At 44.8% G+C, this 265,709-nt stretch overlaps 10 protein-coding genes, 2 long non-coding RNA genes and 3 other non-coding genes across 18 annotated transcripts; 8 read left to right on the top strand and 7 right to left on the bottom strand.

Annotated features, from left to right (window-relative positions):
* The first annotated feature begins 319 nt into the window (after positions 1-319).
* Rhov (ras homolog family member V) lies at positions 320-2,632 on the top strand. The gene is made up of 3 exons (XM_059259529.1): positions 320-921; positions 1,084-1,142; positions 1,338-2,632. The coding sequence occupies exons 1-3, from the start codon at positions 348-350 to the stop codon at positions 1,779-1,781; spliced, it is 1,077 nt and encodes a 358-aa protein (XP_059115512.1). The 5' UTR covers positions 320-347; the 3' UTR covers positions 1,782-2,632.
* Positions 2,633-6,040: 3,408 nt separating this feature from the next.
* LOC131910133 (U6 spliceosomal RNA) lies at positions 6,041-6,151 on the bottom strand. Its single transcript, XR_009378998.1, has one exon. It is a non-coding gene; the product is annotated as a U6 spliceosomal RNA (small nuclear RNA).
* A 10,736-nt stretch (positions 6,152-16,887) lies between these two features.
* Positions 16,888-23,348, top strand: LOC131909502 (uncharacterized). 2 transcript variants are annotated; one of them, XR_009378867.1, is made up of 4 exons: positions 16,888-17,376; positions 18,918-19,229; positions 20,585-20,655; positions 23,150-23,348. It is a non-coding gene; the product is annotated as an uncharacterized LOC131909502 (long non-coding RNA). The 2 variants fall into 2 exon arrangements; XR_009378866.1 differs by lacking the exons at positions 20,585-20,655; positions 23,150-23,348 and adding an exon at positions 19,475-20,576 and having other exon boundaries at positions 16,891-17,376.
* Spint1 (serine peptidase inhibitor, Kunitz type 1) lies at positions 18,794-33,037 on the bottom strand. Its single transcript, XM_059261158.1, has 11 exons — positions 32,827-33,037; positions 32,124-32,667; positions 23,120-23,247; positions 22,684-22,822; positions 22,424-22,594; positions 22,269-22,295; positions 21,860-21,985; positions 21,693-21,743; positions 20,131-20,301; positions 19,911-19,958; positions 18,794-19,547 (listed from the first exon to the last, which is right to left on the bottom strand). Exons 2-11 carry the CDS (start codon positions 32,578-32,580, stop codon positions 19,339-19,341), a joined length of 1,527 nt encoding a protein of 508 aa, XP_059117141.1. The 5' UTR covers positions 32,581-32,667; positions 32,827-33,037; the 3' UTR covers positions 18,794-19,338.
* Positions 33,038-47,363: 14,326 nt separating this feature from the next.
* Positions 47,364-57,277, top strand: Ppp1r14d (protein phosphatase 1 regulatory inhibitor subunit 14D). Its single transcript, XM_059259528.1, has 4 exons — positions 47,364-47,621; positions 56,601-56,684; positions 56,881-56,913; positions 57,101-57,277. The coding sequence occupies exons 1-4, from the start codon at positions 47,364-47,366 to the stop codon at positions 57,164-57,166; spliced, it is 441 nt and encodes a 146-aa protein (XP_059115511.1). The 3' UTR covers positions 57,167-57,277.
* Positions 57,278-58,589: 1,312 nt separating this feature from the next.
* Positions 58,590-65,689, bottom strand: Zfyve19 (zinc finger FYVE-type containing 19). The gene is made up of 11 exons (XM_059261157.1): positions 65,146-65,689; positions 63,594-63,715; positions 63,377-63,427; positions 62,915-63,033; positions 62,672-62,817; positions 62,196-62,304; positions 60,190-60,399; positions 59,708-59,790; positions 59,344-59,442; positions 59,110-59,237; positions 58,590-59,022 (listed from the first exon to the last, which is right to left on the bottom strand). Exons 1-11 carry the CDS (start codon positions 65,197-65,199, stop codon positions 58,944-58,946), a joined length of 1,200 nt encoding a protein of 399 aa, XP_059117140.1. The 5' UTR covers positions 65,200-65,689; the 3' UTR covers positions 58,590-58,943.
* On the top strand, positions 65,423-99,333 carry Dnajc17 (DnaJ heat shock protein family (Hsp40) member C17). Its single transcript, XM_059261155.1, has 11 exons — positions 65,423-65,637; positions 87,080-87,149; positions 87,397-87,455; positions 87,714-87,801; positions 89,448-89,533; positions 89,774-89,870; positions 90,319-90,362; positions 90,901-90,978; positions 91,452-91,532; positions 92,255-92,365; positions 99,214-99,333. The coding sequence occupies exons 1-11, from the start codon at positions 65,560-65,562 to the stop codon at positions 99,331-99,333; spliced, it is 912 nt and encodes a 303-aa protein (XP_059117138.1). The 5' UTR covers positions 65,423-65,559.
* Positions 96,172-96,876, bottom strand: C4H15orf62 (chromosome 4 C15orf62 homolog). Its single transcript, XM_059261156.1, has one exon. The coding sequence runs from the start codon at positions 96,874-96,876 to the stop codon at positions 96,346-96,348; it is 531 nt and encodes a 176-aa protein (XP_059117139.1). The 3' UTR covers positions 96,172-96,345.
* Positions 99,334-99,551: 218 nt separating the features above from the next.
* Gchfr (GTP cyclohydrolase I feedback regulator) lies at positions 99,552-104,495 on the bottom strand. The gene is made up of 3 exons (XM_059259527.1): positions 104,412-104,495; positions 102,097-102,191; positions 99,552-99,982 (listed from the first exon to the last, which is right to left on the bottom strand). Exons 1-3 carry the CDS (start codon positions 104,445-104,447, stop codon positions 99,859-99,861), a joined length of 255 nt encoding a protein of 84 aa, XP_059115510.1. The 5' UTR covers positions 104,448-104,495; the 3' UTR covers positions 99,552-99,858.
* Positions 104,496-112,460: 7,965 nt separating this feature from the next.
* On the top strand, positions 112,461-112,624 carry LOC131910192 (U1 spliceosomal RNA). Its single transcript, XR_009379048.1, has one exon. It is a non-coding gene; the product is annotated as a U1 spliceosomal RNA (small nuclear RNA).
* A 5,998-nt stretch (positions 112,625-118,622) lies between these two features.
* Rmdn3 (regulator of microtubule dynamics 3) lies at positions 118,623-141,274 on the top strand. The gene is made up of 13 exons (XM_059261154.1): positions 118,623-118,725; positions 119,036-119,229; positions 121,365-121,557; positions 122,307-122,450; positions 131,051-131,336; positions 132,388-132,490; positions 135,096-135,156; positions 137,832-137,907; positions 138,048-138,125; positions 138,765-138,863; positions 139,121-139,174; positions 139,716-139,796; positions 140,532-141,274. Exons 2-13 carry the CDS (start codon positions 119,043-119,045, stop codon positions 140,583-140,585), a joined length of 1,416 nt encoding a protein of 471 aa, XP_059117137.1. The 5' UTR covers positions 118,623-118,725; positions 119,036-119,042; the 3' UTR covers positions 140,586-141,274.
* A 2,091-nt stretch (positions 141,275-143,365) lies between these two features.
* Positions 143,366-178,103, bottom strand: Rad51 (RAD51 recombinase). The gene is made up of 10 exons (XM_059259526.1): positions 177,806-178,103; positions 174,070-174,158; positions 168,251-168,388; positions 163,633-163,750; positions 160,410-160,501; positions 151,545-151,639; positions 146,481-146,594; positions 144,974-145,103; positions 144,671-144,792; positions 143,366-144,066 (listed from the first exon to the last, which is right to left on the bottom strand). The coding sequence occupies exons 2-10, from the start codon at positions 174,154-174,156 to the stop codon at positions 143,943-143,945; spliced, it is 1,020 nt and encodes a 339-aa protein (XP_059115509.1). The 5' UTR covers positions 174,157-174,158; positions 177,806-178,103; the 3' UTR covers positions 143,366-143,942.
* Positions 178,104-186,636: 8,533 nt separating this feature from the next.
* Knl1 (kinetochore scaffold 1) lies at positions 186,637-257,115 on the bottom strand. 3 transcript variants are annotated; one of them, XM_059261153.1, is made up of 26 exons: positions 257,042-257,115; positions 250,398-250,448; positions 247,739-247,778; positions 246,716-246,775; positions 243,199-243,260; positions 238,833-238,885; positions 237,470-237,503; positions 235,617-235,654; positions 234,434-234,486; positions 228,819-232,661; positions 223,044-223,182; positions 221,863-221,930; positions 219,898-219,996; positions 210,442-210,557; positions 208,619-208,709; positions 207,483-207,599; positions 206,026-206,113; positions 201,022-201,099; positions 200,558-200,597; positions 198,939-199,040; positions 194,853-194,953; positions 192,729-192,797; positions 191,776-191,885; positions 190,682-190,800; positions 188,869-188,991; positions 186,637-187,532 (listed from the first exon to the last, which is right to left on the bottom strand). In XM_059261153.1, the coding sequence occupies exons 2-26, from the start codon at positions 250,430-250,432 to the stop codon at positions 187,433-187,435; spliced, it is 5,778 nt and encodes a 1,925-aa protein (XP_059117136.1). In that variant the 5' UTR covers positions 250,433-250,448; positions 257,042-257,115; the 3' UTR covers positions 186,637-187,432. The 3 variants fall into 3 exon arrangements, 2 of the variants coding, with proteins under 2 accessions (XP_059117136.1, XP_059117134.1); XM_059261151.1 differs by lacking the exons at positions 247,739-247,778; positions 250,398-250,448; positions 257,042-257,115 and having other exon boundaries at positions 191,776-191,855; positions 246,716-246,769; XR_009378864.1 differs by lacking the exons at positions 186,637-187,532; positions 191,776-191,885; positions 247,739-247,778; positions 250,398-250,448; positions 257,042-257,115 and having other exon boundaries at positions 188,877-188,991; positions 246,716-246,769.
* On the top strand, positions 194,924-236,746 carry LOC131909496 (uncharacterized). Its single transcript, XR_009378865.1, has 4 exons — positions 194,924-194,977; positions 201,325-201,387; positions 216,058-216,130; positions 236,650-236,746. It is a non-coding gene; the product is annotated as an uncharacterized LOC131909496 (long non-coding RNA).
* A 338-nt stretch (positions 257,116-257,453) lies between the features above and the next one.
* On the top strand, positions 257,454-257,535 carry Trnas-gcu (transfer RNA serine (anticodon GCU)). Its single transcript has one exon. It is a non-coding gene; the product is annotated as a tRNA-Ser (tRNA).
* The last annotated feature ends 8,174 nt before the right edge of the window (positions 257,536-265,709 follow it).

The following is a 265,709-nucleotide window of genomic DNA, read 5'->3' as shown; positions in this document are numbered from 1 at the left end:
CTCACATCGTAGCCCAGGCTGGTCTGCAGCTGTCTCTGTGCAACAGAGGATGGTCTTGAACTTCTGATCCTTCTAACTCCACCCCTAGGGTGCTTGGGTTAGAGGAATTCACCACCAGGTCAGTGGTACTGGGGATCAGACCCAGGGCTTTATACACACTAAGCAGGCTCTCTGGGCAACAATCTCAGCCTCACTCCCAGTAGATTAAAATACTTTATTAATAAAATTACTGTACTGATGTTTAATACCTATACCAACATATATATATATATATATATATATATATATATATATATGCTCTTTTTTTTTTCTTAGAAAAGGTTTAATGTGATGTGTTTAGTTTGAACATGCTGTATTATGAATTCTGTAGTTTGTGTCTTCCTACTAACAATAAATCATGGATCTACCACATATCATATGTCGGGTCTTTGTCCTTGTACCTTCCTGGTGCCAGGTTTTCATATCCCTTTCTTCTCTGCATGCTTTGCTATCGCTCAGTGTTCTGCAGAGGGAGGTCCAGGTCGGTGGGCGGGGTCCGGGCCACTTGGGACATGCAGATGAGGTGGGCGGGGCCCAACATATATACCCTCTGCCAGCCTCTAGCGGGCGTGCCCAGCTTGGACAGACTGTCTGCGTCCGACTGCCGAACCTGCTTCCCTGAGCGCTGCGGAGCCTGGTCCGGGCTGGCCCCTCTGCTACCCCGGGAGCGGGCCATGCCGCCGCGGGAGCTGAGCGAGGCCGAGCCACCGCCTCCCCCAGCCTCAACCCCTCCTCCGCGGCGGCGCAGCGCGCCTCCGGAGCTGGGCATCAAATGCGTGCTAGTGGGCGATGGCGCGGTGGGCAAGAGCAGCCTCATCGTCAGCTACACCTGCAATGGGTACCCGGCGCGCTACCGGCCCACGGCACTGGACACCTTCTCCGGTATGTACTACCGGAGGGCCCCTGAGGCTAGGGTGGGGCTGGTGCTTTCGGGAGGGCACCGAAGACCCCCGGGAGCAGGTCCGGAGGCGGCGCTGGTGAGGCCTGCCTAGAGGGACAAGGATGCTGTGGCTAACTCATGCTTCTTCCTCCCCACCCCTGCAGTGCAAGTCCTGGTGGATGGAGCCCCTGTGCGAATCGAGCTCTGGGACACTGCAGGGCAGGTGAGAATCTGGATGTAGGCTTCGATGGGCTAGGGGTTGGAGAGGGTTGGAGGCCGAGAGGATTCCTTCATGGAGTAGGAATGGAGTAGGCCTTGGGCTTTAGGAGTCTTAGGTCTCCACCCCCAAGTGAGAAAGCAGACCCTGGTTCCAATGTGAAGGGAATGATCTTGCTAACAACTGGCATTGCTACCCCAGGAGGACTTTGACCGGCTTCGCTCCCTCTGCTACCCGGATACTGATGTCTTTCTGGCTTGCTTCAGCGTGGTGCAGCCCAGCTCCTTCCAAAACATCACAGAAAAATGGCTGCCGGAGATCCGCACTCACAACCCCCAAGCACCTGTGTTGCTGGTGGGCACTCAGGCTGACCTGAGGGACGATGTCAATGTACTAATTCAGCTGGACCAGGGAGGTCGGGAGGGTCCAGTACCCCAACCCCAAGCCCAGGGTCTGGCCGAGAAGATCCGGGCCTGCTGCTACCTTGAGTGCTCAGCCTTGACGCAGAAGAACTTGAAGGAGGTGTTTGACTCGGCCATTCTCAGTGCCATTGAGCACAAAGCTCGCCTAGAGAAGAAACTGAACGCAAAAGGTGTGCGCACGCTCTCCCGCTGCCGCTGGAAGAAGTTCTTCTGCTTTGTTTGAGCAGTTATAGCAGTGCAAGCGGTAGGCAGGCGGCCGGAGACTTCTGGACCCTGGGACATGGGGTACTAGCAGGGCCTGGCCAGCTCCTGGGACTCAGTTCTCTATTGAACGCAGGGGATATGGCCTCTAGCTGCACACGCTGGTAAGACAGGGGGAGCTCTGTCCTGTGCAAGGGGCTGGCTCTGATTTGGATTTCTTTGGTCAAGACTCACAGGAAAATCCCAGCACTTGGAATTTCATGGGATAATCGCATCAGTGTCAGTGTGTCTGAGCAGCTTGGGATGTAATTCCCAGTTTCTTACCGTGGGGCCACAGGTCAGCTCGGTTGAATGCAGCCCATTGTGGATGGCCTCACCCTCTCCTAGCGCGGGTGTGATAAAGCAGGGGAAACAGTGCGGCGTCTTGGAGGGTTGGAAGGTGGTCAGCCTTGATCTGGAGCGGTTTGAGATGGAGTATGAAGAAGAGGCCAGTGAGAGATTGATTGAGACGGGAAACAGGAAGTGAGACTTGATGTGGTGGACTGGAGGCAGATGAGAGGACTGGGCTGGAGGGGGGAGGAGAGCAGGGTGGACAGCTGTGGGGAGGGCTGACACCTGGGCTGCCCTCAAGCCCCAAGGCCAGGGAGGCTGGGGCTGCTCCCTGGGAAGAACTGGGTCTCAGGGCTCCCTAGGCACTGCCCAAACTGGCTGGGCCAGCGGAGGGGCAGGAAGTGAGAGTCCAGGCCCAGCAAAGGGAGGGGGAGGAGCTGCGAATGAGAGCCTGAGAGGAAGGGGTAGGGTCATCCCTTTCCCCAAGGTCATGGCTTGGAAGGTGAGCAATGCAGTCTGCAAATAAAACCTTGTGTTTCTGAAGCTGCTGTCTGGTTTCCTGGACCGCTCGGTCCAATGCCCCTTCGTGACCTTTCTACGGCCCAACAGCCTGGGTAGATGGATTGGGAGCTGAGGCTCCGGTGAAGAGTGGGGGCTGGGTCCGATGGGCCAGTGTGATGGGAACTGGACTAGGGGGAACAGGTGTGGGGCTCTCTGCTTGGGGCTTGGCTTAGTTGGTTCCCAGGAGAGCTAGCGTGGGAAGCAGCCTGGAAACGGGTTTCCCCAGGTGTCAGCGCCAGAGCTGCTTTCCCATGACCTCACCAGGTAGGTGGGGCCCTCCCTTCTCCCCCTCCTTTCTAGAGTACCATGCTCAGCACTGGGGCTCTAGGACATTCTCAAGCCCATCTTCCCAGCCTCTGAACAGTTTTCAGGACCCAGGGTCTGGCTGGGGAATGTCACCCCAGCTTTAAAAACCAAGGACAACCTATACAGCTTTAAACCTCAACCCTGGGCCAAAGCTTGTAGCCTTGACACATGAAGATTTATTGTGGGTCAGGATGCTGGCTGTGGACAATGTAAATGGAGGTTTGGTCCCAGAATCCTTTGTCCATGAGGGTTCACTGGCAGACGGCTTGGAGGGGAATAGGAATCCAAGGACTGGAACTAGGAGGAACTTTAAAGAGCATTTTGGGGGAAAACAAAACTTATTTTGCTTTAAGGAAACCACAGTCTGGAGACAAAAAGGTAGTATGCCAAGTGAGATATTGTTACCAAGTGGTTAGAGGAGCACTGTAGAGTTAGGTGTATGGGTGGCATTCTATAGAAGTATTTCTGAGGTACACCTATAACACCTACTAGGCACCTGCTGGGCCAGGTGAGCACCCATACCCATCCCAATCCACTGGGCCTCAAGTCCCTTTCCAGGAAGCTACAGGTGTGTGTGTGTGTGTGTGTGTGTGTGTGTGTGTGTGTGTATAAGCAACACTGAGGGACAGAAATACTAGCCCAGTGAAACCTTAGGTAATCCCAGGTTTCTTTTTTGCCAAGGCTGCTTCCTATCCCCCAGAGCACCATCCACTTTCTTTTGTTTCCTTATCTCCTTAGGTGGAGGCGATGAGCTGCCTTATGACAGATACACTCATAGCCAGCTGTTACCCTAACCTAACCTGGCATGCTCCTTCTAGGACAGAGAGAGACCCAGGTTCAAGTTCTAAAGTTCAAGTCCTGACACACATCACCACAGGCAAATAATTTATTTTTTCTTTCTTTCTTTCTTTCTTTCTTTCTTTCTTTCTTTCTTTCTTTCTTTCTTTCTTTCTTTCTTTCTTTCTTTCTTTCTTTCTTTTTGACCAGATCTCACTTCATAGCCCTGGCTAGCCTGGGACTCACAAAGACCCACCTGCCTCTGTTTCCCAAGTGCTGGGATTAAAAGCGTGCCCTCCCACCCAGCTCATTTCCCTCTTTGTTCCTCAGTTTCCGTATCTGTAAACTGAAGTGCCCAGAACTCTTGATTGATCTTCAGACAATTCCAAGGAGCCTTGGGACTGTGGGGCACAGAAGCCTGACGGAGGCTCCGCCATCCCACACACAATTTCTGGTTTCTCTCACGGTACCAGCAGCTCTGAGTCACTGGGGCTGCAGCCTCTGTCCTCACGCTTCCTCTCGGGACAGTCACTGAACCTGGTCAGGATCTCTGTTGACTCACTCCACATCCCTGCTGCTTCCCCCTGGCTCCTCCATGGCCCAACACTGAAATCAGCTCTTACTGTCTTCAGAACTCCCAGCTCTTCACTCGGGCCTTTTAGGCCCCCCCCAAATCTAACAGCAGTCTGAACCACAACAGTTTGTCTCAGTGATCCCCAACTATCTCCTGCTTTTGACTCAAAGGTTTGGCTTGCAATTTGCAAGATCTAGTCTAGAAACTGTCCCCTGCCCCCTCCCAGATATCCCGTTCCTCCTGTAGCCAGCTTCCAGCTCCTCCCTCCTCCAGAAGGTGCTGGGATGGCTGAGTGTCTTCACTGTGGCTCAGCACATGGCAGATACACAGAAGAGACTCCCAGATTCACCAAGGAGAACCCACTTAACCCTGTGGGCTTGGGCAGCGTGGACCATTGTCCCTTAACTGTTTAGACTCATCAGGATTATGTTCAGCTTCAGGTTTGTGTCACTGAGACCCAGAAGCTGAGGATCGGGCCAGGATTGTGCAGGAGATGGATTTCCAGTGCCAAATCCCTCTAGCTCTCTCTCAACCTGCCTCTTTAGGTAGTGTGGCCTTTCTCTACTTCCTGGGACAGTTTGGTTGTTGTTTTTTCAGTCTTGAGGATAAAAACCAGGGCTTTGCTTAACATAGGCAAACACTCACTCTACAGGAATCTACACATACAGAAATATTTATTATTACTTGGATAAAATTATGTGCTACATACAAATGTGTGTATATATATCCATTACATATACATATATGTATATGTAAACAGAATCTCCAAATCAATGTAGTTTTCAGATAGAGTCTCACAGATTCGTTTTTCTATTTTTCATTGTATTTGCTTATTTATTTTAATTTTTAATGTTCTTGTCAGCCTGTATTAACTATGCATAATAATTGGTTTCATTATGACTTTTTGTTTGTTTTGTGTTTTTTGTTTGTTTTACAAGACAGGGTCTCTCTTTCTCGCTCTGTAACCTTGACTGTCCTGGAACTCACTCTGTAGGCCAGGCAGGCCTCGAATTCAAATTCACCTGCTTTTGCCTCCCAAGAGCTGTGATTAAAGACATGTGCTACCACCGCCCAGCTCATTATGACATTTTCATACATGTACACAATGGGTTTTTACTGTATTTGACACACACACAAATACAGTTACCCTTTCTTGTCCCCTCCTGCTCCTACTGGGCTCCTCTTCTATTTTCCTTTGTGTGTGGGTGTATGTGTATGTGTATGTGTGAGTGTGTGTGTGTGTGTGAGTATGTGTATGTGTATGTGTGAGTGTGTGTGTGTGTGAGTATGTGTATGTGTATGTGTGAGTGTGTGCATGCGTGTGTGTGTGAGTGTGTGTATGTGTATGTGTGAGTGTGAGTGTGTGTGTATGTATGTGTGAGTGTGTGAGTATGTATGTGTGAGCGTGTGAGTGAGTGTGTGTGTGTGTGTGTGTGTGTGTGTGTGTGTGTGTTGGGTATGTGCACATTAGTACAGCCTTGGAAGCCAGAGGCGTCTGCTCCCTCTGGATGTGAACTTGCAGCAGCTGAGCCTGGCTGTGTTACAACACAGCCAGCCCTATTGTGTTTGTTTGTTTGTTTTTGTTTTTGTTTTTTGAGACAAGGTTTCTCTGTGTCCTAGAATTTATTTTGTAGCCCAGGCTGGCCTCCAACTCACAGAAATCTGCCTGCCTCTGCCTCCCGAGTGCTGGGATTAAAGGCGTGCGCCACCACTTCCAGACTTCCTTATTTTTTTTAAATAAGGAATGTTTCACAGATTTGCATGTCATCCTCGCACAAGGACCATGCTAATCTCTGTATTACATCGTTCCAGTGTTAAAGCATGTGTATTGCTGTAAGGAACACCATCTTTATTTTTTTTATTGAAAAAAAAAATTGAATATATTCTGATCACAGTTTCCCCTCCCCCAACGCCTCCCAGCTCTTCCCCACCCACTCGACTCCATGCCCTTTCTCCCTTTCTTTAGAAAACAAACAGGCAAACAACAACAAAAAAGAAAAACACAAGGTACACACATATATACACAAAAACAAAACCCATAAAACCACAAAATCAGTAATTGTAATATGTAAGCAAAAGACCAGTAAGACAAAAAATGCCCAAACAAGGCAATAGGAGACCAAAAGTCTACAAACATAGCATTGAGTTTGCTTTGTGTTAGCCATCCACTGCTGGGCAAGGGTCTTGCCCTAAAGTGTGGTTAATAGCGAGACTCCACAGGAGAAAACCAATTTTTCCTTTGTAAGCGGATGTCAGTTGGAGATAGCTTCTTGGTTAGGAATGTAAGACTCCCTTGGAGAAAACGAATTTTTCCTTTATAAGTGGGTGTCAGCTGGAGATAGCTTCTTGGCCAGTTCTCCCTCCTCAGCACTGGAGCCCCACCTGGCTTGGACCTGTGTGGCGCTGTGAGTTCTGCCACAGTCTCTGTGAGTTCGTGTGTGTGTGTGTGTGTGTGTGTGTGTGTGTGTGTGTGTGTGAGTCCCGTCGTGTCTGGAGGACACTGCTTCCTTGTGTTGTCCATCCCCACTGGCTCTTACAGTCTTTCTGCCTCCTCTTCCTCATAGCCGCCTGAGTCCTGAGGAGAAGGGTTTAATGAAGACATGGGTTTTAGGTCGCTCATTCATGCACATTGCCCTGTTATGGGTCACTGTGTTAGCTCCCATCTGCTGCAGGAGGAAGCTTCTCTGATGATGGCTGAGCAAGGATTGACCTGAGTCCCAGCCCGGAGGGGCCCCATCTTTATTTTTTTGAAACAGGGTATTGTGTAGCCCAGGCTGTCCTTGAACTTGCTATAGTAGATTAGGTTGACCTTGAACTTCTGATACTTCTACCCCCACCTCTCAAGTGCTAAGATTACAGGGATTCAATGCCACATCCAGTTTTCGTAGTACTGGGGTTCAAACCCACTGTCTGGTGTGTGCCAAGGAAGCACTCTCTCTGCCTACCGAGTTACATTCCAGGCATTTATTTGTTTACCTATTTACTTACTGTTTACTATTTATTCTCATTATACAGCCCAGGTTGGCCTGGAATATGAGAGCCTCTTCTGTCTCCAGAGTGTAAGTAAATTAGTTCTGCCATCTCTCCCTTCCTTCCTTGGCTGTACCTAGGACTGAACCTAGGATCTTGTGTGTGTGTGTGTGTGTGTGTGTGTGTGTGTGTGTGTGTGTGTGTGTGTGACATGTGATCTACCACTGAGCTATGGATTCCCACCTACCTTCCCACACACTGCCCCTTTTCTCCTCCTTTTTACTTTTAGGACAGGCTCTTGTTCAGTCTCCAGGACCCACACGGAAGAAGACAGCCAACTGTAGCCAGCAGGTGTCTTCTGAACTTCACGTGACCCTGAATTCGACATCCTCGGCTAGGTTCCTAGCTAGGTTGCCTTCCTCAACTAGTATAAGTGATAGTACAGCTCTGCTGGGCTTTCTGTTTGTTTGTTTTGTTTTGTTTTAGGGCGAGAGGCCATGCATCCTTGACAGAAGAAAACATGTCCTCCACCTTTGACTTGGTGATTGGGCCCCAGTGGATCAGAAGTGAATCCTGAGGAAGCTTGAGTTTATATGTGTGATTGGGGGAGGGAGGTTATCTCTGTTGGAGGTTGAGTAATGGATCAGGAGTACTCAATAAATACTAAGTGACAACAGCATGTATACAGTTTCACATATGTAACTTACTCTGTGTGGCTGAATTTTGTGCTGTGTATTTGACATTTTTTCAGTGCAAAAGTCTGAAAATATTGCTGGGCAGCGGTGGCGCACACCTTTAATCCCAGCACCCGGGAGGCAGAGCCAGGTGGATCTCTGTGAGTTCAAGGCCAGCCTTGATCTACAGAGCGAGATCCAGGACAGGCACTAAAACTACTCGGTGAAACTCTGTCTTGAAAAACAAACGAGAAAAAAACAAAACAACAACAACAAAATACATATATGAATATCTATGTAAGTGTGGATGGCCATCTTTTTAAATTTTTTAACTTATTTTATATGTATGGGTGTTTTGTCTCTGCATGCATACCTGATGTGCCTGGTGCCCTCCAAGGCCAGAAGAAGATGTCAGAACTGGAATTGATGGCTATGAGCTGCCGTGTGGTGCTAGGACCCTCTGAAAATCAGCCAATGATCTCATCAGGTGAGCCATCTCTCCAGCCCTAGGTGGCCATCTTTACCTAAAGTGTACGTCTGTCTGTGTTTGCATCAGATCTGTCCTCAAGAGTGTGTGCTGTGTAGAATTGCATCTGAGGCTGGGAGGGTCTTTGTGCTCCTGTCTAAGCATCTGTGTTGGCTGCTTTCCTGGGGCCTGTCGTCTCTGTGCCCGAGCTCAGTTCTACCTGTGTTGACTTCTGTGAGGTCTTTGTGCTGGATGTTCTTGCTCATCCTGGATTGGTGTGAATCTGAGTGCGTGGACATCCGAAGGAGCTGTGCCCTGGCTGCTGCCTAGGAGCAGAATGATGCCAGAGCAGAGGTGACGCACCCTCCCTGGTCTCTCCAGTCTCCTGGGAACCAGCTTACAAGTGAGACCGTGAGACCGAGAGCAGACTGTGTCAGGAGTACCGGCCCCTTTTGCAACCAGCCCTGGCCCCAGGCTGTAACCACAGATCATATTGCACAGGTCAGACCTGCCCACTGTGCTTGGCTGCCAGGAAACCCAGCTCTTAGCAGGGCTGCGCCAGAAGTCCTCTCCTTGGGCTTGGGCCAGATCCCTGGTGAGGTGAGCAGAGTGTAGTAGAGGGGCCTCATGAGTCAGTGTGAACAGTAGGGAGTGACTTCCTGGGTCTAAGCACTGTCGCTTTCTGTCCCTGTGTGCAATCTCATGTCTGTCAACTGCCTGTTCTGGGTCTCCTGATCTCGAATCTAAGCCTCTTCTCAGAATTCTGCATGGCGGGGGTGAGGGTGGGGGAGTGGGGGTGGGGAGTTTGAAGGTTCTGCCCTAAGAAATGGGCCTCAAGCTGAGCGTAGTGAAATGCAACTTTAATCCCAGCACTTGGGAGGAAGAGGCAGGAGAATACGAACGAGTTTGAGTCCAATTTGGTCTATATAACTGCTTCCAGGACAACCTACATAGAGAGACCCTGTCTCAAAAAGAAGAGGGGCAGGAGAGGAAGGAAGGAAGGAAGGAGAGAAGAGAGGGAAGGAGAGAGAGAGAGAGAGAGAGAGAGAGAGAGAGAGAGAGAGAGAGGAGAGGGAGAGGGAGAGGGAGAGGGAGAGGAAGAGAGGAGAGGAGAGGAGAGGAAAGGAAAGGAAAGGAAAGGAAAGGAAAGGAAAGGAAAGGAAAGGAAAGGAAAGGAAAGGAAAGGAAAGGAAAGGAAAAGAAAAAAAGAAACAGGTCTCTTGGAGGTCAAAGCTGAACAGGCCAGGGTTCTAAGAGTCTGGGTTGTCCTAGGCTGGGGAGTAAAGGGAGGGAGACAGCTGGGGAGAGGGTGAGAACACAGATGGAATCACTGAACTATCTACTCGGCTGCCAGAACGTTTTTAGGGCTCTTTTCAAACTGAAGCTGAAGGATGGGTCAACAGCTCGGGTGACGGTGGGACTCATTTTCCGACTATAGGGCCTTGGATAACAGCCTAGGTGTTCAGTAACCTACTTGTACCCTCTCCGGAAGATGGACTCCATCGTCATCGTTGTCGTCATTATCATCGCCAACTCCATGCCTCTTTGACCCCTACCTGCTACAGTACCCCTATACTGCTACAGTATCCCCAGGTGTCCAGATGCCTCTCCCCAATCCTGGACCCCAGCATCGAGGGGCATCAGGAAAGTGTTTGGGTCCTGTGTGAGCTTAAGAATTCCCAGAGGCCTGTTGGAACTGGAAAGCAGGGAGCTGGACCCCACACAAGGACACCTGTCGTTATTGCTTCCTCCTTCAGGCCTATGTTCCTTGTGATTAGACTCGACAGTTTCTGCCTGCCCTCCCCTCTAGCCGGATCAGCTAGCACAGCGTTCCCAGTAGCTGTCTGTCCCTCCAGCAGTGCTGTGTTGATCTCCTTGTACAACAGGAGGCCCTTTATTCTGGAGACCGTGTGCACAACCCACCACCCCCTTTGCCAGCCAATAGGCTACATTCTTTGCTGATCCTTACCCTCACCAATAACACACACACACACACACACACACACACACACACACACACACACGCACACGCACACGCACACGCACACACACACACACACACACACACGGACACAGGGACACACACACACACGGACACACACAGGCATACACACGCATGCATGCACGCATACATACACACACAGCCTAGAAGATTTGGTCCAGCCCCATCCTTACTTGTTGGGTGACTTGGGGCAGATTACTGCCTTCCCTGCTGCTGAGTTTCTAACAGTTCTGAAGTGAGGCTAATACTCTCTGCCACTCCCTGGCTCCCAGGGGACCAGTGGGGATAAGCAAGATAATAGTCGAGAACTGATTTGGAGGAAGCTGGTAAGTGCCAAGTAAGAGGTATCAGAGCTGCTCTGTGTTTACATGGGTGTGGACCTTTGGTTCCCAGCCTCCAGGGGCTTGGGACCAGCCCTGGCAGCTTCTTGGCTCTGGGTTTCTTTGTCCCACTTCCAGAGAAAAGACAGAAACCAAAGCTGAACCCAGCTGTGTGAAGGCGAGACTACCACCGTGCAGGCTTCGGGACTTCGGCTGGACCCTGGCTTCCCAGGCTGGCAAAAATCCCGAACACTGGCTGTGCGATCCTGGCCTGTCCCCACCCCTCTCTGGGCTTTCCTCAATGGTGACAGCCTCATGGTTTTGGACTGAGATAGGAGGAGACTCGAGAGCCTGTGATTGAATGCTAATGTCACTGATGTGGGACGGGAAAAAATTTGTCATCTAAACCCACCTTCTTTATTTCCTGTATTTCTTTCATTGTTGGGGCCACAGGCAAACCACATGGTTCCCATGGCCAACCCCCAAACCATAAATTACTTGCAAAGGGGGTCACGTGGAAGAAGGTATATGGGTCAGAGAGAGGTCTCAGGAAACACAACCCAGTGAGTCTGGACTAACCATGTCGGCTTCTCGGCCAGTGTTTGCTTCTGGCCGAAGCCTCTGGCTGCACCTCTAACCTGCTGCCCTCAGCCTGAAGCTCATTCCAACACCCATCCCAGGCCTCTCCTCAACAGTCTCCTTACAGTGCCTTCTACAGCCTCTGGAAGGTCTTCTCTCATCTTCTTGGCCACTAAAGGCAGCCTCTAGCCGCGACTCCAACCCCGGTCCCTCTTCCAACCATCTGTGAGGACAGCGACCTCCTTGTCCCCAGCCTGACAGGTGATTCCTTAGTCTTTGGCTATCACTCCCGCCAAGCATGCTTCCTGTTGCCTTCCGCTCTCCCTGTCTCCCTCCTCCATCCTTCCCCTCCTCCCAAGACACTGACTCCTCTTTTATTCTCTTTCTCACTCTTCCACTCAGCTGTCTGATTTTTCTCACAATCATCTCTCCTATTCCTGGGTTTCACCCTGACCACCCCCTAAACCCAAGGCCTCCCCTGCCTCTGCCAAGCCCGGACCCCTCCTCTCGAGAGTTGGCCTCAGTGGTACCATAGCAGAGCTACTCAGTTTCTCCATGTGGCCCCCCAGACACAACTCCTGACCCTGTCTTTTGTTCCTTCTTGGGTTTTTTGTTTGCTTTGTCTTGTTTCTACCCATACTCGTGCTATCTCATAATTTATGGACCCTGTTGAGCAACCTTGAATCATTCCCCCGTAAGTCAGGTGGAAGTAAATAAGGAACTGATGGTAAAAGTCAAAGAGACAGGTCTCCAGTTTCCGACTGTGCCTGAGCGTTCTGTCTGGTTCTCCTACCCCCCCCCCCCATTTCTGTCGGTGGCACTGCCACACACCCGAACCCCTAGGCCCGAGAGCTGAGGACTCTCAGGGCTTACGCTGTCCCTCTGCCCAGCCCGGAGTCATGTCTTGGAGGGGCTTCCTTCTCGAGGCCTCCAGCAGCCCAGCCTGTCTTCGTAGCTCAGCCTGGAATTTGCCATCCTACTGCCTCAGCCCTCAGCTTCCCGAGTAACTGGGATAACAGGCCCCTGTCATTAATTAGACCCAGTGTGAGGTAATTTGTGGACATTTGAGTAAATAGTTTTTCAGGTTTTCTGTTTGTTTTTTTAAAACTCCATGACAAGGAGCTGCTTTTTTCCCCTGGTCTTTCTCTTGGTTTTTTGGTTCTGGGGCCCACTGATACAAGCCCCCAGGGCTCTCAGAACCTGTAGAAGTTAGATACCCCACTGGACTCCAGTCGAGCCTTCTAGGTTCAAGGCTTTCAGGTGTGGCTACTGACAACCCTTCCTGGGGAAGGACACCTTCTGGAACCTCAGTCTCAGGGCTTGGCTGAGGACAGGAGTGGTCTTGTGCAACACCAGGCCTTGTTCAGGGCTGTTTGCTCAAGTGGTGGGGCTGGCTCGGGGGAAAAGCAGCAAGGTTTTCAATTTTAATTGATTTATTTAGTTTAGGTTTTTTTTTTTTTTTTAATAGGATCTCATGTAGTCTGGGTTGACCTCAAACTTGATATGTAGCTGAAGCTGACCTTGAACTCCCGCCTCTGCCTCAACCTCTCAGGTGCTGGCATTACAGAAACACACAGCTGCATCAGACAGCAATACTATCTGTCATTGTTTATTTGAACTTCTAGGATCAAAAACTTCTGGAGATCAGTCCTCAGAATGGAGGAGGCAGGGTGGCGTAGAAGAGAGAAGATGATGGAGGGTAAAACTGAATGCTTAGGCTCTGGATTACCAGTCCAAGAAGCTAGCAATGCATGTGTGTGTGTGTTTAATGAAATTGCCTGAGTCTGTAACATTGGCGGCTATTCAAAGAACTTAACTGTTTGGGGACAGAGGACTAGCAGGCTGCCAGTCCTCAGCTAGCCCTCAGAGCATAGACACCTTGCCCTTCACACGGGTGATCTCCACCAACTGACTTGGTTTCGCCTCTTCCCTCTCCCCGCCTCCTTGTGGTGTGTCCTCCTGTGATGTGGCCTCTATCCACTCCTTCAAGTCTGGCTCCCCCCTTTCCCTGCTCAACCCCCGCCCCGTGCTCAGCCGCGGAGCCCCTGTCTACCAGTCCCTGTGACTTTGCTATGCTTGGACGCCCCAGCCCAACACACGCACATTCAAATGCACCTGCTTACCTTCCTAATCATTTTTATTGTGGTAAAATTCAAAGGGCATAAGACTTTGTTTTTTTGAGACAGGGTCTTTGTGTGCAGTCCAGGCTGCCCTCAAATCCACAACCTTTTGGCTCTTACCTGAGTACTGTCACTTAGAAGTGCCCCTTCATGCCTGGCTTTAATTTTCCTTAGGGGTCTGGTTCGATAGTATTAAGTGCAATCATACTGTAATGCAATCACCATTTCCCATTCCTAGAATTCTTTTCACCTCACAAAACTGAAATAGTACACCCATTAAATCCCTCCCCACCTTCTCCTGCAATCACAATTGTACCCTGCGTCTCTAGGATTACTCTAAGACGCCTCATAAGACTGGAGTCACACAATATGCCTTTGAAAAAATACGAGTTTTTTCACTTATCCTAATCTCAAGGTTCATCTGTGCTGTAGCATATCACAATTGCCATCTGTCCTACTTTGCTTTCTGTGGCTGTGACCTAACACCATGACCAAAACCATCTGACACGCCCCAGTCCCAGTCCGTTACTGAGGGTGGGAACTCAAGCAGGAGCAGAGCAGGAACCATGGAGGAAGCCACATCCCGGCTTGCTCGGCCACTTTTCTTACATGCCCCGGTATCTGCCCAGGGATGGCACCGCCCACAGTGGGTGGAGCCCTCCCCCATCAATCATTAATCCAAAAAATGCCCCCCGAAGACATGTCTAGGGGCCATGCTGATGGAGACCATTCCTCAACCGAGGTTCCCTCTTTCTGGGTGACTCTGATTTGTGTCAAGTTGACAAAAACAAAACAGCACATCATTTCATATTCATCCATTCATTCATTCATTCATTCATTTATTGTGGAACTGGGAATTGACTCTGGGGTCTTGAACATGCTAAGCAAGTGTCTTTCCCACCAGGCTGTATCTGTTCTCAGTCCCTTTTTTACCTTTTACTTTGAGACAGGGTCTCACTTAGTTATTCAGGCGGGAGTTGAACTCCCTCTGTAGCCCAGACTGGTCTCTTCTTCCTTCCTTTTTTATTTGTTTATTTTTTAATTTATCCTGTGTGTCTTTTACATCATGTTTCTTTCTTTCTTTCTTTCTTTCTTTCTTTTTTTTAAAGTCAGGTTTTCTCTGTTATGTAGCCCTGGCTGTCCTGGAACTCGCTCTGTAGACCAGGCTGGTCTCAAACTCACAGAGATCCATCTGTCTCTGCCTCCCTAGTACTGGTATCAAAGGCGTGCGCCACCACATCCTGCCCCAGCTGGTGCTTCAGAATGAGACCCCTGCCTTAAGACAAACCAGAACAGGGCTGGAGAAACAGCTCAGTCTCTGAGGGGCTGGCCACCCAGGCTGAGGAACTGAACTTGACCCCCGGAACCCAGGTAAAAACACCAGGCACTGTGGTGCATATTTTTATTACTAGTGCTGGGGAGACAGGCACAGGTGGAATCCTGGGCTCACTAGCCTGCCAACATGGCCTCACTGGTGAGCACCAGGCCAGTGAGAGAGCTGGTTTTAGATGAGTGGACAGTACCTGAAGAATGAATCCCAAGGTTGTTCTCTGGACTCTAAAAGCACACATTTGTGCACATGCACAAAGAAAAAACCACACCAAACTAGGCCCAAACATCCCTTTAGAATCTTCGCCCTCTTACTTAATACCTATTCCATAAAACCCCTCGACTGAATTTCCTTTTTTGGAGACAGTCTTGTTATTTTGCCCAAGCTCTTATTTATTTATTTATTTTTATTTATTTATTTATTTGCTTATTTATTTATTTATTTATTTTAAATAATAAATAAATTTTAAAAAATGTTTTTGAGAGGGTTTCTCTGCATAGCCTTGGCTGTCCTAGAACTCACTCTGTAGACAAGGCTGGCCTTGAACCCAGAGATCCACCTGCCTCTGCCTCTTGATTAAAGTTGTGAGCTACCATGCCTGGCCTTCAGGCTAATCTTTAAAAAATATATATTAAATTCTGTGTGTATGTGTGTGTGTATATATGTGTATATGTGTGTGTGTGTGTATATATGTGTATATGTGTGTGTGTGTGTGTGTGTGTGTATGTGTGTGTGTGTGTATGTGTGTGTGTGTGTGCAAGCGCCATAATGCAGGTGGGGTCAGAGAACAACTTGCAGGAGTTGGTTCTCTTTCACTGCGTGGGTCCTGGGTATTGAACTCAGGTCGTCAGGCTTGGTGACAAGTGTGTTTACCCAGAGCCATACTGCAGTCTCTCTACTCCGCCTTTTAAAATGTTTCGAGACAAAGTGTCACTATGTGGCTCTGTCCAGCCTGGAACTCACTGTAGACCAGGCTGGCCTCAAACTCATGCAGATCTGCCTAACTCTGCCTCCTGAGTGCTAGGATTAAAAGCATGTACAACCATATCTGTGCCACCTTAAAAAAAAAAAAAAATGGGGCTAGAGAGTTGGCTCAGTGGCTAAGAAGAGGCACTTGCTGCTCTTGCAGAGGAACCGGGTTCGGTTCCTGGGACTGACGTCAGGCAGCTCCCACAGCCTGTCTTTTCCAGCACTAGGGGATCCGATGCCTCCAGCCTTCGGACATATACACCTACACATAATTAAAAATAAATCTCAACATTATCTTCGTATTAATTATTGTGTGTGTGATATGAGCATGGGCAGGAGCGTTGTCTTATTACTCTGTGTGTGGTACGAGCGTGGGCATGAGAGTGCCATGGAGTCCAGTGGAGATCAGAGGATTGCTTGCGGGAGAAAATTCTCTTCCTCCATGTTTTTTTCTTTTTAATTTAATTTTTTTGAGTCAGGGTCTCACTACGTAGCCCTGGTTAGCCTGGAACTCACGATGTAGATCCACTTGCCTCTGCTTCCCAAGTGCCAGGATTGAAGGTGTGCCACCATGCCTGGCTGTTCTCCCACTCTGGGGTCCCAGGATCAAATGCAGGTCATCAGACATGTGGGAATGTCACTTTTACCTGCCAAACCACCTCACTGTCCTTTTGTTTTCCCCCAATGTTGGGAATCAAATCCAGGGCTCTGCATGTGGGGCAAGCATGCCATACTCGTGCTGTCTCCATCAGTCGCAAGCCTTTGACTCTTCACAGCTGGGTACTTAGTATACAGAACTGGACTAGCATGGGGCGCTGGCGTGAGACCCAGTCCCTGCCCTGAGGATTTCCAAGCATCGGAGGGCAAACACAGGACAAGGACTGGCTCACCCGCATGCAACAGAGCACCTGTAACTTGAGTGAGGGCCACCGTGGAGCTCAGCTGGATAGTTTGTGCAAGTTTTTTGAAACAAATGCTGCATGGGGTAAAGGTGCTTTGTGGAGGCAAAACTGCACCTGAGGCCTGGACAACTGCTTCTGGGCAACTGCCTTTGCCAAGTGCGGAGTCGGGAAGACGTGACAAAGCATTATTTAGGGGAGGCTGAGAGAGCGGAGTTCCGGAGATAAGGAGCAGGTTTGAGGAGCAAGTGGTAAGCACGCCCCCTAGCGGCTTCTGTGAGATTCCATCTCCTCCAGCCACGGCAGCCTGGTTAATAAATAGGGAAGGTGTTTTGCCCGCCATCCACATTGATCTCTACCACTTCCTGACAGGCTGCTCATTTCAGGCCAACACTCGCTAGGCACTCGCTGTGCTGACTACTCTCCTAGGAATTGGGATAGCCTTTGAGTCGTCAATCATCCTAACCCTGTCGGTGCTTTATAAAGAATCAAGGGGAGAATGTCTATTTTGAGTCTCGAAGAGTAGGTAAATAGGTTGGCAGAATAGGGGGTGAGGTGAGAAAATCCTGTGCCTGTGAAATGAAACAAAAGGGATGAACCCCACCCCGCCGTGTACTCAACCTCCGCTGAGTAACTACCATTAACTGAGGTCACAGAAGGAACACGACATGCTGGAGACGGAGCTGACTCAGACGCCGCCACCTGTGACTCCAGGAGCTCACAGCCTAGCAAGGAGACAGGTACATAAACAAAAGAAGGGATGCCATGTGCTCAGGGTCCTGTTGGCAAACCCAGGGTGTGGAGCAGGGAGTGCCGGCCACCTGGGCCGGTGCTCGAAGGTTCTAAGTTTAGCTGAGTGATAAAAAGGGGGAGGTACGAAAATGCAGAGGCACTGGAGGGAGCGCTCTCCTGGTGGGCACGAGGGTGGAGATGTGCTCAGCTGGGGAGACTCACTTTCCTCCCCTCTTTGTCTGTGTTCCAGTCCCCCACATCTCCTGGAACATGGGACCTTTGAGCCTCTCTACCAGGGTTCAGAACCACTCCTAACACACCAGCCTTAGAACGGGTAACTCAAGCTTTGCGGTCAACCCCCTGGCTTGTGAATGCTATTTGTATGCACCACAGAGCTGTGTACTGGGCTGACGGGTGTCACGGAAGGCATCTCAGCAGGGCCTCCCCTGACAGTATCAAATGTGTAAGGACCGCCAGTGCTTGGCACACGGCTCACTGCGATCTGTTGAAAGTCTGATACTTTTGGTACCTCCAAGTGGTTTGAGCCCTGGAGGGGGGCGAGTTGGGGAGGTCTATCTCACCTAGTGTAGGTACTAGGCAGGAGCTTGGGGCCTGGGGGAGGGGCTGCATTCCTGTGAAGAAGCCAAGGGCTCTCAGGAGGGCAGGGAGGTAACCGCCGGCCTGGGTCTGGTAACATCAAATGACCGCCAGGGTTCAAGCCCCAGCCAACCAGTTAAGCCTCACGCACCCGAGTAGGGGAGCCTGAACGATGGGCACCAGAAGAAACAGGGAGCAGCAACCCGTTCCCCCATGGCCCTCCGCTATGGTGGTCAAAGGGGACAATTTTCTCCACCCAGAGGAACCAGGGCAGTTTCAGGAGGTGGGAAAACCTGCCGAACAGGGTGGCCAAAGGCCGAACCGGTTGGACAGGACAGTTTAATCCCCCCCCCCCCCCCCAGCAACTCCACAAAACAGCTGAAGAGAGAGCTCAGTGGTACAGAACCTGCCTAGTACACATGGGTTTTACGTCTCGGCCATGGAAAATACTAAGGGTTGGGGACGGGGGCAATGGGAGGGAGGAACCCAACTGCGGGGCAGTTACCCACCAACCCCACACTTCCCCAGAGTTTTCTTGAGTGCGAGCAGCAGGAAATATTAGGTAGAAAGGATTCAGAGTGTGGAGCTAAAGAGATAGAAAATCCAGGATAGCCTCAAGAGGGCCTGGAACCTATTCCAACGGCCCCAACTGTCTCTGCCCCAGGGTATTTATAGAAATGCCAAGGGGTGGAGCAAAAGACCTCCTCCCCCAGCACAGCCAAGTGCAGACCATCTCAGACACTTGCACTCAGGCCTGTGGTCCAATCATCCTCTCTATGCGGACCTGCTGGGTAAAGCCACGAGGAACCTGAAAATGGGCTCCCACACTCAACAAAAAACACACTTTATTTTTTAATTTAATGTCATTTTGTGGTGCTGTGGAGAGAACTCAGGGTTCGTGCGCTCTACCACTGAGCTATGACCCTGGTCCCCACAAAGCAATTATTTACAGCACAAACTACAAAGCGACATCCTCCAGTGGTGGACTGTGGAGAGTGGAAGGACAGCTGTGGAAGGCAGAGTTGCAGCCTCTAGCTTCTGACGCCACTCCAGGTCCTAGCATCATCGGATGGGGACGGGCAGCTTTGAATAGGACACAAAACACCAACTTCCTCCGGCTCCTGGGCAAGCAGGTCCTTCTATGTACAGTACTCCTGGCTCAAGGCTGCTCTGCTCCTCCCAGACTCTTGGGCCTTCTCCAGAACTGGCCTGAGTGCAGCTGAGACTCTTCCAAGAGGCTCAGAGATCTGGCTTCTGAGACAGAGTAAGTATGCCCAGGAAGCAGGCAGGAAGTGTCTGGTCCCCAAGTTTTCCCAGGTTCTAGCCTCTGTCTTGGCAAGCAGGACCTGGTGAGACGGGCTGGAGTCCCAGGCTCAGAGGGGCCGGGTTGTGTGGTTATAGACCAGGTGCTCGGTGTCCTCAGTGGTGGAGACAGTGGAGCTGGCTGGTGTGGGAGGTGGGTGGTGGCGGTGGTGACTGCGGAAGCCCTTTCTCTTACTCTTGAAGCAGAAATAGCCCAGGATGGCTATGACCACTATGATGCAGATGACCAGGAGTACAGCAATGGCCACCTCCACAGAGCCTGGGAGAAAACGGGCAGAATGAGGTGCTCCCAAGGCCTGTCTGGTTCTGACACCCACCACCCTCTTTATGGAACAGAAAAAGACCATGGATGTCACGTGTAGAAGCAGATGGACACCCAAAGCAGACCTCCAGAATAGCTGTTTCCAGAAGCCCAGAGGGGCTCTAATGGCAGACAACTGGCAGGCAATTCACTGTACCGCCCTCCGTTACCTATGTCAGAGCTCACTACTCAATGGTGCACTCGGGGTAACCTCAGGATCCTTCTCAACATGACTGAGGCATTCACAAGCAGTCACACGCTGTCAGTTCCTGAGCTGACACCTGTGTACCCATGCTGGTGACAAGACACACCAGGGCTTACCTCCACTGGGAATGGAGCTTTCCCTCCGCAGACCAAACACATCCTTCTCTGCAAAGTGACATGGAGAACCGGTCAGCACTAAGTCCTTAGACTCAGCTGTGTGAGTGCCACAGCCCCTCTGTCCCAACTCCCACTGCCATCGAAGTCACTTAGTAGAGAAGTGACTGACCCAGACCTAACTAAGCCTTCCCCTTCACCCTGCCGCTGCCACTCTGCTCACTGGAGATGCCACGACATGACTCGAGACACTGTTGTTCCTCCTCGAAGTTGTTCTTGTTGCCATAGCAACCGCCATAGGTGAAGCGGGCACAGTGTTCACTGAATGGGTTGTAATACCAGCGTGGGATGTTTTCTTTGCAGTGCCCAGTGTCTGGCAGTTCTGCACAGTACCCTGCAGTAAGGGGGCATGCAAAGTGACAAGTGAGGCCACGGAGCCACCCATGCTGCCGCCACCCTTCAGGGCCCTATGTGACGCTAACTCACCACCCCCTCCCCAGGCTGAGGGCAGTGTGGCTTCACCAAAGGCCCATCTGTAGTACTGTCAAAGGGAAGACAGACAACTCTGGACCGCAATCCCGGGCACCAAGGGAACTAGTTAGACTCACAATTGTAAAGACATACTCCATCACATTATTTATTTCTTTACTTTTGTGCATACGCCATGGCACACCCAGGGAGATCAGAGGATAACTACTGGAGTCCATTTTCTCCCTCCAGCATGTTGAGTCTCATGGATCAAACTCAGGTAATCAAGTCTAGTAGCAAGTGCCTTTATTCCCACTGAACCACCTTGCTGGCCCCATAGTTTTTTTGGTTTTGTTTTTTTTAATTACATTTTATTATTTTGTGTGGGGGTGTTTTGTGTGCATGTATGGCTGTGCACCACATTCATGCAGTGCCCTGGATGCCAGAGGACGCTGGATTCCCCTGGAACTGGAGTTAGGGATGGTTGTGGGCCACCATGTGGGTGCTGGGAACTGAACCTGGGTCTTCTGCATGAACAAGTGCTCTTAATCACTGCCCTATCTCTCCAGCCCGAGTTTTCTTCTTCAATGTAACTTTTCTGTGTCAGGGTCTCTGATTCCTACCACTGAGTGATTAAAATTCTTAACAAAAGGGGTGGGCTTTAGACAAGAAAGAGTGAGTATCCAGCTTTAACCGTGATTCTCAACCTGTGGGTCCTGACTCCTGTTGGGGGGTGGTTTGAACAACCCTTTTACAGGGGTTGCCTAAGAGCGTCAGAAAGCACAGATATTCACATTACAATTCAGCAATGTAACGAGTAGCGAGATTACAGTTATGAAGTAGCAATGAAATAGCTTCGAACACTCTATTTAGCAGAAGCTGACCTTGAACTTCTGATCCTCCTGGCAAAAGCCATCATTTCCAGACTATTAATATTTCTAGTACATGTTAATTTGCATAATGGGACTTTTTTGTTCTTCCCTCTCCCCCAGCGGTGGTGGGACACATAGTTCCTTGCAATGGTAGGTGGGTGCTCTACTACTGAGCCCCACCTCAGTCCCCAGGGCCCTTATTTTGAATATTGTTCTCAACTTGTCAAGTCATGGTGGCTTCCCATGTATGACAGACGGCATTGTGAAATGTCCTGAACACAGAGAGGCTACAGTAATGGAAATAATCAGGGAGTGCCTAGTGGTGTGTGGGAAATAAGCCACCAGAGAGCTTGACAGGCGAGCCGGGGAGGCCCTGGCTCTGACTGCAGCCTGCACACACACACACAGCAAACTCTGGGGACACAGAGGACAGAGAGGCTCTCACCTTTGTCCCTGGGGAAGTGGATACTCTGAAGCTCATCAAAACCACTGGCGTCTGCAGAGATGAGAGGTCAGAGGTTGGGGCCCAACATGGGTATCCCACAGGCATAAAGGAGCGCCGCTAGGCTCTCCCCTCCTGCTCCCCACCCCTCCTCCTGGTCCCCGGCTCACATTTTTCACAGGTGGCCTCATCGGAGCCATCAGGGCAGTCAGGGGTGTCATCACATTCCAGGAAGCCATCGATACAGCAGCCATTGCTGCAGCGGAACTGGCTGGGGTGGCAGCGGCCAGAGCACACTGGGTGGGGGTGAGGTGAAGTTGAGGCGCAGAGTGGGTGCCAAGGGGCCCTCATCTACCTGGCCCTTTCTATCGTGAGCCCGTTCCTCACCAAGCCCAGCTCCTCCTGTATGTAAACTGGGCAGATCCTGAGGGGGGGCTGCTGTGTTGGAAGGGGCAGGTGTTTGTATACTATGGGGGTGGTGGGAGCTGAGCAAAGGCGGGTTAGTCAGGGTATGGTCATCATATGGGCTGAAGGCAAGACACGGGGAGGAAATAGGGAAAGAGAGGAAGGAAAACCCACCTGGATGGTGCCTTTTAGGTGAGATTCCTGGGGGAAAAAAAACAAATAATAGGAGGCATGGCCAGACTCTAACAATGATGGGGACACCCCAGCCCACTTCCCCAACCAGTAAAGCAACGTCACCCGAGCCCCAAAGCTGCCTCTCAGAGACCCACCTTGCACATCCTTGCAGGCTAGCATGCACTCTTCTTCCCGAAGGTAATTGTTCTTATTGCCCAGGCAACCTCCGTACGTGAAACGCTTGCAGATCTGCTGCGAGGGGTCATAGTACCAGCGTGGGAAGGAACCCCGGCAGCGGCCCACCTTGTAGGATGCGAGGCAATAATCTAGATAGAGGAGAGCTTGTGAATTAGGGCTAAAGGGTCATTGGTGGGCTGAGGGGCGCTCCAGGCACCTCGTGCCCATTCCCAGTCACCTTCTGTCTGCTTGGCGGTTAACACAGTGATGGTAAGATTGGCTGTGTCCTCTGGCTGGTTGGAGTCAGTTCTGGTCAGTTGGAACAGGTAGGTCCCTTCCTTAAGTCCCCACAGCTCCACCTCATCCGGGTTGTTTCTCTACACACAAGACTGGGCATCAAGCTTGGAGACTTCCTGATGTTCTTGGACTACCCCAGGTCCTCCCAGCCAGCCAGCCAGCCAGCCAGCCAGCCAAACACACACACACACACACACACACACACACACACACACACACACACACACACACACCCTGGGAGAGCACAGGGACTTGGTATCAAATGAATCCTGATCTTTCCTCTAGCCAACACCAACCGAGCCAGTGGTTGGCCTAGAGCCCAGGAAGGCATCCCAGGAGGCTGTGAGGAAGGTCAGGGATTCAGCCCCGGGTCTCACCTCTACTCTGACATCATTGTCACCCTGCAGCAGGTGCCAAGCTGTGTCGTCTGCATCTCTCAGTACCAGGGGTGTCTGCAGCTGTACCTTCAAGTCTATGCCCACCCAGGTTCGAGGGATCCGGGACCCTGAGAGAAAAGGAAGTAAAATCAACTGTCAGTGGGTAGACTCTCTTGGTAAACAAGAGAGGTATTAGCCACCCAGGACTCAGCAGCCCGCACAGGGCATGGGGGAGGGGAGGGGCTTGCAATAAAGCCAGTACCTTGCTCTCTATATAGTCACATTATGAGTAGTATGTTGTCTGAAGCAAATAACTGAATACTATATACTATCTGATCTCATTTAGGAAAAAAAAACCCTGTGTGTGTGTGTGTGTGTGTGTGTGTGTATGTGTACATGGGGTGGTAAGTCTGCTCTTAGTTTCTACAGTAAGCAATTACTTCTGCTGACTACTTAAAAAAATTAAAGTAACAAATTTTTTTTTTTTGGTTTTTTGAGACAGGGTTTCTCTGTGTAGTTTTGGAGCCTGTCCTGGATCTCACTCTGTAGATCAGGCTGGCCTCGAACTCAGAGATCCACCTGGCTCTTCCTCCCGACTCAGAGATCCACCTGGCTCTTCCTCCCGAGCACTGGGATTAAAGGCTTGTGCCACCACCGCCCAGGCAGTAACAAGTTCTTTAAAAGTCAAATAAGAGAAAGTGGGATAAAAACGTCATCCTTCCTCTGGGGCTGCAGATGTAACTCCGTGGGAGGCTGCTTGCCTAGCAGTGACAAACACCTGGATTAGATTCCCTAGCGCTGGGCTCGAGAGATGGCTCAGAGGTTAAGAGCACTAGCTGCTCTTCCAGAGGTCCTGAGTTCAATTCCCAGCACCCACATGGGCTCACAACCACCTATAATGGAATCTGATGCTCTCTTCTGGCATGCAGACAGAATACTGTATACATAATAAATAAATCTTTAAAAAAAATTCTCTAGTGCTAACTAAAACCAGGAGGTGGAGGCAGGAAGATTAGGAGGCCAGCCTAGGAGCATAGGAAAAACAAACAAAAACAAATGGATACTTGGGAATCAGGTCCTGATGGCTCAGTGGTTAAAAGCACTGGCTCTCACCACCCATAACTTCAGTTGTAGGTTTTCTGATGCCCTCCATGGGTGTACTCAAGTAGTACACCAACATACACACTCAAGTTTAACACCCACATACACACTCAAGTAGTACTGACATACACTGGTGATAAATACACTCATACAAGCAAACAAGAAAAAAAAAGCTAACCCCCCACTAGACCACGCTGAGAAGCCAGCATGAAAACAGGGAAACAGATGGCCTTGGTGCTCCAGGGTGAGGGACCATGGGATAGGGTGCACCCTTCCTGGACCCGATGGCTTGAGCTGGAGGCTTCCTTCATCTGAGTGTTAGGGGTCGTATTAGAGAGATAAACACAGCGCTGGATTTCTGCCAAAAATGGGTTGAATGACGGCCCCCGTCTTTGTACCCACAGAAACCTCTAGAACCCATGAATATGACCTTACTTGGTGATGTTAAAGGGTTTCTGGGAGATATCCTGGATAACTGTCATTGTAAGAAACAGAAGTGGCAAAGTGCTGAGCTCTGGACTAGCCCTGGATTTCACCCACCAAGGTTAGAGTTAGGGCACCACAAACAACAAATGACAACCAGAACAAAATGTTGCCTTGCAAGCACAAAGACTTGAGTTCAATTCCCAGAGAGCCGATGAAATGGCACGCACTTATAACCCCAGTTATAAGAGGCAGAGACGGGCTCTCTGGGCTCACTGTCCGGCCAGCCCAGCCTACTTGGTGAGTTCCAGACCAGGACTGAAAACAAAGAATAAAGATGGACGGCACCTGAGGCATGACATTGGAGACTGTCCTCCGGCCTCCACGCGCACACTCATACACACATTTCATACACAAGTACGTGTACTCACACACACCAAAAACCAAGAAACAGAAAAGCTGGCCTTGGTGACATACATTTGCGGTCCCTAAACTTGGGAGGGAATTTAATGAATTTAAGACCAGTTCTGCTACATAGAGCTCCATGTTTATATTACATAATAAGATCCCATCTCAAAACCAGAACCAAAACACAAAAAACACCAAAAAGGAAAAATATGCCCTGTCCATGTGCACAAGCCCACATTCACACAGGGTCTCTTCATGTCTCCCTGGATAGTCTGGAACCCACTATGTAGACTGGCCCCGAATTCACAGAAATAGACTGCCTCTACTTCCTGTGTACTGGGATTAAGGGTGTGTGCCACCATAACTGTCTGGAAGTAATGTGAAGTAGGAGCAGGTAGCAGAGAGTGGGCTATTTGGGGACGGGAAACTTTCAACTGAAGGGAAGACAGGTTTTTTTTAATTGTTTTGGTTTTTACTCAAGTATGGGGAAGAACAGGGGATGTTTGAGAAATAATACACATGAGAAAGTTACAAATCACCAAACTTACTAAATCGGTTTAGAACACAGTGAGTCCTTTACCTGGGATGTTTGGAGTTATGGTAGAAAACACAAGAAACTGTGCTGAACAGGTGACTTGCTCAGTTAGTAAAGTGTTTGCCATGTAAGCAGGAGGTTCTGAGTTCAAATCCTTGGTGTCCATGTGAAAAGTGAGGCACAGTGGCTTCTTTCCACGTGTGCAATCCCAGCCCCAGAGGCAGAGACAACAGGATCACTGGAGTCGATGGCCACAGCAGAATCTGAGCTGCAGACCCTGAAAAGACCCTGTCCCAAAAGATGAGGTGGAGCTGGGCGTCGGGATTGCTCTTAATCCCAGCACTCCAGAGGCAGAGGCGGGTGGATCTCAGTGAGTTTGAGGCTAGCCTGGGCTACAGAGTGAGACCCTGTCTCAATAAAGCAAAGCAAACAACACAAGAAAGTAGAGAATCATTGAGGAAGGGACTTGATATCCACCTCTACCTCCACATGCATGTACGCATGCGCGCACACACACACACACACACACACACACACACACACACAGTGAAGAAACAAGGAATAAACTGAAAAGAAATTAGGAAATTGCGGGTTGGAGAGATGGCTCAGAGGTTAAGAGCACTGACTGCTCTTCCAGAGGTCCTGAGTTCAATTCCCAGCACCCACATGGTGGCTCACAGCCACCTATAGTGAGATCTCGTCCCCTCTTCTGGCCTGCAGGGATACATGCAAGCAGAACACTGTATACATAATAAATAAATAAATCTTAAGAAATTAGGAAATTGCAAGGCTACTTCCGTGGACAGTAAGGAGACAGCTAGCCTGAGACAAACCTCAGAGTTTCCTGGATGCTAGGTCAGGTGCTTGGCTACACCAGGAGAGAGATTCAAACATCAAATAGTGATACAGAAGAAAGAAGCCTGGCTACCCTAACCCTGACCTCTGTAACGCACAGTGAGGTCCGGGAGTCCTGTGGAAGGGGTCTAGGGTACTCTTGCTCTGGGCATGAGCTTTTATCCATTTGGAAGAGTCTCTGTGAAACAAGAAGGCTGGAGATGGACAATGGCAAGAGGTTCAGGAAAGATGTAACAGGAGGGGTCTGAGTCACAGGGCAGCCAAGGAAAGTAAAGAAGAGTTTCTAAACCTGTGGGCAGACACTTCCGCCTTCTCATGAAAGGCTCTGGAGATGGGGAAGGAAGACCCAGGTCTATGCAGAAGAGAAACCAGATTAAGAAAGAACTTGTGGTTCATTTACAGAAACCTTGAATTTGAGGTAAGTTACACACACACACACACACACACACACACACACACACACACACATGTGTATGTGTGCCCAGAATGAACAGGCAGTGGGAGATGACTGGGTGTTCCAGAGGCCAGGGCTAGAGAAAGACTTGGAGATATACAACCTAATAAAGCTGCTAATTTGGGGGATGCAGTGAGTGTGTGCTGGACACCACAGTAGGCTATATGGGGGGCAGATTCAGGCTAAACATTTGTCATATATATATATATATATATTTATTTTTTCATTTTTTTATTTTTATTTTTCTGAGACAGGGTTTCTCTGTTGTAGCTTTGGTGCCTATCCTGGATCTCGCTCTGTAGACCAGGCAGGCCTCGAACTCACAGAGATCCACCTAGCTCTACCTCCCAAGTGCTGAGATTAAAGGCATGCTCTACCACCACCCAGACCGTTTGTCCTATTTTTTTTTTTAAAGATTTATTTATTTATTATGTATACAGTGTTCTGTCTGCATGCATCCCTGCAGGTCAGAAGAAGGCACCAGATCTCATTACAGGTGGTTGTGAGCCACCATGTGGTTGCTGGGAATTGAACTCAGGACCTCTGGAAGAACAGTCAGTGCTCTTAACCTCTGAGCCATCTCTCCAGCCCCCCCCCCCCCCCCCGTTTGTCCTATTTTTAAATGAATAAAGGGAGGGGGGAATCATCTTTGTGAGACGTGAAAATTATATAGAATAAAATCTGTGCGTGAGGCAGGAGGTATAGTTCAGCGGCAGAGCGCTCATCTAGCATGCACAAGGCCCCGGGCTTGCTCCCCAGCAGAGTGGGGGTGGGATATGTTCTGTAAGTTGGGACAAATCTTTGCCCCCATGCTTATATGTTGCCTATGGCTGCTTTTCCACGGCCCTATTACTGGTCACCACACCCACTATGTGGCGTATGGCAGCGAAAGCCTGAAGTATGGAACACTCAGGCCACCTACCTTCATAACCACCCTGCTCTGCCTGCATTTTCACTCTTATTGATGAGGAAATTGCCACCTGAGGGACACGGCTCACTTTCTATCCATCATAGGTGTTGGGAGGTGAACTCTAGCCCCGTGACTCAGTTCTAAACGTTAGACGTGGGATCTGAACCCAGGTCTGTCTGCCTCCATTGCTCACACTCTATCTAAAACGCTACTTTTGAGTCATCAAGACAGCTGAAGCAGGGGAAGGTATGTGCCACCAAGCCTGACCTGAGTTTGATCCCCAGGACCCACACAGTGGAAAGAGAGAACAGATTCCTGTACATACCCTCTGACAACCCACCCCCTCCCCGTGAGTAGAAAACACCCCCTGACTAATAAACAGAAATAAAAATAAATAAAAAACAAACAAACAAAAAAAAAAAACACAAAACCCAGGGCTCCTTAGAGTAAAGGCATATGTTTTCATTAGAGTGAGGGAGAGAACCTAGCAAAAGTTAGTACTTTTCTCTCTCTTTGATTTAGACAGGGTCTCGATATGTCACCTGGCTGGCCTGAAACTTACGTATAGTCCAGCCACAGCCTCCCCAGTGCAGAGATTACAGGTCCGAGGTATCATGTCAGGCTGAGAGAAAGTATTTAAATTCATTTCCTTCCTCCTAAACCATACTGCCTTAGGGTTTATTATTATTATCTTACATTTATTTGTTTGTTTAGAATGTGTATGTGTGTGGGCACGGGCATGCCAAGGCACGTGTGTGAGGGTCAGAGGACAGCCTATGGGGGCCAATTCCCTCCCTCTACTGAGTGGGCCCTGGCAATCAAACTCAAGTTGCCAGGCTTGGGGCAGTACCTTCACTCACTGGGCCATCTTGCCAGCCTGGTTTTATTATTACAGTGGGCGGTGGTGGCGCACGCCTTTAATTCCAGTACTTGGGAGGCAGAGGCAGGTGGATCTCTGTGAGTCTGAGGCCGGCCTGGTTTTATTATTGTTAAAAAAAGCATCACAGTATTCAACGAAAAGATGTGCTGATGTACACCAAAGTTGTTTCCAATTTTTCGTTATTCTAAAAAATGTTAGCTGGTAAGCTTTTGCACACATGTACAAGTAGAACTGTGTCAAGGGTGGCACTCCAGAGGGTTATGCAGAGTACAAGAGTGTGCTCAAAGAGCAAAGCCATAAGACAGCTGTAGGGCTGAGTCACAGGGATGAGAGGACTTGAGGACAGGGTAATGAATGGGAGGGACAAGGCTTTACAGAGACACATGATAGACCGTACTGAGACCTACAATCTGAGAGAATGGGAACTGGGTTCCAGGGACTTAGGGAAAAGAAGGCAGGGTCGGCTGGGCCTACTGTCATAGGTCTGTGATTGCAACCACTGGAAAGACAGAGGCAGGAGGATGTAAGTTCAAGAACTGCCTGGGCTACAGAGCTAGTTCAGTGCTGGCCTGCTGTGAGCAATCTCAAGGTTTTACAAAAAGGAATGTAGCCTGGTGGTGGGAGCCTTGCTTAACACGTATGAAGCTCGAGGTTAGACTTAGGGTAAAAGAAAAAGTAAGGCAATTAGAAAGGGGGGACATGAGGGACACAAGAAGGTCGGGGAACAAGAAGGCAAAAGAGGAACCAAAAATGGTTCCCTGGAAACAACCCTAGCCAGGAGCTTGGCTGTTATCACCAGACCCTGAGTGATAAGCCCAGGCCAGGAAGGAGGAACCCTTTCTCACTGTGCAGAACTACCAACTCTAGGAAAGCGGGGAGCAGACAGATAAGCTACACCCATTCACACCCCCACCCAGACGGACAAGCTACACGTACCCACCACCCCCTGCAGACGGACAAGCTACACCTATCCACCGCCCCTACAGACGGACAAGCTACACCTTTCCACCCCACCTATCCACCGCCCCCTGCAGATGGACAAGCAACACCTATCCACCCCTCACCAGACGGACAAGCTATCCACCACCACCCCAGCCCCACTAAGTGGAAATGGCAGGCAGAATGATGCATCAGATTCTGGGCTGAATGAGGAGCTCTCCCCCCACCCCACCCCTCCCGTCACCCCTGCATATCTGCTCTCACTGAGCCCCAAGACCAAGGGGCAAATGCCCTACCCTACCTACCACTCCCTTCTTCTAACCCTTAAGAGAGCAAAGGGCTGGAAGGGCAATAAAACCAGGCCTCAGGACGCATTCAGGAAATGCAGGCTCCACCTCCTGAGCCACTGGGGGTGGGGAGGAGGGGGCGGAGGCAGGTACAAGGTGCAAGGGACAAGACAAGTTACTGGACTGGAATCTGGCCTGGCATGGCCACAGCCTGGGGAAAAGGATCAAAGCCACCCATCCTGGGAAGGATTCCTTCAACCAACACAGGAATCAAGGGTTCGGGTGTCCTGACACATCCTCTTTAGTCTACAGCTTCCTCTACTTTCCAAAGTACTGTAGCACCCAGATGGCCCGGAATGGCCTGAAGTACACACAGCCTGAGCCCTACCCAGCTCCTTCAATGTCCCAGGAAATCCCCATCCTATCCTATCCTATTTCGGGTGGGGTGGGGTGGGGTGGGGTGGGGTAGGGGTTTCTGAAAGAGGAAGGCTGGCCCTGGGACTAAGTGGCCCAGATCCAGAGACTCAGCTTCTGGTCCAGGAGCAGGACTCCCGTAAGCCTGTAGTAGAAAAGGCAGGACAACCAATAGGAGTCATCACCACCTACACTAATGCGCTTCCTTGTGGAACAGGCTCCAGCCCTGACCAACTGAGACTCCATGGACCAGCCTAGCCCACAGGTAGCATCCCCTTCTTTCCAGAATCCCCATCTCAGTTCTCCCCCGAGACCAAGGAGAGCGGCTGGATGGTTAGAGAGAAGAGCAGACCCTTAGTCGGCAATAGGTACCAGCTCAGAAGAAAGGTCCCCTGGAGAGGAAGGTCCTGCTGCACTGGCCCTGTGCGGCCCTGTCCCCCACCCCTAACCCCCACTCCTCATTTGAGTTCTTAGTTGCTGGGTGGTAAGTGCTAGGATTCCACTACAAAGGTGGTCCCATTCGAAGCACAGCAGGACTTTTGGAGTAGACTCCAGAGGTGAGGCCTAGGCTACCATTTAGGGATGTTATCTTGAGCAAATGTTTGGTGTTTTTTTTTTTCTTTTTCTTATTTGTTTGTTTTTTGAGACACGGAAAATACATATCTGTGTAGCTCTGGATGTCCTGGAACTCACTCTATAGACCAGGTTGGCCTCAGAGTCAGGGATCCACCTGCCTCTGTCTCCAGAGTGCTGGGATTAAAGGTGTGCACCACTATGCCAGCTATGGGCAAATAATGTACCACAGGAGGCTTAAGTTTCCTACTCTGAAAAGCGGATGCTAGCAGCACTTCTTCCAGAGACTGGAGACAGAGATGGGGACTTGCACAAGAGTGAATTTTGAAGAGGTAGCAGAAGTTCTAACTTGTGACCCACTTGGCAGAAAGAACAGGCAGAGACAATGACGAAGCAGGCTGCTACAGCCCTGCTCACAGCTGACTGCTCAGTCCTGAGACAAAAGAAGAGGATTCTTGTTCCCCACTTGGCCTTCATCCTTAGAAGTAAACATCGTGAGCAGCCTGCTAGGCTACCACATCCTAAGCGAGGGCAGCCCTGCTTGGCTCACGTGGACAGGCACACACACACCTGCTGCAGCAGCTGACATCCCTCACCTACCAGATACACATACCAGCAGGTTGACTCACCCAGCAGCCCTTCTCAGCCCTCATGGACAGCCTCTAGGAGACTGTACCCACAACACTGTTCCTCTCCCTCAGGACAACCTTGCCCGAGTTTGTTCTGTACTGTCTGGGGCCTGGCTGTGTCACTGGTCCACCTGCAAAAGGCCAATCTATTCCCAGGGCGGACGCCAGCTCATCCCTTATCCAGCCACTGGAGGAGACTATGGTCAGGCTCTTTTATCGAGGCCTCAAAGTGCTTAGGGCAATGCTTGCCCAGGGTGCCTTTCTAGTCACTGGGCCTCATCAACATTCCCTGACTCAGCCTATCACGGACAGAGGTAGGGAACCCCAGAGAGTCACCTCATTTCTCCCGTTGGTACAGCCCAGGCCAGGCCTTCAGCCCATCTATAATCAACTCTGAACATCCTGAGTTCAGGAGCCAGAACCTGGGCCCTGAGATGCGGCCCCTCTCCACTCACCCTCCCCTTTGTTTACTAAATACTGCCTACTTCAAAGGCAGTTGATGAAGGACTCTCCTCTTTCATTCCCTTTTGTTGCTCTCTTAGCCAAGACTCCATAACCTGCCCATCCATCCCTTCAGGCCGGCAACCCTTCCTCACCTCCAAAGCCTCGGGTCCGCAGCTCGCGGTAGGAGTGGTACAGCTCCTGGGTAAGATAGTTGATGAAGCCGTCTTTCGGAGCGAACTTGCACACGAAGTTCTGCTCGTACAGGCAGTTCATGAGGAAGCAGGCAGAGATGGCGTCCTCGCCGCCGTCTGGTTGCAGCTCCACCAGCGCCAGATTGCAGTTCTGGGTGGTGCAGCAGGCACGCACGCAGTCCCAGCTGCGGCGCACCGTCGGGGAGCCCAGGAAGGTGGCCCCGTTGCTGACCGAAGCTTCGGTGTCCAGCACGAAAGCCGGCACCCCGCTGGTAAAGCGGGTCAAGCAGGCGGCTCCCCCGGGGAGCTCTGGGGGTGCGGACGGCAGCGCGGTCTCAGTGCCCTGGAGACCAAGCGCGCAAAGGAGCCACACGCCGACCGTAGAGATGCTGGCCTGAGCCAGGCGGCGGCCCGCCATCGTGCTCCCAGGGGCCGTCGCCCTCCTCCCCAGGGCGGGGGGTCACCTTCACAGTGCGGACCTCCGGGTTCCGAGGGTGCTTGTGACCTGAGAGGGGAGGAGACAGAGGAGACACACCTGATCAGTTCGGGCAGGGGCGCGGAGCCCTGGGAGCGAAGGGGGGCGCACGCTGGCCGATCGGCCCACGCACACTCCGAGGACCGGACCGCCGACGTCCGGCAGAGCAGTGCTCCGGAGCTCGCGTACCCGGACACGGAACGGACGGCCACCAAACATGCTCCGGGCCCGCTGGGCCTCCGCCTACTGTCCGCCCCGGCTACCTGCGCAGGTGAATGGGGTGGGGCTGCCGAAGATCCCGCCCGGCTTCCGCCCCACTCAGGGTGCGAGGAAGATCTGCAGCCTCCTCCCCCTCTAGTTTCTGGTGAAACTGAGTCAGAGCGGCCGGGGCGGGACGGACATTAACCCCTTGCGCCGCCGGCCCCGCCCACGCCGGTTGCACCCCCTCCCGCCCTGCCCAGCAGAACTTCCGGCTGGACCCGCCCGGCGGCTCCACCACCCCAGACCCAACCGCAGCACCCTTGGTGTCCGGACGCCCGGTGGCGTGGGTGAGGCGCGCATGCCCTGGAGGCGGCTCTACACTGGCTCCACCAAGTCCAGCCGCCCCTAGGGTCCCAGAGCATCAGAAGAGCATCATCCCAAAAGCCCAAACTGGGCCGGGACGCCACTGCAAGGTGGCGAGGGTGTGGCCGCCTCCGGCCTTTCTTTCCGGTTAGAGTTCGCATTCCCTGCCCTTGGCTGGAGGCGTTTGGGAAGGGGTTGGAGGAGAAATGTTGGGAAAAACTTATGCAAACGATTTCTCTGCCTGTGGCCTGCCCTCAGGACATCATTTCCAGTTTCCCACTAGGAAGAGAACCCTGAAGCTGGGTAGGCCGCGTTTGTGAAAACCAGCCTCAGAGCCGCGTGCTGCTATGGTGCAGCTCTGGACAGCCCTCCTTTCTGTCTAGTTGACCGACAGGTGATTCCTGGCTTCCCTGTTCACCCACAGGAATTCATTCCCTTTTGTTTGGGCCTCTCCCTCGTTTTGTGTTAACATTTCCTTTTGAACTCTTCACCTTTTATTGGTAAGTGGCCCCCTTTCCTGAATCTCAGGGAACCCCCAATGAGTACTTGACCACTCTCTTCCCCATAAATTCCCTGCTTGGACACGAGGAGGCTCCAGCTCACTGAAGGGCTGAGTTAATGCCTCTCACACAGCAGTGGACACCTTGATGTCATAAGTGAAAAACACTCAGACCATTCTCTACATTGCAGAATTCATTAGTCTTCTTTCCTTTCAAATTAATATATTCCTGAAGCAGGGTCTTCATATGCATGCCTGGTTTCGGCCTTGAAGTCACGTTCTTCTGCCTCACTTCCTAGTGTTGGAATTACAAAGAGGAACCACTGCACCTAGCAGGATTTGTCCTGTTTATACTCCTCCCCTCTGCCCCACAAAAAAAAAAAAAAGAAAAGAAAAAAAAGAAAAGAAAAGAAAGAAAGAAAAGGAGGGCCAGAGAAGTAGCTCAGCAATTAAGAGCACTTGCTACTCTTGCAGAGGACTGGAGTTCAATTCCCCAGGCCCTGCAACTCCAGCTCCAGGGGGTCTAAAGCCCTCTTCTGGGTTCCTCAAGCACCTGTGCACTTGTGGTATTTACTCACACTGACACACACATACCCATAAAAAACATGTGTATGAACGCCTGTATGTGTGTGTACCAGGTGTGTGCCTGGTGCCTGTTGAGACCAGAAAAGGATATTGGATCCACCTGGGACTGGAGTAAAAAGACAGTTGTGAACTTCCATATGGGTGCTGGGAACCGAACCAAATCACTTCGTTGTTGTTTTGTTTTCTGAGCCAGGGCTTCTCTGTGTTGCCCTGACTGCCCTGGAACTCACTATGTAGACCAGGCTGGCCTCAAAATCTGCCTGCCTCTGCCTCCCAAGTGCTGGGATTAAAGGCGTGCACCACCATCGCCCGGCTCAAGATTCTCCTTTTCATGCTGGCATAACCCTCCACCCCCCACACCGTGGAAAAACTTTCCCCCATTGCTCACTCAAAGTAGTTTCACATGGACGATTGTGGAGCCGAGAATCATTTTTCCTTTATCAATTGCAAATCTTCCAGCTGCTCATGTTACAGGTACTGGAAGCAAAAGTAGTGGATGTCAACCCCTCTCTGGATAGTTTGGGGTTCCACAGCTCCTGGCATAGTGATGCCCGTAATGGTATGCTGGGGAAGAAACATGATTGTGCAGTTGCTGGGAAGGAAGGGTTTTGTCACAGTTTGATTCCTACCTTCCCTAATAGCTTATACATAAGAGAATATACTACCACCGGAGAACATCACCTTATGCTAATACTACATTGCCAGAAGTTTATGATTACATTCATTATGTACATGATATTAGAAATACCTATATTTAAAGCTGGGTGTGGTGGTACATGCTTATAATCCTAACATTGGGTAGGAGGAGGCAGGAAAGATCAGAAAGAAGTTCAAGGCCAGTCTTGATTAAAAATCAAGTTTGAGGCTAGCCTGGGCTATATGAGACCCTATTTCAGAGAAGATGAAACAAGTCAAAAGGAAACGAGACCCTTGTGTTTGGGCTGGAGATGTTAACTCTCAGTGGTAGAGGATGTGCTTTATGTGCACAAACTGGAGTTTGGTTCTTCGGCACTGCAGAGACAAAGCAATCGCATTTATCAGGCACTGAAAACGTCCAAACCTTGTTCCTGAGCCTGCCCACAAATTACCCGGTGTAATCCGACCGAACCAAGGAAGTAGGTTCTGTTTTATTTCCATTGTACTGTTGAACAAACAGACAGGTGAGCTAACATGTTGGGTCATACAGCAGCTAAGTGGCAGAGTGGGGCCTGGCTCGAGGCAGGCTAACTCCATTGCTTCCGTAGCTAAACCCTGGGCTTTATTGCGCTTGCAAACCTGACTTCATCTGCAAGTTCCACTCTTACTTCAGATTCACCTGGCCTGAAATAAAATCATTTTCCAGTGATGAGCAGCCGATTTTTTTGTGGCGCCTTCAGTACGGTTTGGTCCCCTGGGAAGGTCGTGTTGAAATCTGCTGTTGTGGTGGTGTCCAGAGGTGGAGCCTTGGAGTGGTAATTAGATCATTAAACAGGAGCTGGGTTCATTCTTGAAGGACTGGATGAGTTACCATGAGAACAGGTTATAGAGTGAGGCTGCTCCTTGCGCATTTCCTCTTCTGCACACACCCATCTGCTCGTCTACTTTTCCATCAATGTTAGGACCCTGTGACAGGCTCCTGCCAGGCGGAGGTGTCAGATGTTTGACTGAGTCTCTGGAAGCATGTGCTAAGTAAACTTCTTTGTTGTTTTGGTTGTGGGCTTGAATTGGATGTCAGGAATCATCGGCCACCACTCTTCCACCGTACTCTTTCACCTGGGGTTTCTTACCTTGCTGGCCAGCTTACTCTGGGGGTCCCCGCTGTCTCTTTATGAGTCGGGAATTCTAGGGTAGGTGCCATGCCCGCCAGGCACTTATGTGGATTTCTGGGGATCCAAACCCTGGTTCTCACACTTGCATAGCAGGTGTTTTAACTGCTGAGCGACCTCTTCATCTCTTGACCTTAGTTTTTGTTTTTGTTGTTTTTGTTTTTCGAGACAGGGTTTCTCTGTGTAGCTTTGCGCCTTTCCTGGAACTCGCTCTGTAGTCCAGGCCGGCATCGAACTCACAGAGATCCGCCTGTCTCTGCCTCCCAAGTGCTGGGATTAAAGGTGTGCGCCACCACCACCCAGGTATTTTTTTTGAGATAGTGTCTGTCACTGAACCTGGAGCTCACAGATTGGACTGGCTAACCAGCCCCAGGAATCCTCCTGTCTCCGGCTCCAAGTGCTGGAATTACAGGCCTGTGCCACCTGCATGACTCCTCTTTCTAGCTTTAAAAGTATTTCCTGGTTTCCCTTTAAAGAGCATGGAAGTTCCTACTAAAGACAGGAGCACAGAATGCCGTCCCTCCATTGAGCCCCAAGTCACTCCCCTGTGTACGTTCTCGCCTGGTCTCTCTGTTCTAGTCTCTTTGCTAGATCTCTGGCCCCTGTTGCCCTCAGCTGCATGGCTCCAGGGATTTATCCAGCTGGAAAACATCAATAATACCTGAAACAGAAGACTAGCATAATTACAAAGTAAAACTGACCTTTTGTTGTTTGAAACAGAGTCTGAGGATAGCCTTGACCTAACCCACCTGCTCACACTTCTCAAGGTCTGGGATTACAATCTTAAAACATTGTATCCAGCTCACTTGCAAAAAAATATTTCTTAATTGAGCTAGCCACGGTGGCAATTGGCTTTATTTAATTTCAGCACTGGGGAAGCAGAGGCAGGTGCCTCCCGAGTGCTGAGATTAAAGGCATGTACCACCACCGCTGCCCGGCGCTTAAGGTTTTCTTAATGAGCAAGGTGTAGTTATGCACATCAGTAATCCTAGCTCTCTGCTACATAGTGATTTTGAAACATGTCTTAATTTTTTTTTCTTTTAATGATCCAACTAAAAGTCTATTAATTCTCTTGGTTACTGTAGAAACAAGTTGTGTGTGTGTGTGTGTGTGTGTGTGTGTGTGTGTGTGTGTGTGTGTGAACATGTGGAGCAGGTACACTTTCACACGTGTAGAGACAAGAGGACAACCTCAGTTGTTTCCCAGACATTGCCCACTTTTATTTTGATCTCGCATGGCCTGGAATTCACTAAGTAGGCTAGACTAGCTTGTAGACGGATTTTTCTTTGGGCCACCAGCTCACAAATAACAACATGGAGACTTAAACAGCTCGGCCTTAGCTTAGGCTTGTCCTACTAGCTCTCATAACTTAAATTAACCCATTTATTTTCATCTATGTTTTGTCGAATGGATCATTTTCTCATCTCTCCGTACTGCCTGTGCTCCTTCCTCTGCCTCTGGCTGGCATCTTCTTCTTCTTCTTCCCAGAGTTCTCTCTCTTTCTCTGCCCAGAAGTCCCACCTAAACCTCCTACATTTTCACAGTGTGCAAATATCTCACAACAGGTGTCCGTCGTGATTTCCTGCCCTGGTACGAGTTCAGTCAAAATGGGCATCAGATGGAGCCCAGGAGAGCCAGCCTGCCCTGGAAGAAACCCCCTCCCCGCCCAGTACTGGGGACTGAACCCAGGGTGCTTCACACATTTTAGACAAACAGCACTGAGTTACATTCTCAGCCCCAGGCTGTTCTCACATGCCTCTCCTTCTCCATACAAAAACGTTATTATAAATAAATATGTTACCCGGGCGATGGTGGTGCACGCCTTTAATTCCAGCATTCAGGAGGCAGAGACAGGTGGATCTCTGAGTTCAAGGCCAGCATGATCTACAGAATGAGTGCCAGGGCTACATAGAGAAACCCTATCTTGAAAAACCAAAACATTAAAAATTTAAAAAAAATAAAAATGTTATTATAGTAACTTTTCTAAAATCATGTCTTAGTAACTTTTCTATTGCTGTGACAAAACATCATGACCAAAGCAACTTATTTTTTTATTAAGAAATTTTTTATTCATTTTATATACCAACCACAGATCCCCATCTGTTCCCTCCTTCCGCCCCCAACCAAAGAAACTTATAACAGGAAGCATTTAATTGGATTTATGTTTTCAGAGGGTTAGAGTCCATGATGGTGGAGCACATGCATGATGGCAAGAACATCTGAGAGCTCACATCTTGATCTGAAAGTAGGACATAGAGGGAGACACACTGGGAACAGCATGAATCTTCTGAAACCTCAACACCCACCCTGAGTGACACACCTCCCCAACAAGGCCAGACTCCCTAATTCTTTCCAAACAGTTCCACCAACTGGGGTCCAAGTATTCAAGTATATGAACCTATAGGGGCCATTCTCATTCAAACCACCACATGGACATTGTGGCACACATCTATAATCTTCAGCAGAGGCTGAGGCAGAAGGATCCATGTGAGTTCAGGACCAGCCTGGTCTATACACTGAGACCATTTTTCTTTTTCTTTTTTAAGATTTATTTATTTTATGTATATGGTGTTATATCTGCATGCCAGAAGAGGGCATCAGATCCCATTATAGATGGCTGAGAATTGAACTCAGGACCTCTGGAAGAGCTGCCAATGCTCTTAACTGCTGAGCCATCTCTCCAGCCCCCGAGACCATTTTTCAAAACAACAACACAACACACTTCCTTGTGCTGCAAATAACATTCCAGTTACTCCCCAGCCCATTGACCTCTTGCACTGTAATCAACCTGCTCTTTTTAAAAAAGTGACTGGGTGTGGGGTGAGCTAGAAAGATGGCTCAGAGGTTAAGGAAACTAGCCGCTCTTGTAGAGGACCAAGGTTCAATTCCCAGCACCCACATGGCAGCTCACAACTATGTAGCTGCAGTTCCAGGAGATCCGATGCCCTCTTTGGACTTTCGTGGGCCTCAGACACAAATGTGCATGTACATACTTGCAGACAAAACATACACATAAAATAAGTACTTCTTTGAAAGTACTGTATACAGTTTTTTGGAATATTTTTATTTGTTTTTTTTTGTTGGGGGGGAGGGGTTGAACAAGGTCTCATTATGTACCCTTGGCTGTCCTGGAGATCACTATATAGAATAGTCTGGCCCTGAATTCATAGAGATTTGCCTGCTGGGATTGAAGGTACACACCACCATACCTGGTGGAATATTTAAACATATTGTTAAAATAAGGGTCTTGTGTATCCCAGGGAACCTTCAAACTCTCTGTACAGTCCAGGATGACTAAATTTCTGATCTCCTGCCTCCATCTCCCAGATGCTGGGATTACAGGTGTCCATATCCACGCCTTGTTTATGTGGTACTGGGAATCAAACCCAGGGCTCTATGAATGCTAGGGAAGCATTTTCTTTTTTTGTTTTTCAAGACAAGGATCTCTCTGCACAGTCCTGGCTGTCCTGGAACTTGCTCTGTAGATCAGGCTGGCCTCAAACTCAGAGATCTCCCTGCCTCTGCCTCCCAAGCGCTAGGAGCTAGGATTAAAGGCATGTGCCGCTATACAGACAAAGTGTTTCTCTCTCTCTCTCTCTCTCTCTCTCTCTCTCTCTCTCTCTCTCTCTCTCTCTGTTTTTTGTTTTGTTTTTTGCTTTTTTTTTTGTTTTTTGTTTTTTGTTTTTGTTTTTGTTTTTTTGAGGCACGGTTTCTCTGTGTAGCCCTGGCTGCCCTGGAACTTGCTTTGTAGACCAGGCTGGCCTTGACTCATAGAGATCTACCTGCCTCTGCCTCCCGAGTGCTGGGATTAAAGGTGTGCGCCACCACTGCCCGGCATGTGTGTTATTTTTTAAGGTAGGGTCTTACCCTGTAGTTCAGGCTGACCCAAAACTCACTATGTAGCCCAGGCTAGCCTAGAATGTGTGGCAATCCTGTCTTAGCTTCTAAAATGTTGAGATTTCTGGCATGAACCTCCACACTCAGCTTTCTATCCCCTTTACATAAAAATTAATGATAGTGGCCTGTGGTGGTTTAAATGATAACTGTCCCTCATAGGCCTGGGCATTTGAACACTTGGTCATCAGTTGGAGGTGCTGTGGGGGGAGGTTTAGGAGGTGTGGCCTGCCAGAGGAAGGATGTCCCTGGTGGCTTTGAGAGAACCTAGCCTCACCCTACTTCCAGTTGGGCTCTCTCTGCTTCTTATTTGTGCTTGGAGATGTGAGCTCTCAGTTCCTGCCCCTGCCTCCATGCCTGTTGCTTGCTGCTGGACCTCCATGCTGTGAGGCACTCTTACTCCCCTGAATCCATATGTCAAGTAAACCCTTCCTTCTAGAAGTTGCTTCCGGTCATGGTGTTTCATCACAGTGACAGAAAAGTACTTAACAAATGGCCTACTCTTGAAAAATATTGCATTATTTCCCCCATCATTTATTCTAAAAATATAATTGGACCTGGTGGCACATGCCTATCATCCAGGCACTTGGGAGGAGCAAGGCTGGTCTTAGTTATTTAGCAAGTTCAAAACTTCAAGACTAGCTTGAGCTAAAAACAAACAACACACACACACACACACACACACACACACACACACACACACACAACCAAGGATAGAGACCAGCAGACTTCTGGGGCTCAATGGTTAGCTAGCGTAGTGGGATGTTTGTACACTGTAAATATGTATTGCTGTGATTGGTGTAATAAAAAACTGAACGGCTAATAGCTAGGCAGGAGGCATAGACTGGACTTCTAGAGACAGAGAGAACTCTGGGAAAGAGAAAGGCAGAGTTGCCAGCCAGACATGGAGGAAGTAACATGAACAGTATGGAGAGATGAACTAACAAGCCGCTTGGTGGAATATAGATTAATATGAATGGATTAATTTAAGTTATAAGAGCTAGTGGGACAAGCCCAAGCTAAGGCCGAGCTTTCATAATTAATAAGTCTCTGTGTCATTATTTGGGAGCTGGCGGTACAGAGAAAGACTCGCCACAGACATCTTTCTCTGCCAGTCTTTTATCCTCTTTGTCTTCCTTTGTCATTGGGCTTCACAAGTGCCCATGCTGCCTGTTCATACAGAATCACTCCATCCCCCATCTTTTGTTTTGTTTTGTTTTTGGAGACAGCGTTTCTCTGTGTAGCTTTGCGCCTTTCCTGGAACTTTCTCTGTAGACCAGGCTGGCCTCGAACTCACAGAGATCTGCCTGCCTCTGCCTCCTGAGTGCTGGGATTAAAGTTGTGTGCCACCACCGCCCGGCTTTCCATCCCCCACTTAAAAACAAAGAAATAGACTCAGAGAAGCCCATTGCATGATGCCATGTGCAGGCATCTATGATGCTGGCACATTGGTGGGTTCCAGTCCATTACCAAATTCTGTTAAATATTAGCCCTAACTAGTAAAAAGAGAAATCCATTGAGTCTATTCAATGAGCAAAGGAATTTATTTGGAGGTTAACTCACAACCATGGGAAATTTATAGTTGGGTCCGGGAAAGCTGAGCTATGTCCCACACTGATCTGCCTGGCCCAAGATCTCAGCATCCAAACCATGAGGGAGCCAAGAGAGAGCCACTTATGTGTATTCCAGGTCTTAAGGGTTCCCAGCAGCCACATCCCAGGGGCAGATACTTCAAGGTCATAGGCAGGTATAGCAGTCACCTGCTGCCTCACTAGGGGTGGTGCTTCAAGGTCAAAGCTGGAACAGCTACCTACCACGTCTCCCCCTTTTGTCTAAATAAGAAGGTTCTAACCTAATACAAAACTATATACAATAGGAATGATTATCAAATATTGTCCAGGGGAAATACAGGGTAACGACCTAAACAAGATGCAAGAACAACATCAAACAAGAGACGTATACTAAAATCCAGAGAGGTCCAGAATGTAAGTGAATGGCATGTTACAGAGATCACTCCAATAGCTGTCCTATCTTGAAGAGTCTAGTACTTAATACATTCTAGCTAAGATACGAGAAGATTGTAACTATTAGTCTTTAACCCCATCAAAGACATGGGAAAATGCATGCAAGCAATTTTCGAAAATCTTTCAAGAATAGACAGAGACATCTGGCTGCCTGGACAGTCACCTGAAGTTTCTCAGCATTGTTGGGGCACCCAGTTTGGCTACAGGCCTAGACTATCTAACAGACCATTTTCAGAAGCAGGAATTGCCAGGCAGTGGTGGCAAACGCCTTTAATCCCAGCACTCGGGAGGCAGAGCCAGGTGGATCTCTGTGAGTTCGAGGCCAGCCTGGGCTACCAAGTGAGTTCCAGGAAAGGTGCAAAGCTACACGGAGAAACCCTGTCTTGGAAAACAAAAAACAAAAAACAACACACACACACACACACACACACAAAAAAAAAAAAATAAGAAAAGAAATCTTTGGGAGAGGAGCGTTGTTTTTTTAGAATTGCTTCCTGCCATTTAGGGGGCAACAATATCTCTGTGGGGTCCTGTGAGAAAGCTCAGATAGTTAGGTCTCCATAGGGCTAGCTGTAGATTCTGTAGCCAGTCTCAGAGTAATGGGTAAGGTTGTCGGAGATTCTGGCTAGAACTGTAGCATGATGGACCATCTCATCTTGGAACTGTCCTGGAGAGTTTCAGTCCAAAGTTGATCACTGAGTAATGTTCATGGGTACCATGGCATCATTTGGGACTGGGCAGAGTCGTTGTTGTGGGGCCCCGTCTTCCTTTTGGAGCCTTCAGAGACTGTTATTGGAAAGACTTTTTTTTTACTGTGGAAAACTTGAATAGTTTTAATATCAAAATGAAAAGTTTGGATTTATTCTGGATAGAGAAAAGATTCTCTGAAAGCAAGGACAAGCATGGAAAAAAAACAGAATCTTGATGACAATGGTCCCTGGATTATTGGTTTTTCTTTTGTCCCATACCAGGTGGCTCTTCTGATATGAGACAGAATCTCTTAATTTTTTTTTTTTCTTTTAGCAACATGCTTGGGTTTAGAGAAGGAGAGAGCCATATTCCAACTCCAAAACCAGCTTGATTTATAATTGAATTGGGACTGTAACTTTTCTAGAATTAAAGAGATACAGACGTTAGGCAGTGAGATATCACCCTGTATAGATTGGTACCAATAGGTTCTTTCCTTCTGCTGTAGATGTCTGGGTATCCAAGGCCTTATGATTTCTGGAAGATGGGTATTTCTTTTTGTTGTTGTTGTTGCTGTTTTGTTTTGTTTTGTTTTTTGAGACAGGGTCACTGTGTAGCTCTGGCTGTCCTGGAACTCCCTCTGTATACCAGGCTGGCCTCAAACTCACAGAGATCTACCTGCCTCTGCCTCCCGAGTGCTGGGATTAAAGGCATGCACCACCATCACCCAGCATGGTATTTCTAAACTCTTTTTTTTTTTTTTTTTTTTTTTTTGAGACAGTTTCTCTGTGTAACAGCCCTAGTTATCCTGGAACTCACTTTGTAGACTAGGCTGACCTCAAACTCACAGAGATCTGCCTGGCTCTGGCTCCTAAGCTCTGAGATTAAAGGCATGCACCACCACCGCCCAGCTAAATATTTTATTTTGCTAAAAAAGCCGGGTGGGTGGTAGTGGCATATGCACTTGGGAGACAGAAGTAGGCGGATCCCTGTGAGTTCAAGGCCAGCCTGGTCTACAGAATGAGTTCCAGGACAGCCAGGGCTGTTTCGCAGATGAACCTTGTCTCAAAAAAAAAAAAAAAAAAAAAAAAAAAGAAAGCAGATTAAGACAGGCAGCTCACAACTGCCTATAACACCAACTCCAGGGAACCTGATCCTTTTCTAGATTCTGCATTCACATGCATATACCCACACATACACACACACACACACACACACACACACATAAAGTAAATATCTTTTTTTTTTTTTTTTTTTTTTTTTTGGTTTTTTGAGACAGGGTTTCTCTGTGTAGCTTTGCTCCTTTCCTGGAACTCACTTGGTAGCCCAGGCTGGCCTCGAACTCACAGAGATCCGCCTGGCTCTGCCTCCCGAGTGCTGGGATTAAAGGCATGCGCCACCACTGCCCGGCAAAGTAAATATCTTAAAAAGAAAAGTTCAAGGCCATTTTCAGCTATGTAGCAAGTTTGAAGCCAACCTAGGCTATGTTGGTATTAAATATGGCGCTTTTACCGTGTGAAGGTCACGAGGCACAAGGCACCATAAAACCCAGTATCAGAGCTTTATTAGGAAGAGGCAGTGGGACAGAAGAGAACATGGCCAGGCCTGTGGAAGGGACACGTGAGGAGGAGGGTGAGAAGGGGGAGGAGGAGAGAGCAGAAGAGAGAGGAGGAATCTGTGACCGGCTTTTTTAAGGATTTCCTTGCACATGCGCATGTGGGCTTATGGAGCTACACCATACATGCACTGATTGCATGACCGTGCTGCATGAATTTGCGCAATCACGCAGCACACTGATGATGTAAGACATAAGACTTCTTGCTTAACTACTGAACTGCAAATTTGTGGCCATGTAGCTGGAGTGGTGGCAGAATCCTAACATTCCAAATTCTTTGCTTATTATAAAAAAGCAGGTGAATAGGGGCGTCATTTCTCCCAAAAAACTGCTTCCAGCTGACTTGGGTGTTGGTTGACTCTTCTCAGGAGTAGGGAAGGGGCTTCTGACATAGTCTTGGGATGGCGGGCTGTTGTATGCTGCCTTGGAGTGGTTCACCTTTCTTGGCTTGGGACTGTGGCTGCTTGTGTCTGACAGGATGTGAATGAGACAGAGAAAAGCTTAGAAGAAAGGATTATTATTATTATTATTATTATTATTTTCTTTGGGGGGTTCCCAGGATGAGACGGGGAGTTCCAAGACCAGGAAAGTCTGGCTTGCACCTATCTGAAGCAGATCCAATCTGTCAAGATGGATTTAAGCTGTTTCTAGAGCTTGCTGACTTGTCCAGGTGGATTCTATGTAGCTTGGAAAAATTTTGAACATATTAAGAAGCAGCCAATGAGAAAATTAAAGTCTTGGGCTAGTGACCATGACATGACATTGTAGTGTTTAGTACTCTGCTTATATTGGTTAGTGTTAGTGAGAGAGAGAGAGGGAAAGAGAGATTGGAACATGTTTTTAATTTTTACCTGAGATAAGCTTTATCAGAGACAGATTATTTTAAGGCACCTGTTTCCTTTATTAGTTTAGCATCCAGGAGACACAGGTGATCAATTATTGAGAGCCTTTAACGGTAATAGATTGTTATATTAAAGTCTGTTTTTGCAGAGCCCAGACACTTTTGGGTCTGGGGGTGTAAATACCTTTGGACTGTTACTGCTCCTTTACCACCTGGGTATGTCTGATGGTCCTTGGACTCCAGCTCTATGGTAATCCTGTAACAATTAGCTGAGTAGTTAATTAGAAGAGAGAACCAGGAAGAGAAAAGCTTGTGGAGTGAAACCTCATTCTTCTGGAATTGGTGACAAGGCAGTGGATCCTGAGGTCCTCTGGAACTTGAGAGAGAGAGCAGGGCCCTGTCTGTGTCAGTGTGCATGAGGAGGAGACGCTTATTATTATAATTTAAAAACCAACATTGGTGCTGTGACAAAACAGGCTTTCCCAGTGCTCTGCGTCCAGAACCCTGTATGGAGGTTTCTTGGACCCATGACTGCCCGCTCTGCTTTTCCCATTTGCCCAGCCACTGGGACTGCGCCTCACAACACACCAGCTACATGAGACTTGGCTCAAAAATAAAAATAAGTAAAGGAAGGAAGGAAGGAAGAAATGAAGAAAGGAGGGAAGGAAGAAATGAAGAAAGGAAGGAAGGAAGGAAGGAAATAGGAAGGAAATAGGGCTGGTGAGATGGCTCAGTGCATCAAAGTGCTTACTGTGTGAGCTGGATGACTGAGCTCAGTCCTCGAGCCATGTAGAGCTGTCCCCATTGCTGCACAGCTGCAATCCCAGCACTCTTATCAGCGACATGGAAGCAGAGAGACAGGAGAATGGCCCAGGTCACAGGCCAGCTAGCTGGGAGTACACAGTGCCGTAGAAACAGCAGTGAGAGACAGTTTCAGTAACGAGGGAGGAGAGCTGTCCTCTGACCTCCACACATCTGCTGTGGCATGTGCTCGCCTGCACTGACACACAGGATCATACACAGAAATCAGCAGGTACAGCCAAGATTCAATCAGTTATTGATCAGTGGTAGAGTGTTTGCCCCGTAAATGTAAGGCCTTGGTCCCATCCCCAGCACACAGACAGACACACACACACACACACACACACACACACACACACACACACAATATCGCATAAAAGGACAATCATTATTTCGAGACAACTAAAGCCAAAAATAATGGTAGGAGTCGGTAGTTACATCTGGAGAATGGAGAAAAACTTTTTTCCATTTATTTGTCTTTCTGAGCTGTTTATTAAAAAGAAAAACAAAACAAACCACAAAAACCCAGTCTTCTATAACTTTGAGTTATTTTTAAAAATGTTTTATAAAGAACTGAATAAATGAAAGCGCTCTCTTTTTCGATGGCATGTTGTTTAGATGGCAATCTGAGGCTTGACTCCCGTGTGAAGTTAGGTCTGCAGGTTTCTTGTATCAGGAAGAAGCTGAATCAGGGGAGGGTCACATGACAATAAATATGCCTCAAGAATCGTAACGTGCAGTGTAGGCCAGGCTGCATAAATTTGCCTTAACAATCACAGTAGCAGAGCCGATACCAGAGCAAATTTAGACACACCCAGACACAGGGCACAGGGCCACGGGGTCAGAGGTAGCCATCTGCCAACTCTGTCCACTGGCTGAGATTACCCTTGGTGGTGCCTCACTCTGGGCAGGAATCCTACTCCTGAAGGAACCAGAATTGTCCGGCCACAGCTGCTCAGGCCTGCAGTGGACCATTTAGTTCCAAGAAGATGGGCTGCTGAGGGGATTGAGGTGAGTGACTTTAGTCACATTCTAGAGCTATCCATGAAGACAGGTGGGAGCCCCATACCCCCTCAGGACTCACAGGCTCCTTCCTCCTCTTCTCAAGGCCTGGCAGCCTCTTGACCTTTGCTTGTCTGAGGTTTACGTTTCTGTGGGCCTCAGCAGCTGCAGAAAGGAGGCTGGGATATGGTTGCCACTGGCTGGCAGAGAGAAGCCAGGAGACTCATTCCCGGCACTAAACAAAGCCCAATTGATCTTTGACCCCTGCCCCTCCCAAGAGCTTTGGCCCTCTTCCCATCTCTTTTCTTCCTTGTGGGCCTCTCCCTGCATTCTCTGTCCCCTCATTTTCCTCTGAGCCCTGGCCTGCCCTGGCAGTTTCCCCCAGCTCCTGGCCCAGTCCAGTCTGTCCATGCTGTCCTCAAGTCCTGCTTCCTGTACATCTCCCAACCCTGACAGAGACAACCCAGACAAGAAGGTCCACTGGGCTTCTGAGAAGAGAAGGAGAACATCATCCACAGACTCAGAATCAAAGACTCACTTGGACATTTCTAAGTTACCCAGGTCCCGGAGACCCAGCCGGCTGACGGTGAAGTATGACCGAAGTCATCTGCAGCGTTGGCTGGAGATGGAGCAGTGGGTAGATGCTCAGGTCCAGGAGCTGTTCCAGGTGGGTAGCTTGAGGGAGGCTGCTGGAGACTGTGGCCCTGGGGTCAGGTCCTGAGATCCAGCGAGCTTTCTTAGAGACTTCCAGGGGAGCTGGGGGGCTGATGTGAGATGCTGTCATGGAGCATGCTCCTTCTTCAGATGGAAGAAAAGTCTTTAACCCCTTTGTGCTACAGAAAAGGCCTTTGAACACTGCCTGGACTCAGTTTCTGAGCTATACAACGGGCTATCCATGTCTGATATATCTCTTTGCTAAGACTCTGAGATTCAAATAACAGTTGAAGAGTAAATGCTTGGCCAGACTACTATACATCTTCTATACATCTATGCATAGAGCTACATTGTCCGGTACTGTCCCTGTCAATACTGTGGCTACTAGCTTTAAATGAATTAAGATGAGATGAAATTTAAAATTTAGGTCCCAAGTCCCATAGATATGGTTGAGGTGCTGACTGTCTCATGTACCATATTGCCAGCACAGATGTGGACCCGCTCCACTATCTCAGAATGGGCAATGCAGAACTAGACAGAACAGGCAGGGAAATCACTGATGCCATAACCCCACTGGCTTTGACATATGCCTCTGACTGCCTTTCTTCAGCCTCAGCCTGGGAAAGGATGGGTCTTGTCCTTGGTCACAGAAGGGAGTACTTGGACTTAGACCCCCTCAACTCTGATCCCAGAGTGGTAGCAACTGATTCATCAAGAACAACATTTTGACCTCTTAATAGTTCTTAACCACAGTGCAAGCCCGGGCATGCATTATTTGATTTAACCCTCCCACAACTCCATCAGGTAGGTGCTGTCTTACAGCTGAGAGAAGAGACTTGGGGCTGGAGCGCTCAGCTGGTTGAGTGTGTGCATGAAGCCCTGGCTTTGACCCCCGGCATTGCGTTCATGGTTCATGGTGGCACATTCCTAGGGGAGGCGGAAGCCGGGGGGTCAAGAGTTCACAGGTATCCTCGGCTACCTAGTGAATTCAAGGCCACCTGGGATCCACAAGTGACCTGTTCAAAGTCATACAGCTAGGAAGCCATGGGACTAGAAGTACAGATTGACCCCCTGAGAGTTTGGGCATTGATTTGAACAGCCAGTGAGAATTTAAATCTATTAAAGCGGGTTCAAGCATTGGGCAGTTATAAGCCCCATGGTGGGTTCTAGGAGATTAATCCACAGGACCAGTGCTCTTTGTTCACAAGAGTGTTTGTTAGCCTGCCTGTCTCCCTCCTTCCCTTCACTCCCTCCCTCCCTCCCTCCCTCCCTTCCTCCCTTCCTCCTTACCCCGCTCCCTTCTTTCCTTCTTTGGGTCCTGTGTTAGGGCCTGTGACTCTTACAAGTGAGGAGGCTGTCCTGTTATGGGAATAGGAAAGGATGGGCAGATGGGGTCTGGTCAGTCTTAACTGTATCCTGTGACCATTTAGCACACATTCGCTCTGTCTGCTGAAGCATCCTAAGTCTCCTTGTAGAGGGTAGAGAGATGCCCCGAGCTGGGAGCTAGAGGGGAGGACTTTCTTGGTCCCCATGTGTTGTGGTTTTGCAGGGCTTTACGGCTTCCAGCCCCTCCCCACTGGCTACAGTTCCATTTCCAAGGGTTTCTTGTGCACGTGCATGAAAAGTCTCATATTTCAGACACCTCAGGGCAAGTCCTGCCAGGCAACAGAGAAAAGCAGCAGCTAGAGAACCTTGTTTTACAAGGTGAAGATGGAGGAGGGGAGGGTGCATAGTCATGTACCCATAATACTGGAAAACAAGGCCTGTGGGAGGACCGCTCCCAGGGAATGACTGGCATAAAACGCCTGGCCTGTAGTTTCCATGGCAATTGTCCAAAGGTGCCAGCAGGAAGCAGCCAAGTGCCTGGGAAGCTCCTGGTGGCTGGGCATCTTAGACAGAGGTCAAGCTAAGTCTGAACTTGCTCAGCTTCGGTTCTACCTTCGTAGTGCCCTCCACCTCCATGGCTCTGGCCTGCCCACCCTGTCCTGCTGCACCGTTGGGAATGGTTACAGGGATGTGCCACTTGTTTAGTTTGATGACACTCAGAGGACCAGTGTCCCCTTGGGTGTGTAGCTTGGCCTGGGTTCTGTGGGGAACTACATCTGGGATACACACAGTCTGGGGGCCCAGAAGCTTCTGTTCTCTAAGTAACCTGAGGATTTGGCTCCTAGGCAGGGACGTAATTGGCTGTACGTTTAAGGAGACTGTGTTTAACAACCAGCTCATACACTATTTCTACCCCTTAGGTCTTCACTTCACGTCAGGCTCCTTAAAGGATTTGTCCACACTCACTACTTTTACTGACTTTTCCCATTCTTACTGTGTAGCCTAAACTAGCCCCGAACTCTAGACTTCAGAGTAGCTGGAGTTACAGGCATGTGCCATCTTGCCCTGGCTCTTCCCCTGCCCTCCGAGGTTCTGATACACTCATTCAGGCTGACTGATGATCTGCAGACCAGGCTAGATTCTACATCCCATTCAGCATCCATCCCCTGGGTTGTCTTCTCTAACAGTTTTTTTTTTTTTCAGAATTAAATGTGGGGTTAATCCCATCCAATAAAGCTTTTACTTAAAATATTATCACTTCCAGATGCCCCACTTGACTCTTATTTTATTTTTAGTGTTTCGACACAGGGTCTTATATGCAGCCGTGTTTGGTCTAGAATTCACTATGTAGCCCAGGCTGGCCTCAAACTTTCAGCAATCCTCCTGGTTCTGCTTCCTGAGTGCTGGGATTATAGACATATGCCACCGCACCCAACCATTTTATATGTTTTATTAATTTATTAGCATTTAAATTAATTAATTTTAAATTCTTTTTGAGACAGGGTTTCTCTGTATAGCCCTGGCTGTCCTGAAACTCAAAGATCTGCCTGCTTCTGACTCCCAAGTGCTGGGATTAAAGGTGTGCGCCACCACCAACCAGCTAATTTATTATTATTACTACTGAGTGTAATAAAGAATTAAACCCAGGGCCTCATGCATACTAGGTAAAACAAGCACTTTACCACTAAGCTACATCCATTTAAACCTATCTATCTGTCTGTCCATCTGTCTGAGTTGTGTTGTTGTTTTGAGATAGCATCTAATGTAGCCAAGACTGGCTTCAAACTCTCTATGGAACTGAGAGTGAGTGACCTTGAACTCCTGATTTTACAAGCTCTAGCTCCTGAGTGCTGGATTACAGGTTTGTGTCCCCATGCCTGGTTTATGTGGTTCTTGGGGTTCAACCCAGAGCCTGTGCATACTGCACAACCACTCCACCACATGAGCTACATTCCAGCCACCCTATGGCCAGTTTCTTACTTTACAGGCTTGCTAAATTCTCCAGACTGGCCTTGAACTCCTGATCCTCCTGCCTCAGCTTTTCTGAGTGTGAACATTTTTATTCTCTCCCCCCCACCCCAGACAGTGTTTCTCTGTGTAGTTTTTTGGTGCCTGTCCTGGATCTCGCTCTGTAGACCAGGCTGGCCTCAAACTCACAGAGATCCGCCTGACTCTGCCTCCCGAGTGCTGGGATTAAAGGTGTGCGCCACTGCCGTCTGGAGTGCTAACATTTTAAACATGTACCACATGCCTATGCTTAATTTGGATTTTATCTTCTATTTTTCTCATTTATTTTCTCATTTCCCTACCTGGAAATTCCATCATATCTATCATTTCTGCAATTAGTGGTGTATGTATGTGAGTGAGTGAGTGAGTGAGTGTGTGTGTGTGTGTGTGTGTGTGTTAGTGGGAATCAAACCTAGGGCCTCTCACTTGCTATTCAAGTTCTCCACCACTGAAGTTACACCTAACTTTAGGTGTAGACATTGGGTTCTGGGCATTGTGAATTGAATGTCAAGTAGCTAGATATGTTTTAAGATTTATTTTTTTATTTTTAGTTGTGTACATGTCTCTGTGTACTCTGTGTAGGTATATGCATAAAAATATTTGGTGCCCTCAGAGGCCAGGAGCATCAAATCCTCTAGAGTTAGAGTTACAGGCAGTTTTGAGCTGCCCAATGTGGATGCTGGGGATTGAGTTTACCTCCTCTCTAAGAGCACTATGTGCTCTTAACCTCTGAGTCATCGCCCCAGCTCAAGTAGCTGAATTAAAAAAAAAAATCTTGCCGGGCTGTGGTGGCGCACGCCTTTAATCCCGCACTCAGGAGGCAGAGCCAGGCGGATCTCTGTGAGTTTGAGGCCAGCCTGGGCTACCAAGTGAGTTCCAGGAGAGGCGCAAAGCTACACAGAGAAACCCTGTCTTGAAAAACCAAAAAAAAAAAAAAAAAAGAAAGAAAAAAAAATCTTTGTCAAGTAGCGTTTGGTTTTATTCTATTTGATGGTAAAGTTACTAGTGGGTCAGTTTGATCTGACACTTGTTTCTTTCTTTTTTTTTTTTTTTTTTTTTTTTTGGTTTTTTGAGACAGGGTTTCTCTGTGTAGCTTTGTGCCTTTCCTGGAACTCACTTGACAGCCCAGGCTGGCCTCGAACTCACAGAGATCCGCCTGGCTCTGCCTCCCAAGTGCTGGGATTAAAGTCGTGCGCCACCACCGCCCGGCTCTGACACTTGTTTCTAAGCTTTGATGGGATTAGTGCAAAGTTGCCTTTAATCCAGGAAATCATTGGCCCTCCCAGAGTAGAGTGACCTTTCTGAGGTCTCTGTACGATCAACAATGACTGTTCAGCTCATTGCTGAGACTTGATTTGTGTCCAGTCCTGTGTTAGGCCTGAGAACTGCCCACCTCTGGGCCTTCAGCCGCTCTCAGTTGGTTCTGAGTGTGCATCTTAGTGCTCAGCAGAGACTCAAGAGAGTCCCTTCTGCCAATTGCCCTAGCTCGCTCTGCATAGCTGTCCTTACTCAGAAATTAGTGCAGTGACTTCTAGCTACCTCAGCCTTCTCCAGGTCTCATCTCTGTCACATGGCTTCAGGGACATCACTGTGCTTTGCTTGGATCCTCTGGGAAGAGATCTTGTTTCTTTTCTTTCTGGACTCACAGCCCTGAGTTCCTTATTATGCAAATATCTGAATATATTGTTCAGGTTTTTTTCTTGTATTACTTTATATGTATGAGTGTTTCTGTCTTGTGCCTGGAGAGGCCAGAAGAGATTGTTGGATCCCTTGGAACTGGAGTTACAAACAGTTGTGAGATGCTGAATGGGTGCTGGGAACTGAACCCAGGTCCTCTGGAAGAGCAGACAGTGCTCTTAACCCCTGAGCCATCTCTCCAGCACATGTTCTGTTTTCTTGAGACAGCATCTCCTTCTGTAGCCCAGACTGGCCTGGAACTCATGATGTAGCTCAGGCTGGCTTCCTGTTTTAGCCCAAGTGTTGAGGTAACAGGTATGTACCACCATGCCTGACATTTAATTTTTATTATTATTATTATTATTATTATTATTATTATTATTATTATTATTGTGGTTTGAAAGCAAATGGCCCCCAAAGGCACTAATAGGAGGTGTGGCTTCGTTGGAGTAGGTGTGGCCTTGTTGGAGGAAGTGTGTCACTGTGGGGGCGGGCTTTGAGTTCTCCTATGCTCAAGCTACTCCCAGTGTCACAGCCCACTTCCTGTTGCCTTCTGATCAAGATGTAGCCAGCACCATGTCTGCCTGCACACCGCCATGCTCCCCGCCATGATGATAATGGACTGAACCTCTGAACTATAAACCACCACCTCAATTAAATGTTTTTCTTTATAAGAGTTGCCATGGTCATGGTGTTTTTTCACAGGAATAGAAACCCTAACCAAGACAATTGTGTGTGTGTGTGTGTGTGTGTGTGTGTGTGTGATTTGTGTCTGACTGTAGCTCACACATGTCATCATGCACATGTAGAGATCAGAGAACAGCTTTCTGGGAGTTGATTTTCTCCTTCCACTGTGAAGTCATCAGCCTTGGGTGGCAAGTGCCTTTATCTGCTGAGCCATCTCGTTGCACCTCTCCCTCATCCCCGCAGATAGGGTCTCACTGTGTAGCATTGGCTAGCCTAGAATTCACTATGTAGACCAGACTGGTCTTGAACCTAGAAGGATAAGCCTGCCTCTGCCTTCTGAGTGCTGGGATCAAAGGTGTGTGCTACCGAGAATGACCAGGGCTTTTTGTTTTTTGTTTTTGTTTTAAGAAGAATTTTGCTGTGGAACCTTGCTGCCCTTTACTTGCTATGCAGCCCAGGCTAGCTTAAAGCTTCCACCAATTCTTCTGCCTCAGCTTCCCAAATGCTGAGATTGCAGGTGTGTGCTCTGACATTTATTTGACTTTTGTTTGTACATTTTGTGCAATTTCCTAGTTACCTATATTATGAGAATCATCTAGTCCTGTCATCCCCGCCTGCCTGCCCCCTAGCAGCATAAGCATAAGGATTTGGTAAAGTTTGTTTTTTTATTTATTTACTTTGGAGACAGGGTCTCATTTCAGGCTTAGTAGCCAAGGATGACCTCCTGTCTCTACCTCCCGGGTGCTGGGATTACAAGTGTTCTGGGTTTATGCTGGTCCTGGGGACTGAACTGGAGCTTTGTGCATGCTAGGCAAGCCCTCTCCCGGCTGGTTTTTACTCTCTAGATCGTAGAGGATGCTTCTTTCCTTCCAGGACTCTCCCTGACCCCTGTCTTGGTGACCGTTCCTTCCCATGTACTCCTATGATCTCTCATCCAGGCATCTGTCTGTCACCATCTATTGTAACTGCTCTTTCACTTGTCTACTGGCTTTTCAAGGGCAAGATCATGTTGTCTGTCTGTCTTGCTGTTATGGCCCTAAGACTCATCGTCATCTTTGATCCACAGCATGCCTTTAATAAGTGGACATAAAGTGTGTGAGTGCTGAATGAGTTCTAGATGGAAGACGTGAAGGGGGCAGGTCTAGAGCTTAGGGGAAAGGGGATAACTCGAGCAATACTGATTTGGAAAAAGTGCAGACGTCACCAAGTGTTAGCAGTGTCACCTGTTAGTGAGAGGAGGGAGGTAGATGAGGGTTCCTTTCCGTTTTACTACTTCATTTATCTGTTTTATTTATTTGTAATTTACAAAGACAACTTTATTGAGTATAAATTGACATAGAGTAAAATGTGCCCTTTTGCAGTGTGCATAAAAATACAGAGAGTTGGCCGGGCGGTGGTGGCGCACGCCTTTAATCCCAGCACTCGGGAGGCAGAGCCAGGCGGATCTCTGTGAGTTCGAGGCCAGCCTGGACTACCAAGTGAGTTCAGGAAAGGCGCAAAGCTACACAGAGAAACCCTGTCTCGAAAAACCAAAAAAAAAAAAAAAAAAAAAAAAATTTACAGAGAGTGCATTTTTCCCTTTATAAAATGTCCCACCACCAAGGTAAGAAATATTTCTATCACCCAAGAAGTTTCCCAAATAACATTTACCTTTAACCAAATTATGTAATTATGTAATTTAATTGCTATCATTTTTTACGTATTTTATTTAACATAACTTAAATAGTGTAATTGAATTGCTATTATGTCTGGCCTTGCTGCTTCTGTTGTTACCAGTTTCTCTTCTGTTTTGAGACATGGTCTTGCTATGTAGCCCTGGTGGGTCTGGTCCTCTCTATATAATCCAGACTGACCTCGTACTCACAGCAGCCCCGTCTCAGCTTTGTAAGTGCTGGGCTTACACTGGTGTGCCGTCATCTGGCCTCCTATCTGTTTATGCTATGACTCATTAACTGCCGATAATATGGAGGCTGTGTGAAGGCAAGATCTTTGTTCACTCAGGTCCCCAAGCTCACAGTGTCAAGTTGACAGCAGCGTTAGACTCATGCTTGTGGAAAGGCAGATTCCTAATGATTAAATAGTCAAATGGACAAATAGAAAATTTGAAACCACTAAAGAAAAGTACAGACGGGGCTGGTGAGGTGGGTCAGTGGTAAAGGTGCTCGCTGCACAAGACTGGCTACCTGAGCTGAATCCCTGGAAGCCATGGTGGAAGGAGAGAACCAAGTCCACAAGCTGTCCTCTGACCCACATCATGTGTTCCTGCACACACACACACACACACACACACACACACACACACACACACACACATTTTTTTAACGATGATTATAAAATACCCAGCTAGGTATGGTGGCACACACCTATAATCCCAGTACTCAGGAGGCTGAGACAGAAGGACAGCAAATTAGGGGCCATCTTGGGCTATCAAGGACTCCTCAAACTCACAGAGATCTGCCTGCCTCTGCCTCCTGAGTGCTGGGATTAAAGGCATGCACCACTACCTCCCGGCCCTTTTGTTGATTTTTTGAGACAGCTTCTCACTATACAGCTGTAGTTGGTCTGGAACTAGCTATGTAGACCACAGTGGCCTTGAACTCTCAGGGATCTGCTTGTCTCTGCCTTCTGAGTGCTGAGATTAATGGGCTGAGCCACCACACTGGGCATTTCCCCCTAAAAGACAGGGTCTTTCATTGGCCTGAAACTCACAGGTAAGCTAAGCTGGCCAGAGGCAAGCCTCATAGATCTACCTGTCTCTACCTTTCCAGTGCTGGGATTACAAGCACTCACTGCCATGCCCCATGCCTGTTTTAATTTGGACATAACATTTATTTATTTGCATGTATCCACACATCTGAGGTGCACATATAGAGCTCACAGGACAACAACTTGTGGGAGTTAGTTCTCTGCCTCCACTGTGCGAGCCCGAGAATCAAACCTGGGTCCTCTGGAAGAGCAGTGTCCTCATCTGCTGAACCATTTCCCCAGAGTCGTTCTCCCTCCTTTCTGAGACAAGGTCTCCCTCTGAAGTCTAGGTTGCTCTGGAACTCATGATCTGCTTTCCCCTGCCTACGTACTGACATTGCAGGCACAGGGGAAGTCACTCTTCCTGAGTAACTCTTACCCTCGTAGGTGCTGAGAAAAGCTTATTGGACAGAATAATCAATGGGCATTCTGAGTACGCTGAGGAGGGGATCACTGTGGAAGACCACAGACGAAGGTAGAGATGGGCAAGTCCTTAACAGTAACTGCTGTTCTAACACCAGGTGGTCAGATCTCTCTTACTCTGAACTAGGGTCAAGAAGCTCCTTCTGAGCCCGAGATTGATCTGGAAGCTCTCATGGAACTATCCACAGAGGAGCAGAGGACTCAGTTGGAGGTAGGATGGGAGCCTGGGGCCTGCTTCCCTGGGTGTCATGAACCGACTTCCAGCAGCACACTAACCAACCGAGCTAACTGCTGGGAGAACCAAGCTGCAGAGAACCAAGTTAGAGACAGGGGAGGGATCTTGGGAGGCTGATGGGCACTTGTGGGGTGGTCGTATGTCTCGGCTCACCTGGCTCTCTTTCACCCAGGCCATTCTCCAAGACTGCCCCTGTGACAGAGAGGTAAGGCATATTCTGCTTCGGCAATGGGAAGAGGCCTACTGGGGGCGGCTAGGATAAGAGGAGCATCTGAAAGGAAAGCTTGGCCCTTGACAACTCTTTCCTTTTCTTGCTCTGGGGGACATTCAAGGATGGATTAGGGAGGGCAGCTGGGAGTTCCTGCTTCATCTCACTGCTCTCTCTCCTTCAGCCTTTTATCTCTGAGCTGCTCAGTCAACTCAAGAAACTTCGGAGACTCAGCAGGCCTTCGAAATAATACTGGAGAGACCATCTGTAGCCTACAGAACTTCTGTAGCCTCAGCCCTGACCTGGATGCTGGCTGAAAGGTCTTCAATGCAGACAAGGGATGCAGAAGACAAGGAGAGACACTTGTACAGCTCAAGTGTGTGTGCAGCTACTGCTGGGCTCTCTCTGCTGGGCTCTCTGCAAGGCAGTTGTGGCTGTTGCCTAATGCTTTCCTTGGCAGCCAGGATAAAAACGTTAGGAGACCAGCTAAGTGTGTGGAGTGTGGTGTGTATCTATGTTGGGGGAAGGGAGAGGGGAAGTGATATCTTGGAAGACCAGCATCCTAAGTCCCTTGGCTGTGCCCGCATCATCTATCCATCCATCTACCACTCTCACCCCACCCCCAATGCCAACAGGTGTTGGGAATTCAAAGATGGAGATCACAGCCTGGCTTTGAAGAGATTGGGATAGAGAGGCCCAGAGGCCATGTGCATAAAGCACACAGCCCCTGGCATCACCAACAAGAGGGGCCCAACTGGTAAAGATTAAGTTTTGAATTTCACCGAGGAGGCAACAGGAAGCACCTCACTGGATCTGGAGCATTCAAAGAGGTTGAGCCCTCCTCCACTCACAGTGTAGCAGGGATCTCTAGCTGGTACTCCAATCTTGGTCACCCATATCAGTCTCTGCCCTTAGTGAATGTGAAAAAGAAAGACAAAAGCTGAGGATATGTAGAGAGAAAGGGAGTGCCAGAGGTTGGGCAAAGTTGTTGGAAGACAGATATTGGATCTCTAAGGAAGGCAAGATGGGACAGGAGCCAGGAGGTAGGTCCTTTGTGATCAAGGTAGGAAGCAGTGCATGTATATAGTGTTCCTACATTCACTATTTAAGTACTAGAGAGACAGATATCCAACATGGAAGGGTCTTATGGCTCAGCTGAGCTGTCCTGAGTAGAAGGCACAATTCACTAAGATGAAAATTCATACTTACTTGGTATGAGACTACCAGAATGGTGGGACTGTCCTTCCTGGGAACTTACACCTTTTCATGAATTCCACAGGAATCTGCTTCACTAAGATGAAAATTCATACTTACTTGGTATGAGACTACCAGAATGGTGGGACTGTCCTTCCTGGGAGCTTACACCTTTTCATGAATTCCACAGGAATCTGCTTCTAGCCTACTGTGTTATTAGCACCTCTCACAGGCCTCAGGCTCAGGGGCCACAGGATTCTGGATATAGATGGTGTTGGGTGCCTGGAGGTACAGGTCAGTGGAAGAGCATGTGTGTAGCATGTATGAGGTGTGGGTTCCATCCCCAGTACTGCCAGAAACAAACTCACAAATAAAAAGAGTCTGGAGCTAGGGCTGTAGCTCAGTGGTAGAGTCCTTGTCTAGCATGTGCAAGACCCTGGGTTCAATCAATCAGTACAGACAAACGAATCTGGGGCCAATGATTGAACAACTTATTTTTATTAGATCCACTATAGGCCAGGGCTGGGCCCCGGAACCAGGTTTCCGGGCTCATCCTTAGGTTCAGTCTGCTCTTCTCCATCTGCCTCTCGGTTTCAGGCCAGCCTCTAGGAAGAAGGCCCTTACTTCTCCCTTCCTCTGGCTCCTCTAAGAGTCATTATCTTCAATGGACTTTTTCTTCCTTACAAGGACTGTGAAGCTCAAAAGAGATGTGTTTACCATCAGGAGAGCCAGATCTGCTCTCCCACTGGATGCCGAGACTGGGCCCAGGTGGCCATGCCAGTCCACTGGCTGCCTGTGGCACTGCCACCTCAGGAGGTCATCAGGGTTTTTCCTCAGTGTTCTCGGCCAGCAGTTCGGGGGCGGTATGCAGAAGTCTGATGTTCTTTAAGATCAAAGTTATCGTGGCCCTCCCTGGGGAGCAAAGGGGTGAATGGCAGAGATCTTGGCATCCCTCAAGCCAAGATCAATCTACCCTTAGAACGTTCTACCCGTACCCACCGGAAGCAGCGGGCACAGTAGAGGTCTCCATCGCAGCCAGCACAGCGCAGGGTAGCATCCTCATTGCAGATACAGCACCAGGGGAGCTCTTCTTCCTCAGCCTGGGGCCCAGGAAGCTGAGACTGGGTCTTCAGGAAGAGAGAAGAGGAATGGGGGAAGTCAAGTACAAATGAGCAGTGAGCCAGGTGCAAGGCTGTGGGATGTGTGGAGATGCCTGTGTGGGGCTTTTCTCACCTCAGTCTCTGCCCTGCTGGGTTGGGCCCGGGGTCGGGGAGCTGCTTCCACGGGGATGTTAAAGCCACTTGCCTCATCCAGGGCAGCTTCTTCAGTGAGCTGTGAAGAGAGAGGAAGATAACTACTTCCTGCTCTAGGCCCAGGCTCCCCTCCCAGCATTTCTGGCCTCACTTCTCAGCTCTTCACCCTTTACCTCCTGCTGTACCTTCCTGGTTTCTTGAGACAGGAAATACAGAGCCCAACTAAAATTGGAGCTGTGGAATGTCCACTCACGTGGCCCTAGAGGCCAGTGAGTAAGAGCAGACAGCTGGCACAACAGTGAGGCAGAGGCAGAGCAGGGCAGCGGGGTGGGCAGCAAGGCTACCTGCTTCAGGACTCTCTGGATGGCTGTCTCTTCATCATCCTCCTCCTCCTCACTGTCTGGCAGGTGATAGTCCTGGAGGGTCACTTGAATGAGGGGGCAGGAGCAGAGGAAGGAGTGAGGGGACAGATTTCACCAGATGGCTGCCCCCCTGTCTTCTAGAACTGTTGCTTCCCTGGGGGCACCTATTTCAGAGCTGAGAATCAAGCTGCTTCCCTACCCCAGCCACCAGCCCTGAGCACGGAGGGCAGTAGAGAAGCATTAGCACCTCAAGAGACTGAAGGTCCCACTGCCTCTTATGGCTGCCTCCGAGCCCTCATTCCCTGCTCTGCCCCGTCATATCTCATGGCTCTGCACAGGACACGACAGATCCTTTGGCACAGGGACCCTTAGTACTGCGTTAGCACTGGCAGGGAGAGTGTAGTTTGGGGTGGCAGCAGGCCTCGGCCAGGGGCCGGAACAAGGAGGCTGGCTTGAGCCTTTACCTCTGTCGGGGTCCTGTCCCTGAAGTACAGCCAATCTTTTGGCAAGAGCCAGGAACCGTTCCTGCCTCGTGTTCTCCTCCCGTAGCTCAACTGCCGCCTCAGCCAGCAACCTGCTCTTCTCCTTCTCCAGGGATGGGCTGGCCTGGCCCTGGGAATCTGTGTGCTGGTTCCTTGGACCTCCCTTGTTGAGGTCATTCTGGGGGGAGGCCACTGGAAGGGGTAAGACAGTTAGGAAGGCAGGAGAATTCCAGAACCCACTTCTCAACGATTTTTTAACATTATCAATTTTTTGCTCAGTACTAGGCTTATATTATAAACAAAATTACTATTTCTTCCATTTTTCCAAATATAAAGTAATTTTTTTTTTTTTTTGTTATTTTGATCTTTTTTAATTATAGATAGGGGTTTGCTATAGAGTCCAGGCTGGACTGGAACTCTCGATCTTCTTGCCTCTGCTTCCCATTTCCTAGGATTACAAGTGTGTACCATCATGCCTGGCAAAACCAGTAATGTTAGTTGTGTCTTTTTCAAATGCATCAACCCCCCACCCACCTAGTTAATACAGGGTGGCTATCCTAGGGCTTGAGAATCAAGGCTCAGATATGGGAGGCTAAGGTTTAGCTAGTCTATGTCTTTCAGGGCTGGAATTAACATTTTCTGGGAGCAACAGCGAGAGGTCCTGAGGGAAGCAGCAGTCTTAGATAATGGGCAAGAAGAAATCTGACCACAGTGGACGTGGTTCTGACATGGTCACCTTTAGTTTAGGGTTTCAGAGCAGGAGCTTTAAAACCAAGTCGGCCATGACAGCGCACTCCTGTAAGGACTTCCTGTAATCAGGAAGATCAGGAGTTCATAGTCATCCAAGTTTGAGGCCAGCTACACGAGGGCTACATGAGGCCCTATCTCATAAAATAAAACAAACAAAAGCAAAAATAGCCGGGTGGTGGTGCACGCCTTTAATCCCAGCACTTGGGAGGCAGAGCCAGGTGGATCTCTGTGAGTTCGAGGCCAGCCTGGTCTACAGAGCGAGATCCAGGAAAGGCGCAAAGCTACACAGAGAAACCCTGTCTTAAAAAAACCAAAAAAAAAAAAAAAAAAAAAAAAAGGCAAAAACAGCTTTACGTAGAAGGCTCATCCCTGCCAGTTAGGGGCTGTGTGCCCGTGACTAAGCTTACCAAGTCTGTTTCTTCCGTTATACATAAGAACAGTCCTCCATCAGATCAGTGAGAGCACCCACTGAGACTGTGTCTACAATGCGGTGTATCAGTCTCAGATCTTGGGACACGTTTAAGGGGACAATTCCCTTTTAGGGGTGGGGAGCAGACAACTGCACATGCCCATCGGCATCCCTGCCTTCCACCTACCAGATGCCAGTAGCACCTGTGAACTGTGATAACAAAAATGTCTTCAAACATTTCCAAAAGTGCCCTAGAGGTAAAAATCATCCCGAGTTGGAATACTGCTCTGGAGCCTCCATATACCACTGTCCAAGAATCCCCTGTGATGTTGGGAACACTCCATAGCATGCCCCAGGTTCAGGCTGTCCGTGATGTCTGCCGCAAGCACACATGGGTAGCCAGTGGTTAAAATGTAGCTGGCAGTAGGAGGCAACTGGAACTTAACTCTTTTCATGTAAGCCTCTTACCCATTATCGGGATCTTCACTGCAGACAATACTGAGTACTTAGTAGGAGCCAGGCACTGACTGTGTTATTCCATTTATTCCCCATGACTTCTACCACCTTCTACCAGACAGGTTTTATCACATGGCTTGAGTTTACAGATTAGATTTAGACGGGTGAAGGAACTCATGTAAGGTGGTGGGATTGGGATTCCCCATCTAACTGTAGAGCCGGTGCAAGAGGCTTACACTGGCTGCCCTTGGAGCAAGCACTCGGTACACAGAAGCTCTTTAGTGCTGGCCATTCTCTGACTCATATTCACCTCCCAAGAGGGTGGGCAGGAGAGGCAGGGCATGACTTTGCAGAAGCCAAGTGGACAGGTTACCTGGGCCTCTTCGTTCCCAGCTTTCATCAATAGCCACCTCAGCTGCCAGCTGTGTGAGCAGATCCTGCGTCTGCTGAGCCTGGGTCCTGGTATCTGGTGCCTGGTGTGCCTGTGCAGAGGAGGGAACCTCAGTGGGGAATAGGAGTGTGGGGAGGGCCACACCAGAAGTCCAGAAGTCTGAGTCGGGGCTGGTTGCTGAAGAGTTTTCAAAGCCCATGGGAAGGGATGAATTCAAGGTCCACATAGGTGAGTAGGTCTGGCAGCTCCCAACAGGACTGAGTATCCACTCTCTGTTGACGCACTCAGTCCTGCTGCTGGGCACTTGTTCTTTGGCTTGAAAGCAGGCCTAAGGCTCAGGAGGTAGGGGTGGGAGGCCTTACTAACTCCTGCAAAGCACATCATCGATCATACATGTATCTGGGCTTCGGTAGGGTGCTTGCCCTAGGAAACCCTTCTCCCCACGCCACGACACTCACCGGTCTCACGGCGTGAGAAGGTAGCACTCTGCCCTGTAATGCTGCAAGCCGATTCTCCATCTCCTCTGTGGAAGGGATGGAGCCCTGGACTTCACCCTTCAGTGCGGCTAGTCTCGCCTCTATCTCCGCTTGTGAGGGCACCGACTCTACAATTGGCAAGCAGAGGGTTTGTAAGGGCCAGAGGCAGCGCAGTCCCAAGGCCTGCACTGTGCCTCTCAGGTCCCCCTGCCCACTTCAACTCACTGGGCCTGTTTTCCTGACGGAGCCGCGCTAGGCGGTCGGCGATGGCTTGGTCTTGTGGAGTTAGGCCCTGGCTCTGGAGAGTGCTGGGCTTCTTCTTGGCTTCCAAGGCTGCCACACGCCTGGCAGGACATGAGGTAGAGACTCTTAAGGCAAAGGGGAAGACTGAAGGCACCCATCCAAATCAACTGGGGCCTCTCGAGGCAATCGTCTGTGGCCTCTATTTATGTGGTACTGCAGCCCAGCCCAGCTGACCAGCTGTAGGTCTGCCTGAGAGGGAAGAGCTCCCAAATGCCTTTTCTGAGAACAGAATAATGAGCTGCTTTCAGAATCTAAGAGGGGAGCCAGGAGCCTGGAGGTGGGCATTCTCTTTACCCTGCACCCATGTGATCTGGAGACCGGAGGGTCCCACCGCTGAGGTCCTTGTCCTTTGCCGTCCCCACTTGTCCTCCTTTCAATACTTACTTCTTGTAGTTCTGAGGTGGCGACCACTTGGAGGTATTGTCAGAAGATCCTCTAGAGAGGAAATGTGGTGTGAGAAGTCCCATCATCCCACCCATCAGTGATTTCTCCCCCAAATACTTCCTAGGCAGACCTCTGGCCAGGGATCACAAGGCCACGAGGCCTGCTCAGATGCTTACTGTCATGTCTGTCTGAACCCTCGGTCATGCCCTTCTCTCACCTGGTCAGGACTGCGTGGCACTGCTTGCAGACTTTCTGTTGAGTGTTGCCAGCCCGAGGTACCAGAGCGCTGAAGCTAAGACAGCCATTACAGAAGGCCCGACCACAGTTCTTACAGCCGTACTACAAGAAACACAAAGCAGGAGGATCCATCTCTCACCCACCCCTATTGGCTCTTCTCTGGGACTCTCTGAGTAAGCACTCACAGAAAGAAGAAACTGAAGTTGTGACCAGATGCTGGAGGAAGGAAGAGGAGTGGAATCCCTAGGGTCCAGGGAGAGATAGGGGTAGAGGGCACAGCAATTCCTTGGCTTTCAGGGTCTTGTTCAAGTCAGATAAAATTTCAGGCAAAACTCACATGCTTTCTACCATTTTCAACGTCTTACCATGGGGGTGAACAATGAAGACAAACAGAGCCCTGGGAGTCAGGTCGCTGGCTAGTCAACAAAAGAGAATCAGACCCAGTGCAGATGCTATGCTTTCTCTGCTCTGGCAAGATGGTGGGGGGTTTGACTCAGGACAGGGTGGTAACAATAGCTTCAGTTATTAAGTACTTAGTGTGTGCCAGGCACACAGCTTGGACCTTAAAATCCATCATCTGACCTAACTGTCATAATTTACACACATTATCATATTTGATCCTGATGCCCACCATTAGTATCTCTATTTTTAACAGGGGCCAGAGAAATTACATGACTTGTTTAATTTAGGTCTTTCCGTGCATAAGACAGGGCAGCTGAAATTTGAACCGACTCTGAAATTTACGCTCCTGAAGTGCTCTAGTCCTGCATATCATGAATTCATCCCACTTATTTCCAACTGTCCCCCCAGAAGCTTACAAGGAGGACCTGGTAAATCTGTGTTGAGAACAAGAAGGCCTTTCCATTGCGCCCTGGGAGAAAGGGAATACTGTAATCTAACCTGGATAAAGGCAGGCAGCCTCTGAGGCAGGTTTCAGAACAGAGAGTAACGGGCACGGTGTGACACACAGCGGTCATAGGACATTAAAAGACCGAGATGGAGAGAAGCAGAGAATGGAGAAGCAGGAGGCAGATGCTCCACTTGGTGGTAAAAAAGAAAAAAAAAAAAAAAAGTGTAGCTTTTGGAACCTGATAGTAATACACTATCATTTATTTATAGGGTGCTTTCAGCTCCAGCACCTCACCAAACCCCCTTCAAAATTTTATTTTAATTACATCATTTCTTTGTGAGTGTGTGTGTGGACGTGTGCATGCCATGGCACGTGTGTGGAGATCATGGAATAACTTGCGGGAGTTCTCTCCTTCCTGGGGTTCGAACTGAGGTCATCCAGGCTTAGCGGCAAGCGCGTTTACCCGCAGAGCCATCTCACTGGAGCTCATCATACCATCATCTTAACCCAGAAAGCGAGTGGGCACTCGCCCCACTTTACAGAAATGTTAACGGAGTTGCTTCGTCAAAACCACACCACTAGAAAGAAGCCGGCAAACTGGGTCTTTGGCCTGCAAGTCCCGTGCTCTTCCCTTGGCCCCGCGTCCTCCCGTGACCCTCCAGCTCTCTAGGAGAACACTCGCCTCCTTCTTGAAGAGGGTGAACTTGACAGCACAGCCGTAGCACCTGCTCTCCATGGCGACTCGGCGCCACAGATCCGAAGGACAGCCTCTCACCAGCGCAGTGCGGGCCGCTCAGACCCTCAAGCCTAGGCAGCCCGGCTCTGCACGCCCACCTGCGCCGTCCAGCCGCCGCCCTGCGCGGGGGAATTCTGACTCTCTCCGCTCACCACCCCGCGGGCGGCCGCGGAGTGTGGGTTGCTGGGAGTCGTAGTTCATTTTCCGCGGCGCGCTCCTCCATAGTCAGTCAAACCTCAACCGGATCGCGCCGATTCCCAGGGGGCTTAGCGCCGTTGGGCCGGCTCCAAGCCAGTACCCCTCCCTGTGCGCGCTCAGACTCCTGGGAATTGTAGTACCCATTCGGTCGGGGCTCGAACCATGGCGGTGACTAAAGAGCTCTTACAAATGGATCTGTACGCGCTGCTTGGCATTGAGGAGAAGGCGGCAGACAAAGAGGTGAGAACCTGAGCGGCATGGCAGCTCTTCGGTCCTCGCGCCTGGGCCGCGCCTGGGCCGGGCTGTCTAGGCTCCGCCCTATACTGGACCGGCAGCGAGTACCAGCCTAATGTCTAAAAAAGGGGGTCCTCCGGGCATTTCCTGACAGGCTTAAGGACCTCGTTAGGGAGGGAGGCACCGAGGACTTAGAACTGTGTGACTGCGCCACAGAGTGTGGAGGCCGGTTCGAATCTGAGCCAGGCCTGCTTTTCTGCGCCTGCGCAGCAGCAGTTGCACGCTGTTTTACCTGTGTGTGGAGGTGTTTCAGTTCAGTTTCTAAACTAGCTGCTTTAACTTCAGGTTGACCCTGGGAGGGAAGAAAAGTCAGCTGTCTAGGCTTTTCACCCCCTCCTCCCCTGGATTTGGCGTTGAGACCTAGGACCCAGAGAGCACGGTTTTCTTTTCCGCTTTTTAAAAATATCAGATGCTCAGCGTTGTTCTCCGCGTGTGCTGCTACTTAGCGGGTTAAACAAGAGGATCGGCAGGCTAAAGCCGGCGGTGCCGGAGTTCACTTATTTTCAGTGCTGGTCAAGGTGCCCAGGGTGAGACAGATCAAGATGGACTTGAGGTTCCTGTTACTTACTCCTGGATTGTGCTGGTAATTCTAACAGGATAGGCAGAGGAGTTCATCGGATAAAAAGCAATGCCCACCGGGCTGGGCATGGTGGTGCGAACCTTGGGAACTGGAGAGAGGAGAATCAGGAGTTGAAGGCCAACTTCAGCTTGTAGAGTTCAAGCGTAGCTGGTTTTACCTGAGATCCTATCTTTAAAAAAAAAAAAAAAAAAAAAAAAAAGAGGGAAGAGAGAAGGAAGGAGGATCAGGAGTCCAAGGTCATCTTTGACTATAATGTTTAAGGAGTTTCAAGCCAACCTGGACTCCAGAGACCATGTTTAAAAAACAAAACAAGCCGGGCGGTGGTGGCGCACTCCTTTAATCCCAGCACTCGGGAGGCAGAGCCAGGCGGATCTCTGTGAGTTCGAGGCCAGCTTGGTCTACAGAGCGAGATCCAGGACAGGCACCAAAGCTACCCAGAGAAACTCTGTCTCAAAAAAAGAAGAAGAAGGAGGAGGAGGAGGAGGAGGAGGAAGAAGAAGAAGAAGAGGAGGAAGAAGAAGAAGAGGAAGAAGAAGAAGAAGAAGAAGAAGAAGAGGAAGAAGAAGAAGAAGAAGAAGAAGAAGAAGAAGAAGAAGAAGAAAGAAAAACAAGCAAACAAAAACCACAAAACAAAGAGCTGAGAGAGGTCCCTTAGTGACAGAATTGTGTGGAGGACCAAAAGCCAGGTCCCCTGATTCATAGCTCAGGTCCACGCCCCTTTCATCTCGTTGTCCTGTAGAGGTAATAATACTGAGGAACACCAGCACTCCATTTTACTTCATTTAGTTTTTTCTCTGAATTACAAAAATATGAATCCACTTGTCTGTTTGATCTATCTTCCAACATCCAAAATTGAACTTAACTTTTCTGCCCAAATCTGTTCCCTCCTTGGAATCCTCTATCTTTATAATGCCACCACGATCTGTCTACTCAAGTAGGATGTTTATTTTTTTATTCGTTTACATTGCTGAGGATTAAACCCAGGTTCTCTTACCCGTTAGGTGATGCTGTACCACTGAGCTATGCTCCGGCCCATCCATTCTGAGTTACTCTTGACACCTCCAGATTCTCTCCCCGCTGCCCTCTTGTCCATCACTGGGTCCTAATGATCTAGCCTTCCAATGATTCTCACACTTGTTCACCATCTCTGCCTCCTCCACCGTCTGTCTAGCCCACTTCTCTGTTGCCGGTCTGTTCTACTGTAATCTGTCATGCCTCTCCAATCCATTCTCCTCACAGAAAATTAAATGATCCTAGTACTTCCTTAAAACCCTATAGGGACAGGACTGTAATCCCAGGCTAAGGGGATTTGCAGTTCAAGGCCAGGCTGGGCTACATAGGGAGACTTTGTCTCAGTAACAATAAAAAAACAAAATTACATAACAGTTAATACTATTTATCACACACACACAGGACACAGGTCAGTGATGTTTTTTCTTCCCTTCTGTCCTTCTGTTAGTTCATTTTTGTTTTTTTGTTTGTTTGTTTTTTGGAGATAGGGTTTCTCTACACAGCCCTGGCTGTCCAAGAACTCACTATGTAGACCAGGCCAGCCTTGAACTCACAGAGATCCACCTGCCTCTGCCTCCTGAGTGCTGGATTAAAGGCATGTGCCACCACATCAGGTTTTTAATCCACCTTGCTTTTACTTATCCTTCAGAACTCAGTTTAGGGTTGGGAGAGAGTCTTTGCCTAGTGTGCATGAAGCCCTGGATTTAGTCCTCAGCACCACATAAACTAGATGTTGTGGTATATACCCGTAATCTCCACATTTGGGAGGTGGAGGCAGGAAGACCAGAAGTTCAGTGTCATCCTTGGCTATATAGCTAGTTTGAGACTAGTCTGGATCAGAAACTGCCTTAGTTTGCTTTCTATTATTTTGAAATCCATCATGGCTGGCCAAAAGCAATCTGGGGAGGAAGGGCTTATTTTATCTTAGTCTTCCAGGTAACATTGCATTGCTAAGGGAAGTGAGGGCAGGAACTGAAGAGATCATAGGAACGTCGATTATTGGCTTACTCCTGCTGGCTTGCTCAGTTGGCTTTATTATACAACCCAAGATCACCTGCCTAGGGATGGCACCTCCCACAGTGGGCTGGGCCCTTCCACATCAATCATCAATCAAGAAAATTACCATCAGGCTTGCCTACAGGGCAATATAATGGAGGCATTTTCTCAGTTGAGGTTCCCTCTTCTCAGCTCTCTCTAGCTTTTTTCAGGTTGACAAAAAAACCTAACCAATACAGAGACACTATCTAAAAACAAATAAAAACAACAGGAATGGAGAAATGTCTCAGTGGTTAAGAAGGCATTTGTAATTGGAGTTTTCCCGTCCTGATGCCCCACTCCCTGTCCTGGTAGCTGCTTCCAAATTATCACACAGAGATTTTATATTATTTGTAAATACTCGGCCAATAGCTCAGACTTATTACTAACTAGCTCTTACATTTTAAGTTAACTCATACTCCTTATTTATGCTCTGCCACATGGTGGTACCATTATTAGCATGGCACATTTATCTCCTGCTCCCTCTTCGTCTTCCTGTCGACTCCTGACTCTGCCCTTCTTCCTCCCAGCATTCTTCTAGTCTAGCTCTCCTGTATAACCTTAACCTGGCTGTTGGCCAGTCAACTTGTTTATTAAACCAATCACAGCAACAAATCTTCACGGTGTGCAAAGGGATTATCCCACAGCAGCATATACTGCTCTACCAGAGAGTATCAATGTTTGGAGTATCTATAGCCAATAGCCTCTGCAGACATCTGCATTCCTGTACATGCATACACCCATGTACACAGACACACACACACTATATATATATATATATATATATATATATATATATATATATATATATATATATATAAAAGAACCCAACTCAGTTTAATTGGCCCCCTCAGAGAGGTTTTGCCTATTACGCCTCAACCCCCATGCTGGATATGAACCCAGGACCTTGCTAGGCAAGTGTTCTACTGAGCTACACCCCAGGCTTTGCATCTCTTTCATAGCACCTGGCTCCCCTCCTTTCCAGGAGTTAGTATTCAGTTCTGTCATTATTGCCTCATGCCTTAATCCTTTCTATGTGTCTACCTCTGAGAAGCAGATCTGGTTGATCAGCTCACTTCAGTAGTAGTCCTGGCACATAGTAGGCTCTTAATAAATATTTGTTGAAGGAATGAAGAAAGCACTACAGAGACCACTGAACGGCCTGAGAATCAGGAGACCTAGAGCAGTCAGTGTCACTCTCTGGACCTGGTTTTCCCCAAATGCAAAATGAAGAATTAGGGCCAGTGACGTGGTCAGAGGAAAAAAATACTTGCTGCCAAACCTGATGACAGAGTTTAACCCCCAGAACACCCTGTTGGGAGGAGAGAAGTCACTCCTGAAAGCTGTCCTGTGGCAGAGCAGGTAAAAGAGTATATGTGGATATGTACTCAGAATGTTTCTTACATGTTGAAAGTATTGTAACAAGGAAGCAAACAAAACAACAAAACATCCCAAACAACTCAATTTAAAATTTAGGTCAAAGTGAGGCTGGAGAGGTGGTTCAGTGGTTAAGAGTGTAGAGGACCCGCATTTGGTTCCCGTGACCCATGTTGGGTGGCCAACAACTGCTTATAACTTCAGCTCCAGGGGCATCAGATGCCTTTGGCCTCCTTAGGTACCCACAGCTCTGTGTGCATATCCACACTGAGATACACACAGTATCTTACCAAACACACATGAGGACCTGAGTTCAAGCCCCAGCACATATATAAAAACCCAAGTGTGCCAGTGCATACCTGTAATCCTAGTACTGGGAGGGGCAGAGACAGGAGGATCCTGGGAGCTTGCTGGCTAGCCAGTCTAGCCAGATCAGTGAGCTCCAGGTTTAGTGAGACCTTGTCTCAAAAAGTAGCTGGGTTGGGTATGGTGGGGCAGGTCTTTAATCCTAGCACTTGGGAGGCTGAGACAGGTGGATCTCTGTAGGTGGACTTTTCTTTCCCGACCAGATAACCAACCTGGAGACTCAGTAGTAAATAGCTCAGGCTTATTACTAACTAGCTCTTACCCCTTAAATTAACCCATATTTCTTATCTAAGTTCTACCACGTGGCTCATGACTTGTTTCCTCTGTGTCTGGCTGGCAACTCCCGAGACTCTGCCCTTCTTCTTCCCAGTGTCCTCCTAGTCTGGCTCTCCTGTCCAATCTCTTCCTGCCCAGCTATAGGCCAATCAGCTCTTTCTTAACCAATGAGAGTAATACATATTTACAGTGTACCCTAGCTGGATGGTTTCTCCGGTTCTTCCCAGCCCTGCAGCCCGCAGCCGCTTATAAAATAATCATTCAGAGGCTTATATTAATTATCAATTGCATGGCCAATGGCAGGCTTCTTGCTAGCTAGCTCTTATAACTTAATCCATTTCTATTAATCTATAAGTTGCCATGTGGCCGTGGCATTACCGGTCTCCTGGCATCTTGCTGCTCCTCCCACGGCAGCAGCTGGCATCTCCCCTCTTCTCCTTTCTTCCCACGGCAGCAGCTGGTGTCTCCCCTCTTCTCCTTTCTTCCCACGGCAGCAGCTGGTGTCTCCCCTCTTCTCCTTTCTTCTCTCCATATGTCTGCTTAGATTTCCTGCCTGGCTCTAAGCTGTCTTGCCATAGGCCAATACAGCTTTATTTATCAGCCATCCAGAGGAACACATATCCACAGCATACAGAAAGACATCCCACAACAGTGTACAAAGATTGTTCCACAGCAGGTCACTGTGAGTTTTAGCCCAGTCTGGTTTACATGGTCTACATGTCTCAAAAAACAAACAAACAAACAAACAAACAAAAAACAAATGGCAAATTAGGATGAGATACTGCTTCCTGTTAGCCAGGATAGCTGTTATAGAGAAATGAAACTCCAAAGCCAAAGTAAATACACAGACTAATTCAGTGATGTAGAGAGATTGGAACGATTGTGCATTGCTTGTGGAATGGCTGTTGTTAAATGGTATGGGAATTTCTCAAGATGCTAAATATTAAATATAGGGTTGCCATATGGTAATTGTGGTGTCTTAAATGAGATGTCCCTTATAGTCTTGGGCATTTGAACACTTGGTCCCAAATTGATGGCACTGTTTGGAGGCTGAAGAGGTGTGGCCCTGTTGGAGGAAGTATGTCAGTGGAGGCAGGCTTTGAGAGTTTAAATACTTTGGTCATTATCAGTGGCTCATGCCTTGAATCCAAGCGCTTGGGAGGCAGAGGCAGGCAGACCTCTGAGTTCAAGGCCAGCCTGGTCTACTGGTTCACAGAGCAAGTTCTAGGATAGCCAGAACTACACAGAGAAATTTTGCCTCAAAACAAAATAAAAAATAAAAAAAAAAACCCACACAACTTTAGCCATTCCTAATGTATTCTCTGCCTCCTGCTTGTAGCTCTCAGCTTGTGTTCCATCTGCCATGCACACCTGCTCCCATGCACACCTGCTCCCATGCACACCTGCTGCCATGCTGCCACCCGTGATGGTGTCGGACTCTCATCCCTCTGGAACCAGAAATCCAATCAACCCTTGCTTCTCTAAGTTGCCTTAGTTAGGGTGCTTTATCAGGTTCTCATGGAGCCAAGGCTGTTCTTGTTTGTTTGATTGATTGATTGATTGATTTTGGTTTTCAAGACAGTCCTGGCTGTCCTGGAACTCAGTTTGTAGACCAGGCTGGCCTTGAACTCACGGATCCATTTGCCTCTGCCTCCCGAGTGCTGGGACTAAAGGTGTGCGCCACTACTACCCAGCTCCCACGGCTATTCTTGAACTCCTGATCTTCCTTCCACCTCCCAGGTGCTGGGATTCCAGGTGTATGCCTAGTTTCTGTTTATGTTTTAAGTTGTGGTAAACATGTATAACATAACATAGACTCGAGCATTTTTCCATTTTGAATAGAATTTTCAGTGGTATTAAGAACATTCACATTGCTGTACCACCGTCACTACCATTCCATCTGCAGAACTTCTCCATCATCCCAAGTCAAACCTGTACCAAATAAATATAACTCCCATTTTCTCCTCCCCTAACCCGTGAAATCCTAGCTGCTGTTCTCCTTTCCTCTGTGACTATGATTCTGTGCACCTCCAGTAACCTTTGTCATTTCATTTGTGGCTTATTTCATTTAGTATAGTGTCTCCAGGAGTAAACATGTAGCTTGTGTCAGAATCTCCTTCCTTTCTAAGGCTGAATTCCATTGCATGTATTTGTATTCGTTAACCTGTTGGTGGATATCTGGGTTGTTTTGCCTTTTCAGTACCATGTATAGGCTGTACAGATCTGTTTGTGCTCTGTAGTCTCTGGGGATGTAGCTCAGTAGTAGAGAGCGTGTTTGTGTTGCAGCCCCTGGAGTTTGACCTCCAGCACCACCACAAAACAGAAAAAAACGTCTTTTGGATACAAACCCAGTCCAGAGCCATAGGCTGCATGTTGATTCTGTGTGTAGTCTCTTGGGATCTGTGGTGTTACCATCCCCAGCAGCAGTGCCGTAACTTCCCTCCTCCTCATTGTCAACATGCTACTTTCTATTTTTCATGTTTGGGGTGACAATGAATTGGGCCACCTATGAGGAGTTGTTGGTTTTTTTTTTTTTTTTTCGGGGGCAGGGGCTGTTGAGACAAGTTTTCTCTGTGTAGCCTTAGCTGTCCTTGAACTCACTCTGTAGACCAGGCTGGCCTCAAACTCACAGTGATGGTCTGCCTCTGCCTCCTGAGTGCTAGGATTAAAGGTGTGCACCACCACCACCTGGCATGTGTGTGTGTGTGTGTGTGTGTGTGTGTGTGTGTGTGTGTATATATATATTCCATGTGTGTGGGTATTTTGCCTGTATGTATGTCTGTGCACCACATGCATGTAATGCTTGAGGAAGTTTTACTCATTAAACCTAGACTTTTAAATCTTAATTCAGTTGGATTTGGATTACTACATCGGCAGAGAGACTTAATTGTCGGGGTACAGGAACCTTTCAGGTGTCCAGTCACTTGGACAGATGGTTGTGATCACCTTCGGGTGCTGGGAATCAAAATTAGGTCCTCTGCAAGAGCAGCCTGTTTTTATTTATTTACTTATTTACTTGTTTCGTTTTTTGTTTTAAACTCACCTGTTTCAGAGACTTTTACACCTAATACTTTTGCTAGAACATTCTTTGCTCTTGGCAGCTGGCCATCTAATTGACCAGTGGGAGAGGCTTTCCCTGATGAGCTGTTTCAATTAATTGTCCCACACCTTCAATGAGCCTTGTCTTTCCAGGTGTGAGACCTCACAGGTGCATGTTATGTTAATGTCATTGGCTCATTTTTGGCCTCTCCCATCAGGGCGTAAAAAATCCTGGCAGAGACTTCCTGTTTTGTTTGCTGCAGTTTCTAGCTCCTAGAACAATGCCTAGCTCTTGACAGATGTTCAGTAAACACTTGGGGGATGATTGAAGGAGCATACACTGTTATTTTCAGGCAAAGTGAAGTTAGTAGACCAAAAGTTAATGTATTTACAAGATTTTGATTCAAATGCAAACTGCCTTGCAGAAAGGTACTGGTTTACATTCCCACCAGGTAGGTAGAAGGTCATCCATCTCTGCTTGACTCGCTGACATTTGACAGTAGTATAGCAGGTACCCAGTGCCTTGCCAGGGCAGGCACACCCTGAACCTTCACAAAGTCGAACTTTCTTTTCCTTCCTTCTTGTGTGTTTATAGAAACACACTTGTGTTTACATTTCCTGTAAACGTTACTTCCGGTGCTGGGAATCAAACCTAAGGCCTTGTACACACTAAGCATGCCCTCTTCCACTGAGCTGTCTTATAGCCTGGAAATTTTTTTTTTTTTTAAGATTTATTTATTTATTATATACAGTATTCTGCCTGCATGTATCCCTGCAGGCCAGAAGAGGGCACCAGATCTCATTACAGGTGGTTGTGAGCCACCATGTGGTTGCTGGGAATTGAACTCAGGACCTCTTGAAGAGCAGCCCCTGCTCTTAACCTCTGAGCCATCTCTCCAGCCCAACCTGGAAACATTTTTATTAAGTGCCTGCTGGGTGTCAAGCTGTGCCTGGTGCTGATACAAATGTGAACAGAAGTTGTCCCTGGTGAGTGGCCACTTCTGTTTTGTTTCTAGCTTCTGTTTCTTGCTTCTGGATCTCATCATTTTGAAATTCAGAAGCTAGTGGTAATTTTCCTAGAAACTCACATTTTCTTTTTCAAGTTTTTTTGTTTTGTTTTTATCATGTGTATGTGTCTATTTGTTGGGCATGCACACATGGATGCAGGTGCCCATGAAGGCCAGAGATCTCCTCCAGCAAGATTACAGGTGGTTGTGAGCCACCTGATGTAGGTGCTAGGAATTGAACTCAGGTCCTTTGCAAGATCAGTAAGTGCTCTTAACGGCTGAGCCATCTCTGGCCCCCCAAAGCTTACATTTGCTAATCAGGTGATTTCGTACAGACACATGCCATGCATAAAGTAAGAGTTTTTCTAACTTATCTTCAGTGAGGTCAAGAGTTACTGCCTTCATAGCTGCCGTGGTTTGAGGGTGGGTGGACACCAGTGTGGAACGCCCTGCCCTGCTGTGAACTGTAAATGTGTCCCTAGTCTTTGCACTCACTTGCAGTCGTGGCTAAGGAACGGACTTTGGAGTCAGGCTGCCTAAGTATGACTTACCGTAACTGTGAACAAATATTTAGTTCTCTGTGCTGTGGCTTCCCCACCTGCCCAGCGGAGTGATGGCAGCCCCTCCTGAAGACATTGCTGTGAATCTGGATCCATACAAAGGGTGCCATACAGCACCTGGCATACTACCAGGTAGTTCTTGTTGTTTGTGTTCTCTTGCAAGTTCTGTATTTTGTTTTTTGAAACGGTTCTTGTAATCCAGGCTTGTCTCGAATGCCTGATCCTCCTGCTTCTCCTTCCCAAATAATGGGATTGTGACTGAGCACCACCACGCCACATTGATTGCATGTTTTAAAGTTAAATACTTATCCGTGAGGTACACACCTGTAATCCCAGCACCTGGAAGGCACAGGCAGGAAAATTGCCCACAAGTTTGGGGCTATCCTGGTGTACATAGTTCCAGGCCAACCAGGGCTACATATCAAGATCATGCCTCCGAAAACCCAAATAAGAGCCTGCAAGATGGTTCAACAGGTAAAGGTGCTTGCTGCCAAGCCTGATGCTTGACAGGACCTGATTGACAGGATCAGGGAAGGCTTCCTTGAAAAGGTGTTTTTGTCCAAAACCTTAGGGAAAAAAAATTATCAACATATTTGGGGCCTGGAAAGATTGCTCAGTGGTTAAGACCATTTGTTATTCTTGTGTAGGACCTGGGTTTGGTTCCCTACACTCATGGTGGCTCACAACCATCTATAACTTCAGTCCCAGGGAATCTGGTGCCCTTCTCTTGCCTCCATGGGTACCAGGCACACACATGGTACCCATGGTACAGACATAAATGCAGGCAGAACCACCTAAAATGGGATAAACAATCCAACCCAAAACCAGAACACCAGAAAGGAGTCCTCATGATTATTTACTGTGTCATTGATCTACAGAGGCTCTGAGACATGTCCAGGACTATCCAGTGAATGGGTGTCAGCCTCAGATCAAGGCTCAGTTTCATAGTCTTCAGTCCCTGTGAGTTTTTCCTTTGGTTTTTAGCAGCCTGGCCCTTCATTTGAAACCTTTGAAGAATATGTAGCTTATTTGATCTTGGCAGGTATTACTAAATAAAGCAGAATTCTTAAAAAGACATTTTGATTTTTAGCTATTTTATTGCGACAGAATCTCATTAGCCTAGGCTGCCCTTATGTCTGAGACTGGATTTGAACGCCTGGCCCTCCTGTTTCATATTCTCAAGTGCTGGGATGACTGTTGTGTGCTATCATGTGCCACCAGCCAACTTCATTTGTTAGTAGGTTTTTTTGTTTTTAAGGTTTATTTTTATTTTTTAAACTAATTTATTTATTATGTATACAGTGTTCTGCCTGCATATATGGCTGCAGGCCAGAAGAGGGCACCAGATCTCATTACAGATGGTTGTGAGCCACCATGTAATTGCTGGGAATTGAACTCAGGACCTTTGGAAGAGCAGTCAGTGCTCTTAACCTCTGAGCCATCTCTCCAGCCCTAAGATTTATTTTTATGTGTATGAGTGCATGTTTACATGTCCATCACATGCATGTCTCTTGCCTGTAGAGACCAGAAGAGAGCACTGGATTCCCTGAAACTGGAGTCACAGAGATTTGTGAGCTTCCATGTGCGTGCTAGGACCTGAACTCTGGCCCCCTGCGAAAGCTGCTGGTGTTCTAAACTGCTGAGCAGTTTCTCTATATGCTTACTGAAAATTTATTTAAACCACTCATCTTTCTTATATTATAGACTGTGATGCATCAACATTATTTCTTTTTTGTTGTTGTTGTTTGTTTGTTTTTGAGATATATCTCACTGTGTAGCTCTGGCTATCCTGGAACTTGCTATGTAGACAAGCCTGGCCTGGAACTCGCAGAGATCTGCCTGCCTCTGCCTCACTAATGCTGAGGTTAAATCTGTGCTCCATCATATCCAGCTCAACATTGTTTTTTCTTTAAAAAAATTAAAAGTCATCAGGGGCTGAAGAGATGGCCCAGCCGTTAGGAGTACTGACTGTTCTCCCAGAGGTTCTGAGTTCAAGTCCCAGTACCCATGTGGCATCTTACACCTATCTATAATGGGATCCAATACCCTCTTCTGGTGTGTAGATGAAGTACCCAAATACATAAAATACATAAATAAATCAATTGTTTGTTTGTAGTCCTTGCTGGCCTGGAACTTACTCTGTAGACCAGCCTGACCTCAAACTCAGAGATCCGCCTGCCTCTGCCTCCCGAGTGCTGGGATTAAAGGCGTGCACCACCACTGACTGGGTAAATAAATAAATCTTTAAAAAAGTAAAACCATCAGTTTTGCAGCCAGATGCCAGGAGCGAGCTTGAAGGAGTAAGGTGAGGTGAAGTTGTGCAGAGGCAGCCGTGCTGTGCAGGACAAGGCACAGGGCTGTGCCTAGGGGTTGTTGAGGATTCGACAGGAGGTGAATCTGGAAAATGTGGTGGGCTTTGACCTAAACTGGATTCTTTGGGTATCTGGGGGTCATTTGTAGCTTTGGGGTGTGTCTGATAGATGGTGTCTCCAGAGAGAGCGCTTAGCTCTTCACTGGAAGACACTGGTTCTTTTCATCAAGGTCCAGGCATGGTGGGTGGTACCCAGCCTCCAGGTCCTGTGGGTCTCTATGTTTAACTCAATTCTGGCTGAAGTTCCAGAGTTTTGAAATTGCTCAGCTGCCTGCTAAAAAGCAATGATCCTTTGTGTTTGGGAGCTGCTCATTAGCATTCACAATGATGCCTCCCATTTATATGATACCAGAGAGCTTTCCCATGTCTACTTCATTTGATGTGATCTTCAAAACAAGGCTGGGAGGCAGGCAAGGACTATTAACTCTACTTTATAGATGAGAAAACCAAGTCTCAAAGGGGTTAATTGATTTGCCTGGCATAAGGCAGCTAATAAATGCAGAGCCCCTGCCCAGACCTGAATGTTCTTCTCTCTACACTCCAGGAGCAATTAGGGCAACCAGAGATGGTCTGTGGGCCCCAGAAATCCCCCCATCTCTGTATGAGTGACAGAGACTGACTCCATGTGAGTAAAGCCACCTGACGTTGGCAAGCCCAGCAGGTGTGAACTGAGCTGGTTGGCTTGAGGAAATGTTGGACACCACTGTTTCCATTTCAGCTAAGGCAGCTTTCAAAGTAATTCCCGCTTGTATGGTCCCTTCCTTTACTCTTGCTGTTCTTGAGCAGTAGAGTTTGTGTGTGTACATGTGTGTTTATGTGTTTATGAAGGAAACCTGTCATGTTTATGAAGGGAGGGTATGATGAATTCGCTGTGGGAAGGCCAAGCTCAGAGAGGGGAGTTCTACCCCCAGGAGAGGCAGAGACTAGGTAGGATGGCTCTTGATCTGGGGTTGAGGGGGACAGCAGGCAGTGGTTGAGTAGGAGCAGCCAGACCGGGGTGTCTTGTGGATCTGGGGGTTGGGAATCCACAGCCTGAGGCAAGAAGGTGAGAAAGGTTTGGGATGCAAGCTTGAGACTGAGGTGCTTAGAAAAGGTAGGAAGAAAGAGCTGAGGCCCTGGAGAGGGTGGCATGTCATGGAGAAGAAGAGAGCTCATCCAGGAAGGAGTATTGGGAGGGCCAAAGGAAGGGAGGGCTTAGAGAGTAAAGGGATGGAGAGGCCGGAGAAGATGGACTGAGGACGCCTGCTCCTGAGTGCCATAGAGGCCAGGCTTTGGGAAAGCCAGCCAGGCTGAACACATACTCCAGTTGTTCTGGTGCAGTAAGAGATTGGCTAGCATGCGAGAGACCTTGGTGTGGGGTCCAGGCCCCCAAGAATCATCTGAAGCCCACCAGTGGGTTCCCATTTGGGGACACTGAGCTGAGGAGGCTGTTGTGGATGGCTGCTTCTCTACTTGTGTCCCCTGGGAGTCGTCCACAGTCCCTGAGTGTCCACACAGTTGAGGGGTTCGGTATTGTTTCTGTGTGGACAAAAAGAATAATAGTGACCAATCTCAGGCAGAGGAGACTATTGCTCATTAGTTTTCTTTGTTGTTTGTTTTTTGAGACCAGGTCTTAAAGCCCATGGTGGCCACTGTATGTAGCCAAGGCCAGCCTTGAACCTTTGGTCCTTTTGCTTCAGCATTATAAATGCTGGTATCGCAAGGGTGTGCCTAAATGCCTAGTTGGTTTGTTTTATTTTTTTATTTTATTTTGTCAAGTATTATGGTGGCACATGCCTTTAATCCCAGCACTCCAGAGGCAGAGGTAAATGGATTTCTGTGAGTTCAAGAATAGCCTGTCTACACAGAAAGTTCCAGGCCAGCCAGAACTACACAAAACAACTTTATCTGTATATATGTATATTGATGTTTTACCTGCATGTATGTCTGTGCATCACATGCATGCATGGTGCCCACAGAGACCAGAAGAAGGAGTCAGATCCCCTGGAACTGGAGTTACAGACTTGTAAGCTGATATGTGGGTGCTGGGATTCGAACTTGGGTCCTCTGGAAGATCAGCCAGTGCTTTTAACTGCTGAACCAGTTCTCCAGTCCTTGTTTGTTTTATTTTTTGAGACAGGTCTCATGATGTTGCTCAGGTTGGCCTTGAACTCTTTCCGAGGGGAGTCTTAGATCTGTGTGCCCAGAGCCCTGTGTTGCCTTTCTGCCTGTGACATCAGGCAGTCACTAACCCCTGGTGTTCCTGCTAGCAAGGGAACGAGGAGATGTGTGCCTCTCCCGGCTTGGGGAGAAGAGTGCCTAGGCTGTGGTCACAGAGTGTTCCCATTGCTGAACTGGGGCTGGTAGTGGATGGTCTGTTCATTCTGTCCCTGTTGTCACGGCCTCCCTCCCTGTGTGTCCTTGTCTGAGTGCTGCCTGTTGGCCTGGCTCTTGAGAGCTGGCTCTAATTACTTGTACCTCTTACTTACCTGGCTCCAGGTTTTACTACAAGAAAGGACAGCCGCCTTTAAAAAAATAATGATCTGTTCTTTGTAGGGCACCTTTCTTTTAAGTTAATGATGGCTATTTCTATTTATGGGAGCCCTCAGCCCTTGCTTTTCTGGCTGAGTCAGGAGTTCCCCTGAAGAGGTGAAACTGGAGACAGGAAGATTGTCAGAGGCCCTGTGGGGTGCCTGGGGCAAAGCACCCTGAAGGCATCTGGAGCTCCAGCTTGTGGCCACCTCTGCTGCTCTGCTGTGATTGGTGGAACCAGTTAGGGGGCTTCGGGAGGGGCTGAGTGTTATTGATGCTTTATTCCTTCTACCCACCTGCCTGCTTCCTTCCTTCCTTCCTTCATTTGCTGCTGGGGATTGAACCTAGGACCCTTGCATGACAGGCAAATGTTCTACCACTGAGCTGTATCTGGTGTTTGAGTCCTTGGTGTTTGGTTGTTTGGTTTTTGTTTTTTTTTGTTTTTTTTTTTTCTTTTTCTTTTGAGGGGTTTCACAAAGTGACCCATCAGGCTTTGAATTTTTTGTTTTGTTTTGCTTTTTTTGACACAGGGTTTCACCATGTAGCTCTGAATCCTGGAACTCACAGAAATCTGTCTTCTAAGTGCTGAGATTAAAGGCATGAACCATGACACTCAACTATGCCTTGAATTTTTAATCCTCCTGCCTCAGCCTCTGAAGGCCACCAGGTTCAGCTTGAGTAAGCGACATTGAGAACTGAGACCACCACATGGCTTTCGGAGAGTTGTGTTTACCTGGTGACAAATTCTTCAGCTACCAGCCGTGTCAGGAGGGCTGGACAGAGCTGGGATCCAGTTTGTAAGAAAGCACCAAAGTCCAGGCCAACTGGTTCAAAGTCAAAACCAGCCTTCCAGCTTCAAACTGAAGACAGCGCTCTGCCCAGGGCAGGCTTAGCAGCTAAATACAGTAATAACTAGTTAATCCAGAAAGACATACTTGAGCAGTGGCAGTTGGTTCATGGCCACACTGGTAGATCTCAGGCTGTGTACCTCAGCTCTCTACTTTTTTGGTTAGAGTATTTCAGAGCTCCTAAGGGCCAGCCATAGACTTTAGGCCCATCTCCAGCAGACTGAAACCATTCCTGCCCACTCAGAGCATTCAGATTGAGATCACCTGTATGCTGGGTCCACTCCTGGAGTTCCTGCAGGTTGTCATGTTCCTAGTCAGCTGGAGTGGCTTACTTACTCTGTCAAGGAATGGGTGAAGAGGAGGTTTGGGGCCTTGTTTGTTTGTTTGTTTGCTTGCTTGTTTGGGTTTTCAACATTATCTCACTCTGTAGCCCTGGCTGGCTTCTGCCTGCTGAGTACTGGGATCAAAGGTGTGTGCTACCACACCAGCTTTTGGTTTGTTTAGGAGACAAGGTCTCATTTGGCTCAGGCTGCCCTTGAACTTGCTCTTTGGTGTAGGGTGACCCTGAACTCTTGATCCTTCCGCTTCAACTTCTCAGATGCCAGGATCTCAGGGATGTGCCCGCACACCATCTTTAGGTTTGGGAACTTGTGTGGAGTGTCATACTGTTTCCTTTAACTCCTCCAGTAGCCTAAGGTGTGGGCACTTTAGAGCCCGAGTTCAAGTGAGATTCCGTGATTTGTCTAAAGTCTTGCTGTTAGTGTAAGGAAGATTCTGAATTTGAAAATACATCTGCCACAATTCTTGAACCTTCTCTTGCTGAAACATGTTGCCTCTTAGAGTAGTGTGGCAAGAAGGCCTTATTTATTTAAGTTTTTTTTTTTTTAATTTATTTATTTTGTATACAGTATTCCGCCTGCATGTGTGCCTGCAAGCCAGAAGAGGGCACCAGATCTCATTACAGATGGCTGTGAGCCACCATGTGGTTGCTGGGAATTGAACTCAGGACCTCTGGAAGAGCAGCCAGTGCTCTTAACCTCTGAGCCATCTCTCCAGCCCCTTATTTAAGTTTTTTTCTTTTATTACTTAAACTCATTGTAGAAAGTAAATACCAACTATAACCTTTTTTCATGAATATTTTTATATTTTTATCTGGTAGGGGTAAAGGAATGAATGGGCTGGGAGTCATTAGTGTTTCACTGGAGTAGATTTTGTGTATGTGTGATCCTGGGGATTGAATTCAAGGCCTTGCCCATGCTAGGTAAGCATTCTGCCACTAAGTTAGCTCTCCAGCTAGAATAGGTTTTGTCAAGTAAAGTAATTGCATGGTTTTTGCTGATGAATCTTCAGTATATATAATTCTATATATACTGTATAAAATCCTCATTATACCCATTTCTTCATTTGTTACATGAGGGTAATAATATCTACAGTAGGGATTTGTTGTTGCTGTCCATGGTGATTTTTTGTTGTTGTTGTTTTTGTTTTTGTTTTTCAAGACAGGGTATCTCCATGTAGCTTTTGGAGCCTGTCCTAGAACTCACTCTGTAGACCAGGCTGGCCTTGAACTTACAGAGATTCACCTGCCTCTGCCTCCCGAGTGCTGGGATTAAAGACATGCGCCACTACCGCCGGCATCCATGGTGATTCTTAATTGTTGAAATTTTTCTTAATGTTTAAAATTTTTTAATTTTATTTTAGCCTGGTGGTGGTAGCACATGCCTTTAATTTCATCACTTGAGAGGCAGAAGCAGGTGGATCTCTGAGTTCAAGGCCAGCCTGGTCTACAAAGTGAGTTCTAGGACAGGCTCCAAAAGCTACACAGAGAAAACCTGTCTTGAAAAACAAAACAAAACAAAAAAAGATAATAAAATTATTTTAAGTGTATGGGTGTTTTGTTTTGCCTGCATATATGTCTGTGTGCCACATCTGTGCCTGATGATCTCTGAGGCCAGGAGAATGTCTGGAATGTGTGCTGGGTATCGAACCACAGCCCTCTGGAGGAAGAGCAAGTGCTCTTAGCTGCTGAGCCATCTCTCCAGCCCCAGTTGCTGATTTCTTGAGAGAATTCCTTGGCCTATATATTCATGTTTCATAGTCTAGGAACATAGATTAGTTATAAACATCTATGGTGCTGAATCCAAAAAAGTTCTTTTTTTTTTTTTTTCTTTTGGTTTTTTTGAGACAGGGTTTCTCTGTGTAACTTTGTGCCTTTCCTGGAACTCACTCTGTAGCCCAGGCCTCGAACTCACAAAGATCCACCTGGCTCTGCCTCCCGAGTGCTGGGATTAAAGGCGTGCGCCACCACCGCCCGGCTCCAAAAAAGTTCTTTACAGTCCAAAAATCACTCTGTACTCTGGAAGGTACTGGCATTCATCCCTCATCACCTCAAAACTTTTTCATGGACATAATTTCTGTAGAACTCTTGCTTCATTTCCTTTCTTGGTATACCCATACCAAACTCTACCTGGCATCCTTCCAGCTGGTGGAGAATTGGTGGCATTTCAGCAGCACACAGGTGCACACGTGTCCTTCAAGGGGTCCTTTGGGACTAAAGGGGTGGACTCATGTAAAGCACTGAAAAGGCCTGTCTGTAAGCACTAGCTGCTACTTTGTTTCGTTTTTGTTTGTTCCTGACAGGGTTTCTCTGAAACAGCCCTGGCTGTCCTGAAACTCACACTGTAGACCAGAACTCACAATGATCCACCTGCCTCTGCCTCCCGAGTGCTGGGATTAGAGGTGTGCACCACCACCACCCAGCTAGTTGTTGTTTTTATTCTTTGGGAATTTAAACGGTTTTTACTTTCTGTTATGAATAATGATATAAATTAACAGCAGCGTTTAGAGATACTGTATGACTTTCTAGATTCTAGAGTCTAAGGGGGCTGAAGAGATGTCTCAGCAGTTAAGAGCATGTACCAGTCTTCCAGGGTGCCGGGATTCAAGTCTCAGCACTCATGTTAGGTGGTTCACAGCTGCCTGTAACTCCTCCAACTGTGTCTGTAGGGGGAGAGGGGCGGTCCTGACGGACACACACACACACACAAATAATTTTAAAAATCTTAGACTCTTAGAAGAGGTCTTGTTTGCCAGATGTGGTGACACATACTTATAATCCTAATACTTGGATCCCAACTCCAGATACATGGTAAGCTTCACGGCATCCTGGGCTATATTGTGAGACCGTCTCAAGAAATAAACAAGGGGCTGGAGATGGCTCAGCGGTTAAGAATGAGTACCGCTTTTCAGAACACCTGTAATTCAGTTTCTAGCACCCACAGGCAATTCCAGCTGTAGATGGACACAGTGTCTCTGGCTTCTGCTGGTTTGAGCACTCTAGCACACACACATACACACACACACACACACACACACACACACACACACCCCTATCTACACACACTTTGAAAAATAAAAAGAAATGCCAGCTATGGTGGCACACACCTTTAATCCCAGCATTCAGGAGGCAGAGGCAGGCGGATCTCTGATTTTGAGGACAGCCAGGGCTATACAGAGAAATCGTGTCTCAAAAACAACAACAAAAAACAAACAAAAAAAGGTTTTTTTTAAGATTTTATTTTTATTTCTGTGTAAGTGTTTTGCCTATGTGTATGTCTGTGTACTGATGTGTGCCTAGTGCTGTGGAGTCCAACTATGGCTCTAGATTCTCAGACCTGGAGTTACAGATGTCTGTCAACTGCTCTGTGGGTACTGATGTGTGCCTAGTGCTGTGGAGTCCGACTATGGCTCTAGATTCTCGGACTTGGAGTTACAGATGTCTGTCAACTGCTCTGTGTAGGTGCTGAGTGCTCTTAAGCACTGTGCCAGCTCTTCTGTCCCTAAAAGTAAATCTTTTAAAAAAGTTTTTAAAAACTAAACCAAAAAAGCAAAGAAAGCAAGCTGGCTTTGGTGGTGCATACTTCTAATCAGCACTTGGGAAGTAGAAACAGGAGGATCAGGAGTTCAAGGCTAGCCTCTGCTATGAAGTAAGTTCTAGGGAAATGTGGTATATATGAAGTCCTGTCTCCAAAGAAAAGGAGGAGGAGGAGGAGGAGGACGAAGGCCCTGGCTTAGGTCTGAGGATCCAGTTTTATACTGTCCTTGTAAATTTCTTTTGAAAAGATTTGTGTATTTATTTTAAGTGACCATCTGAGTATATGTATGTGTACCAAAATGAGTGCAAAGGCCAAGAAAGGCTGTTGAGTCCCCTAAAACTGGAGTTAGCTACCATTGGCAGTTGTAAGCTACCCAGTGAGGGTGCTGGGAACTGAACCTGGGTTTTTTGCAAGAACAAGTGCTCTTAACCCCTGAACCATCTCACCCCCAATATCCCTTTTTACTTGAGAACTAATAGCTGAAAAATAGCTTTTAATTTTTGTGTGTGAGGCCATATTTTTTCTTGTTATTATTCATATCTTATGTTTGTTGTTGTTGTTTTTTGAGACAGGGTCTCACTTGTAGAGTGACTTCTGCCTCTCTAGTGCTAGAATTATAGGTGTGTGCCTCCACAGTCAGGTGCCAGCTCCCTTACACATTTTGTGGTGTTTCACTTACAGGAAAAACAAACAGATAAAGGGCCTTAAAATATATCACCAGGCGGTGGTGGCACACGTCTGTAATCCCAGCACTTGGGAGGCAGAGGCAGGTGGATCACTGTGAGTTCGAGGCCAGCCTGGTCTACAGAGCTAGTCCAGGACAGGCTCCAAAGCTACAGAGAAACCCTGTCTCGAAAAACATATGTACATCTGCACAGTGACATGACCTAGCAGGCTGTCTTTCTTTACCCTTGTATTGGGGTTTGGAGGGGAGAAGTGTTGAGACTCATTCTGTAGCCTCGTCTACGTCCAGAGCTTCCAGTTTTCTTGTCTGTCTGTCCTGGTGGCTGTGGTTACAGATGTGAAGCCTTCATGCCCAGTCGTTGTACTTTTTAAAGAGGAGAGCTAGGGTAGTGAGCGATGTGGTCTGGGGTATGCATAAGTAGGCAATTGGGAAGGTGGAAGGACAGGGAGGAACATCTGCTCCCTCACTGCCCGAGGCCTCCTGTCTCTTCAAGCTCCATCTGGTGTGAGCGTGGGCCTGGCTGAGGCCAGAAGGTGGCAGCACAACCCCAGAGATCCTGGGCTCCGTGACAGGAGGTAGTTTGAGTCAGGTACCTGCCTAGGCGACTCTCTCCTGCCTGCCTGCCTCTGAAGTCCTTATTTAGCTAACTTGAGTGTAGACGTGGTATTAGTTCCCTCTGAGAAGCCAGGAAGCTGGAGTGTTGAGCTGCTCCTCCAGGAGTCTAAGCTGCAGGTGACCTGTGCAGAGCACAGGTGAGAGGCAGAGACCTCCGAGGCCCGAGGCAGATTGTGTGACTGTACCACGTTACTGGAACCGTCTAAGCAGGCCCTGTGTGAAGGAACCTCTTGGTAGCTGTTGGTTTTTTCTTGTTTTTGTTTTATGTGTGTTTTACCTTCATGCGCGTCTGTGCACAAAGTGTATGCAGTGCCTGTGGAGGCCAGAAGAGGGCACCAGATCCCCTAAAATGAGAGAAATAGAAGGTTGTGAGCAACCGCTCGGGTGCTGGCAAGTGAACCCAGCGCAGCTCCTCCGCAAGAGCAGCAAATGCTCTTAACCACTGAGCCGTCTCTCCAGTGAAGTGCTTGCCTAATTATTCTTTATCAATAAAAACCCAGGAGCCTGATATCAGGGTAAGGACCTGAGTGGTCAGAGAAATGGCGAAAAAGTGGCCAGTGACTTTTTCTTCCCCCCCCTCTGTCTCTCTGTCTCTCTGTCTCTGTCTCTGTCTCTCTCTGTCTCCCTGTCTCTGTCTCTCTCTGTCTCTCTGCCTCTGTCTGTCTCTGTGTCTCTGTCTCTGTCTCTCTGTCTCTCTCTGTCTCTGTCTCTCTGTCTCTGTCTGTCTCTCTGTCTCTGTCTCTGTCTCTCTGTCTCTGTCTGTCTTTCTGTCTGTCTCTCTGTCTCTCTCTGTCTCTGCCATCCCTGGAATGATGAATGGAAGAAAAGAACCAACTCCACATTGCTGTCCTCTGACTTGCACACGAACTCTGTGGCATGCAAGCACACACAGGAGCACAAGATAAACTAAAAATAAATAAATATGTAATGATGAAGCTTAGCAGCTAAAGTTTCCTTCAGAAAGGTTGGTGGGCTTCCATGCCCACCAAGAGTGTGTCTGGTAGCTGTTTGCAAATGGCCCTCCTGAGACCAGGGTCAAACGATGAGCCTGAGCACTCTGCTGGAACCAGCTCCCTCCATGGCCTTCACCTTCTTTGTTACAGCGTCATGGTGCTGTGAAAGGGAGCCAGAGCCTCTTCCAGGAGGCAGGGGATTGATCACTACATCTCTTGGGAAGGCCTTCCTGTTGTCCCTCAGGGAGGGTGACTGATGATGTTGTCTGACTCTTCCAGGTGAAGAAGGCATACAGACAAAAAGCACTTTCCTGCCACCCGGACAAAAATCCAGACAACCCCAGAGCAGGTGAGCCCCTCGAGGACCTGGGGAGGAAGGGGCCTGCCCACCTGACCTAGCTCTGTGTGTCTGCTGTGGGCTTGGCTTCATATGGTAGGGGTATCCAGTCGGCTGTGGGTGTCCTTACCACTCCCTGCTGGCCTGCCGTGTGCTGATACTGGCTCCTTTGAAGTATTCCCCTGAGGAAGACATGATCACCACTGTCCAGCTCCGTTTATTCTCTCCTCTTGCTTTGTTTTTTTGTCCTCGTGTGTAGCTGAACTCTTCCACCAGCTTTCCCAGGCCTTGGAGGTACTGACAGATGCTGCGGCCAGGGTAAGTGGCGCCTCCTTTACTGAATTGTCCAGTGATTAGAGACTGCTGTGGTCTAGAATGCCCCCAGTCTCGTGCATCTCAGGAGCTGAGCAGGGGCTGGCTCTACTGGCTAGGGTGTGAGAGCCCTTGACCCTCTGCCCCGTGGTACAGTGCTTGCCGTCCAAGCCCCGGCGATCCTGATGACTCTGGGTTGAGGGCAGGAAGATGCCTTTTTCTCTGGCTGACTCTGCTCTGTCATCCCCCCACCCCATACCCCAGGCTGCGTATGACAAGGTGAGGAAAGCCAAGAAGCAGGCAGCAGAGAGGACCCAGAGGCTCGATGAGAAAAGGAAGAAGGTGAAGCTGGGTAGGTGACCTGCTCAGGCTGTCCAGCCTCTGGCTTCCCTTGGCCCTTGCCATTAGTCTCCCTCCCTTTCTTCTCGGGGCCTTTGCCCAGATCCTGGCAAAACTGTTCGGAGAGGCTGGGTCCGAAAGGCACTCTCGGGAATGATATCAGTTACGGGTTTACTGTTAAAGTTAAGAAATTAGGGCTGGGCCGGGCGGTGGTGATGCACGCCTTTAATCTCAGCACTTGGGAGGCAGAGGCAGGTGGATCTCTGTGAGTTCGAGGCCAGCCTGGGCTACCAAGTGAGTTCCAGGAGAGGCGCAAAGCTACACACACAGAGAAACCCTGTCTCGAAAAACAAAAACAAACAAACAAACAAAAAAAAAAAAAAGAAAGAAAGAAAGAAATTAGGGCTGGGGATGTAGCTCGGGGGTTAAACGCACTTGTTGCTCAGGTAGAGGACCTGGGTTCGATTCCTAGCAGCCACGTGACAGCTCACAGCTGCCTGGAACTCCAGTTGTAGGGGTCTAATACTCTCTTCTGACGCATGCAGTACCAGACATGCAGGCAGACGAAACACTCACACACGAAAAAGTAACAATAACTGTCTTTGAGGTCTAGAAGGCTGCCTGAGTGGGCATTCCCACTGAGTGCCGTGAGTTCTCACCTCCAGTCCAGGTTGCCTCCTTCCCACTCACTCCAGCCTCTTCCTGCTAAGCCTCCACTCTGGGAAGCTTCCCCAGAGCTCAAGGGAGGAAAATACAGCTCAGTTTTGTAAAGTATGTTTTACATTTCTTTATTCAGTGTGTGAGTCTGCACATGCATGCCAAGGAGCACTTGTGGGGCCAGAAGACACCTTGCAGGCGCCAGTTCTCTCCTTCCACCTCACTCTTGACACCTAGAGACTAGGCCTGCGGAGTCATCTCACCTCCCCAATTCAATCACTTTTAATGAATTTACCAAACCAACAAATGGGCCAGGGTCTTGCTTAGTGCTAGAACACTTGATTAGCATGGACAAGGCCAAACCTGGGTGAGAGGCAGGGGGGTGCCAATTCCAGGTAATAAAGCAGGCAGAGAGGAGAGCAGTGAGCCCTGGGCCTGAGAGAAGGTTTGTTACAGCAGCTGCCTGGCCCGGAGCTTGGGGTGTGGGGTATACCAGCACCCATCTGCCTATCAGAGGAGAGGCCGCTAGAACTGTGGCCACAGTGACGCTTGGCAGAGGAGAGTGAGGAAGGGAGACAGTGAGGACTTGAGATCAGTGATGGGAAAGGAATCCAAGCTGAGGCACAGCCCAGGTCAGGCTGTGGTGCCAAACCACAGTGACAGAGGCTGGCACTCCACCCACGGGCATCTTTGACACAGGGCCCTAGGTGCTGACACAGCACCCACTTGTACTCTGCTCACTTCGTGGAGAGAACCTGCTTGGTCAGTGTGAGCTGTTTTAACTCTTCTGGACCCATGCTGCTTGGCTGTGGCCCATATCTCTTCTGTGTGTGTCCCTTTGCAATGTAAAGTGACTGGGTATGTGTAGACCCAGCACGAGGACAGGTGGGGTTTGGTGCTCATCCTGTGTGAGGTGCTGGGGAAGCCAGCCAGAGCTGGGGTGGGCTCAGGCCGTAGTAGACATGCAGACTAGAAATCGGACCATTCCACCCTTGTGCCTAGACCTGGAGGCCCGGGAGCGGCAGGCCCAGGCCCAGGGGAGTGAGGAAGAGGAGGAGAACCGGAGCACCACAGCACTAGAGCAGGAGGTGAGCACGCAGACCCACTGGCCTGAGGGTCATCGCAGCTGGAGGGGGAGGGACCTGAGTAGCTGCTGTGTTGGGAGAGCTTGCTCTTTCTGTCTTCTGTGGGAGCTGGGTGATTTGTCCCACCTACAGGTTGCTGAGCTCTAGCTTGCAGGTGGAACCTCCCAGGGACCTTTACAAGGTGAGCCAACCTGGAATTGGATCTGCACAGAATTGTCACCCCTCCGCTCCCCTGCCCTGCAGATCGCACGCCTTCGAGAAGAGGGTTCCCGTCAGCTGGAGGAGCAGCAAAGGCTGATCCAGGAGCAGATCCGCCAGGACCAAGAGCAGAGGCTGCGAGGTGAGAGTACCCACTCTCCTGTGTCTCCTCCAGGGCAGTGCACCTCATGCTGTTGATGGCCGTGCTGGCCACTTCGTGGAGTGGCTGTAGAGGTTCCACCTGCCAGAACCCTGTGAATACCCCATGGTGCGCCACAGCGTCCTACTGTGACACACCAGTTTGTGGGAGCCTGTGTGCTTTTTACAAGTCTCAGTCCCAAGCAGAGGGAAAAGGCCATGGGGTACTTGGCCTCAGTGGAACTGAATGGTCTGTGTCTCTGCCCCTGGCTCCAACGATGTGTTCCCAGCTTTTCATCTGAGAGAGCTAACTGATGATCTTCAGGAAGCAGCTGAGCAGGCTACCCAGGGATGGGATGGGATTGTATCCAGCTTCCCCACCAAACCAGAGAGTCCAGGGAGACCTTGGACTCTCTGAAATTTTACTTTTCTTCTTTTCCCAATGTTTTTAGGAAGAACAGAAAATATTGAAGGCAGAGGAACCCCCAAACTAAAGGTGAGTCTGTGGGATCTGCAGTCCCAGCACAGTAGTTCTCGCAAGAACAGGTGCTTTCCTGTGGGAAACAGGCACCACTGTTGTGACCTTCCGGCATCCTCGGCAGGACCCTAGGACTGTCTCTCAGAGCCTGTCCCACTGGGGGGCTGTAACAGTGGCTGGTGTGGGCAAGACATCCTCAGAAGCCCTTTGAGATGGGTTCTTTTCTTTTCTTTTTTTCCGAGACAGGGTTTCGCTGTGTAGCCCTGGCTGTCCTGGAACTAGCTCTGTAGACCAGGCTGGCCTCGAACTCAGAGATCTGCCTGCCTCTGTCTCTGAGTGGTGGGATTAAAGGCGTGTGCCATCACATCCACTTGAGATGGGTTCTCATAGTGTACAAAGTGTCTCTAAGACTGATCATGCCGCCTCCCTCTCAGTTTCTACAGGAGGCAAAGTGGATAGTCTAAATTACCAGAGTTTGGAGAGCGGCAGGGGCTGCTCAGAGGGGCGGGCTCACGTGTAGGGTCTGGTGTGGTTGATGGTGATACTGTCTTTCTAGCTAAAGTGGAAGTGCAGTAAGGAGGATGAGTCCCAAGGTGGCTACTCCAGAGACGTCCTGCTGAGGCTTTTGCAAAAGGTATACTCTGCTAACCCCGCCACCTCCGTCATCTCAGATGCCCCTGGACTTCATTAATGTTGCTTTCTCGTCTGTCTCATCACCATGGGTCAGGCTAGAGCTCCCCTAGACCAGTTCTCACTTGAGTTAGCATGTGCCCCTCTGGCCGGCTTCCCTGCCTAAGCCTAGCCCTTTCCTTGAGGCTCAGCGTTTCGGGTGTGTGCTGGGGAGAGGAGGTGGCTGTCTGGAATAAAAGCCTCTCCTCTTTCCTGCTCCCAGAGTTGAGGCAGCTGTGCTGTGTACTAGCCTGGGTCTCAGTGTTCCTGCCCACCTCACCTTTGCTGTCCTGTATACCTCGGGAAAGGAGAACAACTAAATCTCTCCAACCTTGCTTCCCTGGGTCCCTCCTAATAACATATTCCGGGGTTGGATTGTAGCATAATGGGCCATGCGTGTGTCCAGTTATACTTCCTGTGGTTCTCTTATGCCCACAGTATGGAGAGGTTCTCAACCTGGTACTTTCCAGGAAGAAGGCAGGCAATGCCATAGTGGAGTTTGCAACTGTCAGGGCCGCGGTGAGTGCTGTGTGGGGTTTGGGGGCCACTGGCAAGTCCTATCCTTCTGGACAGGGGCTCGATATTACAGGCCCTCCTAATTAGGTGCCCCACACTGCCAATGGGTCTTTAGGCCAGTTCGAGAGTTGGATCTCCCCAAAGGTTTCCTGCCTTCAAGAATGCTCTGACTTATTTCACTCTGGCTGGCTCCATACCACACCCTGCCCCAGCATGGCCTCCCCCCTGCCCCAGCCTGGCCTCCCACCCTGCCCTGCATGGCCTCCCACCCTGCCCTGCATGGCCTCCCCCCTGCCCCAGCATGGCCTCCCCCCTGCCCTGCATGGCCTCCCCCCTGCCCCAGCATGGCCTCCCACCCTGCCCTGCATGGCCTCCCCCCTGCCCCAGCATGGCCTCCCCCCTGCCCCAGCATGGCCTCCCCCCCTGCCCCAGCATGGCCTCCCCCCTGCCCAGCATGGCCTCCACCCTGCCCCAGCATGGCCTCCCCCCTGCCCTGCATGGCCTCCCACCCTGAATGTTCTTTTTTGTTTCTCCAACTCAGAAGGTGTATCTCCTCCACTCTCCCACAAGAGCCAGAACTTGAACATAGCATTGTTTGCAGGTTGCTGAGGTTGCCTAGATCTGCTTGGAGGACTAGAATGTTGGTTTTAGTCTTTCTGTGGGGGTAGAAAGAGCCCTTTAGAGCTAGGTCAGATGGGACAGAGACTAGATACTCTGTTTGGCAGGAGCTGGCTGTCAGAAATGAAGTGGGCCTGGTGAACAACCCTCTGAAGATTTCCTGGTTGGAGGGACAGCCCCAGGGCACAGTGGACTTGAGTGACAGAGGATTATCAAAGGTAAAAAGCCAGGAGTCACCCAGCTGGGTCTGCTTGTGGTCTGGGACCCCTCTTCAGCTTCCACTTTCTCAGGCCCTTTCTTCCCAAGTCCAGATAAGAGTAAAATGGGGTGGGTGGGTTCACCAGCCCATGTAGGACGGCTGACTTCCTGCTCATCCCTCTTCTCTCTGAGATACCAGAGGACCCTATCCTAGGTTTTTTCTTTTTCTCCTTCCTTCCTTCCTTCCTGTTTTTTTTTTTTTTTTTTTTTTTGAGACAGGGTTTCTCTGTGTAGCCCTGGCTGTCTTGGAACTCCCTCTGTAGATCAGGCTGGCCTCAAACTCAGATGCCTGCCTTTACCTCCTGAGTGCTGAGATTACAGACATACACCACCACCTGGCAGTTTTTTCTTTTCCATTTTTATTTGTTTTCTTCGGGCACTGGATCAAACCCAGGGTCCTGTTCATAATTAACCCACATGCTACCACTGAAGTACACCTTCAGAGCTACACAGTAGTTTTCCCATGCCAGACATAGTGGCACACGCCTCTAGTCCCAACTCTCGGTGATTTCTGTGAGTTCAGGGCCAGCCTGGCCTACAGAGTAAGTTCCAGAACAGCCAGGGCTACACAGAGAAACTCTGTTGAAAAATCAAAAAGAAAAGAAAAAAGTTTGCCTTGTTTACCCTTCATGGGTGTCTCCTGTTGGAGCTCTCCTCCCTGCCCAGAGAGCTTCTGTCTGTTTGTTCTGGGTCATGGGGTACAGGATTTGGAGATTAGGCAACCCAGTGTGGGGTGAAGAGGCCAGAGGCAGGTGTCTCTGCTTCTCACTCCCACTGACTCTGACGAGCACATCTCCTCTAGAGAGAGCATCATGTCCCATGTTGAACCTGGAGTGCTCAATCTGGTGCTCCACTTGTGGCCACCTTCCAGCTCCCGTGGGCCCAGGGCTCCTTCTTCATCCTTACAGCTCCACATTGGCTTGTGTTCACTCTGTCCTTCATGGTCCAGTTTTTTAGCCTGACTGCAGAGGTTGGGGCATAGGCTCCATAGGTCACTCTGTTGGAGGGATGATTGCTTTGGAGGCAGGAGCTCCTGGCGCTTCCCTTCTCTGAAACAGCCTGGGTACCTGCTGGCATGTCCACAGCCTCTTAGAGATCTCAGGGTCTCTGCCTGGTTACCTGTCCCTATACCTGCCTGAGAGATTGGGAGCTTCTGGGGGGTATGCTGTCTTAGTTACTTTGCTATCGCCGTAAGGCAACTTATGAAGGAAGGCATTTAATTTGAGGACTCATGGCTCCAGAGCTTGTAGAGTCCATGATCATCAGGGTAGGGGGTATGGCATTAGGCAGGATGCTGGAGCAGTAGCTGAGAGCTTATCTGCTGAGATAACCACAGGCAGAGGGAGAGCTAACTGGGAATGGCATGGGCTTTTGAAACCTCAAAGCCCACCCCCAGTGACACACCTCCTTCAGCAAGGCCACACTTGCTGATCTTTCCCACACAGTGCTGCCTGCTAGGCACCGACATTCAAACATATATGAGTCTATGGGGTCCATTCTCCCTCAAACCACCACAGTGTCCCAGACCCTGAGAGAGGAGGGGCATGAGCTGGTCTAGGCCAGCTCAGGATCTTGACTTAAAAGAAGCCTCTACCACTGGGAGGTGGTGGCGCACGCCTTTAATCCCAGCACTTGGGAGGCAGAGGCAGGCGGATCTCTCTCTGTGAGTACTGAAGCCAGCCTGGGCTACAGAGCGAGTTCCAGGAAAGGCGCCAAAGCTGCACAGAAAAACCCGTCTCGAAAAACAAGAAACAAAACAAAAAGAAGCCTCTACCATTCAGTTTCAGCCCTCCACATTCCAGGTTGTATTAGAAAACACTCTGTAGGTTGTGTTAGAAAACCTTTATTCATTGCTTCCTGCGTGCAGAGGAGCCTCTCAGCTGGCACGTCTGCACAGGAGCAGGAAAGAGAGACCTCATAGATGTGTCTTTGCGGAGGCAGGTTGGGTGCAGCTTCCCTCTCTCCTTCTTTCACACTCGGAGTGGCTGGGGCCAGACCCACATGGCCCAGTGCTTCTGGGTCCTGGATTCAGATGTGGCCAAGCCACAGACCTGGCTAGTAACGCAGTTGGCAGCGTTGGTCCGTTTGGGACGAGGCAGAACTCTGCAGGCCTGTTGGAGGATGCTGGAGCCTTTGGTTCATGGTCCTTTCCTTGACCGAGTCATCCCCTCTGCTGGGAAGGAAGGCTGCTGTTTTCACAGCCCTTCCCAGAGGCCCCCATACAGAATACTTGTGGGAGTTTCCAGAATACTCCTCTGCAAGCTGCCGGTTCCTGGAGCTGCTTCCTCCCTCACAGGGATTGCTTGGGGGTTCTGCGGGCAGCTTGAGTCTCGTGCTCTCTGTTTCGCTAAATGAAGGTTGGGCATTTCCCGCTTTCTCCTCTGCCTGCCTCACCTACTCTGTCGGCCCCTCCTGCGTTTGTAGCCCGAGGCCGACATCTTCCTTTCCTTATCCATACTTCTGACATTTCCACACTAGTGTCTGGCCAGCACCAGCCAGTGGACTTTGGTCTAACAATGTCAGTGTTTATGCTGTGTCGTCCAGGATGGTAGCCATGAATCAGGTGTGGCTGTTGATTTAAAATATGGCTAGGTGGGCTGGAAAGATGGCTCGTCAATTAAGAACACATACTGCTCTTCCAGAGGACCTGAGTTCAATTCCTAGCAATTCATATCAGGTGGCTCCCAACTGCCTGTAACTCTAGCTCCGGGAGCATCTAACATCTTTGGCCTCTGCAGGCATCTGTGTATACTTGCGTGTGTGTGTGTGTGTGTGTGTGTGTGTGTGTGTGTGTGTGTGTACACAATTAAAAATATTTTTAAAAACATCTTTAAAATGTGGCTAGAGGGCTGGCATGTGGCTTATTTTGGTGGAGTACTTGCTTAGCATGCCTGAAGCCCTGGGTTTGATCACCAGCACCACCTAAGAAACTGGGTGTGGTGGCACATGCCTGTAATCCCAGCACGCAGGAGGTGGAGATAGGAGCGTCATAAGTTTAAGGCCACCTTCACTACATAAGAGACCTTATCTCAAAAACAAACAAAAATTGGCTAGGGTGAAAAGAAACTGAATTTATTATCTTTCTTTCGTGTGTGTGTGTGTGTGTGTGTGTGTGTGTGTGTGTGTGTGTGTGTATGTGTGTGTGTGTGTGTGTGTGTGTACACACAAGTGGAGGTCAGAGGTTGATGTTAGGTATCTTCCTTGATTGCTCTCCACCTTTTATTACTGACGCAGAGGCCATTGCTGGACCTGGAGTCTGCCAATGTGACTAGTCTAGCCAGCCAGCCGGCCCTGGGACCCGTGGTGTCTGCATCCTGAACGCTGGAATTGCAGGCGGGCTGGCACCCCTGCCCAGCTCTTCTCTTGGGCACTGGAGGTCTGAATTCGGGCCTTCCTACTTGTGTAGCAGACACTTTACCCACTGAGCCGTTTCTCTGGCCTCTGGAACTGAACTTTGAATTTGCTCATACTTCAGTTAAATCAACAATCCCACGAAGTAAGTGGTAACTGTCTGACCTCCCCACTCCCTCTTAGTCTCAGATTACTTCTTCCTAGATGTGTCCTGTGATTTCTCTGTTGGTGGTGGCTTTTAGAGCAGGTGCAGGGCACTGTCTGTCCTGCCCAGTCCGAGTCCTGCTCCCTGACTCGCCCCATGCCACCCTGTCTCTCCACTGACCTCTGACCGGTTCCTGTGCTTGCAGGTGTGGTTTCCTTTTCCAGACCTTTCCAGCTTCCTTCAGGGCGCCTGCCAGAAAGTGACCCCATAGATTCCCGGCTGGCGTCGGTCCCTTCACTCTGGGTGCCTTGGAGGACTGGTCAGCAGCCAGAGGGCAGGCTGAACTGTGGCTTATGTCTCCACCTGCTCCTTAATCCACACTGTGCCTTCCTTCCCTAGGTCCCCAGGCTCCAGTCACCCCAGTTCTCTCTGCCCTCACCCGAGTCAGAAGTGGGGCTCACCAGGGAACTGCTCCTTTAGCATCTCCAGAACTTCCTCCAGAAGTGAAATTCCCAGGTCCACTTTGAAGGAAAAGAAAGGGTCGTTGAGGTCCGGAGCAGGTGTCCTCGGGAAATGGGGAGTGTCCACAAGGTCCTCCTCTGAGCACTGGTGGAGGGGGCCTGTCAGGGAGATTGCTGAGGGCAGGGTGGCCGAGTGGGCAGCTGTGTAGGCTGCTGGGGGCTCCAGAATGTTGGGGCAGCTGGAGCTCTCTCGGTAGAGACGTGGGGGCTTGGGTGGGGCCAGCAGGGTGGCTCGGGGCTGCTCATCCCCCCACAAGGGCAGACGCCGGCCATCTGGCCTCCCTTGAAGTTCCCGGATGACTTCTCGGTTGCTGTACTCTTCATGGTCACCACCAGCAGTGCTGGCCTGGCTAAGTATGCTACCCTGCCGCCGGAGTCGCCGCCGCGGCCGCCCCAGGGTTATTCTCTTGAAGAAGGAGGCATTGCGGAAGGAACCTTTCCGCCAAGTCTCCATGGACCTCCCCAGTCAGCCTGCAGGTCAGGCATCTGAGAAACCCCACCGAGGGGCTCAGCAGCAGCTGGAGGCCAGGAACCAGGGAGTCACCCCTCTGTGGGTTTCTGCTCAGCGTGGTCCTTTGTCTTGTTGCGTCTTGGATCACGGTGAGACAGGACTAGCAGGAGGGAGGTTTTGTCTGGGAGATCCGAGTGCTGGGAGGGAGTTCCCACCTGGATAAGAGTGGCCTGGTTACTTGATCGGCATGTGGGAAAAAACCAAAGGAAGCAGCCCGGTACTTACAGAGCAGAGCAGGAGTACCACAGGGCTGAGGGCCTGGTGGGCAGGGCTGCACCTCCGGAGGGAGCATGCACTCCTACAGGCAGGCGGCAGCTGGCCCGGTCCCGTCTCAGGTGGTCCCTGGCATGTGCCGATCTCCTGGCTGGTGTAGGACTGTGCTCTCTGCCAGCATCTGGGGACTCTGATTAGTGGCTTGGCTGTTGTGCCAGCGTGTGGTAGAGATGTTTTCTTTTCAGCTGACTCAGTCAGGTGGGAAACTGGTTTCATGCTCTGAGGTAATTGCAGCATCCGCAGGCTGGGATTGGGGCAGCTGTGACCAACACCCCAGGGCAGTGGGACGCTTCAGATTCCTCTGGGGACTGGTCTGGGGACAGCCCTGCTGGTGCGTCACCAGGTTACTTCCTTTCTAGTCAAAGCACCTCTGCCACCGTGACCCCGCAGGCCTGTCTGGCTCCCTAGCCCCAGCTGTCTCTGGGAAGAGCCCAGGGAGGCAGTAGAAAAGTTGAAAGGCAACTTTTGGAACAATTGTTGGGGAAGGAAGAGAGGAGACCTGCCGCTGGTGTGGGTGACTCAGCCCCTGGGCTGGCTGACAGGCCCTCATTAGCCAGGCCACAGGAATGGTGGGGAAGGATGTGGAGGGTGTGTTAACAGGGAACAGCCCCATGCCTGTAAAGGGCTTGCTCCTCCCGGGGTTCTGGGGGCATGCCAGCGGTGACTTGAAGTCTTCGTGGTAGAGCAATATGAACTTGGGGGAGGGGCAGTGCCCTCCACACAGCCAGGACATCAATCTGGCCTCTCAGCTTTTCACTCTCCTCTTCACCCCACAAGGCCAGCACCCTACGGCTCCTGTGGTGCTCCGGTCCTTTCTCTCGGGCTTGTGCGCCTCGTCTGGGGACCCTCTTGTAGAGGGGTCCAGGACGTGTGAGGCTGCTGTGGATTGCCAGTGGTTGGGGGGAGGGTGGCTGATAAGGGCTATTCCTAGGGGTGGGGGAGGTGTAAGGTCAGGGGGACCAGACTGGGTATCACTTCCTGTTTATCTGCACCCCTGACTACAAACAAGTTAGCCAGGGCCGGGCACCCTAACTTCAGCCACTCCCATGTTATTTCCTGGGTCACCGACTTCCCAACCTTCTGCTGTGGGAGGGCACCAGTGTGGGCTGCCCCCAGCAGGGTTCCATGACTCTTGTTGCAGATGGGCCACCACACTTGCAAATGCCGCCGTCCTGGCTTGCCTCGTGCCAACTCCGCTGGGTTTCCCACCCCTCTGTCAGCTGTAGGGTCGTAAGTGGTATCGCAGCTCCAGCTGTGCTAAGGGAGGAAACGGTCTGATTCATACCGTTGGCCCTGACAGACTGTGGGCTTGGCAGTGCTGTAGGACTGCTTCACTTCACAGCCTTGGCCCATTGGTGGCTGCCTGTTGTCCTTGGGTTACTAAAGTGTACCCCTTCTCTGTCCCCGGCATGGCTAGCAAGATCATAAAGAAAGCCAAGGGCCCTGCCCTATACTAGCCTGGCTTTGTGTCTTTAGGAGGCAAGCTGGACTCAGGCTAGCTTTTCTCATCCAGAGTGGGGCCCTTTGAGGCTGTGTAGAGGGCAAGCTCCCTTGTGTACCCTCAGCAGGAGCCAGACCACAGCAGGTGGGGGTGCTCTGCTGTGTCCAGCAGAGCCTGGGGATCCCTGCACCTCAGACATCTTCCTCTGCTGGAAACCTGCCAGGCTGAAGCCATGGGTGGAGGGAGAGTATCAGATAAAGGGCTGAGGAAGTGAAGTGGGAGGACCAGGCCAGCGCACGGGAAAGTGATTCACGAGCAGGATGTAGATAGATGGGATGTCCTGGGTAAAGGGAGACTGGGGGGAGCTGATGGAGACGCAGCCTGGGGAGCACAGGCCTGCTTTCTCTGAAGGCTCCTGGAGGAGTTGGAATCCACGATGCCTGGGTCCTTCCTCTGCCCTTTTTCCTCTCGCACCTTTAGACTTGGCTCTGTCTGGGCCTTAGACTGAGTCTATAATCTGTGGGGCTGGGCCCCTCTAGCCTGATTTCTGTCCCTTCTGTCCCCAGGGCTCAGTGCTGTCAGAAAGGGACTATGAGAGTCTTGTCATGATGCGCATGCGCCAGGCAGCTGAGCGCCAGCAGCTGATCGCCCAGATGCAGCAGGAAGATGAGGGGCAGCCCACGTAGCCCCGGCCCCGGCTCCCCCACCCCACACCCTTTTCTGAATCGTCACCAATAAACTTTTTTTTTTTTTAAAAAAAAGTCTACTTTTCTTCGTCTTGAGCTGGGCTTTATCTGAGCGAGCTTCACTCAGGCCGAGGGCTTCATCCATGGATGGGGACAGCGGTAAAGAATGTCGCATTTCAAGAGTCATTACACAACGAAGCTGAGGAACATCTACTCATGAGAGCATTTTATTGGCTTGGACTAGCTGTGCAGGATCCAGGGAGTGTTCTCTGGGTAGCCTGCCTTCAGCACATGGCCTAGAGCAGAGCCAGTGTCAGGCCTCCAGCTGTGGGAGCTGAAAGCACCAGAAGGCCTGCTGTGCCCAGCCGACTGGAGCAAGGTTCCCTAGGCCGTTCACGGCCCGTCGGTGTTGGACAAGGAAGCGGACAGGAAAGTGGGCGGGGCAGACAGTGTTGCAAGGATGGGGGTCAGGGCACATGGCGGCCCCCAAGAACAGGAGCCCTGTCCACAGTCAGCTCACCCTGGTCATCCCTTGTGCAGGCACCACACCAGCGTCTGGCCCACCCCTGTCATGCTCAACACACGGAAGCCCTTGAGTTCCAGCTTGTCCAGGACTATGCGAGGAGGGTCGTTGACGTAGTATTCATAACTGTGAAGAAACCAGGAGAGCGGCATGAGGAGACACCGTGCAGGTACCTCTGCAAAGCTGGTGTCTCCTCAGAGCCAGGCCTGTCTGCTGGGCGCTTGCCTGCTGAGAGGCTAAGTGCTCCTTCTCTGTTCTGCCCCTTGCTACACTTGGTTTTATTCTCCCCAGTCTGATGAAGGGGACATACTGATCCTGTTGATACATGAGAAAACAGGCTGGTTAGCTCTGCCTGCCGTGAAGAGCAGACCCCAGGATAGCCTCAGAGCTGCTGTGTGTTAGTCTAAGCACTCCACTAGGCTGTCTGCCTTCCTCAGGGACTCAGGCCCCTCTCTAGCTGCCCTGCAATCCTGGAGCAGCAAATCAGGTCAGCACCTGGATCCATGGGCCCTTTGCTGGTGCAGAAAGTTTGATTTCCCTTGAGTTGTAAAGAACATGAAGCTGCCGGGCGGTGGTGGCGCACACCTTTAATCCCAGCACTCGGGAAGCAGAGGCAGGCCTGGTCTACAAAGTGGTTCCAGGAAAGGCACAAAGCTACACAGAGAAACCCTGTCTCAAAAAAACAAAAAAAAACAAAAAACAAAACCATGAAGCGGATAAGGGACCCAAACCCCAAGCTTGGCGTCTTGAAGCAGACGCCTCAGGAAAAGAGATGGAATTGGCTCCTCCGTGCTTTGATCAAGGGGCTGGGATCTGATTGTCTTCTCTTCCCTTCTTGCACTTGGGACTCTGGCAATTCTGAGGATCAATGAACCCACTTGGTGTTCCTCCCCCCCATAGTAGGGAAGGTGTGTTGGTTTGAATGAGAATGGTCCCCACAGGCTTGTATAATTGAATGTTTGGTCTCCGGCTGGTAGAACTGTTTTGGGAAGCATTAGAAACTGGCCTTGTTGGAGGAGGTGTGTAATTGGAGGTGGGCTTTTAGTTTTCAAAAGGCTACTCCAGGCCTAGGGTCTCTCTGCCTGGTGCTTGTGGACCAGATGTGAGCTCCCAGCTACTGCTCCAGTGCCACGCCTGCCTGTCTGCTGCCATGCGCCCTGCCATGACGGTCATGGGCCCACTCAATGCAGGTCCCCAGTTAAATGCTTTCCTTTATAAGTTGCTGTGGGGGCTTGAATGGAAAGAGCTCCCCCAAGGGCTCATATATTTGAATGCTTAGTTACCAGGGAGCGGAACTGTTTGAGAAGGATTGGGAGGTGTGGCCTTGGAGGAAGTGTGTCACTGGGTGTGGGCTTTGATGTTTCAAAAGCCAAAGCCAGGCCCGGTGTCTCTCTGACTGCTGCCTGCAAATCAGGATATAAAGCTCTCAGCTACTGCTCAGCACCTGCCTTCATGGTGCCATTCTCCCCACCATGATCCTCATGGACTTATCCTCTCAAACTGTAAGCTAGTCCTTAATTAAATGCTTTCTAAGAGTTGTCTTTGGTCATGGTGTCTCTTCACAGCAGTAGAACTCCTAAGACAGTTGCCTTGGTCATGGTGTCTATAGCAACAGTACACTAAGACATAGGGTGAGGAAGCAGAAAGGGAAGTGGTGGTGTTTAGACACAGATGATGTGAAGGATGCTGAGGGCAACGGCCAAATGCCAGGCAGCCAGGAGCTGGAAAGAGGCCCCGGGTGTCCTGCTCTATTTCCGGGGCTGGGCTCTGTTACTCAACCAGCCCTTAAAGCCAAAGCTTGTCTTTGCTGATGGGATCCACTTTAGAGCAGAGAGGACAAGGCAAGGAACAGCTCATTCCCAGAGCCCCAGACTCGGGACAGGCTGCCCTAGACTTCCACTAAAGATGAGCTGCTTTGTGAAGGAACGCTAGGTAGGGGCTTGTGGGAAACTCCCTCACTCAGCTTAGAGCCCTGTGGGGGACTACAGATGAAAGCAAGCCCTATAAGTGACTTGATGGTCGTGTAAAAGGCAAGGCTTGATGATGGTGTAAAGGACAAGACCTGATGGTCGTGTAAAAGGCAAGGCTTGATGGTCGTGTAAAGGTCAAGGCTTGATGGATGTGTAAAGGGAAAGGCTTGATGGATGTGTAAAGGGAAAGGCTTGATGGTCGTGTGAAGGTCAAGGCAGGAGGAGGCACTGCTAGGGAGAAGGAAGATGCTGGAGGGTACCACATCTTACAAGTTGTTTCCCAGGACACTTCTCTTTGAGGCTCCCAGGTGCTGCATCAGCTCCGGGTCCGAATGCTCATCACCCACCATGGTGGGGCCCACCTCCTGCAAGGTAAGCCACAGTAGCTGCTTAGCTGGCTGCTGGGCAGCAGCGGCAGCCCCCCTCCTCCTCCTCCTCCCCTCCCCACGGCCCCGAGGAAGCCATAGGTCAGTGGAGGAGGGGCGCAGCTAAGAGGGGAGCAGGGTGGGTCCTCCCGACTTCCTACACTGCTGCCTACTGGCACCTCCAAGCCAGATGCCACCAGCCATGTTTCCTGTGTCCTGGCATCACCTGGAGAATGGAAGAAACGAAAGTACCTGTCCACATAGAATTTATATACAGGCATGCAAACTTGCCAATTTATAACCACTACCAAAAGGAAAACCAAAACAACAAAAACCCATTGTATGTTCCTATATATGAACTATATAGACGTAGTTCCTATAACAGAACTACCCATAACATCCAAAAGGTGGGGACACCTTGCAATGCTTGTCAGTTGATGAGCACAGAAGTAAAATGTGACAAGTCTTAGCCAGGCGGTGGTGGCGCACGCCTTTAATCCCAGCACTCGGGAGGCAGAGCCAGGTGGATCTCTGTGAGTTTGAGGCCAGCCTGGTCTACAGAGTGAGTTCCAGGACAGGCTCCAAAGCTACACAGAGAAACCCTGTCTCTGAAAAAAAAAGAAGAAGAAGAAAAAAGTGGCAAGCCTGTAATTCCAATAGAAAAAAGGAGGTGAAGAGAGGAGGAAGCTAGCCTGGGGGGCAGCCTGGGCTACAAGGTGAGACTGTTGTTTAAAAAAAAAAAAAAAGTGGTGTAGCCTTATGATAGACTCCTATTCGGCAGCCAGGCCCAGGGGAACACACAGACAAATGTAAAGTTAGTAGCTAAAGCTCATGGACACATGTTAAATTGATTCTAGTGATGGTGCACAGCTCTGAATATACTAAAACCAGAAACCCTCACAGACATTAAATTGTGTGCTTTCAACCAATGAATGCATTGGTTGCATTGCATATCAATAAAACTATAATTTAAGAGAGCCAAGCCTGGTGGGACATGCCTGTAATCACAGCACTTGAGAAACAAGACCAGCCTCCAATCATAACAAATTCGAGGCCAGTCTAGGCTACATGAAGGGAAAAAAAAAAAAAAAAAAAAAAAAAAAAAGATAAGAATTAAAAGAATAATTACTATTTGAGGGGGACATTTCCAAGCTTGGATTCCCACATTCTCCGGAGTTTCTGAAGGTCTGGGGAAAGTGCCCAGCAATCCATATTTTAACAACGGTACAGGTTCTCAAACCTCGGGCGGGCGCTGCCAAGACCTCTCCTGCTCTATGATGAGGCCACGCTTCCTGCTTCATCCTGTGGGAGCTAGGCATGCACCCAGGCCTGGAACCCGGGAAGAGAGCGCGCCCTGCTGTTCAGCTGGGGGAGGGTGTTGTTGGAGGTTTTTTGCTCTTTTAGGGGGCCCGCCAACCCAGCTCCCAAATAAATCCACACATGGAGGCTTTTCTTAATTACGAATGCCTGGCCTTAGCTTGGCTTAGTTTCTAGCCAGCTTTTCTATGCTTTAGATTATCCCATCTACCTTTTGCCTCTGGGCTTTTCCTTTTCTATTCCTGTATACCTTTCTTTGTTTCTTACTCTGTGGCTTGCTGTGTAGCTGTGTAGCTGGGTGGCTAGTCCCTGGAGTCCTCCTCCTTCTCTGGCTCCTAGATCTCTCCTCGTCTTCCAGATTTCTCCTTTTATATATACTCTCTGCCTGCCAGCCCTGCCTGCCTTGCTATTGGCCAGTTCTTTATTAAAGACCATCAGGTGTTTTACACTGGCACGGTAACACACAGCAACATAAACAAAAGTAACACACCTTAAAATAATATTCTACTACAGGAGGTGGCATCATGTATCCTTTGAAAGTTACAAAGGGGCTTCTGAGGCGTCCAGTACCGTACCTTTCCCCCAACCCCCAGGTGAGGAAACTGCACCGAAGGATGACCTCTGACTCCCGCAGACTCCCGCCTGGTGCTCTCCCCAGGCCGCCTTTAGCCCTCTCCTCCCTCTCAAGCCCGGAGTTCTTTCTGTGCACCAGAGCTAGCCCTGCCTTTGCCTTCGTGCTGGCCCTGGCTGCAGCACTTGTGAAGCGGGTCGTTGGTGTCCCCGAGGAGCTCCCTGCCCACCCAGCCGCCTGACTCTACTCAGTGTCCGCGCCGCGGGGGCGTGGCGGGGGGAGGTTGCCGGGGCCACCAGGGACTGTCGCAGTCACCCACGCCGGATACTCACCATGCGGATCTGGGTGCTGATGAGCAGGTAGGGCATGGTGCGTGGCTGGGGCGGCCCGTGACCACAGTCCCGTTACTCCCTTCTCAGGCCGCGGGCGGCGCTTGGCGGCGGTGCGGCCACCGCGCTGGCCAATCAGGAGCGCGCGTCGCGGTCCCGCCGCCCGGGAGATCAGGAGGCGGGTGTGGCCGTGGCGGCCAGGGCTCCTGTCGCCCCTTTGCCCTCTTCCTGCAACACCTCCACGCGCAGGCTCCAAAGTCCTGCGGATGCCTGCTGGTTCCCGCCTGTCCCGACAGTGGTGCAGGGCGAAAACTGCGCGGTGGACCGGGCTGCAGCCAAAGGGACCCGGGGACTGCGTGCCTTTACCAGGACGCGTCCCGGGAGAACTTAAGTGCACGGGGCTAGGCTAGACGCGAGTGTCAGGTCCTTGCGCCGTCCCGCGTCCCGGGCTCTGTCATTTTCAGTGTGGCTGAGGGTCCTCGCACGCCTTTGGCCCTGCATATTAGGTCTGTGAAGCACCCGCGCGCTTGGCTGGGCTCCAGTCCGTCAGTCCTTTGGGCGCGGAACCCGGTCCTCCTGCGGGGAGCCGAGAGCACGCGCGGATCACAGGGTAGCACCTGGGGCAGAGACGAAGCGATCCCTGAACCTGATACCCAAGGGAGGGCGTCGAGTTCACAGCCAGCTGGTCCACGCCCTCATCTAGATGCACCAGAAGCTGACAGTTCAACATTCTTCAATCGACACGTTGTGATTGGTTCCCTAAAAAGCAAAGCAGAGCAAAACACCCTGGAACACCCCCGCCCCCGGCCTGGAAACCTGCACTTCTTACCTAACTGGTCTAATTTATTTATATCGTCCCTTCCTGCCCCGGACCAGCTCTCTCAATCTCAAGGATTTAACTTAGAGGAATAAAGCACATCCATGTTTAGAGCTCAACCCCCAGTATTGGCAGGGAAAAAAGAAAAGCCGCCTCATAGGACCTATAAAGAACTCCCACAGGGGCGGGCATGTAGCTAAGCTGGCTCAGGGGTTCAGTGAGTTTGATCCCCAGCAGCACACAAGGCAAGGTCAGGCTTGACGCCGCACCTTGGGGACTGTGAGCTAGAGTCTGTCTACCCTAAGAAGTTGTTGTCAGAGTATTTTATCACAGCAACAGGAAGGAGGGGGGGGGGGAGAGAGAGAGAGAGAGAGAGAGAGAGAGAGAGAGAAGCAGAGACAGACACGGAGGGAGGGAGGAATCTGTCTCAACCACAATCCAAGATCAAATAAGCGAAAACAAACAGCAAACAAACAAAGCCCACACATCAACAACAGAAAGAACCAAGAGGAACAACAGAAACCGACTTGACTAGGCACTTCATGAAAGAAGACATGGAAATGATCAATAAGCTTATAACCAGATCCTCAAAACCTTTAGGAGTCCTAGAAATGCAACGTATTTATCATGTATCTGTGTGTTCACATACCTTGTCATGACTCACTCAGGAAGGTCATAAGATGATTTTCAGGAGTTGGTTCTCTCCTCCCACAGTGTGGGTCCCAGGGATCAAATTCAAGCATCACCACGAGCCATCTCCATGGCACCTAAACTTCAATTTTTTGTTTGTTTGTTTGGTTTTTGTTGTTGTTATTTCGAGACAGGGTTTCTCAGTGTAGTTTTGGTGCCTGTCCTGGATCTCACTCTGTAGACCAGGCTGGCCTCGAACTCACAGAGATCCACCTGGCTCTGCCTCCCGAGTGCTGGGATTAAAGGCGTGCAGCACCACCATCCAGCCTAAACTTCAATTTTACTTATTTATTTATTTTTTTATTTTATTTTATTTTATTTTATTGGTTTTTCGAGACAGGGTTTCTCTGTGTAGCTTTGCGCCTTTCCTGGGACTCACTTGGTAGTCCAGGCTGGCCTCGAACTCACAGAGATCCGCCTGGCTCTGCCTCCCGAGTGCTGGGATTAAAGGCGTGTGCCACTACCGCCCGGCCTAAACTTCAATTTTAAACCACCAGATTCTGCCGTACAGATAAGAAAGAAAAGAAAAAATTTAAAATCTGTTAAGACTTCCAGGTGTGTAGTTCACAGTGGTGGTTCCAGCTACTTACTTCAGAGACTGAGAGAGGAGAAACACTTGAACTTGGAAATTAAACACCAACCAGGACAACATATGAGATTCCATGGGGTTGGGGGGAAGGTGGCTCACGTCTAAGCCTAGCACTCAGGAGACAAGATTGCTTCAAGGTCAAGACCAGCATGTGGCACAGTGTGAAATATTGTCTCAAAAAAGGCCCCCTGTCCCACAGGACTAGAGAGCGGGCTCAGAAGTCAGGAACACTTGCTGGTCTTCCAGGGGCCCCTAGTTCAGTTCCCAGCGCCCATATCAGGTGACTCACAACTGCCTGTAACTCCAGATCCAGGGGAGCCAGTGTTCTCTTCTGGCTTCCACAGGCACCTGTACACGCACCTGCTTAAGGCTGGGCCGTGTGACAGCTGAAAACACTTCCGTTGAGATCACAGATTGTGACTGATAGTCAAATTCAACCCTTGTGACAAAACCAAACCTCCCTAGATAAACTTTAAAGCCGGGGTGACGTACACCTGTAACCCCAGCACTCAGCAGGCTGAGTCTTGGGGATGGAGTTTGAGGACAGTCTAGGTCACCTCGCCCTGAACATGCGTGGTCTCATCTCAGAAGCTGATCAGTCAGGTCTGGTTAATGCTTGGATGGAAGCACTGGAGGACAGCCTGGGCTACATGGTGAAAACCTATCTAAAAACAAAACAAAATTTACATACAAATCAGAGGTATGTACAACTAAACAATATTTTGTTTTGTGATTTAAGACACAAAAGTGTCAATTTAAGCTTAGAAGGTACAAGCATTATTTGGGGATATTGGGAACTGCAGTTTGGGAGACACAGGTTTAGAAGGCTGAGTCAGTGTTCCAAAGCAAGCAGGGAAAGTGAAACAGCGTGAGAAAAAGGTCTTAACTCGTTATACGATAATTATGTTAGTCAGCTTCATCTTACTGTAATGAAATACCTGAGGTTCTTAAAGGGAAAAGGTCCCGAATTCAGGAGGTAGAAGGATGAAGGATGGGGAAGTGAGGCATGCCTGGGCTACATAGAATGTCTCCAAAAAACAAAACAAACCCCCAAACCATCCAAACAACAACAAAAACTGGCTTAGCAGTGAAGAGTGTGATTGGTTGCTGTATAGTCATGAGAACATTAGTTCGGATCCCAGAACCTATGTAACAAGCTAGATATCTCCACTAATGCCCGGAATGGAACCCAGCTTCGAGGAGGGCAGGGACAGGACCACCACTGGTCTTTGCTGGCTTCCAGCCTCGATGAGAAAATGTGAGCTCCAGGTTCAGGGAGAGACTAGCTCAAAGAGACAAGTGGCTTACAACAAAGCACACTCAGTGCCTTCCTCTGGCCAGCCCCCACGAGTGTACACACACACACACACACACACACACACACACACAACCTAACTAGAGAAAGATTGTTGACTAGCGTTGTGGAGTCCCACCTCAAGATCAGGTAGCTCCATCACTCTTCGCTTCAGGCAAGGTCAGTGCACCTTGGCAGGAACATATGGGTGGGGTGAAGTACCCCGAATCCAGGCAGCAGGAGACAGACTGAGGCTGGGGCCTTCTGGTCTCCACAAGGGCTTGCCCCTAGTGACTGAAGACCTTCCCTAGGCCCCACCTCCTTTTTTTTTTTTTTTTTTTATATTTATTTATTGTATATACTGTGTTCTGCCTGCATGTATGCCTGCAAGCCAGAAGAGGGCACCAGATCTCATTACAGATGGTTGTGAGCCACCTTGTGGTTGCTGGGAATTGAACTCAGGACCTCTGGAAGAGCAGTCAGTGCTCTTAACCTCTGAGCCATCCCTCCAGCCCCGGCCCCACCTCCTAAAGCATCACCATTTCCCAGTAATACCACCCTCTAGATCAAGTCATTGATACATAGACATTTGAGGGACACTCAACCAAATTGTAGCCATAACTGAAATTGTTAATCTCAGCACTTGGCAAGAGGATCACCTTGACTTCAAGGTCAGCCTAGGCTGCAAAGTGAGATCCTATTAAAAAAAAAAAAAAAAGAAAAGAACAGAAGATAGCTAGGTAAATTAACAATTACTTAGAGAGAAACCACTCCTGAAGCTGAGAAAGAATGCAGAAGCTATTTGTCGTGGACCTCGTGACCCACAGAGCTGAGACCTTCGTGAACCAATGGAACTCTCTGAAGCAGGAGTCCAGCTGCCTCCTGATAACCATCTTGAATCTCTGGGCATGCTGTAATTATCTGGTTGTCTCAGAGGCCTGCCGTTGAAGGGTGGGGTTCAAGTTCTTAAGCAGGAGCCTGAGACGTGCCTAAGCCGTGAGCCCTTAATGGCATCCTGACTTCATTTGGAAAGCCTCTCCTTCACTGAGCCCTCTCCCCTTCCCCCATCTCCCCCTCCTCCCATTCCTCCCTCCCTCTAGTCCTTTCCCTCCCCCTCTCTCTGTCTCCATGTAGGAGATCATCCTAGGTAGCCCAGGATATCCCAGAACTTGCAATCTTCCTACCTTAGCCTCTAGTGCTAAGATTATAGTTACGAGTCGAAAGAGTCTGGCTTGAAAGGGTCCTTCAGCGTTGCTTCCATAGTGGTGTTCCTTTTATTCTCCCAAAATATGTGGTCAGATTAAAAAAAGAACAGACAGGATAGGTAGGTATACTATCCAGGGAGCCATTACCTCTGAGAGAGAAGGGAAATTGGGGGGTGGGGGGCACTTATGAATTTATTTGTTAGGGGTTTTTGTTTGTTTTTTCTTTCTTTCCTTCTTTCTCTTTCCTTCCTTCCTTCCTTCCTTCCTTCCTTCCTTCCTTCTTTCTTCCTTCCTTTCTTTCTTTCTTTCTTTCTCTTCTTCTTCTTCTTCCTTTTTTTTTTTTTTTTTTTTTTTTTTAGGCAAGGTCTCACTTTGTAGCTCAGGAAGCCCTGAAGCTCATTATGCAGTCAGGCTAGCTTTGAAGTCTTAGCAATCCTTCTGCCTCAGGCTCCCAAATCCTGAGATAACAAGAGTGAGATGGTTTATGTAATGCTGGGATCAAACTCAGGGCTTCATGCATACTAAGCAGTCCCTCCACCTAAGGACTGAGTCCTAAAAATAAGAACATGGTGTGTGTGTGTGTGTGTGTGTGTGTGTGTGTGTATCTATGTATTTATGTGGACATTACACATGTGTTTAGAGGCTAGAGGTCAATGCTGGATGTCTGGGGTTATAGGTATGCTTGGGATGTTGACTTGTCAGGGGACATTCTGGCATCCAAACCCCCTCCTCATGATTGTACTGCAAGCATTATTTACCCATGGGCTACCTTTCCAGTTCGTCCACCTTATCCAATTGGCCAATGAGTCCAGGGATCTGCCTTCACACCCCATCCTTCCCATCAGCTCTAGGTCACCTTGCCCAGCTTTTACTTGGGTGCAGGGGATCCAAACTCAGGTCTGTTGCTTCCACAATAAACAACTAAATCGTCTCTCCAGCCTCAAGACCTTTTTTTTTTTTTTTTCGTGTATGTGTGTGTGTGTGTATGTGTGTGTGTGTATGTGTGTGTGTGTATGTGTGTGTATGTGTGTATGTGTGTGTGTATGTATGTGTGTGTGTGTATGTGTGTGTTTGTGTGTGTGTATGTGTGTGTATGTGTGTGTGTGTATGTGTGTGTGTGTGTGTGTGTATGTGTGTGTATGTGTGTGTGTGTGTGTGTGTGTGTGTGTGTGTGTGAGTGTTAGGATCCTTAGAAGTTAGATATCAGGTAAGGCTACCACCAAAAGGCACCAGACTGTCACTTTTTTGGGCAGAGCCCGCCAGATGAGGCAGATGTTCCGGGCTGGGCAGGAGTTTGGGGTCTGTTCTGTTTACCTCTCTCAGCTGGGCTGTGGAGGGGTGGGAAGGAGACCTGGAATGGTGCCAGGGCTTGCTTTATTGCATTCACAAAACTGGTTTGCAGATGCACCTTAAGATAAAGCTCTGTCTGGAACAGCCCATCACAGCTCCAGCTGCCCATGCGGTCTTTCTCCTGCCTGATAACATCTTTAATATCCAGGAGGAAATGAATTCCCTGCCTGGGCTGCCTGTCCCCCTTTTTTCTGTCAGCTTTTATGGATTGCTTCTGCAGCAGGGCACAAGAGTGCTGGAGCTGAATCTAGTGTATGAACCCACCCTCCTTCCCTCAGATCTCTCTGTTGCTTCTTTCCTCGTCTTTTTTGAGATAGGGTGTCACTATATTGGCCAAGCTGGCCTTGAATGTGGGTTGGAGTCTCCTGCTTTTGCCCAGGATTACAGGTTTGAGCCACCATGCCCAGTCCTAGCACACAAACAGAGCTTTGAGGACAAGTTTTGAGACAGCTTTCAGGAGTCAGTTCTCTCCACTGTGTGGTTTCCAAGAATCAAACTCAGGTGAACTCAGGTGCATCCTTCCCTGCTGCATCCTTCCCTACTTCATTTTTTTTTTTCCAAGACAGGGTTTCTCAGTAGCTTTGGAGCCTGTCCTGGACTAGTTCTGTAGACCAGGCTGGCCTGGAACTCACAGAGATCCACCTGCCTCTGCCTCCCAAGTGCTGGGATTACATGCGTGTGCCATCACCGCCTGGCTCCTACTGCATCCTTACCTGCTGCATCCTTACCTACTGCACCATCTCACTGGTCCTCCTTCTCTTTTGAAGTAGGGTCTTGTGTTACATTGCGTCCCATAAACGTGCACAATTACTATGTGCCAGCTTTGCTCATTTTTACTTATTTATTTTACTTGTTTGTTTATTGTTATTTTCCAGACAGGGTTTCTCTGTGTAGCCCTGACTGTCCTGGAACTTTCTCTATAGGCCAGGATGGCTTTGAACTCACATAGATCCTCCTGCCTCTGCTTCCTGAGTGCTGGGATTAAAGGCATGTACCCAGCCTTTATTATTTTTTTATGTGTGTCAATTTTCTTACAGATTCATCCCTTCACAGTATTTTATTCCAGTAAGAGTTTCCTCCCATTTCGAATGAAGGAATGATGGTGACCCACGTACATAAAAACCACTGGGATTTTCCATCAAGATTACTTGTGAAGTCTGTATTGTATTTCAGATCCCTCCCGTGTTATCACATGTGTGGAGATCTTGTCTTGAGTACACAGTTTATACTAAAACACTGCCAAACATAGCACTGAAGTGTAATTCTAATAAATCTTTTCAATAAAAAACAGGAGACAGATATCGGGGTAATAACTTGAAAGATCAAAGAACAGAGGAGTAGTTCCCAGTGACTTCTCCGGATCCCCTGACCAAAAAGGGTCAAGATCCTGTCTCCACCCCGCCTTATCACTTCCTGTCTCCACCTCTTGAGTACTGGGATTAAAGGTGTGAGTCACCAGCTTCTATGGTTAACTAGTGGTAGCTCCACCCTCTGATCTCCAGGCAAGCTTTATTTGTCAGAGTACAAACAAAATATCACACAACACTGCACATTCACAGCTTTTTGCCTTATTAGTGTGCCTTGGTTTCCGGATGCTATTCCACCTGATCATCAGTTTCCCAGATTTTGTCTGAAAGGCGCTGATGTAACTGGGTCTGCAACATCCACACTTCTACTTATTCTGGGCTGGGAAATGCTGTCAGGCTAGTGTGTTGATTGTGGGGGGCCCCAAACAGCTGACCACACAGCTGCCATGACAGGCTTAGAGGCCCAAACACAGCTTCTGTGACAGGCTTACTGGCAGGCAACACTCAGACCCAGGAGAAGCCATAAGCTGACCCCACCCAGGGAGGGCCTACATCTAAGGGAAGTACCTGACATCCCAAACATTCCAACCATTAGATGAGGTTAGACAAGATGGCCAGATGGCCCTGAATCTAGCACACACCTATTTCTGTTTTATAGATACCTTTAGACAAAGATCAGCCAATCAGTGTCCTAAACCCTGGAAATCCCCTCACCCCAGCCTCTGCTATGATAAAAACCTATCCTGCCTGGGCTCATCAGATAGAGAGACCAAGCTGGGAGCTTGAAAATAAAGGCTCTTATACTTACCTGGCAGGGGAGATACCATGATCACGAAGGTGGTTTTCCCAGGGCGAGGCTTATCCATTGCACTCCGGATGTGCTGACCCCTGCGATTTCCCCAAATGCGGGAAACTGGACTGCATAATTTGTGGTAGTAGGGGACTGCGTTCGTGCTCTCCCCTGAAAAAAAAAAAAGAAAAAGAAAAAGAAAATAAAGGCTCTTTGCTTTTACATATGGGATTTGGTCTTCGTGGTGGTCTTTTGGAGGTCCCCACCATCTGGGCATAACATTGATAAACCCAAGGGTCTTGGGAAAGCTGTACTTCTCCATTACCACTCTCCCATACAGCTATTCTGTGTGGGGATGTGGAGATGGGGGAGTGGGGGGATAATGTCCAACAGTCGCCACTCCTCCCAGAAGAAGTCCACACAATGATAGACAGAAGCCGTCCATGGTTCGTTCCAGCACCTTGTGAAAGATGGCAAGTGCTGCAGAGGGCCTCGGAAGAGGGAAGCTGTGGCCCACAGAAAATGGGGTTCATCTCCACCGCTCCAGGCTCCCTATCACCACTCCTGGCAATGGCAACATCCGAGGGCAGGTACTCACCATGGCTGCCACAGGAGATTAGGGCCAGATTACATAAATGGCTCCTCAGACCTAAAGGGAATCTGGGAGACCAGGATACCAGGGTGTCCGGAGGGCTCCCACCAGGTCATCTCTGTTAACCCAGGACTCCTCAGAGCTGTTCAAAGCTCAGGAAAGTAGCCTTTGGAGTGAGTGACCTGGAGACCAGACTGGTTCACCTCAGCCTTGAGTGACTACGTTACCAAACAAAATTGATATGGCTCAATTTTTAAGAATTGGAACATTCTGCCTGAGGCCAACCCAGCTGCCCATCTTGCAAAACCCAACAACTTGGAGGTGTTGGTGAGATTGCCCTACTGAACAATCTGCTCAGCTGAGATCCTGCTGGATGGTTGTGACTTAAAGCTTTAATCCCAGCACTCAGGAGGCAGAGACAGGTGGATCTCTGTGAGTTCGAGGCCAGCCTGGTCTACAGAGCAAGTTCCAGGACAGCCAGGGCTGTTACACAGAGAAACCCAGTCTTTAAAAAAAAAACCAGTTTATTAGAACTTTGAGCCAACTTTTCTATAGATTATTATTATTGCTGGGCAGTGGCGGTGTACGCCTTTAATCCCAGCACTCAGGAGGCAGAGGCAGGCGGATCTCTGTGAGTTCAAGGCCAGCCTGGGGTACAGAGTGAGTTCCAGGAAAGGCACATAGCTACACAGAGAAACCCTGTCTCGAAAAACCAAAAAAAGAAAAAAAAAAAAAAAAGAAAGAAAGAAAGAAAGAAAAACAAAAACAAAAAACAAAGCAAAACAAAACAAAACAAAACAAAACAAAAAAAACCCAGAGTCAGATATTGAGGGTGAAAGCTGAAAGATCAGAGAAACAGAGCAGCTAGCCACCAGAGACTTCTTACCTCTATGAAATCTCAAACCAAATGTGGGGGGAGATCCTGTCCCCATGAAACCTCAGACTGAATGGAGCTGAGATCATGTCTCCACTAGCTTCATATTCCTGTCTCCACCTCCCTAGTGCTAGGATTAAAGATTTGAGCCTCCCATGTGTTGGGATCAAAGGCATGATCCTCCCAAGTGCTGCGATTAAAGGTATGTGCCACCACTGCCTGGCCTCTATGGTTAACTAATGGCCAGCTCCAAACTCTGATCTCCAGGCAAGCTTTATTTGTCAAAACACAAACAAAATATCACACAACAGTCTCTCCTGTCTCCACAGCCCTTCTGCTGGTAGGAGAGCTGAGATTACAGACACATGCTATCATGTCCAGCTTTTACATACATGGTTATTGCATTGTGAGCACGTTACCAACTTTGCCAAGTCAAGGATCCATGCAGCCACAATGTTTTTTGTTTTGTTTTTGGAGGGGTTTGAGACAGAGTTTCTTTGTGTAGTTCTAGCTGTTCAGGAACTCACTCTGTAGACCAGGCTGGTCTGACTCACAGAGATCTGCCTGTCTCTGCCTCCTGAGTGCTGGGATTAAAGGCATGCACACTACTGCCCAGCTGCACAATGTTTAATGACAGTGGAAATATCTAGGCCAGTCCTCCAAAAATCCTTAACTCTAGTTATCTCTTGATCTTTAATCCCGTGTCCATCTTTAAGCTGTGAGATACTTTACATGTACATGAAGACATTTGGAGCCAGGCAAATCTGTAATCCCAGGATTTGAGAGGCCACAGCAGAAGGTCAGCCAGAGCTTGGCTTTAAGGCAAAGACCTGTAATCCCAGCTCCTGGCAGAGTGCAGATACAGACATGACAAGTTCAGTGTCTTCCTGTGCTACAGAGTGAGTTCAAAGCTAGCTTGGGCAACTTGAAATATGGTCTCAAAAAGCACCAGAAAAAAAAAAAGAGATTGGCGATGTGGTTCAGTGGTATAGCATTCCCTAGTATGTGTGAGACCTGAGGTTCTGTCTCTAAAACCAGATGTGGGAGGTTCTGGAGGTCAGTCTGGCTACATAGTGATACCCTGACTTAATAAAGCAACAATAAACAAAATAAAGATAGCAGAAATGGTATCAGAACCAGTTTAAACAATCAAAATCAAATGCAAGTTTAAATATACTGTCAGATAACCAGATGTGGTGGCACAGGACTTTAATCCCTGAACAGGCGAGGCAGAAGCAGGTGGAGCTCTGTGAATTTGAGGACATCCTGGCCTACATAGTGGGTTCCAGGTCAACCAAAGTTATGTAGTGAGACTGTGTACTGGCTGGTTTTATGTCAACCAGACACAAACTAGAATCATTAGAGATGAGGGAGCCTCTCTGATGAGAAAATGTCTCCATAAAATCCAACTGTAGCTGGGCCGTGGGGGTGCATGCCTTTAATCCCAGCACTCAGGAGGCAGAGTCAGGCGGATCTCTGTGAGTTGGATGCCAGCCTGGTCTACAGAGTGAGATCTAGGACAGGCACCAAAACTACATGGAGAAACCCTGTCTCGAAAAACAAAACAAAGCAAAACAAAACAAAAAATCCAACTGTAAGGAAATTTCTTTTCTTCTTTCTTTTTCTTTCTTTCTTTCTTTCTTTCTTTCTTTCTTTCTTTCTTTCTTTCTTTCTTTCTTTCTTTCTTTCTTCTCCTCCTCCTCCTCCTCCTCCTCCTTTTGTTTGTTTTTTGAGACAGGGTTTCTCTGTGTAATATGCCTGGCTGTCCTGGAACTTGCTCTGTAGACCAGGTTGGCCTTGAACTCACAGAAATCTGCTTCCCTCTGCCTCCCGAGTGCTGGAATTAAAGATGTGTGCACCATGCCTGGCTCTAAGACAATTTCTTAATTAGTGATTGATGGGGGAGGGCCCAGACCATTGTGGATGGGGACATCCGTGGGCTGTTGGTCCTGGGTTCTATAAGAAAGCAGGCTGTGTTTTTTCTTTATGGTTCTTAGTTGTTCTTTTGTAGAGCTGCCAGCTTAAGCCTTGCTGGGATCAAGAAAAATGGGCCTTGGCGGTTCCTGTTCCTGGAGCTGTATCCACGCTAGTGGATGTCCACACGCTCCCGAAGAGAATTTGACATTGCTGCTGCCGTTGTTGCTGTTATAGCAGTGGCGGCCACCGCTGCTACTGTTTCTGGGATTACCATTTCATAATTGCTTACTACAGCTAGCACAGTGGAGACCCTGGCAGCAAAAGTAGCTACCACAGTTAGTTAATCTTTCATTCTATTGGGCATGATAAATTTAATTCAATAGTTATATACATTTCGATTGGCTTTGAAAATTATAAATTTATAAACTCAAGTTCCATTTGCTTTTGGGATACCATCTTACAAGGACTCCAATTTGCAGTAAGGCTCGTTAAGGAAGGGAATGGCTCAGTTGCCTTTAGCCTACTGGCTATGGGTGGGATAGGACCTCTGTTGGTCTTTTAGGTGTCGAACACACAGGTTGCAAGCCCAGTGCCACTTTGAGATCTTTGGCAGCAGTTAACTCTGCAGCTCACACACGATTGAGCCTGTATGATAATGAGTATTCAGAGACAGGTAATGCCTGGGGGGGTGCTCACCAACCTAAGACAGAGCCCCTGTGTGGCCTGGGCAGGTGTCTCCATGATGGGTAAGGTGACCTGCTGACGTCCCATGCAACCTAAGTCAGAAGCTCATTTTTTTTTTAGTAAAAGGGGGACCTGTAGGTCCCTGGTCCCCGTTTTGGGTAACTGTTGCCTTGCTTGCTGACCTTGACCTTGATATCCTCCCTATGCTAATTCCCTGCTGGTTCCACCCTCCTGAATGCTTAAGGGAAGATTCATGTCTGTGTATCCTGCATAATGGGCATTAACAGCTTAGATGCAAGATTGTAAAACATCAGTAGCGAACTTCTGCCCTCTGGGGTTCTCCCATTGTGCTGTAAGCCTGTATTTAAGACCTCCTCCCTCCTTCAATAAACGGCATTCAACATTAAATAAATAAATAAATAAAAGAAAGAAAAAAAAAGAAAAAACCCAGGTTTAATGGGTAAAATGCTCCTGGATGACTATTCCCCACACACCCCTTCCCCCAGAGAGAAGACAGGGAAGAGAGACCGAAAAAACCAAGTGTCTTCTCTGGGGGGCAGTTTAAATACCCTGTGGGAGTGGTCTTGAGCAGGGTTTGAGGATAGAGAGATGGGGGAGGGGGATTGAGGTCGAGGTTCCATCAGAATAATCCAGACTCTTTGGGCATATGGACGGAGAGTGCCAGGTGCTGCTGAGGTGGAGTGCTTCCACCAGGACATACATGAAACCTGAAATTTACTATCTTAACCATTTTGTCTCTTTGTTGTTTTTATTTTGTTTTTTGTTTTTTTTTTTTTTTATTTTGAAACAAGGTCACACTATAACCCTGGCTGGCCCGAAACTCATTATCTATGCACACCAGGCTTGCCTAAAACTCACAAAGATTAAAGGCTGTTGTATACCACCATAAAAAAAAAAAAAAAAGAAAGAAAGCAGGCTGAGTAAGCCATGAGAAGCACACCTGTAAGCAGCACTCCTCCATGGCCTCTGCATCAGCTCCTGCCTCCAGGTTCCTGCCCTGCTTGAGTGAGTTCTTGCCCTCACTGCTTTTGATGATGAACTGTTGTATGGAAGTGTGAGTGAAATAAACTCTTTCCTTCCCAAGTTGCTTTGGTCATGGTGTTTCATCACAGCAATAGTAACCCTGACAAAGGCACCCTGTCTCAAAAAAGTAAAAACAACAAAACACAACAACAAAAACAAAAACAAAATTCAGATAAATGAATTTATTTTTTCTCTATTCTGAATAGAAAAATATTACAGCTCAACTGTATGCTTGCACTATAGGCAAATGTTCCATCATTGACTTACACCAGCAGCCCGATGATATGAAGGATTCAATTTTTTTTTTGTTTTTTTTCGAGACAGGGTTTCTCTGTGTAGCTTTGCGCCTTTCCTGGATCTCGCTCTGTAGACCAGGCTGGCCTCGAACTCACAAAGATCCGCCTGGCTCTGCTTCCCTAGTGCTGGGATTAAAGGCACAATTTTTTAAAATTTATTTTTATTTATGTATTTAGTTTTTCGAGACAGAGTTTTTCTGTATAGCCCTGGCTGTCTTGGAACTTGCTCTGGAGACCACGCTGGCCTCGAACTCAGAGATCTGCCTGCCTCTGCCTCCTGAGTTCTGCTTTAAAAGTTTTTTGAGCCAGGGATTCACTATGTAGTCCCGGCTAGCTCTGAACTTGCAGTTATCCTCAGGCAGCAGCCTCCTGGCCTGACGCTGGTTTTCGTCAGCTGGCAGAAGTCGGGTCCCAGGGACGTAGGGACGTCTTGCGGAGAACCAACAACTGATCTGCTCTAATTTCGTCTGGCAATGGCGCTGTTGTTTAGGTAAGTTTAGTGAATGGTTTGAACAGAAAATCCGTAAACGATTAAATCAGCCGGAAATAAAGACAGTGTTAGGAAGAAGTGGAGGGCGGCGTCTTCCAGGACTGCAGGAGCACATTCTGGGCGCAGCACCCAGGGACCCGCGTCAGGGCAAACGAGGTCCACGCAGGAGACTGGCACTCCCCAGCCTCCCGCACAGGCGCACTACGCGACCGCAGCTGTGGCCCCGCCCCTAGAGTCCGGGTGGGAGGCGGAGCCTCATGCGTCATCTCCACGCGCATTCTCACAGTGCTGCGAGCAGGTGGCGCGGGTTAAGGCCGTCACGATCATTGACAGCGTGAGGCCGGTGTGGCTGCTATTGCTATGGTGGCTGGTGGCCGGGTAAGGGTCTGAGTTGGTCTCCTGCGGGGCCAGAGCGGCTTCGGGGGCGCCGGGAGGCCGAGAGTGTGCAGCGGGCTGCGAGGCTGCCACGTGCAGTGCAGGGGCGCGCTGGACCAGAGCTGCTGCCCCCTGGCAGGGCGTCTGTCTGTGCCGGGGAGCTGCGGCATCCGAGGGGCCAGACTTGGGTGAGGCTGTGGGCAACCGGTCCTGCCTCCGGGGTGGAAGACCAGGCTAATAACTCTCTCCCTCTCGGTTCGCTCCCGGTTTTGATTTTTCTTTTCTTTTCTTTTCTTTTTTACTCCGGCTGCAGGTGCACTATGTCTAGATTGTCGGCCCTAGCCGGCTCCCGCGCCGGCTTGGGACTGTTACTTGGTACTGCCGCCGGCCTTGGATTCCTGTGCGTCCTTTATAGCCAGCGATGGAAACGGGCCCGGCGCCATGGCCGGAGCCACAGTCTACCAAATTCCCTGGACTATGCGCAGGCTTCAGAGAGCGGACGCCAGGGTATGAGCACAGGTCATTACTTACTGATGACCCCGGGGATCGGGCTGTCTTTGGCAAAGCAGGTGGACTGGCCCGTTGGAAGAGCTGAGTTTCACTCTTTTAGGAAAACTTATCGAAAAGGACAGCTGCCCTCTTTCCTCTGATTCCAGGAAAGCTTAGTGCAAGAAGACTGTGTAGCTTTCACTTTTAGTTCTGGTCACACTCATGAATGTGTACTAAGGGCATTTGCGTAGTGTTGGGTGAGGGATGTGATAGACAGAGGAAGAGTCTGAAAGAAAGAAAAAGGAATAATTTTGTAGGAATTAAACGCTCTGATAGCTTAACTAGCAAATTATGTATTCAAATGTGAAGGAAATTTGGAGAGTACTCAATCCAAGTTTTTAAAATCCTCTTCGTGAAGGAAAATTCAAAGGGATTGTGTAACTTTCCCAAGGTTGTTACAGAGTAAGTGGTAAAGCCGGACCTGGTCATCTGGTTCAGTGTACTTTCCACAACATGGGCTGAGAGCACACTCATGCAACTGGAGCCCAGTGGCTGAAAGCCAGCAGTAACAGGTGAAATGTGTTCCATTTCATAGAAAACCTTCAGGTTAACTCATTGAGCAGAACATTAGGGCTTGGGATCTCTCCCTCTTATTTGGATAATAGAAGCTTGCTTAGATCGTCTCCTTTCATGTTGACTGAAAATGTTTTCTCGGACGACCAGTGTAGTCAGATATCCTTTTACTCTGTGCTAACTGGAAATGTTAGTTCTGCAAGAGTGTTCGCAGACTTATCACCCTAGATTGCAGCTGTCAGCATTTGATAACATGGTGGCAACGTGGCATGGCCAGTGTCCCGTCTTTCTGCCCTTCCCTTGTCCTTTACTCGTTTGTTGTTTCTTAGTCCGGGTCTGTTCTCCCCTGAGGTTGGGAGAAAGCAGACACATTCTAGGTATAGTCCCGAGCACTGCTGGCCTAGGTTGCTCCTAGATTTCCTTTAACAAGGGGTGTATGTGTGTCTGATCCGTGGGCCCTCCTTAAATGGCTACCAAGTTCTGAAATTTCATTGAGCTCAGTTCAGGGTGAGCAGATTGAGCTTGGTAATAATGTTTTTCTCATGGAGTTTGGCGAGTTTTTCTCCATGGACCTTTTCTTTATGACTGCCCATTTTCTTTTTGCTTCTCTCTGATAATAATACTCATGGCCTCAAGAGAGGCAGTTTATTATTTGTTGTGAGATCAGAATTTGAACAAACCCAATTTTTGTTTTACTGTGTAATTAGTATTGACTGCGTGGTATTTGGCACTATAAAGCCAGCGACAATTTTTTTCTTTTTGTATTTTTGAGACAGGGCTTCACATAGCTCAGGCTAGCCTCAAACACTCTGTAGCTGAGGCTGGTCTTGAACTCCTAATCCTCTTGTCTCTACCTCTGAAGTGCAGCCAATCCTGCCAAAGGTCCTTCTTTGATAACAGAACAGCCTTCCTGCCTTCTAAGTACCACACCCTTGCCGGCATTTTACATTAGCTGCTGTGTTCTAAAGGTTCTTTGAGCAGATAGTCTTTCTTTAGAGATCATGGACTTAAAGGCCTTGTGTGTGTGTGTGTGTGTGTGTGTGTGTGTGTGTGTACACTGGTGTGTCAGTGGGGTGGGCACTCTTATGTGGAGGTCAGAGGATTACTTACGGGAGTGGTTCCCTTCCTCACCATGTGGGACCTGGGCATTGAACTTAGGTCATCAGCTGGAGCAGCAAGTGCGCTTATCTTATAGCAAGTCATCTTATTGATCCAGACATCTATGTTTTCTGTTTTTTTCTGGATAGTGACTTGGAACTTGTACTATGACTTAGCTGTGGAATGTGTGCTCTCAGAGGCTCAATTTCTTCTCTGTAAACTGAACTCCAGGAGAAGCAAGTGACCCAGGATAGTGTTGCATGCCTTTAAACTCAGAGCTCGGGAGGCAGAGGCAGGTAGATCTCTGCCTGGTCTACATAGCGAGTTCCAGGACAGCGGGGGCTACATAGACCCTGTCTAAAAACAGAACAAGAGAAGCAAATGCTCTAGAATTCTAGGCTTGAGGGTTTATTTATTTTTATTGTCTCCCCCTCCCCTAACTGTATCCCATGGGTGACTGTCTTCTGTTCCCCTTGCTTCAGGAATGCAGTTGCGGGCCATCCCAGGGGAAGCTGGCGATGCCGCAGTGCTGCGCAGCCTCCCGCAGGAAGGACAGGAGAAGGTGCTGGACCGCCTGGACTTTGTGCTGACCAGTCTGGTGGCATTGCGGCGGGAGGTAGAGGAGCTTCGGAGCAGCCTGCAAGGGCTGGCCGGGGAGATTGTTGGGGAGGTCCGGTGAGTGACCTGGTCTCTCTTGCTTTGCCCAATCCCTCAGCTTGTCCTGGCTCCCACAGCTTTTTCAGCTGGAGTGTGTTCTGCCTTTTCTGGTCTCTCTAAGGAACAATGTTGCACGAATCCTAAGTGGTCTTATAATAAAAACCTGGAGCCAGATATCAGGGTGAAAGCTGAAAGATCAGAGAAACAGAGTAAGCCACAGCCACCACCTCTTACCTCACCAACTCCTCAACCCGAAAGAGCCTCTCCAAGAGTTCCTGTCTCCTCCTGCCTTATATTCCTTTCTCTGCCCAGCCACATCGCTTCCTGTTTCAACCTTCCTAGTGCCGGGATTAAAGGTGTGTGTTCAGGTGCTGGAATTAAAGATGTGGACCACCACTGCCTGACCTCTATGGCTAACTCTGTGGCTGGCTCTGTCCTCTGATCTTCAGGCAAGCTTGAGTTCTTAGATTACAAATATATCACCACAGAACAAGCCCATTTTATAGTTGCTAACCCAGTGTGGGAGAAGCTGTGCATCTGGTTCCTTCCTTTTCCCAAGAGCCTTGCTGCCCTTGTGCCTTTGGGCTACAGCAGCAGCTCGTCCTCTCTGTTCTTCCCGATTTAGTCTGCCAGACGGCTGCCCCTGCTCTCCTGAGAGCACAGACCCAGAATGTTCTCTTTCCTCGGTCCTTGACTGAGGGAGGAGTGAGGGAAAGGCAGGCTGTGTGGGTCCTAATGTGCCCTCTGGGATATGCCCCGCTTTCCAGATCTCATCTAGAGGAGAACCAGAGAGTGGCCCGGCGCCGCCGGTTCCCTTTCGCCAGGGAGAGGAGCAACTCCACAGGCTCGAGCTCGGTCTACTTCACCGCCTCCTCGGGGGCTGCGCTCACAGATGCCGAGAGTGAAGGCGGGTGAGTCGTCTCCTGGAGGCTGTGGGCTGCACCTGCATCGCACTCGTCAAAATACCAGTTATCAAAATCCAAACCAAGGTGCCCCAAGTCAGTTTTAAATAAAAGTAGGGAGGGGTATGACTGAGTGGAAGCAACTTCCCAGTTTACGCCATCCAGACGAATAGCAATGTTAGCAGTTGTTATTTCTCTGAGTTGACTTTTTTTTATATTATTTTAAAAAATACAGTTTATTTTATGTATATATTTTTCCTCTATGCATATAAATGCATTGCTTGTACGCCTGAGGCTTGCAGAGGTCAGAAGAGGGCACTAGATTCTTCTAGAACCAGAGTTACAAATGGTTGTAAGCAGCCACGTATGTTCTGGGAACCGAACTTGGGTCCTCTGCAAGAGTAGCAAGTGCTCTTACTTGCTAAGCCATCTCCCCAGTCTAGGGCTTTTTTCTTTTTCCATCGTTTTTCTGGGCATTCTTGTGTGTTATCACAAGGGCTTGCTGAGCATTATTTTATAACTTCATTCTTTCCTTGAGTGGCTGAGCAGGGTGTGCCCAGTCTGGGAGTCTGTCATGTACGCCCCCTCCCCAGGCCCCACTCTCCTGACAGAGTCTGGGAGTCTGTCATGTACCCTCTCCCCAGGCCTCACTCTCCTCCTGACAGAGTCTGGGAGTCTATCATGTACCCTCTCCCCAGGCCTCACTCTCCTGACAGAGTCTGGGAGTCTGTCATGTATGCCCCCTCCCCAGGCCTCACTCTCCTCCTGACAGAGTCTGGGAGTCTGTCATGTACCCTCTCCCCAGGCCTCACTCTCCTGACAGAGTCTGGTCCATGCTCTCTTGCATCCGTACAGTGGGGAGGTGACTCTTGAGTGCTCAGCAGATCCAGTTATAGGATTTACCATGAGGCAAGACCGCAGCGGGCAGGACGGTCTCTTTCAAGCTTGGTCAAGGAAGGACTTTGTAATTTTAAGCCACAGCCCCGTTCTGAAACTTTGGTCCCGAGGACAGTCTGACGCTGCTGGTGGCGGCATTTACCCCATGTGCCGCGCTGGTGCCGGTCATCCAGCTGGCCTTCAGACTTAGAGGCTGATTTTTCTCCTGGGTGGCCTCTGTTGGCCTTTGTTCCTCCTCAGGGAATAGACTGGGTCAGAGAACAGCCAAACTTCTGTCAGGTCAGAGTGGCTGAGCTAACTAGAACAGGCCCATGGCAGCTGGAAGCTAGTCAGCCATTCAGGATACTCCGGAGCAGGTTCATCCTTTAGCAGGCACACCTTGTAACACCAGGTGCCGTTTATTTACTTCCTCTGATGTTGTCTAAGCACCTTAGTGGTGTTTTCTCTCTTAATCCTCAGATAATCCTGTGACCCAGGTTCGGTTTCTCAGATGGAGAACTTGAGCTTATTGAGGTTTGACACTCAGACGGGGTTATACAACTGCCAAGGGCAGACTTAGTGTGTCTCCTGCTGATCCCAATGTCCTGACAATGGTTTATCTGCAGCCGTGTTGGAGCCCATGACCTGAGAAATGGATTGGTCTTCAGGGCACATAGGGCTACCATTAGCACATATGTGGCATGTAGCCCTTGGGAGTTCTTCCCATTGACTGAGATGCCACAGCTCACTGCCCAGGAAGGGCCCAATGTGCAGCAGGGTTTCCTCTTTAGTCTTGTTTGTTTAGGAGGCTGTTGTTTTCTCCTGCTTCTTCCTAGTTTTCTTTTCATGCTGGATGGGAATCAACCCCAGGACCTCCCGTGTGCTAAGCACGTACTCTGCCATGGGGTTGCATGCCTAGTCCCTCATTTGGTTTTCCTACAAAAATTAAGAATAAAATTACTGTCCTTTTTTATGTTCCTGCCATTGGTCTTTAATGGCAGGTTTTGTTTTTGTTTTTTTAAGACAGAGTTTCCCTGTGTAGCCTGGCTGTCCTGGAACTTGCTCTGTAGACCAGGCTGGCCTTGAACTCACCTCTCTGCCTCCTGAGTGCTGGATTAAAGGTGAGCACCACTATGCCTATCTTAGAACTAGTTTTTTTTTTTGTTTTTGGTTTTGGTTTTTTTGTTGTTGTTTTGTTTTTTGAGACAGGGTTTCTCTGTGTAGTTTTGCGCCTTTCCTGGAACTCCCTCTATAGTCCAGGCTGGCCTCGTTTTGTGCCTGTCCTGGAACTCGCTTTGTAGACCAGGCTGGCCTCGAACTCACAGAGATCCACCTGCCTCTGCCTCCTGAGTGCTGGGAGTAAAGGTGTGCGCCACCACCGCCCGGCAGAACTAGTTTTTTCAGTGTACCCAACAGTGTTCTGTCAAGAGATGCTTCCTTAGACTATGTTAGAGGCAGGCACAGAGATGACCTACATTTAGGTTGCATCTAAAGAACTGACTGCAATTAAGGAGCATCTCTGTGAACCCTGACGAACTAGGTCACTTGAATGGGAGACTGATGGTTGAGTGTTTTCAGGTGTGTGATCTCTGTATATGTGTGTCTGGAGGCTAGAGAGGACTAAGGATGTTCTGTCATATGAATCTTCACTTATTTCCTCCAGACAGGTCTCTCACTGACCTGGGGCTAGGCTGGTGGCTAGTTAGCCCCAGTGAGCTTCCTGTCTCTGCCTCCCGTAGCACATGCACTGCGCTTACAAGTGCACAAACGCCATCTGGCTTCTGGGGATTTGAACTGAGGTCCTCATGACTGTGCAGCAAGCCCTCTTATCAGTTGAGCCTTCCTCAGCTCTATGGAGCCTTTTCTGAGGGATTGGTATTTGTTTATGTGTATGTATTTGTGGCTGTGTAAATGTATATGCTCCACATGTATGAAGAGCCTGTGTAGATCAGAAAGGGGGCACTGGATCCATTGGAACTGGAGTTAGCTGCTGTGTGGGTGCTGGGAATCGAACCAAGGTCAGCAAGAGCAGGTAAGAGTTCTTTTTTTTTTTTTTTTTTTTCCTTTTTTTTTTTTGGTTTTTCGAGACAGGGTTTCTCTGTGTAGCTTTGCGCCTTTCCTGGAACTCACTTGGTAGTCCAGGCTGGCCTCGAACTCACAGAGATCCGCCTGGCTCTGCCTCCCGAGTGCTGGGATTAAAGGCGTGCGCCACCACCGCCCGGCAGGTAAGAGTTCTTAACGGCTGAGCCGTCTCTCCAGCTGCATGAGCTTCATTTTTTAAAAAGATTTCATGTGTATGAATGTTTTGTTTGCGTGTATTTATGTATTTATGTATACCATTTGTGTGCCTGGTGCCTGAGGAGGGCATTAACCTCCTTGAACAGAGGTTAATGGATGGTTGTGAGCCATCTTGTTGGTGCTGGGAACCAAACCCAGGTTTTCTGCAAGAGTAAGTATTCTTAACCACTGAGCCTTCTTTCTAGTCCCTGGTTGACCTTTCTAAGAGTGAAGAACAGGTCGGGCAGTGGTGGTGCACACCTTTAATCTCAGCACTCAGGAGTCAGAGGCACGTGGAGCTCTGAGTTCAAGGCCAGCCTGGTCTTCAGAGTGAGTTCCAGGATAGCCAGAGCTACACCGTGAAACCCTGAAGAACAGGAGGAGAGATTTTCTCAAGCTGAAAGTGTAAAACTCAGACTGTTCATAATTATTTGTTTGCTTTTTATTTCTTTATTTTTATTTTTTGAGATAGTGTTTCTTTGTGTAGCCTTGGGCTGTCCTGGGACTCACAGAGATCCACCTGCCTCTGCCTCCTGAGTGCTGGGATTAAAAGCGTGCGCACCACCGCCTGGCTCGCTTTTATTGTTTTTTAAAGAAAAGTTTAGCATAGAGGAAAGACTGGGCGGTGACAGGAACACCAAAGCACTGTTCACCTGATGATTTAAAGAAATCATCCAGACTGTGGCTCAGCCAACTTACTCTGGGCAGCTCAGCACTCAGGAGGCTGACGGTGGAAGTTCAAAGCCAGCCTAGAGTTACAGGAGTAAGTTTGAGCCTAGCTTAGACTACTTCGTAAGACCCTGTGTCTTCAAAAGTGACATAAACAAGTTCATCTCCTGGTTTCAGTGGGCCAGAGTGGGTGCCTTACTGCATGGGTGCTCACTGGAGCATCCATGGCCACAGGAGCAGGGTAGGTCAGCAGAGGGTCGGATGCCTTTCTTAATTATAGCTGCACTAGGCTCAGCCCTTGTCTGATCCTGTGGCATGTGAAAGCTGCTGGTGGTGCAAGACTCTGGCTTAGCTGGCTGCTATCTGGGGCAGTGGCCATGGGGAATCATTTTTTCATCACAGTAGATGCCATATAGGTCAAGGGGAGATCCTGGGAGGAGGTTATAAACTCTGAAATGGCTTTAAGCGTGTGTACCTTAGGGAGGAAAGATCTTTGAGGGATGATTCGGTAGGCTATTCTATTGAGAGCTGATCCCCCCACACACCATCCCTGTCCCCACCAGCCCTTGGTCTATGATGACTTCACTAGAATCTCCCCATGCCTGCTTCAGACCAGCCTGTCACATGTGCTGGCTGCTCCCTGGCTAAGACAGGCCATCTTCTGCTTCTTGCTTCATGTCTTTGCTTATTCTGTTTGTTTGTTTGTTTGTTTTGCTTTTGCAAGACAGGGTTTCTCTGTTCTGGAGCTTTGTAGACCAGGCTGGCCTCAAACTCAGAGATCTGTCTGCCTCTGCCTCCCAAGTGCTGGGATTAAAGGCGTGCGCCGCCGCCTAGAAATTTATTTATGGGGCCAGAGATGGCTCAGCACTTAAGAACACCGGCTGCTCTTCCAGAGGACCCGGGTTCAATTCCCAGCACCCACATGGCAGCTAACAACTGTCTGTCACTCCAGGATTTGACACCCTCACACAGACAAACATACAGGCAAAAACAACAATGCACATAAAATAAAAATTTAAAAAAATTAATAAAAAAATAAAAATTTTTATTTATTATTTTTTTTTACAAATTTTATATTTATTTAATTTCTTGTGTGTGTGCATGCACAAGTGTGTGCCACAGTTGCATGGGTAATCAGAGGACAACTTTCAGTAGTTGGTTCTCTCCTTTTCATCATGTGGGTTCTGAGGCTCGAACTCAGGTCATCAGTCTTGGTAACATGTGCCTTTACTTGCCAAACTGTCTCACCTACCCCGTATTCCTTCTTCCAAATAAACGAATATGAACTTCAGCTGTCGACCTCAGTGGCAGAAGCAGAATCATTGTGCAGGTTTGTGAGTGTATTCCCGGGGCATTGTCCCAAACATGGCTTGATATTTTCCCTGAAGAAGCCAGCGTGCCTTTAAATACAGCCTCCCAGGCGCCCCGGTCAAGCATTTGCGTCTCTTTCCTCCTTGAGCACTGAACCTCCGTTACTTCAGGTCTTCTGTGGCTTATCTCTACTACGGACATCCTCCTAGGCTTAGGACACAAGCCTGGTCATGTCTCAGTGTCCCAGGCTCAGCTCTCTACTGGGAACTAGGAGGTCAGAGAAAATAGTCAGCAGCAGGAATAGACAGGTGGGAAACTGAATTGTTAATTTCTAATTCATCAGCTCAGCTCTCTGTTGGGAACAGAGCGGGGTAGCTTAGTCTCCTACACACTCTGGGAACTCTGTTTCTCTTGAGTACTGATCTCAAAAGCCTTGGGGCATGGCAACCAGATGAAATCCTCTGGTAGATTTCCACAAGGGTTGGAGGTAGAAGGTAAGGGAATGTTGTCAGTAGAGTAACCCTGGCACATAGCAAATCTCTTTTCAGGCCCTAAGAAGCCATGGATTGTTGCCATGATGTGAGGCTCAGTTTGGTGTGACAGAACTTGAGTTGGAGCTGAGGTACAAAGCTCTCCGCTGGCCTCCTGCTTCATGGGCCCTATTAGCTCTTACTGTGGTGGCATCAAGGCCCCATCTCACCTCTGCAGCTCCTTAGGATGTGAGTTCTGGCCTTCAAGGCCCAGAGAAAAGGCAGCAGAACCAGAGCAGTACCCCAGGAGTGCTGGAGGCACAGTCTCCCATTTGAACATTCCCTAGCATATGGTCTCCCTTCTCTAGCAAAGAGAACCACTAGGATTTCAAGTTCCATACCAGTTAAATTCCTTACCCGTTTTACTTTGGCCCTGGCTTAATCCTCTCCTCTGGGCAGGTTATTGCCCAGGCTCTTTAGGAGTGGTTCTAGCTTGCCCTTGTGTGGTCTCATTCATCAGTACTCAGATTGGTTATGAAGTCTGGCACTTTCCCTTGTTCTTTTCACCTAAGTTCTTACTGCAAACTGCTAGAAGGGAAGGATATGAGGGTGATGTTTAAATGTCATGCTGTCATGCAGTCCAACCCCATCTGACAGGTGTAGCCCTGGCTGCCCTGGAACTTGCTATGGAGACCAGACTTGGTCTCGAACTCAGAGATCCACCTGTCTCTGCCTCCCGAGTGCTGGGATTAAAGGAGTGTGCCACCATACCTCGCTCCTACGGGTTCCTTTTTTTTTTTTTCTTTTCTTCGAGACAGGGTTTCTCTGTCCTGTCCTGGAACTCACTCAGTAGACCAGGCTGGCATTGAACTCACAGAGATCCACCTGTCCCTGCCTCCCAAGTGCTGGGATTAAGGTGTGTACCACCACTGCCCAGATATTTTTTTTAAAGACAGGATCTCTTACTGGCCACAAGGGTAGACTAGCTAGCCAATGAGTCCTAGGATTAAAGGCATGAGCCACTGCCACCGGGCGTCCTGTGGGTTCTTTAGTTGATGCTCTTGTTTTCAAATAGAACAGAAGCTGCTCTGAACAGCAGCAATCAACTGTTTAGACTGGAGCACCAACTCTGCTCACTCACTTGGTGCCTTCTGGACCTCATCCGAGTGGCTTTATAGATGACAGCGCTTTTGTCTACAGTTCATCCAGACGTTAGGCTGTCTCCTATGGGCAGAGACTGACATTGTGTTGGACACAGGGGAGCCTGCCTCTATTCTTCCCTCCAGGGAGGAAGAAGGTTTGCTCCCAAATGAAATGTAGAATCTTCCCTGTGCTTCTGTAGGGCTCTCTGGTGTCTGTTTCTGGCCCCTGGAAATCCTACTATGTCCTAGGCCCATTTCTTGTCTGATTTAACTAGCAGTTAGGGAAGCGCCCTCATCAGCTGCTGGTGGACAGAAAACTAAGACACTTGACTCCCTCTGTAGTGTTGGCTCGTAGAAATCACCCGGCTTACAACAGCCCCAGAGACATTATCCTGTAGGGATTGTTAGCAGCTGAGAGTGACCTCTGACACCCTTCCACATTCCCAAGCGGCTGCTACTGTCAGTGAGGTTTGGTTGACTTGGTCACAGTACAAGTTTGAGAAAGAGATTGAGAAACGCGTGGCAGTTGCTCATGCCTCCGAGGCTCACACCCACTCAGGTAAGGTTCTGGCAGATGTCTTTGGCTGATGAAGATGATTACCAAATTTAGCTCATCAGTATGGCTCTGATCGGCTCCACCTGTGTTTGTAAGGTCATTTCCTCCCCACCTCCTCCAGTCTTTCTGTTGTTTCAGTCCCGGGGGTTGAACCCTGGGCCTTGTGTACATGACAGGCAAGTAATCCAGCAACGGTGCATAACGGGCTCCCCCACACCCCCACACCCCCCTCCCACCCGCCAGCCCTAGTTCTTTTTGGTTATATTGAAAAAGTTTCATTGTGCGTGTGTGTGAATGTAGGCATGCACATGGGTTGGTCCTCTCGGGTCATCAGATGTGTGCGCCAGCACTTTTACCTACCAGCTATGTCACCACCAGGCTGCCTTCACATGTGCTGTGTAGCCAGAGATTACCTTGAATTCCCCATCCTCTTGCTTTTGCTTCCTGAGTGCCGGGATTATAGATGTGTGTCACCACACTCGGACTGCATCCTAATTTTCTTTTTCTTTTTGGTTTTTCGAGACAGGGTTTCTCTGTGTAGCTTTGCGCCTTTCCTGGAACTCACTTGGTAGCCCAGGCTGGCCTCGAACTCACAGAGATCCGCCTGCCTCTGCCTCCCGAGTGCTGGGATTAAAATTTTCTTTTTAAGATTTATTCATGGCCGGGCGGTGGTGGCGCACGCCTTTAATCCCAGCACTTGGGAGGCAGAGGCAGGTGGATCTCTGTGAGTTCGAGGCCAGCCTGGGCTACCAAGTGAGTTCCAGGAAAGGAGCAAAGCTACACATAGAAACCCTGTCTTGAAAAACCAAAAAAAAAAAAAAAAAAAAAAAAAAAGATTTATTCATGTACTTTACGTATATGGGTGCTTTTTTGGCATGTATGTCTACGCACCAGAAGAGGGCACCAGATCTCATTACAGATGGTTGTGAGCTGCCATGTGGAGGCTGGGAACTGAACTCAGGACCTCTGGAAGAGCAGCCAGTGCTCTTAACCTCTGAGCCATCTCTCCAGCCCCATGCAGTCTAATTGTTAAACATCCCCCACCCCCCTTTGCTTTCTGCAGTTTGGTAACTAAACAGAGGGATCTTATGTTTGACTCTGACCAGCACACATCCCCCAGCTGACTGGATACCTCTTTCCTCCTTGATCATTCCCTAGCCAATAGTTCACACTTTCACTTGAAGACGAGTTTCTGCCCTTACATAAGAAACGATCTGGCTCAATGGACGACAATGCTGTGGTTGGAGAACAAACCCTGGTTTTGAGTAAATAATCCCTTCCTAATCCTGTCATTTGATTCTCCGCCAGGTATACCACAGCCAATGCCGAGTCCGACTATGAGCGGGACTCTGACAAGGAGAGCGGGGATGGCGAAGACGACGTGAGCTGTGAGACTGTGAAGATGGGGAGGAAGGATTCTCTGGACCTTGATACGGAGGGAGCGTCAAGCCCAGCGTCTGGAGCCTTGGAGGCTGATGGCTCCTCAGGCCTTGAGGATGTGCAGCTGCTCCTGCAGCAGGCAGACGAGCTGCACCAGGGCAGTGAGCAGAGCAAGCGGGAGGGCTTCCAGCTGCTGCTCAACCACAAGCTGGCGGTGGGTGAGACTCCGCCGCCTGTTCCCTCCTCCTTTGCCCCTCTCTTGATGTGACACTCCAGGGCATGAAAAAAACAGAGTGAAAAACAAAAAACCAAGCCGGGCCAAAACTGGTGGCGCACACCTTTAATCCCAGCACTCAGGAGGCAGAGGCAGGCGTAGGTGGATCTCTGTGAGTTCGAGGCCAGCCTGGTCTACAGAGTGAGATTCACAGAGAAACCCTGTCTCAAAAAAACCAACCAACCAACCAAACACTTCACGTGGTTTCTAACCTGACAAACTACTCGGGAAGGAGATGGGGTCCTGAAACAGCACTTCCTACCCCACAGCTTCCTGCCCCTGAGAAAGGGTGTGGTTTTTTTCCCCTGTAGAACTCCGAGGAGCCCCACCTCTCCGAAGGGGAAAATGCAAAGGACCCGACTACTTGTGCCCCTGACTTCCACCCCTGCCCCCCACCTGGTTTCTTCTGTTTTCCTTGAGGCAGAGTCTGAATGTGCCTGCCCTACTTGAAGTTTCTATTTGAAGTGACTGTGTAGGTCATTCACCGATTCCCTCAGGCTCACAAACCAAATTTACTCTGTAAATTCCTCCCTGAAGTTAGAAGCCATCCCCACCCCTTGAGGCAGGTCTCACTAAGTAGTCCTGGCTGGTCTCAAACTCCAGATCCACCTTCCTCAGCCTCCTGAGTGCTGGGATTAAAGATGCAAGCCACCATTTCCAGCAGAATTCTCCCTTCTTATGAGCAGTTTCATATGTCATCCAGAGACTTCTTTTGCTGTGTCTCATTATATCTTCTTGGAGTTGACCTTCCATCCTAGCAATAATAGAGGCCAAAATGTTCTTATCCAGTGATTGTGCAAGCTATCAGTGAGAGATAATGTCTCCAGTTAACTGCGCATGGCTAGTCGTGGAGTGGGAAGGCCGTGCACAGGGCTTGTCAGATGTCGGGGATTATACCACTGTCTTAGAAAAAACATACAGTGTAGGGAGATGACCAGGGCCCCCATTCTTCATGGATGAGGAGACTCATTTATTCCTTTTTGGTCTATAGTATGGAAGCCGACAAGACTTTCTGTGGCGTCTGGCCCGAGCCTACAGTGACATGTCTGAACTTACTGAGGAGGAGAGCGAGAAGAAGTCATATGCCCTAAATGGTAAATGCTGACAGGTACCTGATGGGAATGTAACCAACTGTGCAGGTACAGATGGCCCATTGCTTGAGACCCAGATGCTGTGAGGGCAGGAATAGTGGTTAGATACTCAGCGGGGACAGACTGGCTTCCAGGGCCTCTCGCTCCCTAGTGACTAGTAGAGACAGTAGCATAGGTGCTTATTTTTAATGTTTATGTCGTGGTCATATTGTTCTTTGCTTTGACTTCCCAACCAGAAAGAGGAGGAGGTTTTGCCTACTGCTTAGGACTCTGGAGTCAGCAGGACAGAGATTCGAGACTGGGTGTAGTATGTATGTATGCACCTAGGAGTAGTTTGGGAGATCATTGCTGGCTTGTTTGTTCCCTAAATCTTTACTTTGGAAGGTAGAATGCAACTGAGCCGTGCTGCTCTTAGGACTTGGCCTTGTCAGTCATGAAGGAAGAGAACCTGGGAACTTTAAAAATAGAATGAACTGGGTATGGCAGGTCACACCTGGAACCCCAGTACTTGGAGGCTGAGGCAGGAGGACTGCAGTGACTCTGAGGCCAGCCTCAGTTACACTGAGTTTTAGGTTCAATTATTAGTTAGTTTTCTCTTCAAAGGGTTCTGCTTTCACCTAGGTGTTGGTACCAGTACCCAGCATTTAGGAGGATTGAATTTGAGATCAGCCTGAGCTATCTAATGAGACCCTGTTTTAAAAAGAAATAGAATTGCTGGATGGCAGTGGTGCACATCTCTGATCCCAGCACTCAGGAGGCAAAGCCAGGTGGATCTCTGTAAGTTCAAGGCCAGCCTGGTCTACAGAGAGTTCCAGGACAGCCAGGGCCACAGAGAAACTGTCTTGAAAAACCAAATAAATAAATATAAAAAATAAAAAAGTTCTTGGAGACAGGGTTTTACTGCATAGCTTTAGCTGTTCTGGAACTGGACACAGACTGGGCTGCCTCCAGCTTGCAGCAAGCCTTTTACCTTCCCCCCTTAGGGCTACACCACAACACTCGGGGAAAGAAAAATTTGTGGGGTTGAAGAGATGGCCCAGCAGTTAAGACCACTGACTACTTTCCCAGAGGACCTGGGATCAGTTCCCAGCACCCATAGGGTGGCTCACAATAACTTCAGTTCTAGGGAATCTGACACCTTCTTCTGGCGTTTGTGGGCACCAGACATACCCATGGTGCACAGACATGTCTGTAGGCAAAACACCCCTAGACATTAAAAAGTTTGTTTTCTTTCTTGGTGATGGTTCTAATTAGTATTTGTGCTGTTTTGATCTCTTGGTACCAACAACCAAAAAGATTTCCTGTGACCATTTCTCACTTCTCTCATAGGACTTTTTTTGTTTGTTTTTTCAAGGCAGGGTTTTTCTACATAGGCTCTCCTAGAACACTCGGTAGACCAGGCTGGTTTTGAACTCATAGAGATCCACCTGCCTCTGCCTAGTGTTGGGATTATAGCCATGTGCCACCGGGCAATGGTGGGTCACACCTTTAATCCCTGCGCTGAGGAGGCAGAGGCAGATGGATCTCTGTGAGTTTGAGGACAGTCTGGTCTGCTGAGCGAGATCCAGGACAGGCACCAGAACAACACAGAAAAACCCTGTCTCAAAAAAAAAAAAAAAAAAAGGCAAATTCTTGGAAGTCAGTTGTGGCAGCAAAAGCATTGGACCATAGTCCGAACATTCAGAGGCTAAGATAGGAAGGTCAAGAGTTTGAGGTTACCCTAGGCTACATAGTGAGACTATCTTTAAAAACAAAGTCTGGAAGCTCTGCAGGGGCAGGGCTGATGGCTAAGGGGACAAAGTGCTTGCTGTGCAAGTGTGAGGACATAGTTTGTGTCCCCAGCATCCCTGTCCTGGGTGGACACAAGGATCTGCCTGTAATCCCGGCACTTGGGAGGCAGAGGTAGGATCTCTGGGGCAGGCAGATCTTTGTGAGTTTGAGGTCAGCCTGGTCTACAGAGCGAGTTTCAGGACAGCCAGGACTATGCAGAGAAACTCTGTCTCAAAAAAACAAACAAAAAACAATTTTTTAAAAATCAAATCATGGCCGGGCAGTGGTGGCACATGCCTTTAATCCCAGCACTCGGAGGCAGAGGCAGGAGGATCTCTGTGAGTTCGAGGCCAGCCTGGGCTACAGAGCGAGATCCAGGACAGGCTCCAAAGCTACACAGAGAAACCCTGTCTCAAACAACAACAACAACAACAAATCAAATCATGAACACTTAGTAATACATGAGCTTCCTTAAGCCTGTGTATAGACCCTTCAGAGTAAGGTCTGTTGGAGACAGTTTCTGTCGGTTCCTTTCTCATGTTGAAATGCTAAACTTTACTTCAAGAACATCAAGTAGGCAGAAGGAGATGGTGGGTTGCTGCCAGGCACAGCACTGCTTGTAATCCCAGTGCTTAGGAGGTGAAGGCAGAATCTCAAGTTCAGGGCCAGTCTGAGCTACATGGGGAGCCCATGTCTCAAAGACAAAACAGAGATAGCTCAGCTGATGGAGATGGAGCTGGGGAAGCTGGGTGCCAAGCAAGTGGTCGTTCTTCCTGCACTGCTTCTTGTGGAAGTGTGCACAGGAGCCGTGTTAACTCTGGGTCTCCCTGTCTTCCAGGAAAAGAAGAAGCAGAGGCCGCTCTGGAGAAGGAGGATCAGAGCGCTGAAAGTCACCAGTGGTAATAATACCCTGCAGGCCTTAGCAAGACCAGAGGAGAGAGACCCTTTTCTTTACCCTGGCCAGAGGCATTCGCTTGAAGAACTAGGGGGTTGGGGGCACTAGTCTGAATTCCCACACGCCTCACCATCCCCCAGTCAGGGCAGGGAAGTGTGCTTTGGGAGATGCTTTGGAGGCTAAGGCCAGAGAAAACACAGGCTTTGCTCTGCTGGGCTAAGAGGATTGAGTGTCTTTCCAGGAGTCCCTCTGGCCACACACTTGGTTTTGAGTTCTTCAGGGAAGCTGGGACAACCTGCACTTCCTATCCTGCAAAAGCTCTTTTCCCCAGCTGTGACCCCACTGGTTTCTTTGGTTGGTTTACATGAGAAGAAGATGTGAGCTTATACCCAAGAAATTCAGCGATCACTTTATTAGACCTTAATGGCTTCCTGGGCTGAGGGTATAGTACAGTGGTAGACTGCTTGCCTGGCACACATAAGTAAGGTCTTGGTGCGATACTCAGCACCACACAAAAATAAAACCTAAAAGACTCCCTCAGTGAGTCCTTTTGTGGGCTTTTGGGAGGCAAGTTTTGCCAACTGGCTTGTGCCAAGGCCAGTTCATGTCTTGGGCCTTGATTCCAGCATCTGTTTTAGTTAAAAAAGAAAAAAGAAAAGAAAGGTTTGTTCTTCCACTGTCCTTTGCTTTTCAAATCTCTACCCTCAGATTGTAAGCTGAGAGGCTGTGTTTTCCCATCTCTGGCTGAAACTTTCCGAGCAAAGGTTCTGCTCAGAAGCCAGGTAACTGTTTCTGGGTGTCATTGCTCTCTGGGCTCTCGAGGATGAACACAAGCAGTTGTGTGTTGTTTTTAGTTATTCCTAAGGAATAGCTATTTGATTGTCCATGGAAATGAGCCCAAGTGTCTGACACAAACATACCCCTCCACCCCACAAGGTATTTTAACAAATATATGAAAAAGAAACTTGGGCATGGGAAGACATCGTTGTCAACTGCTTCTAGTACCGGGTGTTTGGGGCAAGGACAGGTAGTTAAGGCTTTCTTCTGGTTTCTGTGTGTGTGGTGCTGGGAACTGAAGCCAGAGGCTGGTACTGTGCACTCTACCACTGAACTAAGTTGCCCACATTGCCCTTCAAAGTTTGGGTTGGAGGTGGGGTGAGGTGATGGGATGGCTCACGTAGATAACGGCACTTGCAGGGCAAGTCTGGGGACCTGAGCTCCATCCCCAGGATCCATGTAAAGATGGAAGGAGAGAACTGACTCAGTTGTCCTCTGACCTCCACACTGTGTGTGTCATGGAGTGTGTTTGTAAACACACATTAAGTTTAAAATTTTTATAGTTCAGTGCTTAGGAGCACACACTGCTCTTCCAGAAGACTCCCAAGTCAGGTGGCTACACCTGACTCTGACCCCAGCTCAAGCACTCTGATGCCCTCTTCTGGCCTCAATGGACACTGAGCTCACATGCCCAGTTATACACAAACACATTAAAAAAAATGTATCTTTAAAAAGGTTTGGATTCTCCTGGCTTCTCAAGTGGCACTTGTCACTAAACAAAGACCTTACATACGCTAGGCAAGTACTTTACCCTGGGCGACATTTCCCAGCACTGTAAGACAAAGACTAGTTTGTTCCCTGGCAGGGAGGACGTGAGAGAAAGTAAAACAGATGGATCTTCCTCTGTTCCATTGGTTCCCAAGTTAACAAAAATCCTCGAGCGTTTCATTTGACCATGCTGAAAACACACATCCTCCTGCCTAATGATACACTACCTGTGTGTTTCTTAATCTACAGAGACTTCTAATACAGTCAGGAGGTAATGAAAAGAACACACTTCGACGTCTCTTGTAGTTAGCTGCTGGTTTTTCAGAGTTTGCAGTACTGAAGTCAAACCCAGAGCCTCACATGATGGCAGACCCCTAGGCTGTAATCTAACTACTAAGTTTTCACGATACCTGTGACCATACTGTATGAAAAAAGGGACAGTTAAGGGCTGGAGAGATGGCTCAGAGGTTAAGAGCACTGACTGCTCTTCCAGAGGTCCTGAGTTCAATTCCCAGCAACCACATGGTGGCTCACAACCATCCGTAATGAGATCTGGCGCCCTCTTCTGGCCTGCAGGCATTCATGCAGACAGAACATTGTACACATAATAAATAAATAAATCTTTAAAAAAAAAAAAAAAAAAAAAAAAAAAAAAGGGACAGTTAAAAATCTGGGCTGAGACCTTGTTTGTTTTTGTTTACACAGGTTTTGCTACAGTAGCCCTTGTTAGTCTGGTACTTGCTCAGGCTGGCTTCAAGCTTGACACAAGCCTCCTGCCTCAGCTTTCTGAGTGATGCAATTACTGAAATGTGCCATCACACCTGGCTAAATGTTCTGAAGTATAAAGGAGAGAATGTCTTTGTGGGTGGGTGGGTGGGTGGGTGTCCAGCAGGGAGAGAAAGGACTTAAAAAACAAAAAATAGAACCTAGAATTACTTTGGAGAATTATTGTAAGCCTACTACTAAGTATTAACTGGGACCATGATGAGTCTAAGAGGAGAGTGTTAGTTACAGATGAAACATTCTCTGTCATACTTAGGAGAGGGAAGTGTAACTACACGCAGGTGACGCACTACACACATCCCCGCACTCACAGTCCGACCCTTGTCCCTGAGCTTGCTGCTTCCCCCTTAGGTATGCAGTACTCTGTGGTCAGCTGGCTGAGCATGAGAGCATCTCCAGGCGTATCCAGAGTGGCTTTAGCTTCAAGGTGAGGACAGGCTTCTTTCCCTTGCGCGGGCCCAGTCCAGGTTCCTTGCGCCCTTCAACTGGCTTTCCCGCGGTCTTGGTGCTTTGCTGCTCTTTTCTGAGCAACTCTGGGTTTGATGTTAGTTTGTATCTTCTCCTCAGGAACACGTGGACAAAGCCATTGCCCTTCAGCCCGAAGACCCCAGGAGTCACTTTCTTCTTGGCAGGTGGTGCTACCAGGTGAGTATTGTCTAAGGCCTGAGATGTACCTGTCACACCAATCTCCAGAAGGTCCTCAACGTTCATCCTAGTCTGGCTCTTATTTCCTCCGAATCGTTCATGCTTTGGTAGATGACCCTGTCGTATGTATCCCAGGCTGGCCTCGGACTAATCTTTGTCTCAGCCTCCTGCGTGCTGGGACTAGAGGTGTATGACACCTGTTTAGACACCGCTTTTGATGCAGAATGTATTTACCGTTCCCAAAGGAACTTTGTGACAGCTGGTGACTGCATTGGAGTCACACTTGATAGGCACTCCGCTACAAAAGCTATGTCCCAACCCAAGAAACCTAAAGAATTCTGTGCTTGTATAGTATATGTGGGTGCACACACTCCATGCGAGTGTGTGGAAGTCAGAGGACACCCTGAGGAACTGGTTCTCTTCTCCAATCCTGTGAGTACTGCAGAGTTGGCAGCCAGTGATTTTACATTGCTGAACCATCCTGGTGGCCTGAAATTTTGGCGATGGGATTTCATGTAGTCCCAGACTGCCTTTGAACTGACTCTCCTCCATCTAGTGTTGGGATCACAGGCACACGATACCATATTAGCCCAACAAATGTCTTCAAAACCTATTCACACCTTCATTTTTTGGTGGCAGGTCTCTCACTTGAGCTGGTTGGAAAAAAAAACGGCTACAGCCTTGTTCGAAAGCCCTCTTAGTGCCACCGTGCAGGACGCGCTCCAGAGCTTCCTAAAGGTAGCAAGAGGGGAATGGTGGGTGGAAGCCAGTGGCTTGTTCCTGGGACCCTAGCTGGTGAAGTTGTATTTCCTAGTTGGGGATAATTTTGTATTTACCTATTTTGAGGGAAAAATCAGTATTTGGAGTTTATAAAAATATTAATTCCCAGACACTAAATCAATCTTGTGATTATTTTGTAGAGCTTTTAGTACCTAAACTTCAGATGGAATTGAATTTATGAACCTCTTAATAAAGTGAGTTTCTTTTTTCTCCAGGCTGAAGAGTTACAGCCAGGATTTTCAAAAGCCGGACGGGTATATATTTCTAAGGTAAATTCACCTTCAACATAGGTGGAAATACTTATGTTGTATTTCTGGGATCTTTTGACGGTAGGGATTAAACAGTCTATGCTCTGCCATACTGTTTTTTGAGAGCTATATTGATCAGATGTACTCGTAAGAAGATTCTCAATAGCTCAAGCTGACCTTTAATTCATGGCAATCCTCCTGCCTCTGAATGTTGAGGTTATTAGTTGTGAGCCACTGTTTCTTCCCCCCATGGTTTTTCAAGACAGGGTTTCTCTATGCAATAGCCCAGGCTGTCCTAGAACTCACTCTGTAGACGAGGCTGGCCTTGAACTCAGAGATCCGTCTGCCTCTGCCTCCTTAGTGCTGGGATTAAAGTGCTGGATAAAGGCCACCACTGTCCTGCCTTTCCCCCCATTTTTTGAGACAAGGTCTTGAGATGTAGAACACCTGCCTATACTTGCCGAGTGCTGGGATTAAAGGTGTGCACTGTCACCCTCAGCTTCTGGGCTCACATATACATGGGTCTTTCTTTCTGATCTCTTCTTTTCAATTTTCTTCTCAGTGCTATAGAGAATTAGGAAAAAACTCTGAAGCTAGAAAGTGGATGAAGTTGGCTCAGGAGCTGCCAGATGTCACTAATGAGGTAAAATAGTATTTTTTTAAAAGACAGCATTTCAAAATGTAGTTTTTAGGCTGGCCTCCATCTGACCATCGTGTCTGAGTCTCCCAAGTACTGAGATCAGGTGTAGCAGCAGTATACCACAGCTTAGCTTGATAATACTTGGTGTGTGGATGGTGTGTGTATGTCTTGACTCATGGTCAGGACAACCCTCAGGTATCAGTCCTCACCTTCCACTTCGTTGAGACAGGGTCTCTGTAATCCATCACTGTGCATCTTCAGCTAGCTGTCCAGAGCTTCAGGGGACTGATTCTCCATCTTCTTTTCTCATCTCCCTTAAGAACCCTGGCTAGGTCAGCTGTGTCACTGCACTTGGCTTTGATATGTGTTCTGGGTCTGCATTCACATCCTAATACTAAAATGGCAAATGCTTTACATATTGCCCACCTCCCCACCACGCTCCAGTAAAATTTTTTAAAAGAGCCTTTAAATACTGATTTCTGCCACAGAGTCAGTCACCTTTCCCAGGAAAGAAAGTTTACCAATTTATGTGGAGTCTCCTACATGCTATGCGATCTGTCTCTTCCTTTACTTGAGGTGTGTAAGGAAGAGACAGATTGCATAGACTCCAAGCTATCATAGGGGAAGTTCGGAGGAAGACTGGTAACAGCTCAGTACAGAAGCAAAGGGCCCTTGTCAGGTCTAGTGATGGGGGAAAGCTTAATTCTGATTCTGTACTTGATTTGTTTTGTCTCCTAGGATTCAGCTTTCCAAAAAGACCTAGAAGAATTGGAAATAATTTTAGAAAAATAATCACATTCCAGTGACTTGGGGGCTACTACTTAAACAGAGAAAAGAAAATCAAGTTGCCTTTCCCCCCTTGACACCACTGAGTTCAGGAAACCAAGCAAGACTGGTTTAGGGGATGTCTTGATCCCTGAGGTCTGACTGCTACTACCATCATCCCTCAGCTTTCTATGTTATCAGTTAATTTATTATAATCTCTTAATCTAAAATTGGGGATGAACCTGCTGCTTAGGTTTCTGCTTTCTAACTCTTAAGTGAATTCCTGAGAAATCAAGACTGTATAGCCATAGAGTTAAGTGTGGAGACAGCCCAGAAGGCCCAGAGCTGAGGACGGAGTAGCAGAACTGTCTTTCAACCGCCAGTGAGATAGATGAACACCGAAGAGCCACAGCAACCAAGCATAGGACTTGTAACCTTCTTTGCTGATATTCATATTTATTGTCCTAAAGTCATCCCTGCCTATGAAGACAAGAGGAACGGCCAGCATAGCCCAGCCACTGTCCTCTAACCACCCATCATGTAGACTGTACCCGTATTCTTGGGCTGAGGGCTGGACCACGTGACTTCCAGGGTTCTGGCAGCTTCTGGGATGGCAGCACTGGCCAAGGGTTTATAAATATATTTTGGAAGTGACCTGAAGAGGTGCCTGGAATATTTTTTGGTACAAATTTGAAATAAACTAAATCTGATTAGGATATGTTGTCTGTTTCCATTATTTGACAACTTGAGAGTATTTTTCCTTCCACAGAGGAAACTGAAGACAAAAAGCATGTACATCAAACATTTGGGCTTCTTACCTTTTCAGCAAAAAAATTTTAGACTTATTTATGTGTGAGTGTATGTCCCGTGTGTTTGCCTGAGGGAGGCCAGAAGAGGGTATCGGGTCTGGAGGCTGAGTTACAAGCTTTCTGAGTCATGTGACGTGGGTGCTGGGAATCAGACTCAAGTTCTCTGGAAGAGCACCACGTGCTCTTAACCGCTGAACTATCTCTTCAGCAGCAAGAAATAGTCTTTTCTATCAAATTCTATTGAAACTTGGGTTTAGGACAAAAATTCTAATCTTTATTTCACCACTCTAAGTTTCTCATGCAAATGGTTTAATCCCCCCCCCTCCCCCGCCCAGGAAAACGTTTGTTTACACAGAGGTCCCCACTGCATTCCAGAAATGATGGCCTGGAGCAGAGACTCCTTTCCTCTTCTCTGTAGACTTGGCTGCCCTGGAACTCAGAGAGCCACCTGCCTCCTGAGATTAAAGGCATGTCGAACCATACCCAGCCCCCACCATAAACATTAGCAGCAGCAGCTGTAGAGATGGCTCAGTGGTTATAGACACTTGCTGCTTACAGAGGACCCAGGCCCAGTTCTCAGCACCCACATGGTGACTCAAAAACATCTGTAACTCCAGGTCCAGGACATTTGATGACTTATCTCCATGGGCACCAGGCAGGCATACATGTAGTACATATACACATACAGGAAAAACACACATTAAAAAAAATTGTGTGAAGGTGCTAGATTGCTCTGGAGCTGAAGTAAAAGCTCTTTGTGAGCTACCCGCTCTGGGTGCTGGGAACTCAGTCCTCTGACAGGCAGCAGTGCTTTCCCCTGCTGAGCCATGTCCCCGGAGCCCACAGTGCCTTAACTTCCTGGATAAACTAGGTCTAGCCTTGGTCACTGCTGTGATCCTCTGTCCTGAGATGAAGCCAGTGCCTTCGGAACTCAGGTCAGAGGCTTGGGCTGGTTTTCATATATCTAATTCCCACCCCCTTGAAAACCAGCCAGAACCTTAAGCCTGTTCCCCTGACTTCCTGGGCCTCCTTACTGTCTCTCCCATCTCCATGCCTAACTTAAAAAACACGACAACTTCTGTAGCTCTTTACCTCTTAGAAGCTGCTAGCATTTTCTGCTTACCTATTCTATTGCTTTTCTCTTAAACTTGAATAAAATTGCTTTTCAGCTTCCTTCCAAATCTGTTTTGAAATTCTTTATTAATTAGACTCAAGAACCCAAAAGGAGACCATAGTTTCTGAAAATATTCCGAAAGCAGAATCATTTGGCCAATGTCAGACCTCTGCAACACAAGACTTAGAGAATAAAAACAAAGACATAGTAAATCAGCCTGGCAATCTCACTCCTAGGCCAAAGGATACAAGTGCAGCAATTTGAAAATGTAGGCTTTCTTGAGTTTTCAAATCTTACAACTATAGCAATTGGTCATAACTGCTCAGTTCTGAAAGATATTATGGAGATTATTTTGCAGTACTCAGTTGGCATGAGAATGACTCCTAGAAATAGCACATGTACTGCACACAACTACCTTATTAACAGCTGCAGATGAATTTGCTTAAGTGAACTCTTAGTAATTAAAAGATGTTTTGGGATATTTAATTGCACCGTGACACTCTGAGGGTACTAATATAGTTAACCCTGAATCAGGAGGCGAAGTCAGCCACCAGCTGAACAAATTAGCCATGGAGATTTGAGGACCCAGGATTCTTCAGAGATGGACCGGAAGGAGTAGGGAGGGGCTTAGAAAGATTCATGGGCTTTTTTGATCTGGGAATTGTGGTCAACTGGTTGTTCCTCTGCCGATATTTTTTTGTTTGTTTGCTTTGAGACAGGGTCTCTCTGTGTAGCCCTCACTGTTCTGGAACTCACTCTGTAGCCCAGGCTGGCCTTGAACTCAGAGATCCACCTGCCTCTGTCTCCTGAATGCTGGGATTAAAGGTGTGCCACTATGCCTGGCGTCTGTCTCTTTCTTGATTTATCAGGTTTTTACCCCAATATCTGACTCCCGAGTTTTTATTAACAGAACAATTTAGATAAACGTCTCCAGAACAAGAAGCACTACAGGACTGATAGTCTAGCATGCCTCATGCAAGACTCCTTAACCACAATCATTTTTTAAATTATGTGAGAGTCCAGGCATGTACTTTTAAATTTTGCATCTTACGTATAGAGAAAAAGAATGTGGAAAGCACCCATTCCCTGTCACATCTCAGGCATTTTATTTTACCATCATTGAGAAGTGAGAGAAGACTCAGGTCTTTCCAGTTTTACTTCTCTTGAAACATAAGATTGTCTGATAGCTGTTATTTCATATCTCTCCTCCAAACATCAAAGAAATCAGACATTGATATACTCTATAAGAAATAAACTATAAGAAATGAACATTTCAGATCAGTTTGAATTCTGACCCGTCTCCTGTTTCTGCCACCAGATAGCAGATACAGTAATTGTTTTCCCGGAAGCCACGTCCTGGCGGTCACATCAGGAAGAGCCTGAAGAAGCCCGGGGAGCTGCCCTCTTCATTAGACTGTACAGCATTTAAAAGTGTATCACAGAAAAAAACGGCCTGATGACTCAGTCCTTGGCGTCTCCCACTCCATCTGCGTTAATGGCAAACATGGCTTCAGCTTCAGGAAGACAGGGAGAGTCGTAGATTTTGCAGATTCTGGTCTCCCCTCTTCCTTTCCTCAAGTACAGCCTGACCCAAAGACAGACAAACACACCAAGTTATAAACAATTCTATCCCTATGACAGAACTAACTGTTTCAGACATGCCTAACTTCCTAAAGGGATTTTTAGGAACTTTTTTAGTGTATTTGGCTACCTCCAACTTGGAGGAATCCATTTCTGCCACGACTCTCTTATTGAAAAGCTTGAAGAAAAACATTATTTTATAATTAGGGAGGCATATCAAATATTCATGTATTTTTTTCACACTTGGGAGATTTTAATTAGATCTAGGCATTTGTGTCTGTATGTGGCTATGTGCACATGAGGGCAGGGGCCTGTCGGAGGCCAGAGTTGCTGGATCGCTTGGAGCTGGAGCTACAGGAGGTTGTGAGCACCTCATGGAGGTGATGAGAACTCAGGTTCTCTACAAGATCAGAACATGATCATAATCACTGAGCCATCTCTACATCTGCAAAGCAAACACTTGTATCAACCAAAGCACAACAAATTTAGTGAGGCTTCCTAAGTGTCTATACTGCAGCAACTTTAATAGGGTTTAATAGGGTCTAAGTGGAAGTGCTTTCTTATGTCTCTATCATACCCATTCCAGAAAGCCTCTGCCATCACCTTACCTGGTTGTTGATGCATGGGCAATGATGTTTCCTCCAATGGGTTTTTTGGGATCTGCAGCAAACATGGCTGCTCCATCCACTTGGGCTACTACCTGGTTGGTGATTACCACGGCTACACCAAACTGATGAGGGAAAGAATGTCAGTTTTTACCACAGACATACCAAAACATTAATGCTCACAACAAAGCAATGGCTAACTAACGTTCATCTTTGATAATACAAGGTACTAATGTCCTCAGAAGGCTCCAGCAATTTGTAACCACTGAAAGCCACTGAATTCTTGGTTTCTTTACTACAGCTTACCTCATCAGCAAGTCGCAGCAGCATCCTCAGAAATCTGGCCAAATGCATTTGCCTGGCTGAAAGCTCTCCTCGACCTGAGTAGTCTGTTCTGTAGAGGGCAGTAGCGCTATCTACAATAAGCAGTGCGTACCTACAAGAAAAAAGAATTCTTTGTCAAAACCTTCTCCCTTCCCCACCACCCTATTATATGTATTCCATATTTTCCACTTTTCTTCTTTTTGAGACTGGGGTTTGTTACTTATGCAGCCCAGGCTGTTCTGAAATATATGATCCTCCTGTCTCAGTCTCCCAACTGCCAGGATAAAACAGATGAGCTACTGACACCAACTTCCTAGTTCAAACACAAACACACGTTTTATTAAAATGTTTATAAAATGTCCAACCCGAGACAGCCTTTGGTGGGTACCTTCTGTTGTTTTTGGCAGGTGTCTCGGGGTTTCTATTGCTGTGAAAAGACACATGACCACAGCAACTCTGCTATACCTCCAGCCATAGCTTCATCTTTCACTAGCGACTTGACTGAAACCATAAAGCAACTGTGCCAAAGTAAGACCTGAAGAGCAGAGATGATAGCAGGTAAAGCATTTGTCATGTAGGCTAAATTCCCAGAGCCCACGTAAGGCAGCCAAGGGAGCATGTGTTTGCAATCTAGAAGCCTGTGGACACCAGCCTGGCATACACAGCAGAAGACAATGAAGGGATGCTGTCTCAAACGAGGTGGAGAGTAAGAACTGACGTCCAAAAGTGTCCTCTAACCTGCACATGTGAGTCACTTCATATGCATGCCCACACTCATGTATGTGTGTGTACACATAAACACTTACACATGTCACACACCAAATACACACAGAAACGTTTTTTAAAAGAAAGGAATTGGGGGCTAGAGAGATGGCTCAGCTGTTAAGAGCACTGTCTGTTCTTTTAGAGGACCCAAGTTTGTTTCCAGCACCCATACTGGGTAGCTCGGCCTGGAACTCCAGCTCCAGGGGATTGGAGTCCTCTTCTGACTTTGTAAGTCCCCCCACATGAGGCATACATTCACAGAAACACACACGTAAGTAAATTTTAATAATCTTTTAATAAATCTTAAGAGCAAACAAAACTAAAAAAAAAAAAAGTATCACTATATTATATTAAAAACAAACAAACAAAAACCAAAGCTGGGCAGTACTGGTGTACGCCTTTAATCCCAGCACTGGGAGGCAGAGGCAGGAGGATCTCTGAGTTAAAGGTCGGCCTGGTCTACAGAGCAGGTTCCAGGACAGCCAGAGCTACAGAGAAACCCTGTCTTGAAAAAAAACCTAAAAACCCCTCCGCCCCCCAAAAACAACCAACCAACCAAACAAAACCCACCACACCAAACCAAACCAAACGAGAAAAAAACCCCTACACACAAAAACAACTCTTGAAATTTAAATCTCTATTTTTATCCTGTTTCTATTCATATTACGTAGATTCAGGTAAAGGGCTATGGGGAGAGATTTAACGTCTTTTACTGGATGCGTACCTGGATTCTACCATCATAGCCGATGCTTGATAAAGGAGCTGGGTTTGGTGGTCTGTGTTGAACCCTCGAGCATAAGCTACATTATCTAGGACATCACTGCCAGAAAGACCGTATCTAGAAAAGAGATTTTTAGGCTTCAGACAGAACTCAAATACATGAGAAATTAATACCTATATTCCTTTTTTTTTGTTGTTGTTGTTGTTGTTGTTTTTTCTCAAGACAGGGTTTCTCTGTGTAGCTTTGGTGCCTGTCCTGGACCAAGTTGGCCTCGAACTCACAGAGATCCGCCTGCCTCTGCCTCCCAAGTGCTGGGATTAAAGGTGTGCGCCACCACCGCCCAGCAATATCTAATATTTCTATTATCCAAATAGCTAAGAGGTGGTGTTCCCAGTGGTTTCAAGACTCACAAATATGAGTCCCTTTCTATCAGAGGTATAGGCAAACCATTTATAGAGACGACAGCACCAACTATTTTGGACTAGAAGCAAGACCTAAGGATACATCAAATTTATTCTTTTGCCCTCCTAAGTACAGAGAGAAATTTCAAGTATGAGGTAACAATATTCTCTTGGAAAAGCCACGAACTACAGAATTAGGATAAACAAAAATAACAAACCATTCAAAGATTAGTTATGTTAAATGAATGATACTTTAATATTTATGCCTCAAAGATTGTTTTCTTTTGCAGCTAAAAAGAGCACATTATATATCTATTTTCATAGAACGATCTGTATTTCCTTCCACTTTGTAACTGCCACCTAAGACATAAATGCTCAAGGTGGCTCACGTAAGACAATCTCTCTCTCCCTGGGGCCTCACCATGTTGTCACCCTGGCTGGCCTTGAACTCAGACATCTGCCTATGTCTGGAGTGACAGAATTAAAAAAAAGCATACCTCACTATGCCTGGCCCAACAATTTCAGTCTTAGTAAATATGTAACAACAGGAGAGATTCCCTCTTGATTATTCATCTATGAGGACTCAGCCAAATGCCTGCTATAAATTTTTCTGGGAACTTTTCTAGAGGGTGTATGACTGTTTCCTAGGCTAGCCTCAAACTCCTGGGCCCTAGGAATTCTCAGGGCTCAGTCTCCAGGGCAGCTGAAGAACAAGTGCCCACATGCTATACTCTGCCAGCTTCCATTCACCTCTACTAATCTACTAAAACAGATTTAATTCTCTTCCTTTTGTGTTTCTAAAACTTGGCTTGAGTCTTAACACTGGAGAAGAAAAAATGGAGAGAAAAACTTGTTTTGGTACCTGCCCCCACCCATTTTTGAAACAGGGTCTGTGTTTAAGGCCAGCCTGGAACTCAGATCCACCTACCTCTGTCTCGCAAATGCTGGGATTAAAGACTTGTACCAACATGTCCAGCCCTTGGTTGTTTTGATACAGGGTCTAACTATGTAGCTCAGGCTTGCTTAGAACTCTTATGTAGCCCAGGGTATACTGAAATTCAATAGTTTTTTCTCTGCCTCGGGTGTGGTCAGATTTTGAGTGCATTATCATACCTACATTGTTTGAGACATTCTCTCAGCCCAAATATGGCCTCGAATGCCACTATGTAGCTGAGGTTGGCCTAGAACTCTTGATCTTCCTGCCTCCAACTTCAAGTATTAGGCATTGTAGACTTGTACCACTATGCCAGGTCCATTGTTTTGGTTTTCTGTCTTTTTTGAGACAGGGTTTCTCTGTGTGGTTCTGGCTGTCTTGGAACTTGCTCTGTAAAGCAGGCTGGCTTTGCCTGCCTTTGCCTCCTGAGTACTAGATTATAGGTATACATTATCATACTCAGCAGAATTCGTATGTATTTTCTTCCTTTATTGCCATGATTTAATGAAGAAAATATATATCTCCTAATTACTATATTACTTGACCCCCAACCCCAAGATAATACTCTCCCTCTCTTTATCCTTATGATGGAATCATGAACACAAGCTCCTAAAAAATTAGAGCCCATTAATTTCATTTAAATACCTTTTAAATTGAAAAATTAAAAAAATCATGTGGTTGTACACACTGCATGGCACATGTGTGGAGGTCAGAGAACAACCTCCAGGAGTCTGTTTTCTCCTTCTACCATGTGGGTGCTGGGGATTGAGCTGAGGTAGTCAGGCTTAGCAACAATGCCTTTACCCAATCAATCATTTTGTTAGTTGTAACATTATCTTCTGAATTATTAAATAAGAGAAAAACTGTGGACAACAGAACATTACTTGGGTCAAAAGTGATTGTATACGGTTCTCATTGTTTGGGGTGTGGATAAAAGTAACAGTATTTATTCAGTATTTGATTAATATACAAAACTCGATGGAAAGACGTAGAAGCTCATTGTTTTCCCTAAAGGAATTTATAGTCTTACAAAAGAAGCACACAGGAGGTAGAGGACGGTGGATCTCTGTGATTTGGGGGCCAGCCAGAAGATACAGAAAAGAGGAGTGATGAATTTCTGGTCCATGTCTCTCTCCAAAGTCTGTTCTCAATATCAGTCCCTTTGCCTCTGTGCCTCAGGGTCCTCATTTCAAGTAGGAACTTGTAAAAAAAGTGTAGAACCCAGAAGTGTAGGGAACTTCTGGAGAGCCTTTGCTCTCAGTGAAGAAACCCCTTTGTGCCAGCAAGATGTGTAACTAACACATGCATAGTATTTTAGAGAACTGTCTGGGAGACTCTGGTTCTTATTCTTTCTTTCTTCTTTTTTTTTTTTAATTAAAACCATCCTAATAAGCTGGGTGTGACGGTGCACGCCTTTAATCCCAGCACATAGGAGGCATCAGCAAAAGGATCTCTGTGAGTTTGAGGCTAGCCTGGTCTACATATCAGTTCCAGGACAGCCAGGCCAACAGAGAGAAACCCTGTTTCAAAACAAAACCCTAAAAAACAAAACAAAACAAAACTCCCCCAAACCAAATAGATAATTAAAAAAAAAATCAAGTGGCTATAAATTAAAAGTTTTATTTTAAACTTTATATTTAGTTCCTTTTTTTTTTTTTTTTTTTTTTTTTTGGTTTTTTGAGACAGGGTTTCTCTGTGGAGCTTTGTGCCTTTCTTGGATCTCACTCTGTAGCCCAGGCTGGCCTCAAACTCACAGAGATCCGCCTGCCTCTGCCTCCCGAGTGCTGGGATTAAAGGCGTGCGCCACCACCGCCTGGCATTCATTGATCTTATTCATCTATTTTTTTATTTTTGAGACGGGGTCTTATTATGTACCCTTCAGACTAGGCTGGCCTTTAGCTTAGAGATCTGCCTGTCTGACTCTTGCCACTATACCTGCTGAGTAACTCTCCCTACACATACCTTTTTTTTTTCAGTACTGAAAATCAAACTGGGGTCTCATGTAAGCTAGATAAGTACTTTAGCACTGAGCTATATCCCTAGCTGCATATCTATTTTTAAGTTATAATCATCTGTAATGACTCCTGTAGTTTTATGAGCTTTAAGTTGAGAATTTGGGCTGGAGATGGCTCAGTGATTAAGAATGGTGGCTGCTCCTCCAGAGAGTCTTCCTAGGTTCAATTCCCAGCACTCTACAGTGACTCACAACCATAATACAGACCAAAATTCCAGTTTGGGATAGCCAATGCCCTCTTCTGGTTTCTGAAGGCAAAGAATGGTGTACAGACACACATGCAGACAAAATACCCACCCACCCTCAGACACAAATAAATATAAATAAATGAAACCCTACATTTTTCTACATAAATCATGAGTTTGTCAATTTGCAAAAAAGCTTGTTAGAATTTTGACATGATTTATAGATTCTAAAAAATTTCAATTTGGTGATGTAATCTTGGATATATATTTTTTTTAAATAGGAATTTTTTTTAAGATTTATTTATTTATTATGTATACAGCATGTATGACTGCAGGCCAGAAGAGGGCACCAAATCTCATTACAGATGGTTGTGAGCCACCATGTGGTTGCTGGGAATTGAACTTAGGACCTCTGGAAGAGCAGTCAGTGCTCTTAACCTCTGAGCCATCTCTCCAGCCCATAATCTTGGATATTAAAAGATATTGGGCCAGGTGGTGGTGGAGCACACCTTTAATTCTAGCACTCAGGAGGCAGAGGCAGGTAGACCTATGTAAGTTCAAGGCCAGCCTCATCTACAGAGCAAGTTCCAGGACAGCCCAGGCTACCCAGAGAAACTCTGTCTAGGAAAAAAAAAAAGATATTGATTACTGCCCTTGTAGAGGACCTGGGTCTAGCTTCCAGCACTCACATGGTGGCTCTCAACCATGTATTGTTTTATTTTTCAAATCCAAAGAGGTTCACCTGCCTCTGCCTCCAAATGTTAGGATTGAAGGCTTGGCCACCCCTCACCCCCGGCCCCAGCTCACAACCATTTATAATTCCAGTTCGAGTATCTGACACCCTCTTCTGGAGTCCATATGTAATCCTTACACACGATACACAGACACACATGCAGGTAACACTCACGAATACAAACTAAAAAATTATTCTTAATTATGTTTATAATTGTCATGCCTTCCTAATGAACTGATCTTTTTTTTTTTTTTTTTTTTTTTTTTTTTAAATGAACTGATCTTTTAATTATAAATATTCTTTCAGGGCAAATGAGATGGCTCAGAAGATTGGCACCAAACTTGAGCTCAGTTCCTGGACCCCACACGGTGGAAGGAGGAATTCACTCCCAGAAGTTGTCGTCTGGCTTCCACATGCACACCATGCATGGGCATGTCCATGCCTATACAAATGAACACATTAAAAAAAGGGTTTTCTCGACTTTAGTAGTTTTCTTTGAGGGGTGCTGCTGCAGTCTTTTAATTTCTCTTATGGTTCCTGATTGTGTTATCTTTTCAAGCTTTTCATTTTCAACCTGTCTTTAAAGTGTTATTTCTCTGTAAAACAATATATAGTTGAATCATGTTTTTTATTTAGCCTGTGAGATCTTACAGTGTTGAGTAAAGAATGTCTTACATTATTAATAGTTCTTTTAAACCAGACAATTGGGATGCAGAGTAATGAGACACTTTCTAGGCAAATTAACGTTTCAAAATACTCTAGTAACAAGCTAAACACATTCTTCTAATTTAGTGACCTACCTCTCAGCCACTGCTAGCAGCCGTTCTGGCCTAAATGTACCCTCGGTGTCAATGTACATGGCCTTTCCTTCACCTCCACCACGATCAATGGGAAGCTGGAGAGAAAAAAGGAACAGTGGAAACCACCACTCTTCTGATGCAGTCTGCCAAGTTCCCCATGGTAAACCTAATTTCCTCAACTCCAAATAAGGGTGAAAACATTTTAAGACACTGGGCATCGGTAGTGCACACCTTTAATCCCTGCACTCCGGAGGCAGAGGCAGGCGGATCTCTGCAGCCTGATCTACAGAGCAGTTCCAGGACAGCCAGTGCTAGAGAAACCCTGTCTCAAAAAACCAACCAAACAAACAAAAAACCTAACACTTTAGCCCTGAAAACACATACACACTATGTTATAATCTCAAAAAATAAAAAAATTATAATTATAAAAACCAAACAAACAAAAAACCAACTTTAAAATAATGAACTTGGTTGGAATGGTGGGTCACACTTTACCTGTATTCCCATCCAGGAGGCAGAGGCAAGAGAATCTCCATGAGTTTGAAGCCAGCTCAGACCACATATTAAGTTCCAAGACAGGTTGGGTTACAGTATGAGATCTTGCACCAGGAAATAAAACAGCATGGGGCCAGAGAGATGGCTCAGTGGTTAAGAGCACCAGCTGTTCTTCCAAAGGACCTAGGTTCAATTCCCAGTACCTACATGGTAGCTCACAACTGTCTGTAACTCCAATTCTTGGGAATTTGATGCCCTGCTACATTTATGCGAGCAAAACACCAATGCACATCAAACAAAAATAAATAAATAAATAAATAATTTAAAAACAAAACCAAAAAAAGAGCAGGGCCTGTATAAATAGCTCCATAGTTAAGAGCACTGCTTGTATTTCCAGAGGACCCAGGTTTCATTCCCAGAACCCACCTGGTGACTCACATCCCTGTACTCTAATTCTAGGGGATCCAAAATGCTATTCTGGCCTTCATGGGCACCAAACATACACAGACATACATGCACAGGCAAAACACCCATACACATTAAAATAAAACAAAATGACAATCAGAGGCAACAGGACTTAATACAAGTTAGTAACAACAGACATGAAACACATAAAACTAGTGTTTTGTCAGAGTTGTACTGCTTTGAAACAATCCAAAGTACATGATAAAACTACATATTGAGAATGATCAGTTCAAATGTCACACATGTGACAACAGGCAATGATAGCCCATCTCTGTCATCACATATGAAGAGGATCAGTTCAAGGTCAGCTATGTAGCGAATTGGAGGTCAGCCCTGGCAACACAAGACACTACCTCAAAACAAACAAACCCATCTGTGATGATATAGTTGTAATCTAAGAAATAAAATTTGCCTGAAGACCAAAGGACAGAGCTAGCCAGAGTTAGCCATAGAGGTCAGGCAGTGGTGGCACACACCTTTAATCCTAGCATTCAGGAGGCAGAGGCAGAGATCCATCTGGATTTCTGTGAGTTCAAGGACACACTGGTCTACACAGATCAATCCAGTCTAAAAGAGAAACAGAGCCAGACAGTGGTGGCACACACCCTTAATCTCAGCACTTGGGATCACACACCTTTAATTCCAGCAGTAGGAAGGTTGAAACAGGAAGTGATATGACTGGGCAGAGAAAGGAATATAAGGCGGGAGAAGACAGGAACTCTGGCTTCATTCAGTCTAAGGAGTTGGTGAGGTTAAGAGGTGGTAGCTATGGCTTGCTCTGCTTCTCTGAAATCCTAAGACTAATTAGGATTCGTGCCACACCCATCCTTCCTGAGTATGGTGGCTCAAAGGCACTTGTAATCCCAGTGCTGTGAGAAGTAGAGGCAGAACCTGAGCTTGTGTAGTCCAGGGTGGCTTTGAACTCACAAGAGATCCAGATGGATCTCTGCCTCTGCCTCCCGAATGCTAGGATTAAAGGTGTGTACCACCACTGCCTGACCTCTATGGCTAACTCTGGCTAGCTCTGTCCTCTGGTCTTCAGGTAAATTTTTTTAGATTACAAACATGTCACCACATTTCCTCTTTTTTGTCTAAAATAAAAAGGTTAAAGCTACTATAAGAAAAACTATATATAATAAGTACAATAACTATATACAATATATACAATCAAAAATCACACTAATAATATTCAGTCCATTAACAACTGACAAATTCAGAGAATATACTCCATTATTTATCATATTTTGGTGAACTCAATGTGTTGTACCTAATTCACTTTCTATTCTAACTAGTACTACAAACTGAAATCTTTTGATGTTTTTCAAACTTACATACTTTATACCTCTAGTTTCTTCTCTGAATTTGTTAACAAGGAAAACTGTAACTATCTAGTCTTCAATTCCCTCAGAGACACATGAAGAAATTAATATTACCTTAGTAAGCAGAAAGTACAAACAAGTGACTTCCAAAAAATGTGGGAAATGACAGAAACAGCTGGCTGCCTGGACAGTCACCCAAGGTTCTTCAGCAATGTTGGGGCTTTTATCTTGGGCCTACAAACCTAGCATATCTGACAGACATTTCTGTGAAGCAGGATATTCTGAAGGGCTGTCCTACCTTGTCTTAGCAAGGTTCAGCAGTCCTTTCTTTTGTGTCCTGCTTGTCCTTTTGGACAGCATACTATCAGCAGCTGAGGCTAGGGCACTTTCTTGCCCAGTGGCTACCTTTTGCCACAAAGAAACCTCATAAAGATGTTCTTCGATGCCTATCATCTTCTCTGAAGTAGATTGGTGCTGCCAGGAGCAGACATGTCTCATTGTCATTGAAAAAAAAAAAAAAACCAAAAAACCAAAAAACTATGTTATTAAAATATCTTAAATGTGCCAGGCGGTGGTGGCGCACACCTTTAATCCCAGCACTCGGGAGGCAGAGGCAGCCGGATCTCTGTGAGTTCGAGGCCAGCCTGGTCTCCAAAGCGAGTTCCAGGAAAGGTGCAAAGCTACACAGAGAAACCCTGTCTCGAAAAAACAAAAAAACAAAAACAAAAAAACAATAAAAAAAATATCTTAAATGCCATATTGTGTAGATCTCTAAGTGTTTGAAGACCACCTGTCTATCTAAAATATATCTGTTTGACCTTGAAAACATGTCTAACCTAACTACAAGTTCTATTGCAATATGTGACTAACTACTAACCAGCATTTTTTATTATCCTAAATAGTTTGTAATAATAACTTCCAAGGACTAGCAATTTATATTACATTGTTAAATGAGCTGTATAGGTACAATACCTTGAACAAGATTAGAAGTACATGTATAGTATGTTCTAATATAATTAATTTCAACTTTGTATCAATATACACAATTTGTATACAATATACAAAAACCCAAACCAATGTAAAAATTTTAAAAGTAGATTCAATAACCTACCTTTTATCTCATATCTATATTCTTTTTTCTTTTCAAACAAGAACCATGAATCTAGTCTCCTTTGTTTAGCTTTTTTCCTGACCATTACCAATGACAACTTGTAATCAACCATCAAAACAATGACAAATATCCGTAACTCATTGAATGACCCAAAACCACACACCCCACCTCTTGGGAATGTGGGCATTGTGTTCTTAAATTTACTTCCTGCTGTCTGGGGGCAAAGGCATCTTTAGGGGATCTTGAGAAGAAAATTCTGGGTTGTCAAGTCCTGGGAAAGGTAGCTGTATCCTTTGTTGTCCAGGCTCTGCAAAATGGGAAAGTGTAAGGCTTGTCTCAGGTCCTGGCTAGAGTAGTCTGTGAGGCTGGATCATCTCAGCTAACCATCTTGAAATTGTTCTGAGAAGTTTGTAGTCCAAATCTTTGGGTGGTATTTCTCAGCTTAATGGAGTTATCGTAGTCCATGTGGAATCATCATAGTGGGGCCCCACCATCCTTTTGGAGACTTCAAAGGTCACTGTTAGGCTTAGTTATGATTCACCACAGAAAACTGATAGACTCAAACCCAAAATCATGTACAGGAAGCTGGATGAAGCCTTTTTTTCTAGAATTAGTACTCTATGACCATTAATATCATGAACAAAGTTTAAAAAATATATAAAAATATATTAGTCTTACAAATTTTGATATAAAATTCATACTTTAAAAGTTTTAAAGAGTCAAAATAAAACCAAAGGATCATGAGATTAGTAGCAATATAGAATAGTCTCTTAATTTTCGCTTTTCTTCTGTCCCATATCAGGTTGCTCTTCTGATATGATAGAGATTTTGCATTTTCTTTTACCAAGCATGCTTGGGTTTAGAGAAGGAGAGAGACACTCCAACTCCAAAGCCAGCTTTAATTTTTAGTTGAACTGGGACTACATAAAGACCATTTGTGTTATATGTGTCTGTAGAAAGCAGCAGAAACAAACATTTAGGAAGATTTATGAAAAAAAAATAATTTTTTTTTTTTTTTGGTTTTTTGAGACAGGGTTTCTCGGTGTAGCTTTGCGCCTTTCCTGAAACTCACTTGGTAGTCCAGGCTGGCCTTGAACTCACAGAGATCCGCCTGGCTCTGCCTCCCGAGTGCTGGGATTAAAGGCGTGCGCCACCACCGCCTGGCCGATTTATGAAATTTTATCCTTTTAGATATGAGCTATACCAAGAGGCCAAATTACTCTTTTTTTTTTTGGAAATTTTTTTCTGGATGATTTATCGTTTTGCTTCAGAAGTCACATTTATCCAGTGGTCTTCAGATTCCTTAGCCTTCATTCTCCTGAAAGACAAAAACAAAACCCTTCCCCAACCCTAACTTTGGGGAGGTTCTCTTTTGGCAAGTTACATCTGATTAAATGAAAAGCATTTGTTAGTCGTTTAAGTCAGCTAAATTGAATGGTCACCCTGGTTGATGAACTATCACTTCTTCTAATTAAGAGGTCTCTCTTGTTCAAATTGAACCTTTATCAATTTTGATGGTATCCATAGCTTTTCTTCTCCTGTGGAAACAAAAGCAAAACCTTGTCCCAACGTAACACATATCCTGGTTTCCATTCTGAGGTCAGCACATCCTTAAAGTATACAGGCTGATTTAATTCTGTAGTTTTTTCTATTATCCAATGTCTCTCCGCAGCTGTTGTTCCTTTTTCATTAGCACTGAGAAAATTCAGTTAATAAAGCATTATGTAATCTATTTCTGGGGGGGGGGGGTTGTTACCCCTTTCTGTTTATTTAGCACACCCTTTAGAGTTCTGTTTGATCTTTCTATGACTGCTTGGCCTGTAGGACTGTATGGTATAAATGTAATATGCTTTATATTGTAATAAGGAAAAAAACTGTTTCATTTTCCCAAGCATATGCTGGAGCGTTGTCGGTCTTAATTTGTACAGGTATAACTATGATGGCCGTAACTTCTAGCCAATGTGGGAATCAGCCTTTTCATAACTCAGAGCAGATGTCCATTGAAATCCTGAATAGGTATCAATGGTGTGGTGTACATATTTTAATTTTTCAAATTCTACAAAATGAAGCACATCCATCTGCTAGATTTCATCCCTTTGGGTTACTTCTTGCAGGTAGTAGAGTTTGGTTGTATAAAGAACAAGTAGGCTACTTCCTTATAATTTCTTTGGCTTGTTGCCAGGTTATGGAAAAATCATTTTTCAAACCCTTACTATTGACATGATGTTTTTTATGAAATTCTGAGGCTTCCAGCACACTTCCTTTCAATAGTTGATCAGTTTCATCATTACCTTGTGCTAGAGGGCCTGGCAGACCTGTATGGGATTCGATGTGTGTTATATATAAGGGGTGAATCCTATTCCTGATTATGTCTTATAACTGAATAAAGAACGAAGTTAATTCTGAGTCACCAGGGATAAATTCAGCAGTTTCAATGTGTAAAACAACTCTTTCTGCATACTGAGTCAATAACTATGTTTAGAGGTTCCGTAAAATCCATTAATACCATCAGAATGGCATATAATCATGACTTTTGGACAGAATTATATAGACTTTGATCCACTTTACTTAAATTTTCTGATTTGTAACCTACCTCTCCTGATTTGTTTGCATCAGTATAAAATGTAGGGGCTCCAGATATTGGTGTTTCCCATTCAATGTGAGGCAGGATCCAGTTAGTTCTCTTTATAAATGGAATTCTGTTGCTTTTGAGATATTTGTTGTTAATCTCTCCCAAAAAATTACTACAAGCTCTTTGCCAAGGTTCATATTCTGCCAACTTGTCAATTTCATCATTGGTTAAAAGTAGCACAATTTCTGCTGGGTCTGAATATCTCCATAATCTGTTTTAACAAGTTTTTCTAAAACTTTTATCTTGGTAGTCACATTAACCAACGTTTTTAATGATAAAACAGAAATGATCAAACAAATAATATTTATAATTGACATTACATAAATCCCATCAACATTAATTATCCTCTCAATTGTTCCATTTTCAGACCATGTAGTGTATTATCAAACAGAGACCAAAATCCTTCCATTGTAATAGTGTTTCTCTTTTTTTTTTCCCCCGAGACAGGGTTTCTGTGTAGTTTTGGTGCCTGTCCTGGATCTTGCTCTGTATACCAGGCTGGCCTTGAACTCACAGAGATAGATCCGCCTGGCTCTGCCTGCTGAGTGCTGGGATTAAAGGCATGTGCATCACCACCACTCAGCTGTTTCCCATTTTTTAATGTAGAAAAAAACCCTCTAAACTAATTCCTCCCTTTAAGAAATCCCAATTGACTCACCCACTCTGCTGACTATGACGATTCAGATGACAGTGTGACAGCAGCCGGGGGGGGGGGGGGGGGGGGGGGGGGGGGGGGGACGACGACGACAACCCACCAGGAGAGGGCAGAAGTGAAAAGAGCATAGGGGAACGCGTGAAAAGCAGCTAATTCTGGTGTTTGGAGCCTGAGCCTGTGGAGTTGGCTGTCTGCACAGGGGAATGGGCAAAAACAGCCCACTCCTGCAGTTTGGGGAGCTGAAAAGCCTATGGAGTTTGCTGCAGAGAGGCTGCGAAAAAACCTTAGCTGGCAAGGTAGGGGATGTCTTTCTGTATGTTGTGTGTGTTGCTCTGATTTGGTTGATAAATAAAATGCTGATTGGCTAGTAGCCAGGCAGGAAGTATAGTATAGATGGGATAAGCAGAGAGGAGAATTCTGGGAACAGGAAGGATGAGTCAGGAGTTGCCAACCAGACACAGAGGAAGCAAGATGTGAAGACAGAACTGAGAAAAGGTATCAAGCCACATGGCTAAACATAAATAAGAATTATGGGTTAATTTAAGTGTAAGAGCTAGTCAATAGTTAGCCTGAACTAATGGCTGAGCTTTTTTTTTTTTTTTTTTTTTTTTTTGGTTTTTTGAGACAGGGTTTCTCTGTGTAGCTTTGCACCTTTCCTGGGACTCACTTGGTAGCCCAGGCTGGCCTCGAACTCACAGAGATCCGCCTGGCTCTGCCTCCCCAGTGCTGAGATTAAAGGCGTGCGCCACCACCGCCCGGCTATGGCTGAGAAGTTTTAATTAATATAAGCCTCTGTGTGTTTACTTGGGTCCAAGTGGTCACAGGGCTGCAGGAGCTGAGCAGGACCAGGAAAACTTTAGCTACAAGGCAGGGTGGAAACTCGGGCTGAATGCAGCTCCAGCCTGAGCCAGTGGTTACAAAGCCACAGGCAAGCGGCTTTTTTCGTGAATTTGTGCCCCACGTTGGGCGCCATATGTTGCACGAATCCTAATAGGTCTTATAATAAAAACCTGGAGCCAGATATCAGGGTGAAAGCTGAAAGATCAGAGAAGCAGAGCAAGTCACAGCCACCACCTCTTACCTCACCAACTCCTCAACCTGAAAGAGCCTCTCCAAGAGTTCCTGTCTCTTCCTGCCTTATATTCCTTTCTCTGCCCAGCAATATCACCTCCTGTTTCAACCATCCTAGTGCTGGGATTAAAGGTGTGTGCCACCAATACCTGGCTGTTTCTCTTTGTGGCCTTGAACTCACAGAAATTCAAATGGACCTGTCTTTGCCTTCTGAGTGCTAGGATTAAAGGTGTATACCACCACTGCCTGAGCTTTGTGGCTAACTCTGTGGCTTGTTTTGCCCTCTGATCTTCAGGCAAGCTTTATTTCTTAGATTATAAACAATATTTCACCACTAAAGAGAAAACATTTTTACTTAAAAAGACTAGATACTGCCGGGCCTTGGTGGGCATGCCTTTTATCCCAGCACTTGGGAGGCAGAGCCAGGTGGATCTCTGTCAGTTCGAGGCTAGCCTGGGCTACCAAGTGAGTTCCAGGAAAAGGCGCAAAGCTACACAGAGAATCCCTGTCTCGCAAAACCAAAAAAAAAAAAAAAAAAAAAAAAAAAGACTAGATACTGTGTTTAATGAACCATATCAGGTTATTATTGTTACACACATTTTTTTGAGACAAAGCTGTTACACATATTTTCTGAGACAAAAAGTGTAGACTTGCAGGGCTAGGGAGGTAGCTTATCAGTTAAGTGCAGTGGCTACTCTTCCAGAGGACCAGAGTTTGATTCCCAGCATCCACATGGCCGCTTACAACTACTGTCAAACTCCAGTTTGGGGTGGTGGTAGTGGTGGTGGTTTAGTACTTCTTTTGGTCTCTAAAGGCACTGGGCATGAACATGGTACACAGACATGCATACAAACAAAACACTCATACGTATACAAATAAATAAAATTTAGACCAATGAAGAAAGGCAAGTAAAACTAGAAGAAATGGTAGGAAAATATTTTGCATCAGTCATTTGAAACTTTCTATGATATGGATTGATTTTCAGTAGGAATTATCTTCTAACTACCTTTTCGATTCTAGAGAAAGTACGCTTTATGTCCATCCTAATAGATGCCTAAAGATATCATGAGTCAACCAATGCCTGCTGATCTGATTAGCCTGAACCCCAACAACTCACCTGGCATGTTACAGCCAATGTATGACAGATCTGTGTCTTCCCAGTTCGGAATTCTCCAAACATCTCTGTGATAGATCCAGTCTCAATTCCACCTATGAAAGTAAAAAGTAACTCATATAAAGTAACTATTTAGAAACTATAATCACGGAAATGTTCTTGGAGCACATGGATGTTCCCATAAAACTCCCATTTTCTTTTTTCTTTTGGTTTTGTGAGAGCTAGTTTCTCTGTAGGACAGCCCTAGATGTCCTGGAACTCACATTGTAGACCAGGCTGGCCTTAAACTCAGAGAGATTCATCAGCCTCTGTCTCCCAAATACTGGGAATAAAGGTGTGCACCACCACCACCACCTGGCTAAAACTCCCATTTTCAATAATCAGTAATTTTTAAATTTCTTTTCTTTTTGTTTTTTTCTTTTTTTGGGGGTGGGGGGGTGGAGACTAGGCTCACTAGTACACACCTGTACACCAGCTATGTGGGAAGATGAAGCAGGAGAATAAAAAAGTTCAAGGCCCCTCTGAGCAATATAGGAAATTCAAGACCAGCCTGCACAATATATTAAGACCCTGTCCCATCCAGGCAGTGGTGGTGCACGCCTTTAATTCCAGCACTCAGGAGGCAGAGGCAGGTGGATCTCTAGGAGTTCGAGGCCAGCCTGGTCTACAGAGTGAGATCCAGGACAGGCACCAAAATTACACAGAGAAACTCCCTCCCCCCCCAGAAAAAGACCCTGTCCCAAAGGTGTAGGACTGTAACTTAGTGGTAGAACGCTTGCTTAGGATAAAAGGCCCTAGATTCAATTCCCAATCATCACAAAAAATATAAAAATAATAAATAAAAATCACCACTTGCTTTAAAATAATTACAGATTATTTTATATATAGGGGTTCTGTGCATTTATCACCTAGTCTCCTCAGAGTTAACTTTCCAACAAAAGCTGACATTCATTCAATCCGCAGCATGTTCAAATCTCCAGTTATACATGTATTGTTTTGTGTTGCTATAGTTTTTAGGCAATTTTATTCCGTGTATAGTTTCATGTAATGTTACCATAATCAAGTAACAAAATTCAACAATGAAAAGACAACAAGCAGCTTCTGCAGTTTTAATACAACCTAATATTTACCATTCCTTGTGATTCTCCTTGTCCAATGCACGTAAATGTATCATTCATGTAATTCTAAAAGCCTTACCATTCTCATCTTGAAGAAAACAGGCTTAGGGACATTAAATAATTGTCACCAGAAATATTATTTTCACCATTAATCCAGTCAGTAAATACGGAATGAGAATCGTTTTTTGTAAGACAAGATTTTATGTAGTTTAGGCTAGCTTCAACTCACTCCATAGCTGAGGCTACTATATCCAGTGGGAAGGAGGTCATCATCATCATCATCATCATTTTTTTTTTTTTTTTTGAGACAGGGTCTTTCTTAGCCTTGGCTGCCCTGGAGGGAAGGGGATCTTAGAGGGGTTCAAACCAGACAGATAAGGTGGTGCATGCCTTTAATCCTAGTGCTCGTTAAACAGAGGCAGGGGGATTTCTGTGAGTTCCAGGCTAGCCTGGTCTATAGAGTCAGTTCCAGGCTAGTCAGTGATCTGCAATAAATGAACAGCAACATGTACTATACTTGGAGTAGTATTTTTTTTTTTAAAAAAGATTTATTTTATTATGTATACAGTCTGCCTGCAGGTCAGAAGAGGGTGCCAGATGTCATTACAGATGGCTGTGAGCCACCACGTGGTTGCTGGGAATTGAACTCAGGACCTCTGGAAGAACAACCAGTGTTCTTAACCACTGAGCCATACTCTCCTTGGAGTAGTATTTAAACAATGTTTTGTACCAAAAAGTATAGCTCAATGGTGGAGGACATGGATCTCTGGGCTCAATCCCTTCCCATGTGTTTTTTTTTTGTTTGTTTGTTTGTTTTTGTTTCTGTTTTTCGAGACAGGGCTTCTCTGTGTAGCTTTGCACCTTTCCTGGAACTCACTTGGTAGCCCAGGCTGGCCTCGAACTCACAGAGATCCACCTGGCTCTGCCTCCCAAGTGCTGGGATTAAAGGCGTGCACCACCACCACCTGGCCCATGTGTTTTTTTTGTTTGTTTGTTTTTACATTTTTCTTTTCTTTCTTTCTTTCTTTTCTTTTTTTTTTTTTTTTCCGGTTTTTTTGAGACAGGGTTTCTTTTTGTAACCCCGACGGCCCTGGAATTCGCTCTATAGACCAGAAAGTCCATGACCTCACAGAGATCTGCCTGCCTCTGCCTCCTGAGTGCTGGGATTAAAGGCATGTGCTACCAATCACCCATGTTTTTAAATTTTTGTTATCAGTACTGTGTGTATGATGTGTGTGAGTTTAGGCAGGCATATGCCACAGCTCACATGTGGATGATAGGATAACTCTGGGAAATAGGTTCTCTCCCTCTTCTGTGGATTAAAGGGATCTAACTCAGGTCATCAGAGTTATGAGGCAACCACTCCCTGAGCTATCTCTCTGCCTTCCTCCATTGTATTTAACCAGTCATTAAATTTCAATCTTGTGATAGAAAATACACACACACACACACACACACACACACACACACACACACACACTCATATTTATTTTCTTAAGTAGAGGGAACTTAGTCTCTAAATACAGTAACAAAGATTAAATTATTTCATTTATAGCCAGAGCTACAAAGTGAGAGACTGCTACAAAATCAAACCAAACCAAACCAAACCAAACCAAGCTGAACCAAACATCAATTTAAGGACATCCTTGGCTCCTGATTTAATTCCTAAAACCACCAAAAATAAGAAAAAATTAAAATTATCACTTATTTTTAAAATAATGTTTGATTTATAGAATGTTACAAAGAAATATACATAGAGGGAAGGTCTAGGTACTCTTCACCTAGCCTCCTCCAACATTACCATCTTTCCCAACTATAATATAGCATCTATTGAGAAAGCTGGCATTCCTATAATCTACAATATATTCAAATGAGCCTGGAATATACAAGATCTGTCAATACAAGTCAGCAAACAAAACCCTAAACTAAAAAATCTTACAAAAGCAAACCTACAGAATTAGCCAGTCAAGGCCTTGAAGAAATCTACAGTTCATACTTCTCTATGTCATTCTCACATCTAAGATGAATTCTACACTAACATTCTGGTTTGTTCTGGCCACAAGCTGTATTAATTAGGGTTTATAAAATATGATAAGAGATTACTATACCTTGAAGCAGTTTGTCAAGCTCTTTGGAGCCAGTAGTAATCTGTATGATTTCTGACCGTCTTTGGTGAAATTCAGTTGCAGTAGTGAAACCCATTGGAACTAATTTAGCTGCCTCAGTCTAGGAAAAAATAAGAAAAATTAAACCAATAACATGACACAGGCAAAGAAACCAATATCTGGAAAAGTTGAGACCCAAAATGCTTTAGACTGTGACTTTTATACATCTTGGAGTACTTGGATACTTTATTAGCTGAATATCCTTCACTGAAAATCCACTGAATATTCCAAAATCTGAAACTTCTTGAGTATAAGGTTTTTGATAAAAAATGTTAGACTTCTGCACATTTCACCTCTTAATTTACATTAGAGACAGTCAACCTCCACGTACACTAAGACAAGCCCAGGTCATGACAGGAAAACATTTGTGTGCTAGGATGACAGGAGGGTAGCACCACAGGAGATTAAAAACAAAACAACTGTACATATCTGACTTCTCTATTTTGTGACTATGTAGTATGTCTTTAAGATTTATTTTCGCTGGGTGGTGGTGGCACATGCCTCTAATCCCAGCACTCTGGAGGCAGAGGCAGAGGCAGGCGGATCTCTCTGAGTTCGAGGCCAGCCTGGGCTACAGAGTGAGTTCTAGGATAGGCTCCAAAGCTACACAGAGAAACCCTGTCTCGAAAAAACAAAAACAAACAAAAAAGATTTATTTTCATTTACTATGTATGTATACAGTGTTCTGCCTGCACGCCAGAAGAGGGTATCCGTTGTCATTATAGATGGTTGTGAGCCACCATGTGGGTCCTGGGAAATGAACGCAGGACCTCTGGAAGAGCAGCCAGTGCTCTTAACCTCTGAGCCATCTCTCCAGCCCCGATGTAATGTCTTTATACCTTACTTCCTGATTGTCATCCCTTAACATGCTGCCTTGCAAAACAAGGACGTACACCATTCCAGACTCTTCTTGCTTTATGTCTAATTCTTCATCCCCATCAGGTATACATTTTCTGTTTTGTTTTTGGTTTTTCCAGACAAGGTTTCTCTGTGTAGCCCTGGCTGTCCTGGAACTCATTCTGTTGACCAGGCTGGTCTCGAACTCAGAGATTCATCTGCCTCTCCCTCTGAGTGCTGGGATTAAAGGCATATTCCACTATACCCAGCTTTGATTTCCTTTTTTTCCTTTTCTCTTCCAATACCTCTGTAGACTTATCATCTATTCAGATACTTATAGGTTTTAAGTCTGAAAAGGAATCAATCAGTTTGCCTGCGAGTACAATAAAACAAAATTAACTCTAAAACACAAAGTTCCACTATTAAATTCTCATGTGAATAAAGAGTAGGAGTTTGGGGCTGCAGAGATGGCACAATGGCTAAAAGCACTGTCTGCTCTTTCAGAGGACCTGAGTTCAATTCCCAGCACCCATACAGCAGTTCACAACTATCTGTAACTCTAGTTCCAGAGATTTAATGCCTTGCCCTGGCCTCTGTGGGCATAGCACAAATGGGGCACATAAACATACACAAGGACAAAGCACCTACATACATAAAATAATAAAATAAGGGCTGGAGAGATGGCTCAGAGGTTAAGAGCACTGCTTGTTCTTCCAAAGGTCCTGAGTTCAATTCCCAGCAACCACATGGTGGCTCACAACCATCTGTAATGAGATCTGGTGCCCTCTTCTGGCCTGCAGGGATATGTGCAGACAGAACACTGTATACATAATAAATAAATAAATTAAAAAAAAAAAAAAAAGAAAAAAAAAAGAAAAATTAAAATTAAAACAAGGAGTAGGATTTATTTTGGTATCTTTGATCTTACACTTGGCAGAGAAGTGCTCTAAATGTATCAGTATTTTCTCACACATCTCCCGAGGCCAAAAAAGGTATATTCGTAGCCCTCATCAAAAAAACCACCAGGCATTGTTTGTCATTTCCGATCTCTGTTGGTGCTCATTTGAGAAAATAAAGTTTTCAAATATTAAAAAAAAAAAAAGAAAAAAAAACCACCAGAGAATTTGTCTGTACAAGTTTTCTGTCTCTTGTTCTAACAAAACTCTGTGCATACTTACAGGAAGTTGTAAGCTACCTAACATAGGTGCTGGGAACTAAGCTCAGATCCTCTGCAAGATGAGTATATACTCTTAACCACTGAGTCATTTCTCCAGCCCCTCAACATGGTTTTTTTATTTGTTTGGTTTGTTTTTTTGAGACAGGGTTTCCCTGTGTAGCTTTGCGCCTTTCCTGGAACTCACTTGGTAGCCCAGGCTGGCCTCGAACTCACAGAGATCCACCTGGCTCTGCCTCCCAAGTGCTGGGATAAAAGGTGTGTGCCACCACTGCCCGGCTCAGCTTTTTATTAAACCAATACCAGTGACACATCTTCACAGTGTATAAAAAGATTATTCCGCAACATATACAATTGCAGGAAAAACACTCATACACATAAAATAGATAAAATTTAAAAATGAAAGAAAATAAAGGCTGGAGCACAGATCAATAGCAGAGCGTGTACTTAAAGCATACAAGAAGTCCTGGGTTCAATTCCCAGCCCAGAGACAAAAATCAAACCAAAACAATGTCCAGCTCATATTCTTACTATGTGGGAATAACGACATTAATAATTTAGTGCATCTATCCCTAGTGCACATTCTATACATGCATACAAAATACACACACTTTAATGGGGCCCTACCCTTGCGCTGGGATTTATATACTGTTAATGATTAATGGGGGAAAGAAATGTTTTCTTTGGTGGTGTAGCTGTACTGTGAACAAATGCTCACTATGTTCCTGTAAGCAAATTCACTGAAATTCACTACATCACCTCAACTCCTAAGGCCATAAAAGTAGGTTGTTCAGTGGGGAAGAAGAGGATCAAGAGTAGGAAGGAGACAATTGAGGGTGATGGGGTATGATTAAAATATATACATGTTATGAAAATGTAATTATATATTAATATAGGCTAATAAAAGCATTAAAAGATATATGAATGTATACTGTTAACTTGACTTTTTTATTGTTGTGATTGAACTTTGGCTTTGAGCACACCAACTTACCACTCTACCACTGAGCTACATTCCCAACGTTCATCTGTCTTTTTTTTTTTTTTTTTTTTGGTTTTTTTCGAGACAGGGTTTCTCTGTGTAGCTTTGTGCCTTTCCTGGAACTCACTTGGTAGCCCAGGCTGGCCTCGAACTCACAGAGATCCGCCTGGCTCTGCCTCCCGAGTGCTGGGATTAAAGGCGTGCGCCACCACCGCCCGGCTTCATCTGCCTTTTTATATCAACATTTTACCAATATGCTCTCTCTCTCTTTTTTTCTGAAGTACTGATAACTAACCCAGGGACTAGCAGATGCTAGGCAAATATTCTCCACTGAGCCATATACTCAGCTTCTCTTTTTCCTTTTTCCTTTGAGGCATGGTCTCACTAAATTAAGTTGCCCAAATTGGCCTTGATGAATTCACTTTGTATCAGAGACTGGCCTCCAACTTCTTGTCACAGGTCCCACAGTAGTTTGAACTAAGGCTTGCACCCAATGATGTGGCATCAATATTATTCTAAATTGTTCTGTGGCTGCATACATAATAAACATATTTTGGGGGCTAAAAAAATGGCTCAGTGGTTAAGAGCACTTGTTGGTCTACCAGAAGACCAAGGCTTGATTCCCAGTACCAGCATGTTGTCTGACAAACATCTGTAACTCCAGTTCCAGAGAATCTAACACTCTCTTCTAGCCTCTGAAGGCAAGTATGTGGGGCACAGACACACATGGAAGCAAAACACCCACACACATAAAAGAAACTAATCTTCAAAAAGAAAAATCTCTTTGAGGAGAGATCATATTCAAAATAAGGTGCACACCAATCATGGCTGGTGGGAACAGTAATCAGTATTTTTGGCAGTATTTATATCAAATTCCATGATATTGCAATTCTCTACAGGAAATCTGAATTTAAGATTAAAAACTCCCAACAACTGGGCACTGGAGGTACACTCATTTAATCTCAGCACTCAGGAGTCAGAGGCAGGAGGATCTCTGTGAGTTTGAGGCCAGCCTGGTCTACAAGCATGCTGTGGGATGGTCTGTATGTTAAATTGCTCTGATTGGTCAATAAATAAAACACTGATTGGCCAGTGGCCAGGCAGGAAGTAGGCGGGACAAAGAGAGAGGAGAATTCTGGGAAGTGGAAGGCTGAGTTGGGGAGACACTGCCAGCTGCCACCATGACAAGCAGCATGTGAAGACGCTGGTAAGCCACGAGCCATGTGGCAAGGTATAGATTTATAGAAATGGATTAATTTAAGAGTAAGAACTAGATAGCTAGAAGCCTGAGCCATTAGGCCAAATAGTTTAAGCAATATAAGTCTCTGTGTTTACTTGGGTCTGAGCGGCTGTGGGACTGGCGGGTGACAGAGATTCATCCTGACTGTGGGCCAGGCAGGAAAACTCTAGCTACACAAGCGAGTTCCAGGACAGCCAGGGCTGTTACACAGAGAAACACAAACAAAAACTGCCAACAGTCACCTCTAGAAAGACGACAAGAGAACGAAGGAGACAGACAGCCTGTCACTATGTACCGTCTGCCCTCCCCGCCATCACATAGGTACACTTACCAGAATTTTCTCAGCTTTGGCTTCACTGATTCCCTTAATATTTATTAGTTCCTTCTTTGGTGCATAAGCAACAGCCTCCACCGTATGGAAACCAGCTTCTTCTAATTTCTTCACATCATTGGCATTTACGCCACATTGCTGTAAGAAAACAACAGATGAACATGGATATTACACTTTAGAGAAGTATTTGAAGATCACTAATATATGCAGAACCTCTAAAAAGCTTGTCTACATATGAGTTATTAAATAACAAACTATCAACTTTTTCATTATCAAAACTAATAGTTTTGGGCTAGGGAGATAGTGAGATGTAGCAGTGTTTGCTATTACCCTGAGGAGGTTGAGACAGGTTGATCCCTGAGACTCAATAGCCAGCCAGTCTAGCCTAACCAGCGAACTCCAAGCCAAAAAGCATGTCTAAAAAAAAAAAAAACAAAACAAAAAACAAACCATAGATGGCTCCTGAGGAACAATACTGAGGTTGACCTCTGGCTCCCACATGCATATGTACTAGGACACACACAAGTTTTAAACTAGAACTATGTTAATGTATGTTAAAATGGACTTAGAAATTGAGATTAAACTAGTAGCAGGGCATGGTGGTGAACACCTTTAATCCTAGCACATGGGAGGCAGAGGCAGGCAGATTTCTGAGTTCCAGGCCAGCCTGGTCTACATAGAGAGTTCCAGGACAGCTAGGGCTACATAGAGAAGCCCCGCCTCAAAAAAACCAAAACCAAATCAAAATAACTTTAAACCAGCATTTTCTAATGCTTCCCACATCAGACATACAGACATTGTTATTTCTCAATGCTAGGACAAACAGATAAGACTGCCCCCAGAGTAAGAGCTATCTTGGCATAGCAATATCCTTTTGGAAGAACAAGGACTAGAAAGCTCTGCTCTAACTACTGACATTATGGATGGAGAAAATGGGAGGCTGGAGAGATGGCTTAGCAGTTAAGAGCACTGGCTGGCTTGCAGAGGACCAAGGTAGGGTCTCAGTATCTACAAGGCAGCTTACAACCATCACTAATGCCAATTCCAGGAGATTGGACACCCTCTTCTGACCTGTGTACATACTGCATGTGATATACAAGAAAGCAAAACACTCATACATATAAAACAAAAAATAAATAAAACACAAGGTGAGGTGGCTCCGTGGGTGTGAGTGATTGCCCTTAAGTCTGATGATCCAACTAGATCCTACGGTGGTAGGAAAGTTGTCCTATGACCTTTACAGGTGTGCTGTAACACATGTGCACCCACAACAATAAACAGAATAATAAGCAAAAATTTTAAATGGGGAAAATGGTAAGGAAGGGTGTTACAGGAATCCTGTCATCTGTCAGCTAACCAATAGAAAGGAGCGTTTGGGTCAGAGAAGTGGAGAATGGAGCAGGTGACTCATTTGGATTTCCCACTCAGTCTTGTGATAACTGTGCACAGATCTTGTTTGTTAATAAATGGTAAAGTAATCTTTTGACTTCCTTCTTCAGAAGGGCTCATTAGGCCTCAATCTTTTGACTTCCTTCTTCAGAAGGGCTCATTAGGCCTCAATCCCTACCTCGCCAGAGCTATTTGTAGTTAACGGTTACTAGGGAAAGGGGGAGACATTTTCTTCAGCAACATAGCCACTGATAATTGCCTTTATTCTTGTAAATAACCCCTTGCCCAAGCTCATGTAAACAACCCTAATTAAACTTACTGGGTCAACAAAACAAGCTAAAATATATGAAAGAAGGGGGACTGGCTGTGAAGAGAAAGGGAATCAGTAGGAGGGTGACAAATGAGGATAATAGAGGTGACTATGGTCAAAATACATTATATAGATGTAGAAAACATCGTAACAAAACCCATCATTATGTATACTTAACATATGCTAATTAAAAAATTTGTTTAATTTAAGGGGGCTATGGGAGATAGGCATGGAAGCACATACCTCAGCTACACAATGACTTAGGGACCAGCCTGGGTTCTGAGCACCTACATGGTGGCTCACAACTGCCAGGAACTCCAGTTTAGGAGGATCTGAAGCCCACTTCTTCTTTTTGTTTGTTTTTTTTGAGACAAGGTGTCCCTGTGTAGTTTTGGAGCCTGTCCTGAAGCTCACTTCTGACATCTATGGGCATTAGACACATAAGTGGTACACACACTCATGAAAGCTAAACTCTTACATACATAAAATAATAAATCTAAAAAACAAAACACAAAAACAGGTATGCTGATATATGCCGATAATCCCAACACCTGGGAAGTAAAATTAGGAGGATCAGGAATCAAGGTTATCCTCGGCTACACAGTGAACTCAAGGCCATGCTAGTTTACATGAGACCCTGTCTCAAAATTAAAATAGCTAGTCTCAAGGATGAAGCTCATTGGTATAATACTTGCTGTCTTAGTTTGCTTTCTACTGCTGTGACAAACACCATGACCAAAACCAACTTGAGGATAAAGTGTTTATTTCACTTTACAACACACAATCTGTCCTGAAGGGAAGACAGGACATGAATCAAAGCACAGACCATGGAGGAATACTGCTTACTGGCTTGTACCTAATGGCTTCCTCAGAACCCAGGACCTTCTGCCCAGGGGTGATACCACCCACATGCTCTTCCACACCAATCATTAAGAAAATGCCCCACAGACTTGGCTACTGGCATTTTCTCATTTGAGGTTTCCTCTTCCCAGATGACTCTAGGTTGTGTCAAGTTGATTAAAAACTAACCAGCACATTTGCCTTGACTACCAGAGGGCCCCAGGTTCAAAGCCTAGGACCACTAAAAAGCAAAAACAAAAGCATTAAAAACATTACGGGGGATGGGGGTCTGCAGAGGTAGCTCAGTGGTTAAAAGCATTTGTTGCTCTTGCAGAGGACTCAAGTTCAGTATCCAGAACCCACCTGGCAGTTCACACTACCTGTTAACTTCAGTTCCAGGGGATCCCATGCCCAATTCTGGCTTCTACAGACACCAGGCATTCACATGGTGGATATACATACATGCAGGCAAAACACTCACACATAATGTCTTAGGGTTACTATTGCTATGATAAACATGATGGTCAAAGCCACTTGGGGAGGAAAGAGTTTATTTGGCTTACACTTCACATCATTGTTCATCACTGAAGAAAGGACAGGAACTCAAACAGGGGCAGGAACCTGGAGGAAGGAACTGATGCAGAGGCCATGGAGAAGTGCTACTTAATTGGCTTGCTCTCCATTGCTTGCTCAACCTGCGCTCTTAATGAACTCAGGACCACCAGCCCAGAGATAGGCCCATCCACAATGGACTGGGCCCTCTCACATCAATCTCTTAAGAAAATGCCCTACAAGCTTGACTGCAGCTTCATCTTATGGAGACATTTTCTCAATTAAAGTTCTCTCCTCTCAGATGTTTATTGCTGTGTCAAGTCAACATAAAACTAGCCAGCACAAACATTAAATAAAAATAAAGAAATCTAGGGTCAGGGGAGGATTCTAGCAGAAGAGGCAGAGGCAGGTAGATCTGTATGAGTTGAGACCAGCCTGCTCTACATAGTGAGTTCCAGGCCAGCTAAGGCCACATAGTAAGACCCTGTCTCAAAAAAACAAAATAAATCTCAGGAGGAAGAGAAAGGTGCATCTCTGTGAGCTCAAGACTAGCCTGGTCTATATAGTGGGCTCCAGGTAGAGACCCTATTTCAAAAGAAAAACACTAAAAAGAACAGGACAAAAAAAAAAAAAAACATACAAATAATCATGACACAATACAACTTTGTTAGAGATAACAATAATTTTGTGTTTATAATGAAGAGCTAGGAATTAAAATTGTTTAGCTAGTACCATTTCCTTCAATAAACCTTCATTTCAATATTAAACTTTGATGGTGCAGAACTAGCCCCAGTGTCTTTAAAAGCCCTATTTAAAAAATATTACTTGGTGGAAATTTATTTCATCTTCCTATTAAAAATGTAATAGATCGGCCAGGCGGTGGTGGCGCACGCCTTTAATCCCAGCACTCGGGAGGCAGAGCCAGGCGGATCTCTATGAGTTCGAGGCCAGCCTGGGCTACCAAGTGAGTTCCAGGAAAGGCGCAAAGCTACACAGAGAAACCCTGTCTCGAAAAAACAAAAAACCAAACCAAACCAAAACAAAACAAAATGTAATAGATCAATCTAAACAAAACATTATGGGGGCTGGAGAGATGGGTCAACGGTTGAGAGTGCTTGTTGCTCTTGTAGAGAACTGGAATTCAGTTCCGGCACCCATGTCTGGTGGCTCACAACCCTTCAAACTCCAGCTCCAATAGATTTGACACCCTCCTCTGTCCTCCTTGGGTACAAGCATCTATGTGTGCTTATATGAATACACACAAATAATCAAAGGTTATGACCATGACCTCTGAAGGTTGATCACAAACCCCATAAGTTTGAGAAACGGTCTCATGCAGCCCAAACCGGATACGGAGCAAAGGATAACCCTGAACTCCTGACTCTTTTTGCTCCACCACGGAAGTGAGTGCCACCAAGCTCAGATCATTTAAGTAGTTTCCAGAGTCTTGAAGTTTGGGAAGATTGGAAAATTATATAAACCAAGACAGAAGATTGAGGTGTTCCCTCCCACTGGGGCCTTTGTATAACCTGGGGAAATATTGTACAGATTTAGTACCTGATATTCTTTGTTTTGCTTTTTTGTGTGTGTGGTATATGTGCATGTGCTCATGTGTATAAGCCTGAGTGTACATGCACAGAGGCCAGAGGGTGATTTTGAGAGTCTGCCTCAGTCATTTTAACATTATTTTTTGGGACAGGGTCTCTTACTACACCTTATTCTCACAGATTGGCTAGACTGGCTGGCCAAAAAGCCCCAATGATCCTCCTGTCTCCACCTCCTCAGTGCTAAGATTACAGGCATATGCCACTCTGCCTGGCTTTTATGGGTGCTGGGGATCCAAACTCAGGTCTTCATTGTTTGCATGACATTGACTGTACCCGCAGAACATCTCTCCAAGCCTCTTGTTTTTTCTGCTGCTTTTTTGTGGCTTGGTTTTGAGACAGGTCTCACTATGTAGCTGTTGTTGTCTTGGAACTTGCTATATAGACCAGGTTGGCCTCCAACAGAGATTCTCCTGCCTCAGCTTTCCAACTCCTAGAATTATGGGTGTGAGCCACCACACCGAGCTAATACTTAGTATTCTTTTTTTTTTTTTTTTTTTTAAAGATTTATTTATTACAGATACAGCATATATGACTGAAGGCCAGAAGAGGGCACCAGATCTCATTACAGATGGTTGTGAGCCACCATGTGGTTGCTGGGAATTGAACTCAGGACCTCTGGAAGAGCAGTCAGTGCTCTTAACCTCTGAGCCATCTCTCCAGCCCATACTTAGTATTCTTAATGTTGAGTCCTAAAGTAGAGCTGGGTCTTACATCTTAACAACCCCACATCCTTCAACCTGCCTTATAATAGCCTGCTCAGTAGTATCTTCCACCTGGGCCAGTGGAGAGAAGTTGTTCCCCTTTCCTACATGCATTTCTATACTTAGTATAAGTAGCACTGGGATTCCACTATGAGATCCACCTTCATTTCTAAAGTTCAGCTCTTAGGGAGAAAACAGAGTAGGAAGAGAACTGTCAAAAGAGACTTGACCAGACAAGTCATAATACAAATCTTTATAACAATCCTGTTATTACAAGTCTTAATAACAACCCTGTGCTTTTCTGTAGAAACTGACAAGCTCCTGAACCCCAATCTAATTTCTGTAAAAGTTAATTTGTTCCATTACATAGAAGAATGTATTACAGCATTGTAAATAAATACTTAGCAACTAAGAACATACCTCTAACCGTGAAATAGGTTGTGGACCGAAGCTTTCTTCTTCCACTGAAGTATCTGCATTTGCATCAAGCTGCATTTGCATAGCCATTACTAAAAAATACAGATAGTATTTTTTCAATCAGTTCAGTCGGTATGAATCAACACTAGAGAAATACTCTTGGGTGATAAAGAATTGTAAGTTTAGTTTTCCAACAAACCTTTGAAGAATTATAGCCAGCCCTCCCTACCCACAGATGAAGAGCAATTGCTACTCTTGAAGAGGATCCAGGTTCAGGTCTCAGCACCCACAACCGTCTTTAACTCCAGTTCTAGGAGATTCAATAGCCTCTTGTGACCATGCAGGCATTGGACATGAATGTTATGCTTACAGACATAGAGGTAAAACACTCATACACATAAAAAGAAGCTTTAAAAAGTCAGGCATATCTAATCTACAGCTCTGAGCTGCATGTAGCCAATGATAGTTTATTCAAACAGATCTTAAAAAAAAGATATTTTTACAAGGCAGCAAGTTTCAAGCCTTCCCATACTACATAGTGAGTAGAATTTCAAAACACAGAATATTTTCTTTTTTTACTATTAATTTTATTTATTTTCATGTGCATTGGTGTTTTGCCTTCATGTACATCTGTGTGAGAGTGTCAGATCCCCAAGAATTGGGGTTACAGACAGTTAAGAGCTGGGAATTGAACCTGGGTCCTTTGGAAAAGCAGCCAGTGCTCTTAAAAACTGAGCCATCTCTCCCCAGCCAGAATATTTTTATCTTCTTAGAATGATACATAAAGCAACAACACGGGCAGTGGTGGCGCATGCCTTTAATCCCAGCACTCAGGAGGCAGAGCCAGGCAGAACTCTGTGAGTTCAAAGCCAGCCTGGGCTACCAAGTGAGTTCCAGGAAAGGTGCAAAGCTACACAGAGAGACCTTGTCTCGAAAAACCAAAAAAAAAAAAAAAAAAAAAAAAAAGCAACAACAATCTAATAGGAAAACACAGGCTAGAAATATGGCAAGTGGTACAGTCCTTGTCTAGCATAGGAGAAAAGAGGCACTAAGTTGAATCCTCAGCACTACAAAGCAAATAAAAAACTGACTATATTTATTTTATTTTCAGCACTGAAGATGGAATTCAGGTCCCTGAACAGGTTAAATAACTATTGAAATAAACCCTTATCTCTGACTACATTTAAGTTTATAACTTTAAACCTTGGGATGTAGATCAATTGGTAGAGTGTTTGCCTACGATGCATGAAGCCTTGGGTTTGATGTCATGTACTGCATAAAACCAGGCATGGTAGGCATGTCTGTAATCCCAGCATTTAGGAGGTAGGAAGGGAGGTTAGGAAGTCAAAGTGGCCGGGTGGTGGCGGTGGCGGTGGCGGTGGGGTGGTGGTGCACACCTTTAATCCCAGCACTCGGGAGGCAGAGCCAGGTGGATCTCTGTGAGTTCGAGGACAGCCTGGTCTACAGAGCGAGATCCAGAAAAGGCGCAAAGGTACACAGAGAAACCCTGTCTTGAAAAAAAAAAAAAAAAAAAAAAAAGAAAGAAAGTCAAGGTCATATATAGCAAGTTTGAGGTTAGCCTGGATTACCTAAAACCCCCGCCTCAATAAATAAATAAAAATAAAATTTCTACCCATCAAAGACATCAAGAACATGAAAATCAAATCATAACAGGAGAAAAATATCTGCCACATACATAATCACAGGTGGATAATCAGAATACAAACATAAAGAACTTGTTCAAATAATGAAAAAAGGACAACAGAAATCAGATAATTAAAGAGGAAGGTATCTCTACAACAAAAACATGAACACACATGCAAGCTCTTCAGTAACCAAGACAATTAGAACCACAAGAGGAGAAAAAAGCCGTATGGTGGCTGATGCCTGCCACAAGTTCAAGGACAGACTGGGCTGAATAAGACTACCTCCAAAAGAAGCCTCCACACACACTCCAAAGTTCGTAAGATAGTACTATACACCCATCAAAAATAGCAAGTGAGCGGGGTTGGGGATTTAGCTCAGTGGTAGAGCGCTTGCCGCAAGCGCAAGGCCCTGGGTTCGGTCCTCAGCTCCAGAAGAAAAAAAAAAGCAAGTGAGGGCAAGCATGTGGAACAATTAAACATTCACCACTACTGGCATATTTATGTGAAATTTAAAAACAGGCAAAGGTGCACTAGGAAAGCAGAATCAGCAAAGTGAGTTCAAGGTCAGCCTGGGTTAAGATCCTAAATCAGAAAAAGTAAAAGGGCTGGAGAGATGGCTCAGCTGTTAAGAGCATTGGCAGCTCTTCCAGAGGTCCTAAGTTCAGTTCTCTGCAACCACATGGTGGCTCACAACCATCTATAATGGGATCTGATGCTCTCTTCTGGCATAAAGGCGCACATGCAGATAGAGCACCATATACATAAGTAAATCTTAAAAATCCCAGCCCACACATGGCTAATAACTGTCTGTAACTCAAAGATCTGACCTGCAGGCAAAGCACCATAAAATAAAAGTTTTGTTTTTTTTTAAAAGAAGTATTTAGCCTTCATGGTGGCAGTCTCCTGTAGCCCAGCACCTAGCGGGCAGACAGTAGGATTCAGAGTTCCAGACCAGTTTCTGGGTTACAAAGTCAGACCCTGCCTAAATAATGTTTTCTAAAAATGAGGCAAGTTAGCGAGCAGTGTTAGGAATCACTGTTTAGCCATTAGGGTGAGGGGGAAATATCAGATAAGAAAGGATAACAGAGGTTTTTAGAGTGATGACATTTGATTTCTTTGACTTGGTGATTACACAGATAGATTCATTTTGTAATAATTCATGTATGCACCCATTTGTGGTTTTTGTATTTTATACTTCACTTTATTACTATTTTTTAAAAGTTCTTTTCAGATTTATTTTTTTGTGCATGAGTATTGGTCTGCATATATGTATGTGTACCACAAGCATGCCTGGTGCTTGTGGAGGTCAGAAGAAAGCAAGGGATCCACGGGAAATGGAGTTATGGGTGGTTCATGTGGGTGGGTGTTGGGAACTGAACTCAGGTCCCTGGAAAGAGCAACAAGCGCTCTTAAAGGCTGAGCCATCTCTCCAGTCCCCCTACATTACTTTTTCCTGAGACATGCTCGTCCATATATAGCTCAGTTTGGCCTTGAAATTGCATCCTGCCTCTCCTCTCAAGTGCTGGGATCATAGGATAGGTGTGAACCATCTGGTCTGGCCAGGATTCTCTTTCAGAAATTTGTGTTGCACTTTTCAGTCTTTACTCTGTTGTTTACGCAATCTTTGAACTCCTACCTCAGTCTCCAGAAATCACTGGCACCAACCACTATGCTCCACTTAAAAACAAAACAAAACCCAGTAACCAGGAATCTGTTAGGCTTGGCCCTAATATTTCACAGCTGTGAGCACATCTCTCAGGCTCTCGGCTTCCTGCGTCGGGGCCACAGAAATGAACGTGAAAGTCTTCAGCTCCAGCATTTGGGAACCAGGGCAGGAGTTCGGGTCCAGCCTGGACTAAGGCGTGAGCCAGGTCTCAAAACAAAAGCCTGAAGAAGGGTTCGTTTTCTCCACAACGAACCCAGGAGACCAGTTAGCGTCGGTCGGCCGGCCCCAGGCAGGTGCCCAGCTCCGCCATCCTCGCGTTTCTCAGCGCAGAGGGGCCCCCAAAGCTGGCGACAGGAGCAGGGGCCCGAGTCAGCTGGGGAACCCGGGCGGTTCCTCCAGGAGGGCTCCGCCCGCGCCTCACACTCACCGGTCCGCAGCCGTGCGCCGCGCGCTCCTTCCGGCGGCCCGCTCTGCACACACCACAAAACCCCCGTCACCGGCTCGAACCCACGGCGCAGTTCCTCTGTAGGGTCGTCTGTGACGAACAGGAGCAAATGTCAGCCCTCCCAGCCGCGCTTCCGGGGACACCACGGCTTTGCCTGGGAACCGGCCTGCGAGCACTTGCCCCAGCGACGCGCGACTTTCAGAAATCCCGCCAAACCCTCACGGCCCGTCACGCCCGCACCCCTGCGACGTCATCACGCCTTTCTCGGACCCGCCTATAGCCACTTCCGCTGAGAGATTGACGGACGTGCCCGGCGACTTTGAAGCTGAGTGATTCCGTAGGTCACTTTTGCCTTCCTCTATGACTGTTCTGACTTGACCTTTCCCGTTACCTGACTGAAGACTACAGGTCCCCAAAGGCTACGAGGTCGGCCCAGGACTACATCACCCAGCATGCACTGCTGCGGGCGCTGCTCTGTAAAATTCTTGCGCACGGGTTGTTGGCCTAAGGCGGAAAAGGTGTTTGTGGTGTACAGTTTTGTCAGAATGCCAACCTTGGGCAGGTGGGGTGTTTCTGGGAATCAATGCTTTACAGGTCCCTGTGGGCGAAGAGGTGAAGAAGCTGGAATAAAGGGGTAAAACCTGCAAACAGAGCCAGCGAGTTGTGGAAAAAAAAGTACTTTTAGTTGGGCGGTTGTTGGGACGGGTGAATCTAATCGAAATACATTATATACATTTATTAACCCACCAAAAATAAGATAAAATAACTCACTCTGTAGTGGGTTTTGGTGTTTATTGGAACTCCAGAAAAGAAGGCTCAGAATTGAAAAAATGTTTGTGTAGTTTGTCAGGAACTTTGACCTGTAACTTAGGCTTTTTGTTTTTTCTTGTTATATATCTATGTGCTTTGAGCCTGGCCTCGAACTCCTTGCAGCTGAGAATGACCTCAGTCCTTCCCCCACCTTGGTTTTCTGTGCTAGGATTGCAGGAGTGATCCACCACTATATTCTGTGCTAGGACTGAACCCAGGGCTGCATGCATGCTAAAAGGCACTTCAACAATTTAGCTGCATGCCCAGCTGGTAATTATTATTGAGACTGGTTCTCTGTAACCCAGGCTGAATTCAACTTCCCAAAGTCAAGGGTTACAGACATAATCTACCGTGCTTGACATTTTTTGTTGTTTTGTTTTTGTTTTTAGAGACAGGGTTTCTCTGTGTAACAACCCTGGCTGTCCTGGAACTCGATTTGTAGACCAGGCTGACCTCGAACTCAGAGATCCACCAGCCTCTGACTCCTGAGTGCTGGGATTAAAGGCATCAACGAAGCCTGAGGGCTCTGGGCGTTTCTCTGGATAAGTTTCCCAGGGTGATCTTGAACTTTGAATCTTCCTGCCTCAGACTTCCATATAGCTGGATTTATTAGGCCTTACAGGCTTGTGCCACCAGGGCTGGCTGTGGGGTGCTTTAAAGTTGACCAACGTTTTTATTTAATCCTTACACTATTGTTGAATCGAGACAAGGACAACAACAACAACAACAACAACAAAAAAAAAACCAGGGGTTTCTGTTTGTTTTTTTAAAAAACTTTTTTTATTTTATAATTTAATTTAATTTTACATATCAGCCATGGATTCCCCTATCCTCCCCACTCCCGCCCGTGCCCCCCCTTCCCCCAGCCCACCCCCCATTCCCATCTCCTCCAGGGCAAAGACTCCCCTGGGGATTCAGCTCAACCTGGTAGATTCAGTCCAGGCAGGTCCAGTCCCCTCCTCCCAGGCTGAGCAAAGTGTCCCTGCATAAGCCCCAGGTTCCAAACAGACAGCTCATGAACTAAGGACAGGTCCAGGTCCCACTGCCTGGGTGCCTCCCAAACAGTTCAAGCTAATCAACTGTCTCACTTATCCAGAGGGCCTGATCCAGTTGGGGGCTCCTCAGCTATTTGTTCATTTGTCTATGTGTATGTTTGAGGGTGGGCCCTTACTTGTGGAGGGCAGAAGACAACCTCAAAGCTTTTTGATTCTACCATGTGTTTGGCATTGAACTCTGTTAGGCTTGATGGCAGCCACCATCTCCTCCATGGAACTCTTACAATATTTCAGGTGAGAGACAGAGGTTTGAACTAAATAATGACAAGAAGAGTTCAGGGAGCATTTGGTTGTAGAAATAACCAAACTAATTATAGATAGCAGGTGAATAATAAATTGTTCCTGGAAATTTAGAATTGGAATCTAGGCAAACCTAAGCTTAGAAACAAGAGGCAAGACACCCGTGGCTGTGTAGATGTCAAGACAAGGTTTATTCTCAGAAAGGTAAGTAGAGATAGAAAGTGGGAGCAGAAATTTAAAAAAAAGTTTTGCGTTCTGATGACTTCAGCTCTTTCCAATTCTTCAGAGGCCCAGCAGCATGTATTGTTCTTGAGATAAATGAGGTATACATCCATTCCAAAAGAGCAGAATGAATCAGTGGACTAAATTCCATTCTTACAATGCTTAAATTAACCTGGGTGGTTTAGTTTTTTGTTTTTTTGTTTTCAAGACAGGTTTTCTCTGTGTAACAGCTCTGGCTGTCCTGGAACTGACTCTGTAGTCTAGGCTGGTCTTGAACTCACAGAGATCGCCTGTCTTTGCCTCCTGAGTGCTGACATTAGAGGCGTATGCCACCACTGCCTGGCCTAAACTATAAACTACATAATCTCAGTGATATCTGTTTTGTTTTGATTTGAAACAGGGTGTATGTAGCCCAGGCTGGCCTCAAATTTGCTATGTAGCTGAAGATTACTTTGAACTTTGGATGCGAGTGTTGAGATTACTGAGGTTCACCTCTCTGACTGGTTTATGTGGTGCTGAGGATCAAACTCTTGGTTTCATGAAGCCAGGCAAGCACTCAACCAAGTGATCTACATCTCCAGCCCAATAATGACCTGAAATCCCGGGGAATCAAGCTCTAATAAAACTAGAATTGGCCGGGCGGTGGTGGCGCACGCCTTTAGTCCCAGCACTCGGGAGGCAGAGCCAGGCAGATCTCTGTGAGTTTGAGGCCAGCCTGGGCTACAGAGCTACACAGAGAAACCCTGTCTCGAAAAACAAAACAAAACAAAAAACAAAAAAACAAAAAAACAAAAAAAAAACAAACCAGAATTGAATCAGCAGAAGTGTAACCTTTTCACTGAAGAAAAAATTGGCTTTTTGGTTTTGTTTTTTAAAAGCAGTCTTGGTATATACCCTAGGAAACAATCCTGTCTGCTCAGCCTCCTGAGTGCTGGGATAAACAGGTGTGTAATATAATGCCATGCCTGCCCAGCTAATGTAGATGACGTTGAAGATTCATTGTTCAGATTCTCACAAATTGAAACAGATACAAGTAATAACAATTTAGTATATGATAAGGCATTAGAAATCAATGGTGGTAAAGATCTTTTATCAAATGCGCTAAAATAGCGCATAGCTAGCCACTTTTTCGTGACTACTTCTCAATCCTCCACAGTAGTTGGCACAGTGGAAATTACATTTTCTCCCTGTTGCTCTTGCTTTTAGAAAACTGCCATTCTGGCTTTTAAGCTTCTGAAAGAGACTCCAAAAACAGTATTTGCCTGCTTTCCTTTTTTTTTTTTTTAAAGATTTATTTATTTAGTATACAGTGAGTGTTCTGTCTGCAGGCCAGAAGAGGGCACCAGATCTCATTGTAGACGGTTGTAAGCCACCATGTGGTTGCTGGGAATTGAACTCAGGACCTCTGGAAGAACCGCCAGTGCTCTTAACCTCTGAGCCATCTCTCCAGCCCTCTGCTTTCCTTCTTTAGACAGGGTCTTACTATGTAGCCCTGGTTGGCCTAGAAATTGGTATGTAAATCAGGCTGGCTCTCCTAAGTACTGGAATTTGTGTGTACCACCATGTCAAGCATAAACATTTTTAAAGGAAATTTTTATATTATACACTAGTTTTCTATTTTGTCATAATGGGGATAGAGGCTAGAGCCCTGTGCATGTTAGGCTTTACCACTGAGCTATATCGCTAGCCTGCAGTATTTGGTTCTCATTTTGTTGTTGTTGTTTTTTAGATAGGCTCCCACTATATAGCTCCAACTGTCCTGGAACTCACTGTATAGACCAGGTTGGCCTCAAATTCACAGAGATCTACCTGCCTCAGCCTCTAGAGCCAGTGGTTCTCAACATTCCCAATGCTTTGACCTTTTAATAGTTCCTCATGTTGTGGTAATCCCCAACCATAAATTATGTTGCTACTTTATAACTGTAATTTTGCTACTGTTATGAATTGTAAACATCTGATATGTAGGATGTCTGATAATTGACTCTGTAAAAGGGTCCTTCAATCCTGAAGGATTGAACTGAAGAATGAATTAAGAAAATGTGGTACATATACACAATGGAGTACTACGCAGCAGAGAAAACAATGACAGCATGAAATTTACAGACAAATAGATGGAACTAGAAAATATCATCCTGAGTGAGGTAACCCAGACTCAGAAGGACAAACATGGTATGTACTTACTCATAAGTGGATACTAGATATAAAGCAAAGGACAATCAGACTGCAACCCACAGATCTAGGGAAGTTACCTAACAGGGAGGACCCTAGGATGACTGTGACTTATAAGTTTTCATTTGCCCAATCACTCATTATGCTTTAGTGAAACATTTCACTATTAGGATAAGAATTTGTGCCATATCAAGCTTATGAAAGGATATGCTGGCTGTACTCTCAGGAGGGAAGGCTAAAAGCTTTTGAGATTATAGATATTAGCCTATAGAAAAATGTCTGCCATAAATCAAACAGTGAAGGGGAAGATGAATAGGAATCTCACTTATACAACTTAAGTAAAAAACATAGCTCTCTGAACAGATGAAGATACATTTCTTCTGTATCCCAGAATCTAATCAATATTTATATGTATAATTCAACTATTATTTGGTTTAAAAGGGCTTATTGGGAAATGTTATCATTTTTACTATTTTCTACAGAGAAAATACTTTCCAGTTTCAAATAAGACTTTCTAAAGGAGGGAATTCCGACAGGTAATATAATATGGATGAACCAGAGGGCACTACGTCAAGTGAAATAAGCTAGTCAAAGAAGATAAGCACTCAGGATCCCACTTAAATGAGATCCCTAGACTCATCAATAGAGAGAAACATGGTAGATGCCAGAGGCTGAGGAGGGAGGCAGTGTTTAATGGGAACAGAGTTTCAGTCTGGAAAGATGGGAAAAGTTCTGGAGATGGGTGCTGGCTGCAAAGTATTGGGAACTGTTTAGTGCTGCTGAACTGTGCACTAAAAGGTAAATTTTATACCTTTATATAATTTTATACCTTTATATATTTGGATAAAGGACCCACCCTAAGCCAGGCATAGTGGCTCACATCAGTAATTCCAGTACTTGTTAGGGTGAGGCAGGTGGGGTGCTGAATTATAGGCGTCTGCCACCATTCCCGATTTATGCAATGCTGGGGACTTCCAGCCTACATCTGCTGAGTTTTACAGCCCAGCACATGACACAGATGGAACCGGCCAGATTGAGTCTCTCCCACCAACATCTTTCAAGTAATGACTGAAGAAGTGATGGATTTGTTTTAAAATGTTTACATTTATTTATTATTAAGGGGTACACTTGTACCACAGCCACCGGGTGGTCAGAGGGCAACTCGTGAGAGTTGCTTCTCTCCTACACCATGTGGGCCCTGGGGATGACTCTGGTCACTTGGCAGTAAGCACCTTCACTCACTGAGCCATCTTGCCAGAGATGGGTATTTAAATCCAGCGTTCAGTCGAGGTCTAGGGAGAGGCCAAGAGTAAGGGCCTGAGTGCAGAGTAGGCAACAAATGGAATGGCTTGGAGGTAGGAATGATGCAGAAACTGCTTTGAAGCATGGCTAAAAGAGAAGCTGAAGGAGCTGGAGTGTTGAGTCCCCAGACTATGCGTGCACTGTGAAGGCCTCGGCCATTCTCTGGATGTCTTAGCATCGGCTTGAACATTAAAGTCCTGTCAGTTGTGAGTTAGCCATCTGAGCCTGGCTTGTCCCCTGGTAACCTCTGAGCCCTATGATACCATCACCATCATTCTGTGAAGGCAGAGATTTGGGTTTCCATGGCTGGGAGTAAGGAACTTGGACTTTTGAGTGCTTCTCTTCACCCCTGTGCTTTGCAAAGCTTCCCACATGCATGCCTCTTGCAAGCAAGAATCTCCCTCCCCACTGCTTCTACAGAGCCCAGAGCATGCCTGACATTAATGGGTTCTTAATCCTATATTAACCCTAGTACTGGTAACACTGAGGCATGAAGATTATGGATTCTAGGCCAGCCTGAGCTACATAGCAAGACTGTCTAAAACAAAACAAAGGACAACAAACTAAACTGTTGTAGAATACTATTTTAAGGTGTGTTACTTTTGTTATGTTGCATTTGTTTAACTCTGTAAAGCTGTGTTACTGTGCCTGTCTGAAACACCTGATGGTCTAATAAAGAACTGAAAGGCGGGGGGGAAGGATCTCATGCCTTTGATCCCCAGTACTTGGGAGGAGGAAACAGGTAGTGATAGGACTGGGCAGAGGAGAAAGTGTTAAAGTGGGGTAGCGACAGGAACTCAGCCCTTTCGGTCTGAGGATTCGGTAGAGGTAAGAAGTCTTTCTAGTGGCTGGCTGTTCTGCTTCTCTGATCTTTCAGCTTTCATCCCAATATCTGACTACGGCTTTTTATTAAGACTACAGGCAGTATCCATGTGTTGCTCATTATCAGTTTGTGATTAGGGTGCAGCTGGTGTCTATGGCCTGGAAGAACTTGACAAAGTGGACGGATGACAATTAAAACTATAACCACTGTGGTTACACATTTGAGGGTATTGCTTTTGTTCTCATATAGCCCAAACTTGATATCTAGCCAAGGATGACCTTGAACTTTTGATATTCTTGCTTCTACTTCCTGAGTGCTGGGATTACAGGAGTGTACCACCATAGTAAGTTTAGGCAATGTCTGGGATCAAACCCAGGGCTTTGTACATGCTAGATGAGCATTCTCCCAACTGAATTAAATCCCCAGCCTCTGTTTTTGAGATAGGACCTCATGAAGCCCAGGCTGGTCTCCATCTTGGTGTGTTGTTGGTATGTATGGGTTCAGTGCAGTTCATGGGAGGCTTGCCTGAAAATTAATTTTGAAGTCCAGATTAGCTTTAAACATGTGATACTCCTTCAGTATCTCAAGGAAACAAAATTACAGTTCTGTACCACCAGGCACCTTCTACAAAATCTTTTTCATTTATTTGTTTTTGTTTTTGGAGACAGTTTTTCTGTGTTCCCTGACTATCCTGAAACTTCACTCTGTAGACCAGGCTGGCCTCTCAAACTCAGAGATCCACCTACCTTGGCCTCCTAAGTGCTAAGAATTAAAGGAGTGTACCACTATAACCAGCAAAAATATTTTTTAAAAGACTTATTTTAACTTTATGTGTATGAGTGTTTTGCCTGATGTATGTATATGTGCCTTCTCCATGCCCAGTGCTCATGGAGGCCAGAAGAGGGCATTGGATGTCCTAGAACTGGAGTTACGAACAGTTGTGAGCCACCATGTGGGTGCTAGGAACTAACTCTGCAAAAGCTGCGAGCACTTTTCCTGCTGAGCCACCTCTCAAGCCCCACTACAAATACTCTTTTTTTTTCCCCTTTGGTTTTTCGAGACAGGGTTTCTCTGTGTAGCTTTGCGCCTTTCCTGGAACTCACTTTGGAGACCAGGCTGGCCTCGAACTCACAGAGATCCGCCTGGCTCTGCCTCCCGAGTGCTGGGATTAAAGGCGTGCGCCACCACCGCCCGGCGAAATACTCTTAATAGAGATACTAATTATAAAGGATTTCAAGTAATCGATGCACTTTAATAATGAAAAAAATCCTTTAAAATGAATAAAAGAGAAACTTAGAAAATACAAAAATTGCCAAAACTGTAAACAGAGGAAAACACAAATACCTATATAAATACAACTAAAATACATGCTCCAATGCTAGATGCCATCATTATAACCAAATCATTCGTGAAGCAGGTTTTCAGGTTTAGAAAATACATAAAAGAAAACCTCCTAGACATATAGGGAAAAAATAATTCTAGTCAGAAGGATAAATTAAATTTTATGGTAAACAGACAATACTGATAACTTTACAAGTATTTTATGGATCTCTAACACTTAAGTCAAAATAGTTTTGTGTTGATTTTTGAAACCTAAAAGACTCTGTGATCTTTTGATGTATAGCTCAGAAGTAAGATAACATTTGAGAAACTAAAAGGACTTTACCTGGACACAAAAAGTAAATATTTAAGACAAATTAACTTGAAAATGTAAACATGGTTTAGAATTAAATATAAAGAAACAAAAGTTAGCATGATTAGGCTTTGACTAGCACGTGGGGAAAAGTCCTTTCACATTTGTCTACCTCAGAGAATACTATTCATTTACTAAACAATTTATATATTGCTTTAAAAACGTGGTTTCAGGAAGCAATAGTTTTGCAATAGTTTTTTATGACTGTGAGAAACTAGTGTTGCAATGTGATACTGTTTGAAATGTCACTACTTACTTAAAAAAAGATTAAAATTCTAGCTGTAAAGCATTCTTTATAGAGAAGGAAATAGCCTACACTGAAGGCATATTATCTCTTTACTACGTATCATATATCACAAAAACAAAAACATTCAAATATTTACATAATATTTCAAAATGAATGATTTTTTCCTAGAAAGAGTGCACTTAAGACAATATTAATAGGCATTGTAGAAAAAAATACCAAGACTCTTAAGAAAAGATGGCAACCATTCCGATATTTGAGTGCTTCTGCTTTCTTTTAATAGCATTTCTGAAATGGAGAAAGAGGATGAGTAGTTTGTGGACAGAGACATTCTTTTGTTTTATTGAGATAAATCTCACTCTGTTGACCATACTGGTCTTGAAGTCATGAGATCAAATCATCCTCCTGTTACAGTCTTCTGTACCACAGGCTGACAGACATGTTTCTACTCTAGACATATCTGCTAGGAAAAGCCATAAAGACACAAGATGTAAATAGGAGAAAATGGTTTATCTTTGTGTCAATAGTCCTACCTCCTCTGAAAAGTTACTCAGAGCTTATAGTAAGGGAAAGAGTACCACTTTTAAAAAGAATTGATTTTGTGGTATTAACCTTAGGGCTTCATGCACACAAGGTAAGTGCTCCATTAATGAGTTACATTAGGACAAATTTCCCACATGTCCAATCACTTACCCTTGAGGATAAGGATAAGCAAGTTGATACATACTATTTGAGACCTCACCATTTTTGACTAGGTATTTTCAAACTAATTAAACAAATTAACTATGATGTCATCAGGAGGCATTTTGCTAGTTTTCTATGATGTTAAGGCAAAGGATAAACAGCAATGGTGACCCTGATGTATCATTTAAGTATTTTTTCTGTTTGTCTGTTTATGACCAGGTCTCATAGGCAGCCCAGGCTGGCCTTGACCTTGTGATCTTATCTCACCCGAGTCCTGTGTTTACAAGAGGGCACCTCTATGCTTGGGTAAACACATTTTTTTCCTTAGTTGTTATAGTTGTGATGTGTGGATCTTATGGTAAAAGTTTCAGTCCTTAAGTAGATCTTGGTAAATTTGCTTGACTATATTCTTCAGGCAGTTGTCCTCTAAAGGCACTTTGGATATAATTGCAGCAATTTCATCATGGCTAGAAAGGACAAAAAGGTATTAATTAGTTTTCCTGAAAAACTTACACCTGTCTCCAATTCAGGACTATTCATTTCCTTGGATACTACCTCTTAAGTTCCTAGGAAGCACAAACGGATATTTCTGGAAACAAGCAGAACTTTAATAGAAACTGTATTCTAAAATAAGGCTGAATAAACAATTCTGAATATTATCATCAAGTATCTTGACCTGGTTGCTTTTTTGTTGTTGTTTGCCTATGGTGCTAGGGATTAAACATAGGCCCCTGTACATGCTAGGCAAGCATTCTACCACTGGGTTTTAACTCCAAACTCCCTAATTGCTTTTAAAATAGGATAGATTACATTTTATTTTTCATTATGTGTATCTGTGTGTGTAGGAATGGCACATGTGAGGGCAGGTGCTAGAGTAGGCCAGAAGACAACACTGGGTCCCTTGGAGCTAGAGTTACAAGTGGTTGTAGGCTGCCCTGTGTGGATGCTCAGAACTAAACCCAGGACTTCTGGAAGAACAGCAAGCATTCTTAACTACTGAGCCATTTCTCCAGCTCCTGTTTCCCATACCCCCACCATGTTTTATGTTTGTGCATGTATGCACATGAGTGTTCCTGTGTATGTGTGTGGGTATAGACCAGAGGTAGACAAACTGTCTTCCTTAGTTGCTCTCCAACTTATTTTTTGAGACAGGTCTTTCACTGATTGGCTAGACTGGCTGGCTCGTGACTCTCAGGTTCCTGCTGCCTCTATCCTTCCAAGAACTGGGGTTCTGGATGTGTACCACTGTACCATGCTTTTACATGTGTTAGGGTTTGGAACACAGGTCCTTATGCTGGTGTGGCAGGCTCTTTACCAACTGAGCTATCTCTCTGGTCTCTAAGTTAATTCCTTTAGCTATGAAACTCCAAACTGTTGTTGTTTAGTGATGAATTTAAGGAAGACAGCTTCTAATATGCCACATTGTGGTAGAAAAAGTTATAAAGTAGATCATACTCTAATGGGAATGATCTTGAACTTCTGATCCTGCTACCATTTCCTCTAAGGTGTGTGGGATTACAGGTGTGCGTCTGTACATCTCCAGTTCCAAAATTTTAACTTGATTCTTGTCTTAGGGAGAAGCGTTAAGAAACTGAAGCCACCATAAAAGACTAGACTGGACTCCAGCATCCACTGGCGACAATAAGATCATTGACTTTAGAAGAACAAATACTGGAAAATGGAGTCAGAAAGAAGCGACACTTACTTCTCAATGTATTTGCTGACACTTTCAAGGACCTTTGGAATGAAATAAGAAGTGTACAAAAGTAGCTAGAACTTCTATCGAGCTGGATATTTACTTACTCAGTGTTCCCAAGGTGATTTTGAATGGTGAACAGTAGTGGGACCAAGGGATAATGTGCTGAGAGAGACAAAGTTATCTCAAATTTTGTAAATGCTGCAGAACTGGAGAATAAAAGCCTCAATCTATAAAAGATAAGATACACAATTAAAAATATAAGACCAAAATAGATTAAAACATGAACACATTTTTCTTTTATACTTGCATATAAAACTTAGGTAGCTGTTATTTCTTGTCCTTAACAAATAGAAAAGAAGGTAAAACATCTAGAGCAAGATATTATTTTAAAAAAGATATAATAATTACTTCCTAATTGATTGTAATGAAATACATTAAGTATGTGTGTGTGTGTGTGTGAGAGAGAGAGAAAGAGAGACAGAGAAAGAGAGAGACAGAGTCGGGGAGAGGGAGAGAGAGAGGAGAGAAAGAGTTTGTATAAGTATGCACATGCACAGTATGTATGAAGGTCAATATGTTGGGTACTGATCCTCAAGCATCTTCTAACTTTTGTGTGAGACGGGGTCTCTCAATGGTCTGGAATGACATCACAAAGGCTAGGCCAAACGATTCTAAGGATCCTTTTCTCTCTGCCTTTAATCTTGCCACTGCTAGGATTATAAGTGCAGGCTATAACACTAGGTCTCGTTCTCTCTCTCTCTCTCTCTCTCTCTCTCTCTCTCTCTCTCTCTCTCTCCCTCCCTCCCTCCCTTCCTCCCTTCCTTTCTTCCCTGGCAGTCCTGGAACTTGCTATGTAGACAAGGCTGGTCTTTAATTCAGAGATCCTCCTGACTCTGTCTCTGGGATTACAGACATGCACCACCATACCTGGCTCATACTGGACTTTTCAAAGCAAGAGTTCAGAGAATCTGAACTCAGTTCTTCACACTTGCAAGTCAAGTGCTTTACTGAGTGAACTCTGAGTTTGTTTTTTGATTCACAATCATAGGCTGTAGGTGGTAATCCTTGGCACACTCTGGAGGTTAAGGCAAGAGGATGACAATACTTTTGAGGCCAGTTTGGGTTATAAGGTGAGTTGTTCCAAGGAGAACAGAGTGATGGCTCAGTGATTAAGGTGCTTCTTGCCCTTCCAAAGGAATGGAGTTCAGTTCCCAGCATCAGCATCAGGTGGCTCACACCTACCTGTAACTAGCTCTAGGAGATACAATGCCTTCTTCTAACCTCTTCAGGCACTCACACATGTGACACACATTTACATATACACACAAACTTAAAACAGAAAAATGAAAAAGCCAAGTGGGATGGTGCATACCTATAATCCCAGCACTTAAAAGCCAAAGGGGAAGGATCACTGCAAGCTGGACAATGTGGACAACATCTCAAAAAATTAAGTTCTTGATGAGTTATCTTCTATTACTGCTTAAAACATATCCTTTTATATTCAAAGCTGAAATCCTAACTTTGATTATCTCAGATGTGACCTCACTTAGAAATCAGGTCATTGTAAATTTAATGAGTTAAGATGAGGTGTTACTGCAGCATAGTGGTCCTTTGTCTGGTATGACTGCATCCTTATTAAAAGGGAAATTTAGACATAGACATAATGAAAGAATACCATGTGAGGATGAAGATAGATATCAAAGTTAGGCTTTTAGGTTCCCTAAATTGCCAGTAAACCATCAGAAGTTAGGAGAAAGGCATGGAAGGGTCATTCACAGCTCTTAGACCACCATCCCTACTAACATTCACCCCAGACTTCTAGCCTCCAGAATATTAAATCAGTTAACTTTCTGCTTTTTAAGCCACTCAACTTATAATACTTTATTATAACAGCTCCAGGGAACTGAATATACTCACTCAGTATTATTCACATTTATATCCATTAGGCTATAATTTGGCCCCCATCTCTTTAAAAATTCAATCTCCTCTCCAAGAAGTCTGCAATGGTTCACTACCAGTGAGAGTTCCTGAAGCATCTAGAAAAAAAAAAAAAGAAAAAATGACTGTGTGTGTGTGTGTGTGTATGTGTGTGTGTGTGTGTGAGAGAGAGAGAGAGAGTGAGACAGAGAGAGAGAATATCATACTGAAACACATTACTTTGGGGTTCAGGGATGTAGCTCAGTTAGGCCTAGCAGATGGAAAGATGGCTCAGTAGTTAAGATTTTCAGAGGCTCTGGGTTCGAATCCTAGCACCTACAAATGGCCAACAATCAGTAACTCCAGTTTGAGGTAACTCTGATGCCTTCTTCTGGCCTCGTCATGCAGTGCACACATTCACTCAAAGATATACATGCAGGCAAAACATCTATACATGAAATACAAAATAAATCTAACCAGGCGGTGGTGGCACATGCCTTTAATCCCAGCACTGGGGAGACAGAGGCAGGCGAGTAAGTTTGAGGCCAGCCTGGTCTACAGAGTGAGTTCCAGGACAGCCAAGTCTACAAAGAAACCCTGTCTAAAAAAAAAAAAAAAAAAAAAAAAAAAAAAAAAAAGCAAAAAAGATAGAGTCTGGGCCTAGCATGCACAAAGCCCTAGGTTTGATCCCGAGAACTATATAAATGAGGCGTGGTAGGGCATGTCCCTAATCTCAGCACTTGGGCAGTGAAGATAGGCAGATAGATCAAAAGTTCATGGTCATCCTTGGCTTTGTAAGTCAGACTAAGCTACTGAGAGACTGTTTCAAAATAAAACCAAATAACACCACCACCATTACTTTGAATGTGAATTAAAACTCAAGTACAAAAAGAAAACTGCTACCTCAAAAAAGCAAAAAACAACCAAAAAAACCACAACCACAACAAAAAATTTCAATGTTTAATAATCCCCAAAATGTTGAACAACTAAATATATTTATAATTTCAGGATACTGTAATTTTTTTCCGAATTTCAATTCTGCTGTTTGGGACAAATAGTGTAAGGTTTCCTTTACATGCCTCGTCAGACTTTACCTGGGGTACCTGATGTTGTGTTGTACATTTCTTCTTCCAGGACTCTTGTTCCTCAATGTACTGAAAAATAAGCTTATGAACTAAAAGGGAGGAAGGAGGAGCTTTATCTTCTGAAGAAGGGAAAAAAATAAAAAATAAGGGTATTATATATTCATGTATTTTAATAAGGTATATTATATTACATAAACTAGAAATATTTTCAAACTACTAAATGCACATTTTTTTTTTCTTTTTCCTTCTTTCTTTCTTTTTTTCCTAGAGCTCAGGACCGAACCCAGGGCCTTGCACTTGCTAGGCAAGCACTCTACCACTGAGTCATCTCTTTCTTTCTTTTTAAAAATCAAGACAGGGTCTCTCTGTGTAGACCTGGCTGTCCTGAAACTTGCTCGGTAGACCAGGCTGGCCTCGAACTCACAGAGATCTGTCTGACTCTGCCTCCTGAGTGCTGGGATTAAAGGCGTGCACCATTACCGCCCAGCTAATTTTTATTTTCAAACAAGTCTATAACATATTCGATTATATAAGATATTTTATAAAGCTTTAAGCCTAAACATATAGAACAGTGCTTGGTTGAAAGCATGAATTTAAATGGAACATATTTCTGAGTTCAAATCTAGGCTTTCTTTACTATCTAAGGAACTGTAAGCACACTTAATTTTTCTGATCTGTAGTTTCCTAACTGGTAAACTAGAAAATAATATCTACTTATAGCACTGATACAAGTAATACATGTGCCTGGTATAGACTAAATACTCATAGCGCTAATTTCAAATACAGAAATAATTATTATTAATCATTGTTCAATATCTAGTACTAATAAAGTAATTTCTTTTAAAATCTACTCAATATTTAGAATACTATACAAGCAGTTTTATGTTTAAAACACATTTAAGGACAAATTATACCTATAAGTTACCAACAAAATTTGGAGGCTTAAAATATTTTGAACTTACCATCTAACAGAGACTGAAAATTGAGCTCATTAATCTTCCTGTAAGCCTTGTCCAAGAAAGGGAGACCAACTAAGGAGAATCAGAAAAAGAGATTTTTCTTTCTTTCTTATCTCATTTTATTGGAATCTTACATAGCCTATGTTGGCTTCAAAGTCCTATGTAGCTGAGGATCGCCCTGGATTTTTTATTCTCTTTTACTCTCTTGAATTATAGGTACTTATTATCATACCTGGTTTCTGCAGTGCTGGGAACTGAACCCAGGCACTGAGCTCTATGCCCAGTCACAAAGGTTTCTTTTTTCTACTTTCAAATTCTATTCTTCTGAGGTAGCAGGATTCTTATCATAGGCAGTTGAAGGTTTATCCTTGAGTCATATTATTTTCTGTATATGGTGAAGGACCCCCTGATATTATTCAATGACATCAATTTAGTAGGCCTTTGAAAGAAATTAAACTGCAGACCATAGCTATACTTATTTTTTTACTTTTAAAGGTTTATTTTTTCCCCCTTTTTAAAGAAATTTCAGTCTTGTTTGTTTGCTTCTTCAATTTTTTGAGACAAGTTCTCTCTATGTACTTCTGGCTTCCCTGGAACTTGAGATACACACACACACACACACACACACACACACACACACACACACACTATGTACTTCTGGCTTCCCTGGAACTTGAGATACACACACACACACACACACACACACACACACACACACACACACACACAACACCAGGCTGTCCTTGAACTCACAGAAATTGCCTGCTTCAGCCTCTTGAGTGCTAGGATTAAAGACATGTATTACCAAGCCTGCCTTCAGACTTGGGTATACCAAAACCAACTTACGGGCTGGGCATGGTGCCACATGTCTTTAATCCTAGCACTCAGGAGGCAGAGGCAGATGAATTTCTGAGTTTGGGGCAAGTATGGTCTACACAGTGAGTTCTAGCACAGCCAGGGCTTCATAGAGAGCCTGTCTCAATAACCAAAAAAAAAAAAAACCCCTCAGACCCCCTCCAAATAAAACCCAATTTATGGGGGGGAAATAAAGTCAACACCCACACAGGAAGGGAAAAAAAGACAACATTGTCAGGGTCATAGAAGAACCAAGAGAATATATTTTTGTAATTGAAAACTGTATTAAGAGATCTTACCTTGACTATAACTTCTATGCAAAGATAATATTTGCCCCAAGAACCAAATAAACAACAGCAATGATGGTGCATACCTTTAATCCCAGCATTCAGGAGGCAGAGGCAGCCAGCTTAGTCTACATTTCGAGTCATGGTCTCAAACAAACAAAACATCAAATAAAACCATACAAGCACCGGGTGGTGGTGGCGCACGCCTTTAATCCCAGCACTCGGAGGCAGAGGCAGGCGGATCTCTGTGAGTTTGAGGCCAGCCTGGGCTACAGTGTGAGTTCCAGGAAGTTACAAAGCTACACAGAGAAACCCTGTCTCAAAAAAACAAACAAACAAAAAAGAATAACAGCCATTTGAGTAAATTCAAACACACACACTCACATACACACACAAAGTAGGGAGGGGAAGAACATTATTTGGCTAGAGAGGATTTTATCCTCTGAAAGAACTCAGTGCAGCTCTACTTTTACTCTTACTGTTTTTGTATTCTGAGACAGGGTCTCACCATGCAGCAGATGATGCTGCCCCAGCCATGCCACCATGCTCAGCTCTTTCACCTGGGAGAGCAGTAAAGCATAAACTTGGCATGCAGGAGTTCCCGGGTCAGTCTTTAGCAAACTTCCCCAAACTATTATCACTAAAGTTACTGACCCTTCTAAGATTCTCAGCGGTATTACCTTTTTGTCAGTAGTTTTTTTATTTTTTATTTTTCTTTCTTTCTTTCTTTTTTTTTTTTCTTGGTTTTTCGAGACAGGGTTTCTCTGTGTAGCTTTGGAGCCTGTCCCGGAACTCACTCTGCAGCCCAGGATGGCCTCGAACTCAGAGATCCTCCTGCCTCTGCCTCCCAGTGCTGGGATTAAAGGCGTGCGCTACCACCGCCCAGCTGTCAGTAGTTATTATTGTAATTAAATACAAGTTTTTATCTTTAGTGTGTGTAGGCATTCATTACTCCAAAGAGGATTATTTTAGCTTTACTACTTACCTACTGGTTCTCCAAAGGTGATGGTAAGTTCTATTGTGTCATAAACAAAGGTAAATACAGCTTGATCATCACTCCACTCAATGACATCCCACTCAGACAAACTAGAGAAGGATAAAGAAAAACAAGTAAGTCTATCCCCTTTCTTCCTTTCTTTCCAGTGCTAGGGAATCAATCCAGAAAATTACTAGCCCGAATGCAGAATTTCCGATACCATTAAATAGTACCATTAGTAGCTACTCTCTTTGTTCCCCACTAGATTGGGAAATAGTATTTCAATTTAAATAATTTGAATGGCCAGGTGGCTTACACATTTACAGCCCTAGCCCTTGGGAGGCTGAGACAAGGCAGAACACCTTGAGTTTTACGTCAGTCTGTGATACAGTGAGATGTCTCAAAATACAAAACAAGTACTCCCTTTGGCAACATACATACTAAAATCAGAAGAATATAGAGAAGATTGGTCTCACCCTTGTGCAAAGATAATACAAAAATTTGTGTAACATTCCATATATACATATGGAGACTGATCACCAATGAAGATCTTTTGAGGAAAAACAACATAAAACAAAACCCTCAAGAAATAATATGATCGCACAATCTTGTACTTTGTTTGCTATTCTGTTTTTTTTTTTTTTTTGGAGCTGAGGATCGAACCCAGGGCCTTGTGCTTGCTAGGCAAGTACTCTACCACTGAGCTAAATCCCCAACCCCTCTGTTTTTGTTTTTTTTGAGTAAAGTTCTTGCTGTGTGTCCCTGGTTGGCCTAGTACTTGTTATGTAGATGAGGCTGATCAAGAATTACAGCAAAATGGATTGGATATTGTTACTATAATTCTTACTTAGTAACTGTTCTGTTTTTTACATTTTATAAAATTTATATAAAATTATATAATTATATATATATATATATATAAAATTTTACTATGTTAAAAAAATCTTCCTTTTTAATTAGATAGTAAGGGGGAAATGCTGTGGAATAATCTTTCAGTACAATGTGAATATGTATTGCTCTCATCGGTTAATAAAAAGCTGACAAGATGGTAGCCAGGCAGGAAGTGTAGGCAGGACACCCAGATACACTCTGGAAGGAGGAAGGACTGAGTCAGAGAAGTCATGAGGGAGATACATAGGGAGCAGGAGATGAACATGCCATGCTAATAAAGGTACTGCCACATGACAGAGCGTAAATAAGGAATATGGGGTTAACTGAAAATGTAAGAGCTAGTTAGTAATAAACCTGGGCTACTGTCCAACCATTTATAATTAAAAAAAAAAAAAAATCAACAAAACACCAGATATACAATGCCAAAACAAGAAACAGAAAAACCAAGGTCAAAGGACTTCTCCAAAATTACTAATCCTGGTAATGAAGGAACTGGATGAAACTTCAAAGAATCCAAAAAACCGATTAAAAATATGTTCAAAGAAATCAAAGTGAAAACAAATGAACTCCTGAATAAATTCAAAGAAAACACAAATAACAGCTGAATGAATGACATAAATAAAATCAATATAGGGGTTGGGGATTTAGCTCAGTGGTAGAGTACTTGCCTAGCAAGCGCAAGGCCCTGGGTTCAATCCTCAGCTCAATAAATAAATAATAAAATAAAATAAAATCAATATAGTATAGGAACATGAAACTCAATCAAAAGAAATACTGAAAAAAATCAAATTAAAAATGAAAAATTTACTTGGCGGGGTGACGCACACCTTTAATCCCAGCACTAGGGAAGCAGAGGCAGGCAGATCTCTGTGAGTTCGAGGCCAGCCTGGTCTACAAAGCAAGTTCCAGGACAGCCAGGGCTGTTACACAGAGAAACTCTGTCTCAAAAAAACAAAACAAAAAAAAAAAACCAAAAACCAAATAAACAAAAAAGAAAAATTCAGTAATTCAAACAAAAAGTTCTATAGAAAGTCTTAGCAATAGAGTGAATCAAGAGAATGATGGGAAATCAGGACTTGAAAATAAGATGAAGAGATTGAGACATAAATAAAGACCAATTAATTAGAAAGCATAATCCTAACAGGGAGGCAGAGACAGTATGATCTCTGTGAGTTCAAGGCTAATGTGGTCTACATTGTTAGTTTCAGGCTGGCCAGGGCTACATAGTGAGACCCTGTCACAAAAAAATAAAAAACCCCCAAAATCAACCAACAACCAAACCTAGGAGAATGAGATCCAGAGAGCTAACTCTTCCTTTACAGCCCTTTGTGTACACAAGAGAGGTCATTTTGGCATATGGAGCCACGAAAAGCAGCCTCAAAACAACCCACCGCCTGTACTTTGCTTTTAGACTTCCTAGCCTCTAGAGTTGCCTAACAATTATTATTTAAGTTGCCTGGTCTAGAATGTATTAGAAATCTAACATAAGACAATGTGGTATTTTCTCAAGGCCGAACTGAATAATGGAACAGAACGAGGGGCCAAATAAATAGACTTGACTTATAAGAACCACTGGCACTTGCAGATCAATGGGAAAAGAATTTTAGTCAAAGATTGTTGTTGGGACAGGTGCTTATATCTCTATATTTTAAATTGGCCTCTTATCACATACCACTTTCAAAGGTCAATCCAAGCAGAAAAAAAGACTTCAGAGTTAGTGTCAGGTCTAAAGGAAACTCAGAAAGAAATGAGCTATAGGAGGATTTCTTGCGGTTAGATGAAAGCCAGCATTCCTCAGGAACTTATGAAGCTGGTTTCCCTCTACCAAAAGGAGTCATTACCCTTACCTTTGGCAGAAGGGGCAAATGGCTACCTGTGGTGCCTATCAGCATATAAAAGTGCACGCTGGCCTCCAGGCTTCCTCAGCATCACAAGTACATGGTACACATTTCAAAGTCCACAACAGCATCCTAGCCCTTCTCACCTCCTTCCTACCCTAAACTCCCTCCAGCTCCAGGCCTTCCTTCCCAGCTACACACTGTCCTTATGACCCTGCTGTTCTCATGCTTTCTCTCTGCTCTGCTCCTGCTTCTCTCACTGTGTTTTCTCTGTTCTCTGTGCCCTGCTAGTCTCTCTCTCACAGATAGCCCTGGCCATGTACAGTCTGCTGTCCACGTTCAGTCTACTTCTTTTTCTTTCTGCTTTGGACTTTTCTAGACGCCTATGGCTGTTCTCTCTCTCATATCTACAATAAAAACTTTCACTTTAACCATTAAAAAAAAAAGGAATTACAGCAATACTCCTGCCTCTGACTCCCGAGTGCTGGGATTACAAGTATGTTCAACCATATTTGATTCAATCTGATGCATTTGGAAGAAATCAGAACTTGGGGGGAGGGGTGTATTTGATTAGAAGAATTAAAGATATATTTTTTAAATATTCATTTTATTTTATGTGTAAATGTATGTGTCTGAGTGTGTGTATGAGTATCACATACATGAATGAGCCTGATGAGGTCTGAGGACATCAGACACCCTGAGACTGAAGTTATAGGCAGTTGTGAGCTATCATGTGGGTACTGGGAAGTGAATTGGGTCTTTTGCAAAGGCAGTGCTCTTAACCACTGAACTAGCTCTGCAGACCCAAAATATTAAAAGATATTTTAAGATTAACCTATGGCCCTAAATGATATTTACATACTTGTGAAGTACACTGACATTTTTTTAAATGGCTGTGCCATACTATAGGTCAGTGGTTCTCAACCTACGGGTCTCAACCCCTTTGGGGTCAAATGACCCTTTCACAGGAGCTGCCTAAAATCATCGGAAAACAGATATTTACATTATGATTCATAACAGTAGCAAAATTACAGTTATGACATAGCAACAAAACAATTTTATGGCTGGGGGTCCCCACACCATGAAGAACTATATTAAAGGGTCACAGCACTATGAAGGTTGAGAACCACTGCTATAGGTTTGGAAAGCCCATAGCAATTGTTGGGTGTTGTGGTGTTGGAGTGTGGGTATTCTTGAGAAGCTGAGGCACAATGATTGCTTGGACCCAGAAATTGTACACCAGCCTGGGCAACACAGGGAAAGCCCAACTCAAAACACTAAAAACTCGAAAAACCCTCCAAAGATCTATACCAGCATATAAGGTACAGGACAGAACAGAAACTGGATGACACCTGCTTTCTCTTACCTCAGTTGATTCAGTAATTCTTCAGTTTTATTTGTTTGTTCTTTTATACACTGTATCTGAGCAAGGGTCTGCGTTTTCTGTTTCTCTACTTCTAAGAACTTTCTGCAAATAAAATCAGGAATTCACAGAAAAACAAAGTATTTGTTAGTGAGTTTAGAATAGTAACAAACGTTTTGGGGCTGGGGAGATGACTCAGTTAATAAGCTTCCTTGTGAAAGTGTAAGGACTCCAGTTTGGATCCCTGGCACCCAGTGAAGACCAAGCAAAGTTGTGTATGTCTGTAACCCTATTGTTGGGGCTCAGAGAATGACAGATCCTGGTGCTTGCTAGCCTGCCAGTATAACCAATTGCTGAGCTCTGGGTTCAGTAAGAGGCTTTGTCTTAAAAGCTAAGGTAGAGGCTGGCAACGTGGTACACCTTTGATCCCAGCATTCAGATGGCAGAGGCAGGCAGATCTTTATCAGTTCAGAGCCTATCTCATCTACATAGTAAGTTCCAAGTCTGCCAGGGCTACATAGTAAGACCCAGTCATAAAAAAAAAAAAAGGTGGACAGAGAAAAAGATACCTGATGTTATCCTCTGGCTTCCACATACATGCAGGTACACATGTACACATATACATTACACATACATAAACTATCCACTAAATGCCCTATGATGACGAGTTATAAGCTAGATAGTTGTCAATGAGATAATTTAAAAAAACATTAAAATAGATCTATTTAGAAAAGGTATGTATCATTGTCTCTCAGTTTCAAATCCAAGAAGATATCTTTGGGGTTCCATGTTCTTTTTTTAATAATTTATTTATTTTATTTTATATGCATTGGTGTTTTTGCCTTTATACAAGTCTGTGTGAGGGTGTTGGATCCCCTGGAACTGGAGTCACAGACAGTTGTGAACTGCCATGGGGGTGCTGGGAATTGAACTCAGGTCCTCTGGAAGAGCAGCCAGTGCTCTTAACAGCTGAGCCATCTCTCCAGTCTGAAAGTCTTTTTCTTCAACATTTTTAAAAGATTATTAAGTGTACATGTGTGCATCTGCATGAGTTTATATGCACCATCACATATGTGCATAAGCCCAAGGAGATCAGAAGAGGACATCAGAACCCCTGGAACTGGAGTTACAAGCAGTTGTCAGATGCCATATGGGGACTGAGAATTCAACCAGGGTCCTTTGGAAGAACAGACTAGTTTTCTTAACTGCTAAGCCATCTCTAGCCCCTTAGAATGGTTGGTTTTATGTTGTTGTTTTGGTTTTTCGAGACACAGTTTCTCTGTAAAACAGTCCTGGCTATCCTAGAACTCACTCTGTAGGCCAGGCTGTCCTCAAACTCACAGAGATCCAGCTGCCTCTGCTTCCCAAGTGCTGGGATTAAAAGCGTGTGCCACCACTGCTGGCCTAGAGTGTATTTTTATTTTACTTTTATTACGTGTGTGTGTGTGTGTGTGTGTGTGTGTGTGTGTGTGTGTTGAGATAGGATCACTATGTAGCCTTGGCTGGGGCTAGCCTGAAGCTCCCCATGTAGACCAGGCGGGCCTAAAATGCACAGAGATTAAATCATAAGTCACCACATCTGGGAACTTCATATTTCTTTTAACATCCAACTGTTAGCTGACCTTTGGAGGTCCTCCTCTTCAATTTTCAGCTGTTCCAGTTCTAGGAAAACAAAACAAAACAAGACAAGCATAAAAAGGACACCAGTAGAAAGTTGCCACAAAAATCACTTAGTTTACTGGAAATTCTGACCTAATATCATTTAACATGTAAACGAACACAAATTGCTTTCCTCGTTGGACTTAAAGTTGTTTTTTGTGATCGAGTCTTTTTTTTTTTTTTTTTTTTTTCCCGAGACAGGGTTTCTCTGTGTAGCTTTGTGCCTTTCCTGGATCTCGCTCTGTAGACCAGGCTGGCCTCGAACTCACAGAGATCTGCCTGCCTCTGCATCCGAGTGCTGGGATTAAAGGCGTGCGCCACCACCGCCCAGCTTAAAGTTGTTTTTAAGACACTCACCTGGAGTGCTAGGATAAAGGTATGTACCACCAAACTCCGCTGGACTTATCTCCTTATCAAAGTAAGTTACCTTTCTCTGCATCTTTCATTTCAGAATCCCATTCTTCCATAGGGTCATCTTTTTCTTCATTCTCCAAAATCCTAGTTTCTAAGGTAAACATCAAGCATTAGAGAAACTCCAGTCAAAAGTAATTCATTAAATATCAGAGATAAAAAGAACAGATGACTCAAATTGAAGTATTGGGAATATTTACAAATACTCATCATCTTCTGCCAATAAAACCCTGAACTATAATTTTGTAGACGTCTGGTAGCAGATAAGTGAACTGTGAGCTAATGACAGTGATTTGTACTTTATTATTATTATTCATAGGGGGGTAAGCACTTGGAGGTCAGAAGAGAACTTTTGGGAGTCAGTTCTTTGATGGGAACTCAGGTAAGCAAGCTTATGCAGCAAATATTGCTGGCCCTTCTCTAGTACTTTTGAGACAGTGTCTTGCACAGACATTGCTCAGGCCAACCAATCTTCCTGCTGAAGTCTCCCAAGTAGCTAGGATTATAGGTGTGTCACCATGCCCAGTTTGTCTCAAGTTAGCATTAAAAAAAAAGTTGTTTTTTTTTTTTTGAAACAGTCTCCTGTAGCCCACGCTGGCCTCACTGAGTAAGCTGATGATGACTCTTGATCCTCCTGTACCTTCTAAGTAGTGGGATTAAAGGCATGTGTTACTGTGCCTACTCCAAGCTTAAATTTTACCTCAATAATTAACCCTACCCCTTCTTTTTCTTGAGATAGGGTTTCACTATGTAGCTCAGGCTGGCTTGTAGACTCTAACTCAGACTTTATGGCGCTTGAAATTACAGATGTGTACCATGACAACCAGCTTGCATTTATTTTTCATCTGTTCAAACCCCTATACCACCATTAGTGCTTAATATACACACAGCTGGTTCATTGTTCATGAAACATATTTAGAACTCCTTATGTCTAGCCCTAATAACAAATCTAGTTTTGTTTTAGATCACATTCTCTGTCTGTCTTTTTTTTCTTTCGAGACAGGGTTTCTCTGTGTAGTTTTGGTGCCTGTCCTGGATCTCATTCTGTAGACCAGGTTGGCCTCGAACTCACAGAGATCTGCCTGGCTCTGCCTCCTGAGTGCTGGGATTAAAGGCATGCGCCACCATCACCTGGCTCTTCTCTATTCTAATCTGGCTCTATCTTCAAATCCATGTAGTTGATGTATTCTCTACATAAGAGATTTCTGCATATATTAATTCTGAATAGTCTGTTGTGTTTTGTGTATGTGTGTGTGTGCACACGCGTGTGCATCTATGATTTGTTGTTTGTTTTTTGGTCTTTTTGGTTTTTGAGGTAGGGTTACTCTGTGTAACCCTGGCTATCCTGAAACTCGCAATACAGACCAGACTGGCCTTAAACCCACAGCGATCTGTCTGCCTCCCTCCTTAGTGCTGGGATTAAAGGCAAGCACTACCACGCCTCCTTGCCTGAGTATGTGTTTTAAAGAAAAGGTTTCACTCTGTAGCTTAGACTGGCCTCACACAGCAATCCTTCTGCCTTTTCAAGTGATGGGATTAGAGGTGTGATCCATGGCTGGCTTCTCTTTTTTACTTTTTATACTCCTATTCATCTTTCAGATTTTAACTGAAAAGTCTCTTCTGTACAGGGCAGGCTGCTTTGATCTCTTCATCTTAGGTCAGATTTCTACTGAAGTATTACAGCACCTTTAACATCTACAAAATTTTTTTTTTTGGAGGGAGAATGTTTTGTTTTCTTTACCAAAGGTCTTATATAACATAGCCTACTAATCCTCCTGACTCCATTCCCTACAGGCTGAGAGATGCCAAGTGTGTAACACCATACCCAGTTTATTTGTTTAGTGTCTAAAGTTGTTTCTGGATTAAAAATTCCATAAGGAGCTGGGCATGGTAGTACATGGGGAGGTGAGAGAGGATCAGGAGTTTAAGGCCACTCTCAACTACTTATTTAGATTTCTATCCTGTCTGAGTTAAAAAAACAAAAGGCCCACAAGGGCACAAAATCTTGCTTGTTTTTGGTTTCTAGTGTGTTTCTGAGTGCCACACACTCAGCACATAAAAGGTACAACTAAGCAAATTTGCCAATGAGTAATGAAAGAAGAAAAGAGTAGATATTTAGTGTTACCTAATGACCACAGCTGTTGTCATTAGGTAACATATAGTAACTTCTATTTTGTTTGTTTTTGTGGTTTTTCGAGACAGGGTTTCTCTGTGTAGCTCTGGCTGGAATTCACTCTGTAGACCAGGCTGGCCTCAAACTCATAGAGATCCACCTGCCTCTGTCTCCCCAATGCTGGGATTAAAGTCTTCACCACCAGTGCTTTTAACTGTTGAGTCATCTCTCTAGCACCGCCCCCCCCCCCCTTTGAAGGATCTCATACTATTGGGGCTAGCCTGGAACTGAACAATGTAAACCATGACAGCCTTTAAATCAAGGTAGTCTTCTGGCCTTGGCCTCCTAAATGCTAGGATACAGGTGATGAGCCACCCATACCCAATCATTTTTTGGTTTTGTATTTTTTTTTTCTTTTTTTGAGACAGAGTCTCAAGTACCTCAGGGTGGCCTTGAACTTAGTATGTAGCTGAGGATAATCTTAAACTTCTGGGTTTTTTCTGCCTCAACCTTCAGAGTGCTGGGATAATATGCATGCAAGTACATTCATACCTGACTTCATGGGATGGTGTTAGGGATGGAACACAGGGTTCTGTGCAAGCAAAGCAAATACTTAAAACCAACTAAACTACATCCCTAGCCCTGCTTTAAGGATGACAGTTATGTAAACAGATTCAATGGAAATGAAGACTTTAAATATATGATAAAAGGAGAAATCAGTAATATAAGATTCCTGAGAAGACATAATAGAAAGTAAATGTATTTAAAAAAATTTTTAAGAGACAGAATCTTGCTATGTAGCGCTAGCCAGCCTAGTACTCACTACGTAGCTCAGGCTGGCCTCATTAGTAATTCTTCTGCCTCAGTCTCTCGTGCTGGCATTACAGGGTGTGTACTATCACACCTGGCAAAATCAGTTTAGATGGAAAGATTGGCCTTAGGGAAAAGAAAAGGAGGATGAAAGAATGAATAAACAGATTAAAGGTCTGGTTTCTTTGATGTTAGAAAGTTTGGACATTCTAATCTGATGGCCTCTATTTCTTTTATTGTGAAGTAGAAAGTAAAGTAATAAACAGAGAGAAGTTATTTTAAAACTATGCTATTCATATACTCATTTTCAATTAAATGCAGGACACACATATTAGACACTTTTACTGTGCAATCCATAATGCTAGGGACTTAAAGAACATGGAGAAAAACATGCTAATTTTGTCTGCATAGAACTTACAATTTTTTAGATTTATTTTTATTGTGTGTGTGTGTGTGTAGACACAGGAGTGGACGTGTGTGCATGAGCCTGTGTATATGTGTGTATCTGCAGATGCCAGGAAAGGGTGTTGGATCCCCTGAACTAGAGTTCTACACAGCCATGAACCACCTGACCTGGGTGCTGATGGGTTAGTTTAATTAAGAGAGGACAACACAGGAGCTAAAGGAAAAACCTGGGAATAAAGAACAGAACCAGAGTCAGGTGGTGTGATGTTACGGAAGTTAAGTAAGATAAATGCTTTAGGAGGAAAAAAACAATCAGTAATGTCAAACAAGGAAACAGACTAAAGACTAGGGGATGTTAAATTTGATGAATATGTGGAATTTTGTGATCTTAGAGGAGACAAAGGAAAGCAAAACGAATTCAGTTGGGATTCGAAAAGGCCAAAGAGGATGGTTACACAATTTCCAGATAGAGATAATCCATCTGTTAAAAATGTGAGCCAATGAGACTGTACAGCAGGTAACCAAGCCTGAGTGAGATCTCAGAAACCCAGAATGATCCAAGAAGAGAACTGACACAGAGCAGTCTTCTGACCTCCACAGGAAAGTGTAAACAGGGGCTGGAGAAATGTGACTGCTCTTCCAGATGATCAGGTGGGTGCTAGGACTTGTGATTCTTAGCACCCATACTGCAGCTCACAACCATCTGTAACTCCAGTTCCAGGGGATCTAACACCTTCAGTCCTCCATGGGCACTGTGTGTACATGGTGCACATGCAAGCAAAACAACCATACACGTAAAATAAAAATAAATAAATCTCAAAAAAAAAGAACCTCAGAATTACACACTAATCACAAACAGGTGTTATTAGAAAACAAAACAACAACAATAAAGCAGAATACTGGGCCCAGAGGCATCCACTTATAACACCAGCACTCAGGAGGCAAGGAAAGAGGATCACAAGCTACAAGAGTAGCTTAGGCAAATTCCAGGCCAGCCAGGGCTACAGAGAAAGACTCTGTCCCCAAAATAAGCAAAACCATACAAGATTATAGTATAGGTTATGAAGAGCTTTGAAAAACGACTTAAATTTCTTGGGCAACTATTCTTTATTGTGTTATGGATGATTATAGTACAGGAGCTTTTATTATTACTTTTTATTACCTTTATTTTGTGTGTAGGGGTATACACTACAGCATGCCTGTGGAGGTCAGAGGAAAACCTGTTGAGAATCAGTTCTCTTTTTCCACCACGTTGGTCCCAGGAAATCAAACTCAGGTCATCAGACTTGGTGGCAAGCACATTTATGCACTGAACTATCTCATTAGCCCAAAAAAGGGTTTTTTGAGACAGGGTTTCTCTGTGTAACAGGCTGTACTGGAACTCATTTTGTAGACCAGGCTGGCCTCGAACTCAGAGAGATCTACCTGTCTCTGCCTCCCAAGTGCTGGGACTAAAGCTGTGCACAACCACCACCCAGCCCAAAAAAGGGTTTTAATTTGCTCCAATTTAAGAACTGAAGCTGCTAAAATAGTATAGTAAGACCCAATTTTATACCTTATAGAGCATTTACAGAAACTTATCCCTTAACTTTATGTAGTTCCTGGGGTTGAGCCTAGGGCCTTTTGCATGACAGGCAAGCATTCTGTCACTGAGCTCTGTCGCCAGCCCTATGAAAGCGTTAAATACTTTACCTCTTTCTACTTCAGTGAGACAGTTATTGATCTTCTTAAGTATGTTGTCCATCTCATTTATTTTTATCTCAAGTTTCTTCTTCTCATTCTAAACACAAAATATTATAGATTATAAAGCTTAACCTCCAAACTTTATGATAGTTCAATTACTATCATGATCATAAATGGCAAATTTTCTTTTCCTTTATTTGGCAATACAGGGATTGAACATGCTGGTCACATGACCTACTGCTGTCCTTTATTCCTATCCATTTTTTTATCCTTTTATTTAAAGATAGGGTCTTGCTAAATTGTTGAGGTTGGCCTTGAACTTGTGATATTCCTGCCTTAGACTTTTAAGTAGCTGAGATTACCGGCCTGTGTCATTACACTGGCATGAACAGGCAAATCTTAAAATTAACATCAAGACTTTTAGTCTGGACGTATATATTTTTTAAATTTAATTTTAAAAGATAAATGAATTAATTCTATATTAATCTTCATTATAGCATTTCTTTTCTATCTGTGTTTCATGACAGTGTGGATATATTTATTGCTTAAAAAGAGCTTTTTTTCCCCCTGTGATCAGATAGATAGGGAAACACTGGTCAAACAGAAATACAGCCTTTTCAGTGTGGGTTTTTTGTTTGTTTGTTTTTGTTGCTATTGTTGTTGAGATAGGTTCTTGCTATGTGATACAGAAATTATGGCAATATTCCTGCCTCAACTTCCTGTAGGTATGTGCACCAGGCACAATTATTTTTTAATTTTTATTTCTGTAAAAGAAGATACTGTATACAGTGTTTTTATACATTTGCCAGTAAAGTGTTTTATTAAGCAGAGCTACCTACTTGCTTGCTCTTGTGTACATGCTTAAAGGGTCCAAGATCACTAGTATGAGTACCCTACTCCTGTCTCTCAAACGGGAAATTGAAAAATGCTAAGCAAATATTCTACCACTGAACTACATTCTCAGCCCTATGTAGAGCCTTTTTAAAAGGATAAACACATACACATACATACACATGCAACTGACTATGAATATATAGTATGTATGAATGGGGAGAGAGAATCACAAATAGTTTATTTCAAAAAATAGAATGAGCCGGCGGTGGTGGCGCACGCCTTTAATCCCAGCACTCGGGAGGCAGAGCCAGGTGGATCTCTGTGAGTTCAAGGCCAGCCTGGGCTACAGAGGGAGTTCTAGGAGAGGCGCAAAGCTACACAGACAAACCCTGTCTCGAAAACCCCCCCCAAAAAAAAAAAAATAGAATGGATGACAATGAGATGAGACACAGCCCATATTAGTAACTATATTTCATTTTACTTATAATGCCAAGGTTTGAAGCTTTTGATTAAAAGAATCTCATTTTTTATAAACAAGCTTTTATCTAAGCCTCATTTCTATGTCTCCTAAGAAGCATTATTCATATTTTACACCTACTATAAATTGCTATATATTAACTACCTCGAATTACCTCAGCTGAATGCACCAATTTGTTATACAGAGCCACTTTTCCTTGGTGAGTGAAGACTTTCGTCATCTTGGTGTAACGTGATTTTATTCTGTTCAGATAAATCCCATAGGTCTTCAGCTGTAGGAGAGAGTTAAAGAGCACATTATACTAAAAAAAGTCAGATAAGGTAAGTAAGGTCTGGGAAGGCAGATGAGATTGCCTACTCTAGATTCTGATTCCTAAAGAACTTTTCATTTGCGAATTTAACTCCCTGATGATCTAGAATTCATTATACAGACCAGGTTGGTCTTAAACATGTGCTCTTCTAGCCTCTGCCTCTAAAGTGCTGGGATTACAGGATGTGCCATCACACCTAATTTCAGCATATCTATTTAAGAATATAATCAAAGACTTCAATTTTGATTGTTGCCTTTAATTAATTCACTTATTCATTTACAAACTATTCATTACAAACTAGAGAATGACTGGCTCTAAGTTAACAAAACATTATTATATATTAGTGTACATGTAAAATGGACTAAAAAATAGCTAATCAAATAAAAAAATCTTCATTTAAATCTACAGGAGCCAGGTGGTGGTGGCACACACCTTTAATCCCAGCACTCGGGAGGCAGAGGCAGGCGGATCTCTGTGAGTTCGAGGCCAGCCTGGTCTACAGAGTGAGTTCCGGGACAGGCTCCAAAGCTACACAGAGAAACCCTGTCTCGAAAAACAAAACAAAACAAAACAAAAAAACTACAGGAAATGCCAATAAAAAGGAGGGAAAATCATATATATTTTATATGCTTAATTAGTCATTACACATTGGAAAGGTTATATCTAAGTTACTTGATAATAATCAGATAAGGCTACAGCAGCACACTACATCTAAAACTGTATTAAAGAACTCCATACCATCAAATAACAGTTTCTTCTTTTTCTTTTTTTCCATTGTTTGTTTTTTATTTTTTGAGACCAGGTTTCTCTGTACAGCCCTGGCTGCCCTGAAACTGGCTCTGTAGTCCAGGCTGGTCTTGATCTCAGAGAGCCACCTGCCTCTGCCTCCCAAGTACTGAGATTAAAGGTGTGTCAGGCTACCTAACAGTTTCTTATCTTGAAATGTGTCAGTCCTTATTCAGAAAAAGACATAAAAATACCTCTTCATCAGAGTAGTCTTTCATTTTCTCCCACAAGTTCCTATTTACATCAGTCAGTAGTTTATCTTGGTTCAATGCAGATACCTTTAATCTAAAATAAACAAAAGTTAATATAGGATTTAGAATTCTTGTTTTTTAAAGTTTTAATTTATTATGTATACAGCATATATGACCGCAGGCCAGAAGAGGGCACCAGATCTCATTACAGATGGTTGTGAGCCACCATGTGGTTGCTGGGAACTCTGGACCTCTGGAAAGGCAGCCAGTGCTCTTAACCTCTGAGCCATCTCTCCAGCCCAGGATTTAGAATTCTGCTTGAAAAAGCCAGCTTAAACATACAGCCAAATTTAATTATTTTCATTTTTTTCCTACATAAAAGGGGAAATTCACTCAGAAAACATGGCCAGCACGATGATACAACACTTAAAGAACACAGTTAAGAGTGTCTCAATGATGCTGGGGAGTGGAAAGGATCAGAGAATCAGAAAGGTGTGTGGAGGGGAGTTGCGGAACGGCAGAGAGACACATGATAGGGGATAGACCAACTGGGATAATGACCCTGGAGGTCCTGGTACCTTTAGGGGACTGAGGAGGTGGAGTTGGGGGAGGTACTAAATTCCTGAATGGGCAAAGACTTGATTTTTAATATTAAGCCAGGTCTAGGCAGTCTCCAGGACTGAGACCTGCAGCTTTCCTGCCCCTAGTAGATCAGGCCAGGGGTCCCAAACTCTAGACCTTCCACCCTGGGAAAAAATATGCTTCCAAACTTTTGTCAATGACTGACTTGAAATCCCAACAGGGTTTCCCTCTGTCTACTGTCTGTCTACTGTAAGATTCTGAATCTACCACTTCCTTTCATGACTACTAACAGCCTAGATTCTCAACTCAAAGTTCAGCATCTCAGAGAGGGCAGCAGCTTCCTATGGCGGTTCAGGCTCACTTCACCCCCCCAAAAACAATCTTCTTTCAGGCAGCAGCTAACGGAGATCCTCTAGTGACCTTGCCAGCTAACATCACCACTCACACCCCTGCCTAGAACCTCCTGTCCACTCTGAACATTCAAGCTTCCCACCCCTGCCCACTCCCTACCCCTACTGTGATTCCTACAGTGTTATTCTGTAAGCCTGCACCTTGAGTGGGGGGAGGGGTTGCCCTCCTCCTCAGGCTTTTTCCAGGAATTTCTGGCCCCTAGTTCTCCATAGCCTACCTACAATGAACACATCAAAGCTCAGCTCTAATGTACCTTCCTTACAAAAACCTGCCCTAACTACCTCCAGGATGGTACCTTCCTATCACCATCTGCCTCTATCTCCCCGCCCAAATGCTGGGGTTATAGTCATGTAACACAATACCCAGTTTACAAACCCAAAAGTAAATCGGGTGTTAGTTCATGCCTTTAATCCCAGCACTCAGCCAGCACTCAGAGGCGCAGAAGGGGATCTCAAAGTTTTTGGCTAGTCTGGTCTACATATCGAGCTTCAGCACAACCAGGGCTACACAGAGAAACCTTGTCTTAAAAAAAAAAAAATCTGTTTATCATTTTGTTCATAATGATATGAAACATTTTATATAAATAACTTCTATTGTTCATTGTATCTGCTGTGTATAGATAGTATTACTACTTTATGAAGTGGAAAAGAAGGGTAAATGACTTATGCAAGGCTCCACAACATTGTAGACAGCCTGGGTTTCCATTCATTCATGTCATACTATCAATTAATTCCATCCATTTCCCCCATGCTGCTGTTATTCTATTTAAAATAAACCATTTGTTTATTATAACCCTCCAAAAACAATCACAGGGGGGAAAAAAACTTTCTTACTCTTCAATCTTTTGGCGAAGATGCTCACAATCTTCTCTATAAATCTGTATCTTAGGTCCATAAACATACTGTCTCAACATCAGATCCTCTGGGGTAGGTGATGTGTTTATAGTAAACTAAAGAAAAAAGAAAGAAAGAAGGAAAAAAGTCAATCAATCAGAACTGGTCCACTTTCTTTTAAAATCTGAGATAGAGCCTTACTATGCAGCTTAGGCTGGCCTGGAATTTGTGCTCCTCTTGCCTTAGTCTCTTGACTGCTGGACTGCATGCTTATGACACCATGTCAGACAAAACCAGATGCTGTTTGTTCTTTTCCTTTTTTTTTTTTTTTTTTTTTTTAATGTGTAGCTTTTGAGCTTGTCCTGAAACTCACTCTGTAGTAGCCCAGGGCTGGTCTTGAACTTACAGAGGTCCACCTCCTCCGGCCTCTTGAATGCTGGGATTAAAGGTGTGAGCCACCACCACCCTGCCTTTTTTTTTTTTTAAGGTCTCATATAGCCTAGGCTAGACTCATCATGTAGCTGAGGATCACATTGAATTCCTGATCCTCCCAAGCCCTAGAATTACAGAAGTGAGTACCCCAATACCTGGCTAAAACTGGCATTTTGAGAACAAAACCACATACAAAAACAAATTTAAGTTTTAGAAAGAATGACTTTGGGGTTTTTGTTGTTGTTTTTAGACAGGGTTTCTCTGTGTGTGTAGCCCTGGCTGTCCTGGAACTTGCTCCATAGACCAGATCAGCTTCAGACTCACAGAGATCTGCCTACCTCTGCTTCCTGAGTGCTGGGATTAAAGGCATGCGTCACCACCTCCAAGCTACAGTGCCTATTTTTAAAAGTCATACAAAGAGGGCTGGATGTGTAGCTCAATATAGGGTATCTGAGGTTCTGGGCTCAATCCCCAGTACTGTGGGGGAAAAATTATACAAAGTGCTATATGAAGTTCACACAGCAAGTTACAAGTTCAAACCTGAATTCAAGTCTCTAACTTCAAAGTCTACTGTTCCCCAGGTGTTCAGATGAGCTAAGGGTATCACTTATAGGACTGAAAGTGGTTTAAAAACGATTACGGCTGGGCGGTGGTGGCGCACGCCTTTAATCCCAGCACTCGGGAGGCAGAGGCAGGCGGATCTCCGTGAGTTAGAGGTCAGTCTGGGCTACAGAGAGAGTTCCAGGAAAGGTGCAAAAGCTACACAGAGAAACCCTGGCTAGAAAAACAAAACAAAACAAAACAAAACAAAACAAAAAACTCAAAACAAAACAAAACAAAGATTATGAATTATTTTAAGAAAATTGAGGTGGCAAGGCGGCGCCAATAAATTGTCCTCTGACCTCTAAGCATTTACATGTATGTATGTATGTATGTATGTATATACACACATACATATACACACAATACATAAATGTAATTTAAAAAAAAAAAAAAAAAAAAAAAAAAAAGAAGGGTTGGAGAGATGGCTCAGAGGTTAAGAGCACCGATTGCTCTTCAAGAGGTCCTGAGTTCAATTCCCAGCACCCACATGGTGGCTCACAACCATCTGTAATGAGATCTAGAAAAACAAAACAACAAAAAACAAACAAACTAAAAAAAAAAGAAAAAAGAAAATCCATACCTAAAAATGAAGCTTACCACAATAGAGCCAATCCTGTTGGCAGATGTGTGGGTGAGCCAGCCCGGAAGTTGTGAGCATGGGAGAGCTGTCCCCATTACTCATCTGACATGTGGTGGTATGGGCACCTCCCCACCCTCCATACCCCTCTGCCCATCAACCTCTGAGGCAGGTGGGAGAGCTGTCCCTGCCCCTCATCAGCTGCAGCATTCAGGAGAGTGGCCCCTATGCCATGCTTGGGCAACACTGTAGAGCTGGCCCTGAAGATATAGGTGTGGGAGAACCAACTCTGAGAACGAGAAAGCTGAAGAACTGGATAGGCTCCTTGCTCATCACAGCAAGGGATAAACTAGCTGAGGCAAAGCAGGAGAGCTCACCATGGTGGTGAGGACAGAGAGAGCTGGCAGGCTGATCACCCCTGAAACTATCTAGGCCCAGAATCAGGGTTATGAGTAGGCCAACCCCCAACATCCACCCAACCTGTGATCTGCTGGAGCAAACCCAAAGCTGCAGAATCTATACAACACTAGGCAACAACAGGATAACCAAGGGCCCCCCATCCATAGTATAGCAGAAACCAGAGCCTCAAACCAGACCAATGACTCTTTGCAATGAACACTTGCAAGTAAAGATATATGGACTAATGGGTATACTGTATAACTCACTGTGTCAAACTACAGCTTCCATGATGAGACAGATTTTCTTTTTCTCTTAATTTTTATTTTATTTTATTTTATTTGGGGGGAGGATATTACAAGGACAGAGGGCAGATATAAAGGGGCAGGGAAATGGATGGGGTGGAGATGCATGATGGAAAGATACAAAGAATAAATAAAAGAGAAAGTTTAAAAAAATTAAGCTTACCAGGAACCACTTTATTTAAAATAGAAAGGAGAAAAAAAAATCAAGGCAGGGGTTCATGCCTGCAATCCCAGCACTTAAAAAACTGAGGCAAAAGAGTTTTGTCTTTGTGAGTTTAAAGTCATCTGCTACATAGTAAATTCTAGGCTAGCTCAAATTAGGGTAAGACCTTCTATCAACCAACCAACCTACCCACACACCCATCCAAGAAAAAACACAGTTATGTTTTAGAGCCCTAGTTTAAAGACAAATGAATATATTTAATCCTGTTTTGGAAAAATCTAAATCATATTTTTATGTCATTGCTTATGAAAACACCAAATAACACTCCATCCATTATTTATAAGCAGCACAGCACAGAATAAGTTAAACTTTGGACTTACTTATTGATTAATGGGTGGAAGAGAGTGCTTACTATGAAAACATGAGGACTCTCTGTTCAATCCCAAGAACCTGTATGTATATATTTTGTTTGTAAGTATGCATGTGCATCAATCATGCCTGGTGCCCTAGTTGGCAAAAATAGGGTGTCAAATCCCCTGGGAGTTACACAGTTGTGAACTGCCATGTGAGTACTGGGACTCAAACCTGGGTCCTCTGCAACAGCAGAAACTGCTTTTAACCACTGCTCCATCTCCTTGGGACCCACAGCTTTTTATTTTTGAGGCAAGGTCTCATGTAGAGCCCTTGGGCCTTGGAATATACATGTAGTCAAGGATAACCTTGAACTTCTGGTCATCCTGGTTGTACCTATCATGAGCTGGGATTACAGGTGTGCACCATTACATCTAGCATAATTCCAATGTTCTTTTAAATTTTAAATTACATTTATCTATTATGTGTGTAGCATGCATGCCACAGCATGAATGTGAAAGTCAGTTCTCTCCTTCCATGTCAGTCCTGCAGAATCAAAATTAGGCAGTCAGCCTAGTGTCAGGACCTTTACCCAATTTGCCATCTCACTGGCTCAATTATCAGGTTCTTGTTTGAGACACAGTTTCACTGTGAAGCCCTAGTTGAGCTTTAAATCACAGAGATTTGCCCTGCTTCTGCCTCTCAGTGCGGGGATTAAAGGTGCCTGGCTACAATTCTCCAGTTTTTGTTTTTGTTTTTGTTTTTCTTCGTTTTTTCAAGACAGGGTTTCTTTGTATACCCTGGCTGTCCTGGAACTAGCTCTGTAGACCAGGCTGGCCTCGAACTCAGAGATCTGCCTGCCTCTGCCTCCTGAGTGCTGGGATTAAAGGTATGTGCCACCACAGGCCTGCAATCCTTCAGTTGTTAAAGACTATTTTTAAATACATAAAAATCAAAACTATATGTAATGGTTCAAATAGAAATGGCAACAGTAAAATATAGACTGTATTTTCTAAACACTATTTCCTACTAAATGAAATCAAGGCTCTTTGTAAAAGAAAAGAAAGTTATGAAAATACTACATGGCATCTCTATCCAATACAAAGCTGATCTGTTTTTTGTTTTGTTTTGTTTTGTTTTGTTTGCTCATCAGTTAAGAACATGTGTTGTTCTTACAAAGGACCCAGATTAAATTCCCTGCTACCCACATAGTAGCTCACAACGCTCTGCAACTCTAGTCCCAGGGGATCTTGTTGTAGAATATTAGTTTAAGATGTGTTACATTCTTTTATGGTTGATTTGTTTAATTCTGTAAAGCTGTGTTACTTTGCCTGCCTAAAACACCTGATTGGGCCAGGTGATGGTGGCACATGTCTTCATGTCTTTAATTCCAGCACTTAGGAGGCAGAGCCAGGTAGATCTCTATGAGTTCGAGGCCAGCCGGTCTACAGCGTGAGATCCAGGATAGGCACCAAAACTACACTGAGAAACCCTGTCTCAAAATAACAACAAAAAACAAACAAACAAATAAACTACAACAACAACAAATCTGATTGGTCTAATGAAGAGCCAAACAGCCAATAGCTAGGCAGAAGAGAGAAACAGGTGGGACTGGCATGCAGAGAGAATAAATAGGAGGAGAAATCTAGGCTGAAGAGAAGAGGAAGACTGAGAAAAGGACAAGGATGCCAGGGGCCAGCCACCCAGCCACAGAGTAAGAAGGGAAGACAGACATATAAAGAAAGGTAAAAAGCCCAGTGGCAAAACATAGAAGAAGAGAAACAGGTTAATTTAAGTTAGAAAAACTGGCTAGAAATAAGCCAAGCTAAGGCCAGGCATTCCTAAGTAAGAACAAGTCTCTGTGTATTTATTTGGGAGCTGGATGGCTGGCCCCCAAAGAATTGAAAAAAAAAAAAAGTCAACTACATTTTGGCATACCAATTTAGGCTCAAATTACCATGTAGGGCCTGAAAAATATGAAAAAAAAAAAAAAGAAAGAAAGAAAGAAAAAGAGAAAGGACACAGCTCCTTTAAGAGGTGCTGCTGTTCAGCCAGTATCGCTAAATAAAAACAGCAAGCTAAGTAAAATCACTTGAGCACCTGCTTCCTACAGCTAGGAGGGTTGAATGCAGTTCTTGGTCCTACCTCCAATCCATGCCGAGCTTTAGGCTTGGTTCTCAAAGACCCTAGAACCGGCTGGAGCCTGCTGGCAAAGCCTGGGCAGAGATCCTAGCCACACCACTTAGCATTTTAAGGGCTGTGCAATCAAAAGAGGCTAAAAAATACTAAGTAAAGACAGATCCAGACAGAAAACCCCTCTAAATGTGTGTAGGTTTAAGAAGAAAAAGAGAAAAGGTATAGACAATCAGAAAAAAGTAAATAGTTTAAAAATAATAAAGTCTTTAAAGAGAAAAGTAATTAAAAAAAAAAGATAAGCCACATAATGATGGAAAATACACAGGGAGTCTAGATCCTGCATGTTGTGTTAATTTTGAATTTTTCAATGCTGATGAGCAAACGACAGCTGCTGACAGACATGGGATTGTGAACAGGACTGATAAACTGAACCAACCTAGATACTTTAGGGGAATCTTAACTAAAAAAATATGTTACACTGGGAAAGAGGTTGTGCTTTTGTTTTTACAGGAAACAAAAGGTTGTGAATTCATTCCAGGTTAATATGGATCAGGTTTGACTGGGGGAGACCTCCTGAATCTTGACAGGTGATATATATCAACAAGGTTACATTTGGTCTTCCCACGACTTGGACATTATCTCAATTTTCTCAGGTACCCCTAAAGATGCCTTCACCCGCAGACAAGAGGAAGCAGTCTAGAGAAGATGATGCCCACATTCCTAAAGGTGGAGCGGGTGGTTTTTGGTTATTTGATGGGTTATGGATGTTATCATTTAAAAGAATATAGGAATATAGGACAAAAAGACAACTATTAATCTCAGATATTTTACATTGGCATAAATTTTGGTACACTGATACAAATTTATTTATTTTTGTTACACTGTATTTCTGATTCTACTCTTGTTCAGGGTATTGTGCTTATGCAGCTCATTTAAAAATACAATATATAATTAAGAAATGAAGTTAGCCGGGCGGTAGTGGTGCACACCTTTAATCCCAGCACTCAGGAGGCAGAGTCAGGCAGATCTCTGTGAATTCGAGACCAGCCTGGTCTACAAAGCGAGTTCCAGGAAAGGTGCAAAGCTACACAGAGAAACCCTGTCTCGAAAAACCAAAAAAAAAAAAGAAAGAAATGAAGTTAAAGGGACTGGAGAGATGGCTCAGAGGTTAAGAGCACTGGCTGCTCTTCCAGAGGTCCTGAGTTCAATTCTCAGCACCTACATGATGGCTCACAACCATCTATAATGAGATCTGGTGCCCTCTTCTGGCATGTAGGCATACATGCTGGCAGGACACTGTATGCATAATAAATAAATAAATCTTAGAAAAAAAAAATAAAAATAAGGTTAGTAGTTAATCTATAATAAATAAACTTGTAGTCACATTAGGTATGTTTTCAAGGTTCAACAAGTATATATATATGTGTGTGTGTGTGTGTGTGTGTGTGTAAAATATATATATATATATATATATATATATATATTTTAGACAGATAGATTATTTTCAAACACTTTAAAAACCTATAGAATATGGGCATTTAAGATGTTTAATAACCGGCCGGGCGGTGGTGGTGCACGCCTTTAATCCCAGCACTCGGGAGGCAGAGCCAGGCGGATCTCTGTGAGTTCGAGGCCAGCCTGGGCTACCAAGTGAGTTCCAGGAAAGGCGCAAAGCTACACAGAGAAACCCTGTCTCGAAAAACCAAAAAAAAAAAAAAAAAAAAAAAAAAAAAAAAAGATGTTTAATAACCTAAGGTTTTTCATGACAATGAGACACATCTGCTCCTGGTAGCACCAATTAACTTCATAAAAGGATGATGGGCATTGAAGAAACTCCATACAGAGTTTGCTTTCAATATGGCAAGGCTAGCCATTTGGGCAAGAAACTGCTTTTGCCTTCAATGCTGATGATGTGCTGTACAAACTGGACAAGTGAGACATAGAAAAAAGACTATTGAACATTGCCAAAACAAGGCAAGACAGTCCTTTGAGATTCCTGCTTCACAGAAGAGTCAACCAGATATTCTTTTTTTTTTTTTTTTTTGGTTTTTCGAGACAGGGTTTCTCTGTGTAGCTTTGCGCCTTTCCTGGGATTCACTTGGTAGTCCAGGCTGGCCTCGAACTCACAGAGATCCGCCTGGCTCTGCCTCCCGAGTGCTGGGATTAAAGGCGTGCGCCACCACTGCCTGGCTTCAACCAGATATTCTGCAGGACACACAGGAAGGCAAGTGACAAACTGCCAATGGCAGGCCAGTCCTTCAAAGTTCCTGCTTCACTGAAAAGTCTGCCACATATTCTAGGACTGTAGGACAAAGATGGATGCCCCAACATTGCAGAGGAACTTTGGGTGACTGTTTAGGCAGCCAGATGTCTCTGTTGTTAGTTAATATTACATCCTTCTGGGGTCTTTGATAGAGTTAAAGACAAAATAGTTAGAGTTATAGATTTCCTTAGTTATGATAGAAAGTAAATTAGGTATAAACCTTTGGAATCACTAAGATAAGATAAATAATGGAGTATTTTCTCTGAATTTGATAAATACAAATGGACTGAATACTGTAAATGTAATTCTTACTTGGTAACTGTTTTTGTTGTATATAGTTTTACTATGTTAAAGTTAAAAACCTTTCATTTTTATTTAAACAAAAATGGGGAAATGTTGTGGAATATTATTTTAACTGTGTAATGTATTACATTTGTTTCTGCATTTGTTTGATTAAATAAAATTAACCTGGGGTCAGGAGGATGATTCAGTAACTAGCTGACAGGAAGTGGTAGGGAAGAACTAAGTGTATCAAGGGATCTTTAGTGGGGGCTGAGCAGGATGCACCCCCCCTCCCCCAGCAAGGATAGAAGGTTAACTACTTGTTATTTGGCCTCTCTGAGTTAGCAGATTTCACTTCAACCTTTGAATCCTGAGTCATATAGAAGGATAGAGATTTAGACAAAGCCAGTGCCTGAGGGAACAGAATTCCTGCCTGGCTGTGGCCGATCTACTGCTGGTAGCTGCAGAGTTGCAATTGCCTGTTGGTGCAATTGCCAGCAGTAAGGTTCACCCACTGTATGAATGCAAAACAAAGGAATCTGAGGTCCTCTTCTGGGCTCCTTGGGCATTGCACACACGTGATCTATAGACATACATGCAGACAAAACATCAATACATACAAAATAAAAATAAATTTTTGCCAGGTGGTGGTGGCGCACGCCTTTAATCTCAGCATTCGGGAGGCAGAGGCAGGCGGATCTTTGTGAGTTCGAGGCCAGCCTGGTCTACAGAGCGAGATCCAGGAAAGGCACAAAGCTACACAGAGAAACTCTGTCTCGAAAAACTAACTAATTAACTAACTAAATAAATAAATAAATAAATAAATTTTTAATAAGTAAAGTACACGATTATATATCTAGTAAAATATCAAAAGTGTCAATAGATAAAAGGATCGTGCACTGTGAAACATAGTGGATAGTTATTATTGTACTCAGTGGGTAGATTAATTTTTGCATCTTCAATCTGGGACTGTGTACAAGTCATTTTTTAATTTATTTTGGTTAAGTATCCAACTTATATATAATTAATACTTGGATACTTCAGGCCTAGGAGTTCTTCAACTTAATTATATTTTATGAGTTACAGTGCTTTAGCTTGACCCACTCCACAAACATGCATAGGTCAGGGAAGGCTATAAAAGCACTCTCTCTGCCAGTGCAGCCAGCTGAGAGCCTACAAGATATAAACATATAAAGGAGCTGCAAACATTATCTATGAAGGCTAGCAACACCTCTGCTCCCCCAAGAATATGGTTCCTACTTCTACTCTAAAGAGACTTGCAGTCATTCAAGTCCCGAGACAGACGCCCACAGCTACAATCCTCATCTCCCATGATCTACATATACTCCATTTCTTTTGATCTCTACTTTAAGATTTTTCAAGTATCTTTTCTTCTTGAGCATAGCTTAGCTCTGTAGATACCAAGACTCAAAGATGTTGTCAGTTATACCACTGAAGGAGAAAAAAACTCATGGATGTCAAACTTGGAGTGCTTCCAAGCTGGATACTAATTTGCGATCTCGCCTCCAAAGGTGTCACTGGAGTATTTTGGAGCAGTTACAGCTGGATTATTTTGTTTTATTTTGTTTTTTCTTTTTTTTTTTGTTTTTCGAGACAGGGTTTCTCTGTGTAGCTTTGCGCCTTTCCTGGAACTCACTTGGTAGCCCAGGCTGGCCTCAAACTCACGGAGATCCGCCTGGCTCTGCCTCCCGACAGCTGGGATTATAATAAGTACATCAATGTGAGGAAAGGGAGCAGCACCAGGGTATACGAACTCAGGTTGTTAGACTTGGCAGCCAGGACTTCAAGTAGGTAGGCAGGCCTCTACCAACTGAGCTACATCCCCAGCTCATGGTTTTGTCTTTTAACAAATACTCTGGTGAAACTTAATTTTTAAGCATCATATATTTTAACTGAGATGAATATTTTGCCAAGAAATTGCACTTACTTTGGCTGGAAGATTGCTCTGCCTGGGTTTCTGAATTAAGATGTGGACCTGAAGAAGTATGAAGAACTCCTTTATTGTGATTTGTCCATCCTTGAGTTTCTTAAAAAAAAAAAGGACTTTATATGAACACTCAAAGTAAACTCACTTTGACTCCAACTACACCATTCATTTCTAAACAGCTTAATCTACTGAGTTATGGAAATAGCCAAACATTAGTAAACTTTTCTTAAGTTGATTTTTATATAAGATTACTATTGCTATTATTATTAAACAAGGTATCCCTCTGCAGCTCAAATTTTTGCTATGCAGCCCGGGTATGGCCTGGAATTCATGATCTTAGTCTCTCTAGTAAAATGAAAAATGTGGTCCACCACACCCAGTCTAACATTTGTAAGGTTATTTAAAATAATTTTCAAAACTCAATTTGTCTCTTAATGTTCATATTTCTACTTACTGCAGTCTAGTTGCATGATCCCTCCAAAACTCACATTAATTCCCAAAGTCATATGTTAATAGTACATGGTGGTAGGTAATTGGATGGGGTCATAATGTTAGGGCCCCCAGGACTGCATAAATGGCTTTATAAGAGGAAAATGGACTCAACTTGGAAAGCTTGCTCTATTGCCATGCGTCACCTGGAGATCCTGCAGAATTCCTCCAGCCTGACAACATCACCACATACGTGCTTGTGGCAGTGTTATGCTTTACAAAGCCTAAGAACCACAAGCTGGTCTGTATAAACTACCCAATTTGTGGTATTCAGTTATAGCAAGAGAGAACAGACTGAGAGAATACTTCATATAAATACTATGTTGAATCCTTAACAAAGAAAACTAGCCTTCGGGCTGGAGAGATGGCTCAGTGGTTAAGAGCACTGCCTGCTCTTCCAGAGGACCAGGGTTCAATTCCCAGCACCCATATGGCAGCTCACAACTATCTGTAACTCCTCCTCCAGGGGATCTGACACCCTCACACAGAAATAAATGCAGGCAAACAACAAAGCACATAAAATACAAATAATTTTTTTTATAAAAGAAAGAAAACTAGCATTTTCTATATTTGAAATACTTAATTAAAAAAAATTCTAAGGCTGGGGATATAACACAGTAGAACATCTGCCTAGCATTCATGAAGTTCTGGGCTAGATTCCCAATATGACATAAAATTGATCATGTGGCCCACATCTGTAATCCTAACACTCTGGAGGTAGAGGCAAGAACATCAAAAATTTAAGGTCACTTTCAGATACATATCAAGTTTGAGCTAGCTGAGACACATGGGAGCTACCTCAAAAACAAAACAAAAAACTAAGCCAGGTGAGGCATTCATCTGTAATTCTAGCACTTGGTTGGTGGAAGCAGGAAGATCAGGAGTTCAAGGCCAGCACTGGTTACATAGAGAGTTTAAGGCTAGCCTTGAATGCCTGACCTCCTGTCTCAAAGAACAACAATAAACTCTTTTAAAAAAAAGTATATTAAAAGTGAGAAATAGCAGAGTGGTGGTGGCGCGTGTCTTTCAGGTGGATCTCTTTGAGTGAAGAGGCCAGCCTAGTCTACAGAGCTAATTCTAAAACAGCAAAGGGTAAGCAGAGAAACCCTATCTTGAAAAACAAAACAAAAAGAAAAAGAAAAAGTGAGAAATAAGCTAGGTGTAGTGGCGCACGCCTTTAATCCCAGCAATTTGGAGGCAGATGCCGACAGATCTCAGGGAGTTTGAGGCCAGCCTGGTCTACATAGTAAGTTCTGAAACAAAACAAAAACCACTGTGAGAAGCAGTGGCCTGTGGAATGACTTGGTAGGTAGGGGCACACAGCACCAAGCCTGACAACCTGATTTCATGATGGAGAGACAAATTTCTGCAAGTTGTCCTCAGACTCTCACATGTGCACTGTGGCACACACACACTCACACATACGCACTTTAAATAAATGTAAAAATAATTAAAGTGAGAAATGCTTTAACATACCTCCCTCAAACTCTCTTCAGAGATACTGTCACCGAGAAACTGTGATTCCATTTGGCTATTGCATTGTGCTAGAAGCAAAGCAAAATTTATATAATAAACAAGTTGAAGCTAAACTATAAGGCTTGGAATAGTGGAGTACACCTTCAGTCCCAACACAGGATACGCAGAAGCAGGTAGATCTCTGTGAGTTTAAGACCAGCCTGGTCTACATAGCCAACTGTAGGCAGTCAAAGCTACAAAGTGAGACCCTATACCAAAATAAAATCAAAACAAAAATATAAAGTTAATTTTAGTTATTGTGGTTGTTTGAATAGGTATGGCCCCCATAGATTCATGTGTTTGAATGCTTGGCTCATAGGAAGTGGCACTATTAGGAGGTGTGGCCTTGTTGGAGGAAGTGTGTCACTGTGGAGGCAGGCTTTTAGGTCTCATTTATGCTTAAGCCATTCCCAGTATGACAGTTCACTTCCTGTTGCCTACCAAGACGTAGGTAGGACTCTTAGCTCCTTCTCCAGTACCAAGTCTGCATGCATACCACCATGTCCTGCCATGATGCTAATGGACCAAACCTCTAAAACTGTACGCCACTCCTTTATGAGAGTTGCTGTAGTCATGGTGTCTCTTCACAGCAATAGAAATCCTAATTAAGACAGTTATCTTTCAGATTTATGTGCTGTCCATGATCCTGATGCTTCTATCTATTAGGATGTTTCTAGGAAGCTATTCATGTAGTAAGACAAAGTATCTGTAATATAGTTTTAATGCTCCATTCAATGTTTCCCTACTAATTAGAAGCTTTTGGAGGAAATGAACTATCCCTCTGTAGTATAACACTTGTCATTTCATTAAAAATTTTTTAAAAATCAAATGTAAGTGAAATATTATCTTAATTATCAACCCTATAACCCTGAAAGGGTTTATATAACATTCAAATATTTGCTAAACTGAAATACACTTATTAATCAAAGATTCAAATAACTGTTATTATTTAGCCTTCATAAAGATCTTACTGCTAGCCAGGTGGTGGTGGCAAACATCTTTAATCCCAGCACTCAGGAGGCAGAGGCAGGCCGATCTGAGTTCAAGGCCAGCCTGGTCTACATAGTGAGATCCAGGATAGCCAGAGCTTTACAGGTAAATCCTGTCTGGGGGCAGGGAGGGGGTAAGAGAGGGAGTCTTACTGCTGAGGTCTGGAGAGATTCCATCAGCCTTGATTGAATCCTGATCACTGCTGCAACTAGATGGGGTCCTGCTCAGGCTTTTTATCAATACACTGTTGACATTTTTATTGATATTCTCTTCAGTATGATGATCAAAAATCTGAAATTACCAAAGAAACATCAGCATAGGGGCAAGTGAAATGGTTTAGTCAGTAAAGTCACTTGCTATATAAGCCTAGTAACCTGTTTCACTCCCAGAACCCATGTACAGGCAAAAGACGATAACTGACATCATAAATTGTCCCATGATATCCACATGCATGCTGTGACATGTTCCTCCTTCCACATTAAGCATGCACACAAGTGTGTACATACATACTACATTTTACTTACATACTTAAAAACACCAGCATAACTTTATAAGCTTGGTATTTACAGAGACTAATGTTGAACACAAACAAAAATACTATTTCTAACAAAATTTATCTATATAATTCATATATAATAACTTACTAAAGTAGAATATGAGGTAATTTAGGCATTAAATGGTACTTAATGTGTTATACAGTATAAACAAACTGTTTCTCAGATATACCTCACTTTAGAAAGATACCATAAGCTACCAACTGTCAAATTTTCCAATTATTTAGCTGCTAGTCACCAATAGGGAAGCTACATCAGAAGAGGCAACCAGAGCCTGGATAAAGGTACCTGCTGTGCAAGCATGAGGACTGGAGTTCAGATCTCCAGTGCCCACATAAAAGCTGGGCATAGGGGCATGCACCTGTTACCCCAGGATGAGGGAGCAAAGAAGGGAGGTGGAGAGTAGCGGAACCCTGGGCTCACTGGTCAACATAGCTGAATTGTGGTGAGCTCCAGGTTCAGTGTGAGACTTGGTCTCAGAATAAGGTGAAGAATGATAGAAGAAGACACCTGACATCAACTTCTTGCCTATACATACATGCATACAAAAATGTATCCCCCAATACACAAAAGAAACGTAGAGTAGAATATTTACTGTACACGTTAGCCCTGAGAGTAGACAGAAGGAATGCATTTCTGGTCCCTACTTCATGAAGATTCATTTGGTTGAAATCAAATAAATCATGTAGCCCTGCTCTTATAATTTAACTTAAGCACGGTTATTTTAATCCCAGCACTCAGAAGGCAGACAGGTATGTCTCTGAGTTCAAAGTGAGTCTGTTCTATATAGCAAATTCCAGGCCAGCCAGTACTACATGAGACCCTGTCTTATAAACAAAAACACCCTAAAAATATTTGATTTAGCTTCAAATATCATTTTCATACACCCTCCCTTTTTTCTTTTTAAAGTAGGATCTTGCTATGTTGCCTAGACTATTCTCAAATTACAAGCCTAGTCTCTTCAATAGCTGAGATTACAGGCATGGAACAGTGTCTCCATTAATACAGGTTTTCTGAAGGCAAAAAAAAATACTTGCCTAAATGCTAGGATAAAAGTTTTACTATTAAAGATTTTTGCAGATGTAATCCTAGCACCTCCAATAGTGTCTAAGGCAGGGCTAGGAATGTAGTTCAGTTTTTAAGATTGCATTAAGGCCCAGCACTGCATGAACTTGGTATGGTGGTACACATATATAATCCCACCATCGCAGAGGTCGGATCAGAAGATCAAAAGTCCAAGGTATTCTTCAGTTAAGTTGAGTTCCAGGCCAGTCTGGGTTACATGAGATTTCTTCGAAGTGTTTAGAGGCTGGAGAGATGGCTCGGGTTAAGAGCACTCACTGCTCTTGGAGGACTGGGTTCAGTTCCCAGCACCTATATGAAGGCTCACAATCATCTGTAACTCCAGTTCCAGGAGGATCTGATGCCCTCTTCAGGCTTCTGCAGCCATCAGACACACAAGTGACATACATACATACATACATACACACACACACACACACACACACACACACACACACACACACACACATATATATGCATACAGGCAAAATACTCATACACATAAAATAAAATAAATAGATCTTTAAAAAAAGAAGCAACTGTTGGGCAGCACTGGAGGCAGAGGCAGGTGGATCTCTGTGAGTTCCAGGACAGCCTGGTCTACAGAGGGAGTTCCAGGACAGTAAAGGAAACACAGAGAAACTCTGTCTCGGGGGGGGAAAAAAAAAAAAAAAAAAAAAAAAAAAGAAACAAAAAACAACTAGTAGTGTATAGTGTTCAATATTTAAACAAAATATTAATTTTCATAAAATCTAGTCAGATTTAAGTGTTATATTACTATTATTAATTTCTCATACCTTTGGCTATTTCTCATCACCTCAACTCAGAGCCACTGAAATTATCTTCTATGTTTACTTATATTGGTTTTTTGTTTTGTTTAGACCATATATCTTCCAAGTTTTACTTGAACTCAGCCCATGCTGGCTTCAAACTCATGATCCTTCCACTTCAATCTCCTGAGCACTGGAATATTAGGAATGTGCTATCATACCTAGCTACTTATGTGGTTCTTTTCCTACAGATTTATGTTCATTTTAAACTATGCATATGTGTTTATGTCTGTGTGGGCATTTACACATACAAATGTAGGTACCTGAGGAGTCCAGAAGAGGGTGTTGGATCCCATGGTGTAACGAGCAGTTATGAGGTACCTGATGTGGGTGCTGAGAATTGAACTTGAGTACTTTACAAGAGTAAGTGCTCCTAACCATTGAGCCAACTCTCTACCCCTCTTACGTGGTTCTTCTTTTTTTTTTTAAGATGTATTTATTTTTATGTGCATTGGTGCTTTGCCTGCACATATGTCTGTGTGAGGGTGTCAGATCCCTTGGAATAGGAGTTAAAGACAGTTGTGAACTGCGATGTGGTGCTGGGAATTGAACTCCGATACTCTGGAAGAGCAGCCCGTCTTAACCCCTGAGCCATCTCTCCACCCCGCCCACCCCAACCTCCGCCTTATGTGGTTCTTAATAACAGCACCCCGCCCACCCCAACCTCCGCCTTATGTGGTTCTTAATAACAGTTTACAAATCTCAGGGTATTTCTAATATTTATTTTACCACCTATAAAACTGGATTTGAATGACAAGTTTTGTTCTTTCCAAGTTAGCCAAATGAGGGTTTTCTAAAAATGTTCTTTCAATAAATAAAAATACCTTAGTTTACTTTGAAGTATTAAGCTTGACCTAGGCATTCTTCCAGCCACTAAAGAAATACGCTCTTTGACGTGTCTTGATACACCAAGAAAACCTTGTCAAGCTTTTACTTTTGCAGTTTGTGCCTGTGGCCATGTCAGAGGAGCAGCAGATGGCAACTGAAGTCCAGGTGTCAGCCCACCAGGAAACAAATCCCTGGTGGGAGAATCTCAGATAAGCAAGGCCCCGAGACCACAGACTCCAGAGTGTCTTTTGCTCCTGCTGTGTCTTCACATGTTTGCCACTGCCATCTTTCTTGGGTATCTGGCATGGTGAGAATAGGTGTGGGGAGATCCCTGTTGCCTGTAATGTGGTATGTTTATCTCACGGAAATATCCCATTCTACTGGGCATTTTTACCTGTGGATTATTATGAAGATGATTTCTTCCTAAGCTGTACTGTCTAACTGGTAATAATAATGTTAATTTAAATAGAGTTTTGATGATAAAAAATAAAACAAGGAAATGTCACGCAGCTACAACACATGAGTTTCTATTGAGGAGCCCTATAGACTGTGGCTTAGGTTAGTGATTAAGAAAAATAATTGAGTCCCAGTAGCTCAGCTAATTTAAATTCTTTTAATCTTAATGTTGGAAGATATGTTCACAGGTTTTGGAGTGCATCATAGCTGAAACAAAGCTTTAAAAATAACCTAAAGTTAGACTAAGTTTTTTCAAATAGCTTTGAGGTAAAAAACCCAAGAAGACAATCGAAAGTTTTAGAAAGGCACATAGTTGGGTGAGAAACTCTTTAAGGTCAGGGAGCAAGAACAAAGCAGCCCAATTATCATTAGCTGGCATGCCTTTTTTGCTAGGATTGGCTGATGACCAAAGGTGATGATTAATTCCTTATACCCATTTCTGCCCTCAATCTCCTGATATAAAAAAAAATACTGATGAGTGGGTATGTAGCCTAAATATTTAAAGGAGAGCTAACTGATTCTTTTTCAAATAAAGAAGTTTAGATTGGTGATTCCTTTAAGATTTCTTATAAGATTACCTGTCAAGATAAGTAATAAAGTGATTAGTCCTTTCTTTGTAACCACAAAACGCAGTCTGCCAGTAAAAGAATATCTTGCTTGCCTACGCTGTTAATCTATAACAAGTTGCTTGGGTATGAATGTACGTGGGTTCTTGGGATAATTTGTTTATCACCTGTAATACGTAAAATAGCACATAAGGGATATGGAAAACATGCTGGTTTTTACTTGTATTCATTATAATCATTCACTTAAAAAACAGAATGTAACCACATTATAATTTTTATATTGCCTGGAAGATTTTTCTGTGGTATATAAGTTGTAAGGGAAAGAATAAAGATAGAGTTGAAATGAGTTAGAAGGAAAACATCAAGAATGAGAGAATAAAGATAGAGTTAGAAGGAAAACATCAAGAGAGACAGAAGGGACATTTCTGGATAGAGATAAGAAAAGAGAATACAGAATACAGAATCAGAATACAAAAGAAGATAAGGTCTGAAGGAAACCATCAAGAGAGTGTGTGAGTGTTTTTTCCCTTAACCCCCTCAGATGAAAAAGTCACAGCACACACTGATTCTGTGGATTCCCTTTGAGCCCTGCGCTGCTAGAGGCTGGCCCCGCCAGGCAGCGATAAGTTTGAATGGTAGAAAGGCTCTTGATTCCTCAGATATTTATAACACGGAAGATTCGTTTCAAGGTAGCAATGGTAGTTGCATATGCCTATAATCCCAGCACTTAGAGGATGAAACCAGCGTGGACTACATAGTTAGACATTATCTTAAAAAATAAGCCTGGCGTGGTGGCGCACGCTTTTAATCCCAGGACTCAGGAGGCAGAAGCAGATGGATCTCTGTGAAAGTAAGACGTGGTCTACAGAGTGAGTTAGTTCCAGGACAGCCAGTGCTGTTACAGAGAAACCCTGTCTCGACAAACCATAAGAGGAAAAAAAATGTGTTAGATAACTAAGTAAAGAACTTACCATGCAGGTCTGATGACTTGAATTTGATCCCTAGAACCTGCATCAAGGTAGGAGAGAACCAACTCCACAAAGCTGTCTTTGCACTTTTTTTTTTTTCTTTTTGAGACAGTATATATCTGTGTCCTGGCTGTAGACCAGGCTGGCCTTGAATTCACAGAGGTTTGCCTGCCTCTGCCTCCTGAATACTGAGATTAAAGGTGTGCACCACCACTGCCAGGTTTATTTATGCAATTTTTTATTCCATTTTTGTGGGTATTTGCCACTATAAATTATTATTTTTTTTTTTGAGATAGGGTCTTGTTTTATAGCCCAGACTGGCTTCTAAGTCACAGCAATCCTCTTGCCTCATTCTTCAGAGTGATGGGATTACAGAGATAGGCCACCATATCATTATCTTAAAGTCTCTTACCAATTGACCCCTGAAAATTCTATACAGGAATATTTCTCTAACCTATAGAGGGTAGAAGTAGTTTCTACTTGCTTAGAAACTTAAAATTCAAAAACATTTGTAAGTTTTAAAATACAAATACAGCTGAGTATGGTAGTATATACCTGTATTCCTAACACACAGAAAGTTACAGCAGCAGAATTCTAGAGCATCTATCTCGAAAGCAAAAATACAAAATTCAAGAACATTTTTTTGGGTTCTAGACAACTTACCTCCTGATCTTGTGTACTATCATGTGTTCTGATTTTTTTCTCATTTGTAACATTATCATCTTCTTGTACCCAGGTTCTTTTTTGGGCACTGCAGGTTTCTATTTTGTTTTCAGATGGTAAAATCTCTTTATAGCATGTGTCAGTCAGAGCCTTTTCTTCAATGTCTAGGCTAATAGAGTCTGAGGAAAGAATCTCACCGGGATATATAGGGAGGTTTTCCTCATTTATATACTGAGATGGACTCAAGTTCAGTCTGGCTGCAACAGATCCAATGCCTGAATCTTTACTAGAGACTGGCTGAGTTTCTAAGTGATTTAAGTCAGTTGCATCCGCTGGAATCTGCTCCAGGTCATCAACACCAGTGATACTACAATTTCTCTTGTTTGGTAATTTGGGCAAAAAGATGCCCAATGAACATCTTCTTGTTTTGTCTTTGACAACTGCCTTTAGTGGTACAGAGGTAGTTTCAGCTCCATTATGAAGATTTTTACTTTCATCATCTCCACCACCACTGGAACCTAGACTATACATTCCTGGAGCTTGCACTGTACTCATGTTATTATGTGCCTGAATTTCTACTTTAAGTAATTGTTCTGCAGGAGGTAATACATGAACAGTCTGAAAGCCTAAAACGTCCTCAGTTTTTCTATTCAAATTACTCAGACTTGGTTTGACACTACTAAAACATGAAACATTAGATGAAACTATAGAGTCTGATGCTTCTTGAATACAGGTATCACCTTCAGGACCATTCAAATTTTTTGTTCTTGCCATTCCCAATTTAGTATACTCATGAAGTACTTTCTCTTTGGCTTGACAATCAATGAAAACAGTATGGGACTTGGTGACATCCAGATCACCAAGATTATCTACAAACATTACAGTTTTATCCATAGGTATAGCAGTTATTTCATCTGCTGGGTCAGTTTTATGTTCTGAAGCAGTGATTTGACTTCTAGAGATCTCTATGTCCTCTGGCCTGTGTGTAGACAAAAATGGTTTAGAAGTTTCTGCCAATGGCACAAAACTCAAGTCCTGTCCCTCTTCCAGGCTAATTTCATTATTTATTTCCATCATAGAACTCTGAGTGGTATCTCTATTATTTTCATCATTCTCTGGAAACGTAATGGTCTTATTTGTGAGCCAAAGGCTTTTTCTTCTCTGAGTTTTGCCTGACAGAAGCTCATTTTGAAATCCAGGTTTTTGTACATCTTTGGCATTTTTCCAAGCGGCCAATTTAGATGTCTCAGGGTCATCATCAGTGTCTTCTCTAGGCCCACTATTAGACCCTTCCTCCAGTACTGTTAGCTGGCTACCTTTCGCTGCTGGATGGTTGTTTTCACTATTTTTTGAAATGGAAACAACCTCTTCAGCAAGAGTAGACATCCCTTTTGGCTTTTGTAGGCATTCTTTCTTGGATAATTCAAAGTCAATTCTGTCTGGAAGCACACCTTTCGCCTCTGCTTGATAGTCAATGAAAACAGTATGGGACTTTGTCATCTCTAGTTCCTCGTGACCTTCTAAAGACATCACAGTCTTATCCAGGTGGCTAGGAGTTACTTCAGCTGGTGAAATAATTTTACATTCTAAAGCAGTTGTGTGACTTCTAGTGATTTCCATTTCATCCTGTCCACATGCATACAAAATGGTTTTAGAAGTTCCTGCCATAGGTACTAAATGAGACTCATGTTTCTCTAATAAAGATCTATGGTTTATTTTGACCGTATAACTCCTGGTAATATCCATATCATTCTCATTACCCTCTGAAAATAAAATAGTTTTATCAATTTTTAGTCCACCAGCACTTTTTCTTCCACAAATTTCAACATTTTGCTTTTCTTTCAAAAATTCAGGTTTCTGTATACTTCTGTCCTTTAACATGTCCATAACATTAGTTGTTACTACTCTAGTTTTTTCTATAGGAATGCTCACATCTATTTGTCTGTTTACTGTAGTGAGCTGGCTGTTTCTGTGCTCTACATTAGTCTTCCTTTGTTCTTGTACTTCGGAAGGACCAAATCCAATTACAATAGTGTGGCTCTTGGTTAGATCCATAGTTTGTTCCTCCTCTGAAGAAATTATCATCTTATCATGAAAACAGTCAGGTGTGGGATCACCTAAGTTTTTCCTCTGTGGCTCAATAAGTTTAGAATTTTGGTCCTGTAATGCATGTTCTAGTGCTACTTGTATATCCTGAACTGGACCAGAGGAGGATATATTATGGTTTGTTGTTATATCCTGATTATAGTCAACTGACAGAGGAGACATTTTATTAAGACAAGATGAAATCTTCAAAATTGGATGTTTTTCTTTTCTTTGGATGTCAGTTAGGATATTTTTGGATATAATGCTTGTTTGTTGGAATGGCTGGGTAAGACTTTTGGTCATTTTTTTCCATTCATCTGAAGGGCTTTTGCTCTGAGAGTAAGATTTAGTCTCATTCTTTGAGACTAAGTCAAAAGTTGTAGGAATAACTTGACTTCTTAACTTATTCGTATGACTTTCAGTCAATTCCATATCTTCACCTGCTAAGAGTTCAACCCTGTCAGGCAATGACACAGATAAAGGATTTGCCAGGCTTTGTTGTAATCTTTCCTTAGATACTTGAGGAACTGTAGTATAATTTACATTCATTTTCTCTTCTTCTGACACAGTTGTATGATTTTGGAGCATCATTTCTTTTTTAAATACTGGTATAATTTCTTTTTTAATGTTTTCTTGATCTTGTTTGAATATCTCATTATCTATTACAACTGTGTGGCTCTTGGTAATGTCCATGTTATCCTCTTCTGAATAAATAGTTTTCTCTATGAGTGGGCCAGCATCTAGATTGCTACACACTTTAGAATAATTACCATCAGGCTTCAGCAAATTTTTTTCCTCTCTCATACTTGATAGACACTTAGTCAGTTCCATTGCATCATTGCTACTAGAATAAAAAATTGTCTTATAACCTTGAATAGCTGGACTAGAACAGATAGACTCTGAAGTTCTAGCCAATGGGCTGGCACCTTGATTAGAAGTCTGTATGGCTGTATGAGTTTCTGACTCCATACTCTGGCTTTTGGTAACATGAACTTTATTTTCAAGGTTTGGAAAGGAGTCTTGAAAAGCAGCATTTAGCTTATCCTTAAGGACTATTTTCTTCCCTGGAGCTTTAGTTTCATCAGCTGTTGTGACATTCATCATGACATTCTGAGTTTCAGTTTCTCTTTCAGATAAATTATTTTCTGATGGCAAAACCTGCATTGTATAGTTAGCTGTCAACTCCATACACTCATTGCTATAAATTTTAGTTTCATCCTTAGATCCTCCTAAGTTGTTCTCCCTGGATGGAGGAATCCAAGTCTGAATATAGGCTGTATGACACTGGGTCAAATTCATCCCATCATCTTGTTCTCTAAAGATTTGTGTCCTATTACTTCTATTTTCATCTACATTAAGAGGTACATGCATCTGATGTGTAGAAGAGGCACTGTTTGATTCTTTGGAGTGAATAGGTATCTCAGAATTTTCCTTATCAAGAGTACTGTATTTTCCTGTTTTCAATCTTTTTATGAAGTTGTCAGAATTTATCTTTTCTGAGAAAGTATTTTGACTTATGGAAATTGTGGGGCATTCTAATTCCTTTTTAATTCTTGAATTCTCAGCATGACGCTTTAAATTCTCCAGAAAGGATGCAGTATCTATCTTCGTGGAATTTTCACTTTTAGTACAATCTGAAGGGCCTTCGGTAATCATCACAGTGTGACTTGCTGTCAGGTCCATTTGGTTTTCATCTGAAAAAATGACTGTCTGGTCATTTGCATGTTTCCTTTCATGGTTGTAGTCTATAACTGAAAACTATAATGAAAAAGAAAAAGAAAAAATGAGACCAAATATAAGGCTTTTTTGTAATTTATTATTTTATTTTTATTATTTTATGTGTATGGGTGTTCTGCCTTCATGTTTGCCTATGTGCCACTTGCATGTCTGGTGCCCATGGAGGCCAGAAGACGGTGTCAGATTCCCTGGAACTGGAGTTACACATGGTTGTGAGTTGCCATATGGGTGCTGGGAATCAAACCCAGTTGTTTGGAAGAGCAGCCAGTGATCTTATCAACTGAGCTATTTCTCCAGCTCCAAAAATGTAAGTTTTGAAAAAGGTATTTTATAACATATACTATATAAACACAATTAGTAATAGTTTCAAGCTATATTGGTTTATTTAAATCAATGGTTATTATATTATATGTAATTTGTTACTACGTTTTTTTCCCTAGGGCTAGGGATGTAGTTCAGTTGGTGGAGTGCTTGCTTACCATGAATAAAGCCCTGTGATCAATCCCTAACACAGCATAGACCAGATATGTTAATCCACACCTATAATCCCAGTACTCAGGAGTTACAAGCAGGAGGATTGGAAGTTCAAGGCAGGTGGGCAGAGTGGTGCACACCTTTGATCTCTGCACTCTGGGAGGCTGAGGTAGGGAATCTATGAGTTCAACACCACTCCAGTCTACATAGTGATCTCCAGGACAGCAAAGCTACACAACACAGTGAGACTCTGTCTCAAACATCAATAACAAAAATGTGCAACGTTATTCCTGGTTTCATAGTTAAGTTTGAGGCCAGATTGGGTTGAAGACCCTGTTTCAAACAAATTTTTTGGGGAGAGGTGAGGGGGTGGGGGGTGTTAAAGTCTCTCAGTAAATTACTTTTTGGTAGTTTAGGGAAAATTAAAATTCGAAGTTAATCACATGCCTTCCACGCTGACTAAGAAAAGAAAAAGCACTGAATATATGAAATGCAACCATAATGAAAATTCTTTATTGAGTAGGTCACTCCAACTCTAAATAAAAAGGCTTAGAAAGGCATAGGTACATAATTCATATTATACTCTGTACTTTGGATGTTTTGTTTTTGAATATACAGTCTCCAATTCCTTGTTATTCAAAGTACAGTCTGGGCACCTGCTGCCAGTATCACTTAAGAGACAGAAATATAGATTCTTGGGGCTGGAAAAATGACTCAGCAATTAGGAGCGTTTTCTACTCTTTCAGAAGACCAAGGTTCAGTTTCCAGCATCTGCAATGGCAGCTATCAACTGTCTCGAACTCAAGTTCCAGGGAATCTGGTGGATTCTGGCTTCTCTGGGCACCAAGCATGCACATGGTGCATACGTACATGAAGCAAAACATTCACACACATTGTAACAAAATAAATATTTTAAAAAATGAGAAATATAATCTCTGAAGAGTTTACTCTTTTCAACCAGACACAAATTCATGTATCTACTTACACACAATGCATACACATATTTTCTGTGTGTATGATGCTGAATATTACAGACCCTTGCACATGCTAGACAAGCTACCACTGAGCTACATCTTCAATCCAAAAAAATCTATATTTTAATAAACTTCTGAGATATTTCATGTACTCATTAAAGTTTGAGAGATCTTGTTATTATTCAAAATGGATCTAACTGTCATCAACTAATTGGAAATATAGGAAGTTTTTATAGGCTATGATAATTCACTTTGGTAAATTATCTCAAAATTATACATTGCCATAAGATTTTGTTATTTAACTGTGAGAGATTAAATTATGAAGATACTTGCATGATCTCATACCTCTTTTTGTTGTATCTGGGTCTGAATAGGAGCACAAAGCAATGTGTTCATACCTATGGAGCAAACAGAAAAGAATTACAGTAAGAAAAACATAGTGCCAGGAGTCTGATTTTCTTTTTTAGGACCTTCCTCAGTTAGATGTATTTACTAGTGGCCTGGTTGCTTGTTTGTCAACTTGATACAAGCTAGAGTTACCTGGGAAGAGGAATCTCAGTTGAGAAAATCTAAGTCTATTAAGCAGTTCCTTAATGATTCCTGTGGTAAGGTCCATACACTGTGGGAGGTAGCATTCCTGACCAGGTGCTCCTGCTTTATATAAGAAAGCAGGCTGAGAAAGCCATGTTGAGCAAACCAGTAAGCAACATTCCTCCATGGTCTCTGCTTCAGTTCCTGCCTCCATGTTGTTCCTGTCTTGAGTTCCTGCCCTGACTTCCTATCATAATGGACTACAACTGTAAACAAAAATAAACCCTTTCCTTGACAAAATTGTTTTTGGTCATGGTGCTTAACACAGCAATAGAAACGTTACTAAGACAACCAATTACTAAGCTCTTCATAAAGACTTATGAATTAAACATTTTTAAGACTTTGAACTCATATTTTCCTCCCCCATCCTCCTTTTCCAATGCTGGCAATCAAACCGAGGACCTCACACATGGCAAGCAAGCTTTCCATTACTGAGTTATACTGTGGTTCCTAAAAACCTTTTTTTAATGACAGAGAACCATGATTATTATATTCATTTTGGAAATAAAATATTTTATATCTGTGTTAGTAATTTTATCTATCTTTTTGGTTTTTTGAGACAGTGTCTATGTAACCTTGGTTGGCCTAGAACTCACTCTGTAGATCAGACTGGCCTCAAACTCAGAGATCCACCTACCTCTAGCTCTCAAACACTAGAATTAAAGGTGTGTGCCACCACACCTGGCATTATTTTTATATTTTGTCTCATGTATCCCAAGCTGGACTTAAACTTGCTATATAACCAAGGATGATCTTGAAGTTCTGATCCTCCTGCCTCCACCTCCAGGGTGCTAGGATTACAAATGTATACTACATCTGTTTTTCATTAATTTTCTTAAGATTTATTTATTTATTGTGTATGAATGTTTTATCTATATCAAAGAATCTAGATAAAGCAAAAGATTATGATTAAGAGAAGCATTTTGGTCATACTCACTAGTAATTGCACAATAATTATCATCTGAATTCTTATTCCTAAAAAAAAATAAAAAATAAAATGTGATTATGAAGAATCACACAGCTGAAGGAGTAAGGAAAATAGCCAGGCATATGCCTTTAATCACACCACTTGAACTCTACATAGTGAGTTCCAGGACAGAGCTATACACAATGAGATCCTGTCTCAAAACAAAACAAAAAGACTAAGGAAGATAAAAGGTTTTCATAGGGTAACTAGTAGAAAATTAGATACCCTTACTTGAATGGTCTTAATAGTGTGTTAAACTAAGAACACCATAAAAACATGCTTTAATATATGGTGATTTTTTTTTTTTCTTTTTTTGAGACAGGGTCTAATAGCCATGGCAGTCCTGGAACTTACTATGTAGACCAGGCTGGCCTTAAACTCACAGAGATCTACCTGCTCTGCCTCTTGGGTGCTGGGGAATAAAGGTGTGCTTTCTTTTCTTTTTTCTTTCTTTCTTTCTTTCTTTCTTTCTTTCTTTCTTTCTTTCTTTCTCCTTTCTCTTTATTTATTTATATTTTAGGTATGAGTGTTCTGCATATATACCTGCATGTCAGAAGAGGGCATCAGATCCAATTATAGATGGTTGTGAGCACCCATGTGGTTGCTGGGAACTGAACTCAGGTCCTCTGGAAAAGCAGCCAGTGCTCTTAACTGCTGAGATCTCTCCAGCCCCTACAGGCATTTTTTTTTTTTTTTTAAGACCTGTAAATCAATTCATTTTCTAAAACCTGAACACTAAAAAAAGTAAAGAAAAAGCCGGGCAGTGGTGACGCACGCCTTTAATCCCAGCACTCGGGAGGCAGAGCCAGGCGGATCTCTGTGAGTTCGAGGTCAGCCTGGGCTACCAAGTGAGTTCCAGGAAAGACGCAAAGCTACACAGAGAAACCCTGTCTCGAAAAATCAAAAAAAAAAAAAAAAAAAAGTAAAGAAAAAAGAACCCAAGTATCTACAGTAAAAAGCTGACTATATACTATTAGATAATCTAATTTATGTTGTTTTTCAGAAAAGCTAAAGATCAGCACGTAAAGATCACTTCTGCAAGAACACTCAAAATAACTGACTGTGGGAAATGGACTCATCCAAAGAAGAAAATAATTGTTTACTTTTCATGTTTTATTCTTCACTACTTCAAAACCATGGCTATTATTAATTTGATGCACTTCAAACAACTTTAATTTTAGAATCTTAATAGGTGGGGTAGAGACACAGCTTAGTAGTCAACAGGACCTTCCAGAGGACCTGGGTTCGATTCCCAGTACCCACATGGCAGCTGTCTATAACTCCAGTCCCAGGGGATCTGATGCCCTCTCTGGCCTCTGTGGGCACTGCATACACATGGTGCATAAACATGTATTGAATATATGCACACACAAGCAAAAATATAAACACATATGTACATGTTGTTCTAGCTGAGCAATTACATGGAAAATTACAATTTATTTAATCAGCCTTTATGCCATCATAAAGGATCTTTATGCCATTTTCATGATCCTTCATATCTTCAAAGCTTTGGTGAATAATCTTACGTAGTCATCATTTAAAACATTTACAAGTAGATTGGTGAACTAAATTCCCACACATGAAAGTTATACTAGGTGATGAATTTAAGAATTTATATGTGAAAATGGAGTTTGTTATCACTACTAAAACTATATACTTATTTTTCAGATATAGTAATACATATACTAAATTCTACAGTTTGTATTTTGAATTAATGCTAAGTGCTTCCTAACGGAAAGGATGCTAAAATAAAAATATTTAAACTTTCATTTAATAGGAATAAATAACCATTTAAACATAATCAGTGCATGCCCCTTACTTACTGTAGAGTCAGCACATTTTTTCTGGATTCTGTCTCTAAAAATAAAATAAAAAATTAAAGTTGTTCAAAGATGCTTGATCAAGTATTAGAAAAGTTATATAAGGATGTTAACAGCAAAATTTTAAAAAGAACTTATTATTTAACCTTTCTGTCTCCCTGACTAGAGATATACTTCATTTCTTTTTTCCTTCATTTTTTTTTGGGGGCGGGGGAAGGGTCAACTTGCTTTATAGCTCAGGCTGGTGTTGAACTTATCTTTCTGCCCCAGCCCAAGAATGCTGGGATTACAAATGTGAGCCCCCACATTTGGCAAAGAATATACTTTGTGTGTGTGTTATACATAGATGTTCATGTGGGTGTGCACACATATACAATGCACATGTGTGGGCAGGAATGTGTAAGCCAAGGGTCAATGCTGTGTGACGTTCTCTATCACTTTCCACCTTATTTTTTGAAACAGTATCTTTCACTTAACCTGAAGCTCACTGATTTGGTTGGTGAGCGGTTTGCCAATGAGTTTCAGGGATCCTCCTGTCTTAGCCTCCTCAGTGCTAAAATTAAAGGCATATTAGAGTTTGAATGACTGATGTTCTCCATATTCTTGGGCATTTGAACACTTGGACCCTAGCTGGTGGCAATGTTTGATAGGTTTAGGAAGTGTGGCCTGCTAGAGGAAGTATGTCTCTAGCGGCAGGCTTTCCAAGAGTAAAAGAGGCTCATCTGCTGTCAGTTTCTTCTCTCTACTTCATTTCTGAAGTTCAAGATGTAAGCTCTCCAGCTACCATGCCTGTCACTTTCCTGCCATGACAGACTCATCCCTCTGGAACCATAACCCCAAATAAACTATTTCTTCTATAAACTGCCTTGGTCATGGTGCTTTATCACAGCAAGAGAAAAGTAACTAATACAAGGTATGTACTACCACACCTGGCTCCTGCACACTTCATCACAATAGCCTACACTTGGCTTTGAAGTGGGTACTAGAGATCATGCAGGTATGACAATCATCTTACCTATCCCTTAGGATACATTATTTGAATAGTAAGACAGGGCTGGCAAAATGACTCAGCAGGTGAAGGCATTTGCTGCCAAGCATGACCCAAATTCAACCCCAGGAGACCATGTGGTGGAAAGAAAACAGAATCTTGACTGTCTCTTGACATCTACACATCTTATGATGCATGCATGTTACACACACACACACACACACACACACACACACACACACACACTGTCTCTGTCTCTCTCTCTCTCTCTCTTTCTCTCTCAAGTGCGTGCACCCAGATAGATGTGAAGTTATAAGTACATAACCACAGAAAAATTGTAAACAAAACAGATTACAGGAACTGTAATTACATATTTACCTGCAATTTCTGAATTTCTCTCTGTTTTCATATGAGACTCCGTCTGGAATACTCTAGAAGTGAAAAAAAATAAAGAATACTGAAAAGCTTTTTTTAAAAAAATTTTACTAGTTTTATTATTCATTTGAGAAGTACTTTTTGTTAGTGTGCAAATTTGCTTTTCACTCTAAAAAAACGGTAAAATTTTCTAATTATATGTATACCAAAGAATTGCTTCATTTTATCTATCTATCTATCTATCTATCTATCTATCTATCTATCTAGCTATCTATCTATCTAGGGGTGGGCTTTTACTACGTAGCTCTAACTAGCCTAACCTGTAACTCCCTATATAGAACAGGCTGAGTCCGGGTGTAGTGGCATATAACTTTAATCCCAGCACTACAGAGACTGAGGCAGAGAATCTCTGAGTTCGAGAGCAGGCTAGTCTCCAAGCAGATTCAGGGGGTCCAGCACCCTCTTCTGGCCTCTGGAAGAGTAGCCACCTCAGGTCCCAGCAGCCATGACAAACCCTGTGTATTCCCTCAAACCATAAAAAAAACCAAACTCCAGAACGAAACTGTTCAAACTTTATTTAAATGATATTCCAATAGCACTTAGCCAGCAATATAGTACCTCCAATGAGCTGACACTAATTCCTGTCTTTGGTCTCTAAGAACAATGATGTTTGCATCTAAGTAGCTTTTTGTGAATTTCCCACTGCCCCTCCAAATCTACTCTTCAAAACTTGTGGGGGTTTAGTTTCTGTCTTTTTGAAATGAGATCTTGCTGATTTGTCTATATTAATCTTTTTTTTTTTTTGGTTTTTTGAGACAGGGTTTCTCTGTGTAGCTTTGCGCCTTTCCTGGAACTCGCTTTGGAGACCAGGCTGGCCTCGAACTCACAGAGATCCGCCTGGCTCTGCCTCCCGAGTGCTGGGATTAAAGGCGTGCGCCACCACCGCCCGGCTTGTCTATATTAATCTTAAACTCTTAATCTCAAGTAAGTTTTTCTATCTCTGTGTGCCAAGTAGCTGGTACTCAAGGTCTGCCAAAGATATAAAGTAAGTTCAAAATAAGCCAGGGCAAACCATCTTAAAAAAAACAAAAAAAAAAACCGAACAACAATAAAAAACCACCAATAACCACAAAAAAAGTTTGGAGAAATATAAATATAAATATGGAATGAGAAAGAATGTTGATCAAACCAAAGAACTTTGCCAAGATTTCTAAACATGAAACAATATGGCCTCTTCCTAAAATGTTTAATCTAGTTACTTCACAAAAGGTTAATATGAGGTAGTCTAAGGTAAACAGAAAATAAAATTTTAAGAATTTGGCATTTACAGAAAAGAGCTATTTTGAAATAACCTCTACTCCACAGGAATTTCTCGCAAATAGTTGAGTTGAGAACATTTCAATTCATTCAATGTTGAATAAAAAAACAGAATCTAGAGTTATGTATGGTATCTCACACTCGAAGTCAGTATTAGAGCTGGGCAGTGGTGGCGGATGCCTTTGACCCCAATATTCAGAGTCAGTGGCAGGCCTATCTCTGTGAGTTCAAGGCTAGCCTAGTCTACAGAGTGAGTTCCAGGAGAGCCAGGGCTACACAGAGAAACCCTGTCTTGAAAAATCAAAAACCAAAAAAAAAAAGAAAAAGAAAAGGTGGAGTACAGGAGTTCAAGGCCAGCCTAGTCTACACAAGATCCTACCTCAAAAAACAACAACAAAAAACAAACAGAAGCACAGTCTACAAAAGGAACCGTAAGATTAAAAGAAAAGCATAATTCATTAAAAAAAAAAAAAAAAAAAAAGATAAATATTCCCAATGGACAACCTTTAATCCTAGTACTCCTGAGGCAGAGGCAAGCAGATCATGTGAGTTCGAGGCCAGCCTGGTGTACAAAAGGGAATTCCAGGACAGTAAGAGCTGTTACACTGTTGGAGCCCATCTAGGCTTCCTAGTGGCTTTACCCAGCAGAACTGCATAAGAGGATGATTTGATCACGGGCCTGAGTACCAGGCGTTTGTAAAGGTCTACACTTGGCTGTAACTAGCAAGGGGGAGGTCCTTCGCCCCTCTCCTTGGCATTGTTATAAATAGCCCTTTGGAATAAAGTTCTGGGCCCATAGATAAGGATCCAGGCTCACCCGAGGCTATCCTGTGTTTTCTCTCTGTGTCTCTCCTCTCTCCCCTCTAAGTCTCTTATCCTTCATTTCTCAAGAAGGATATGAATAATGTGGGAGCTGGTCTCCCACATTACACAGAGAAACCCTGTCTTGAAAAAACAAAAAAGGAAAAGAAAAAGAAAAAATATTACCTAGAACTACACACCAAAGCAGTTGAAAACTGTATATATAGTTTGTTATGGATTTCAAAACATAAAGCAATTACTTCTATGAAAGAACACAAAGAAATACACTAGAAACAAAGAAAGAGTTAAGATAGCAAAAATGAAATTCATGAAACGGAAGAAAATAATAAAACCACACAATTAGGACACAACTGGGAAACAGTACAATTAGTCTACAAAGGTAATAAATTTATCCTATATTTCTAATTTTTAAACCTAGTTTTTTATGGTGTATGAATGTTTTGCCTGCAGGTATGTTCATACACCACATGTGTGCCTGGTACTCATGGAGGCAAAAAGAGGCCATCAGATCTCCTAGAACTGGAACTATACACAATTATGAGCAGCCATATGGGTGCTGGGCATGGGACCTGAGTCCTCTGGAAGGACAACCAACCAGTGCTCTTAACTGTGGAGCTATCACTCCAGCCTCGACATTTCTAATTTTTTAAAAAACATTTTTTTTTTCAGAGCTGAGGACCGCGAACCCAGGGCCCTGAGCTAAATCCCCAACTCCTTAAAAAACATTTTTAAAAATTTTTATTTTGTATGCATTGGTGTTTTACCTGCATGTATGTCTGAGTGAGGGTGCAGATCATATGGAACTGGCGTTGCAGACAGTTGTGAGCTGCCATGTGTGTGCTAGGAATTGAACCTGGGTCCTCTATAAGAACAATGAGTGCTCACAACTCCTGAGCCATCTCTCCAGACCCAGCATTCTAATTTTTAAATTTCTTCCTCTACTTTTGTTGGTGGGAACCTCTAATACAATGTTAAATAGCAGCAGTAATAGCAGTTACCACTGTTTTGTTATTGCTTTTAAAGAATTATTCTGCTTCTCGTATAAAGATAATGCTGGCTGGGCGGCGGTGGCGCACACTTTTAATCCCAGCACTCAGGAGGCTGAGCCAGGAGGATCTCTGTGAGTTCAAGGCCAGCCTGGTCTACAGAACGAGATCCAGGACAGGCACCAAAACTACACAGAGAAACCCTGTCTGGAAAAACAAAAACAAAAACAGAAAAAAAAAAAGATAGTGCTGAATAACAACCTTTAAAATAACAATTTTGGCTGGGTGGTCTACAGAGTGAGCCTGGTCTACAGAGTGACTTCCAGGACAGCCAGGGCTACACAGAAAAAAAAGAAATTGTATCCACAGATTCACTCACATCCTATGTACACAACACCCCCACTAATAACAAGAAAAACATTAAAAATTTTTACTTTATGTGTATGGGTGTTTGTGCACATGTATGCCATGCCCACAAAGGCAAGAGAGAGCTCAATCCCCTAGAGCTGAAGTTACAGATGGTTGTGAGCTGCCACGTGAGTGCTAGGAATCAAACCCAGGTCCTCTGGAAGAGCAGCCAGTGCTCGTAACTGTTTAGCCATCTCCCAGCCCCATAAATACATTTTTTTAAAGAATAAAAAAAAAATGTGCCAGCAAGATGTCTCAGTAGATAAAAGTACTTGATATCCAAGCTAACAACCTGAGTTCAATCCCCAGAACCCATAGTAGAAAGAGAAAACTGCCAAAAAGTTATCCCCTGACTTCTATACACATGCCAGGGCATCCATTAATTTGCACTCACAGATACATATGATATATGCAAACACTAATAAAAATTTTTAAGTAAAAGGCATTTTTTAAAATAAAATAATTCTCTGGTGCTGAGTCCATAACTCAGTAAAGGGCTTGCTATATGAACATGAGGACTTGAGTTTGGATTCCTAGTATAGACATAATAAATCTCCCACCACTGTCGAGGTAGAGAGAGGAGGATCTCTGGGACGCATCAGTCAGCAAGTCTAGCTAAGTCCCAGAGTTTTATGTTCAGAGAGAGACACTGTCTCAAAAAGTAAGGTGAAGAGGAAGACACCTGAAATGACACACACTCATGCACACAAAATAACTATTCTTAATGTTTATTTATGCAAAACAAGTTTACCCAAATAAATTACCACCAACATATTTGATTTGACACAAAGAAAGCATTACCTGTAACATTTTCCTTAACTTTCCTTTTAACTTACTTTATAGTATCTGCAAAGCTGACTCGGCGAGAGCTTTTTCTAGTTCTTGGAGCATTAGATTCCTAAGAGAAAAGAATATAGGATACAATTCTTAATAAAAATCACTGTGAATTAGGTCTCATACAATTAGAAGCAGGGATCCATTCCTATTTTGAATTAATGATATAAAATTCCTCCAAATAGCCCAATATAGAAGCACTTAGTGAACGTAAACAAGATTTTCCATATACTTTTTTGGGGGGAGGGCAGTTCTAAGGATGAACCCATGGCCTCATGTAAATATGATTTTCTTTTATTGTTGCTTTGTTTGTTTTGAGACAAGGTCTCAATATATAATCCATGTTGCTCTCAAATTCATGACCCTGTGCTGCAGCTTTCTGACTGCTAGGATTAAAGGTGTATACCACCACTCCTAGCTTGAGAATGATTTTCAGTAAGAGTTAAAACAAGCATATTATTATTGCTTTTGGGCCTTTTGGCTAAATCAAGTATAAAATAAGCATACCGACACAAGCAATATATAACAAGAAAGACTGGGCACAAAACAGGAGCTCTGTGGCCAACTATACCTTATTACAATGTTCTTCTAAAATTAAAAACAAACTTATTGTTTGTTTTTTTATACAAGGTCTTACTATGTAGCTATGATGAGCCTGGAACTCTCTATGTAGACCAGGCTGTCCTAGAACTCAGAAAGCAGCCTGCCTCTGCCGCCTGAGTTCTGGGATTAAAGGCATGAAGTACCATACCCATCTAAAAAACCGTTTTCACTGTAGTAAAATACATATACGTTACTATCTTTTGTAACTGTTATAGTTATTTTAGACATGGTCTCCTGTAGCTCAGGTTGCATTCAAATTTGCTATGTAACCCATCCAAGAGTGAACTTGAAACTTCATCTTCCCAGTGATAAATTACAGGCCTGTGCCATCATGCTGAGCTACAAATAATTTATCATCTTAACCATTCTGCCTTGACAACTTGACACTTTTTTGTTAGTGGTAAAAAAAACCAAATTAAATTTAACATCTTTACCTTTTTTTGTTTCGTTTTGTTTTATTGAGACAGGCTTTCTCTATGTAGTCTTATGTGTCCTGGAACTTACTCTGTAGACCAGGCTGACCTCAAACTTAGAGATCTACCTGTGTTTGCCTCCTGAGTGCTGGAATTAAAGGCATATGTCACCACCCAGCTCTTTATCATTTTTTAAAAATTGATGTGTATATTTGTGCCCATGTGAGTTTATGTGCATCACATACATATAGGTGCCATGGAAGTCAGAAGAGAGTGTCAGATCCTCTGGAACTAAAGTTACAGGTAGTATAAGCCACCAACTAGAACTGAGTCTGGGTCTTCTGTAAGAGCAGAAAGTGCTCTTAACCACCCTCATCTTAACACTTTTAAGTGTACAGTTCAATAGTGTTATTAAAAACATCTTGCTGTATAACCACTCTCTAGATCTTCATCTTACAGAATCAAACTGTACTTGTTGGGACTAGAAAGAAGGCTTAGTGGTTAAGAGCACATACAGCTCTTGCAGAGAATCAAAGTTCATTTTCCATGTTAGGAGGTTCCCAACCACCTGCAACTCCAGCTGGTTAAGTGGGGAATCTGATGCCTCTGTGACCTCTATGGGCACTTGCACTCATGGGTACCTTAGACACACAAAATTAAAACAAACAAAAAAATACACTTTGAGATCCTCCCTCCAAATCCTTGTCAACCATAATTCTATTTTGGTCTCTATCGATTTAACTATATATCTCATATAAGTGGTAACAAGTAGAGTTTGTCTTTTTGAATTTTTTTTTTCAGTTAGCTCTTCAAGATTCTTGCATGTTGTAGTATATGTCAGACTTCTAATACTGAATTTCACTATATAGAAATACCACATTTTGTTTATTTAAACAAAATGGATAGACATTTAGATTTCCTACCTCTTGACTACTGTGAATAGTGTTGCCGTGACAATGTATTATCTCTTTTTTTTTTTTTTTTTTGTTTTTTGTTTTGTTTTGTTTCTCTGTGCAGTCCTGGATGTTCTAGATGGAACTCGCTATGTAGACCAGATTGACCTCAAACTCAGATATCCATTCCGGAGTGCTGGGATTAAAGCCTGGGCAACCACTACCCAGCTTACTATGTATCTCTTTAAGGGGGCTGGAGAGATGGCTCAGTAGTTAAGAATATGTACAGCTCTTCAAAAGAATTCAGGTTTGTTTCCCAGCACCCAAATTGGGCAGTTCACAACTAGCTGTAATTCTAGGTCCAGGGGATCTGACTATCTCTTCTGGATTCTGTGGAATCCAGGAATACATACTGATATGCAGGCATTCATATATAAACATAAATTAAAAACAACCAAGAATAGTATGCCATCTATATTAAGCAATCTATATTGTCAAAGGTCTAATCAGATACAGTAGGCATGACAGACAGTAGATAAAGTGCTTGCCATATAAGTGAGAGGACTGGATTTCCAATCCCTAACTCCATGTAAAAAGCTAGACAGGTAGACTAGAGAGATGTCTCAACATGTAAAGGCTTATACTAGTTCCTGTGTTAAGGTAAGAAATCAATATCATTCCCTATTTTAATCCCAGCAGGGGTTAAGTTATTATCAACAAATAAGAGTTTTAAAAATATAAATGCCAGCTTATTCAAGAATTGGATTTTAATACTGCCACAGGGCCTCATGCACAGTACGTAAGCATCCCACCACTGAGTTACAGCTCAAGCCCAAAAGTGTTGTGGCATATTTTGATCGGATCGCACCCTGATACTTCCAAGACTGCCCAATAAAGTTATACCTTGAATTGGGGGCAGAGCCAATGACTAGTTAATGGTAATTGGCCATAGAGAAGCCAGCAATTTGGATAGAGAAGGTACACAGGAAGGAAAGAGCGGGGACTAGAGTTTGAGCTCTCTCAGTTCTGGGACAAGGAAAGAGACATGTCTCTTGTGGTATCTCTAGCCAAAAAGCAAAGTCAGCTAGTTGCTACACAGCCTCTCTGAGCTAATAGGTTTTCACCCCATCCTTTGACTTCTGAGTCTTACTGATAAACAGAACAATAGAGACTTAATTCAAAGCCAATGGGACCAGAAGCCCCACCAAGCTGCAGCCTGAGTGATCAGAGGGGTGCTGACTGAGTGGCTATGGAGAGGCAGATGATAATTAAAATATCAATAGATTTATGTGCAGCTGCTAAGCCAACAGAAAAACATTACAAAAGTATTTGAACAGTAACATGGAAGCAATGAGATACTTACTTGTACACATTTAAATGAGAATCATTTATGGTATTGTCTCTTCACATAGCTAATAAAATTCATGATGGTCACTGAAGCCAGACATGATGATAGATATCTATAATCCTAGCGCTTGGGAAGTGCAAGCAGAATTGCCACAAGGTCAGAGTCACTCTGGACTATGTAAATGAAACCTAATCTCAACAAAGCAAGTCCCTCCACAAAACAAAATCACTGAAATTCCAAAGCATCTGCACTAGAGACTTACCTGAACTGTCTCATTTCCACATTTGAGGTCCTGAAGAGGACTCCTTGGGGGTTTCAAAATCTAGAGGCAATAATTAGAATTAGTCATGAAAATCTAACATAGCTCCTAGTCAATTTAAGTTATATGAGTAGAAAACGGAAATTTCCAATAAAATCCCTGAAATTCCTCAAAGTCATATTGTTCAGTGTTATGTGGCTGATTTAATATGCATTCTCCTGGCCCACTCTCCCAAATTCTTTTGCACAAAATCATCTCAAGTGGTCTAGGTAAAGCTCCACACTAACTCAAGGTTACTGAGACCATCCAACAGTCTGAAATTTCTTTGTTCCTAATGTTCAGTTCAGGAATGAGGGCATGCCCTAATAGGATAATCACACTAACCCAATTCAGTTCTAAGTCTTGTTTTCCTATCTTGAGGAAATACATAAAACTCTTCACATAGAACTTAAACATGAAAATAAGGAGAGCTAGATATATCATAGCAATCAAGAGATAATCATATAAATTATGCCTGTTAGCAAAACCTACCCAAAAGCAGTCAAAATAGAAAAAAAGAAAGAAAATCTTAGCAGGATTATGCTAGAATTTCTTATAGGTAAATTTTGCATATAGGCACCCTATACTGTTTTATTTTTTGAGTTTCATAATATAGCATGAATTTAATATGTAAATCAACGTGGGTGAACTTGTGCCAGGTTAAATATATTAAGAGAAAAATATTATACATTTTAAGCATTTACAATAATGAAGTACAGTTTATATAGGATAAAATGTATTAAACACATTTGAAAATATCATAATGATGTAAAAATATGCTAATAAAAGTTTATTAAATTATTTAAAAGTGCAAAGACATGAATTTTAGCATATTTACTGAACTGTATAACAAGATTAACTATCTGAATCTTTATTCATAAAGCAATAAGAAGCTAGTTGGGATGCCAAGGTAAAGCCACAATCAATATTACTATACTTGTATTCAGTAAAAATAACAGCATTAATTTAAATAAAAATATTTCTTACTGAGGAATGCCGTCTTCTAACAGGCTTCTGAATATTGTCACTAAAAAGAAAAGAAAAGGAAAAATTATGTATATGTAGATTAACAAATGAATTTGTAAAAGCTATCATCACCTCATACCTCATCCCTTATGTGTTACAGTATAAGACTTCAATGTTTTATCTCTGTGAGTTCGAAGCCAGCCTAGTTTACAAAATGAGTTCCAGGGCAGCTAGGGCTGTTGCACAGAGAATTGGGTGGTGGGGGAACTTTCTTTAGCTGGACACACACCTTTAATCCCAGCACTCGGAAGGCAGAGGCAGAAGGATCTCTGTGAGTTTGAGGCTAGCCTGGTCCACAGAGCAAGTCCCAGGACAGCCAGGCCTACATAGAGAAACCTTGTCTAAAAAGATAAAAAAAGAAAAAAAAAAATAGATTTTAATGGGTTTTTTTTTTTTTAAGTTTTTTTTTGTGTTTTTTTTTTTTTTAATTTTATGTGTATCGGTGTTTGCCTGCATACCTGTGTGAGGGTGTCAGATCTTGGAGTTATAGACAGTTGTTAGCTGCTGTGTGGGTGCTGGGAATTGAACCTGGTCCTCTGGAAGAGTAGTCAGTGCTCTTAGCCACTGAGCCATCTCTCACGGCCCAAGCATTCAATGTTTTAAAGGCACACTGTGGTCAGCTGAAGAGAAGAATCACAAATTTGGGGCCTGCCCTGGATACAAGCAGGTTCAAGGCCAGTCTGGGCAATTTTATGAGACACTGTCTCAAAGCAAAATGTAAAAGTCTGGGGCTATAGCTTAGTGGTGGAACGCTTGACTAGCATGCATGAAATCCTAAATTCAACTTCCAGTACCAAAGGGGTAGGGGGTGAGAGGAAGAGGCTGGGAGTGTAGTTTAGTGGTAAAGCATATGTTTAGCATGCTGAAGCTTCTTTTTTTTTTTTTTTTTTTGGTTTTTCGAGACAGGGTTTCTCTGTGCAGCTTTGCGCCTTTTCCTGGAACTCACTTGGTAGCCCAGGCTGGCCTCGAACTCACAGAGATCCACCTGGCTCTGCCTCCCGAGTGCTGGGATTAAAGGCGTGCGCCACCACCGCCCGGCATGCTGAAGCTTCTTATGCCTAGATTAAATAACTATTCAAACAATGGCTGGGTGTGGTAGTACACACCATTAATCCCAGCACTTGGAAGCAGAGATAGGTGTATCTCTGTGAATCCAGACCAGCCTGGTCTTACAAAGCAAGTTCCAGGACAGCCAGGGCTGGTACAGAGGAACCCTGTCTCAAAAAACAAAACAAAACAAAACAAAAACAACAACAAAAAAAATCATGTTCTATAAGACTATCTCTTGGCTGGGTGGTGGCTTTTAATCCCAGCACTTCGGAGGCAGAGGCAGGTAGGGTCTCTTAGTTTGAGGCTAGCCTGGTCTACAGAGTAAGTTCCAGGACAGCCAAGAACTGTCTCGAAAAACAAAAAACAAACAAAATTCCCATAATCAGTACCACATAATTTATCATATCTACAGAGGTACAATTATTAAAATAAACAATCTCTAAGTCACCAGATACTAACTGGGTACTATGGTATGATTTTTTGACTGGGTTTTTAAACTCCCAAATGCCTCCTAGCCAAATGGATAATGGTGAGGTGTAAAAAAAAAAGACAGTTTAGAGACTCAAATGATCTAGAGAATTCTTAACTAGTCTAAAAATCACAGGCATTATGTTCTACCAGCTAGCTGTTCCAAGGAAGAATGTGAGTTTTTGGTGCCACATTTGGTTTTTAAAGAAAAACTGAAAATCTAATTATTGTATGAAATCTTGAGATTTTTGCAATTTGGGCAATTAACTGAAAAATTAAGCATGTATAAATTAAAACTAAGAGCTGGGTAGTTGTGGCGCATGCTTTTAATCCCAGCACTTGGGAGGCAGGGGCAGATGGATCTCTGAGTTCCAGGCCACCCTGGTCTATACAGAGCAAGTTCCAGGACAGTCAGAACTATAAAGAGAAACTCTGTCTTAAAAGAACAAACAAACAAATAAAAAAAAAAAAAAAATAGGGACATGTGTGGTGGCACATGCCTTTAATCCTAGTACTCTGAAAGTGGTACTAGGTATGAATTCTAAGTTAGCCTGGTCAAGTTTCAGGCCAACCAAGAACTTCATAGTGAAATTGTCTCAAAAAACATTTTTAAGTGGCAAACAGATCACTAGTTTATGATGCTAATTTTGGAGAAATCATTTCACCTCCTAAGGCCTTAATGAGATGAAAAGTGGTACCTATGAGAGTCCTTCAAGTCCTCAGTTTCGGGTTTTTTGCTTTTGTTTTTGTTTTTGTTTTTTTGTTTTGTTTTTTGAGACAGGGTTTCTCTGTGTAGCTTTGCGCCTTTCCTGGAACTCGCTTTGTAGACCAGGCTGGCCTCGAACTCACAGAGATCCGCCTGACTCTGCCTCCCGAGTGCTGGGATTAAAGGCGTGCGCCGCCACCACCGCCGGCCAAGTCCTCAGTTCTTACTCTAAGTGAACTTTCACAAAGATATGCAGAAGGGCTGTCACTTTATAACACTGACTTCTTTTACTTGAAACAAAATAGAAAACAATTTCAGACGTCACTAATAGTTCTTAACTAGTTTGAAAAGAATCTTTCTTATGGAAAACATTTGAGTAGCACTGAATGAACTTACTTCTCTTCATTAGCCTCTGAAGACATCCCATCCATTTTTGACAACTTTTTTCTGTAAAAAATACATAGTATTAACAAGTAAGAAAGATGATAAAAATGATAATCTATGGGAGATTAGGAGCATGGGTGAGACTTTATAGAGTTATTTTGTAAATACCAAAAATAAGAAGCAAAAACCACATTGTGAGCTCGAAAACATAAGGGATTTAGGACAGTTTAAGTACTGTTATACTCCCCCCGCCCCCCCCCCCTTTTTTTTTTTTGCTTTGTTCTGTGGCACAGGGGAAAAGGCAGGGACTTTGCCTCCACTTTACATTTGGTAACTCTGGCTTCCCAGCATGACTTTCTGGCAGGTTCTTTTTAGGTTCAAACTTTTGCTCAGGTTGGCCTAGAATTATAACACAGTGCTAGTACTCCAGGAGTAGTTGCCACACACACCTTTTTTGTTGTTGTTTATTCTTTTCATGTGTCTGTGGTTGCGTGTGTATGTATGTACTTGCATAATACAGAGGAGGATGACAGGTGTCATTTGGGCTAGGTTAGCTGGCCATAGGGCTCCAGGCTCTGTCTGTCTCCATCACCCAGTGCTAGGTTATTGGCACATACAGCCTTTATGTGGGTCCTGGGGATTTGAACCCAGGTCCTCATGCTTGCAAAGCACATGCTTTACCCACTGAGCCATCTCCCCAGCCCCTACCCCCAATGTTATGCTATATATATATCAAGTTCCAGGCCATCCTTGGCTATAAGCCATTCCTCCTCCCTCCCCGCTTCTCACAAAAATAAATAGATAAATAAATAAGTAGCCGGGCGGTGGTGGCGCACGCCTTTAATCTCAGCACTCGGGAGGCAGAGCCAGGCGGATCTCTGTGAGTTCGAGGCCAGCCTGGTCTACAGAGTGAGTACCAGGAAAGGCGCAAAGCTACACAGAGAAACCCTGTCTCGAAAAACCGAAAAAAAAAAACAACAAACAAACAAACAAAAAAACCCAAAAAAAACCCAAAAAACAAAAAAATAAAATAAAATAAATAAATAAAATAAATAAATAAGTAAATAAGATAAAACCTGTAGACTAACTCTGAGTGTGATGATATGCACTTTCCAATAAAAATCTGGCCTAGTTTGCATAATAAATAATATATAACACTTAACTGCATAATAATTCAATCCCTAAATGGAAGTCAACTAGATATCTTTTTTGGTTTGTTTGGTTTTTTTTTTTTTTTAATTTATTTTTTTCAGGACAGGGTTTCTCTGTGTAGTTTTTTATGGCTGTCCTGGATCTCACTCTGTAGACCAGGCTGGCCTCGAACTCATAGAGATCCTCCTGGCTCTGCCTCTGGAGTGCTGGGATTAAAGGTGTGTGCCACCACCGCTGGCTCAACTAGACATCTTTTTTTTTTTTTTGAGCTGAGGATCGAACCCAGGGCCTTGCACTTGCTAGGCAAGTGCTCTACCACTGAGCTAAATCCCCAACCCCTCAAGTAAGTATCTTAAATAGTGAATTTATCTTAAGAAAATTAAACTATGCTGGGTATCCTGTAATTCTAGCACTCAGGAGATAGAGGCAAGGGAGATTGCTACAGGTACTAGGATGAAAGGCATGTGCCAACCACACATAACCTTTATCATATACATGATACTTAATTTTTTAATTTTATTGCCTAAATTGCAAAAAATCTCAAGATTTCATACAATAATTAGATTTTCAATTTTTCTTGAAAAAAGGATGGCAACACAACTCACATTCTCTAAGTTGCCAGGTGGCCTTGAACTCACTCTGTACCAAGACTTGTCTTGAACTTTTGATCCTCCTGTCTCAGTCTACCAAGTCATCTCGATTACAGGAAAGCACTACTAGACCCAGCAGTATTGCTATTTTACATGCTACAGTTGACTATTCAATTCGAATTCTACTCAGAGAGTATTAACCCTGGAAAGGACATGAAATAAGAAGTTAAGGGCCATTGAGACAGCTCAGCATGTAAAGGCACTTGTCACTAAGATAGCTACCTGAGATCAATCTCTGTAACCCACATGACAGAAGGAAAGAACCAGAACCGACTCCCACTAAGTTAGCCTCTGACCTCCACATGTGTCATGGGTGTGATGGATACACATACACAAGATAAATAAATACATACACGTTGTTTTCACTGAATGCATTAACTAGAAACTTACTTTCAGGTGTCATGTCGGGTTTAAAAATAATAGCTACAAAATTTGATAACTAGTATTAGCATTTCTACCATAACATTAAATTAATACCATATACATGAACTACTAATAGTAAATGTTCTTACTTTTAGCAATAAAGACAAAAAGAAACCTAAAAGACAGTATCTTATTTCACACATTGTTTATATATAATAAAAGCTAAATTTAGGGAACAGTGATTCATTTTAAGCCTGAAATAAGTATGTGGGTTTGGGTTTTGTTGTTGTTTATTTGTTTTTTTGTTTTGTTTTGTTTTGTTTTTTTGAGACAGGGTTTCTCTGTGTAGCTTTAAACCTTTCCTGGATCTCGCTCTGTAGACCAGGCTGGCCTCGAACTCACAGAGATCCACCAGCCTCTGCCTCCCGAGTGCTGGGATTAAAGGCGTGCGCCACCACCGCCCAGCTTGTTTTTTGTTTTTAAGATAGTCTCACTATGTAGTCCTACCTGGCCTGGAACTCAATTAGGACCAAGGACCATGCTAACCTCAACCGCATGGGTTTCTTTCTGCCTCTGCCTCCTGAGCGCTGAGATTAAAGTCAAGGACAAATACAACTGCTTGGCTGGTTTTAAATATATAAATATGTAATTTTTAATTATATATATTTATTACATGTAATGTATATGAGTGTTTTGTTTGCATTTATTTTTATCAGTGCACCACCTTTGTGTCTAGTGTCTGTGGAGACTAGATCCAGAAAACTGAATCTAGGGGCTGGAGAGATGGTTCAGTGGTTGAGAGCACTGCTGCTCTTCCAGAGGCTTTGCTGGAATTCAATCCCCAGCACCCACAAGGCAGCACACAACTGTCTGTAACTCCAGTTTCAGTGGATCCAATACAATCACACAGACACACATGTAGGCAAAACACCAATGCACATAAAGTATAAATAAATGAAGGAAGGAAGGAAGGAAAGAAGGAAGGAAGGAAGGAAGGAAGGAAGGAAGGAAGGAAGGAAGGAAGAAAGAAAGAAAGAAAGAAAGAAAGAAAGAAAGAAAGAAAGAAAGAAAGAAAGAAAAGAAAATGGAATCCCCCAGAACTGGAGTTATGGGAGGTTTTGAGGTCCTTCCTTCCAAAGATCAGCCAATGCTCTTAACTACCGAACCATCTCTTCAGCTCATAAATGTATACATTTAAAAGTAATTTCCTACTTAAAATATTTCAATTGCTTGCTATTGTACTGACAATCTTCACTGGGACCTTACCCCAAGACTTCGTTATCCCTTATTACCCCCTGATTTTGGTAGCCATACTAGCTCTTCTATTCCTATGCAGAGATCTTTCTCAAATTAGTGTATTCATAAGTGCTATTCTCTCTTGGCAAGAAAGTTTTCTTGGTAGCACTATGCATATCTTCACTGAGCATTACGACTATAATTTAAAATTCCATTATATAAATTGACTGTTTCCATCATTTCCCCAAAGCTACCTTTCCACAGCAGAAAACTGTGAAATCAGGGTGGTGTGTCTTAAGTTTGCTGTCATAGTCTAGCAGTGCTTTTAAATGGACGGAGCTCAATAACTATTTGCTGAATGAGTACCCTTCACAAGTAAACATGTGACTACTAACTAGTGTATTTTGCTCTTCTGTAGCAGCAGTGGGTCGTGACCCCTTTGGGGGTTGAACAACCCTTTCACTGAGGTGGTATACCAGATATTTATTTTACAATTTAAATTACCATTTTTTTACATTATGATTCATAATAGTAGCAAAATTACAGTTATGAAGTAGCGATAAAAAAACTTCTTTTTTGGTTTTTGAGACAGGGTTTCCCTGTGTAATCCTGGCTGTCCTAGAACTAGCTCTGTAGTCCAGGATTGCCTCAAACCTGCCTCTGCCTCCTGAGTGCTGAAATTAAAGGTGTGTGCCACCTCGCTCAAATACAACGAAAATAATTTTATGGTTGGCGGGTCACCATAACATGAGGAAGTGTATTAAAGGATCGCAGCATTAGGAAGGTTGAGAACCACTGCTCTATAGGAATAGTTTCAAATTCCGTAGTTAAAACAGACTTAAAAAAAAATACTAGGAAATATTAACCTAAGGTAACTTAAACACTGCTGTTTAAGTCTTTGAGAATCATTCTTCTCCAGCTTGTGGACTACTTAGCATTTAACTAATGAGATTCAAAACTTACTAGAACTTGGAAAAACCAAAGGGGGGGTGTGTATAGAGTGCTTACTGGAAGTTTCTAATTCTATTAAGTGTGTATTTTATTACATAACCCACAACAGAAACCCTTTAACAGAAACAAGCCAAGCCCTTAGACATTACAATAACCTTATTTATAAAATGCTTTTTGATTACATTCATACTGAGTATTGATTGGTTCCAAAACTGCATTTGGCATTTAGGGATATACTTATACTTAGAGGTGTTTGGATATTATTTGTTTTTTAAACAGCCATTCTTGAAAACTATCAGGCACTGTGTGAACTACTAATTCAAAATAGTACCCAGCTATATCACTGTCAATTATAACAATATATCATTGTGAACAGTTTTAGCAACTGGTATGAATAAAAGCTAATGAGTTTTTGTTTGTTTTAATCAAAGTGGTGCAATGTTCAAGAGACAAACTATTTAATTAGTAATTTGACTAAGAAAAAAGCATATTACCTTTATCTTCAACTTATATTTATCAAATGGCCACTAAGTTGTTAAGACATAGTCATTAAGTTTATTGAACCTAGTTATATAATAAATGGAACTGTTAAGTATTTCGTTTGGACTGTTTGAACCAAAAAGTTTAAGAATCACTAGTCTAAATAATCCAGGAGTCTGCTAAGTATTCACACTGGGCCAAAACAGTCTTTGAGGATTTTTTTTTTAATTGAAGAAAATAAACAACAAAACATTATGTGGCAGAGAACAACACAGTGAACTACAGCCAGCAAAGCCTAAAATACTATCTGGCTCTTTGTCCACTCCTGAACTTCTACAACCAAAATCTATAGTAAATATTTTCCACAGTCTTCATTGATAGATTCTAGATCTATGCTGTCAAATACAATAGTTATCTACACTGAAATTAAAACAAGTTAAAATTCAGGTTTTTTTTTTTTTTGTAACCATAGCTGCATTTCTTTGTAACCATAACTACACTTTAAATGCTCAAAACATGGTTGCTAATGGATCCATGTGGACAGTGCATATATAAAATATTACCATTATCACAGAAAATTCTATTGGAAAGGCTCATCCCATCCAGTATCTAGTCAGTATCTTCTCTTGTTCTCTTAACATCAAACACATCATGTATATCACCATTCCAACATTTGTTATTCCATTTACATATATTATCATCTTGTAAAGCTTTCCAGCCATTCACACAGTCAGGAAGTACATTGCTTGAACCTAACCTTTAATGACCAAAATCTTACAATATAGTCTCCTTTCATATCTATAAATCATCCCTCAACAATTTAGCCAAACAATGAAATGCCATCTCCATGAAGTCTATTTTAGCACAATATAACGAACCTATAAGACATAGAAGAAACTCATCTGAACCATTTAACTGAAGTGAAAACTAACTTCAACCTTTAGTGTCTAGAATAAACTGCTGCTTCGGTTTTTAGCCACAGCCTTTATTTATCTCTGTTATTCTGTCTTAGTCACTGTTCTATTGCTGTGAAGAGACACCATGACCACAGCAACTCTTATAGAAGAAAGCATTAATTGAGGGCTGGCTTACAGTTTCAGAGACTTATCATCATGGTGGGAATAGGGCAGTAGGCACGGTGCTGGAGGAGTGGCTGAGAGCTTCCACAGGCAGCAGCAGAGAGCCGAGGCTTGGCATGAAAGCCCATCCCCACTGACACACCTCCTACAACAAGGCCACACCTCCTGATTCTTCTAATCCTTCCCAATAGTGTCACTTTCTGGTGACTAGACATTCAACATATAGGATCCTAGGGTGGCCATCCTTATTCAGAGCACAAGGTCTAATACATTTTTAAAATTGGGCAATATTTTTCTTCCCATCCAAGGGGGCGCTTACATCCAGAGCCCGATGATGGAAAGGGAGTTTTATAATCCAATCTGTGCCACACGGATACTGACTTAATTAATGTCGAACCTACAACTTAAGATTCCCTCCCCGCCTTCCAGTCACCGCAGCCGGGAACCTTCGGATGAAGAGAGGCGGTGACAAGATCCCGGGGCCCTGACGAAAGATGGCGGGTGGGGCGAGCCCGGAGGCCGGCAGGGCGCCGCGCCGAGCAGCGCCGGGAAGGGGGAAGCGAGACGCGCCGGCCCAGGCGGAGGGGGAGCCGGCCGTTGGGGCTCGCGCGCTCACCACTGGGGCCCGGACCTTCCGGGGCCGCGGGGCTGACCGAGCGACCCTCACCAGCCCGCGTCCGCCCGTCCGCGCTCAGACGAAAGCCAAGCCCTCTCGGGAGCCCGGAACGAAAAGGAGGACTCTTACCCGCCACAGTCCACCGGCGCCACTCGTTCGGGGTCCGCGCGCTCCTTCGGAAGGAGACGTCACTTCACATTCAAATCTAACCGCCCGAGGGGTGCGCATGCGCACTGCTGCACGCCACGACGCCCCCGCCCCTGAGGCTTCAGGCCGGCCCCGCCCCTAAGACGTCTTTAAACTTCTCTGTCGTCCTCTGCGCTAACTTAAGATTCCTCAACTTGTTCTCGTCTTCTACAGAATTTTCTTCACCTCTCTCAAATATGGAGCTCTTGTGCTGAGAACGGCCATCTTCTTCCGACTGTCTGCTCTGCCAACAATCGGACTGTTGGCTTCCGTACAAAATGGCGACCTCCATGATATTGCGTCACATCCCACTACTACTACTCCCTATAGCTGCCAGGAAGGACTAAGCTTCTGGGACGAGGTGGCCGAGTGGTTAAGGCGATGGACTGCTAATCCATTGTGCTCTGCACGCGTGGGTTCGAATCCCATCCTCGTCGGAGACTTTTTTTCTTAAGGTTTCCACCTAAGGTGAATTTATAATTTACAGGATGAGAATAATTGAATATCTCACCGAGTTTTGATCCCTACTAGATTTTATCTAGCACCGTTAGTCTCGGCATGGAGGAGTTTTTCTTTGCGGTATTAGGATTGGAAGAAAATATTTGAAAAGCAGCCTTTGAAGCGTTATGACCTCACAGATGAAGAAAAGGCAAAAAAAAGTTTTCTAGGAATCAGAGATTGTACTGGATTTAATTTCTTACAAAGTAAAAAACAGCACAGAGACTATAACTACAGCTCACGTGTTCAGTAGTGGTCTGGAACATGAAGTGACCTAGCTCTGAGGTAAGCATCAGTTATTTAAAGGGCTCTTATTCGGGGACTGTTGTGATTGTTTTTAAGTTTTTGAAACCAGAACGTTTATTTTATGACTGACTGAACCCCTCAAGATGCACTGCATGCGGCAGCAGCTGCCCTCTTATGTACAGACGCTCGCTCATTCACAGAATCCTTGTCGGAATCTGCGGTAGACAGTTTTCAGGTGCCTCCTCGCCCTGTCCCGGGAGTGTTTGTCTCTCAGCCTGGGCACGCCATTTATACTTTCTCTCGCACTTGGCAGGGTAGCCACACTTGCCACAGGTCAGCTTCTGAAGGTGGTAGACCTAGAGCCAAGCCGTGCCACACCGTGTGCCTCTTATTGGGGTGTTTTCCAAAGGATGTCGTTCCTTTCGACTGTCGTCTTGCTTCCAGGGGTGTTGTTTTGAGACAGTCACACCGTGTAGTCCAGGCTGGCCTCAAACACAAAATCATCCTGCCCAAATGCTAGGATGGCAAGGATATCCCACTACTCGGGCTATCTCAGGGTTTGTAATACCTTTCCAGACGGAGAAGTACCATATTGCATTACAAAGGCTACCTCTTCCAGTCCTCAAGCAGGTTAGGGGTTAGGTTTCCAATGCATACATTAAAAAGATGACTATGACATCTGAAACCTTGGTGAGATCTGGAAACCACTGAACAGGAACATGACTACCTTTCCAGAAGACAACAAGCTGAATCTTCTAGATTTAACCAGAGAAGAGGATTAAGAAGCAAGAAAAGAACAGATTTTCCTCTTGTGAAATCATCAGAATTCATTGAACTCATGTTTAACAACCTTCATTTTTTTTATACATAACTAAGAGCACCATGCATTTTGTGTGGGTTATGTTCTACAGAACCCTGTGATCATGTGATCATGTAGAACTACCATCCTGTGTGGTAGTGACAAGTTCTTAGTGAATGATGCTTTAACAGTCCCCAGTGAGGCATCTGCCCAGCACAGTGTTCAAGAACCCAGCACCTGGCAGGTGCTTCAGCGAGATTTGTGGCACCGAGAGTCTGAGAGTTGGAAGGCAGTGTCCTGCCTCCTCCATTTTCAGTCCAAATTCCCTGGGAATGTTGATCCTGCCACAGCCTGAGCATGCTTAGTCAGTTCTCTTCAGCCACATCTTCCTGTTCGTTTTCTGTCCTGGCAGGACATACATCCCTCCAGGGCCTTGCAGACAACTCAGTAGCATATTGGGAGGGAGAGGCAGATTTCATCTTCATTTGCATAATCTCTCATTGAAAACACTCTTTTCTTTTTTTTGGGGGTGGGGGCGGGTTCGAGATAGGGTTTCTCTGTGTAACAGTCCTGGCTGTCCTGGATCTTGCTCTGTAGGCCAGGCTGGCCTTGAACTCACAGAGATCCATCTGCTTCTGCCTCCCGAGTGCTGGGATTAAAGGTGTGTTCCCCCACCGCCCCGGTCTAAATTTATATTCTTTATAAATTATCCGGTTTAACAAATTTTGTTGTACAGAAAACAGCCTAAGACAGTATTCACTACTTCAAAATTATGGTCATTTTTAAACCTGCCATTAGATTTTTGTAACATTGTACATTAATAGAAAAGGATCTGGGTATGGTGGCACATGTCTGTAATCTCAGCACTTGGAAGATTAGGAGTTCAAAGTCATCCTCAACTATTTAGGCAGTTTGAGGCCAGCCTGGGCTATACAAGACTCTGCCTCAAAAAAAAAATTTAAATACATAATTTACTATTCCACAAATTTTAAAATATTTTTGTAAGCATGTGTATGTATGTGGATTTTTAAAATGTATTTTATGTGTATGGGTGTTTTGACTGCATGCATGCCTGTGCACCTCATGTGTGTCTGATACCCATATATGCCTGAAGAGGACACTGGGTCCCCTGGAACTGGAGTTATAGGCAATTGGGAGTCACCATGTGGATGTTGGAAATCAAACCCCAGTCCTCTGGAAAAGCAATCAGTGCTCATAACCAATGAGCCATCTCTCCAGCCTTGCATGGAATTCTTTTTTGATTGTGTTTGTGTTCATCTGTGTGCACATGTAGGCCAAGGGTTGATAACAGATTTTTTTTTTTTTTATTAATCTCAACCTTATTTTTTGAGGCAGAGACTCTCACTAAACCTAGAGCGCGTTGATTGGGCTAGACAGTCTGACCAGGGACCTTCAGGGATCTGGTCTCCAACCCTACCCACATGGGAATTACAGGCATGAAACCACAATGCCCAGCTTTTATGGGAATCCTGGGGATCTGAACTGAGGTCCTCATGCTGGCACTTTGCCGACCAAGCCATCTCTCCACACCCAATTTAAAAATATATTAAGCCGGGCAGTGGTGGCACTTGGGAGGCAGAGGCAGGCAGATCTCAGTGAGTTCGAGGCCAGCCTGGTCTCCAAAGCGAGTTCCAGGAAAGGCGCAAAGCCGCAAAGCTACACAGAGAAACCCTGTCTCGAAAAACCAAAAAAAAATATATATATATAATATATATATAAAGGGACAAAAGACAAGGTTCAGTTGTTAAAAGAGTGTACTGCTCTTGCAGAGAACTCAAGTTTGGTTCCCACTATCTACATCAGGTGGCTCAAAACCACCTATAATTCCAGCTCTGAGAGATCTAGCACCCTCTTCTGGATTATGTGGGTATCCACACCGGTGTGCATAAACATACATGGACACATACACTTAATTAAAAATACACACATAATTAAAAATAAAAAATAAAATATTTTGGTACTTGTATTCCAACATTCATAGTTGCCTTTGCATTCCAACACAGTTTATTTTATGCATAAAAAGCAGTTCTTGCCAGGTGGTGGCGGCACACGCCTTTAATCCCAGCACTCAGGAGGCAGAGGCCAGACTGGTCTACAGAGTGAGTTCCAGGACATCCAGGGCCACACAAGACAGTGAAACCTGTAGATGGATTTTTGTTTGAGCTGCCAGCTCACAAAAAATGACAGAGACTTATTATTAATTATGAAAGCTTGGCCATTGCTTAGGCTTGTCCTACTAGCTCTTATAACTTAAATTAACCCATTTATATTAATCTATGTTTTTGTCTTGTGGCTTTTTACCTCTCTTCCATCTTGTACCTCCTGTTCCCTCTCTGTGTCCTCTGTCATCTTTCCCACGCCTAGATTCATCTCCTCTTCTCTCTCTCTCTCTGCCTGGAAGTCCAGCAAAAGCTCTTCCTGCCTAGCTATTGGCCATTCAGCTCTTTATTAAACCAATCAGAAGGTGCCTTGGCAAAGACACATCTTCACAGTACATAAAAAGATTATTCTACAACAGAAACTCTGTCTCAAAAACCAAAAAAAAAAAAAAAAATAGAAAGAAAGAGAGGGGTTTGGGGATTTAGCTCAGTGGTAGAGCACTTGCCTAGCAAGCGCAAGGCCCTGGGTTTGATCCTCAACTCCAGGGAAAAAAAAAGAAAAAGAAAGAAAGAAAAGCCGTTTTCTGGGACTGCAGAAATGGTTCCTAGCATCCCCATGGCAGTCCACTCTGTCTATAACTCCAGGTCCAGGGGATGTAGTTCTGTCTTCTGACCTCCTTCAGCATCAGGTGTGCACATGGTACACTTACAGACACACAGGCAGAACACTCACACCCATAAGATAAATAGAATAAATTGAAGTGATTTCCAGACGAGATCCATGAGCTTCACTAGGCTGTCAAAGGCATTTGAGTCACAGCAAAGGTGAAGAGCCCATGAGGGAGCTAGCTGTGTGGAGACCCTTCAGTACTCAGTCCCAACAGAAGGTGCGAGCTTGAGGCTAGCTTGGGCTATATCATCAACCCTGTCTCAAAAAAACAAAAACACATAAATAAAGAGCTTTTTATTTTTATGTGGATGCTAGTGTTTGAACTTGGCTAATCACTTTACCAGCCAAGTCATCTCTCCAGCCCCTCAACTAGTTGCCCAGGCTGGCCTTGAACTTTTGATCCTACTGCATCAGCTTCCAGAGTAGCTGGGATTATGGGCCTAGCTCTACCCTCTCCCTGAAATAGGCCTCTAATCTCCCACTCCTTATCCTGTAACTAGCAAGCCTGTTTGTTACTGCCTGTCCTTCAGATCTCAACTTAGATATCCTAGTTAGCTTTACCTGTCAACTCAACACAGCCTAGAATCACCTGAGAAGGGAGTCCCAACTGAAGGGTCACCCAAAGCAGATTTGCCTGTGGGTTTTCTTCTTTTTTTTTTGCCTGTGGGTTTTCTTAATTACTAGTTGGTGCAGAGGGGTCCAGCCCATTGTGGGTGACACCATTCCCTGGGCAGATGGTCCAGGCCTGCATTAGAAAGCAAAGTTAAGAGCATGCAAGCAAGCCAGCAAGCAGCATTCCTCCATGGGTTCTGCTTCCAGTTCCTGCCCTTCCTTCTCTCAGTGTTGGACGTAACCTGTGAGCTGTGCCCTTTCCTCTCCTAAGCTGCTTTTGGTCAGAGTATTTTATCACAACCGGTAAGAAACTAGAAGAGAAGTCACTCTCATCAAGTATCCCCGAGCCCCGGGTTCTGTACATCCCTCCATTTCCTTCCACCAAGTCTTCACCTCTCACTGGCTGCGGAGCCTTTGTACCTCCCCTACACATAGCCCTCTGCATCCCCACCCCACCCCCCCAGCACTTGTCAGGCAGTGTTCGGTGTGGAGCCTTTGTACCTCCCCTATACATAGCCCTCTGCATGCCCCGCCACCCCCAGCACTTGTCAGGCAGTGTTCAGTGCCAGCTAATGTAGAGTGGCACTGAATCATCGCCTGGGTTTTACCAGCTTCTCATAATGATGATTTCTTTTGGGTCCAGTTTCTACAAATAAAAGGTATTTGAAGCTGGGGGAGGGGCAGCTGCAGACCTGTAATCTAAGCAGTCAAAGAGGTTGAAATAGGAAGAATATGAATTACAGGCTAGCCTGTGCTACATGATGAGAGACCCTGTCAAAAACAACAACCATGACAATAAAGCAGGTAGATTCTTGTTAATCATTCTTACTTCACTATTTTTATGCTGTGTGTGTAAATGTTTTGCCTGGCTGCACATCTGTGCACCATGTGCATACCTGGTACCCTTAGAGGCCAGAAGAGGGTGTTGGATCCTATGGAACTGAGCTAGAGATGGTTCTAAGACTCCATGTAGATGCTGGGAATCAAACTCAAGTCCACTGCTCTTAAATTACCGAGCCATCCCTGCAGAACCCTTCTTAAAGTTTTTATTTGTATTTTATGGGTGTTTTGCCTGCATGTATGCCTGTGTTCAGTACCTACCGAGGCCAGAAGATGGCACTGGATCCCCTCCAAGTGGAGTTACAGATGGTCGTGATCTACCATGTAGGTGCTAGAATCAAACCTGGGCCCTCTGGAAAAGCAGCCTGTATTCTTAGCATTGAGTCATCTCTGCAGCCCCAGGTGAGTTATTTGCACGAAGGAAAATCTTCAGGTGTTCTGAAAAATACTAAAAAATCTAGGGCTGGAGAGATAGCCCATCAGTTAAGAGCACTTACTTGCTCAGCAGAAGAGTGGGATTCAGTTCTCAGCACCCAGATGGCAGCTTGCACCAGGTGGCTGTTAGGATTCTGTCACTCCAGCTGCATGACTACACTTGCGCAGTTCAGTCGCTAAGCAGGGGTCTTGTGTCTTACATCATCCGTGTGCTGCGTGATTGAGCAAATGCTCCTAGTGTGGTCACACAATCAGCGTATGGGTGGTGTAGCTGGGTAAACCCACATGTGCATGTACAGGGGAATCCTTAAAAAGCCGGACACAGACTCCTTCCCCATCTTCTCTGCTCTCTCCTCCCCCCAATATCTCTCTCTCTCTCTCTCTCTCTCTCTCTCTCTCTCTCTCTCTCTGTGTCTCCCCCAAGCCTGGTCACTCTCTTTCGTTCCCTGCCCCCCAATAAAGCTCTGATACTGGGCTTTGTTGTGTCTCATGACCTTTTTGCCCCGTAACAGCGCCGCTTATCATTTTTTAAAACCAACATTGCTCTAACTCCAATTCCAGGAGCTCTGGACTCTCTGGGTACCAGGCATTTGTACAGTGCAAATACATAAATGCAAGTTAAACACTCACATACAAAATAAAAATGATTAATTATAAAAAAAAAATCAGCTGGGCATTGGTGCCTTTAATCCCAGCACTCCAGAGGTAGAGGCAGGCAGATCTCTGTGAGTTCGAGGCCAGCCTGGTCTACAGAGCGAGTTCCAGGACAGGCTCCAAAGCTACACAGAGAAACCCTGTCTCAAAAAACAAAAAACAAAAACAGCAACAACAAAAAACAACATAAAAATCAAGAGTAAAAAAATGAATTAGAAGCTCATTTAAAAAAACATTTATCCTTACATAGTTTCTTACATGTATTTAATAAATTTTAGTCATCGTCAACCCCATTACCCTCTCTCATCCCCAGTTCCTCTTCCACCAAAACCCTTCTTTCCAAGAAGTCCCCTCCTGCTGTCACATGTTTGTTTTTTTTAATGTGTGATACACTGAGTTAAATGAAGGTTGCTTGTAATGGGTGGGAGGTTATTTTCTGGGGCCTGGGCAACTTTCCAGTAGTTAGACCACTGAAGAAAATGACATTCCGCCGGGTGGTGGTGGTGCCCACCTTTAATCCCAGCACTCAGGAGGCAGAGGCAGGTGGGTCTCTGTGAGTTCGAGGCCAGCCTGGTCTACAAAGCGAGTTCCAGGAAAGGCGCCAAAGCTACACAGAGAAACCTTGTCTCAAAAAACCAAATAAATAAATAGATAGATAGATAGATAGATAAACAAACAAATGACATTCCTTCCCCCAGCCACCATTAACTGTCAGTAGCCCCTCAGGGAGGGGTGGCCCTTCATGAGCCCCTCCGTCACCATGTTGAAATGTTGATGGACTCCATCTTGTGCTGGTCTTGCGGAGGTAACCACAGCTACAACGAGAGCAATGGCCATGGCGTTCCTAGAAGGCTTTTTAAGGCACCCTCCTTATCCTCTGGCTCCTGAAGTCTTCCCCTTCCTCCAGATGCTCTCTGAGCCTTGGCGGGCTTGGTGCACTCATCCCGTTTCAGGAGGCTCACTCTTGAACCTCTCACGGCCTTGCTTCTTTCCATGACTAGTCGTTTACTTCTTACTCTGAGGTGAAACTACAGTACGACTTGCCATAAGAATACCAGGGTTCTCTCTCCTGTTGACCTCCTGATCCATAACTACCAGTACCTCAGCTCCTTTTTCCGTACCGAGTGAGAACAATCAACAGTGGTACATTATTTTAAAGCCCGGGAGGGAAAAATTACTTGAATTAGTAATAGAAAAGAAATCGAAGTGATAAAAGAGTGCGAGGCGCCATCTACTGGATGACTTGCAACTTCCAGATTTGGTTGACAAAAATGATTGCAACTTTTTACTTTTTAAATCCCATCAGCAGGCCTCTGCTCAAAAGAACACCCCATCAACACTGAGGCTACTCCTCACACTATCCTGAACTATTACAGGACACTCCAACCTCTAGTCTCTGGAAAACTATGAGGAAGGACTGATGCACAAATCCATAGTTAAGACATCCATAGTGTTTACTGACTGAGTACCAAGAAATGAGTCTTCATCCTCTGGATCTAGCTTCAGGTAGACTCATTCATTCCCTTGGTTGACTATGAAGTTATTAGGGAAGAATTGTGTTTAGCTGTCGATGCTCCACAGTGCTGGATGATCACACATCTACAACTCTTATGACTTAGTTCTGAAGGAAGAACATGCAATGGATAGTTGTTTGTGTGTGTGTGCACGCACAGGCACACTAGCTTGCTTGCTTGCTTAGTCCATGTCTTACTATACATAAGAAATCTTCTGGAGTGG

This window comes from Peromyscus eremicus, chromosome 4 (assembly GCF_949786415.1).
Source record: "Peromyscus eremicus chromosome 4, PerEre_H2_v1, whole genome shotgun sequence".
Taxonomy (NCBI): domain Eukaryota; kingdom Metazoa; phylum Chordata; class Mammalia; order Rodentia; family Cricetidae; genus Peromyscus; species Peromyscus eremicus.
This window is presented reverse-complemented; position numbering and strand designations above follow the sequence as displayed.

Bases quoted from the DNA above. Each gene is read 5' to 3' on its own strand.
- Rmdn3 (XM_059261154.1), top strand. From the start codon at position 119,043: ATGTCTAGATTGTCGGCCCTAGCCGGCTCCCGCGCCGGCTTGGGACTG. The intron at 121,558-122,306 runs GTGAGTGACCTG...CCCGCTTTCCAG, and splicing joins GAGATTGTTGGGGAGGTCCG to ATCTCATCTAGAGGAGAACC. The intron at 137,908-138,047 runs GTGAGGACAGGC...TCTTCTCCTCAG, and splicing joins AGAGTGGCTTTAGCTTCAAG to GAACACGTGGACAAAGCCAT.
- Gchfr (XM_059259527.1), bottom strand. From the start codon at position 104,447: ATGCCCTACCTGCTCATCAGCACCCAGATCCGCATG. The intron at 102,192-104,411 runs GTGAGTATCCGG...CTTACCTTGCAG, and splicing joins TCAGCACCCAGATCCGCATG to GAGGTGGGCCCCACCATGGT. The intron at 99,983-102,096 runs GTAAGATGTGGT...GTTTCTTCACAG, and splicing joins AGTGTCCTGGGAAACAACTT to TTATGAATACTACGTCAACG.
- Knl1 (XM_059261153.1), bottom strand. From the start codon at position 250,432: ATGGATGGGATGTCTTCAGAGGCTAATGAAGAGAA. The intron at 246,776-247,738 runs GTAAGAAATATT...TATTGCCTCTAG, and splicing joins TTAGAAGACGGCATTCCTCA to ATTTTGAAACCCCCAAGGAG. The intron at 243,261-246,715 runs GTAAGTCTCTAG...CTTTTCTCTTAG, and splicing joins GTGGAAATGAGACAGTTCAG to GAATCTAATGCTCCAAGAAC.
- C4H15orf62 (XM_059261156.1), bottom strand. From the start codon at position 96,876: ATGGAGACTTGGCGGAAAGGTTCCTTCCGCAATGCCTCCTTCTTCAAG.
- Dnajc17 (XM_059261155.1), top strand. From the start codon at position 65,560: ATGGCGGTGACTAAAGAGCTCTTACAAATGGATCTGTACGCGCTGCTT. The intron at 65,638-87,079 runs GTGAGAACCTGA...TGACTCTTCCAG, and splicing joins AGAAGGCGGCAGACAAAGAG to GTGAAGAAGGCATACAGACA. The intron at 87,456-87,713 runs GTAAGTGGCGCC...CCCATACCCCAG, and splicing joins TGACAGATGCTGCGGCCAGG to GCTGCGTATGACAAGGTGAG.
- Ppp1r14d (XM_059259528.1), top strand. From the start codon at position 47,364: ATGCTGTCCTCAAGTCCTGCTTCCTGTACATCTCCCAACCCTGACAGA. The intron at 47,622-56,600 runs GTGGGTAGCTTG...ACTCTGAACTAG, and splicing joins AGGTCCAGGAGCTGTTCCAG to GGTCAAGAAGCTCCTTCTGA. The intron at 56,685-56,880 runs GTAGGATGGGAG...TCTTTCACCCAG, and splicing joins AGCAGAGGACTCAGTTGGAG to GCCATTCTCCAAGACTGCCC.
- Rhov (XM_059259529.1), top strand. From the start codon at position 348: ATGCTGTATTATGAATTCTGTAGTTTGTGTCTTCCTACTAACAATAAA. The intron at 922-1,083 runs GTATGTACTACC...CCACCCCTGCAG, and splicing joins GGCACTGGACACCTTCTCCG to TGCAAGTCCTGGTGGATGGA. The intron at 1,143-1,337 runs GTGAGAATCTGG...TTGCTACCCCAG, and splicing joins TCTGGGACACTGCAGGGCAG to GAGGACTTTGACCGGCTTCG.
- Rad51 (XM_059259526.1), bottom strand. From the start codon at position 174,156: ATGGCTATGCAAATGCAGCTTGATGCAAATGCAGATACTTCAGTGGAA. The intron at 168,389-174,069 runs GTATGTTCTTAG...GTTTTCTTACAG, and splicing joins AACCTATTTCACGGTTAGAG to CAATGTGGCGTAAATGCCAA. The intron at 163,751-168,250 runs GTAAGTGTACCT...ATTTTTTCCTAG, and splicing joins CCAAAGCTGAGAAAATTCTG to ACTGAGGCAGCTAAATTAGT.
- Zfyve19 (XM_059261157.1), bottom strand. From the start codon at position 65,199: ATGGAGAGCAGGTGCTACGGCTGTGCTGTCAAGTTCACCCTCTTCAAG. The intron at 63,034-63,376 runs GTAAGTATTGAA...ATGTCCTGCCAG, and splicing joins CCACCTCAGAACTACAAGAA to GCGTGTGGCAGCCTTGGAAG. The intron at 59,238-59,343 runs GTGAGAAAAGCC...CTCTTCCTGAAG, and splicing joins CCAGCAGGGCAGAGACTGAG to ACCCAGTCTCAGCTTCCTGG.
- Spint1 (XM_059261158.1), bottom strand. From the start codon at position 32,580: ATGGCGGGCCGCCGCCTGGCTCAGGCCAGCATCTCTACGGTCGGCGTG. The intron at 22,296-22,423 runs GTGGGTCTCTGA...TTTTTCCCCCAG, and splicing joins AGCCTGCAAGGATGTGCAAG to GAATCTCACCTAAAAGGCAC. The intron at 21,744-21,859 runs GTGAGCCGGGGA...TCATCTCTGCAG, and splicing joins TGAGGCCACCTGTGAAAAAT to ACGCCAGTGGTTTTGATGAG.